General features: G+C 50.3%; 6 protein-coding genes and 2 long non-coding RNA genes across 21 annotated transcripts in view; 2 read left to right on the forward strand and 6 right to left on the reverse strand.

Moving 5' to 3' along the window:
* The first annotated feature begins 1,366 nt into the window (after positions 1–1,366).
* On the forward strand, positions 1,367–11,670 carry PAQR7 (progestin and adipoQ receptor family member 7). Of its 5 annotated transcripts, none has more exons than XM_033422525.2 (3): positions 1,368–1,832; positions 5,558–5,660; positions 9,572–11,670. In XM_033422525.2, exon 3 carries the CDS (start codon positions 9,593–9,595, stop codon positions 10,643–10,645), a length of 1,053 nt encoding a protein of 350 aa, XP_033278416.1. In that variant the 5' UTR covers positions 1,368–1,832; positions 5,558–5,660; positions 9,572–9,592; the 3' UTR covers positions 10,646–11,670. The 5 variants fall into 5 exon arrangements, with proteins under 5 accessions (XP_049568953.1, XP_049568951.1, XP_049568971.1 ...); XM_004266664.4 differs by having other exon boundaries at positions 1,368–1,728; XM_049712996.1 differs by having other exon boundaries at positions 1,367–1,832; positions 5,558–11,670.
* Positions 11,671–12,804: 1,134 nt separating this feature from the next.
* AUNIP (aurora kinase A and ninein interacting protein) lies at positions 12,805–49,707 on the forward strand. Its single transcript, XM_033422529.2, has 3 exons — positions 12,805–12,996; positions 46,954–47,095; positions 48,640–49,707. Exons 1-3 carry the CDS (start codon positions 12,916–12,918, stop codon positions 49,488–49,490), a joined length of 1,074 nt encoding a protein of 357 aa, XP_033278420.1. The 5' UTR covers positions 12,805–12,915; the 3' UTR covers positions 49,491–49,707.
* A 936-nt stretch (positions 49,708–50,643) lies between these two features.
* MTFR1L (mitochondrial fission regulator 1 like) lies at positions 50,644–62,732 on the reverse strand. Of its 4 annotated transcripts, none has more exons than XM_049695676.1 (7): positions 62,584–62,732; positions 59,138–59,279; positions 58,610–58,714; positions 55,686–55,795; positions 55,251–55,462; positions 53,716–54,037; positions 50,644–51,657 (listed from the first exon to the last, which is right to left on the reverse strand). In XM_049695676.1, exons 2-7 carry the CDS (start codon positions 59,159–59,161, stop codon positions 51,552–51,554), a joined length of 879 nt encoding a protein of 292 aa, XP_049551633.1. In that variant the 5' UTR covers positions 59,162–59,279; positions 62,584–62,732; the 3' UTR covers positions 50,644–51,551. The 4 variants fall into 4 exon arrangements, with proteins under 4 accessions (XP_049551633.1, XP_033278421.1, XP_012387292.1 ...); XM_033422530.2 differs by lacking the exon at positions 62,584–62,732 and adding an exon at positions 62,125–62,264; XM_012531838.3 differs by lacking the exon at positions 62,584–62,732 and adding an exon at positions 62,097–62,197.
* A 1,239-nt stretch (positions 62,733–63,971) lies between these two features.
* On the reverse strand, positions 63,972–80,220 carry SELENON (selenoprotein N). Of its 3 annotated transcripts, XM_049695630.1 has the most exons (12): positions 79,983–80,220; positions 79,246–79,363; positions 75,961–76,094; positions 73,039–73,251; positions 72,698–72,822; positions 71,997–72,134; positions 70,328–70,409; positions 69,750–69,938; positions 69,269–69,374; positions 68,059–68,171; positions 67,864–67,965; positions 63,972–66,393 (listed from the first exon to the last, which is right to left on the reverse strand). In XM_049695630.1, the coding sequence occupies exons 1-12, from the start codon at positions 80,163–80,165 to the stop codon at positions 66,223–66,225; spliced, it is 1,674 nt and encodes a 557-aa protein (XP_049551587.1). In that variant the 5' UTR covers positions 80,166–80,220; the 3' UTR covers positions 63,972–66,222. The 3 variants fall into 3 exon arrangements, with proteins under 3 accessions (XP_049551587.1, XP_033278418.1, XP_033278419.1); XM_033422527.2 differs by lacking the exon at positions 79,983–80,220 and having other exon boundaries at positions 79,246–79,855; XM_033422528.2 differs by lacking the exons at positions 67,864–67,965; positions 79,983–80,220 and having other exon boundaries at positions 79,246–79,859.
* A 17,165-nt stretch (positions 80,221–97,385) lies between these two features.
* On the reverse strand, positions 97,386–229,155 carry MAN1C1 (mannosidase alpha class 1C member 1). Of its 3 annotated transcripts, none has more exons than XM_004266670.3 (12): positions 228,616–229,155; positions 176,021–176,117; positions 130,753–130,868; positions 128,289–128,369; positions 123,616–123,710; positions 117,220–117,346; positions 114,001–114,094; positions 108,726–108,841; positions 103,052–103,271; positions 100,381–100,553; positions 99,119–99,234; positions 97,386–98,143 (listed from the first exon to the last, which is right to left on the reverse strand). In XM_004266670.3, exons 1-12 carry the CDS (start codon positions 229,153–229,155, stop codon positions 98,023–98,025), a joined length of 1,896 nt encoding a protein of 631 aa, XP_004266718.1. In that variant the 3' UTR covers positions 97,386–98,022. The 3 variants fall into 3 exon arrangements, 2 of the variants coding, with proteins under 2 accessions (XP_004266718.1, XP_049551581.1); XM_049695624.1 differs by lacking the exon at positions 228,616–229,155 and adding an exon at positions 214,012–214,157; XR_004481678.2 differs by lacking the exon at positions 100,381–100,553.
* On the reverse strand, positions 157,022–164,797 carry LOC125960757 (uncharacterized). The gene is made up of 4 exons (XR_007470746.1): positions 160,249–164,797; positions 159,410–159,549; positions 158,730–158,942; positions 157,022–158,404 (listed from the first exon to the last, which is right to left on the reverse strand). It is a non-coding gene; the product is annotated as an uncharacterized LOC125960757 (long non-coding RNA).
* Positions 229,156–232,919: 3,764 nt separating the features above from the next.
* Positions 232,920–240,540, reverse strand: LOC117200198 (uncharacterized). The gene is made up of 3 exons (XR_004481679.2): positions 240,283–240,540; positions 239,987–240,136; positions 232,920–239,241 (listed from the first exon to the last, which is right to left on the reverse strand). It is a non-coding gene; the product is annotated as an uncharacterized LOC117200198 (long non-coding RNA).
* A 22,942-nt stretch (positions 240,541–263,482) lies between these two features.
* Positions 263,483–282,830, reverse strand: part of LDLRAP1 (low density lipoprotein receptor adaptor protein 1) — a 23,527-nt gene continuing 4,179 nt past the window's right edge. For 2 of the 3 annotated variants that reach the window (XM_004266671.3, XM_033422532.2), the window contains exons 2-9: positions 278,257–278,399; positions 277,326–277,438; positions 274,892–275,006; positions 270,133–270,205; positions 269,661–269,747; positions 269,007–269,137; positions 267,289–267,323; positions 263,483–265,517 (exon numbers count right to left, since the gene is read on the reverse strand). In XM_004266671.3, coding sequence (XP_004266719.1) covers positions 265,373–265,517; positions 267,289–267,323; positions 269,007–269,137; positions 269,661–269,747; positions 270,133–270,205; positions 274,892–275,006; positions 277,326–277,438; positions 278,257–278,399 — 842 coding nt within the window. In that variant the 3' untranslated portion in view covers positions 263,483–265,372. The remainder of the gene's footprint in view (positions 265,518–267,288; positions 267,324–269,006; positions 269,138–269,660; positions 269,748–270,132; positions 270,206–274,891; positions 275,007–277,325; positions 277,439–278,256; positions 278,400–282,830) is intronic. The other variant, XM_012531829.3, reaches the window with a different exon arrangement.

The raw sequence follows: 282,830 nt of genomic DNA on the forward strand, positions 1-282,830 counted from the left end.
TGCACTGTTGGTGGGAATGTAAATTGATACAGCCACTATGGAGAACAGTATGGAGATTCCTTAAAAAACTAAAAATAGAATTACCATATGACCCAGCAATCCCACTACTGGGCATATACCCAGAGAAAACCATAATTCAAAAAGACACATGCACCCCAAATGTTCATTGCAGCACTATTTACAATATCCAGGTCATGGAAGCAACCTAAATGCCTGTCGACAGATGAATGGATAAAGAAGATGTGGTACATATATACAATGGAATATTACTCAGCCATAAAAAGGAACGAAATTGGATCATTTGTAGAGACATGGATGGATCTAGAGACTGTCATACAGAGTGAAGTAAGTCAGAAAGAGAAAAACAAATATCGTATATTAAGGCATATATGTGGAACCTAGAAAAATGGTACAGATGAACCGGTTTGCAGGGCAGAAATAGAGACACAGATGTAGAGAACAAACTTATGGACACCAAGGCGGGAAAGTGGTGGGGGGTGGTGTGATGAATTGGGAGATTGGGATTGACATATATACACTAGTATGTATAAAAAAGATAGCTAATAAGAACCTGCTGTATAAAAAAAATTAAATTAAATTAAAAAATAAAATAAAAATAAAAAGGAAAAAACCCCCAAAACTGAGCCCAGAGAGAACAAGGAGGAGCCTTGCCCAAAGTCACACGGTGAGTTGGGGTAACACCACCAGGACTTGGATCCTGTCATCAGGCCTGTGCCCCACAGCTGTCTCTCTGAATGGGCTCAGAGCTCCCTGAGGGCAAAGGGGTGTCCCTCCTAGACTGTCTTCTCTCAGCGGTCCATCCATCAGGCTGATGCTTCCAAGAAGGGTTGGGGTGTCTCCCCACTCTGCCTGGTCCAGGTCTTTGTACACCTGAGGAGCTGACACGCCCTGTCATTGTTGGTCCAATATTTACTGAGGGCCTACTATGTGCAGGGATTCCTCGCCCTTCAGGTACTTCCACTCCTGCAGGGAGATGTTACACTAGGAGTAGAAAGGTGTTTCAACAGAAGTCCTAACTCTGTGCCTTAGGCTGGGCATATCAGGCGAAGCTGCCCAAAGAAAGGGCTTTCGGTGGGAACTTAAATAAGTTAGGGGAGCAGAGGTGGGGTGGAGCTCCCCAGGCAGAGAGATGAAGATGGGGAAGGTCAGGTGTGTCCCGACCAGAAGCATCCTGGAGAGGTGGGCTGTGTGGGTTTAAGTGGCTTCAGGGTTGGGCCGCACGCTCTCGCTGGGAAACTCGGGTGCTCCTGCTACAACTTGCCCCCTCCCTCTCAGGTCAGCCAGTTCCAGACTGGGAAGCTTGTGGCCCAAGGCAGCCGGAAGTGGAAACTGCTCAGCTGGAGCGCTTGCTGAGCAACGACGTCTGCTCTCTGGGCCTCCGAGTTCCCATCAGCACGAAAACCACAGGAACTCCCAAGACTGTCGTCACCGGTGTGGGTGACCACTCTCGCCTCCACGTGCAACGCGTGTACGCCATTGGGTAGAGGCTGCTGGCGCCCGGCCAGGCGGGCGCGATGGGCGGGCGGCGGCCTAGTCCTGGGCCCGGAGCCCCAAGCAAAGGCCCACTGCCGCCCGCCGCCGCCCCGCCCTCCCCCGGCTCGGGGCGGAGCCTCCGCCTGGCCGCCCCTTTATCTGCCCGCTTGTAGCCGGGATGCAGAGGGCCGCCGAGGGCCGCCGGGTCGCAGTCGGGCCTCCTTTTGCAACTCGGTACCGGGCTGGGGGAAAAGTGGGAGGGGCGGGCGGCGGGCAGAGGGGGCTCTCCCCGCGGGGCGGAGCGCGGGGAGCTGTGTGCAGCCGAAATTCGGGGCTAGGTGAGGTGGGGGCACGTGGGGAGGGAGTGGGAGGCTGACAGCGGGGATCAGCTAGAGTGGGGGCACCACTGAGGAGGGACTGGAGCAGGAAGGAGGAGCGGAGCTGGAGGCCGACAGTCTCAGGGAGGAGTGGGAGGAGACTGGAGGAGAGGGGCCATCAGAGCCGGAGGGAAGCGCATCTGTGAGGGAGTGAGCAGAGGCGAGAGCTGGCCTGGGAGGGCCGTGGTGTCTTGGAAGAGAATAGGCACGGAGCATGCTCCTTCCACTGAAGGAGGAATCTAGTGAGATTCTGGGGGCAAAAAGGGGCGTGAGTACCTGGAACTGGGTGATGTGATGGGCTCCCAGTTGGGAAACCGGAAACAGTGGTAAGAGCGCTGCTGGGGCTCAGAGGGGCTCTTGCTCCAAAGCAGCTTAGGTCCCGTGGGAGGAGGAAGCCTCCTTTGGTGTCGGGAGAGCATGAGGTTTCCTCCCACTCAGTGAGGGAAGCACTTGCCTCAAGACTATAGGCTTTGAGGACCTCTAGAGGTTTCCCTGGGGCATGCCACCGGCCCTCCCCTCCCCCTCCACTCCGCCCCAAGCCTGGTGGGAGTGAGAGGTCAGGTCAGGCCAAGGCTGGGGAGTTTAAGAGTTAGATGTATTCTCAGGGCCTGGCTGGCTGCTCCTAGGTGGATGTCCCATTAGAGACGGACTCAGCCTCCCATCATGTGGTTTGTGCCACCGCTGAGCCTCTTAGTGAGAGGCTGCTTTTCCCCAGCCTCAGTTTCCCTGCCAAGAGGTCAGTGGTGAAACTGGTCAGTGGTAAAACCCAGGTCCCTTTTCTGTCCCCCTGGGCTGGAAACTAGCTAGTTCACCCAACCTCTCTGGGCCTGCTTTCCTCCACCAGGTGCTTCCTTTTCCTCAGAACAGTTCTGAGTCTGAGAGCCTAGGAATTCTTTTAAGAGTGATTTATTTCATGCTGATCACACTTTCCAGTACAAATGGAAGCCCAAAGTGCAGTTACAAAAACAAAAGCGTTTTCTGTTCAGTTTTGGAAGACATGGAGGAAACTTTTCTTTAAACACGTTGGGTAGAACTGGGGAATTGGTTTGCATTGAGGGAGGTGACCCAGTTGCTGAGATATCAAGAAGCCAGCCAGGGATGAAAACTTTGCTTGTACAATCTGTGGCCACCCACTGGGTGCCTGGGAGTTGACCACAGCAGTTGAAGGGCAAGAGCACTGGTTTTGGAGTAAGATGTGCTCTGCCATCCTGCCTCACTCTGGGGCTGTGACAACAGCTTAGCCACAGGTTCAAAGAGTTGCTGAGAGGGAGAGGTGAAATGTGTGTAAAAGTTCTTTGTAAACAGCAAGCTACTGTAAATTATTAATGTTAGTGCCTAGTCTTATTTTTTTTTTTTTTTAATTTTTGCGGTACACGGGCCTCTCACTGTTGTGGCCGCTCCCGTTGCGGAGCACAGGCTCCGGACGCGCAGGCTCAGCGGCCATGGCTCACGGGCCTAGCCGCTCCGCGGCATGTGGGATCTTCCCGGACCGGGGCACGAACCCGCGTCCCCTGCATCGGCAGGTGGACTCTCAACCACTGCGCCACCAGGGAAGCCCAGTGCCTAGTCTTATTAATAATATTTCAGGCTCTGCCATATTGTGTCATCCTTGTCAGGACCCCTCAAGAGGGTTTACCTCTGACAGCCCCATTGTTAACACTGGTCTGGCTTTTTTGTTATTTTTATCTAATGAGGTTAAACTTCGCCTTTCATGGCAAGATAAAGTTGTCTTTAAGGGAGTTCCTGAAACATCAGGGCCCAGAGAAGCAACAATGAATATTTTGCATGCCAGGAAGGAGGCAAAAGAGGAAGTAGAATTATAATCAAATGATACTTAAAAGAGTTAGGTGCTTTTTAGTTAGGCTGTTAAGCTCCAAATGGGCAGGGTATTAATACCCTTAGGGGTTACCCTTAGCTGTTAATTAGCTGGACTATTAGTTCTATGAGGGCGGTGTTTTAACTGCTTTGTTCACTGCAGAAGCTTCAGCTCTTGACACACAGTAAGCCTAAAACAAATATTGCTGGAATGTCTCAGGCACTGAAGGGCCCTTTGAAGTCATTGGTGAATTTACTCTGTCCTTTGACATTTGGAGAAACAGGGCCAAGCACGGAAGGGACTTGTCCAGGGTCACACTGGGATTGAGTGGCTGAGTCAGGACTAGAATCCAACAAAGATAGTGGAGCCCATGCTGTGCCAGAGCCAACACCTAGCTAGCATCTGTGACTTTGTTTTGCTTGAGGTAGCTATTATTATCCTCCGATTTCAAATGAAGAAACAGGCCCAGAGAGGTAAAGGGACTTTAGCAAAGTCACACAGCTGGTAAGTTCCAGACCTGAAATCCCATCCTCACATAAAAATGGGGGACCTGGGTTCTCTTGAAATATCTGCCCGAGGTGAGAGGTAGGTGCCCTCCCTGGGGGGAGCAGCTCTCTCCAGTTCTCCATGGTTACCACCTGGGTGGCTTCTCTCTGGGCTGGATTTTCCTGGGCCCAAGGGCATTTCATTTGTGTGGGTGAGCCCTGTCAGGGCAGGGAGCCTGTCTGCCTCATTCACCATGTGCCCCTGCCTTGTGCCTGGCATATAGTAAACACTGAGTAAAATCTGTGGGATGGGTATAACCCAGGGCTCTCCCACTCCAAAGCCTATTCATTACCCCATCCCCACAACTTGGTCTGCTGTTTTGCCCCCAGAGGTATCAGGGGGAGACCAGGAGGAACTAGGGGTGGCAAGCCTGGGTTGAGGAAGGAGGTGAGGAGGTTGACCTTGAGTTTAGATAAGGGGAATGTGAATTGGGAGGGCTGGGGAGTTAGGAGAGGAGAGGAGGAAGGTGCTGCTCAGATTGACAGAATTCCCACCTGGGCCCTGGAGATCCCAGTTCTGAAGTTCAGCCAACCCAGGAGCCTCCCAAACCTGCAAGACATGCCCCAACCAGGCCACAGGCCTTTTGCATTACCTGCTAGCACAGTCTACCCCCTCTACCCTCCTGCTCTGGGATGGGGCTCCTGGGGCTGCTGAGCTTGAGGCCCTTTTCTCTGGGGATTTCACTTCCCAGCCACTTCTCTTGGGTCAGTGGGCAAGTGCAAATCTTCAGAGCCCTGTGAATCCAGAGAGGTTACTCTGAATGGTCTTTGCTGAGAACACTTTAATTATTAAACTCCAACCAAATTCCCTTGGTCCCTAAATGCATCCTCAGAGAAGGGTAAAGATTTAAAGAGACGGTTAACTTTCTAAGGCCTCCAAACCCAGTGGAACCAGCTATCAAGGGCTAAAAGAGGACCGAGTTTTTTAAGAGAACCCCAAGTAAATTTTTCAAGCTGGGAATATTTTAAATACTAATACTCAGACTGGGGATATTTCAAATACTACTACTCTTAATAATAATAATTACTACTACTATTAGTAATTAATACTAATAATAGGAATCATTTATTGAATCCCTAAACAGTGCTAAAACTGTTCTCATAAATTTAATCTTTGTAGCAATCTATGAGGTAGATAATATAATTCTTATGTGGGAGCTGAGGATCAGAGAAGGTGAGACACTTGTCTTAGGTCACACAGCTAGTATATTATGGAATCAGGAGTCAAACCTGGTTTGTCCAAATCTGAAGTCCATCTCCTTCACGAGCCTTTATAGTGTCTCTTTTCTCCTTGGTTCCTAACTTCCTTTCATTGTGATTCCCAGTGAGTAGAGGACAGAAGCCAGTCAAGTTTGCCTCACATCCATGAACCAGGCCCTGGACACCTGGTCTCAGCCTAGCTTTGCCCGCCTTGCTGTGTGATCTTGGGTAAGTCACAACATTTCAGCTAGCCCTCGGTTTCCCCAAATGTTTCATGCCAAGGTTAACCACGAGCTTCCTTCTGCAGCTGAGGCCTGGCTAGGGATGCAGAGTTTAGCCTGGATTTGACCAACGTGAGAGTGGTGATCGGGGGAGGGGAGAGGGTGGAGGTTGTCTTTAGCCCCACCCTCTGGTGACATCACACAAGACCCCTATAGTCCCTGGAAGCCCCACCCCTATAGACCCTTACCTGTGGAAGTGCCACCCAGTGCTTGGCATCTGGCGAATTTGCCCTGTTCCACAGCAGAAGTCATCAGCCCCTGGGTTCAAGAGAAATCCTTAGGTAACCAGTGCAATTAGGGAGACTTGGAGGGGGGCCATGGAGGTGTACTGGATTGGGGTGGGATGCCTGGAACAGCCAGGTTCTGGCAGCCTGGTGGGCAGACTACTCAAAGGATGCCCTGAGGGTGCCCTCTGAATACTCACCCTCATCCTTCTGGCTCTTGCTAGACTCCTGCCCCTGCTTCTTTCCCCTGGATCCAGTGCCCCTTTCCATGGAGTCAGGAGATGGGAACTAACTCTGAAAATAGAGCTATTCAAATGGAATGGGGCCACTGGTCTAAAGGTCTAAAGGAAATAGGGCAACTTGACCTCTGTCATCCCAGTATGCAGCCTCTGGGTTCTGTGCTTAGGGCCCACTGTGTCTGGGGGAGGGGAAGGGCTGCGAGTGAGCTATCGCCCACCTGAGGAGGTAGCTGTGAGCCAGGGCTTCATTGGTGCAGAGAGAGTGGGTAGCTGGCAACTGGGTGAGTCTGAGGTCCCTGGATGCAAGTCAGTTGCTAGAAGCCTAAGGAAATAATTTATGGGAAAGGACCTGGTTGCCTGCTTCAGACCAGTGTTTTCCAAAGTAGTTCTTTGGGATGCAGTTAGGTGTGACAAGAAGCAGGGCAGCAGGAGTGGCTGAGAGTATCTGTGCTTTGCAGTTGGGGAGCTGGGTCCGGATCCTGGCTCCATCTCTCTCTCTCCCTCTCTCTGTATGGCCTTGGCTAAGGAGCTCCCAACCTCTCTGAATTTCACTCAACAACAAAATGGGCATAGTAATACCTACCTTACAGGCTAGTTATGAGAATTAATTGCAACAAGGCTATGAAGAGTGAGCATATAGTAAACACTTACTACATTTCAGCTAGCTTTATAATATAATCATTGCTGGGAAAGGAATCCTTGGTCACGTAAGCTTGGCAAATGTAGGTTCAACAAAGTGAAGCAGGCTTCTTTGGTGCAAACCTTCTCCGAGCCTTTAATATGCTGTTATTACTTGGGAAGTTCTAAGAGTGGGATGTGGAGCATCGGACTGGACTTAACAGATCACAGGGACTCAGGAACTAAGGCACCATCGAATGTCATCATTCCCTGGTCTTTGCCCTCATGGTGGAATGGAAACATGGCTGGATTGGGCAACTCTGGGGAAGGGCTTGCTGTCTCTGGGCTCTTGTTTTCTCAATGTAAAACAAAAGAGCTGCGAGATGCTTTCAGAGGCCTTTTCTGGTCCCCTGAAGTTCTGAGTTGGGAAGACAAAGTGGTAGACAAGGGTAAAGGCCAGACTGTTGAGGCTAAAGCCCTGTCTCTTGGGGAGGAGAAGAAATCCAGTGCTGGCTCCTCAACCAGGGGAGTTCTTATGCTCTGGACAGAAGTGACCCCACTAATTAGTTCATCAGCAAGGTCTTCTTCCTAAACCTGCCAGGCTGTCTGGGAATAGAAAGTAGTGGTGTAATGACATTTAATTCTTTCCTCCCTACCAGATGAGGAAAGGCCAGAGACCAGAGCTGACTCCAGAATGTAATGCAGGAGGAGCTCAGGGATGCAAATCAGGCTCGGGGTGTGGAGGTGTGTGGGCTGGGGGCTTGTCTTGATGTTGCCTTTGCATAGCAAGCACATTGCATTTACTTGGACCATGTGCAAATTATTGGGTGGCTTTGGGGGTGATCACGGTGCTGCTGGTGGCGGGGAAGTTGAGTGCAGATCTTCTTGCCTCTTAGAATGACTGGTGCAAAGGAAGTTGCAATAAATATCTGATGAATGATGGACAGAGTACATCTGGCTGCTGAGTCAAATAAGCTTCTTGGGGGAGAATATGAGGGAGGGGAGTTGTCTGTCTAGCTAGTTGTCTGGCTAGTTTTTCAACAGATATTTGATTTAATGAATGAAACAGTGGATAATGATAAGCCTGAATTAAGCAATTGGTACCAGGCAAAAGCAGTATATAATTATGAAATGATTAATAGTACTTGCCACCTTGTTTTGCAAAGGGCAGTTTAAGGAAGTGGTTAAGATTGCAAACTGAGTTTATATCATGCCTCTGCCACTTCCTAGGCAGGGTACTTAACTTCTCTGTGCCTCAGTTTCCTTATATGAAAAATGGGCATAATGATAATACCTATCTGATAGGGTGCTATGATGCTTAAATGAGTCAAATATGCATAAAGTGCTTAAGACACGGACACATAGCACATGCTGTGTAAGCATTTGCTATGCTTTGTTTTCCTCTCTGTTACCTCTACCATATCATGAAGTTCCTGAAGGCAGGGATCAAATTCTTTTCCACTCTCCTGCCCACCACCACCTTTGGGACCCGGCACAGGACATGAAGCAGAGAAGGGGCTCAGTAAGTGTTTGCTAAATGAATGAATGTGTTTTAAATGCTAAATTGTATAACCCATTATAGATCTCCCACAGGGAGAAGTAAGGGGGCATTAAGGAAGTCCCCCGGAGGTGACAGCTTGTACTGGTTTTAAAGGATTTCAGTAGAGGGAAAGGAAGTTGGCACAGGGTCTGACATTTGGGTTAGGTGGGAAATGAGGGTGGGAGCAGGTCATGGGGTCTTGAATGCCAGGTGAGGGGTTAGATTGGATTTATTTGCAATTAGCAATGGTGGAAGGACTGGAGGGGGGAACTTTTGAGTGAGGGTGTGGCTGAGGGAAAGGGCTGTTTTTATAGGATCAGTTGTTACTAGGGTCTTTTGGGAAAAAAGTGGCTTTTCGAGTTGGGCCTTGAAGGCTATGAAGTATTATCAGGATGCTATTATGTTGTTTTTTCATTCAACAAACATTGAGCACCAGCTACCTGCTAAGCACCAGGGGTTCACAAAATAATAAGACAAACTGCCTACCCTGGAGGAGCTCACATTAACAATTTAATGCCCGTGAGAAGTATTATAATGGTCAAAGGATTGTAGGCACTCAAGTTAGAGGGATCATCATCGGAGGACCTCCAGGGAAAGTGTCACAGAAGAAATGGGTTTTGAGGGATGAATAAGAGTTTGCCAGATGGGCAAGATGAGGTAAATGGCTCAGATGGAGGGAACAGCTTGTGCAGAGCTATAGACATGTGAAACAGCAGGCCCACGGTTTTGATGAGGCTGTCGCTGGATGTGAAATGCACTGTGGTTGAGTAATAAGGCTAGGAAAGGTAGTAGGGACCAGATCATGTAGGGTGATGGAGGGTCAATGGCAGACCCTGGCCACTCCGAAGGAGTTAAAGGTAGAGGCAGCAGGTCTGTTAGCAAGGTCATTGTCAGGTAAACGCTGATGGCAACATGAACACAGGAGAAAACAATGAGGGTTGCTGTATAGAGCCTGGACTGGAAAGAGGTAGGATGACATAGTGAGCCTCTTTAACGCATGCCTCAAACATTTACTGAACACCTACTATGTGCCAGGCACTGTTCTAGGCACTCGAGATACAATAGGGAGAAGAACAATCATGAGTCAGAGCTGAGCTCTCCCTTAGGACAACTCCCCTCCTCTTAAACTCAGTGTAGGGATAAGGGGGTGGGGAAGAGCACAGCCCCCCAGCTGCTGCTCATGGGGCAGGAGGGTGAGGACACCAGCCCCCTAACCTTGCTCGGGCCTCTCTCCCAGCTCCTCGCCACGCCCACAGCCATGGCCACAATGGTGGCCCAGAAGCTCAGCCACCTCCTGCCCAGTTTGCGGCAGGTCCACCAGATGCCTCGGCCGTCTGTGCAGCCAGAGCCTGTGTTCACGGTGGACCGAGCCGAGGTGCCGCCCATCTTCTGGAAGCCATACATCTATGTGGGCTACCGGCCGCTGCATAGGACCTGGCGCTTCTACTTCCGCACACTGTTCCAGCAGCACAACGAGGCGGTGAACGTCTGGACCCACCTGCTGGCGGCCCTGGTGCTGCTGCTGCGGCTGGCCATCTTTGTGGGGACCGTGGACTTCCGGGGAGACCTGCACGCCCTGCCCCTCTTCATCATTGTTCTTGCCTCCGTCACCTACCTCTCCCTCAGTGCCTTGGCTCACCTCCTGCAGGCCAAGTCCGAGTTCTGGCATTACAGCTTCTTCTTCCTGGACTACGTGGGTGTGGCTGTGTACCAGTTTGGCAGTGCCCTGGCACACTTCTACTATGCCATTGAGCCCGCCTGGCATGCCCAGGTGCAGACCTTTTACCTGCCCATGGCTGCCTTTCTCGCCTGGCTTTCCTGCGCTGGCTCCTGCTACAACAAGTACATCCAGAAGCCCGGCCTGCTGGGCCGCACTTGCCAGGAGGTGCCTTCGGCACTGGCCTACGCACTGGACATCAGCCCCGTGGTGCACCGCATCCTCGTGTCCCCCAACCCTGCCACGGACGACCCGGCTCTTCTCTACCACAAATGCCAGGTGGTCTTCTTTCTGCTGGCGGCCACTTTCTTCTCTGCCTTCGTGCCTGAACGCTGGTTCCCTGGCAGCTGCCATGTCTTTGGGCAGGGCCACCAGCTCTTCCATGTCTTCTTGGTACTGTGCACGCTGGCTCAGCTGGAGGCCGTGGCGCTGGACTACGAGGCCCGGCGGCCCATCTATGAGCCTCTGCACACCCGCTGGCCCCACAACTTCTCCGGTCTCTTCTTGCTTACTGTAGGCAGCAGCATCCTTACTGCATTCCTTCTGAGCCAGCTGGTACGGCGCAAACTCAGTCTCGATCGGAAGACCCAGTGAAGGGGGGTGGCAGCTTTTAGGGAGGGAGGTATAGTGGGGGCCCAAGGGTCTGGGCTTGGCTCCAGATGGGAACAAGGCCTGATAAAATTGCTTGTGTCTGGCCCGCAGTGACTTCTCTGTGCACGCCTCAGCTGCCAAGGGGGGCACTGGCCAGTCCTTGGATTTGAGGATTGGCTGGAGCTGCTGGGGTCCACTTCAGGGCCTGCCTCAGCTCCCTGCCCTGGGAGAGGGAAAGAGAAAGATGTGGGGCACCCTGGTTTGCCTCCTCCCATTGCCTCTCACTTAGGGGTGAGGATGGAGGATCAGCTGGGGCCAAGACCCTGGCCTGGGCCTTCCAGATTATCTCTGAGGGGTTGAAGTTGGGATTTAGGTCAGAGTCAAATCTGAGCTGAGAGATAGAGGAAGCGTCAGCAACTGCCCTCTACCCAGATTTCACTGGTGGATAGGGAAAGGGCAGGCCCAAAATGTGTGCAGGATCTTACCATTCTTGAACCCCAGCCTGAAGTTTTGGTGCTGCAGAGAGCCCCCAAAGATAGAAGATTGTGCCAGGTAGAAATGGATCCCATCCAGTGCCCCATACCTCTTCAGCCACTATCCCAGACAGTGAGCCCTGACCCTCCTAGCTCTGGCCTCTACGTCCCACACATCCTGTTCCCAGTGTCTTTCCTGGTTCCCTTGTTCATGATTCAGTGTTTATCCATTCAGTGTTTCTTGGGCCTCTGCTCAGAGGCAGGCCACTGACTGGGCTCCGTGGATCAATGCAGGATGGTAAAGGCTTTAATATCGGAATGAACTGTCAGGGGAAGCACAGAGGAGGGAATAATTAGTGTTGCCTGGGATCCTCAGGGTCTTGGGTTGGGGAGGGTGAATAGGAGTTTACAGATGGAGAAGAGGAAGGGCATTCCAGGTAGAGGGAAAAACCTGTCCAAAGGCCAAGAGGTATAGAAGAAGGAGTTCACTGCGGCTGGAATTAGGAGTGGTCTGGACTCTGATGTCCTGGATGCAATAAAGTGACTGTGATAAGAGCTGCCTCTTTGCTTTTTGTCTCCTATCCTAGAGAGGGAGCCCTGGTGCCCCTTGAATCTGTTCACTGTGTTGGAGGAGGTTTTCATGGGGAGGCTGGGGGTAGGCATAGGGAGGAGGGGGCAGATCCTGTCTTATCTTTGCATGGGGGTGGGGTTGGGGTCTTATTCACTATATATGTGAACTTTTTTTTTTGGTAGGAAAGGTGGGGCAGTTTTATTACTAAATAAGTTTTAGAAGTTAAAAGAATGTGTTTTAAAATACATGATTTGACAGAGATTTCACTTTTTGGTTTTTCAATCAAGGAAGATCTTATATGTTAACTTTTATGATATTGTTATATGTTAATGTTTACAGTGTTGCCTTTTCCACAGTACATAAGCAATGTATGGTAATATATGTACAGTGAAGGAAAATTAGGAAGTACAGGTAAGAAAAGCAAAAAAAACCCTGAATGAATAAGAAATGTCACTCCACTGCTAAAATATCCTGTTATACATATAGTACATCTATGGAGATTGTGGTTATGGTTGCCAGCATTTCTGCATCTCTGAGGGGCTCTCAGAATTTACAAAGTACTTTCACAACCTTATTTGATCCTCTTTAAAATCCAAGGCCACACAGTAAGCGAGAAAAGCAATACTGAAAGCTAATTCTTGACTGCAAATTTTTAGTTTTATTCTACTTAATGTTTTCTAAATCTTCTCCCATGAGGTTTCATAGTTATACTTAGCTTTTTGTTTCTTGTTTTGAATTACAAAAGTAATCCATTTAAGGTAGCACTGAGGACCCCAGCTTTGCAGTTGGCGGATCAGCGCCTCCTCTCCTCTTCCTTTTGAGATGTTCCTGAGGATTCAGCGATAAGACAAAGAAAACCCTGAGCCCTGATAGTTATCAGTAAGAAAGTGCAACTAACTCAGCAAAAAGAAAATGTGCATTCCTTGTGCAGTGTCGCGAACGCGTTCACACAGCACAGTTCTGGAATACAACTTCTGAATGAGAAAACCAGCAAGAACGTGGCCTTGGTAACATTAAGGGGTCAGGCTGGCAGGGTTTAGGGAAGGGGCGGGGCTTGGGCCGGGGCGGAGCTGACGCTGGGGGCGGTGCCTGAGCGGGGGCGGCCGCGGCGTAGCTCCGCTCCCAGCGTTGGCGCGAGATTCGAACGTCGGCGGAGTCAGTTACGGCGGTTCCCTGAGGCGGCCGGACCCTCACTCCGTTATCCCGTAGTCTTAGTCTCCTGAGCGGCCATGAGGCGCAGAGGCCCGAAGGAGGAGGAGGCCTGCGGCGTGTGGCTGGACGCGGCGGCGCTGAAGAAGCGGAAAACGCAGGTAGGGCGTTGAGGCGAGAGAGGGTGTTGGGGGAGGGGTTAGAGGCCCGGAGGTGTGAGAAGTGAGGAGTTTGGGAGGACCTGGATGTGATGTGGAGATAGACTCGGGGACCGAGAGCGAATAGCTTTGGCTATTCATGGGAGAGAGGGGCTGGAGTCTGAAGAAGGTTGAAAAATGGGGTTTGGGAAGGGTGGAGAGAAAATGGGGGCGGAAGGCAGGCAGGCTGGCGGGGGGTGGGGTGGGGTGTGTGTGGAGAGACCGGGGCAGCGAGGTTTCGAGGTGAGGGAAGAGGGTGGAGAGAAAATTTGCTCCGAGGAGCGTAATGCAGCAGACCCCTTAACTCGGAGTCCCTTCAAGACGGTAGCACAGGCTGAAATACGGAGGGGTGGGTGCATGTGCAAACTTCGGAAGTTCTCGCCCCGAGGTCCGTTTCTTCCCTACTTGTCAGGTTGCCGGCCATCTACCTGCCCAGAGCATGTAACTTTAGGGGAAAAAGAAGAAGAGACGGGGAGGGGAGCTGGCCTAATATTTATTAAGCATCCGCTGGGTGCCACATACTGTATTAAGTATTTAATATGTGGAAACTGAGGTGAGGTAGTGAACCCGGGTTCACCCAACTAGGAGAACTGGAAAGCCCACCCAGGTTTGGCACATGCGCAAGATTCTCTGTTAGTCATTACAAAGAAACAAAAGTATGGGATAATAATAGTTAATGTTTATTGAGCATTTTAAGCTGGACACTGTGCTGGAATTTGTTGAGTTATCTTATTTGGTGGAATTCTATGTAGTAGTAATATAGTGAGACCCATTTTACACATGAAAAACAGGCTCAAAGCAGACAGTAACGGCAGAGTTCTTGCTCTTAAGTTGCTTACAGTCTTGTGGGGAAGAAAAGATGTACAGATAATAGCAATATGTAATTTATTGATTACTTTCTATGTGTCAGGCACTTTGCTGGGATGTTACATGCCTTATCAGTGGCAGGTACTCAAAATTCAATGAAGTAGGTACTGTCATTATCTCTGTTTTATATTTTTCATATATATTTGGTCTTTGTCTTTGGTTCTTGGCTCACAGCTCCTAAAACCCTTGGAATTTCCTGTGTTATGAGTGATAATAGTGTCTTTTATATTTAATGAGGTGACTTTTGGAAAGCCCTTAGGTAACCTAAGGATGGGCTGGTTGCCAGGAAAGCCATCCACGTGATTAGAGGGTTGGAACTTTCACTCCCTCCATTCCCCTACCTCTAAGGAGAGAAGGGCTGGAGATTGAATTCAGTTGCCAATGGCCATTGCCTAAATCAATCATGTCTATGTAATAAAGCCTCCATTAAAAACCCAAATGGACAGGGTTCAGAGAGTTTCCAGGTTGGTGAACATGTGGAGGTGCAGGGAGAGTGGCGCGCCTGGAGAGGGCATGGAAGCCCCGTACCCCTTCCCACATACCTTGCCCTATGCGTCTCTTCTATCTGGCTGTTCCTGAGTTATATCCTTTTATAATAAACCGGTGATCTAGCAAGTAAAATGTTCCTGTGAGCCACTCTAGCAGTTGAACCTAAGGAGGGGGTTGTGGGGACCTCTGATCTATAGCCAGCTGGTCAGAAGTATAGTTAATAACCTGGATTTGGGATTGGCATCCTGAGTAGGAGGGGGTTGTTGGAACCCCGAATCTATAGCCAATTGGTCAGAAGCACAGATAATAGATAGATAGATAAATAAATAAATATATGGATGTATTTCCCCCACAAATGAGATTATATCAGACAGTTTGTTCTGCTACTCACCTTTCACTAAATATATGATGGAGCACTTTCCATGTGAGACATACGGGTTTTAGTATGGGTTTTTAAAAAGACCATTTTGGGACGTCCCAGGTGGTCCAGTGGCTAAGGCTCAGCGCTCCCAATGCAGAGGGCCTGGAGGTAAAAAGATTTAGGGCTTCCCTGGTGGCGCAGTGGTTGAGAGTCCACCTGCCAATGCAGGGGACACGGGTTCGTGCCCCGGTCCGGGAGGATCCCACATGCCGTGGAGTGGCTGGGCCCGTGAGCCATGGCTGCTGGGCCTGCGCGTCCGGAGCCTGTGCTCTGCAACGGGAGAGGCCACAACAGTGAGAGGCCCGCGTACCGCAAAAAAAAAAAAAGATTTAGCATTTGATTTGTATATTTGCTGTCTCTTAAGTGTATTATATTTAAAATGTCATTATAACTTAGAAAATAATTTCTGTTTCTTCTTTATCTATGATGCAGTTTAGTTCCCTACCCTTGAGATATGTAGCAGAGAAGGAGAAGTGGACATAACTAAGAGGGAGATGGAAATGCAAAGATATCAGAAATCTTGGCCGAGTCATCAGTGGTTTCTCCGCCAGCCTTGGAGGAGCACTGAATGCCACTCTGACATTCTGCAACTTTATTAACTTTCAGTCCATCAGCAAATGCTATGGACTGTGCCTTCAAATGTATTTAGAATGTCATCCTTTCCTACTGTTTCTACTGCTGCCACCTGAGCCAGAGTGACCCTTTGCTCACTGTTAAGTTTAAAACCATCTAGTGGTTTCTTACCTTCTAGTAAAAACCAAAATCTTTTTAATACCCATAAGACACCATCTGGTCTTGTGTGCCCTCTTATGCCATTTAGACCTCATCTACTCTTCGCTCTGCCTCTGCTCCAACCATACTGGCCTTGCTGTCTTTCAAGGCAACTACATCTGTGCTTGGGACTTTTATATACTTGTGCCTGAAGTGCAAAGGGATTAGAGAGCCACATTTCTCTGCTCCTTCATTTGTTCAAATGTGAACTTAACTGAGTTTTTTCTTAACCATCCTTTCCCTTATCCTCTACTCTCCATACTTCTAACTACCTTAATCTTGCTTTGTTTTTCTCCATAGCACTTTTCACCATCAGACATATTATATGCTGCATATTTACTTTTTCATTTATTGTCTTTCTTCCCCTACTAGAATGAAAGTTCCATTAGGCAGTCCTTCAGAAACTTTCTGGCATGTAATAGGTGCTCAGTAAATATTTATTGAATGAGCAAATGAGTGAATGGGTTAATCTATCTGGTGGGCTTGGCTTTCAGAAATGCAAATGGAATGGAGCAGTGGGTGGCAGCTGGAAGGACTTTGAAGGGAATGCTAGTGAAAGCTTGAAGAGCTTTTAAAGAACTGTTTCTAGAAGTCTGATGACCTTTGAGGAGGCTGTGGGTGAGGGTTTAAAGGAAAGTGAGAAAAATCTTGGAAACTGGTTACGTGTTGACAAAGTTTAGCAACACTGTTGGCTGTAGTAAAGTGGAAGGTAGAAAATGTACCTAATGAACTGGATGATGTAGCCAAGGAGATTTCCAGGCAGAGTGTTAAATGTGCTAGCTGGGTTTTTTTTGGCTGGTTATAGCAGAAAGCTAGAGGAGAGAGAGAAGCTGAAGGAAGGTCTGTTAAAAAGAAGCATAGCCTAGCTGGTTTTTGAAAATTCCCAGCCTCTCCAGGCAGCACACAGTGGCATTTAATTATTTAGTTAGTTACTTATATTAAACTAAAAAAAAATTGTAGTTGCTGTACAATATTATATAAGTTAAAGGTGTACAATATAGTGATTCACAGGTTTTAAAGGTTATACTTCATTTATAGTTATAAAATACTGGCTATATTCCCTTTGTTGTAGCTTATTTTATTTTGTTTATTTATTTTTTAATAGATCTTTATTGGAGTATAATTGCTTCACAATACTGTGTTTGTTTCTGTTGTACACCAAAGTGAATCAGCCATATGCATACATATGTCATCCATATCCCCTCCCTCTTGAGCCTCCCTCCCATCCTCCCTACCCCACCCATCTAGGTCATCGCAAAGCACAGAGTTGATCTCCCTGTGCTATGCTGCTATTCCCACTAGCTAACTATTTTACATTCAGTAGTGTATATATGTCAATGCTACTCTCACTTTGCCCCAGCTTCCCCCTCCCACCCCATGTCCTCAGGTCCATTCTCTGTGTCTACATCTTTATTCCTGCTCTGCAACTAGGTTCATCAGTACCATTTTTTTCTTTTTTTTTTAGATTCCATATATATGTGTAAGAATACGGTATTTTTCTCTTTCTGACTTACTTCACTCTGTATGACAGACTCTAGGTCCATCCACCTCACTACAAATAACTCAATTTTGTTTCTTTTTATGGCTGAGTAATATTTCATTATATATATGTGCCACATCTTCTTTATCCATTCATCTGTCGATGGACACTTAGGTTGGTGCCATGTCCTGGCTGTTGTAAGTAGTGCTGCAGTGAACATTGTGGTACATGTCTCTCTCTTTAAAATTTATTTATTTTTGGCTGCTTTGGGTCTTTGTTGCTGTGCGTGAGCTTTCTCTAGTTGCAGTGAGCGGGGGCTACTCTTTATTGCGGTGTGTGGGCTTCTCATTGCGGTGGCTTCTCTTTGTTGTGGAGCACGAGCTTTAGGCGTGTAGGCTTCAGTAGCTGTGGCATGTGGGCTCAGTAGTTGTGGCTCACGGGCTCAAGAGCACAGGCTCAGTAGTTGTGGCACACTGATTTAGTTGCTCCGTGACATGTGGGATCTTCCTGGACTGGGGCACAAACCTGCATCCCCTGCATCGACAGGCAGACTCTCAACCACTGCGCCACCAGGGAAGCCCTGTTTCTAGATTTTTGATAATAGCCATCATGACTGGCGTGAGGTGATACCTCATTGTAGTTTTGATATGCATTTCTCTAATAATTAGTGATGTTGAGCATCTTTTCATGTGCCTCTTGGCCATCTGTATGTCTTCCTTGGTGAAATGTCTATTTAGGTCTTCTGCCCATTTTTTAATTGGATTGTTTTGTTTTTTTGATATTGAGCTCCATGAGCTATTTGTATATTTTGGAAATTAATCCTTTGTCCATTGTTTCATTTGCAAATATTTTCTCCCATTCTGAGAGTTGTCTTTTTGTCTTGTTTATGGTTTCCTTTGCTGTGCAAAAGCTTTTAAGTTTGATTAAGTCCCATTTGTTTATTTTGGATTTTATTTCCGTTACTCTAGAAGGTGGGTCAAAAAAGATCTTGCTGTGGTTTATGTCAAAGAGTGTTTTTCCTGTGTTTTCTTCTAAGAGTTTTAGAGTGTCTCATCTTACATTTAGGTCTTTAATCCATTCGGAGTTTATTTTTGTGTATGGTGTTAGATGGTGTTCTAATATCATTCTTTTACATGTAGCTGTCCAGTTTTCCCAGCACCACTTATTGAAGAGGCTGTCCTTTCTCCATTGTATGTTCTTGCCTCCTTTGTCGTAAATTAGGTGACCATATGTGCGTGGGTTTATCTCTGGGCATTCTATCCTGTACCATTGATCTATATTTCTGTTTTTGTGCCAGTACCATACTGTCTTGATTACTGTAACTTTGTGGTATAGTTTGAAGTCAGGGAGCCTGATTCCTCCAACCATGTTTTTCTTTCTCAAGATTGCTTTGGATATTTGGGGTCTTTTATGTTTCCATACGAATTGTAAAATTTTTTGTTCTAATTCTGTGAAGAATGCCATTGGTAGTTTGATAGGGATTGCATTGAATCTGTAGATTGCTTTGGGTAGCATAGTCATTTTCACAATATTGATTCTTCCAATCCAAGAACATGGTATATTTCTCCATCTGTTTACGTCATCTTTGATTTCTTTCATCAGTGTTTTATAGTTTTCTGAGTACAGGTCTTTTGCCTCCTGAGGCAGGTTTATTCCTAGGTATTTTATTCTTTTTGTTGTGATGGTAAATGGGATTGTTTCCTTAATTTCTCTTTCTGATTTTTCATTGTTGGTGTATAGGAATGCTGGTGATTTCTGTGCATTAATTTTGTATCCCGCAGCCTTACCAAATGCATTGATTAGTTCTAGTAGTTTTCTGGTGGCATATTTAGGATTTTCTGTGTATACAGTGATGCAAACAGTGACAGTTTTACTTCTTCTTTTCCAATTTGTATTCCTTTCATTTCTTTTTCTTCTCTGATTTCTGTGGCTAGGACTTCCAAAACTATGTTGAATAAGAGTGGCGAGAGTGGACATCCTTGTCTTGTTCCTGATCTTAGTGGAGATGCTTTCAGTTTGTCACCATTGAGTATGATGCTAGCTGTGGGTTTGTCGTATATGGCCTTTATTATGTTGACGTAGGTTCCCTCTGTGCCCATTTTCTGGAGAGTTGTTATCATAAATGGGTGTTGAATTTTGTCAAAAGCTTTTTCTGCATCTATTGAGAGGATCATACGGTTTTTATTCAATTTGTTAATGTGGTGTATCACATTGATTGATTTGTGTATATTGAAGAATCCTTGCACACCTGGGATAAATCCCACTTGATCATGGTGTATGATCCTTTTAATGTGTTGTTCGATTTCTTTTGCTAGTATTTTGTTCAGGATTTTTGCATATGTGTTCATCAGTGATATTGGTCATTAATTTTATTTTTTTGTGATATCTTTTTCTGGTTTTGTTATCAGGGTGATGGTGGCTTCGTAGAATGATTTTGGGAGTGTTTCTACCTCTGCAATTTTTTGGAAGAGTTTGAGAAGGACTGGTGTTTGCTCTTTGAATGTTTGGTAGAATTCTCCTGTGAAGCCATCTAGTCCTGGACTTCCGTTTGTTGGAAGATTTTTAATTACGGTTTCAGTTTCATTACTTGTGATAGGTCTGTTTATATTTTCTAATTCTTCCTGGTTCAGTCTTGGAAAATTGTACCTCTCCAAGAATTTGTCTGTTTCTTCGTGGTTGTCCATTTTATTGGCATATAGTTGTTTGTAGTAGTCTCTTATAATCCTTTGTATTTCTACAGTGTCAGTTGTGATTTCTCCTTTTTCATTTCTAATTTTATTGATTTGAGTCCTCTCCCTTTTTTTCTTGATGAGTCTGGGTAAGGGTTTATCATTTTTGTTTATCTTCTCAAGGAACCAGCTTTTAGTTTTATTGGTCTTTGCTATTGTTTTCTTTGTTTCTATTTCATTTATTTCTGCTCTGATTTTTATGATTTCTTTCCTTCTACTGACTTTGGGTTTTCTTTGTTCTTCTTTCTCTCTTTTTTTTTTTTTTTTGTGGTACATGGGCCTCTCACTGCTGTGGCCTCTCCTGTTGCGGAGCACAGGCTCTGGACGTGTAGGCTCAGTGGCCATGGCTCACGGGCCCAGCTGCTCTGCGGCATGTGGGATCCTCCTGGACCAGGGCACGAACCCGCGTCCCCTGCATCAGCAGGTGGACTCTCAACCACTGCGCCACCAGGGAAGCCCTCTCTAGTTGTTTTAAGTGTTGGGTTAGATAGTTTATTTGAGATTTTTCTTGTTTCTTTTCTTTTTCTTTTTTAAGGATTTTTTTTTAAACATCTTTATTGGGGTATAATTGCTTTACAATGGTGTGTTAGTTTCTGCTTTATAACAAAGTGATCAGTTATACATATACATATGTTCCCATATCTCTTCCCTCTTGCGTCTCCCTCCCTCCCACCCTTCCTATCCCACCCCTCCAGGCTGTCACAAAGCACCAAGCCGAAATCCCTGTGCCGTGCGGCTGCTTCCCACTAGCTATCTACCTTACGTTTGTTAGTGTGTATATGTCCATGACTCTCTCTCGCCCTGTCACAGCTCACCCTTCCCCCTCCCCATATCCTCAAGTCTGTTCTCCAGTAGGTCTGTGTCTTTATTCCTGTCTTACCCCTAGGTTCTTCATGACATTTTTTTTCCTTAAATTCCATATATATGTGTTAGCATACGGTATTTGTCTTTTTCTTTCTGACTTACTTCACTCTGTATGACAGACTCTAGGTCTATCCACCTCATTACAAATAGCTCAATTTCGTTTCTTTTTATAGCTGAGTAATATTCCATTGTATATATGTGCCACATCTTCTTTATCCATTCATCCGATGATGGGCACTTAGGTTGTTTCCATCTCCGGGCTATTGTAAATAGAGCTGCAGTGAACATTTTGGTACATGACTGTTTTTGAATTTTGGTTTTCTCAGGGTATATGCCCAGTAGTGGGATTGCTGGGTCATATGGTAGTTCTATTTTTAGTTTGTTAAGGAACCTCCATACTGTTCTCCATAGTGGCTGAACCAATTCACATTCCCACCAGCAGTGCAAGAGTGTTCCCTTTTCTCCACACCCTCTCCAGCATTTATTGTTTCTAGATTTTTTGATGATGGCCATTCTGACTGGTGTGAGATGATATTTCATTGTAGTTTTGATTTGCATTTCTCTAATGATTAATGATGTTGAGCATTCTTTCATGTGTTTGTTGGCAGTCTGTATATCTTCTTTGGAGAAATGTCTATTTAGATCTTCTGCCCATTTTTGGATTGGGTTGTTTGTTTTTTTGTTATTGAGCTGCATGAGCTGCTTGTAAATTTTGGAGATTAATCCTTTGTCAGTTGCTTCATTTGCAAATATTTTCTCCCATTCTGAGGGTTGTCTTTTGGTCTTGTTTATGGTTTCCTTTGCTGTGCGAAAGCTTTGAAGTTTCATTAGGTCCCATTTGTTTATTTTTGTTTTTATTTCCATTACTCTAGGAGGTGGGTCAGAAAGGATCTTGCTGTGATTTATGTCATAGAGTGTTCTGCCTATGTTTTCCTCTAAGAGTTTGATAGTTTCTGGCCTTACCTTTAGGTCTTTAATCCATTTTGAGCTTATTTTTGTGTATGGTGTTAGGGACTGATCTAATCTCATACTTTTACATGTATCTGTCCAGTTTTCCCAGCACCACTTATTGAAGAGGCTGTCCTTTCTCCACTGTACTTTCCTGCCACCTTTATCAAAGATAAGGTGTCCATATGTGCATGGGTTTATCTCTGGGCTTTCTATCCTGTTCCATTGATCTGTCTTTCTGTTTTTGTGCCAGTACCATACTGTCTTGATTACTGTAGCTTTGTAGTATAGTCTGAAGTCAGGGAGCCTGATTCCTCCAGCTCCTTTTTTCGTTCTCAAGATTGCTTTGGCTATTCGGGGTCTTTTGTGTTTCCATACAAATTGCGAGATTTTTTGTTCTAGTTCTGTGAAAAATGCCAGTGGTAGTTTGATAGGGATTGCATTGAATCTATAGATTGCTTTGGGTAGTAGAGTCATTTTCACAATGTTGATTCTTCCAATCCAAGAACATGGTATATCTCTCCATCTATTTGTATCATCTTTAATTTCTTTCATCAGTGTCTTATAATTTTCTGCATACAGGTCTAAACCTACCTTAGGTAGGTTTATTCCTAGATATTTTATTCTTTTTGTTGCAGTGGTAAATGGGAGTGTTTTCTTGATTTCAATTTCAGATTTTTCATCATTAGTATATAGTATATAGTATATATAGTATATAGTATATAGGAATGCCAGAGATTTCTGTGCATTAATTTTGTATCCTGCTACTTTACCAAATTCATTGATTAGCTCTAGTAGTTTTCTGGTAGCATCTTTAGGATTCTCTATGTATAGTATCATGTCATCTGCAAACAGTAACAGCTTTACTTCTTTTCTGATTTGGATTCCTTTTATTTCCTTTTCTTCTCTGATTGCTGTGGCTAAAACTTGCAAAACTATGTTGAATAAGAGTGGTGAGAGTGGGCAACCTTGTCTTGTTCCTGATCTTAGTGGAAATGCTTTCAGTTTTTCACCATTGAGGATGATGTTGGCTGTGGGCTTGTCATATATGGCCTTTATTATGTTGAGGAAAGTTCCCTCTATGCCTACTTTCTGCAGGGTTTTTATCATAAATGGGTGTTGAATTTTGTCAAAAGCTTTCTCTGCATCTATTGGATGATCATATGGTTTTTCTCCTTCAATTTGTTAATATGGTTTATCACATTGATAGATTTGCGTATATTGAAGAATCCTTGCATTCCTGGAATAAACCCCACTTGATCATGGTGTATGATCCTTTTAATGTGCTGTTGGATTCTGTTTGCTAGTATTTTGTTGAGGATTTTTGCATCTGTGTTCATCAGTGATATTGGCCTGTAGTTTTCTTTCTTTGTGACATCCTTGTCTGGTTTTGGTATCAAGGTGATGGTGGCCTCGTAGAAGGAATTTGGGAGTGTTCCTCCCTCTGCTATATTTTGGAAGAGTTTGAGAAGGATAGGTGTTAGCTCTTCTCTAAATGTTTGATAGAATTTGCCTGTGAAGCCATCTGGTCCTGGGCTTTTGTTTGTTGGAAGATTTTTAATCACAGTTTCAATTTCAGTGCTTGTGATTGGTCTGTTCATATTTTCTATTTCTTCCTGATTCAGTCTTGGCAGGTTGTGCATTTCTAAGAATTTGTCCATTTCTTCCAGATTGTCCATTTTATTGGCATAGAGTTGCTTGTAGTAATCTCTCGATCTTTTTTATTTCTGCAGTGTCAGTTGTTACTTCTCCTTTTTCATTTCTAATTCTATTGATTTGAGTCTTCTCCCTTTTTTTCTTGATGAGTCTGGCTAAAGGTTTATCTATTTTGTTTATCTTCTCAAAGAACCAGCTTTTTGTTTTATTGATCTTTGCTATTGTTTCCTTCATTTCTTTTTCATTTATTTCTGATCTGATCTTTATGATTTCTTTCCTTCTGCTAGCTTTGGGGTTTTTTTGTTCTTCTTTCCCTAATTGCTTGAGGTGCAAGGTTAGGTTGTTTATTCGAGATGTTTCCTGCTTCTTAAGGTGGGCTTGTATTGCTATAAACTTCCCCCTTAGAACTGCTTTTGCTGCATCCCATAGGTTTTGGGTCGTTGTGTCTCCATTGTCATTTGTTTCTAGGTATTTTTTTATTTCCTCTTTGATTTCTTCAGTGATCACTTCATTATTAAGTAGTGTATTGTTTAGCCTCCATGTGTTTGTATTTTTTACAGATCTTTTCCTGTAATTGATACCTAGTCTCATGGCGTGTGGTCGGAAAAGATACTTTATACAATTTCAATTTTCTTAAATTTACCAAGGCTTGATTTGTGACCCAAGATATGATCTATCCTGGAGAATGTTCCATGAGCACTTGAGAAAAATGTGTATTCTGTTGTTTTTGGATGGAGTGTCCTATAAATATCAATTAAGTCCATCTTGTTTAATGTATCATTTAAAGCTTGTGTTTCCTTATTTATTTTCATTTTGGATGATCTGTCCATGGGTGAAAGTGGGTGTTAAAGTCCCCTACTATGAATGTGTTACTGTCGATTTCCCCTTTTATGGCTGTTAGTATTTGCCTTATGTATTGAGGTGCTCCTATGTTGGGTGCATAAATATTTACAATTGTTATATCTTCTTCTTGGATCAATCCCTTGATCATTATGTAGTGTCCTTCTTTGTCTCTTTAATAGTCCTTATTTTAAAGTCTATTTTGTCTGATATGAGAATTGCTACTCCAGCTTTCTTTTGGTTTCCATTTGCATGGAATATCTTTTTCCATCCCCTTACTTTCAGTCTGTATGTGTCTCTAGGTCTGAAGTGGGTCTCTTGTAGACAGCATATATAAGGGTCTTGTTTTTATATCCATTCAGCCAATCTGTGTCTTTTGGTTGGAGCATTTAGTCCATTTACATTTAAGGTAATTATCAATATGTATGTTCCTATTCCCATTTTCTAAATTGTTTTGGGTTCGTTATTATAGGTCTTTTCCTTCTCTTGTGTTTCTTGTCTAGAGAAGTTCCTTTAGCATTTGTTGTAAAGCTGGTTTGGTGGTGCTGAACTCTCTCAGCTTTTGCTTGTCTGTAAAGGTTTTAATTTCTCCATCAAATCTGAATGAGATCCTTGCTGGGTAGAGTAATCTTGGTTGCAGGTTTTTCTCCTTCATCACTTTCAATATGTCCTGCCACTCCCTTCTGGCTTGTAGGGTTTCTGCTGAGAGATCAGCTGTTAACCTTATGGGGATTCCCTTGTGTGTTATTTGTTGTTTTTTCCTTGCTGCTTTTAATATGCTTTCTTTGTATTTAATTTTTGACAGTTTGATTAATATGTGTCTTGGCGTATTTCTCCTTGGATTTATCCTGTATGGGACTCTCTGTGCTTCCTGGACTTGATTAACTATTTCCTTTCCCATATTAGGGAAGTTTTCAACTATAATCTCTTCAAATATTTTCTCAGTCCGTTTCTTTTTCTCTTCTTCTTCTGGAACCCCTATAATTCGAATGTTGGTGCATTTAATGTTGTCCCAGAGGTCTCTGAGACTGTCCTCAGTTCTTTTCATTCTTTTTTCTTTATTCTGCTCTGCAGTAGTTATTTCCACTATTTTGTCTTCCAGGTCACCTATCCGTTCTTCTGCCTCAGTTATTCTGCTCTTGATCCCATCTAGAGTACTTTTAATTTCATTTATTGTGTTGTTCATCGTTGCTTGTTTCACCTTTATTTCTTCTAGGTCCTTGTTAACTGTTTCTTGCATTTTGTCCATTCTATTTCCAAGATTTTGGATCATCCTTACTATCATTAGTCTGAATTCTTTTTCAGGTAGACTGCCTATATCCTCTTCATTTGTTAGATCTGGTGCATTTTTATCTTGCTCCTTTATCTGCTGTGTGTTTTTCTGTCTTCTCATTTTGCTTATCTTACTGTGTTTGGGGTCTCCTTTTTGCAGGCTGCAGGTTCGTAGTTCCTGCTGTTTTTGATGTCTGTCTCCAGTGGCTAAGGTTGGTTCAGTGGGTTGTGTAGGCTTCCTGGTGGAGGGGACTAGTGCCTGTGTTGTGGTGGATGAGGCTGGATCTTGTCTCTCTAGTGGGCAGGTTCACGTCTGGTGGTGTGTTTTGGGGTGTCTGTGGCCTTATTATGATTTTAGGCAGCCTCTCTGCTAATGGGTGGGGTTGTGTTCCTGTTTTGGTAGTTGTTTGGCATAGGTTGTCCAGCACTGTAGCTTGCTGGTCGTTGAGTGAAGCTGGGTGCTGGTGTTAAGATGGAGGTCTCTGGGAGATTTTCGCCGTTTGATATTATGTGGAGCTGGGAGGTCTCTTGTTGACCAGTGTCCTGAAGTTGGCTCTCCCACCTCAGAGGCAGAGCCCTGACTCCTGGCTGGAGCACCAAGAGCCTTTCATCCACATGGCTCAGAATAAAAGGGAGAAAAAGTAGAGAGAATTAATAGAAGTATGAAGAAAGAAAGAAAGAAAGAAAGGAGGGAAGGAAGGAAGGAAGAAAGAAAGAAGCAAAGAAGGAAAGAAGGCAAGAAGGAAAGAAAGGAGGGAGGGAGGGAGGGAGGGAGGAAGGAAGGAAGGAGGGAAGGAAAGAAAAAAGACAGAAAGAAAGAAGATACAGTAAAATAAAATAAAGTATAATAAAGTTATTGAATTAAAAAATAATTATTTAGAAAAAAAAAGGGACGGATAGAACCTTAGGACAAATGGTGGAAGCAAAGCTATACAGACAAAATCTTACACAGAAGCATACACATACACCCTCACAAAAAGAGGTAAAGGGGAAAAAAATCATAAATCTTGCTCTCAGAGACCACCTCCTCAATTTGGGATGATTTGTTGTCTAAAGGAGGGAAGGAAGGAAGGAAGAAAGGAAAGAAAGAAAGAAAGAAAGAAGGTAAAGTATAATAAAGTTATTAAAATTAATTATTAAGAAAAAAATTTTAAAAAAAACCGTGGACAGATAGAACCCTAGGACACATGGTGGAAGCAAAACTATACAGACAAGATCTCACACAGAAGCATACACATACACATTCACAAAAAGAGGAAAAGGGGAAAAAATCAGATCTTGCTCTCGAAGCCCACCTCCTCAATTTGGGATGATTCGTTGTCTATTCATGTATTCCACAGATGCAGGGTACATCAAGTTGATTGTGGAGCTTTAATCCGCTGTTTCTGAGGCTGCTGGGAGAGATTTCCCTTTCTCTTCTTTGTTCTCACAGCTCACAGGGGCTCAGCTTTGGATTTGGCCCTGCCTCTGCGTGTAGGTCGCTGGAGGGCGTCTGTTTTTTGCTCAGACAGGACAGGGTTAAAGGAGCCGCTGATTCGGGGGCTCTGGCGCACTCAGGCCGGGGGGAGGGAGGGGCACTGCGTGCGGGGTGGGCCTGCGGCGGCAGAGGCCGGCGTGACGTTGCACCAGCCTGAGGCCCGCCGTGTGTTCTCCCGGGGAAGTTGTCCCTGGATCCCGGGACCCTGGCAGTGGCGGGCTGCACAGGCTCCGCGGAAGAGGGGTGTGGATGCTCGCACACAGGCCCCTTGGTGGCGGCAGCAGCAGCCTTAGCGTCTCCCGCCCGTCCCTGGGGTCCGTGCTTTTAGCCGCGGCTCGCGCCCGTCTCTGGAGTTCCTTTAAGCAGCGCTCTTAAACCCCTCTCCTCGCGCACCAGGAAACAAAGAGGGAAGAAAAAGTCTCTTGCCTCTTTGGCAGGTGCAGACTTTTTCCCGGACTCCCTCCCGGCTAGCCGTGGTGCACTAATCCCTTCAGGCTATGTTCAAGCTGCCAACCCCAGTCCTCTCCCTGCGCTCCGACGGAAACCGAGCCTCAGCTCGCAGCCCCGCCCGCCCCGGCGGGTGAGCAGACAAGCCTCTCGGGCTGGTGAGTGCTGGTCGGCACCGATCCTCTGTGCGGGAATCTCCCCGTTTTGCCCTACGCACCCCTGTTGCAGTGCACTCCTCCGTGGCTCCGAAGCTCCCCCCTCCACCTCCCGCAGTCTCCGCCCGCGAAGGGGCTTCCTAGTGTGTAGAAACTTTTCCTCCTTCACAGCTCCCTCCCACTGGTGCAGGTGCCGTCCCTATTCTTTTGTCTCTGTTTTTTCTTTTTTTCTTTTGCCCTACCCAGGTACGTGGGGAGTTTCTTGCCTTTTGGGAGGTCTGAGGTCTTCTGCCAGCCTTCAGTAGGTGTTCTGTAGGAGTTGTTCCACGTGTAGATGTATTTCTGGTGTATCTGTGGGGAGGAAGGTGATCTCCGCGTCTTACTCTTCCGCCATCTTCAAGGTCCCCCCTTTTGTTTCTTGAGGTGAGATTGAATTGCTATAAACTTCCCTCTTAGAACTGCTTTTGTTGCGTCCCACAGGTTTTGGGTCATCGTGTTTTCGTTGTCATTTGTTTCTATGTATTTTTTAATTTGTTCTTTGATTTCTTCGGTGATCTCTTCGTTATTTAGTAGCGCATTGTTTAGCCTCCATGTATTTGTGTTTTTTACAGTTTTTTCTGTAATTGATTTCCAGTCTCATAGCGTTGTGGTCAGAAAAGATGCTTGATATGATTTCAATTTTCTTAAATTTTCTGAGGCTTGATTTGTGACCCAAGATGTGATCTATCCTGGAGAATGTTCCATGTGCACTTGAGAAGAAAGTGTATTCTGCCACTTTTGGGTGGAATGTTCTATAAATATCAATTAAATCTATCTGGTCCATTGTGTCATTTAAAGCTTGTGTTTCCTTATTTATTTTCTGTTTGGATGATCTGTCCATTGGTGTAGCGGTGTGTTAAAATCCCCTACTACTTTTTCTTTTTTTTTTTTTTTGCGGTACGTGGACCTCTCACCGTTGTGGCCTCTCCTGCTGTGGAGCACAGGCTCCGGACACGCAGGCCCAGCGGCCATGGCTCACGGGCCCAGCCGCTCCGTGGCATGTGGGATCCTCCTGGACCGGGGCACGAACCCGTGTCCCCTGCACCAGCAGGCGGACTCTCAACCACTGCGCCACCAGGGAAGCCCCAAATCCCCTACTATTATTGTGTTACTGTCGGTTTCTCCTTTCATGGTTGTTAGCGTTTGCCTTATGTATTGAGGTGCTCCTATGTTGGGCCCATAAACATTTATAATTGTTATATCTTCTTCTTGGATTGATCCTTTGATCATTATGTAGTGTCCTTTTTTGTCTCTTATAATAGTCTTTATTTTAGAGTCTATTTTATCGGATATGAGTATTGCTACTCCAGCTTTCTTTTGATTTCCATTTGCATGGAGTATCTTTTTCCATCCCTTCACCTTCAGTCTGTATGTGTCCCTAGGTCTGAAGTGGGTCTCTTGTAGACAGTGTATATATGGGTCTTGTTTTTGTATCCATTCAGCCAGTCTGTGTCTTTTGGTTGGGGCATTTAATCCATTTACATTCAAGGTTATTTTATTTATTTTTTATTTTTTTGCGGTACGCGGGCCTCTCACTGTTGTGGCCTCTCCCGAGGCGGAGCACAGGCTCTGGACGCGCAGGCTCAGCGGCCATGGCTCACGGGCCCAGCCGCTCCACGGCATGTGGGATCTTCCCGGACTGGGGCATGAACCCGTGTCCCCTGCATTGGCAGGTGGACTCTCAACCACTGTGCCACCAGGGAAGCCCCAAGGTTATTATTGATATGTATGTTCCTATTACCGTTTTCTTAATTGTTTTGGGTTTTTGTGGGTCTTTTTCTTCGCTTCTGTTTCCCACCTAGAGAAGCTTCCTTAGCATTTGTTGTAAAGGTGGTTTGGTGGTGCTAAAATTCTCTTAGCTTTTGCTTGTGTGAAAAGCTTTTGACTTCTCCATCGAATCTGAATGAGATCCTTGCTGGGTAGAGTAATCTTGGTTGTAGGTTTTTCTCTTTCATCACTTTCAGTATATCCTGCCACTCCCTTCTGGCCTGCAGAGTTCCTGCTGAAAATTCAGCTGATAACCTTATGGGGATTCTTTTATATGTTGTTTTTTTCCCCTTGCTGCTTTTAATATTTTTTCTTTGAATTTAATTTTTGTTAGTTTGATTAATATGTGTCTCAGTGTGTTTTTCCTCGGGTTTATCCTGTATGGGACTCTCTGATTCCTGGACTTGAGTGACTATTTTCTTTCCCATTAGGGAAGTTTTTGACTATAATCTCTTCAAATATTTTCTCATACCCATTCTTTTTCTCTTCTTCTGGGACCCCTATAATTCAAATGTTGGTGCATTTGGTGTTATCCCAGAGGTCTCTGAGACTGTCTTCAATTCTTTACATTCTTTTTTCTTTATTCTGCTCCTCGGCAGTTATTTCCACCATTTTGTCTTCCAGCTCACTTATTCGTTCTTCTGCCTCAGTTAATTCTGTTATTGATTCCTTCTGGTGTATTTTTTATTTCATTTATTGTGTTGTTTATCTCTGTTTGTTTGTTCTTTAGTTCTTCTAGATCTTTGTTAAACATTTCTTGTATTTTCTCAATTCATGCCTCCATTCTATTTCTGAGATTCTGGATCATCTCTACTATCATTACTCTGTATTCTTTTTCAGGTAGATTGCCTATTTCCTCTTCATTTATTTGGTCTTGTAGGTTTTTACCTTGCCCCTTCATCTGTGACATATTTTTTTGCTGTCTCTCTTTTTTTTTAATGAATGGGAATATGTTCCTGTCTTACTGGTTGTTTGGCCTGAGGCTTCCAACACTGGAGTTTGTAGGCTGTTGGATAGAGCTGGGTCTTGGTGCTGAGATGAGGACCGCTGTGAGACCTCACTCTGATGAATAATCTCTGGGGTCTGAGGTTCTCTGTTTGTCCAGTGGTTCTGACATGAAGCTCCCACTGCAGGAGCTTCGACCTGACCCCTGGCTCGTGAACCAAGATCCCGCAAACTGTGTGGGGTGGCAAAAAAATAAAAAAAAAAAGAGAGAACAATAACAAAGTTAAAAATAAAATTAGACTCGGAAACTAACAGGCATGTTAGAAAGAATATAAAAATAAAAATATAGATGAATCAACAACCAGAAGGTACAACAGTACCACAATAGTAAAAAAGAAGAGGGAAAAGAGATAAAAACAAATAAAAAAGAAAGCCCAGGAAAAGGCCTTGGCTGTGGAGGGTGGGGCCTAAGCAAGGGTGAGGTTTGGGTGGCGGGCGGGGCCTATGCTTAGGACCCACAGGGCTGGAAAAGGCACTGGGGGCTGTGCGGGGTGGGCTTAGGCTCAAGGAACAGAAGGGGCACAGGCGTTCCCCCCCCACCTGGTCTCAGAGGGCGGGGGACCTCACCTGGGAGCCCAGCAGGCTTCCTGGGCTCGAGTGGGCGGGGCAAACTCGAGGTCTCCTCTCCTCTCCTGCTCCTCCTGCTCCTCCTGTCTTGGAGGGCCCCTCCTACCTGCCTCTCCTGTTTTCCCCTTGGCCTTCTTCCTATGCCCCCAGGACCCACATGGCCTGGAGAGGGCTTTGGAGGGCAGGGGACCGGCCTGGGAGCTCAGCGGGCTCCTGGGCCCAAGTGGGCAGGGCAAATGCCCTCTGCTCCTTTGTCACTCCTCCCAGAGGGCCCCTCTTGCCTACCTCTCCTGATCTCCCCGGCCTCAGGGGCGCCAATCCTGTCTGGCCTCCACTTCTCCTCCCCCATCTGTTCCCCCATGTCCTACTGGTTCACTTGGGGGTTCCTCCCATCTCATTGGGTGTCAGGGTGTCCCACCAACGGCCGGCAGCCACCCTAGTTGTGGGGAGATGCTAACTCAGTGTCTTCCCACACCTCCATCTTCACTCCGCCTTCTGTAGTTTATTTTATATCTAATAGTTTGTACCTCTTAAGCCCCTACCCCGTATTACCCATCCTCCCCCGCCATTGGTAACCACTAGTTCTGAGTCTGCTTCTTTTTTGTTACATTCACTAGTTTGTTGTATTTTTTAGATTCCACATATAAGTGATATCATACAGTATTTGTCTTTCTCTGTCTGACTTGTTTCACTTAGCATAATGCCCTCCAAGTTGTTGCTGCAAATGGCAAAATTTCATTCTTTTTTATGGCTGAGTAGTATTCCACAGTATGTATGTATGTATACATATATTGTACATACCATGTCTTTATCCATTCATCTGTCAATGGAACGGTGGGCTTTTTTTTTTTTTTTTTGCAGGAAGTTTTAAAATTACTAGTTCAGTCTCTTTATCTATTCAGGTAGAGACTTGATACTCAACATTTTTAGTCATTAGGGAAATGCAAATCGAAACCAGAATGAGATACCACTTCACACATGCTAGGTTGGCTGTAGTCAAAAAGACTGATAATATCAAGTGTTGACAAGCATGTGGACAAATTGGAGCTCTCATGAACTGCTGGTGCACATAAAATGGTTTAGGCAGTTTGGAAAATAGTTTGGCAATTCCTCAAAATGTTAAACATAGTTACCATATGACCCAACAGTTTTACTCCTAGGTATATACCCAGTGGACATGAAAACATATGTCCACACAGAAACTTGTACATGAATGTTCACAGTAGCATTTCTCATAATAGCTAAAGAGTAGAAACAACCCAATTGTCCATTAATTGATGAATGGATAGATAAAATGGTGTATCTATACGGTGGAATATTATTTGTCAATAAAAGGGGAATGAAGTTACCTATACACGCTAAAACATGGATGAACCTCCAAAATGTGCTCAGTGAAAGAAGCCAGTCACAAAAGACCAATATTGTATGATATATGAAAGGTCCAGAATTGGTAAATCCTTAAGAGACAGAAAGTAAGTCAGTGGTTTCTTGGGGCTGGGGTAGGATGAGAATGGGGAATGACTGCTAATGGATACAGGGTTTCTTTTGGGGGTAATGAAAAATATTCTAAAATTAGATTGTGGTGATGTTTACATAATTCTGTGAATATACTAAAAAACACTTAACTGTATACTTAAATGGGTGAATTTTATGGTAACTGAATTATATCTCAATAAAGCTGTTACAATAGAAAGGCTTTGTGGAAGGTGGCATTTGAGGTAGACCTTAAAGCAGGGGTTAGATATTGTTGGAAAGCAATGGAGGTGAAGTAGGTATTCTAGGGACATTATGAATAGTGGCATAGTGGCAGGAAATATAAGAGATGTTTGTGAAACAGCGGGTGAAAGTTAGAGAATCCCCAGGACCACCCTCACTTCTGACATCCAAGTCCATGTTTGCGGTTATAGGTGTTACCAAATCATGTTCGTTTGCCCAGTGCACAGCAAGCCAAACACTGAGACACCAAGGTTTGCAGCAGAGAAAATGTTTATTCAGGAGGCAGCCAAGCTAGGAGACTGGGAGAACAAATCTCATGTCCACCTCCCCGAAGATAGGGTTTAAGGATATTTATGGGATAAAGAGGCAGGGTAGTTCGAGGTGTGGGGAAAGGTGATTGGAGGTAAGAGAAGTGAGGTAATCAGTGGTCTGTGCAGGTGTAGTTAAGCTTCATGGCTCTTCATAGGATGCATGTTCAGAAAATTGTGGCATGTTCTGAGGGTGGAGCTTTTGGCCCTCTGGCATCAAAAGGTCATCCATTGGACACTCACAAAGGCCCAGTTGAATGGTCGGTGGTTTCAACTGGTCTGAACTGGGCAAGAACTAGCTCCAAGTACCTGAAAAACAACTTAAGCAACTGTTAGTGTAGTGATTCATACGTCAGAGGGCGTATGAATCTATGAATCTATCTATTTATCTATCTTGGCTACTGACTGTTAGCTATATGGGTTTTTAAATGAACTAAAAGCAAGGGATTAAAAGCAAGGGAGGCAGGTTAGGTTTGGCAGGCCTAATCAGGTTAGCCCTCTGTTTCATGGGGGAGGAAAAATAATATTCCATCTGCCCTCCTAGGTTCTTGGCTGAGACACCCCTGTAATAAAAGACAAATTAATGGGAGAAAAACAAACAAGTTTAATAACATATGTCTCCTTTATACTGGGAGATACCCAGGAAAACTGAGTAGCTACCATAAATGGCCCAAGCCATCACTTTAAATAACATCTCCCACTAAAGACAAAAGATGTTGGGGGTTGGGGAAGGCCAGTTATGGGAGGTTATTAGGAAAAGCACAGTAAACAAGGGTAAGGTTGTTATACAGATTTAAGCCTTTGCCTTTTCTGTTGATAAGAGTTTCTAGAGATGTAGAGTCATCCTTCTCTTCCAGGTACAGAGAGGAGGACACCCTTACAAATGGAGATTTCCCTTATAAATGTAAATTTCTTTTACAAAAGGGTAACTTCTTGGTTTTCAGAGCTTCTCCTGTGTATGCTCTTAAAAATAATCAGCCTAGGACTTCCCTGGTGGCGTAGTGGTTAAGAATCCGCCTGCTAATGCAGGGGACATGGGTTTGAGCCCTGGTCCAAGAAGATCCCACATGCTGCGGAGCAACTAAGCCTGTGGGCCACAACTGCTGATCCTGTGCTCTAGAGCCCACAGCAACAACTACTGAGCCCGTGAGCCACAACTAATGAAGTCCGTACATCTAGAGCCCGTGCTCTGCAACAAGAGAAGCCACCGCAATGAGGAGCCCATGCACTGCAATGAAGAGTGGCCCCCGCTTGCCACAACTAGAGAAAGCCCACGCGCAGCAACAAAGACCCAACATAGCCAAAAATAAATAAATAAATTAAAAAAAATAATCAGTCTAAAATAATCCTTATGCCAAACAGACATACTTTAGGGTGGCAAATTTTGCTTCCCCTCAGGGGTCCTGCAAACCATTGACAGGTTTGATAATACTTAGAAGGACTCACAGAACTCACTGAAAGCTGTTATACTCATGGTTACAGTTTCTTAAATTGTTATTTTTAATTGAGGTGTAGTTGATTTACAATATTATATTAGTTTCAGGTGTACAACAGTGATTCAAAATTTTTATAGATTATACTCTATTTATAGTTATTTTAAAATATTTGCTATAGGGCTTCCCTGGTGGCACAGTGGTTGAGAGTCCGCCTGCCAATGCAGGGGACATGGGTTCGTGCCCCGGTCCGGGAAGATCCCACATGTCGCGGAGCAGCTGGGCCCGTGAGCCATGGCCGCTGAGCCTGCGCGTCTGGAGCCTGTGCTCTGCAACAGGAGAGGCCACAACAGTGAGAGGCCCGCGTACCGCAAAAAAAAAAAAGAAAAAAAAATTTGCTATATTCCCTGTACTGTACAATATACCCTTGTAGCTTATTTTATATGTAGTAGTTTGTATTTCTTAATCCTTTACCCCTATCTTGCCACTCCCTCCTTCCTTCTCCCCACTGGTAACCACTAGTTTGTTCTCTTTATCTGTGAATCTGTTTTGTTGTTGTTTTTATATTCACTAGTTTGTTTTACTTTTTAGATTCCACAAGTGATAGGAAGACAGTATTTGTCTTTCTCTGTCTTGCTTATTTCACTAAGCATAATACCCTCCAGGTCCATTCCTGTTGCAGATGGCAAAATTTCATTCTTTTTTATGGCTGAGTAGTATTCCTGTGTGTGTGTGTGTGTGTGTGTGTGTGTGTGTGTGTATTTTGGCTGTGCCACGTGGCTTGCGGGATCTTAGTTCCCCAACCAGGGATTGAACCTGGGGCCATGACAGTGAAAGCGCTGAGTCATAACAACTGGACTGCCAAGGAACTACCCCATTGTATGTATATCTATATGTGTATGTGTGTATATATATATATATATATACATATATATATATATATATACACATACATACATATATATATATATATATATATATACCCCACATTCTTCTTTATCCATTCCTCTGTTGATGGACAGTTAAGTTGCTTCCATATCTTGGCAGTTGTAAATAATGCTGCTCTGAACATTTGGGTGCATGTATGTTTTTGAATTAGAGTTTTCATCTTTTCCAGATATATGCCCAGGATTGGGATTGCTGGATCATATGGTAGCTCTAGTTTTAGTTTTCTTAAGGAGCCTCCATACTGTTTTCCATTGTGGCTGCATCAATTTATATTTCCTCCAGCAGTGTACAGGGGTTTCCTTTTCTCCACATCCTTGCCAACATTTGTTATTTGTGGTCTTTTTTGTTTTTTAAATTAATCAATTTATTTATTCTTGGCTGCGTTGGGTCTTTGTTGCTGCGCGCAGGCTTTCTGCGTTGGGTCTTTGTTGCTGCGCGCAGGCTTTCTCTAGTTGTGGTAAGCAGGGGCTACTCTTTTTTTTTTTTTTTTTTTTGCAGTACGCGGGCCTCTCACTGTTGTGGCCTCTCCCGTTGTGGAGCACAGACTCTGGACGCGCAGGCTCAGCGGCCATGGCTCATGGGCCTAGCCGCTCCACGGCATGTGGGATCTTCCTGGACCGGGGCATGAACCTGTGTCCCCTGCATCGGCAGGCGGACTCTCAACCACTGCGCCACCAGGGAAGCCCAGGGGCTACTCTTTGTTGCAGTGCATGGGCTTCTCATTGCTGTGGCTTCTCTTGTTGCAGAGCATGGGCTCTAGGCACGTGGGCTTCAGCAATTGTGGCTCGTGGGCTCTAGCAGTTGTGGCTCATGGTCTCTAGAGTGCAGGCTCAGTAGTTGTGGTGCATGGGCTTAGTTGCTCCACGGCATGTGGGATCTTCCCGGACCAGGACTCGAACCTGTGTTCCCTTAATTGGCAGGCGGATTCTTAACCACTGCGCCACGAGGGAAATCCTGGATATTTTATTATTTTTGATGTGATTGTAAGTGTTTCCTTAATTTCTCTTTCTGATAGTTCATTGTTAGTGTATAGAAATGCAACAGATTTCTGTTTATTAATTTTGTATCCTACAACTTTACCCAAATTCATTGATGACCTCTTGTATTTTTATTTTTGGTAGCAATTTTAGGATTTTCTATGTAAAATATTATGATATCTACAAACAGTGACAGTTTTACTTCTTCCTTTCTAATTTGGATCCCTTTTATTTTTTTTTCTTATCTGATAGCTGTGGCTAGGATTTCCACTACTGTGTTGAATAAAAGTGGCTAGAGTGGGCATCCTTGTCTTGTTCGTGATCTTAGAGAAAATGCTTTCAGCTTTTCACCATTGAGTATGATGTTGGTTATGGACTTATATATGTCCTTTATTATGTTGAGGTATGTTTCCTCTATTCACATTTTCTGGAGAGTTTTATCATAAATGGATGTTGAATTTTGTCAGTCTTTTTCTGTTTGCTTTGTGTATCCCTTAACTGCTTATTGTGCATATAGATGATTTTACTTCTTTTGTCTTTTAATTTCCCTACTACTAATTTTGTGTGTAGATGACTTACTACCTTTACTGTATATTTGCCTTTATCAATAAGCTTTTTCCTTTCATAAATTTTTATGTTTCTAGTTATGGCCTTTTTTTTTTTTTTTTTTTGCTTAGAGAAGTCCCTTAAACATTTCTTGTAAAGCTGGTTTGGTGGTGCTTAACTCTCAGCTTTGGCTTGCCTTAAAACTTTTGATCTCGCCATCAAATCTGAATGAGAGCCTTGCCAGGTAGAGTATTCTTGTTTGTAGGTTTTTCCCTTTCATCACTTTAAATATATCATGCCACTCCCTTCTGGCCTGTAGAGTTTCTACTGAAAAGTCAGCTGATATCCTTATGGGAGTTCCCTTGTATGTAACTTGTTGCTTTCCCCTTGCTGCTTTTAATATTCTCTCTTTATCTTTAATTTTTGCCATTTTAGTTGCAGTGTGTCTTGGTATGGTCCTCTTTGGGTTGATCCTGTTTGGGACTCTCTGTGCTTCCTGGATTTAGGTGTACTTTTCCTTTCCCAAGTTAGGGAAGTTTTCAGCTATTATGTCTTCACATATGTTCTCTGCCCCTTTCTCTCTCTCCTCCTTCTGGTACCCCTGTAATGTGAATATTAGTGTGCTTGATGTTATTCCAGAGGTCTCTTAACTCATTATTGACCAGGGGATTTTGGCAGAAACTAATGCCTATGGCTGGTGATTTGTTATGTAAGTGAATATTGAAATATCTGCGGTCAATAACATTCAGGTAGCAAAGACCTATTAATGTGTCTCTGGTCAATAATGTGTTAAACTTTCCTCATTTCTTTTTATTCTCTTTTTCTGTTCAGCTTCAGTGATTTCCACTGCTCTGTCTTCCAGCTTGCTCATCCATTCCTCTATATTATTTAGTCTACTGTTGATTCCTTCTAGTTTATTTTTAAGTTCAGTTATTGTATTCTTCACCTCTATTTGGCTGTTCTTTATATTTTGTTTGTTAAAAACTTCTAACTTCCCATGCTGTTCATCCATTCTACTCCTGAGTTCTTTGGTCATCTTTATGATCATTATCTTAAACTCTTTTTTGGGTAGATTGGCTATCACCACTTCACTTAGTTCTTCTGAGATTTTATCTTGTGTCTTCATTTGGAGCATGTTCCTCTGTTGCCTCATTTTACCTGAATTGCTGTTTTTATTTCTTTGTATCTGGTAGGTTGGTTATGTTTCCCTGCCTTGGAGAAGTGGCCTTTTGTAGGAGACATTCTGTGTGTCCCAGCAGTGCACTCCCTTCTGGTCCAAGTGCCCCTTGTGTGGCCTGTGAGGGTCCTTCTGTTGTGGCAGGCTGACTACTATGGGCTGTTTGGTAGGTGTGGCTGGCCCCCTCTCGATAAATCAAGAGATGAGTTGTTAGGGCAAGGAATAGTGACTTTATTTGGAAAGCCAGCAAACTGAGAAGATGGTGGACTAGTGTCCCAAAGAACCATTTTACCCAAGTTAGAATTCAGGCTTTTTTTATACTAAAGGGGGAGGGGGTGTGGTTGGTTGTTACAAACTTCTTGATGCTGGAATCCTTTGTTCTTGCAGCTGTCCATGTAGGTCAGGTCATGATGTTCCCATAAACTTCCAACTGAGACAAAGGTTATTTTCTGTTCTGCAACTTTTTTTCTTTATGTAAATGGAAAAGTGTTATATCTTTAAAGGTCAGAGCCTTGAGAATGGGCTATCCTTATATTTCCGGCTATAGGCAACATTCTTGTAGCAAAAGCAGTAGAATACAAAGGTTAAAGTAAAAGAAACAGATCTAATATGGAGTCAGATTTGTTCTTCCCTATTATAGTGCTGTGTTGGTGAAGCCAGATCCTGGGGCTTGTGCCCGCCCACTGGCGGACAGAACAAGGTCCTGATATCTGGCTGCAGGGCCCAGGGTCCCAGGCCTGATGCTGGCCTGCTGGTGGATGAGTTGGGTCCTGTCATAGCAGGCAGCAGGGCTGTGGCTGTCTTGGGGCTTGTGTCCTCCTGCTGGTGGGTAAGGCTGGTCTGGAGGCTAGAACAGGTTTGCTGGTGAGGGGGCTGGAGTGCAGTGGGTTTGGGGGCTGGTGTCTGCCCACTGATGGGTGGAGTTGGGTCCCAGCTTCTCTGGCTGCAGAGCCCTAGGGGTCCTGGGTCAAGTGCCTGTGTACTGGTGTTTGGGGCTGGGTCCTGGCCCCTTTGGTGGGGAGGGCCGTGTTCAGGGGTGATTGTAGGCTTAGCAGGGGGTCTTAAGGCAGCCTGTCTGCTTGTGGGTGGGGCTGTGTCCCCACCCAGTTAGTTACTTGGCCTGAGGCATCCCAGTACTGGTGCCTATAGGCTGGTGGGCAGGGGTAGGGCTGGGTGCTGAAGCTAATAATAAGCTAAAAGGGGGATTCCAAAATAGGCTTGCCAGCCCGTGTCTGTGTCCCCAGGGTGATCTCTAGTTGCCTCCTGCCTCTCCAGGAGACTTTCCAAGATCAGCAGGTACGTCTGACCCAGGCTTCTTTCAAATTACTGCTTCTGCCCTGAGTCCCAGTGTGTGCACCCTTTGAGAGTGGAGTCTCTTCACGGTTACAGTTTATTACAGCAAAGAGATACAGATTAAAGATTAAAGGGGCAGATTCTAGGTGAGTTTCAAGCACATAGGACAGAATCTAGGAGGATTGCAAGCATGACATTTCCACTGTCCTTCCAGTGGCATATTGGACAGCACTCATTACTCCCAGTGTCCTCTACCAGTGACAGTACACACAGAGTATAGCCAGTCATGGAAGCTCACTGAGCCTTGGAGCTTTTACTGGGGCTTAGTCTTGTAGATATGGTTGATACTTGTGCGGCTGACCTTAGTTTCTGTTCCCTGTTCAGGTCAAGCTGATACTGTTTGGCCCAGAGCTCTTGCCATAGATCACATTGTTAGTACAGACTATCTGGTGTGGCCCAAGGCCTCAGGGTAAACAAAGACACTCCTGTCAGGACATTAGAGGTTGCTTCCTATTAGCTGAGGGCAAAGGCCAGACCTCTCTTTGGGTAAGATACTTTCCTACATGGGAGTAATTCAGTTTGGCTAATGTGTAGGGTATACGTAGAGGAGTTGAAGGTGAGATTAGGAGGGTAAACTCTTGCCATGTTGGAAATTCATGGAAGGTGTTTGACATAATGGGAGGTGTCTCTATGAAGATAAACCCAATAGTTGTTATAGGAAAGTAAGTGGTACAGTGAAAGGTAGGCTGGAGGAATATATTGCAGAAGTTAAGGTAAGAAATAACATGGGCCCAATCCAGGATAGTAGAAGTTGAAGTGTTTTGTTTTGTTTTGTTGGATTGTTGATCTCTAAAAGTTAGTGTTATTGAACCAGGTTTGTTTGCCTGATGTGCAGCAAGCCGAATATTGAGATGCTGAGGTTTGCAGTAGAGAAAGGGTTTATTTACAAGGTAGCCAAGCAAGGAGATGAGAGAACAAATCTCATATCTGCCTCCCTGAAGGTGAGGGGCTTGGGATATTTATGAGATAAAGAGGCAGGGTAGTCTGAGGTGTTGGGGATGTTGCAGGAGAATGGGGCGTGAGAGGGTGATCATGTCCCAGGTCTTGGATGAGTTCCTGGGATAGGCCACCAAGTGAGGGTCCTTGGCTTCGCGAAGGAAAGAATTCTAGAGCGACCCATAGTGATGTGAAAGCATTTTATTTAGAGAGATACACATTGCATAGGCAGAATGCGGTCATTCTCAGAAGGCAAGAAGCGGCCCCAAGGTGTGGGGCTGGTTAGTTTTTATGAGCTGGGTAATTTCATAGGCTAATAAGTGGGAAGATTATTCCAACTATTTTGGAGAAGGGGCAGGGATTTCCAGGAATTGGGCCACCCCCCACTTCTGGCCTATTATGGTCAGCCTCAGAACTGTCATGGCGCCTGTGGATGTGTCACTTAGCATGCTCATGTATTACAGTGAGCATATAATGAGGCTCAGGATGTACTGCAAGTCAAATCTTCCGCCGTCCTGGGCCTAGTAGGTTCTAACCAGTTTTTGACATATTGTCAGCATCTATGCCATTCTTTTAAAGGTTGTGCCCTGCCCCATTCCCTCCTGTCTCAGGGAAGGATGATTGGAGGCAAGAAAAAGGTGGAGCAATGGGTGTTCTGTGCAGGCATATCTGAGTTACATGCTTCTATCATGGGACGCATGTTCAGAAAATGGCAGTGTTAGCGTGATCTGAGGGTGGAATTTTTGGCCCTCTGACATCAAAAAGTCATCTATCTGACACTCGAGCAGGCCTAGTTGAATGGTTGGTGGTCTCGACTGGTTTGAATTGAGTAAGACTAGCTCCATGCTCCTGAAATACAACTTAAGCAACCATTAGTATAGTGAGTGACCCATAAGTCAGAGGTGTTATCTATAGGGAGTGGTTAAAGGAGTCTTGTGACATGTTGTCTAAGCTACTTGAAGCTTGGAGGGTATGCAGTTTGCAAGAAAAGTTAAAGCAAGCTTGGTCAGTAAAGGCAGGTTACATGATATTATTCATTAAGCAAGTTATAGTTTAAGAGAGCTAACTGATGACTACCCTTGGTTTCTTAAGTATATATCTAAAATATAGCTATGCTCAAGAAGGACCTAAATGTGGGCTTTCGTGAGGGGAGAGGGGTGTTGCTTAAATATGTTTTTTTAAAAATTAAATTTATTTATTTTATTTTTATTTATCTTTGGCTGTGTTGGGTCTTTGTTGCTGCATGCGGTCTTTCTCTAGTTGTGGCGAGTGGGGGCTACTCTTCATTGTAGTGCGCGGGCTTCTAATTGCATTGGCTTCTCTTGTTGCGGAGCATGGGCTCTAGGTGAGTGGGCTTCAGTAGTTGTGGCGCACGGGCTTAGTTGCTCCGCAGCATGTGGGATCTTCCTGGACCAGGGCTCGAACCTGCGTCCCCTGCGTTGGCAGGCGGATTCTTAAACACTGCGCCACCAGGGAAGCCCTTAAATATGTTTTTTAAGCTGTGACTTTGGTCCAGTTATCTGCAGCCCTCAGTGTTTCTCACCTTTTAAAGGACCTTTGCATCTTCCCTTCAGTTCTGTTTACATTTAGGAACCAGAAATTGGTACCTGAGTAAGTAGAGGATGATTATAGAGAAAAAAGTTAAAATATAATAGTGATTGGAAATTGGGAGAAACAGTATAGGCTGATTTGTGTGTATGTGTGTGTGTGTGTATGTGTGTGTATGTGTATCGTAGAGGCAGAAAAAATTTCCCTTGTTCCCTTCTGGGTTCTTTGGCTTGTCTAATAATTAAGTTGATATAAGACAGATTAACAAAAGAAAAATCAAACAAAAGTTTAATAACGTATATCTCCTGCATAGATGAGAGAGACGCAGGAAAACCTAACTCTCAGAAATGGCTAAAGCTATCACCTTAAACACCATTTTCAGCTAAAGACAAAAGAAGATGTTGGGGGTAGAGAGTCAGTTATGAGAGGTTACCAGGAAAAACACAGTGAACGAGGGTAAGGTTGTTACGCAGATGTAAGTTGTTGCCTTCTCCATTGATGAGAATTTCAAGAGATTTAGAGTCATCCTCTTCCTGGTACAGAGAGGAAGACAGCCTTACAAATGGAGATTTCCCTTAATATAAATGTCTCTTACAAAAGGGTAACTTATACTCAGAGCTTTTCCTATGTCTGCTTTTTCTTAAAAATAATCAGCCTAAAATAATCCTTATGCCAAGGAGGCATATTTTGGGGTGACAAATTCTGCTCTGCTTCAGTATATCTCTATCTCTATCTGTATCTATATCTATATCATCTGTGTTACACACACACACACACACACACACACACACACACACACACACACACACAATGCTTCTATTCACAAAGTTGACATCTAGGCTGATTCGCAGAGTTGTCCCAGAGTGGGGATGCCCCCTCCATTGTGTTTCAGTTGAGGCACCTACTTTCCCATTTAAGTGAGCCCAGTGCTCTTCTTTCTTTCATGGGACTGTCATCTCTACTGAGAGGGTCACATGTGGCCATTCCTATTTTGGAAGTAGTTAAAGCAGGATGTTTAAACAGATTTTCAATAAATAGTCTTTATTAGGGCAAAACTGATGATAAATGTACTAAACATTGTACTACAATGAACTCTGACATACATGGCATCCTTTAAGTGAGAAAAATCTCATTAGCAAGAAGCACCTTTGTATGAGACTTAGTGTTGCTCATGGGTGTAGACATATCAGGTCTCTAGTTTAGGAGTTGTGATACTTAGAAGAAATTGCTTTTCTCTTATCATTGCTGAATTTTCATTAGGTTTAGATGAAAAAACAGTGCCAGGTCGTTCTAGAGAAGATTCTTGCAATAATTTTCTATTGTTAGATTACTTTGGGAGGAAAATCTTCACAGTTTTCAGTGGGTGTACCTTGAGCCTGTGCTCTGCAACGGGAGAGGCCACGGCGGTGAGGGGCCCGCCTGCCGCAAAAAAAAAAAAAAAAAAGTAGAGCTTTAAGACAAACTTGCAGATAGAATGAGGGCTCTACAGAATTTAAATGCTATGGGGGCATGAAAACATTTTCTAATAGTAAGAGAGGTGATGTATATGATCCCAGATTTGCTTTGCTACTAGAGTTGTGAGTATAAGAAAGGATCACTTTTGGGGTAATCCTTGCCCCCCCCCACCCCAAAGCATCATTCTCTGTAGGAACACGTCATAGGGGATCCTTGTAATATAGCAAGAGTAGCAGGAGCTCCATAGTTGGAGGAAGTCAGTTTTTCCTTCTACCACTATGAAAGAAGAAAACGACTGGGCCATGAATGTGATATACCAAAGGATTAGAGATTCTTTAGTTTTGGAGGGAATGTGCCTCTTGAAGTTAGGTTCTTCAGGGCATTCTTGTAGGGTAAAAATTGTCAATATGCAGGCTGTGGCTTACCATGGGGTTTGGTCCTGTAGGAAACCGATGCCTATTAGATAGGCCTTCTTATACTATGTAATGTACATACAGGGGCTGCCTTTATTTTGAGGTAGGGATAATCAGCTGAAGGGCTTTGTACCTGGGCCCTCCTCAGTTCCAGATTACCTCCTCTCACTCACAGTCTTAACATTCTACTGAGATAAATGTAAATACTTGAAGCCATGGATTTTCTGAGAGGTCTATATCTGGGGCAGTATTACTCCTGACATCGCTCTGACCCAAGGATGGAGTCTAATCCTGATAAGTATGGCCAATTTGGTAAAAAGCTTATTCCCAGACGTTTTGCTAATTGAAGTCTTAACTGTTTTCCGATAATCTGTAGTTTTCTATAAGTTGTCGTTATAGGATTTAGCATACATGTAGTAATTTAAATAACTATTACTAGTTTGTCTGTTTTCCCCCTTAAGCTGTAAGCTTTATCAGGGCAGAAACACTTGTTTTGTTCATTACTGTTTCCTAGTACCTAGCCTGTAGATACTTGTTGGCATACTAACTCACATTATTTCACATATCTAGGATGTGTCTCCCATACAATTTAAAGAGCCATGTGCCTGCTTGGGTTTTCTCATAGCATGGGGGCCTGGTTCCAAGAGTGAGCATCTCAAGAAAGCAAGGCAGAGAAGTGCATGGCATTTTTATGACCCAGTCTTGGAAATCATGTAGTGTTGCTTCTATCATACTTTATTGGTCAGGCAGTCACAAAGTTCTTCACCAGTTCAAGGTAAGGGAATATGACTCACCACTTGATGGGAAGAGTAGCAAGGGCAAATTATAAGAAAAGCATGTGAAATGGGAGATCTTGTATTGGTCTTTGAATTGCCTTTGAATTGGTCTTTGAAAAAGACAATCACAGTTGTTTGTAGTTTTCATCAAATTTGGAAAAATTTGGGCCATTATTTCTTTAAGTATATTTTCTGCCCACTTTCACCTTGTTTTTTGGAATTCTCATTATATGTATGCTTGATACCCCACAGACCATTAAGAATTTATTTTCAGTTTGTTTCTCTCTCTGCTTCATTTTGGATAGTTTGTATTGCTGTGACTTCAGGTCCACTGTTATTTTTTTCCTGTAGTCTCTAATCTGTTGTTAAGCCCATCTAGTGAATTTTTTGTATGTTCTTTTTCTCAGTATTTTCACGTTTTCCTTTAAATCCTTGAGCATATTTATTGTAAAGTTTGTCTGCTAATTCTGTCATCCCTGATATTTCTGTTTCCATTTAACCGATCCCCCACGCCACCCCCCAGCCCCCATTATGGATTGTTTTCCTGCTGTTTCACATATCTAGCAATTTTTTGTTGTGTGCTACATTGCTGGGTATCTGGATTTTACTGTCTTTAAAGAATGCTGAAATTTGTTTTGGCAGGTAGTTACTTGCTAATCAAGCTTGCTTTTAAGCTTTGTTAGGACAGGTTTGGAAGTTTTTGCTCTGCAGCTAGTTTAGCTCTACTGTTAAGGGGTGATCCTTCTGCTAATTCTGCTGAATGCCACTGGTATTAAAAAGGTCTTTCCACTTTGCCTAGTGGGAACTCTCCCAGCCCTGTGTGAGCTCTGGGAGTTGTTCATCTTGCAGTTCCTGGCATTTCTTTGTCTGGCCTCACGGGGTTTCACCTAACACACTTGTAGGTTAGTATTCAGTAATGGACTGAAGGGATCTCTATGTAGATTTCTGGATGTATTTCTCTGCACTGCAAATCCCAGCCACCTTATCTTCCGCAAATTCCAATCCCAGTCTACTCAGTTTATCAAGACTGCAATGCTTTGCCTGAGTACTCTCTGTATACATTGCATTCTGACAAGTGCTTCCAAGCAGAAAGCTAGGGTGTCCCAGGGTTCACCTCATTTGTTTTCCTGCTCTTGGGGATCACAGTTCTGCACTGCCTGTTATCCATTGTCTAAAATCAGTTGTTTCATGTATTTTATCCAGTTTTGTATGGTGGAAGAGAATGTTCCACACCAGTACTCCAAGTCAAAGTATGAATTTTACGTCCAGAATTTCTTCCATCTTTTAACCACTTAAAGTACATTTTAGTTTCCAAATGTAAAAATGAAATGAAGTCAACTTTGGGCTAGAATTAATAATTTAGGTTCAAGTTTCAGGCCTACTTCCAACTTGGTACATGGATATTGGCAAATCTCATTTCTTCTGTGGCTTTCACAGCCAAATTGAATTGAATATAATCCTATTCTCCCTACTTCTCAAGCATTCCATAACAAGCAAATGGAAACAAAACCAAATTACATTAAATAAGGATAAGGTATAAAAGTTGACACATTCCAAACCTTTCTGGCCCATCTTCCAGTTCATACTCGAAGTATAAAGGGCGGGGAGATGAAAATGTAGTAAGACTGTTGCTGTTTCATTGCTCCTCCTCTGAATAATAGCCAACTATTATTAAATGCTGTATATGTGCCAGAACTTTGTAAGCCTTTTATGTGAATTAACTCACCAAATCCTTGTAACTGCCCTATGGGCTTGGTACTATTATTGTCCCCATTTCACACATGAGAATGAGACAGAGATCAGACAACTTCTAGAGGGTCATGCAGCTAGTAATTGGCAGTGGCAGAATTGGTACTGGTTTGAACAGAAGCTGTGTGACTCAGGAGCCGTGCTGTTAACCACTGTGTGACTATTTGAAAACTATTAAAAATGTATCAACTGCTACTGATGTAGAATCATTAATTATCTATTATTAAAAAAAGTTATTTACTTATTTATGTATTTGGCTGCACCAGGTCTTAGTTGCATGCGGGATCTTCGTTGCTGTGTGCACAATCTTCAGTTGTGGCACGCGGGATCTTTTTTTTTAGTTGCAGCATGCAGGATCTAGTTCCCTGACCAGGGATCAAACCCGGGCTCCCTGCATTGGGCACACAGAGTCTTAACTACTGGACTGCCACAGAGGTCCCTAGTTTCATTAATTATCTTTAAATATAAAGGAGAGAATAATATCACCTGTGGAATCCCTTCCTGTTTGTTTAGTCAGCCTGCCTGATTTCCATGGGGAAGCAGAAAGAATGGGCTATGGTTGGAATATGTGATTCTTGAGGAAAAACAAACACTATCAGTTGGCAGAAGTTGGTGGAAGGCGATGTACAGCAAAGACTAGAGGATATGAGTCGAATCCAAGAGGTCTAGTGTGTTTCCAAGAGGGTAACTGGTGTTTACTGAATCCTGTCTGGCAGCTGTTTTTTTTTTTTTTTTTTGGCAGCTGTTTTGATATTAATAGGTTTCTCTTATTCTTTTTCTCCCCCTTCTCAGACACATTTAATCAAGTCAAGTACCAAAATGCTAACACTCTTTCCTGGAGAGAGAAAGGCTAACATTTCTTTTACTCAAAGAAGTTGTCCACCTGCAGGCACCCGGCAGACCAGCATTGCTTCCTTCTTCACCTTGCAGCCAGGTATGGTGACTGGACTGGAAACAACCAGGGACCAAAAGGGAGTGCATTCATTTTTCCATGCTGGAATATCTACGAGAAGTGGTGCCATTAGTGCATTGTGTTGAACTTAGCTGACCTATTAGATGTTTTAAAACACAAGAAAGCATCGTCTTTTGGAAAGCAATATATACATACTTTTACAAACATACTTTTCTGGTTCTGTTTATCTCAGTCTAAACAGAACCAGAAAAATATTGGTATTCCCTGACAGAGCAGTGAGGAAAGGCATACTTGGGAGTTGGGGGTGCAGAGGGGAGCTGATGTGCCATTAGTAAGATATACGTCTTGGATTGGCCACAATTAGCAGTCTGTATAAGATTAATTGATAATTGATATGTCTATATGAAGCTTCTCAAATTAATCAAAATTCAAAAGAGCTTTTTTCTTAGAAAGCTTGGCATAAAGTTGGCTTGTGTTTCATCATCCTTTGGCAGTTCTTTGTTTGCATGTTCCTCTTCAGGGGACCAGCTGCCTCAGACCAGGCTGGGGCTTACAGAGCAGGGTTCTTGCCAGTTGAAGGGTGCTGGGAAGAGAGCTCTAACTCTTGGTGCCGTTCCCAGGATTGCTTTGCATAAACCTTCAAAATGCCTTCTCCCTACCACAAACAAAAACTTAAACTCTTTTGCTTTAAGTAACAAGGGCAGATTTTTCTCAAAACCACTTTCCATTTCAAAATTCTGATATTTTCTATATAGTCTGTATTGAAGTCTTAGGCCAGTTGAGAACGCTTTTACAAAACAATTTCTGTACTATATTTCTTGGAAAGGAAAGAAGAAATCAGTCATTCAGCCTTGTTTGTAATTAGATCTTAGCATAATTTGGTGGGGGGGGAGTAGGAATTCCACGTCATCTATTTTTAAGGCAGACAGGATCCATTCCACACCTGATAAAGTAGACAGGCTGGACAGTAATAGTTTTTTTAATTGTCCTTTCTACTGATGGACTTAGCATCTAATTGTGTCTTTACTCCCTTTCCCATGAAATTTTTGGGGAGCAGGAGACCCATATTCTTTCTCACTGTCACCAGAAGGTTTCTCAGCGTTGGCTGGTCAATGTGATCTTTGAGACTTTACAAAAATGGTGTATATTGAACATGTTTCTCAAAGGATAATATCCAAGGGTGATATTTGGCCAGGATCACTATTTAGCAGAAACTATGTTAAATAAAAAACAAAAGCAAAACTGATGTGGCCTATGTTAAACAAACCCCACTCAATTGGAAAAGTAGGCTGTGGTCTGACTGTATAACATGTTTGACTTTTATTAGGTAGGTCATGGGAAGCATCTATATATTTGAGTAGGGGAATATAAGAGCTGTGTTTTAGATCATTCAGGAAAGAAAAGAGATTGAAAGCAGGAAGATCGGCTACAAAGATCTGTGAAGAGTCCTAAGACCCCTGCACTAGTAGTTATGGTAGCTGATACTGATTTCAGAAAAAGCCACCTAAATCCTACTCAGGTGGAGTTTTCCTGCAGAATAATATTTGTTCGTCTTGTTTTACTAGGAAAGACAAATGGTGGTGACCAGAGGAGTGTTTCGTCTCATATAGAAAGTCAGACCAACAAAGAGTCTAAGGAAGATGCAACCCAGCTAGACCATCTGATCCAGGGCTTGGGGGATGATTGCATGGCACCCCCTTTAGCCACTTCAACCCCTGCAGACATCCAGGAAGCTAGACTTTCTCCTCAGTCCTTCCAGGCTTCTTACCACCATGGAATAGGAAGCCCATGCGTGACTGTGCTGTCTTTGTTCCAGCCTGATACCTTTGTCTGTGCTGGAGAGAGTAAAGCATCACTGGCCTGTTCCTTCACCCAAGACCTGGAGAGTTCTTGCTTACTGGACCAAAAGGAAGAAGAGGATTCTTCCTGGAAAAGGGAATGGCCTTATGGATCTAAGAAAAAGAACTATCAGAATGTGGAGAGACACAGTAAAACACCTGGGCACAAGGGCCATCAGCTCTTGGATAAGACTAACTTGGAAAAGGTGTCTGCCAAAAGAAACAGGCAGGCCCCCATCCTCCTTCAAACATACCAGCATTCCTGGAGTGGAGCAAACAAAGAAGCAGTGAAACAAAGCCCTTGTCCTATTCCTGTGTTTTCCTGGGACAGCGAAAAGAATGACAAGGACTCCTGGAGTCAGCTTTTCACCCAGGATTCTCAGGGCCAGAGGGTCATTGCCCACAACTCTAGAGCTCCTTTCCGAGATGTAACCAATGACCAAAATCAGGGCTTAGGACAGCTTCCTAACAGCCCTTGGGCTCAGTGCCAGGATAGGACCACTCAGTTAAATCTGCAGACTGATTTGCTCTTTACCCAGGACTCTGAAGGTAATCAAGTTATCAGGCACCAAGTCTAAATGTCTTTGTGAGGGTTTGGTTCCAAAAGTACCTTGAAATGACATATAAGAAAGTATCTTCAGGGGGTGAGTATATTGGAGTAGGGGAATGTAAGATCTTTGTTTTAGAAAGGTCATTCAGGAGAATGATCTTGGGTGGGAGGGAGGCATGGGATGATGCTGTTACTATTGAGCATTTTCTTTGTGTAAATAAAGCAGGTGGCCGCTTGTTGAGACAGTATGATTGGCATCATGCCCCTCCCTGAGGAGGAGGTGGCTGGTATATTCCCTGCATGAGTCTATGGTGAACACTGAGGAGGCAGGGCAGGTGCTCATCTCTCCACTGAAGAGCCTGCTACTCAGCCTGCACAGAGCCACCTCTTTGCCCTTTCAGATGCCTGACTGGGATACTGCTTTTTATGGATGTGTGGTCTTTCTTTTAATCTCTGGCTGTAATCTTACCCATGTGACCTAAGCTGTGACCATTATTCTTGACACTTTTTTGAGTGATTGATAAGGCAAATCTCCTAGACCCAGGTGTACAGGGGCAGGGAGGATAGAGAGAGAGGTAGATGATTAGGTAGTTTTGTTATTTTATTTTGGTGGTAACTTTACAGCATTTTAAAGTTATATACTATATGTTTAAACATCTCCCTAAAAAAAGGCTGACCTATATAACGATCTAAATGGGACTATATCATTCTTCTACTACAAGGTGGGAGAGAACTCCCATTGTAAAACTATGAATCCAAATAAATGTTTACAAAGCTGGCTCTGCTGGTAATTAAAACTTACCAATTTTATTTTTGAAAACGCAACTCTGCTGTCATTGCCATGGGTCTGAACACGTCTAATTTGACTTGTGTCCTACTCAAGACATCCACTAGGTGGCAGTTTCCCATGTTGCAGGTGTGGTACCTAAGAGGCTTAAAAATAAGCCTCTGGGGGGCAAGCTTGCAAGTTATAAGACGGGACCGGCTTTGAAAGGTTAGGGCAAAATCTCTCTGTAAAGAAAGAGATAAGAAGCTCCCTAGGGAAGCCTTCTCTTCTAAAGGCAAGGGGAAGCCAGGAACCTGTTTAAAGAAGTTCATATACCTTAAAATTAATAGAAATTCTATATCTGTGGGAGATACTGGGTGATCACGACTCAGAGATGGACACAGCAAATGCAATATCTCTCCAAATCCTTCCTTTAATGTCAGGTAGTGCTTCAACCCAAACACACACAGGATACATACTGTAGAGAAAAGGGACCTGAGGGCATCTGAGTCATGCATGGTGTGGTAGGTACAAACCTTGGCCCAATGCAAAGGAGCAGTCAAGGGCCTGGAAGAAGGATGGTACTCTCTTTCCTATCTCCATTTCTCTTTCCTACTGGACTTACACTAAAGTCCATGGAAGAGAAAGAGCTTTCAATTAGTGGAACCAATGAGGGCCCAGGGCCTTGGAGGGTAGATTTGGTTGTACAGTATTACAAAATATATTTAAGAAAAAACAGCCCAGGCCTCCCAGTAGCCCAAGTGTCAGCTGGTCCAGTGGCTCGACCTCTACATGTAGGTGTTGGACAGAGAAGGGGGAGAGAGTGATTGCTGGGCACTGGTGTCAGTTCATGATGGAGCAGCATAAGATTTTCCCTGCCCTGTGAACATGTACATAAACATAGCCCCCTCCCCTCAGCCCTGCTCTGCTGCAAGGAACTGGCTGAGAGTAAGTGACAGCTGGGCACAAAGTGTTCAGTGAGACCAGTTATGGGGTCTAGTGCAGTGAAGTCAGTCATTCATTTAGGACCTATTTTCACACAGGGGCAAGGAAAAACCAGAAACTTCTATCTCACCCTTTAAACTGGGACATTCCAACCTACACAATTACCTGTAACGTGTCTCAGCTCAAAACAGGCAGCTTCTGCTAAGGTTTGAAGTACAGAAAACATATAATGCAGCTCTTCTCTTAGTCCAAGCTCTAGCTTTTGGCCAGACTGTTGCAGAAGATTTCTAATTGAGAGGCAGAAACATCTGCAGTGAGGAAGGCAGCTATTGAAAGAATTCCAGGAGCATGAGACTGAGTTTGCAGAGCTGAGTGCCATCAGTTTCCTTTTCTACTGATATCTTCTTCCTTCAGCGCAAACTTCCTCCTTAGGACCTCAGAGATAAGGAGGGCTGGGTCTTCCTCCTTCAATAAACTCCGGTTCCTAGAGACACAATAATAGCTTGTATTTATTGAGTACTTACTCTGCCCTGGGCAGTGTTTTGTGTGTTGGAATACAATCTCATTTAATCCTCACAACACTCTTATGAGGTAGGAGCTACTACAATCCTTTTACAGATGAGGAAACTGAAGCACATTGAGGTTATGAATTTACCCAAAGTCATTAGTCACTCAGTAAGTGGTGAATCCACAGTTCAAAACCAAGCTTGCTGGTTACAAATCTCATCTCTTAACTAGACATGGCTTTGCTGTTTCCTAAAATGGCTACAAAATGTGGGCAAACCTGTTGGTATTGGCCTGTGGTGGCTAAGCTTCTGCTCCCACCTTCTGGCCCTGTCTTTTCTTAGTAGCATTTCCCCAGGTCAGCAGGGGAAATGACTGATGACTCTTGGCTTTTCTGACATTTATTCGTTCTGAGGAAAAGGTGTGCTGAGGATTTACTATTACCTCGTCTCCCTGTTAGGGAAACTGAGAGGTTTTTTATAAGCAATCCAGAATTTATAGTAAAATGTTCACATCATAAGGGACCCGTGGGAACAAAACCAGTTTCAGATTAGGGTAGGTTCAAATTACCTGATAACATCAGGTATTTTCCTGGAAAATAGTTGCTTGAAATTCTAGTGAACTCTTACATACATACATCCTCATGAAAGCATTTTATTGGTCATTATGCTAGATGTAAAGGCCAAGATTGATTATTAAACCTTGAAAACAAAAAGAGGAACTGCCTTCAGTCTGTCACATTTCTGAACCCTGAAGATGGCGCTACTTTCCCGTTCTTAGTCATCAAGCCAGCTCCTTAGTCATCAACCCCCAGCTCCTTCTATCAACAAAGGAGGAAAGGGCCCAGGACACAAGTGAGAGGAAGGGCTTGGCAGTAGGGGGTCACAGATCTAATATGGTACAAGAGGCAGGTATAAGAAAGTTGGAGAGTCCAATCTATAAAACATTGACCAGAAGAAAAAGGCTCAGTGTGGCCCCAAGGCAGCAGCAGCAGCTGAATTTGGGAATGCAGGAGACCAAAGAACTGCGGGTCCGTATGGCCAGAGAAGGAAGGTAAAAGTAACTTTCCTACAGAATCGACTACCAGGACCCTTGTCTAGTTTTCAGAAGAAAATGGGGCCACAAAAGGATCCTTGTGCGAGGTGAGTCACTGTTCCTTTAAGAGGAACTTCGTCAGCTCAGGAGACAGCCCTCACCTCCCCACCCCCCAAAACAGCTTTTTAACTGCATTAACAAATACAGCTGCACATCTGGCCTCTGGATTTTGAGGTCTGGATGTCAAATATTTCAATGCCCAGGAACCTGCATTTGAATAAGCTCTTCTGGTATGTGCTGTGCGGTAGGGAAACACTGCAAGGTGGTGACTCCCTCAGGCTGGAGCTCTAGGGCTTCTCTGCTAGATGAGTTTCTCATGGTAGGTATTTCCCACATCCCCTTACACTGACATCAGAAACACCTAGAGCTCTACTCCTTGGGGGTTCTGCTTTGTTAAGTTTAAGGTGTATTTTTTTAAATAAATCTGAGCAATTCTGATAGGCAGCCAGGTTTAGGAACTACCTAGGAGTCTCAAAAACCTTGTTCATAAATCTCTGAATTTGCAGGGCTGGTTTGAATAATGGACCACTGTGTTTAAAGGAAATGTTCCTTTCACCAAATAAGTCTACTTTTTTGAGATACTAAAATAACTATTACGCAATTATGTTTTGAAGGGTGGGGCATGGGGACACTTCACTAGCAGTATGAAAACTGAAGTGGTGAAGCCCCTCTGGGGGACAGAAGCTGGATTAGATGAGCCTTCTTGTAAAATCCCTATTAGTCTAACAACATTTGGTTGGGTTAGGTCACCCCAACCAAATGTAGTGTTGCTCTTTCCTCAAACTGGGGACCCAGGCACTAGCAAGCAGGCAGCAAGCTTTGTGAATGAAATAACACATGACTACTATTGAGGACTTACTATGTAAGTACTTTCTATTAGATAATTGGCCACAGGCAACTTAAACAATAAACAGATCATCACAGCTCCTTATAATACACTTACAGATCTTGGCTCTGCTTCACCCGGTGAAAGTCCTTTAGGATACCCATCATATCTGCAAAGCTGCTGGCCTTGGACAGAGAGACGCAGTCATCTTCTTCAGACGAGCTGCAGGTAGCCTTGTGTTCTGGTTTGCAACATTCAGGGCTGGCAGAACAAAGCAGGGGGACTGATGGAAGCTCAGGGACCTCTACCTCGGTCTCCTCGGTGATGTCACTAATGACAAAGGAAGTTGTAGAGTGGAATGAGGATCCAAAACAAGGTAAGGGAGAAGAGACATTTGAACTTCCTGGAGATAAGAAATCTGGCGTTAATGAAGCCGAAGCTGAAAGAGAAAACAATAGGCATGGATGGACATTGGGGCTAAAATACAGCAGTTACATCTCCCTGCAAGCACTGCCTACCAAACATTCATTTCCTACGCTGACACCATGACATCCTGGGTTCCTCTACTACCTTCCCCTCTCAGGATCTCAAGAAGATGTAGCAGTACTGGGCTCTTCCAGTGTTCCAGGAGGGCAGAAGAAAACCACCCCATAAGGGCCTTGCTTCCTAAAAGCTCCCATTCTGCAGTGGGCTGTGGAGTGACAGCACTCTTTAGACTGAAGCAACAGTGCAGAACCAAGGCCTGAATTTGTCCTTTTCTCTAATTAGGCCAGTGCTTCTGACTGTGCTCCTTTGAATCCAGCTATCTGTGACTGAAAGAATTGTTCTGAAGCAAAAAACCAGAGTGGTGATGGTCCTCCTAGTGCCCAGATTTTAATGGATAGAATTTCCTCAATTTCTAAGTTTCTAGGGAACATTCTAGGGACAAAAAAGTAGCCAACAAATATAAATGGAAAATTCAGGTCCATTTCCTCTATAAAACTGCCATATGAGGGAATTAAATACATGAAGATTTCAAAGAGAACACCGTGATTTTTATGTGTTCTACCAACTGACAAGGTTTGGGAGCTATGACTACGAGTCAGTGAGGAGCAAAACTGAGAATGGGAGGAATATGAGGGTTAAACACTGAGCACCTTGGGAGAGATCCACCTGTTAGTATTTCCTGCATCTGGTCACCCCATTCATTTCCAGTGGTTCTGCCTTAACTGCAGACAGAAAGGTGGAGGAATGGGTGGAGGGTCTCTGCTGGAAAAGGCAAGGAAAGGGGAGATAGGTGCTTACAAAGAGGAATGTCTCTTAGTTGTAGGGAATGCTTATTTCTCATATTGAAAAGGAAAGCCATGAGCGCTCATGGAAGACATGATCTTAAAGACACTTGGAAGAGAGTGTTGGTTTTTGTGGCCAAGGCGGGGAATCTGCCTGGGGCCCCAGGTTAAGTGAAGATTTTGTTCCTAACCCAACCAGTCAGCCCCAAAATGGCTGACGGAAACCATCCAAAGATTGTAACAGGCTAGCCAGGCCTCATGGCAACCTCAGAGCCCTAGGCCCAAACACCCCGAACCAAGGACCATCCTTATCCCTATCCTGTCCAAAAGCTAAGCAAAAAGGAACAGCCTGCTATATCCTGGTCCTAGCTCAGGGGCTCTTACCTGCATCAGCTGCCACTATTTTAGCAATCTGGCTGCGCAGGTGGCTCAGCTCCTCCTGCAGCTCTGTGGTGCGGCTGAGGGCTGGCAGGGCTGGCTTCTTCAAGGCCAGGAGCCTCTCCTCCGACCCACGGAGGTTGGGGACTGAGGCATTGCGCTGAATGACGATCAGAGGGCTGGGCTTCCAGGTGTGCCTCAGGGGGCGTGTATCGCTCCTGGACCAGGGAAAGACAGTGTGTCAGAGAGAGCGGGCCACTGCACTGCTTCCAAAATTCCTTCAACCACTCCTACACGAGTAATACAGCCAGGTTCTGCTCCCACTCTGAGCCCACAGCTCTCATTCCTGTTGCCCTCCACCTCTCACTCTTCCTGCTGCCTACCACCTCATCTGGGAAGAAGCTTTTCATTCCCCAGCTGGTAGGCTATTGCCTCTGCTACCTGACCCGGGCATAAGTCTCCTCTTCATCCGCAGCAATCCAGGCGATGTCAGCCAGAGTAGGAACTGGGGGCACATCCCTCAGACAGAGGTCAGAGATGTTGGGCAGGGTCTGTAGGGAAGCAAAATTCATCAACATTTACTGCCTTCATGATGAAACAACTGGAGACTGAGCAAAATACAAAGGAGGAACACCTAATGTGTAGGGAAGTCTTCGTAGAGGAGGTCCCAGTTGGAAATAGCTTGAATAAGAGGCCAGAAGCAAGAGTCTGTGAAATTTCAAGTAATTCAGCATGGCTGGAATTGGATTGGTGGGGTGGGGAGTTGGGAGAGACTGGAAAGTGAATTAGGAGCTTGATTCTAAGATCAATAATGAGCCACTGGAAGATTCTGAGTAAGTAAGGATCAGATTTGAGGTTTTAAAAGATTACTCTGGCTACTGGATGGGAAGGTGCAGAGACCAGTCATGAGCGTGTTGTATCCTCCAAGCAAAGCACGGTGGCCAAGAGCAGGGATGGGACCTGTTTTTATATACAGTGTTTTACTGGAAAAATGGTCATACCCATTTGTTTAAGTATCATCTGTGGTGGCTTTTAAGCTATAACAGCAGAAGTAAGTAGTTGTAATGGAGAGCAGTATGGCTCAGAGCCTAAAATACTGGTTGGCCAAAAAGTTCTTTTTTTTTTTTTAATTTATTTATTTTTTGGCTGTGTTGGGTCTTTGTTGCTTTGCGTGGGCTTTCTCTAGTTGTGGTGAGTGGAGGCTACTCTTCATTGTGGTGCGCGGGTTTCTCATTGTCGTGGCTTCTCTTGTTGCAGAGCACGGGCTCTAGGCGCGCGGGCTTCAGTAGTTGTGCCATGTGGGCTCAGCAGCTGTGGCTCACAGGCTCTAGAGTGCAGGCTCAGTAGTTGTGGCGCACGGGCTTAGTTGCTCCGCAGCATGTGGGACCTTCCAGGGCCAGGGATCGAACCTGTGTCCCCTGCATTAGCAGGCAGATTCTTAACCGCTGTGCCACCAGGGAAGCCCTAGTTCGGTTTTAAGTAAAAAATAAATGACATTTTTCATTTTCACCAAGAACGTTATTGAATGTATTCACTAACCCAATGAACTTTTTGGCCAAACTAATATTTACTCTCTGGCTCTCTGCTGACCCCTGGCTAGAGCAAAGGGGTCTTCAGTGGTACTGGCCAGAGTTACTTTTTAACAGATGCCCACGGCCTAAGAGCGTCTTGCCTTCTGGTTGTGAGAATACAGGTGCAAGGACATGGACAATCTGTTACAGCAACAGGAAATCTCTCCTGGCAAGCTCCTTACAACACCTTTGTAGCTAACTGGGATCTACATGTTAAGGCAACAAACACTGTTAGAAGCAAACTTGATAATCTGACTATTTAGATTTAAATAAAAAAATAATTATACAAAAGGAATCATAATGTAACTCCTTAAATTGCTCCTTCACCCAAATGAACAACTAGGGAACAGAGAGACTGAGTGACACCATGTTAAATGAAAAATTTGGAAGGTTCAATTATGTACTTACTGATTACAACAAAGAAAGAACCATGCATTTAGAAAAAGATTGAAAAGAACTACACTAAAACATTAACAGTTATTGTGCCATGACTGTGTGATTATAGGTAATTTGTTTCCCTTTCTCCTTTTTTACTTTTCATAATTTAATATTTTTATATGGGTAAATTAAAGAATAATAAATCAGCAAGATTCCCTTCAAATATTTAAAGTGATCAATTTACAACAAATCTAGAGATAACTTCTCAAAAATCCACCTATACATGAGTTAAATTCAGATGTTTCTGTTATAGACTGTTTGGTAGGTAGATCAGGAGTTGATAGCTCTGGCTTTTTGATAGGGAACCTGGGTCTCGCAGGAGTGAAGTGATACTCCAGGGTTACAGAGGAAGACTTCCACTGACCCAGGAGCTAATGCTAAGATGGGCCATTTAGGGGAAGCCTCCATCTGCTTTCCTTGATTACCCAGAGTGCTCCTCTGCTATTGGCAATTAAATGAGTTAACATATATATAAAGTACTTAGCACAGAGCCTGGCACATTGTATGGGCTCAGTAAATGTTAGCTAGTATTACTAATACTACTCCTGCTCTGTGGGAGCCCGTGCCCTTGATCATCTCTGCCCAGCAGCGTGCAGGCAAAGGACTGGAGGGGCTACGGCCGAGCGTGGGGGCAACCCTGACAGACTCACACTCCCTAGCTGTCCTTCCCTTTGCTCCTGATGCTTAAGGCAGCTAGGGCCACTTCCTGCCCTACACAGTAACTGGCAATCTGGGTCAAGGGACAACACCCCCGCAACCCACTCCTGACTAATACCAACCCTGACACCAATTCAGAGACTCCAGATCAAGCTCCTACACAGACTTTGCAGCTCAGCCATGTGACATACAAACTCAGCTCCTTCATTTTTGTTTCGCCCTGGGCCCACATCCTTTCAGGCATATATTTCTGTCTCCTTTGTGTAGGCAGAAAGCTGAAGTATCTCTTTTGTGTCCCAGCTCCCCAAATGCACACACCTTAACCATCTATCCTGGAGCTGATGCTTAACCATTAGCTCTCAGAGGGAGGCAGCTGGGACTAATAAAGTTACTTAGCTTTCCACTGCACGAGGGGTCTTACTTGGGCCAGACAAGAATCTGTGCTGCAGAGTGGGTACTAAAGGCCCCCTAGGCACAGAGGTGAGACTGAAATAGCCCAGTAAAGGAATGGTTAGACTTGGCCAGAAGGAAGAGGATGGGGCATAATGGCCTCAGGGAAACACTGAAAATAGGTAGCTAGAAGAAGTGACCAGGAAAGCAACCTGCCTTGGCAACGCCAAGGAGTCTGGGGCACAGAAGCAGCACCAGCCTCCCATACACTCTGAGCCTCTACTCTGTCTGCCCTTCCAGCTCACTTACCTCAAAGGATGCCCGGGGACATGGCTTCAGGGGCAGGTTGGTCCCGATTCTTCTCACTACACTTCGAGCAGCCCCATGCGGCTTGTTTTGCCAGATTGGGATGGTCTAGAGCAGAAAGAGACAGGGACGGCCACAACCTCAGAGAACATCCAACTACTGTCCCCGTCCTCTCCCCTTGTCCCCTTTAGCAGGGGCCAACCTTCACCTTGGCCAGCCACCTAAGGGGACACCTGCTGCTGTCGAGGCACAGTCAATGCTGGGAGGGTCCAGTGAAAGGGTGAGGAATTAGCCGGGTGTAGGGATCAGCCAGGCTGCCCTCCCTTCCCTCTGCACAGAATGATGGAAACACATTGACTCCTTAACTGCCCCAAGATCATAGTTGGTTCTGCCTTGGGGGAGGGGATGGAAGGGAGGACCCTTCAATTCCAGGCCTGGGTTGGGGAAGAATTAACTTGAGAATCTCAGAACTGCAGCAGGTCCAGTGCTTAACCTTCCCCACCACACCCTTGCCCTGGGAATGCCCCTTACCACACTGGCTTCCATTCCCGACATTTCGACTGGCTCCTGCACTTGAAGGACAAGGCAGCCACAGGGCAGCTCTGGAGGCTTGGGGACGCAGGAGGCGTGACGCCTTCATATCAGGCCATCTTAAGGAACCAGACTCCTCTTCCTGTGAAAGACCCCCCACAGGAGACTCAGTGGCCACCACACAAGCCCCACAAAACCAGGCCATGCAGAGCCATGACTAACGCTGAGGCTTCTCTGACATTTCACAGGGGGAGAAAACCAGCCGAAGAGGCTTCCCTCACGCAACAACAAATCCAGACCCTTAAAGGTTCTATTTCAGATTCGCTATACAAGCTTGGCCAACCCTGGGAGCCTTCCTGAGCCCTTAGGTTTCCTGAGGCAAAACTTCTAAAGAATATATACGTATAACTGAATCACTGTGCTGTACACCAGAAACATGACATTGTAAATCAACTATAATAAAAAAAAATTTTTTTTAAGTTGATAAGAAAGAGAAAACAACAAGCAAACTTCTTAAGATTAAACAGAACCCTTTGGAAGTTAAAAAAGCTCATGGGAAAGCCAGAGTTGTAGGTACCATCCAAGCCCAACATTCATTCCTGGGGATAAGATGTAAAAAGGCCAGCATGTGCCACCCAGCCTAGCGCTGCTGGGCCCCCATAAGAGGAAGAGGTAAAACAGACAACAGTACAAAGAACAGCCAACCACCGGTAGCCAAACTGTCTACTGGGCTACAGGGGAAAAGAGCCAAGTGTTCATCCTGGCTCAGCCATCTACTGGCTTAGTAGCCACAGGCAAGTCACAGGAACTTTCTGAATGTTGGTTTCTCCATCTGTAAAAAGATGACAGGAAGAGCTGCCACTCTAAGTTACCTTAAGAGTCAATCAGTGAAACGGGATTTTAAAGTACTTAATGAACTGTTAAAGCAAGACACAGATGGGTGGAGTTGCTGCTGACTGGATTCCTCACAGCTGCCCTTGCATGGTGAGCAGCTGCAGTCAATGAGCTCATTCAGTCCCTTGTTCATCAAACACCAACAATACTCACTCTGTGCCAGGCCCTGTGCTGGGCACTGTAGGGGCTATGGAAGGAGTAAGACACAGCCATGCTCTCAAGGAACTCATAATCTAGACAAGAGATAGGACCTGAATACATAATTCTAGCAGAGACTGAATATCACTGCTTAAGAAAGGCACACCAGGCAGGTGGCCAGGTGAGTTCAGCCCCCGGCCCCAAGGCCACAAGGTGACTTCAGAGGGGGTAAGAAGGGAAGGAAAACAGCAACACCACCACAGGTCTAGGAAAGGAATGTGAAGAGATATGTAAAGAGCAGAGTATGGTAAGGCTGCAAAGGTAGATGGTGGGGCGTGGGGTGCGGTGTTCAAGGGCTGGGAATGTCCTGGGTAAGAAGTCACTGGGGAGCCAAGGGCAGCCTCTGAAGAGGGGCTGGGCTGCGCTGACCGAAGCAGCTCTTTCTGGAAACCTCCCTTGGAGGGTCTCTCTTCTACCGCTAGGAGAGGAGGTATCACTCACTCACTTTACAATACATGAGAAAAAGAAGCTAGAGAGAGGAAGGGACTGGTTTAAGGTCACTCAGTGGTCACGGCAGTAGAAAGTCTGCAGACCCTGCTGCCTCCTGCACGGGCTCCATCTTCTCATCAAATTCAAGCCTTTTATCAAAGTCCTTTTGTGTGCCGGGCTCTTTGCTGAATTTCAGTGGCTGCCACAAGCTCCATACAACACTGTTTCCCTGTGTTTCTCACTTTAGTCACTGCAGCCACTTCCTCTCCAAACTTACCTCCAAACTCAGCTGGGCCTAACCCTCACACGACAGCCAGGGGAATCTCTCTAGAACACAGTGCTAATCATATCCCTGCCATGCTTCAAACCCCCTATGCTTGCTAGAGCCAAGAGGATAACGTCTAGACTCCTCTGCATGGCCAGCAGGCCGTCCCCAATCAGGCCCAACCCATCTTTCTCTGCCCTGTGTACCCAACTCCCCGCAGCCTACAAGGCCTGTCCACTCCGGTCCCTGCACACTTCACAGCCACACCTGCTTTAGCCTTGCCCTCCAGCCACGCTGGCCTTGTCCACACTATTGCCTCTGCTCGAAACACCAGCACCCCCTTCTCCAAGCTCATCCTTAATCATTTCTGGAGCTCAACTCAAGCATCGCCTCCCCTTCTCCGCCCGGCACCCCGCGTTTCCTTCGAGCAGCAGTAACTAGGTAACGGTGTGCTGTGCAGTTTGTCCGAAGGGCGGGGACTTCCCAGGCACAGCCCAGCGCTCGCTCAGTACACAGCAGGCACTCGAGCATTTGTTCAATTAAGACACGGACCAACGAGAACGCCGACTTAGCCTTGAACCCTCCACAAGCGTCTGGCTAGAAGACTCCCCCAGCTCGCTGGCTGCGCCGGCTGGTTCCCACCACCTCTGCGCGCGCACTGCCCCTTCCGACGCTGCTGCCCCAGTGTTTACACGCGGTCCCCCGCCGGAGACGCAGCGCCTCCCGAGCGGGGCCTGGCCGCATCACCCCGGTCCCCGCCGAGGTCGCCGCGCTCAGCGCAGTTCTGCGCCGGGGGAGCCGCCGCGGGGACCTTGCCCGGGACACGCCTCCCCTCCCCCGCAACAGCCCGACCCGACAGGGCCAAGGTCGGCCAAGTTTTCGCCGCAGCTCGGGCGGCCCTTGGACCCACAGGCCCGGGGCCGGGTCCCGGAAGGAGCGAGGAGGCGGCAGAAACGAGAAGCCTCTGGTGCAGCTGGGTAACTCGGGCGAGCAACTGCCCCTGGGGACTCAGTTTCCTCCCTGACATAGTGAGGCGGACGACTCGGGCTCCCGCGAGAACCGGCGCGGGCACAGCAGCCACCGGCACCGCACAGCGCCCGGCACTAGGCCGCGCGACAGCCGGGCCGGAAGGCCGCGCTCCCGCTCCGGGGTGGCGCTCGGACCTAGTCTCACCTCACACTGCTGCTCCGGACTCACTCACCTCACGGCCCCTCCTACCACAGCCGGCCGCCCAGCCTCAACCGCCCTCACTTCCGCTGACCCGCCCCCCGGAAGCGATCCCTAGCAGTTGCGCACCGAGCCGCGGCGGCGCTCGCCCTAGGAAGGCGGGCCCTGCTGGGGGCGGGGCGAGCGAGGGCTCTGCGGGGGAGGGGCGGCGCACTTGCTGATCCCGAGGGAGGAGGCACGCCCACCCGAGGCCGCGCCCCAGCCTGTCAAAGCCCTGGGGAAAAGCTGATTGCGCTTGGAGATCCCCGAGGCCTGCCTGGTCTCATCCGCCGCTGGTCTCGGCCTCCTTGGCGCTCTCCGCGCTTAGTCCCGAAGCGACTTCTGGAAGGGGTCTGAGTTGCTATTCGGCCCCCCAATTGATCGGTGACTGCTGTCCCCACCCCTAGTGCAAACTTCAGAATCCTCCCTCTGGCGTTCAAGGCCCCAGACTTACTGCTTGGTTGCCTCATCTGGCCCTGGTGCCTTCACAGTTCATGCTTCCCAGCCAAGACCCTCTACAGTCTTCTCTGCAGCAAGAATGCGCCTCTTCTCTGACTCCTGCCCTCCAGTGCTTTGTAGCTTTCTTTTATTTTAGCCTTTATGTATCTCTCTCTCTCTCTTTCTCACACACACACACACACACACACACACACACACACAGTGAGTTGGTTGATCAGATGGGTAGATTGATGGGGAAAGACACCAGAGGCATTGCGAAAGAGACCCACATTCCTTCCAGTCTCACTCACCCACTCCCTCTTCGTGCTCAAACCTCCAGGGTCCTGTCTCCACGGCATCCAGGCCTGGGTCACATGCCCTCCTCTGACTTCAGCACGTGGCTGTGCCTGGCTCCCAGGCTGCAGTTTTTCGGGCTCAAAGCTTGCAAGTCCTAGCTGCCAGGGACGGATGGGCTTCATGGCGGGGAGAACCTGTGCAGTCACACAGGCCTCATGCTCAGACTGACTCGTTCTTGCTTTAATGCCCTGTTGTTGACCTCTTGAAATTAACAAAATAGTTTTCTTCAACAGGGCCCTGCATTTTCATTTTGCACTGGATCCTGCAAACTATGTAGCTGGTCCTAGTCAGAGACTGTGTCCACCCTGATCCCCACCATATTTCAAATGATGAAATTTGACTTTCAGGTCCAGCCCTCTTTCCAGGATGACAAATTGTTGCTTTAATCATTGCTTTCCCATCCTGGGCAATGGCAGATCTTGCAAATCCACTCTAGTTGCCTTTCCTTGGTTCTCCCCAAAGATCCCTTTTACCCAACCTGTGAATCCATCCCCCAGCAGCTGTGTTGGCTACTCACAGCTGCCCCATTCGCAGAATGAAAGCCCTAACCTGGTAAGTTACCCTACCCACTAAACCACTGACTGACTGATACAGGGTACAAGAGGCCAGTTCAACTTGGCAGTGTGGTTTGTGCTCTAGAGCCCTGCTCCTGCGATCTGGCCAAGGCTTGGCTTTGAGACTCTACCCCTGCTCAAGGTTCTTCCTTTCCCCCTTCTGCTTCAATCCTTCTTTTACAGGTTTTTCCTGAAGTTCACACCCTCAAAGAAATTTACCTAATGCCTGTCTCAGGCCCTGCTTCTAAGATGATGGGTTTAAATTCAGAATCTTTCTCAACACAGAGCACCAGATTCTAAAAATAGTAAGTTCTTCCTCTAGGTCTATCACAAATTTATTTTAAGCAAATCACTCAAGCCTTCTGGTGACAAATAAGATAGTCCCCAAAGGCATTCCAGCCATGCTCCCTTGCCCACCTGCCAAGCCAATCCCGGCAGAGGAATGAGACCGAGGACAGAACTGAACATCCAGCTCAAAGGAAAGGCACTTAGAACCACCCTAATCTCCAATTTTATTATAGGACACACTGGGGACAGGGGAGGGAAGTGGCAGAGGGGTGACAAAAGAGGGCAGCTGGGGCCCTCCCCCACCATGAGCCTCAGGGCTCAGGTGGGGGGTGAGGCAGAGGCATCAGGTGAGGATGCAGAAAGCCCAAGCACGCTTTACCTTTCACGGGTACGTGTCGCTCATCACGCCGCCGGCCTTCCCAGACCAGAGTGAGGGGAAAAGCCTGCTAGGTGGGAGGGCTGAGCCCGCTGACACTGGGTGGCTCATGGGACAGGCTACTGCCACCCGTGCCTGGAAGCACTGAGACAGGCTCGGTGCCCTCCCTCCCTGTAAGCCGCATGGAAGCACCGCCTTCCAGAAGGGACACAAAGAACTGGGCTGAGCTTGTTGGCTCACGCCTCATTTGCTCTGGAGAACAGAGAGGAATAAGACATTCTGGTTTGAAAGGCTTTGTTTCTCACCTCAGTGAAAACAGACATGGGAGAGAGGGGACGGGGTGGGGGGTGGCATGTGTAGTGCAAGACAAAACACTCCAACATCAAGACACAGGCTGAATCTTAACCCTACCACTGAGTGACCTCGGGCAAGTCACTTCACTTTCCTGAGACCCAATTCCTTCATCTGCAAAATGGGAATGGTTAATATCTGCCTCACGTCTGTTGTGAGGATTAAATGAGGAAATCCATGTGACCTTAACCAAGTGCTTTAGGTAGAGAAAGCTCTTGGTAACTGGCCATTATTACGATACTTGATACAACACTGAGAACATGACAGTCTGTGAGGAAGACTCAGTGTGGAAGCTCCAGTGACAGGTGGGAGGCCTGGGAGTGCATCTGAGGAAATGTTTGCCTTCCTTCCTCTTCCAGGATCAGGAGGGAGTCCCCCTGTGGGGTGGCGGAGGGGGCATAAGCGAGGGCAGGAGGGGGCTTTAGGAAAGCCCAAGGGCCCCTCACGGGCCTGAGCGGAGGACAAGGATAGAGCAGGGGGTATACTGACCATCTGAGGACTATTTTTAAACAGTTGGAAGAGGAGAAGGAAGAGAGGGGTGTTTCTTCCCACAGCAGCAACTGCAAAGACATCAAGCTGGATCCACCTAGGCTTTCAGATCCAGCCATCATGGGGCAGCTGCTGGGGGGTACCTCTGCCCCCTCCTTTCTCCTCAGTGCCGGGGCTATCAAAAATACATATAAACTGTGAGAAAGTTCACATAAAAACACTTTTCCTGCGTGTATAAAAAAGAGACTGGCCGTGGTCAGTGGCTCAAGATGTGGACCAAGGCCCTAAGAGAGGCCAAGGAGAGTCAGTGGCCACCCAGTGGTGGATGGGCTGGTCTGGGCTGCCTGATGGCTGGGACAGTGCCAGCTCTGGGGGACGCTGTGTTCTCTGACTGGGATACACTTCCGTGGAGCGGAGGTCTGAGGGGCAGGAGGTGTTACAGGGACGCTGGCTCCAGCAGTCCCGCTGTGGCCTGTGCTGGGGTAGGCGGTAGGGGTGCCATGGCCCTGGGCCCCAGCGGACTCCTTGCCAAGGGCAGAAGCTTACTTCATGGTAAACCTCCCTAGAGAGCTGGCTTCCAGTAAGTCCTGAAATAGGCTGCGGGGTCCTCTTGTTAGGCTGGATTGAGTGGTCTGGGCAGCAGCAGGGGTACAGTACGATTTCCGCTTCTGAAGGAGGGTCCTACCCAGAGCTTCCAGAAGGCTGTCTCCAGCTGAGACTGACTCCACTGGGGACACCAAGCACAGGAGGGCAGTCAGGGCTATGCGAGGAAGAAGGCTCCAGAGAAACAGGAGTGCTTCCCTGGCAGCCTGCCCACACCCTCAGGCCAGGGCTTCCTGATGTTTCCTTTGGGACGGGGTGAAGGTAAGGAGAGAGGGGTGGCCCTGTCTTCCCAGCACCCACTCTTCCCTACTACTCGCCCTGCAAGGGCCGGGACTATGTGCCTGAGTGAGTGAGGTCCAGGGAGATGACCCCGGGCCCTCTTCTGGGGTCCCAAGCGGCTTCCGGAGCCAGGTGGGTAGTAAAAGGCTGATGGTGGCAGCTGGAGCTCGAGGTTCATCCACCTGGTCAGCCGAGGACCCCCTGTCCCCCCTTCACTGAGGCAAAGCTCGGATGGCCGCAGACCCCACGGGCAGCCTGAGAGGTGGAAGGTGAAATGTGCGAGGGCTGCTCCGGCTCCGGGGCAGAGGGGCCTGTCCAGCTCCCCGTCCAGTAGGCTTTTCACTGCCCAGCAGGCGCACTAGGCCTGGAGGAGGGGCAGGCCGCGCCGGAGGCCCTCCTTCAGGAACTGCATGTAGGTGGCTGTGGACGGGTCTTCAAAGGTGGATGAGAAGCTGAAGACATTGTTCTCGATGTCCTCAGGCTTCACAGAGGTGATGTCCAAGAAGTAGTTGGCGTTGATGTGGTGGACCTGGGAGAAGGGTGGGGTGAGGAGAGCGGGGGCCCAGCCGGGCTCAGTGCCCCCGCGTCCTCAACTGTTCTCGCTGAGGCGGATGGCGGACAGCAGGGGCAACCCGTTCCCCCTCCTCCTCTGCTCACAGGGCCCTCTGACTCCAGGGCTCCACACCTCGCCCACCAGGTGAAACCTAATGCCTTCCGGCATCACCTTTCCCTCCCCTGCCTCCGGCCCCATGACCTCTCTCCTCTGTTCCCAGAAGCCCTGAACTCCGCACTCACTTCTGTCGAAACGCCCACACGCCTGTGTCCCCATCTGCCTCCCGTTCCAGGTAGGGGCACCTTAAGGGCAGGTACCCGGTAAACGAACAAACAAATCGAGCGAGTGGGAGAGCACAGGCCACCCGCAGCCCAGGCAGAGTCCTGTCCGCCCAGCTTCGCCACCCCTGGCTGGGCCGAGTCCACCACAATGGGCGCCTGTGTACGGGTGTGAGCTGGCCGGCTCCCCCGGGCCTTTCCTCCTCTGAACTTCAGACAGAAGGCCCTTGGCTGGCACCCTCCTCCTCGCCACCAAGCCCTCACCGGACGCCCCCATTCCAGGCCAGCCCCAGCTCTTGTTCCTGCACTGCTCCCCACCGCTTCCATCCCTCAGTCCCACACTAACCACTCCCTGGGACTTAAAGGATAAGGGGCAGCTCTGCTCAGAAGAGCAGGTGATACTGAGGCTCACAGGTGGGCGCCTGTTTGGAAAGTCAGCTCCATTTCTTTTTATTTTCTTTCTTTCTTTTTTTTTTTTTGGCTGCGCTACATGGCTTGTGGAATCTTAATTCCCCCACCAGGGACTGAACCCAGGCCCGCAGCAGTGAAGGCGCCAAGTCTTAACCGCTGGACCGCAGGGAATTCCCGGCAGCTGTACTTCTTAATTATGCAGCTTTTGCCAAGTCTCTGAACCTTTCTGAGCCTCAGTTTCCTTGTTTGTGAGATCAGCATTCGTGCTCATCTATCTCCCAAAGCTCCCGTGAGAACCCAACGCAACGACGTGAATGCTGTGTAAGGGGCCCTTAGGGAGAGAGAGGGTCTTGAAGCCTGGCTCAGCCTGGGGCGTCCCCAGGTCCTCTCTGCCTGTCACGACGCCTGTCCGTCCCTCCCTCCCTTCCATCCCAGGACTGGCCGCAATGGTCTGAGGTGAGCCTTCCCTTCCAGGTCACGTTCCTGTCCGCTCTGCTGCTAGACCATGCCCACTGCTGCCAGGTCCCCAAAGTGCTGTTGAGGTTCCCTTTCTGAGGGAGCGTCCCGACACCTGCACGAGGCAGGCCGAGGGGACATCAGGGGATAACTGAGGCTCGGATTGGCTAAGACGCCAGCCAGGAAGTGGTAGAGCCAGACCTGGAGCCTGATGAGGTCTGTAAGCCGTGCCCCTTGTTTGCCGCTTCCTCTGCCCCATGGTGCCTGGCCCGGGGCCAGGGATGAGTGGTGGGGGACCTACCACGGTGCCATTGGGCAGGCAGATCATCATCTCCACGGGGAAGCTGTACTTCTCCAGGTGCAGGCTGGCCAGCTTCTGGTGGGATGGGTTCTCCTGGTTGTTCTATGGGGACAGTTGGGCACACTCCTGACACCTCGGCTCCCAGCACTGTCCCAGGGGCTGCCATGGGGCTCTTCCTGCCCGCCTGCCACTCACCTGCAGGTCCTCCAGTTCCTTCACTAGGGACCAGGTGCTGATGAAGCTCTCGTTGAGGAGGGTGAGGATGGGCGAACTTTCCAGGACAGTTTCCCGGAGAGTCCGCCCTGAACCTGTTCCGGGAGAGGCAAGGCCAGGTGGGTAAGGCACCCTGCATGTCTCACTGGGTTTTCTACCAGCAGTAAACCTCATCAACTGTAGAACAGTCAGTACAGCCAGGTGAAAAAACAGATTCAAAGCATCTACCACAGAGGAGGTGAGGAATAAATGGCAGCTGTAACTAACTTCAGTAACATACTGGCATCCTGGGCTGAGACTTGGCTGGGGGTCTGCCTGGCCCAGGGGCTTCTGGACAGTGACAGCTTCTTAAATCCACTAACCTGTGTCCCAGGGCCTTTGCACAGACAATTCTTCTACCTAAAACACTTCCTCTGTCACTTGGAAAACTCATCCTCCTCATCCTTCGAACTCTCAGGTTATATGTCACTTTCTCTGAAGAAGCCTCCCCTGACCCCGCCACCCCCCGTTACACACTCTCGTGCCACTCGGGACCATGCCTTGTGTAAATTCACCACGCTTGTACTTGTTCATTCACCATCTGCCTTCTGCACACACTGTGTGCTCCCTGAGGACTGGGGCTGATTCTGACTTCCTCAGTGCAAGGTGCCCAACACCTAGCCTATGGCTCGGCACGGGAGGTGCCCAGGATGTTTGTCGATTGGCTGCATGTGGGCAGGGCCATTGTTTGCTCATCTTTGTACCCAATGTCAGGCACCCAAAGAACTTTGCACCAGCGGGTCTTTGTTGAATTTTCTGAATAAGTGAATGCAGCCCAGACTCTGGCACTACCTTCTCTCACTCGTGTGCAACACTGCACAGAGTACAGGCACTTTCACGTCTGTTTTCACAACTCTGGGAGCTAAGTACGTTACCCTCTTACTGCTCAGAAAACTGAGGCTCAGGGAAGGAGTCACTTGGCCAAGGTCTCCAGGCTGAAAATGGCTGAGCTGGGCTCTTTCTATTGTGTCCAGCAGCTTCCTCTGGGCTTAGCACAGAAGCCTGCAAGCCCTCACCCCACACCCCGCCCCATGTCGTCCCTGAGTCCCTCATACTGCGACAGGAGAGCGCCATTGGTCTCAGGGCCTCCTGCACCCACAAGGTATGAAGTCTGCCCCCCTTTCTCCCCTCAGACTGGAAGGGTCTCCCTCACCTCAGCAGGACTGGTCGTCCAGGGCCCCCCACAGCAGGACTGAGTGCACCAGCTTGTTCTCGGCCTTGGCTCGCTCAAAGGCCTTGGTGAACGGCAGGTAGGTGACCTGGGGCCAAGTCGAGACAGAGAGAAGCTACTGTGTGCCGCCAGGGTCCCATTCAGGGGCTGAGTGTGTGATGTGCATGTAGTGTGTGTCTGTAGTGTATATACGTGTGTGTGTACATATGCGTGTATGTTTGCAGTGTGTGTTTGCGTGTGTCTGTGTGTCTGTGTGAAGGGGTGATGCTGAGCCAGGGGATGCCTCCTCCAAGTTCTAAAGGGCAAAGGGGAGGCTCCCCGGCCCAGGCTGGACCCCACAGGGAGGCAGCCTCAGCAGCAAGCCCTGCACGGCATCCCACGCCCAGCGCCCACCTGCTGCTCCCACAGCTCCGGACCCAGCCCCAGGGATCCCAACCCCGCCCCTTACCCCGTCTGGCCTCACCTTCTTGAAGGGGTACATGGCCACCTCCAGGCGCCGGGCGGCCTCCTCCCAGCTCAGCTCCTGCTGCCACGTGATCTCCTCAAACACAAACTGGAGGGGCTCCCCTGAGGGCAGGCGGCTGTCGATCATGTTGCCATCCTCGTCCAGGATCACAGAGGGCACTGAGGGGCCCGTGGCCTCCAGCTCCATCTAGGCCAGAGATCAGTGAGGGATGATGTCACTGAGGGACGTCTCAGCGAGGGGCCTGAGTCCTCCAGGGGCCCCGAGAGACCCTCAAAGATACGCCACTCATTGCAGAGGTGGGGAGACAGGCCCAGGGAAGGGAAGGGCCTGGTCAAGGCTGTGCAGTGAGTCCAGGACAGAGCCAGTGTCCAGCCAGTGTGAAGCCATCTGAGGACCCATGGCAGATGCTGGCTAGGAAGAACAGGTGGCTTCCTAGGATCCTGCTTTGGGGACAGTGGCTTCAGCCTGCAGGAGCTCTGTCTTTCACTGCCCCAAGGCTCCTAGCCAGCTAGGCCTCCCTGCAGCCAGGCTGAGCACCACCTTCCTACCTGGGTAGGGACCCCCTGTGCACTCACCTGGGGTATGTAGCCGATGTCCACCTCCATGTTGCTGCTCTCGCTGGCCCCGTACAGCCACTCCATGTCCACATTCAGAGACCTGGGGACAGGTGAGAGGGTGGCCAGGGCAGAACACCACCGTCATCAAGGCCCATTAACCAGATGTCGGACTTTATCTCACTGAAAGCATGCAGCTGACCCTATTTTATAGATGAGGATGCTGAGACTTGGCAGGGTGAACCCAAGGTCCCAGAGCCACTGGAGTTCTGACGGCAGAGCCTGGGCCCTTTCCTCTCCCCAGGCCGCCTCTTTGGAAGGCACTGTGACCATACCACCCTCCACTGGCCCAGCCCTTTACAGTTCACGAAGGGCTTCCACACCCATGGCTCATGCACTGTCCATGATCCATGACTCTTTGAGGCAGCACTCATCAGTGCCTCCCCCAGCGGGAAGTCTGGCCTGAGCATTGCAACCTGCAGATCCGCCACATGGGGGCGCCCCAGGACAGACAACCAACCACCTTGGGCAGGTGAAGCAGTCAGGGTGAGCTGGGTGCCCTCAGAGCCGGTCAGCAGTCTCGTGGTCTAGGCCTGAGACACAGGCCCAGGAGCAGTTGTCCCCTCCTTCTGTTTCATTCAGTCCAGGACCCCACCTCCAACCCTGAGCTGAGCCCCTGCAGCACAGGGGCTTGCCCGATGAGCGAGGAAGGAGGAGAGCTCGTCCTTCCTCCTCATTTTCCCCGTGGGCCCAGGGTGCTCCCTCCCTCGGGGGACTGAGAGGAAACCGCTCCTGGTCCTGGGGGCAACTTTCTCTTCCCAGGCTGTCCCAATGACCCCCTCACTCCTGGCCAGGAGGCAGCCTCCCATCTAGCAGATGAGGAAACTGAGGCCTGGAGGGGTCCAGGGCCTTGCCCACAGCCACGGGTGCCACGGCTGAGACTTCGCTCTGGGCCCCTCATCTCTCAGCCCAGGTCTTGTCCCTGCACAGAGTCACTCAGGTTCACTAAGCGGCTGCGTGCTATCAGGGAGGAATCTGGAAAGACTCTCTGCGTCCCCTGCTTCCCTGCCAAGAGGCCGCCCCTGAGCGGTCAGGCAGGCAAGCAGGCAGGTGACTGGCATTGAGCCCTCCCAGGAGCCGCCCCCTGGCCCCCCAGGGTCTGTGGTAGCAACTGCAGGCGTGGAGGGCCTGCTGCTTAGGCCTTTGTATGTGCCCTTCCCTCTGCCTGGCTAAACTTTCCTCAGCCCCCAGGTCGCTGCACAGACGTCCCTTCCTTTGGGAGGCCTTCCTGGACCCTGACCAGCTGGGTCCCTCCCCACCTGCTGGCCTTCGCCTAGGGTGGCGTGAGCAGGCTGTGGTTACGGGTCTGTTGGAGGTCTGTCAACAGTATGGGGCGGGTGGGGGGGGGCAGTTCCATCTTCAGGGAGGGGCTGTCGGCCGCTGCGTTGGGTCCCAGCACTGAGCTGGGAGGCCAGGCCCACAGAGCACCTGGGACGCGCCTATCAGACGATGGAATGACCCCCTTCAGCCCACCTCAAGCTACCTCCTCCTGGGTCAGCTCTAGGCCCCTCCCAAGAGAAGTAGCTCTGGGGAGAGACTGCGGGGGCCTCTGGGCCCCTGCATCTGAGCTCCTGGAGCTGGTGGGGGGCAAACGGGAGCAGGGTGCCGGGGCCGAGGCCAAGGCTCTCACCTGTGGTTGGGCACGAAGAGCCGGAAGTCACGGACGTGGGTGGCGTCTTTGGAGAGGATGATGTGGCCCGTGAACTGGCCGGGTGAGAACCAGAAGGGGAAGTCGGGCGGCTCGCTGAGCTGGAACTCTGCATGGATGCTGGAGGGAAAGGGTCCGGCTGGGAGCAGGTTCCCTGCTGAGCAGAGCCTGCCCACCTGCCCTCTCACTTCTGCCCCAAAGCCTGGAACTCTTGGCCAGACTCTGTGCGGGGCAAAGGGCTGGGCGGGGGAGGAAGAAGTGTGTGGGGCAGGCAGAAGGGATGCCCTCCAAGTGCTGCCCATCCTTCAGGGCCCAGTTCACGTGCTGCCTTCCCCAGAAGCCTTGCCCAAGTCTCCTCTGAGCCCTCCAGGGTGTGTGTGGCCTGGTGTCACAGCTCTTACGCACCCCCTTCTGTGTGGATGACAATCATGGCCAACAACCCCATGCTAAGCACATTCAACACCTTTTCTCTTCCTCCTGGAGGAAGTCACCACCGCCCTGATGCACAATGAGGAAAGTGAGGCTCAGAGAGCCAAGGCTGCTTGCCCGGGACCACAGGGTGGTAAGTGGTGGAGCTGGGGGCTTTGAGTCAGGCCCTGCCTCCTGGTGCTCAACCCATCTGTGCTTCCCTGGAGTCCCAGGCCCAGGTGGGAGGCAAGGATGGGGCTGCCAGGACCCCTCACCGGAACATCACGGTGTAGTAGAAGTCGCTGGTGGCGGTCAGGCAGGCGACAGCCCCCTGAGGGGCAAAGCGGGTCTTCACGAAGGGCCGAGGGTGGAACATGCTCAGGAGCCGGTGGATGATGACCTGGGGGGAGGGCAGTGGGACCTGGGCTGGCTTGCTGGGCCCAGCTCCCCTGGGTGAGGGTCAGCTCTGGACCTGGGGCCCAGGTGGGGGCGGGGCCAGAGGCAGGCCAGAGAGCAGGTGGGGTAGGCGTGGCCCCGGGGGTCCAGTTGCCGATGGGGAGGGGCCGTGCTGGGGCTGGGGGGCAGGGCCCTGGGGCTTGCCACGGGCTACCCTCACCTCCTTGCCCTTGGGGGGTGGTGGGTAGAAGCGGTTGTTGGACAGATAGCCGGTGAAGACGCTCAGCTCACTGGGGATGATCCACCAGGGCTCGCCTAGCTCCGCGTGGCCCCGAGGGGGAAGAAAGGGCCGGAAGTGGCGGGCGGCAAACACCGCGCTTGGCGAGGCTGCGGTCGTCCAGTTGCGGAGGCCGGACAGGGCCAGGCGGGAGACCTGGGGCAGAGGAAAGTCGAAGCTCTGGGGCACTGAGAACATCCCAGGCGTGTGCGGAGGTCTCCTCGAGCCCTGAGCCAACCCACAAGCCCAGGAAGCAGAGGGACCCGGGAGGCTCCTGCCTGCTCACGGCCACGAGCCTGGCACTCTCCTGCCAGAGCTGAGGCTCATCTCACCTTCCCCGGTCCCTGGCCCAGAGAAGCGGTGCCCCTGCGGCCCCTCAGGTCCAGCCCAGGCCGCAACAGCTCGCTCGAGGGCAGGGGAGCAGAGGCAGCTGGAGGGGCCCCCCAGGACTGGAACAGGGGGCTCTGTGAGGGGGCTTCTCACGGCCTCTTCCCTCCCTCTCCAAGCCCAGGTCCCGGGCCTCACACAGTCCTGCCTGCCTCTTGTACATAAGCCAGCAGACCAACCCTGGGTGCCCCGCCCTGCCCTGGGCTTCCTCTCCGTCCACTGGCCTTGCCTTCTGCTCTCTAATCCCCCCACCAAGTCTCCTCCCTGCAGCTAATGTCCCGCTGACGAGTCAGAGTTTAGGTTTGGAGTTAAGTCTGCGGAGGGAGGTGGCAGCCACCTTTGGGTGAAACCTCTAGGGCCAAGAGCAGGATGAGACCACAGAGAAGGGGAAGGAAGGGCACCCCCAGAGAGCACCCTGCTTCAATTATAGCCTGGGCCACGCTGGCTGGGCACCCCTGGCAAAAGGCCTTCCCTGAGCCATTTCCTCATCAGTAATCCACCCCACTGCTATCTGATGAGCTGAAGGGCGGGAGAGAATGAGGGTCAGACGCTCTGCAGGCCTCTCTGCACATCTGCCTGGAGCAGAGGCGGAACCTTGGAGCATGCAGGTCCCCTGGTCAAAGCTGCACCTTCATTAGCTCCTCCCTGCCTTTCTGGGCCACCATCAGTGGCCACCAGGACAGTGAGTGCCTGGCACCCCTCAGGGTGCTCAGCCACCAGGGAGCTGCCCCAGCTTTGACCTCCCTGGTGATGGGACCCGGGCTCAGTGGGAAGCTGAGGTGGGAGGAGAGGGGTTTCACAGGCAAGTTCTCAAAGCGGGGCTGGCTTGCGGCGCCAGGCAGAGCCTGCCCGCCTGCTGCGTCCTGTTCACAGGCTGGCGAGCTCCTAGCGGAGCGGCCCACAATAGGGGGCTGAGCTAGGGACGCAGGGCTGGGGTGCTGCTCCGGACCCATCTCCCCTGTACGTGCAGGTGGGCCCCCTGCACCTGCCCCACCCTGTTCTCTCTGCCCTGTAGGAGGGACTCATCTGCTCAGACATCACTTCAGCCCATCAATGCCAGGCCTTTCTCCACCCAGATCTTACTGGACTCTCCCCCTGGACATCTCTCAGGGAACTCAACTTCAACAGTCCAAACTGACCTCATACCCTCCCTACCAGACCTCCAACCCCCATCGGGCAATGGGCCCCATGCACCTGGCCACCAGCCAGAAGCCCGAGTCACCTCAACTCCCCCTCCCTCCCTTTCCATTAGTAGCCACACCCTACCTTTCTTCCTTTCCCAGCATCCCCCGGGCTGCCTTTCCTCTCCATCACCATGGCTTCCCCCCACCTGTCTCCCCCTCCCTCCTGGGAACTGGTCTTCTTGCCTCCCTTTTCTCCCCAGCTGCCAGTTTGGAGAGCCCAGATCTGATGAGAGAATTCTCCTCTTTCAAAATCTGCTATGGTATTTTGCTGCTGCAGAACGGAGGCCAAAGTTAGGCAGCTGAGGCCCTTTGCCATCTGGCAACTTCTCTTCCAGCCCCACTGACCAGGATGCCCCCGCACGTGTCCCCCGTGCCCTGGGTCCAGCCACCCCTTCTCTCTGCCCTCAGTGGCCTGCCTGGCATCTCCTGCTGAAATGACAGTTCAGCTGAGCTGTAAAAGCTGAGTGGCTGTGAGTGAGGCAAAGAGGGAAGGTTGTTCCTGGCTGAGGGACCAGCATATGAGAAGGCTCTCAGCTGGAAGAAAGCCCGGACATCTGGAGTAGCGCAAAGCTGAGAGGAGAGCGCAGGGGAGACAGCGGGAAAGGCGGGCAGGGCCTGGGAGGGATTGAGACCCTGTCCACAGGGCCTCGGGTCCTAACCACAGGGCGGGTTAGGATGGCACTGTCAGGGTCATCCCCACCCTACAGCCGTTGCCAGGGGTTGAACCTCAGGTCCGGGTTCATCGGGGCTCAATGGAGCACCTGTCAGGCTCCAGGCACTGTGCTAGTGGCCTGGGGAGGCACAAATGTGTGAGTCACCGGCCTTGCCCTGAGGAAACTCACAGCCTGGGGGGAAAGACTGACTTGCAGCAACTAATGATTACAAGGGCTGCGGCTGCATCCGCTCCGTCTCTGCACTTGCTGTTTCCTCCAGCCGGATCCTTCTCCCACCCCTGCTGACAGCGGGCTGAGGCCTCGTCCCCTGCAGTCACTGTCAAATGTCATTCCCTCCAGGAGGCCACGCAGATCCCCACTCTGGGTCAGAGGCTCATGCCTATCCCTCCTACCTCCCCTACCAGACTGTGTGCCTGGACAGCAGGGACAGCATCGCACCCACTTCTGGACCCCCAGGGCCTGGCGCACTGGGTGCACAGAGGGTGCTGATAAAAGATGGGAGGAAAGACAGAAAGAAGGAAAGATGAGCAGAGCACAGACCCATTCTCAGGAGGTTAGCGCACACAGATGGTCCCTCTGTCTCTGGTTCCGCCTGTGGGGGACCCCCTGCCCCAACTTACCCCTAGGAACCCATCTTTGCTCTTGGTCATGGACTCTGGCAGCAGAGGCTGGAAACGGGCTTCTATGGTGAGTGTCTCCTCACTGGGGTCAGGGGGCAGATCCTCCTCCTCATAGCTGGCCGAAGGAGTTGACCCTGTGAGATACAGGTCGCTGGAGAGGGGTCCTGCCTTAGATGGCAGGGCCTCACTTCTCTCAGGATGTCCACACTGGCCAGTGATTAAGGGAGCCGGGCCTGGCAGGGATGGGGGTGGGGGTGGGGCTGTAACAGGTAACAATCAACAAAGTAACAATATAGATCACATCGTTTATCAAACATACACAAATTGTATATGTATGATATATAATGTGTACATATGTATACCACATGGTATATCACACATACACATTTTCTCCAATGTATATCACATTTTAGTTTCACAGTAACCCTGTGAAGGCAGTATTATCAATTCCATTTTACAAATGAGAAACTGGGGGCTCAGAGAGGTGAAGTCACTTCCCCAAGGACACACAGCTAGGTAGTGTGTGAATCAGGATTCAAATCCAGGCCTGTTTTACTCTAAACCTACGATCAACCACAACCTTCTTGCGGGGGCATTAAGATCTCAAAAGTTTCCTCAAAGGCTTAGGAACCAGACGACCTGGGTTCAAATCCTAGCCCCACTCCTCACCAGCTTGTGTGATGGTCGGCCCAGTGGCTTGTTATGAGGATTAAATGAGATAATCCAGGCCTGGTACAGAGTAAACCCGTAATAAATGTCAGCTGTATTGCTATTACCGGTGGTTTCATGGTTGGGGATCCACAGGGCTAGGGCTCAAACCTAATTCTGACTCTAATGTGTGCTCTTTCCACCAGGCCAGGCTGGCTGCAGAAAGGCCATTCTCACTGTCCCCCTTCCCTCAGCCCAGCTCGGGGGTGAGGTTGGCTCCATTTCCTGGACAATTTGGGGCAAATCACTCATCCTCTCCGGTTTTCCCACATTAGAGATGGAGCCCATGCTCCCGTGCCTGTCCCGTCATGAGGGTCTCATGGAGAGCAAAGGCTGCTCAGAGAGGTCAGGGGACGTGGAATCAGGTCATCTTTGGTGTCCCAGAAAGAGCACTGGTCCAGAAGTGAGGACACCTGCTTCTCCCTGTTTCCTGGGTGGCCCATTTCCCCATCAGTACGAGGGGCTGGACTGGCAGTGGCTGAACTTGATTTGTCAGATCTCTTCCTGCTCAGAGACCTGCCAAGTCTGTAGTCTTTCAAGGGTGGAGGGAGTCACGATGAAGGCTTTAAGGGAGGCATGATGCCTACTGCAGAAGGGGTGCCTAACAGCAGGGCGGGGTCCCACGACACAGATGATGGAATGAAGCATGGGTGGGTCCTGTTACAACTGCTCTCTTGCTGGTAGAGACCACGCCTGGCATGTGTTGACAGGCTGGACTGACAGACTGAATGGGTGCATTAAAATGGGTGCATTCTTAACCAGGAAGCATCAGAATCACCAGGATGCCTTTTTAAACTACCGATGCCCAGGACCCCCCTCAGACCTACTGAGTCAGAGTCTTCGGGGGCTGAATCTGGAAAACGTGCTCCCGATGAACGCTCCCCAGGGGCTCCGGATGCAAAGCCCTGTTCTTAAGAACCATGGCTACTTCTGCATTTGTAAGTCAAGGCTACAAAATTTCAGAACAGCAACCTGGAAACCTCCGGGGAAGGGAACAACGGGAATGTGCAGCGTTATACCGGCTGGCTTGCTTATCCAATTACGTAACTGTTATCACAGGTAATTATGAATGATGCCCAGCATTTTATGGCTCTTTGGTTTTTTAATAAAAAGGTTTATTTCCTGACTTACAAGTAAAATTTACTCACTACTGACAACTTGTAAAACTTTTAAGGTATAAAGCAGAAAGTTAAACGCACATAACTGTACCAACTAGAGAGGACTCTTTGCCTCTACTTCCTGCTTAGATTTGGTGTTTCTCTGGTTTTGTTTTTTGTTCTCCCAGAAACTTGGTCCCGTTTTGCACTCACAGTGGCCTAGGAGGTACCTGAGGGAGAGACTCTTTTCCCCCTGATGGAGAAAAAGATTTGCGTGAAAAAATTAAAAGCACCCGCAAGCCCAGCAAGCTTGGCCAACACGTCATCGTGAGGGAACTCTTGCTCTCTGGCCATAAAAAAGGACAAGGAGGTGGCTGTGTGGCTGCTCGGAGAAGTGTGTGCAAAATAAGAAGTCAAAGCAAATCCACACAGGGCTGAGCTGTGTATCTGCCCATCTGCTTTCATGACAGTACTGACTGCCCCTGGGAGGCACTGACACATCCGCTCCAGCAAATTAGCATTTTTCATCTGACCCTCCTCCTCTGGCAGTGACCAAAGGCCAGCGGGTCAGCACGTGGCTGACCTACCTGACCCATCCTGAGACACAGAAAGCCCATCACGGTCCTTTGGCGCTTACCTGCCTGAGAGCAGCCCGTGTCTCTTTCTAGTCTTTCCCATCTATTGACCTACTTACACCAGGCAATTTGGGTAACAAGTAGATGCCCAAGTTCATAAGTTCAAGAAACGTCCCAAGATATGGACACAGAGGTTAGGGTGGTGATGGAGCAGTGAGAGAGGCATTTTATAATTCATTAGAATGCTTCGGCCCCTCATCTTTACAATAAAAATCACTGATTACAACCAGGCAACAATGGGTAACAAGGTGGGATAGGAATCTGACAGCTCCCGAGCAGTTTAATATTGAGCAGTAATGGTAATAGCTCCCGTCTATTGACTACCTACTGCATGGTGGGCACTTTGCAGACATTTTTCTCTAAGCTTCAAATGAGCCGGTGCAGGACCTGAAGACCGAGGCCCCTAATCCTGGCTCTGCACCTTTCCAGCCTGCGCAGGCTGGAGACCCTTCCTGCGCCTCCGTCTCCTAAACTATGCACGTGAGGATCAGGACAGTGTCCGTCTCACAGGCACTGTGATGATTAAAGAGATGACTCACAGGAGGCGCTTAAAGCCATGTCTGGTCCTGAGAAGGTGGTCAGGGAATGTTAACTAGTTTTAGTCACATGTGAGGAGAACAGGCTTGGGTGTGCGAGTATGTGTGGGTGCCCATGTTGAAGCAGCTCGCCCAAACCACCAGCCGGAAAGTGTCAGAGCTGGGAGGACCCCAGGGCTGCCAGGACGCACCATCCTCCCCCTACTCCAGGCAGCCCTTCTGTTCAGGGCAGACACAGAAGACACAGACCAAGAAGTCCAGGGCGGTGCCCCGGCTCCCTCCTGCCTAGTCCCCAGCCTCTCCCGGTACCTGTCAGCTTCTCAGCAATGGGCTTGAACTCCTCGGGGCTGAGGTACATGTCCCCGTCAGTGTCCAGAGAGGAAAAGAGGAAGAGGCCTTCTGTCCCCAGGGCTTTCAGCGCCGAGTCCTGCTCGGGAGGAGGTGGCTGGGCTGAGCAGTTGTACACCCAACTGGCATCCCAAACGGGCGGAGGGAGCTGCTCCCGCCACATCCTCCTGGGTTCTCTCATCCCATCTCCCAGCCCATCTGTCCAAACGCCACCTCTGCACGCCCCAGGGCCCCAGTCCCCCTTCCCATCCCTCCTGGTCCCTGCTTCACGCTGAGCCTTCATCCACTGTCCACTCTCTAAGTGCTCCCTTTCTATCTGGGCCCATCCCGCCCATCTCGTGTCACCCTCTTGGTCCACCCATTGTCCTCTCCGGTCTCCCCTCCCCACCGTCCCAGCACTGCCGGCCAGTCCAGATGCTCGGGTCCCAGCTTTGCTCTACGCTTTGTCTGCACTGTCCCCCTGCAGCCTGTCCCAGCTCCTGCCTCACACTGGGCCAGTCCTCTCACCTCCCCCATCAGTCCTTCCAAGTCTGCCCGACCCCTGGAGCCCCGTTTTCCTATCACTTCCCTGCCGCCTTCCCGGCCCTCCGGCCCCCACCCGACCCCCGCCCCTCGGAGCCCGGTCCCTCTGCGAGCCCCACCGCTGCCCCGGCCCACCCGAGTCTCCCGGCCGCCGCGCCCTCCCCGCCGGCTCGGACCTGCCGCGCGGCCGCCTGGGCCTCGGCGTGGCGAGCGAAGGCCCGGGCGGCGGCGGCAGCGGCGGCGGCGGCGAGGAGCGCTCCGAGCAGCGCCAGGGCGCGGGTGAGGCGCGGCGGGGCCGCGGGCGGCGCGGTGGGGCCGGGGCTGGACGGCTCGCACTCGCCCGGCCGGGCCCGGCCCATGGCGGCGGCTCGCGGCGGCTCCGGACGGGTGGCCGGGGACGCTGACCCGCGGCGGCGCGGGCGCGGGCGGGGCAGGGGGCGGGCCTGGGCGCCGGGGCGGGGCGGGCTGGGGCGCGGGGTCCGGCGCACAGCGGGTTCAGTGGGCGCACGAGTCCGTAAGGGGGCGCCGGGACCCCTGCTCCACAGGCCCTTTCCTGCCAGTCGGTGCCTCCTTCTGGTACTTGGTCTCCGAAAACGAAACCGGGCCTCCGCGTCTCATCTTGCCTGGCGGAGCCGGGAGCACTTCCAGGCGGAGGACTGGGAGAAGGAGGGGCTGGGCCGGGGTGGGGAGGACCCGCACAGCTGAAGCTTTCCCTGGGAAGGGGCTCCGGGGCCGCCAGGCCTGTGTCCACCTTTCTTGACAGATGTGAGGGAGGCCAGAGAAGGGCACTGCCGTCCTCCAGTGGCCGCCGGGCACCCCACTCTCCACCCTTATCCCACCTCCTTGCTAAAAGGTCTTCAGTCATCTAGAAACAGAAAAGCTCCGAAGTTCAACCCTCCCTATTCCCTTCATGGTCCGGCTGGAAGGCCACCACTGCCAGTTCATCAGGGATGGGAACTACCTGATTAAGGCCAACACAGGTGGTGCAGCCCTAAACCCTCACCCGCGGGGCCAAAGTTTCCTCGCCTATAAGGAGGATTCAAAGAGGCCCTTCTCTGGGTCGTGGGGAAGACGAAATACCCGGGTTGGCAGGGGTGGTGGTTCCCAGGCACAAGGCAAGACCGGCTGTGAGTTACCCGCTCTCCCCTGCGGGACCTGCCCCGGCCACAGGAGTGGTTTTTCCGGAGAACAACACTTGGAGGATGGCCTTGGGAATAGAGGCGAGTCGAGTCTGAGGAAGTTCTTTCAAGTCCCCAGAAACCTTGGTTCCACTGGGCCTCTCTTCCGTTATATCAAGGCCCCGGGAGGCCGGGGATGGCTTTGCGTGCATTGCCCACGAGAGGGCAGCAGCTGACAAAGCCTCTAGACAAGAACCCCGAGCCCAGGGGAGCAGCGGCGCTGCACGTGCACCTCCCAGGTCTGGGATGTCAGGGGGGATTTAAAAGGTACTGAGCACCCACTCTGTGCTGGCCTTGGTGCTGGGAGATTCATGCCGTCTCATTTTGTCCTCAAGCCACGCAGTGACGTGAGGTTTGTTTGTCTCATTTTAAAATTGAGGAGCCTGGGAATTCTCTGGCGATCCAGAGGTCAGGACTCCGCGTTTTCACTGCTGGGGCCCAGGTTCGATCCCTGATCGGGGAACTAAGATCCCGCAAGCTGTGAGGCAAGGACATCATCATCATCATCATCATCAAATAAAAGTGAGGAGCCTTAGCCCTGGCACTCAGGTCTATCTGAGTCCAAATCTCTTGCCATGCTGCCTCCCAGGGGATGGTCCAAACGACTGAGTGCGGGGAGGGGCTGGTCTCTACCACCACTTCTGTCCTTCATGGGTAACCAGCCATGATAGTGCCATGTGGGCAGGGCCCTACCTTTCCAGTGACCATGCGTGACCCAGCACATCGTGGGCACTCCCATGTCTTTTGGGTGATTTGCCTCCCAGGGACCAAGAGTTGGGGGGGGGTGCCCAGCTCTGGCCCCATATCCTCGAAGGGACCCATTGAGGGCCTGACATCTAGCGTTGGCTTCCGAAGGCGTCCAACGGTGCCACTTCCAACTCGTTACCGCTAATGTTTGGGGACACCTTGCATATGACAGATGCTATTAGAAAACCAAATTCCATTCTATCAGGAAGCAAAGCTAACAGAGCACAGAGCAGGTTAGGCGGGAAGATTGATGAGCCAAGGCCCCTGGAAAACAAATGAGGGAAGTTTTCTTTGCCAGGTTACTTTTACTTGTTACACTTGCTTTTTGTTAAAGACACAGACACCCCACTGGTCTCGGTGGCCCAGGGCTGGAGAGATGTGGCTGAGATTGGGAGGGGCGTGTGTCTCAAAGCTCAAGGGGTTTCTGGAGGGCAGGGGTGGGCTTGCAGGATTTGAATCAGGTCAGTGAGCCTCTGGGAAAAGGGTCAATCTTGGGACCCAGCTCTGGGGAGACATCAGCTCTGGGCCTTGGCACTGGAGCAGGGCTGGGTGTCCTTCTGTTCCCAGGAGGGCTTGCCTCCAAACCAAGGGCCAGGGCACAGCAGGGCAGAGCCTTGAAAGATTGGGCCAGCGGGGCAGTTGTGGCCAGCGCCCTACAGGAGCTCTTTGGCACCTTGTCTCTGGCCCCTGAGAGGGCAAGGGTGGTATTTGGTAGTAGCAGCAATTGGAAACTGCACCAAGGTAAGTGGCACGTTGGCCATGTCCTTGAGGAGCTCACCGGTTAGCAGGGGCATCACTCATTCACCCATTCAACACATTGTTATTGAGGGTCTTCTGTGCTCTGTTCTGGCATTGGGGATCCATCGGAGAGGAAAGTGGAGTCTGGTCTTCTAGACAAGTATCCTCCAGGGATACGCTGACTCCCTGGAGGTGAGTGCTCGGCAAGAGGGATGTATGCAGGGGAGGGTCCCCCTGACTGTCGGCAGGGGTCGGGAGAGGCTTCACGGAGTTGAAGTCCAGGCGGGCCCGAGTTCAGGAGGTTACCAGCCGGGGCCCTGGGAAGAGCATTCCAGGGACTGGAAGAACAGAGGCAAAGGCCTGGGGGCACGTCCATGGGATTGTGAGGACGCAGTCCAGCGGTTCTGGGCAGAGGGACTGAGGGTGGTGTGAAGGGAGAGGATGCAGGAAAGACAGGCTGGGCTCCACCCAGCGTGTGGAAATCTTGGGCTTCATCCTGGAGACAATGCAGTCACCAGAAGGGAGGAACGTTGCACCTCCAGGCACCTTCAGACTGCTGAGGGCGGCTCCCTGCCCACGGTGTCCCTGCTTCTGCCTCGAGGCACAGGAGTTCCGCTTCCACCAGCCGGGGCAAACTCCACCCACCCACTGGAAGAGGAGGGAGGGCCGGGCCTTGCTGTAGCCTTGGTGGCAGGGTCACTGCCTCAAACCCTGCCTGTGGTTCTTTCTCTCTCACACACACAACCACACCTGCCTGCTTTCTGGAAGCATCCTCTTTTTTTCTGCTTCCTGTCTCCTGGGCTTAGCTCGCCAGGAACGGGTCTCTCTCCGGCAGAAGGCTCTGCCACTCTCCAGGCAGTAAGATGAAATTAGGATTTTCTACACTAGCTCTACTGAGATAATAAACCGGTGGGGGTGGGACTGAGGTTGGGGGGTAGCGAGAGCCATGTGGCTCTGTGTTTCTCCCCTGTCGTCTGAGACCTTGGAGAGTCAGAGGGGTGATTCGCCTCAGACCCAGCACTAACATCTTGGCAGTCAGTAATAGGACCGGCATTCCAAATGGGAGCAAAGTGTCACTTGGGAAAACTGAGGCTTCTGGTGCCATTGCAGGAGTGGCTTTACCTGTCTGGACCCCGTGGGCCTCTCAACAAACTCAGTATCTACTCTGTGCCGGCAGCTGTGCTACGTCCCAGGAGCACAGTAGCGAAGAAGACAGACAGGGTACTTCCTCCCTTGGAGCTAAATATTCTAGTAGGAGGAGCGAGGTGATGAACATACAGAGAAGATAATTTCAGATAATGGTGAGCACGAAGGGGTAAAACAAGGTGCTACAGAGTGACACAGGTGGGGGTAGGTGACTTCAGCTAGGAGGTAACACTTACATTGCAACCTGAGTGAAAAGAAGAGGCCAGCTCTGTGGAGAACGGAGGAAAGGGCATCCCAGGCAGAGGAAAGAGAAAAAAAGTTTCCTCTTCCTGCCTGGGATGCCCCTTCCTCTTCTGGGCAAAAGCCCAGGGGTAGAAACAAGCTTGGTGTGTCCAAGAAGCATGAAGAAGGCAGAGTGAGTTATTGGGAGAGTGACAGGAGAAAAGCTTGGTGACAGAGGCTGGGGCCATGTCATCAAGGAGCTTGCAGGCCATGGCAACAAGTTTCACTTATATATGATGGGAGACCATCATAAGGTTTTAAGCAGGGGAGTGACATGTGATTTGTTTTTAAAAAGACCTTTCTAGTAGCCAAAAAAGAGAAACAACCCAGATTTCGATTCATGAGTGGATAAACAAAATGTGGTATAGCCATACAATGGGTATTCTTCAAGTAAAAGAATTGAAGGGCTGATGTGTGTTACAGTGTGAACAAACCTCAAAAACATTATACTGAATGAAAGAACTGAATGAAGGAAGCCAGACACAGAGACCACATACTGTATGATTCCATTTATGTGAAATGTCCAGAATGGGTAGATCTACAGAGACAGAAAGTACATTAGTGGTTGCCTGGGGCTGGAGTGGGGAAGGGGCTGGAGTGGGGAAGGGGCTGGAGTGGGGAAGGGGCTGGAGCGGGGAAGGGGAGGAGGGAGGACAGGGAGTGTCGGCTGAGGGCTGCAAGGCTTCTTCCGGGGGTATGAAATGTTCTAAAATTAGATTATGGCGATGGTTGTACAACTCTGTGAATATACTAAAAAACATGCATTGTCTGCTCTAAATGGGTGAATTTTATGGCATATAAATTATAAACCAATAGAGCATTTAAAAAATTTTATTTATTTTATTTATTTATTTTTGGCTGCGTAGGGTCTTTGTTGCTGCACGCGGGCTTTCTCTAGTTGCAGCGCGTGGGGGCTACTCTTTGTTGCGGTGCCCATGCTTCTCACTGCGGTGGCTTCTCTTGTTGTGGAGCATGGGCTCTAGGCACATGGGCTTCAGTAGTTGTGGTGCGTGGGCTCAGTAGTTGTGGCACACGGGCTTAGTTGCTCTGCGGCATGTGAGATCTTCCCGGACCAGGGCTCGAACCTGTGTCCCCTGCATTGGCAGGCGGATTCTTAGCCACTGCGCCACCAGGGAAGTCCCCGGTAAAGCATTTTTAAAAAGACCGTTCTGGTTTCTGGGTAAAGGATAGACTGAGGGGAGCAAGAGTGGAAAGAGGGAGACAGGAGGCTCGTTCAGCTTCCAGCCCTTAGATGTCAGGGCCTGGGCTCCTGGAGAGAGGTGGGAGGATGCAGCCAACGATGTGGCAGCTGATGAGAGACAGGGCTTGCTGATGGGTCAGAGGAGGGCGGTGAGAGCAAAGACAAGCATCGGTTTGGGCTTGAGCTCGGGTAGATGGTGGTACGATTCCCGAGGCGGGGAAGCCTGAGAGGCCCGGGCTGGGGGGAGCTGGGTTGGGGCTGCAGCGTGGAGATGCCTGAGCTGCCCGTGTGGAGCAAAGCATGAAGCTGTCAGGGAGGCAGTGTGGGGGAGTCTGGAGCTGCAGGGGGGCAATGCCTGGGCTAGAGACTTGGGAGTCCCCAGCCTCTGGATGACATCTAAAGCCACCAGATTCAATGAGATCTCAAAGGAGAGAGAAGAGGCCTTTGGCCTGTGTGGCCACAGCAGCTGTATGTGGCCACAAATGTGGCCGAGCCTTGGAATGCTGAGTGGCTTTGGCTGGACTCACAGGCGCGGGGCTGGGGCTGTGATTAGCCAGAAAATAGATTGATTGTAGGGGTCACGACAGCCTTTGGCTAGACTCTCATGCTGTCCAGGCAGAGAGAGGTTTCCTGGGGTCAGGACGGCCCCTGGGACTCTGCCCACATGCACTGCTTTATCCTCAGCATCGCTAGCCTGGCTGCCACCAGCGTCGCCTGGGGCCTTTGAATAGAGACCAGAGCCCAGCCCGACCCCCACCCCAGTTGGTGTGGAGCGTTTTTCCCAAGTGTACCAGCGATTCTGAGGCACAGTCAGGGTTGAGACTCACCGGGCTCAGCGAGCACTAGCTGAGTTTTCCTCTCTGGGATTTTTGGAGAGCTAAGCATTGAATGCCAAATCCGGAAGAATTTTTCCTTTTTATAAAACCACCCTCCCCGTGATCCTGTTGCTCATTCAGGACTGGAAGCTGAGAGTTTCAAATGCAAAGACAGCCAAGTTCCACACAAGCTACAGAAAATGAATCTGACATTTGGGGGCCTTTAAACAGTGTCAGGCACAGGAAGATGGAGTTAACAGCCCCACGCTCTGCTCCTCGTGTCTGTTTTGAACTGTGGCCACGGAGAGAACTAGGGGTTGGGATCAACCTCCCGGTGTGCCCAGGACTGAGGGTCACTCACTATGAACAGCTGCAAAGTCCCAGGCCAGCTGGGATGAGCCGGCCGCCCTACAAGGGACGGACATATCTCAGGTGCCTCCAGGATGCTTTATTTCATAAGCTCTGATCTTAGTTGTGTACTTCAGAGGTTTTAACCACAAAGGATAGAAAAGGGCTTTATGATGGCCAGACAAAAAGTGTGAGGGCCCTTATTATATAGGAGATAAATCGTTATACATTGTCTCTTACAAATTGAGACAGAGGAAAACTCAGTGGAATTTTTATAATTCAAAGACCAAGAAGGGAATTAAAAGATTTTGTGCTGAAATTAGCGGTGGACGAGGTCAGCATAGGATTCACTCTGGGGATGGCAGGTATTGACAGGAAGCAGCAGGAGGGAGTTTTCCGGGGGCTGGGAATGTTCTGTCTTGATGGGGGAGGTGGTCATAAGGGCTGTACACGGGTCAACATTTCCTGAGCTGTGAATTTAAAATTACTGTCCTTTACACGTGTTATTGGATTACATTAAACCTCAATCGAAAAGGTTTCATTATTTTTTTTTTAGTAAACATTCCTATCACATTAGGCAATTTTCAACTGTTTTTCACTCTATTTTCAGTTTGGGGGGGCTAAATAAGAAGTTACCACCCCTCCCCAAAAAAGTTTTTTTAAAAAAGTTTCATTTAAAAACTCAAGGAGAAACAGGACTGATTTGAAGCAGAAAAATGAAAGTAAAATGAAGGAAGACATGGTGATTGAGGTGGAGCAAGGGAGGGACTTCCTTAAGGGCAGGGTGAGCGCAGAGACGAAGATGAAAAGGGAAGAGGGGGCTGCCAGTCTCTCAAGATGGGAGCAAGGGGTTGGAGGCATTGGAAGTGTTCCTCAATGGAGGGATCCTGGAGAGATTTAACAGAGACAGAGGCAGGATCTCAGAGAGCACTGTCAGATGTTCCCCGGAGAGCCGGGGGCAGGGCACCCCTCCAGGGGCCCTTAAAGCCACGGTGGGCGGCAGCAGTCAGGGTGGACCCCTTGGCCAGCAGGTGAGCGTTGGGCAGAGAAGGTGTGGAGGCCACATGGTGATTGTAGGTGGGGAGCCATGTGGCAGAGGGAAAGCCCTGGAAATGTGCAGAGTCAGGACCCTCCTGGAAGTGCTGGGAGGACTCCAAGGCAGAGCAGGGTGGGGGGATGGCGTGGGCAGGTGGGTGGAATCCAGGCCTGTGGGGGACGCCCATGGCAGGCCATCTCCTGGCCGGCATTCCCCACGGGGAGGAGGTGAAGGCGGACAAAGTATTGTGTTTGAGACCCAGAACCCAACTTGACTTCGTACCTGCCACAAACCCAGAAGGTTCCAAAGAGAAAAGAGAGGAAGGCCCTGGACCCCACAAACAGCCTTGGTTTCGCATGTACAAGGGAAGGAGAGAGCCATCTTAGTAAGAGGCTTCTATTTTTTTTTTTTTAATGATTATTTATTTATTTATTTTTATTTTTTTTAAATTTACGAATATTTCATTGTTGTAAAGTTAAAGCCATAAAAATAATCAAATGGCCTACTATCATACCGTTAGAAGAAAAAAAAAAGGTGTTCATGAGAGTTCCATATTAGAATACAAGTTTTCCTTAGGCACCTGTTTATGTATGCTATTCTGCTCTTTGCAATAAATAATTAAATTTAAAAGACTTAATTCCTCACTTTTAAGACCTTATTAGTTTACAAATTACATATTGACCTATGCTAAATTTTATACCGACCCATGCTAATGAATTCAGTACAGAAAACAAAAAACACTGCACTCAAGCAAACTACCTATATATATATATATATATAACTTATATGAGAATTGCTACTCCAGCTTTCTTTTGGTTTCCATTTGCATGAAATACCTTTTTCCATCCCCTTACTTTCAGTCTGTATGTGTCTCTAGGTCTGAAGTGGGTCTCTTGTAGACAGCAAATATATGGGTCTTGTTTTTGTATCCATTCAGCCAATCTGTGTCTTTTGGTGGGAGCATTTAGTCCATTTACATTTAAGGTAATTTTCGATATGTGTGTTCCCATTCCCATTTTCTTAATTGTTTGGGGTTTGTTATTGTAGGTCTTTTCCTTCTTTTGTGTTTCTTGCCTAGAGAAGTTCCTTTAGCAGTTGTTGTAGAGCTGGTTTGGTGGTGCTGAACTCTCTCAGCTTTTGCTTGTCTGTAAAGGTTTTAATTTCTCCATCAAATCTGAATGAGATCCTTGCTGGGTAGAGTAATCTTGGTTGCAGGTTTTTCTCCTTCAACACTTTCAATATGTCCTGCCACTCCCTTCTGGCTTGCAGAGTTTCTGCTGAAAGATCAGCTGTTAACCTTATGGGGATTCCCTTGTGTGTTATTTGTTGTTTTTCCCTTGCTGCTTTTAATATGTTTTCTTTGTATTTAATTTTTGACAGTTTGATTAATATGTGTCTTGGCGTATTTCTCCTTGGATTTATCCTGTATGGGACTCTCTGTGCTTCCTGGACTTGATTAACTATTTCCTTTCCCATATTAGGGAAGTTTTCAACTATAATCTCTTCAAATATTTTCTCAGTCCCTTTCTTTTTCTCTTCTTCTTCTGGAACCCCTATAATTCGAATGTTGGTGCGTTTAATGTTGTCCCAGAGGTCTCTGAGACTGTCCTCAGTTCTTTTCATTCTTTTTTCTTTATTCTGCTCTGCAGTAGTTATTTCCACTATTTTATCTTCCAGGTCACTTATCCGTTCTTCTGCCTCAGTTATTCTGCTATTGATCCCATCTAGAGTACTTTTAATTTCATTTATTGTGTTGTTCATCGTTGCCTGTTTCATCTTTAGTTCTTCTAGGTCCTTGTTAACTGATTCTTGCATTTTGTCCATTCTATTGTCCATTCTATCTCCAAGATTTCGGATCAACCTTACTATCATTATTCTGAATTCTTTTTCCGGTAGACTGCCTATTTCCTCTTCATTTGTTAGGTCTGGTGGGTTTTTATCTTGCTCCTTCATCTGCTGTGTGTTTTTCTGTCTTTTCATTTTGCTTATCTTACTGTGTTTGTGGTCTCCTTTTTTGCAGGCTGAAGGTTCGTAGTTCCTGTTGTTTTTTGTGTCTGTCCCCAGTGGCTAAGGTTGGTTCAGTGGGTTGTGTCGGCTTCCTGGTGGAGGGTACTAGTGCCTGTGTTCTGGTGGATGAGGCTGGATCTTGTCTTTCTGGTGGGCAGGTCCACGTCTGGTGGTGTGTTTTGGGGTGTCTGTAGACTTATTATGATTTTGGGCAGCCTCTCTGCTAATGGGTGGGGTTGTGTTCCTGTCTTGCTAGTTGTTTGGCATAGGATGTCCAGCACTGTAGCTTGCTGGTCGTTGAGTGAAGCTGGGTGCTGGCGTTGAGATGGAGATCTCTCGGAGATTTTTGCTGTTTGATATTATGGAGGCTTCTATTTTTAAAACACAGCTGGGCTTCCTCTAAAGGAGCGGGGGTGGGTGGGGGGTGGGGAGCAGAGTGGAGTGGAAGCTGCAGGAACGAAGGTCAAAGGACAGCTCTGGTGGCTTGAAGTCTCCCAGGCCCGAGATCGGAAGAGTCCAGAGGCTGAGGACGGGCCGCAGGAACACATGGCAGAGGGCACTGGCCTCTCTCTGCGCTCCTGGGGGCACTGGTTCCAGAAGCTTCTGCTTAGGAACCCAAGAATGGTTTTCCACTGAGACAGATGTAAGGGGAAAAAAGAATTCTTAGGCCTCTCCACTCAGAAGTGAGAGGAAACTTTCAAAATGGAAAGTAGGTCATCTCACGCCCCAGCTTCAAACCCTTCTTAGCTTCTTGCTGCTGTTAGGTTAAAATCAAGCTCCGCCCAGTTCTAGAGGCCTGCAGGGTGGAGCCCCGTCTGTCCGACCTCTTCCAGCCGGTAGGACAGCGCCTCCCCCTGGCTTGCTAGCTTCCCGCTCCTCAGACACACTACAACTTCCCACCCCTGAGCCTTTGCACGCGCTGTTCCCTCTGCCTGGGATGCTCTGTCACACGTGTCAGCTCCCCTGACCTCCCCATCTGTGTCCCCACCCCGTTACTCTCACATGTCCCCTGTCTGTGGCCTCCGCCTGCACTCACCTGACAGATATGTTTACATGTCGGTCACTAGCCTGGAAGCCCCGTGGGAAGAGCCACCTTGTCTGTCTTGTTCTCAGCTGCAGTTTTAGCACCTTGCTCATTGCGCAGCAGAGATGGCGAACGGTTATTTGTTGAATTACAAAGCCTGGAGGATTCCAGAACAGTGCCCAGGGCAGCAGCGGTGAGCCCCATAACCCAACCTTAAGAACTTACTGGATAGAGAAATGCAGAGAGAAAAGCGCAGATGGCCTGGTAGGGAATGGACCTGTTACAAATGTGGGGTCTCCTGCACATAGGAGGGGTGGAGAATGTGACCTGGGCAGAGCCCACACTCCAATCAGCACTGGGCCCCAGCAACCAGGAGCAAAGGTACCTGGTCGTTAAAAATATGCAGAATCGTGCCTGGAGAGGGTCCCAGGCAGGTCCTAAGGCCTAGGACTGCCACAGTTGAAATTCTCTAAAGAATTTCAGAAGATGGAAGTATCCCTAATGCCTCCGTCCTTGGGAGGAGGCCAAGCGTGTACAGGGTTTCTCCTCCAGGTTAGAGGAAGTGGCCCTCGATGCTACACCACCTGGCCCCTGGAAGGGCTGAGGCTTTTCTCCACCTGGGGCTCTCTGTCACTGTTCCAGCCCCTGCGTGATGAGGGCATCATGGGTCTGGATTAGCAGGACTCTGGAGCACCACCCTGCAGGGATGACAGCCAGAGGAAGAGGAGTTTGCTTGTAGATTCTAACCTCTGGCTGTCGCTGGGATTCTTCACGTCCTACTGAGTCTGACCCCAGAAAAGCAAGATGCTCCGGAAACTCAGGGTCAGGTTAATTCAACATCGGGGGAGGCGACAGGGCCACCCCCAGGGATGCAGGAACCCCAACATCTGAGAGGGCCTGACATCTAAGGAAAAAAGCTGAGAGCAGAATTTTTATTCTGGTCAAGACTGTGCAGCATAAAACTTGGAGAAGGAGGTGTCTGGACTTCAATTTCCTTGGGTTTCAGTTTCTGTGACAAAGAGATTTCATTGTGAATTTTATTTTATTTATTCTTTTGAGGAGAGAATTAAGTGATCGGAGGGTGTTCCTGTTGTTAAAGAGGGGGCGGTCTTCTTCTTCTTCTTTGGTTTATGGCAGAACCTCTGATAAGCCACACGTGCAGAATTGAGGCAGGAGTGATACGGGCTGGAGACTGACCAGGCATAGGTTTTGCTCTGGGGTGTCGGGTGGCCTTGGAGGTCAGCCAGCATTGGTTCTCCCACCTCTGCCTGAGTGAGAGTCACCAGAGGGCTTATTACAAACAGGCTGCTGGGCGCCCCCAGAGCTGCTGATTCAGTGGGTCTGGGGTGGGGCCTGAGAATGTGCATTTCTAACAAGCTGCCAGGTGCTGCTGGTGCTGCGACCCAGTTCCACACTCTGGGAGCCACGGATCTAATGACTGTCCAGTTGTGAATCATTCTGTGGGCCAGTGCAGAATCCGCACCTCCCCCCCAACCTTCCAGGTCTCAGGGGACTGGCGGTGAGGGGCTCCTGATGGAGCTGGGACTATCTGGGTCATCTCCCCCCCCACACACACACACACCCCCACCGGGAGACAGCCAACCCCTGATGACTGCCAGGTTGGCCAATAAATCCTAAGGCTTAGGAGAGGGAAGTCAAGGGGTGTGTTTGTGTGTGTGTGTATGTGTGTGCATGTGAGTGGGTGTGATTGGGTGTTTGTGCATGTGTATATGTGTGAATGTGTGAGTGGGTGTGTGCATGTGAGGGTGTACATGTGTGCGAGTGTGTGTGTGTGCATGCGAATGCATGCGTACGTATGTGTGTATGTGAGTGTGTGTGTGTGTGTGTGTGTGTGTGTGAGAAACCTTTCCCTCTACTCGGCATGCTCTCATCTTAGCCCCCAGATTGGGGACGTCCCCACGTGGAGGGTGATAAGCAGCTCTGGCCTGTCTCCCCACTCTCTCCGTGGGACGAGAGGTGGACTAATCAAATCAGCTTCCTCCTCCGTAAATAGCTGCCGGCCTTGCCTCCCTTCCAAAGTTGTAGGAAGGATTCAGGGTCTCCATGAAGAGGAAAGATGGAAAGGACCTCAAACACCCTCCAAAGCAGAGACCCCACTCTGCCAGCGTCCTGGGCAAGCTCTCAGCATCTTCTCCAGCCCTCCACCCTCGCCTGAGCATCCTTCACAAGCAGGCTGGCCCCTGGAAGCCCTTGGACAGCCTATAAATCTTCATCCCAATTTCCCTATTTTCCAGATTCAGGGCTAACGGCAATGTGCTTGTTCTATGCGAAAAACAGAAAATGTTCAGATTTATTGCTTTGAGAGTTTGGTCTGTCTCTTGGGCCTGGTTGATGCGGTTTCCTCCAAGTTTCATAACATTTTGTTAAAAAAATAATAATAATTTTTGACAGCAGTGTTTTGCCTCACATTTACGCACGGTTTATAGTTTAAGAAGAGTGTTCACATAATAACAATAACAATCATCACTATATGTATTGAGTTCCTACACTAAGGAAACCACCCTCCCTTTCCACAGATGGAAAAGCAGAGGCTCAGGGAGGTTAAGGGGCTTGCGCAAGGTCACACAGCCCAGAGAAAGGGCAGGGTGGAGCTGAACCCAGGTCCATTCGGTTTTGGCCTGTGTTCCTCCTCTCCTGGCTTGCCATTCTGCCTTTCTTATCTTCAACCTGACCGAATGCACACCAATCTGCAGATAAACAGTGAGTGAGAAAAAACACAAAACAAAGCAAAAACCAGGGGCTTTTGCAGAAAACAGAGGCTGGAATGCATATAAAAATAACCACGTATGTTCAAGGGAATCATCCGGTCCCCAAACAATATGTGTTTTTTTTTTTTTTTTTTTTTTGCGGTACGCGGGCCTCCCACTGCCACGGCCTCTCCCGTTGCGGAGCACAGGCTCCGGACATGCAGGCCCAGCAGCCATGGCTCACGGGCCCAGCCGCTCCGCAGCATGTGGGATCTTCCCATGCCGGGGCACGAACCCGTGCCCCCTGCATTGGCAGGCAGACTCCCAACCACTGCGCCACCAGGGAAGCCCCCAAACAATATCTTTTGTGCTAAGATTCTTTCTGTAACGATGCAGGTGGTGGAGGCTCCAGTGGGGCAGGGAGTCAGCCAGCAGAGGACTGGCTCTCTGAGCTCTAAGGCTGCACTGTCCAAATGGTGGCCGGTAACCACACACGTGGCTATTTAAATTTAATTAAAATGAAATAAAATTAAAAATTTAGTTCTTCAGTTGCATTTGCCACATTTTAAGTGCTCAGTATCCACGTGTGGCCACCCTTTTGGACAGCAGTTCAAATGCTCACCCTTTTGAACATTTCCATCATCACAGAACGTTCTACTGGGCAGCATTGTTCTAAGCCCCCAGTGGGCCTGCTCCTGTCTTATCTTGACTGTCCTGGAGGAGCGGGAACCACTGGCGTAGGCGATAGACACCTGTTCTGAGGTAGGTCCCTCTGTAGCCAAGGTACCGATAGATGCCATCCCAGCACCCAAGCCCTTCTACTTTTTTCTGGAGAAGCTACAACTCCAGGGATGCACTTAAAGGGCAGAAACTAAAGGACTGGCCATTCATTGAGGCCGTGCTACTCAAAGTGTGGTTCAAGGACCGGCAGCAGCAGCATCTCCTGGGAGCTTGTTAGAAACACTCCATGCCAGACCCACTGAATAAGAACCTGCGTTTTAATAAGACCCCCAGGTGATTCAGGTGCACATTCAAGTTTGAGAAGCTCTGACTTAAGAGACAGGCTGAGTGGGATCAAAATATTGTCCCAAATATAGGAAACCAATCAGATATTTTTAGATACAAAAAATAGCATCTGCAACCTGTCCCCCCAGTAGTGTGTGATTAAGCATGAGTCAGAGGGCTGAGCATCTCTGTGCCACGTGATCAGTCAGCATGCTTCCAAGGCTAGCTCCCTATGGAGGAGCTGGGCCGTTCCCTACAGCTAGCACCTGCTTAAACCATGATGGGGTCACCTCTCCAAAGTAAAGAGAACAGAACTAAGACTCACATCCTGGGTCTCAGGGATGCTGCCTTTAAAAACAGATTTTCTATTTTTGCCTTTCTTACCAACGCGTTTGGCTTTTGAACTTTGCAAATTGCCAAAGACACAATGCAGTGTATAAAGCCAGTCTGAACAAACACACAGTCCTTTAAAGGGAGGCGTCTTGCAAAGGGCTGTGTCCCCCCCCTTCCCAGGGACGTGATGCCCCGCAGGCCCCAGTGCCTAAAGCCAGGTGCTAGTGAAGCTTTCTGGGAAGGAACCAGCATCAAGCCCATCCATGAAGAAAACAGGTGAAAAAGGTGGTTCCATCTGCAGCAAAGGCAAAGACGAGGCTTAAAGTGAGACCGGCAGCACGCTGGCCTCCCCACCCCACCCCACCCCGGCTGGGGATGGAGGGGTCTGCTCTGGGAATGGTTCCTGAGCCTCCTTCACTGAGGATGACTCATCCCTTAATTCCTCTCTCCTCTCAGTCTGCCTTGGGTCTTACTTATTTTTATCCCCGGAATGGAGTTAAGTTGCCCAAAGGATGGTATTTCGCCACCTGCAAGGGCTTTCCTGGAGGATGAATTTTAAAATATTCATTTTTACAGCTTGCTCCCAGCGATAACGCAGAAGACAAGAATGCTGTGGGGAGGAGCGGGGACAGCGACACAGGCCCAGCGGGGAAGCCTGGGGTCTTGGGGAACTGCTAAGTGGCTCTGCCCTGGAGAGACATTCCAGGGACTGACTCCAAGGAGTTGGACCGGGGAAAATGGAACGGGTCCAGTATGCCTTCATAACTCTCTTATAATGCTGAAAAAAATTAAAGTCACGCCTGCGAACAGTCCTGCTGTTTTTGCTCTGCCAGCAGGCAGGTCTGTTATTTTGGTAGCAAGCCTCATTTTTTTCTCCAGGGAACAGCCTTTTGCCCATTACATGGGGTCTCGGTGGGCCTGTCAGTCAAGACGCCTCGCCCTCCCTTTGGCTGGAGGCACGTGACCCAGGCCAGACCATTTGGAAGCTCAGGTCCTTGAAAAGAGACACAGTAGCATCTGGAGCGAACATCTGGATTCACCCGTCCTGGTGGTGGTGCTTGGGGAGGCTGCCTCCTGGTTCTTGCAAACTGGATCCATGGCCAAATCAAATCCTCTTCCTCGTCCTTCCTTGTTTGTTTTTTTTGTTTGTTTGTTTTCTTTTTGGTTTTTTTTTGTGGTACGTGGGCCTCTCACTGTTGTGGCCTCTCCCGTTGCAGAGCACAGGCTCCGGACGCACAGGCTCAGCGGCCATGGCTCACGGGCCCAGCCGCTTCGCGGCATGTGGGATCCTCCCGGACCGGGGCACGAACCCGTGTCCCCTGCATCGGCAGGCGGACTCTCAACCACTGTGCCACCAGGGAAGCCCTGCCTAGTCCTTCTTGATGTCTGGCTGTTCACTCTCCTGAGATTCCATGAGCCACTCCAAGGCATTTTAATTCTTTTTTTTTGCTTAAGTTAGAGTTGGTTTCTATTGTTTGTAGCTAAAAATCTAAACTGACACAAACCCAAATGCCCAACAATTGGGGCTCAGATCCAGAAAGTGTGATACAGCCCATGATGGAACACTACCCACCAGGTACAGCAATGAGATAAATGTATGTTGACGTGGAAAGATGTTCATAATATAGCATTTGGTGCAGAGCAGATTATAACAAAACAGGATGCCACAGTTGACACCATGTTTGCAGAATATACTCTGTCCCTTCATAGAGAAATATCTAGAAGAAAATGTAACAGTATTTATTCTGGAGGGTAGGAAGGTGAATGATTTTTCTTTCAGCTTGTCATAAAGATAAGCTTTCTAACCTTTCTATAATATCTGTGTAATCAATTTTGTGTTTTGCTTTTTAAAAAATGGGCCCTAGCAGGTCACTGGAGCCATACTATCTTGGTGCCTGTCAAGAGTGAAGTGATTTTCTGGGTTCAGGCAGCAACTTATTTACCAAATGCGCGGGATCCTGCTATAGCCACAGCTTCCCTGTAGCTCTAACTACTGCTTAAGAACATGCCGGAAGCATCTGAGTCTCCAGAACAAGGAAGCAGCACTTCCCACAGCTCCAGGGCACCAGCGGCATCCCACTTAGGAGAACCTTGTGAGGTGGAGGGTCTGCTCTCTGCCTGATGGAAAAGAGCGGCTCAGGGAGACAGGTGACCTGCCCAGGTTCCCACAGTGAGGGTTTAAAGCCAGGTCACCTGGCCCAGGGCCCCAACACCCCAGGGGCTACTCAAGTTCACTAACAGCCAACATGAAGTGGCTGAGCCTGGGGAAGGACTCGGTATTGTCCTGTGAAGTCAGCTGTGTGGACACGCTGCAGAGGGGTGAGGGTGAGGGAGGGGAAGCTCTCTCCTCAGTGTTGGGGCCTGACCTCCTTGCCCTGCAGAACGGCCTCCTCCCAGGGGTGACGGTCAGGAGGAGAGTGGATCTGTGGGATAGGCTTACCTTCCAGCTCTCAGCTTGAAGGTCATCTGCTCAGAGAGGCTCTCCTTGACCCTCGAAGGCAGGTCCAGACATTAGTGCCTCAGCCTGCTTGTCTCCTTTGGAGCACTTCACGTAACTTGCAGTCATTCTCCTTCATGGTCTGTGTGTCCCTGCTTGGCTGTATGCTCCCTGAGGGCAGGGCTTATGACTGTCCCACTCACAGCTGTGTCCCCACGTCTGGTCCCCTGCAGGCACTCACCAAGTATCTGCTGAATGATGGGATAGATGAACCCTGGACTGGGGTGGTGAGCAAACCCTAGGGGTTTCACCTCTGCCTTTACTGGCTGTGGGACCTCAGGCAAGTTGCTGCTCCTCTCTGGGCCTCTTCCAAGCCTTGATGTAAGTATAAATAACCAACTTCATTTAAAGGGTTGCCCTCACCCTTCCTGAATATATTAGGACCAGTTCAAGGGAAGGTAATAGAAGTTGGCATCTTTATACCTTAAATCAACTGCTGGTTGATTATTCTTTCTGATGATAGCATTGCAATGGTCTCCCCAGGAGTCACTGATGTGCGATGAACCCAATTGTATTTCTTATTCAATAAACTCCTTTATTGTAACTTTACAGATTTTTCCATTACAATACTGAAAACAGCACTAGTGATTCGTAACACTTAGGCCCAAATCAAAGGGAAACCCCTCCTCAAATTATAAGGAAAATGACACATAATTGGACATAGAGTAAACGTTGGGCAAAAGGAATTCAAACTATAGAAAATGGGGTCAAGATTTTATGTGTGCAAACACTTTAAGGTTTAGTTTATTGGAGGACACCATTTTTGAAAGCACATGATTTTGAAAACTATATTTAAAATCTGTGAGAAAACACAACTGTAGAGAAAAGGCAAAATCAAGCAAAAACCAAAAACCCTCCAAAACGAAAGGACGTGAATCAAATACACGAGGCTGCATTGCAAACCTCCGGTGCTTTGGCCCTGGAGTGGCAAGTGAGCAGGTTTCATAGACATTCTCTGTGGAAAGGAATGTCTGGGCCTGGTGTGACATCGCTGTGTCTCCGAGTCCTGTCTCCTCACAGAGGAAAAGAAGTTGCTCGTCCAACACATCTGCCGGGTCCGCCAGGCAGGGGCCCACATCTCCAATCCGTCTGAGAACAGCCCCAGATCCCGTAAAGGTGGTCCTGGAGCACAAGGCGACGGGTGGTGGGAGTCAGGCCCCGCCCCTGCCAGAGCTGTCCGGGTGGCTCACGGGGAGCGGGTGGGCCTCCGTGTTGAACACCCAGTCTTCCAGCGAGAGCATGTCATCTTCAGAGAACAGAAGATAGAGATACCTGTGCCCCGGCAGGGAGGGGAGCAAGACACAGCCTGTCAGCGCTCTGGGGAAGGGGGCACCCACTGGGAAGGAATCTCAGGGGCCTCTGTGACTGGCCTGTGCCCAAGGGCGCAGGGAGGTCGGAGACCCCAAATCTGCCCGGAGGGCTCGTCGCCAGGAAGGAGCTGTGGACGTCGAGGGGAGCACTGAGCTTTAGGTCAGACAGAGCCGGTTCATCCTGGCGCTGCCCCAGCCCCCGCTCTGTACCTCTGCCCCAACCAGCTTCCCTCAGGTGCTTTCCCCACCTGGCCCTCTGAGGACCCTGTGTGGCCTAGAGTCTCTCTTTTTTTTTTGCAGGGAGGCCTGAGGGCTACCCCAGGACTTGGCCTGCTTCCTTATGTACCAGGAGACTCGACACTCAAGCAGATGTCCGGGCGCTAAAATGCACAGGGAGTCGTGACTCCAGAACTGCAGGTTTCCAAGCCATGGGGGATTTTAATGGAAGGAACAGACCATCCAATCCATCCTAAAGAGCTAAAGCACAAGGGGACTGCTTTAGGGAACAGCGCGGAAACGAGGAGGCCAACGTTCCCCCCAGGAAAGGAGGGGAACAGCGCAGCAGCACAACTGCAGCAGTGACCGGGCTTGACACCATCATGGCTATTACTCTGCCCATTTTACAGAAGGGCACAGTTTCAGAGAACTTAAGTAACTTGAGGAGACAGGTTAAAGAAGTTGACTTCTCACATAGCTAATGCTTAGGGGGGTGGAGTCCAGCCCGGCCTCACTCTGCGTGGAGAAACTGGCCTGGCCCAAGCCCGCCCCTGGGTCCCAAGCCTCCGTCCCTCTTGGGCCCCCCTCCTGGGACAGCAGAACTTGACTGATGGTGAAGGAAGGGACTGCTGCCCCCTGCCCCTCCCCTCTGCCCCTCCCCCTTCCCTAAGAAAAGCCCGCGTTGCCCTCTGGGAAGAATGCCAGCCGACCCCCAACTCACTTTAGTGTCTCCGCCAGAAAGAAAGTCTGCTGCTTGTTGTCGTGGTCGGGAACCTTACTGTACACGTCTTGGATCCCAGAGAACCCGGCTTCCGTCCGACAGTATTTCTCCAAGGCCTGAAGGAAAGGAAGGCAGCCATGGTGTGGGGAGAGGAGAGGCGCCCCCCCCAAGATTCACGCCTGCCCAGCTCTCGAACAGGCAGGCCCTCCCACCCCTTGGCTGGGGACCCCAGCGTTGGTGGGGGCAGCAGGCCGAATTCCTGCCGTCACCACGCTCCCTGGGCCCACGCGGAGAACTTAGTCCCTGCCCGGCCTGAGCGCTTCACCTGGTGTGAACTTAGAGGAAGCGTCTCTGCCTCTCAGGGAACTAGACTGACCTGACAGACTCGCCCACAGTGGTGGACAGAGGTCAGGGAAGGGGCTGGTGATGTTTGCGGGCTGGGATTTGGGGACTGGACTTGGCACGCCCCAGGGATTCCCTGTAGAGATGTAGTCCCTGGGCCAGAGGCTGTGCCTGCCTTTTGTACAGAAATGCAAGTTGTACCCACTGAGGGTCTGTGGGTGGGGCCCAGGAGCACAAAACACTTGGCTTTCAAAGGTCAAGAACCAGGGTCTTCAGGAAAGCAGAGGGATTCTGGCCAATGAAGCATGTCAGGGAGCCTGAGCAGGGCCCACGCCCCAGCTGAGCACGTGCTCTGGGAGTATGGCTCTCCCCACCAAGTCTGTGCCTCCGAGAGCAGTGGGCCCGGGGGAGAACAGCAGAGAAAGCTTGGCATCCATCCAAGAACCTTCTGGAATCCCCACCCCTGCCTTTGATACCTGCCCCAAAGAAGGAAGGGGATTGGGGGAGCAGAGCCCAGAGAGGGGGCTGCCCAGGGCTGGGCTAGCTTCGGGGAGAGGAGGGAGGTGAGCTGGCAGCCCGTTCCCGTTTGAGAGGAGAAATCTAAAGTCACCTGTCCAGGCCTCAGCGTCGGAGAGCAGTGACCACGCGTGTGCTGGGCCACCTCTGACTGATGCCCTGCATTCGCCCCTCTCGGTTTGCTGACATTATTGGGCACTCAGAACACTCTTCACGAGTTCCTGGCCTGCTCCTGGCCGGCTGGGGACTCTTGGCTCTGCAGCCAAACCTTGACCCTTTGCACTCTCAACTTTAGCCAGATGCCAGCCTGGCTTGCCCTTCCTCTTGGGTTTAGACCCTGACTGTGAATTCTCAAGGGCACCTGCCACCGGTTCACCACCCTCCCCCTGCGCCCCGCCACTCACCGTCACCACTTCCCAGCCCCACTCCCTGTAGATGGGGTCGTGGGTCTGCCGCCACAGGTACATGTAACTCTCCACCACCTCGGGCCGCAGGATGTAGTAGCTCTCGCTCGTCTGCGTGGCCACGGCCTCTCTGCCTGAGTTAAACCAGAAGGCTTCGGGCCCCAGTTTGGTATCTGCAGGAATGACCAACCAGGGGGCCTGGGTCAGACCTCCCACCTCCTGCTCTTCAGGATCCCAGTGCCCCAGGAGAGACGGAAGTGGCGTGGTAGCCCTGGCCGGGGCCGGCTGGTGATGGGCTGGCGTGGGCTGGCCAAAGCAACGCCCTTAGGCCTCGAAACGTCTGCAGTTTAGACCCTGAGAATCCAAATGAACTTCCCAGCAGTCCGGGGAGACAAAAGTTTGGGTGAGACATTAGCCCTGCAGGGTGTTAACCAGTGCTCGGCCAAGAAGGGGCTGGAGTTTTAAGCACATTTGGGGAACAGTGGGTTAAACAGAGTGAGAGCCTCCTGTCTACAGGACTTACCAGACCCTTTAATTTGCTAATATTGCAATGATGCTTCTCCACAGACCCCCTTTCTCTGGGAACTGCTTTTGACACGTCCCAGAACCAGCCTTCCAGGGCTGACAGTTTGGGAGACTGCTGAGGTGGAGGTGAGGGACGATTCGCCCAGAAGGCACGTATTCAGGCAGAGGGAGCTGAATAAAGAAGGCCTGACGAGGTCTGGGTTTCGTTGTCATTGTTTGGTTTCGGTCAGTTTGCTGCTGTTCCTGTTTTCTGGATGACCACCATTATAGCCACCACTGCCGCCACCATTTAGGAGTTCAAGGGCTGTGCTGGGTGCTTTACACACATTTATTGCAATCCTTAAAAAATGTTGTTTTGGTAAGGCAGATACTTTTACCTGCCTCTCGCGCATGTGGAAACTGAGGATCAGAGAGGCTATGTAATTTGTCCAAGGTAACACAGCAAGTTGTGGCCGAGCTGGGATGTGACCCTGGATCTGTCTGATGCCCTTTCCCCAGGCTGTCCTCTCTCTCTTTCTCCCCTGGGTCTGACTCTTTAGGTCCAAAATTTAGGGTATGTGGGTCAGATCATCCTCCCTTTAATGCCTGCATATCCTGTCAGGTCAGCGGAGGGCCCAGCTCTGGTCCTAATGTGGGCCCCCACCTCCCATTAGGGCTCAGGACCCCAAGAGGCCCTGGGCTGCTTTTTCTCAGAGACATATTGGAGCTTTGCAGGACATCCTACTCATTCATGGAGGGCTTCATGGAAGAGGAATTAGGCAGATCCTGGCTCCTCTGATCCTCTCAGATGGCACAGCTGCTCTTGGCCATCAGAACACAGCCGTTTCGCCAAGCTGCTAATGGGGTGAGGGCAAGAGCGATTGCTGCAGCCGTCCATGGACGAGCCGGGCTGGTTGTAACAACATGCTTTACTAAGCGGCTGCCTTTTATGGTCTGGGCTGATTGTCCCCGACAAATAGCAAGCTTTTTATTATTCCTGAGATTTCCTATTTGTTTGTGGTGCTGGCAGAGCTCTTTGAAGGGAATTGAAGACCGGTTTTAAGGACCCACTGCGAATTGCTGGCTTCCTGAAAACAGCTCCAGGAGCTCTGGATTCCACTGGCGCGCTCACAGACACGTTTTCGGTGGACTGCTAACAAACGCCTCCCATGCTGCTGGCTGAAGGCGTGGGCCAAGCACTTCCTGTGGGGCCCAGGAGACCTGTGTTATTGTTCCCATTGAACAGATGAGAAAACAGAGGCCACCAGCTGCTGAGCGGCAGAGCGGCATTTGAGCCAGGATCTTTTACTGCAGATCTTAGGTCCTCTCCTCCAACCAAGGCTGGGTTTACAACTCAGAGCGGTGGGCCCCTTCTGGGGTCAGGGGGGCCCGGGGCTTTTTCTGAGGGGTGTTGTTTAGAAAGGCAGCACACAAGATGGGGCTGGGCATCAGGAGACCTGGGTTCTGGCCCCGGCTTAGCTACTCATACACGGTGTGGCTTTGGCTAAGCCAGGTCCCCGCTCTGGGCTGACTCAGTTTCCCCGCGTGTAACATGAGGAGCTGGGTTCACATTCTCTCATGTGGCTTCTGAGTCTAGTGTTTGACAGTGCTGCGGTGAGTGCTGGCGGGGATGGCGCAGAAGCGCTCAAGCTTTCCGGGGGTCTTGGATCAGAGGGTGATTATGGGGTGGTGCCAGGAGGTGGTGAGACCCTCTGAATGGGAGCGTTCCAGGGAGGAAAGGCAGAGATACGTTTAGGGGTAGGGGCTCAGGGAGAAGGAATTTGCTAAAGGCTCAGGAAGCCAATGTTTCTGCCTCAGGGGCTGGAGGACCCTCTGCTCTGAGCCCCTCACATGGGAGCTTGGCCGGGTCATCTCTGAGCCTCAGTTTCCTCATCTGTGTTGTGAGGGTCAGCGATGATGTATGTCCAGTGCTGAATGACACCCGGCACACACAAAGTGCTAACACAGCACCGTGTTCCCTCTAACTGAGGGCACAGTCTCTGTGTGTGTATAGCGCACCCCTCATTCAAATTCCGGGTGACCTCCAAGGTGAGGCTTCCCTAAGTCCGTGTGTTCCCTTCACTCACTGCCACTCTCCTGGTCTTTCCAGTTCTTCCTGGTGTCTAGCCTCAGTCTTTCCTGCTGCCCCTTCCCCTTGCAGGGTTACCTGAGCGGGCGTACGATTCGTGGCACGTCTTGGTGATCTGGGCTGCGAGCTCTCGGTAGTGGGCCCTCTTTTCTTCCTTGGCATCCTCAGCGCCGAGGGCGATCATGCCCCCGGAGAAACAGGCCAGGTGCCCCATCTTGTGGTCCAGAATCCCCCCTCGCCACTCAGCAATGTAGGTCAGCCCCCCGGGAGAGACATTCAGCAAGTGGGTCTCTATCGCCTGGGAGCAAGGTGGGAATTGGGCGGGGAGGAAGGGCGTGGGAGGGTACAGAGAAGGGAAGGGAGAGGACGGAAAGTGAACATTTTGGAGACGGCAGCAAGCGCAGCTCTGTCGAGCCCTCCATCCCAGACAAAGGAGGCCTGCCGGCCTTGGCTGGGGGCGGTCCCTGATGGGGCTGGTGGGAGGTTCTGCCACTCACCCAGCTGAGGCCTGGTGCTTGCTGGGGGGCTGGGACACAAGGCAGCTCCCCAGGGCCAGTCTCTTACACAGACTTTTAAAACTTCTACATTCAAAAAATTTTTGGAAAAAATATCTTTAAAAATTATTATCCATCCCCATTATATCCTCTGTTAGGGAATCTTAACCCGAAGCCCAGTTGGCCTGTGGATGGGCTGGAAGGGGTCCAGAGTGCCCCTAGAATTGTAGGTGACACTTCAGGGCATTGTCATGGGAAGAGGGTCAGTAATATTTGATCAGATTCTCAAAAAGGACCATAGACAGTAACAGCTGTCCTCTACAGGCCCTTACCACAGGCTTCCTCATTCAATGTTCACAAAAAGCCAGGCACATGGGCTGTACTGCCCTCCCTAGACACAGGGGTTGAGTGGCGTGTCCCACGTCACCCACCACACCACGGTCAGGACAAGGACCCCCAGATGCCCAAGCCCGGCTCCTTCCATTACCCAATGGCTGCTCCTTTTGGTGGCAAGGGGCTTTCAGAGCCCTCCCTTGGTCCCCCAAGAGGTGATGCTGTGGGAAAGACTCCCAGGATGTTGGGGGGTGTAGGTGTCAGGCCATCGCGCCCCTGACTGCCTGCCGTTAGCCCCTTGGGAGCCGTGGAGACTGAGGTGATGGCGGCAGCCACCCACACAGCTGCAAGGCTGGACTCCATGGGTCCTAATCCAGGGCGGAGCCTCTGGGGCCCTGGCCAGGCCTCTGCCTCCACTCTTGCCCTCCCGTCTATCCTCTGGGGTGGGCGGGCGGTGGGGCGCACTCTGTACGTACTGGTCCTGACTGCGTCTTGGGCCTGTTTAATGCCCTCCCATGGTTTCCAAGTGCCCTCAGACGAAAGTCCAGCAGGGCCTCCGAGACTCCCTGATGTACACCCTGAGGTTTAACCTGATGCCACGGACATGGCTCCCGGGTGTAGACTCTGGTTCAAACCCCGCCTCCACCAGTTCCGAGCTGTGTGACATTGCGCAGGTTCTATGTTCTCTCTGTGCCTCAATTTCCTCACGTATAATATGGGGATGAGAGCATGAACCACTTCACAGGGCTGTGAGGATTCAGCGGGATGTGTCTGCAGAGCTTAGCGTATATTTCTTCGCACAGAGAGGCTCAATAAGTGCTGGCTATTATGATTCCTCTCCAGTCGGCCCCCGCCCCCGTCCCCGCTCCAGCCACGCCGCAGGCCTCGTTTCATTCCTGTGCCCCCTCCCCCAGTGAACATTTCGTGAGCGCCTCTTGGTGCCAGCACTGTGCTCCGTGCAGGGAACACAGCCCTGAAGATGGGTCTGGACCTGGACTCAGGGAGCTCACCCGTGGGCACAGAGACGTCCCAACAAAAGCAAATACACCCGAGAATCCCAATTTGTGATCAACATTCTGAATGAAACAAATTAAGGGGACGAGGCAGAAAAAAGCTCGGGGAGGAGGTCCTACTTTGCGGAGTGAGGCCAGAGAAGGTCTCTGCGCTGGTGACCTCCACAAAGACCTTTTCTTCCTGCCTCGGGGCTTTGCGGCAACTACTGCTTCTCCCCCAAGATCCCATCCCAGCTCTGCTACCTCTAGCTCTGCGTCTGAGCCCCTCCAGGATGCCTCTTCCTTGGTCTAAACCATTGTGGCCCCATTACGCTGCTACCCTGTTATCTTTCTACGAGGTGTCGTTCCCACCTGTGTGCGCCTATGTGTATATATTTCTGTGGAACGTCTGCCTTTGTCCCAGGACTCTGAGTGCCAGGTGACGGCAGAAGCCACCACTACCATCCTCCAGCCAGTGCCTGGCATGTGGGAGGTGCTCAAACAACATTCGTTCCTCGATCTGTCTTGTCCTTTGCCCTCTGCTGTAAGGCCCAGGCCGGTGGGCTACCTGCAGGATCCTCACTGAGCAGCAGATGGGGAAGCTCTGATGAAGCGGCTGGCGCGCCAAGGCATCTGCTCCCTGTGGGGAGGAGCACGGAGGCAGCCTGGAGGGCTGCCGCGTCCGGGCCGGGCCCTGGCTCCTGGGCAGAGCTGGGTCCACGGTAGCTGCTCTGCGTCGCTAAGGGTGCTGGTGCGGGAGGGGTGGCAGGGCTAGTCCCGGGCACAGAAACCTGGTTCAGTTATCACTGCCAGCACTGGGGAGAGGACACAGACATCCCGGGAGATCCCAGGAAGCTTCACACTGTAGCTGGAAACCTGTACCTTCAAGACTGTCTCCCACTGGTTATTTCTATTTGGGGTTAACCCCAGGCTAAGTAGTTGTGGTAAAGAGGAAATGATAGGCCAGTCTCTCTTTGAGGATATAATTTAGACAAGCAAACGCAAAGGTAAAAAACAAAAGCCCCAAGCCTTTCTAAAACCCTTAGCAAAACACAAGATAGCACGGTCGGGCAACCGACTGGTAAAAAGGCTAAAATCATAGCAAGAGACATAGTAGAGAGCTGAGTTTGAATCCCAGCTCTGCAATTTGAGAGTTGGGTGACTTTGGGCAAGTTACTTCCCTTTGCTGAAGACTCCCTTTCCTCAACTGTAAAACGGGAATAATAATTCCTGGGATGGTTATGAAGCTACTCAAAGACGCTGGCTAAGCGCCTGGCACTGACGGTTCCTTCCTCTACCTCCTGGAGGGCACCCCATCTGCGCACTTCTGAGAGGGCCTTCGGGCCAGCCAGGCTCCCCAGCAATTCGCCAGCTGGTGAGCAGAGGCAGGGGCCCTGGATCCAGAGTCAGCGAGACCCGTGTTTGCGTCCTGGCTCTGCCGTGTTGCTGGGTGACCCTGGGCCTTTCGGAGCCTCAGTTTCATCATCTGCGAGAAGGGGCTAAGGCCAGGCACCCAGCGCACCTGCCTGGAGGAGGCCGCAGGGACAGAAGCTCCCTGTTCTTCTTGCTGCCCCTCCTCCGTGACCCCGGGGTGTGCCCAGCTGATCTGTCTGAAGCCCTCACACCCACCCTAGCTGGACACTGGTCTAACCCACATACTGGAGCCCCCAGGGCAGCTTTCAAGGCTATTGCCTGGGCCCCAGCCCAGAGGTTCTGATGTCACCTTGTTGGGGTGCAGCCTGGGCATTGGGGTTTTACAGCTCCCCAGGTGGTTTTTAACATGCCAACAAGGCTGACAACCACCAGAACATTCTTCAAAGCCCCAAACTCGCCAGAGGCCCAGCCTTTACCCAGGGTCAGAGACACTTCAGGCTTTTCACTGGGGAGATAAAATGTGGGAGCAAAGCTGAGTTCTAGCCTGTTCAATCGAGTACTTCTATAAAACTCCCCGTTTGCTTAAATAATTTATGGCCATTTCTTCCCTTGAAGCCTCAGCTACAGTGTTCCCTGAGGGCTAGGAACTGGGCTGCTCGTGAACTTTATGTTTACTCTGCAAGGAAGGCAGCAAGGGCAGAAAGGGCCTCTCCAGGCAGCACACCTGGCCACCGCTGAACCTGACCGCTAAGTCTTGACAGGAGCCGCAGGCTGCAGTGGAAGCTCAGCTCAGAAGCCTGGAGTGGACGGGGCTGAGCCAGATTGAGCTGGGGCTGGAATCCTGGGACCTGCTTCGTGACTCAGGTCTTGGTGCCAGGGAGCTGGGCAGGGAAAACTCATTACTGAGCCCACAGTTTAAAGGACCCACGGCTCTGGAGGCCTGTTCCAATGTGCCTCCTTTAAGGACTACCATTTCTGGCCGGATTCATGTGATCAGAGCGTAGCTAGATATCATTCATCCATCCAGTCTGCTGCCCACACCCATCCATCCACCCATATCTACCTATCCACCCATATCCACCTACCCACCCATCCTCCCACCCACCCATCCATCCATTCAATCATCCACGTGTTCACCTACCCACTCATCCTTCCTTCCCCTCTCCCTCCCTCCCTCCCTTCCTTCCTGCCTTCCCCTCATCCATTTATTTGTTCACAAAATAGTGACTGTATGCCTCCCAGGTACCAAGCACTGTTTCGGGAGTGACGTATACAGTGAAGGAGTAGACAAAATCCTTGCTCTAGACAGCTCAGGAAGATAGACAATAAACAAGTAAACAGATACACACATGTGATCATTTTAGACGCTGATAATAATACGCCTCAGGTATGTGAGGAGAGAGAAGCCGGGGAAGGCTAATTCAGTGGCATCTGAGTTGACCAATAAGCAGGACCCAGCCCCCTGGATGATACTCCAGGTAGAAGGAACAGCAGGTACGGAAGCCCTGAGGTGGGAACGAGAGCTCAGAGGGCAAACGGGAGAGAGCTCAGAGTGACTGGCAGTCCCAGATCAGGGACTGCGGGCAAAGGTGAGGAGTCTGGTTTATTCCGAGCGCTAAGGGAGTCACGAGCAGAGGGACGTGCACTTACAGCTACTCTGGCTGCTGCGGAAGAACTGACTTAGAGTGGGGAGGGCTGGAGCGAGGAATCCAGTTAGCTTAGACCACGGCGGTAGCAGAATAGATCCAACCTGCTCAACGTACTTGATGAGGAAACTGAGGCCCGGAGCCTGCCCAGTGCCTTTTCTTTAGTTGGGCTCAAAGGTATCTATTGATGGGGCTGCTGGGATTCTAACCGACTCCCCCTCTGTCCTATAGTCTCCGCCTCTTTGGAGGGACCCATCTGAGCTTAGCATCCCTGTTCACCCCATGCCCTGTAGACAGACCAGCAGAGCTGAGGGACAGTGGGGAGAACCTGGTGGCTGGCTTTGGAGACCTGGCTCTAGCTCCAGCTCTGCCAGTTCTGTGCTGTGTGGCTTTGACCAAGTGCCTTGCCCTCTCTGGGCCTTGGTTTCCATCCACATAAAGAGAAGGAAGAGAAGTGGGTGCTCCACTGAGGGAGGCCCCTCCCAGCCGGGATGTGCTAAGTGTGTCACCTCTGGTTCCACAGGAAGATGGCCGAGGGTCTTGCTTTGGCAGCCTCGCTTGGGGGCTCCTAGTCTGGCTGTGTTCTGGGCTCTGACACATCAACAGAAACACAGACACCGTGGTTGCTGAATCAGACTGCCTGCTGCTTCCTGTGAGACCTCGGACAAATGACTTCACCTCCTTGAGCTTGGGTTTTGCATCTGTGAAATGAGGATGCTCACACGGCCCTAATTTCAAGGTGTTTGAGAAGAGTCAAGCAACAGGCTGGGGAGGGGACTGTCTTGTCCTCCCTCTGGGAGGACAGTTCACCGTAGGGGTGTGGTGGGGAGCAAGCCCTCCGGCTCTCAGGAACCCACGTGGGAACCGGTGGCGAGTGACTGACCACCCATGAAGAATCAGGCGCCTGTCTTACCTCCAAGGCTTCGTAGTACATATCTTTAGCCTCCATATCTGTCTTGGCCGACATCAGCCAGGATTTGATCAAATATTCGTAAAAACTGTCCCCGAGTCCTCCAACCGAGACATGGTCTGTGAGGGGAGAGAGGACAGGAACATTATCTCCACCTGCTGAGGCCGCCGCGACTCGGTGGGGAGCGAGCATTTAATCCGCAGCCTCGGAGCCCCCGACAGAAGGGGGGCTGGGAGGAAGGCATGGCCTGCGACCGGGGGAGCCAGGGCCAGCTTGAGCACCATCGTCCCTCATGGAAATGCAGGGGCTCCTTCGGCTGCTATAAATCATGTCATCGTGTTGCTTTTGCAGGCGGAGGACGGGGCAGGGTCTCTGGTTATTAACCGTAAATGGGTTGCATTTCTTGAAAAAGATAATCTGGTGGCAGGGAGTTCAGAGATTTTTATTACCTGGTGACAAACATGGTAATTAATGCTGGGCAGGTTCATAAAAGGCCGCGGAAAGGAGCAACGAGAGGCTTAATTTAGTTGGTCAGAGCACAAAGCTGTTCTGGGAAAGCCAAGTTTAAGTTTAGCAAATTGGGATAAATGGGGTTCAAAGGAGCAGAGGGAAGGAAAACCGGGTTTGAGGAGCCCTCCGTCCGCCCTGGTGGAGGAGGAACTCCAGGTGTGGCTGAACGGGCAGGTGTCTCCACCCAGGGCTACCCCAGGAGAGGGATGGCTGACAGAGGAGCACTTAATTACAGAAGCAAGACACGGCGGTGCTTCAATCACAATTAACAACAGGGAAACACAAAGGCGTTTAATAGATAAAACAAGGAGAAAACTGCGGCTCCCTGTTAAGCAGCAAGACAGTGAGGAAGGGAAGGGGGTGGAGGAAGCGGGGTGGGGGGGATGGGAAGAGGATTTTCAGCTCCTCTGGAGAAAGAGGGGTTAGAGGAAGAGAGGGGAGGGAAAGTGGGTGGGGGGAGAGAGAAAGAAATAGAGAATACAGCAACAGCTACCCTTTATCGAGGGTCTACTGTGGGCCGGGAGCTTTACTGTATCATTTATAACAATCTTCCCAAGAACCCTGTAAGGTAAGCACTACGAACCCCATTTCCCAGATGGGAAAACTGAGAGTGAGCCTAAATAGCTCGGCCAAAGCCACCGAGCTGGTAGAGCTCTCACTTTCTGCAGGTTTACACAGTCAACCAGAGAATGAAAACAAAGATGCAGAGAGAAAGAAAGGGCAAGTGGGAAGAGGGAGGGTCAGATCAAAAATCAGAGGGTCAGACAGCTGGGAACCAGGAAAGGGGGCTGACAGGAGGCCCCCACAGTAAACAGGGGCCCCCTCCAGCCCCCTCCGTAAACAAGCCCCGGCCCAGCAAGGGTTCAGGAACGGAAGGAGCACTAGTGAAAATGCGAACAGACCAGGTAAAGCCTGAGGCTTAGGGAGACGTGCCGGGGGGACCAGCGTGGGCTGGACTTTGTTACCTGAAAAGACGGAACCAGCACAGCGTCCCCCTTGCCCCTGTTCCCAGGGGGAGGACACAGCTGGGCAAGCCCAGAGGGAGGGCAGGGCTGTGCCAGGCCCGGCATGTGGATGGCGTGTCCACGGCCGGGGCGCGAGGTCTGTGCAAGGCAGGGGTGGGGAGGCCGGAATTCAGACCGGGGCAGCCTGCACAGAAGGGGCCCCCGCTCATGGCACTCAGCCGGGGGCACGGGCACCTCCACGCTCATCTCCTGGGCTTGCCTCCTCTCACGGCTCCTCTGCCACCCCAAACACTGCTAGCCCCCTGCCCACTCTGTCTCACTTGTGATGACCCCTCTGCCAGGAATACCCTTCCCTACCTTGTGTGGCTGACACCCCCTCACTGCTTCACCTCAGCTCGGAAGGGCTTTCCTCCGTGTCCCCATAACATTGAGGTCCCTGCAGGGTGATGTGAGGGAAATAAGGCACCTGCACCCTCTGGCCCAGCGCCCTCTTGCGGGAAGTGCTTGGAGCAGCTGTCCCACCGTCGCTAGGTGCGAGCCTTGCCCTCAGCGGCTCCCAGCGCTGTGTCATCGGTACCTGTTTGTGGGTCTACCTCCCCCGCTAGGCTGTGGGCTGTGTGGGGAGGGACCCTGTATGACTCGCATCTATGCCCAATACCTGTGTGGCACACTGCAGACGCCCAGTAAGTCCTGAATGAGAGAAAGGCAGGCATGTGGGGGCTGTGCTCAGAAGAGCCTTGAACGTCAAAGCCAAAGAGACTGGACTTCACCATGTGATTGCAGAGTGTGTGTGAGGGACAAGGTCAAGGGCTTCACCTGGCAGGTGTGCGCGGGAGACGGGAGCCAGGTCAGCAGGAGTTCCACAGGTGTTTGAGATAGGACACCCTCTTGGGGACATGTGTATAGTCTCCCGGGGCCTCAGCTGCAGTGCACAGGTGGGGGGTGTCTTCCCCGCACCGAGGGGCACGTGGGGAGAAGTGCAGGAGTGGGAATTAGAGACGTGGATCCATCATTAGCTCAGGGCAGGCCAGAGCCCCTGGGCCTGTCTCCTGATCTGTAAAATGTAGAAGGGAGAGTTGGTGTGCGTGAGCAGAGATGGGTTCTGCTGCTTCCTGATCATGTCAACAACGCTCCCACCACACTTGGCAGCAGGAGGCAGCCACCCTATACGCCTGGGAATCGCTGGCGGGAAAGTGGCATGAAGCTGGGGGAGGTGGCCGGGGTGGAGCTGGTGGGCAGCTCACACTCCCACAGCCACGGGAGAGAACCTGGACTTGCCACTTCCCTCCCGCTGAGGAAAGTGTGGGATTCGGGCAGTGGACAAGGAGGACGAGCCACGCCAGGGGCCAAGCCAAAGGGCTGGCAGCTCTTCGAGCTCTCAGCGGCTCTGCTAGGACTGGTCTCTTCTGTGCCTGCTGGACCTATCCTGGCTGTGCAGTCCTAGCGGCAGGAGAGTCTCAGCCTCCCCGGCTACCCTGAAGTTGAGCTTCAGGCAGGAGTGGGGAGCAGGTGAGAGCAGAGGTCTGGGACTGGGATGCAGCCCTCATTAGCCCTTTGTCTCTTTAAGGGGCAATTCCTCTGGTTGCAATGGGCTACGAAGAGGATTCCAGGAGAGAAAAGAATGTGAACTTAGCTTATGCAAGTGGGAAATGTTATCATTTGCTGGAAAATTACACAATCATCAAAAAACAAGAACAAAAACAAAAAATACTAAAAAGACAAAAACAGACCAAAACACCCAAGGAAACCACAGAAAACCTGGGATGACCCCAGGCGCCAAAGCCAGGGGAGGAGGAAAGCAGGCACCCCGGTGATCAGGGCTTTCTTTATAACCTTCCCTCTGAAATTTGGCAGGCCTGCGATTCATATTTTATTAATATGAGACAATTTTCCATATGTGACTGACTCTGCCCGGCCTTGCGACCCCAGGTGCAGCCTGAAAAGAAAATTATGCTTCTCAGCGGGGAAGGGGAAGAGGGGGGCGGCTCCCCTGTAATTTGCCAAGGTAGCTATTCAGACTGGGAAGCACGCCCCTCTCCTTCTTTTTATGGGTTTTGCTGCATTGTCCTGGAGCAGCTAAGGCGGGGAGCTGCTTAGTTTATCTCTTTACCCAGTCAGGCCTTGCAATTAAAGGCAGGAACGGTTATTGAACTGTCTCTTCCCATGGCCATAATCTGTAATTCAAACCTTCATTTTCTCCCGGCACTTTTGAATTTGGCAGTGTGTTTTGGTTAAAAATACTTTGCATTTCTGGGCTTCCCTGGTGGCGCAGTGGTTGAGAGTCTGTCTGCCGATGCAGGGGACATGGGTTCGTGCCCCGGTCCGGGAAGATCCCACATGCTGCAGAGTGGCTGGGCCCAGTGAGCCATGGCCGCTGAGCCTGCGCGTCCGGAGCCTGTGCTCCGCAACGGGAGAGGCCGCAACAGTGAGAGGCCCGCGTACTACAAAAAACAAAACAAAACAAAACAAAACAAAAAAACTTTGCATTTCTGTAAGTGGTTTTTGCAGGAGGCTCCTGGGGAGTGAGGTCATCACCAAGGAAAATTCCCCGGTCGAACTTTCTGGGTCTCCTGGATGCGGATCATGGAGGCTCTGGGATGGAAGGACAGGCCTCTGCAGTTTCCTCACGGTATCCCTGCCGGCTGGCCAGCTGGCCCTCCAGGCCCTGCTTGCATACTTTTGGTGATGGGCGCTCATGACCATTTGGGACAACCCATGTCATCTTTGGAAGATGAACTGAAGTCTGTTTCCTGCAGCTTCTGACCATTGCTCCCACGCCCCTCTACGGTGCACAAAGAACACATCTCCAGCTCTTCTCCCATTTTGCAGGAGAGGAAACCAAAGCTCCAAGGGATGAAGATTCAGGCATGCAGTAATTAGACTCAGGTCTACTTTGTCGCTGAGCCCTTGCTAATGCCATAACAATTGGGGCTGGAGGCAGGGAAAGGGAGAGGGGTCCTTTTTTGGGTAGAGGCAGTGGAGGTAGGGGCTCTGGGCAAGTCTTGGGAAGCCCCTAGAGGCAGGGCCCATGGAACCTGCTGCCCCCAATTTGTGCTGACTGTGATCACACAACCAGGGCCTCGGACAGAAGGGCAAGGCAGAGCAGTGCTTCTCGATAGGGGTGCAATCCCAGGAGGTGGAAGACTTTAACACTCCCCTGCCTGAGAGACCTTCAAATCCCATTGTTTCAGTGGGTGGAGCTGGGGGCTGCGAATGAGGCTCCAAAGGTGACCCACAACTGTCTGGCTGAAAAAAAAAGCCTCTGAACATAAACAGCAGGAAATCCTAGGGCCAATTCTAACAGGTGTAAGATACCAGTGATGAACTCCTGATTTTTATATGGCTGTATAGTTAGGGTCTGCTTACACATTTTTTAAGAAATTAAAGTTGGAGGTAGGGAACCAGATGAAAGGGGCTGGGAGAGGATGCATGGCCTTTCTTAGAGCTGCTTTTGGAGTAAACTTCTAACGGGAGCACCCCTGCAAGTCTGGGGGAGGATGAAGGAGGCTTCGGTGGGCACTGTAAGAGACGGAAGGCTGGAGACAGCTAGCATGCGGGGGACGCACAGGGCAGGGCCTCACTAGCCAGCAGCCACCACATCCGTCACAACAGCAATGGCAACAGAAACGAACACTCCCCACGATGCCCCGAGGGTGGCATCCAGGAGCTCCGAGCCAATGCCTTGCTGGTACGTGGCTCCAATAAGTGCACTGCTCCTCACTCAGCTGGGTGCCTCGCCCAGCCAGGCCGGGAAGCTGGGCAGGAATCCGCTGGAGGAGGGGCAGCGGCGCCCCTGTACTCACGTTGCATCCAGTTCCCGCTCACCGGGCTGAGGAAGTTGGGGTAGAGGCCGAAGGGCTTGTCAATATCCCTAAGGACCTTTCGGATGTTCCTGACCTGCCAAGAGATGGACACCAGGCACGTCTTCATTCTCTCCAAGAAGCCAGCCAGGTCCCAGCCCACTGAGGACTGAGGCAGCTGGTTCGGGTCCAGAGAGGAAACCATTCCGACGAGGCAGGAAGGGAGAGCTGTGTAACTAGCAGCCGGCTCCAACCCGGGGGTGTGAGGCGGTCCTGCCCCTGTGTTCAAGGGCGGGGTGAGGCCACAGTGGGGCCTGACCCTCCACCTCTGCGCTGACTGCTCTGCCCGGGGCCCTGCCACTTGCCCCTCCCCCACCTCACCCCTTCCTCATTGCGTGTGGATTTTGGGGACGGGTCTTTTGAGGAGGGCGTTCGTATAAGTGACAGTAGCTCATTTGTAAGTGCTAGACAGAACTGTCTTTTTAACAGGTCAGAAACGGTTATATTGGCAATTTCACACGGTTCAGCTTGGTAACATGTTATGTTATCAGATACTGTGGGAACCGTTCCAGAGGGGAGGCCTGCGCCCCTCAACATCCCTGTACCCTAATAGGCATCTCGGGGCTTTATTAACAACAGCTACAATGCTACAACGCTGTCAACGTTTCTCAGTTGCTGTGAGCCAGACCCATTAGATACATTATCTCCAACCCTCATAACAACCTATACGGTATTATTATCTCAGTCTAACAGACGAGAAAGCCGGATCTCAGAGAGCGTCAGTCACTTGCCCATGGTCACGGGGTTTGTAAGTGGCAGAGCCAGGACGTGAGTCAGGCCCCTCTGACCACAGGGAGCAGCCCCGGCTCCAACACGGATCAGGGCAGGGACCACGCAGCAGCGAGTAGCAGAGGCCACACCCGCTGGATCAGGAGGCTGGATCTGCAACCTTTGGGGCTACAAAGGGCACAATGCGGGATTCAGGAAGGCTTGATCCATCAGGGTCTGCTGTCTGGCGGTACATGAAATCCTCCCAGCACAGACTCTGCAGGACAGAAGGGCCCTCGGGGATGGAGCTGTAGCACGCTCGCAGATTTATCTACAAGGTAAGGAGCAGGGAAAGCAGCCTTTTAGCTGTCAGACCTTTCTTTCCGGGGGACGGCACTTTGCTTTGCCACATCAGATCTCATATCCATTTATGTTAACGGAGCCCATTATGGCGGACAGGAATGTGCTTGTACCCGAGTTATTCTCGACTGTCCTTGTGGTAAGCAGTGAAACGGGCTAAATTAGCTCCCCCGGAGGGTGCGGGCGCTTCTAGAATTTGGGCCAATTTGTTGACTGCCAATAATCGCCTCTGTGGGAGGCAATGACTGGCAGATGAAAGTAGCTGGAGAATGTAAATGTAAAGACACAGAGAGACCATGAGGTGGATGGACCCTTGAGAAAAATCCGGAAGCCTGCTGAACTGATCTGGTCTCGAAGAGCATGGGTTTCAGAGCCAGAAAGTCCTGGGTTTGAGTCTCGGCTTTATCCCTTACCAGCTGGATGACCCAGGACAAGTGATTTAACCTCTCTGAGTCTCAGTTTCCTCCTCTGTAAAATGGGGATGACCCAGGACAAGTGATTTAACCTCTCTGAGTCTCAGTTTCCTCCTCTGTAAAATGGGGATGACCCAGGACAAGTGATTTAACCTCTCTGAGTCTGTTTCCTCCTCTGTAAAATGGGGAACTGGCCTCATAGGGTTGGTGGGAAAATCAGAGCTACTATACGGTACCCAGCACATCGTAGGTGCTCAGGCAGTGGTATCTCCAGACTAGCAGGAACTAGAGCAAGCTGCTCGTCTCACTCTGCTCTGAGCCGGCCATGGTGTTCCTAGAGGGGTCTGGCTCAAGAGCAGTGGAAATAGGGAGGCTGGGGGCAGGGAGGGCCTGGAGGCAGGAAAAAAGACCAGAGGAGAAGACCGATCGGAAGTGGGATTGAATTTATTCCATGAGCTCTTGAGGTGGGGTATCCCAGGGAGGCAGAGTCCTCTGAATATAAGGAAGAGCTTCTGAAGGGAGGTCTGACAACACAAGGGGCTGTTTGAGGCTGGTAGTGAGCCCCAGTGCAGAGGAAGCAATCAAGGGGTTGAAAGCTCTTCTTTGAGCTTCTCAAGAAAGCTCGGGTGGATTCCCACACTGAGCAAGCAGTGGTCCTAAACCTGGCATCAAAGAGCACATGGGGGCTTATTTCAAATACAGACTCCTGGGCCTGGGGCGACACTCAGAAATCCGCTTCGTCACCAGCATGCTAGATGATGCTTTGGGGCTGGTCGGCTGACAAAAGACTGAGAGCCACTGGGTAGAGGTGTGACTCTGTGACCTCCCAGCTCCCTTGGCGTTCCGAGAGACTAACATCTGGGGGGAAGAGAAGGCTTTGGGAGTGGGGGTCTCCTTCTTCCTGGAGGCCAGGGCTTCATCTCCCTATAGGGGCAGGACTCAGGAAGGGGCAAGCACCATCTGAGGGTGGTGTGTGTCCACTTCTCTTCCTCGGGTTGAGGGTTAGACCTACGGAGACACTTGCAGACAGTAGGACTGCCAAGGGCTGTGACACTGAGGAACCGCTCCTTCTGGAGGGCTTCACAGCGGGGCAGGGATGGGCAGCTGTCAGGATGGACGAAGGCCTGGGTGCTAGCGCTCTGAGCCCCTTGTGGCCTTCGCCAGCCTGGTAACGACGAGAAGGAACAGACGTGAGCCTCTGCTGTGGAGTGAAATTGCTTTGCCAGCCTGCTGACAGCATGTGCTAGATGGGCATCTGGAAGGGGAAAGGCAGGCAGATCTCACTCGAAGAAGTTAAATGTCTCTGGAAAGGGGACTTTTGTGCCGGGTGGCCAATTCCTGCCAACGCAAACTGGTGCCTGGATTTCCGTTGTTGCACTTTCTCCGGATTTCACACGTGTGTGGTTGCCAGCGGGCGCACATGTAACAGGGAAAACCTTCTCGCTGGCAGCTATGTCTCTGCCGCGCCCTCTGTAGAATGCTGCTGACTCCCTGCACTCACCTTCCCTGGCGCCTGGCATCGGTTACGATTAGGCAACTATCTGCTATGCTGGCAGTGGCTGGAGGCCTTCGGGCTCCCCACACACCCTCCAGCTGGCCCGCGGTCCATTTCCCCGTCACGGGCCGAGTGCCCACCCTTCGCTCTCCGTGTGGAGAAGAGGGAGCAGGGGAGAAGACTTGCCTTTTCTGCGAAGACCTGGTTGCCAGAGAGCTGGGTGAGGTGTAAGAACTCCAAGTGCAGGGATCCAAACTCCGCCAGGATGCTGCTGCCCCCTGCCACGGCCCAGCCCCAGCTCCTGTTGGAGCCGCTGAAAGACAGAAGCAGCCTCAGTCACCCTCTGCCAGCAGGGCTGGCTCCTCTGCCCCATTGCCAGGCACTGGACTAGGAGCTTCGCCGTGCAAGCCCAGTTAACCCTCCCTGGGGGTCGGTACTATCCTTAGCCCCATTTAGCTGATGAGGACACTGAGGCTGGTGAGAAACTTGCCGAAGGTCACCCAGGCCTGTCTGACAGGCAATATTCTTTGTTTCTATGGTCAAGCAGCTTCTGCAAGACGTGTAGGCTCCAGAAGAATATTAGCAGAGCTGCCTTGGTGGCCAAGACCTGGCACACACGTGATGCTAAATTTACAGGTGATACTGATAATGCTGTCAGGGGCCACAAAGACCCCCCCCCTCAACAGAACACTATTTCTATCCACTCGTCAATGGCTCATAATCATTGTTGCTGCTTGTGGAGGGTAAATGGTGCATGGCTGGGGTCCGAAGGGGGCAGATGAAGAGAGCAGGGATCCCATCTGGCCCCTCCCCCCGCCTCAGCCAGTGCTGCTCACGGACACACAACGGCCCCTGGAACTTCGTGGAACCCACACCTGAAGGGTGGGTGGCCCTGCTAAGACCACACACCTGAGGCTGCTGGACCCTGGGAGGTCTGAGGTTAGGAATGAAAGCAGCAGGGGCTCTCGGAGCAAAGGTCTCCTCACTCGCTGAGCATGTATGTGTCTCACGAACACCTTAGATGGATCACCAGCAGGACCCTGCGACCCCGTCGGAGGAGGCTGTCAACTAACCGCTTCCTCCCCTTCCTTGAAAGTACTGGGTGCTTTCAAGGAGGAAGAGTGCAGGGGCAGGGCCTCGGGTAATCCTCCCATCTGCCCCTTTCACAGATGAGGAAAACAAGGCACAGGACAGTGAAATCACTGCCTGAGATCACACAGTAAATGGAACAGTGGGGACCCAAGGCTGCTCTGACACCAGAGCTTGTCCCAGTCACTGTGCAGCTGCTGGCCTGTCGTCTCATTACATGATAAGAGGCCAGGACGCTGCCTTTCCAGGAGCTGTCACTTAAAATCTCCCTGGGACCTGCAGCCAGGAGGCACAGGTTCAAGTCTGTTAGCAGCGAGGTCTTGGGCAAACCATTTCTTCCTGTGTACCTTAGTTTCTGTATCCGTCAGACTGAGTGAGGATAATGCGTCCCAGTCTCTGCTCCTAGGGCTTTGCGGGGATTGAGAGAGAAGAGGAAGATGCAGAATGGGGGTGGCCTTGGGTAAGCTGCTTCCTCTCCCTGATCTGAGCCCTCATGTGTATCATGATGCTCTTTCCTGTGGGACATTTAGGACAACCAGGGAGACAAGGGTCAACCTCTCTCTGCAGGGAGGTTGCGGGGTGACAGTGGGTGGGCACAGAGCGGGGTGGAGTGAGCGCCCCCTATCCGTAGGGCCTCCAAGGTGCAGTCAGTGTGTGGCAGGCTGGGGGGCTGGCTCTGCCGGGGCCTCTGGAAGCCCCTCTGCTTCCTTGCTGTGGTAGCTCTGGCTCCCTGGGAACTGGCCTCTGTCATCCCTCTGTCTCCCAGGGACAGGACCTAGGAAGGCAGGCGTGGGTCTGGGAGGTCACAGTTTGCCAGCTGAGGGACACCGCTTTATCTGGGGTGGACTGGGGCTCCCCTAAGGCTGCTCTTCTCCTCTCTGATGTGGTTTCAGGAAAGTGAGGAAACTCTTCCATCTTCCAGAAACAGATGGAATTGAGTCTTAGGATCTTCTGGAGCAGGTGATCTCAGTAAACATCCCTGCTTCCTTGGGTATCTTCCTGACTTGGGGGCAGGTGGGGAGGGATGGGTTGCACAGAGAGGGGAAACTTGGCTCCTAGATAGTAAATCAAACAACTTCCAGATGCAGGCACTGGGGCAGGCGTTTGCATCATGACCTCATTTAAAGCCCACAAGGCAAAGCATCGTTAAACCCTGAGGAAATAGGCTCAGAAAGGGAAGTGAGTCACTTTCAGAAGCTCAGAGCTGGTAGGGGGTGGAGGCAGGATTCAAACCTCAGAGAGCACTTCCCTAAGGGGTGCCCGAGACGGCCCCATAGCCACCTCGAGGGAAGGGGAAGCTGACCCCTCTCTGTCCCTCTTCCCCCCACGCCAAGAGACCTCTCTCTCCAGCCTGTGATCTCAGTGGGAGCTGCAGGTACCCACAGAGGGCTTCCTGAATAATTGATGCTTCCTGCCCTCGCAGAGAAATTCAAGGTAAAAAAAAAACCCCAGCCACCAGCCATCTTTTGTTCTCATTTTCCCCCACAGGACCCTCTCCCTCCTCTCCCCTCCCTCTCAATGCTCACCCTCCCAAGTGGGCCTCCTGTGGTCCAGCCGCCCTGGGCAGAGGCGGTTGGTAGGCCAGGCACCTTCTTCTCTCCTGCCTGGCTTCAAATGCTGGCTCCCCCAATTCCCAGCTTAGGAGACCTCAGGAGGGTCAGTGAAGGGTCAGTGAATTCTTCTAGACCCCAGTCTCCTCATCTGTTAAATGACAGTAGCCACACCTCATAGAGCCATTGTGAGATATAAATTAGGCACACGATGACTGTCATTGTTACCATTATGTAATTACGCACATCTAAATTATGTGTTGTTTGTTAGAGTTAAGTTCCTAATGTGCCAGGCAGCAGCGGTATCTTGTTTTACCTTCACATCTAACTTTAGAGGTAGATACCAAGATTCTTATTTCATAGGTTAGGATACTCAGACTCAGAGAGCGGAAGACACTTTCCCAAGGTCACACAGTAAGTGACAGTGCTGGTAGAGCTGATATCAAATCCAAATCCTAGATACTTTGTGCCCCAAATGCATCTGTTCTGGGCAGCATCCAGAGACCAGGAGGTCTTCTGATTAGCCCCATGAGGCAATGGGCTGATGGAAGCTCTGCCCTCTGCTCCCCTCCTTGCCTTTTAAGTCTCCAAGTGGAATCTCCCCCGGTGGGAGGGGCTGCTCCACAATGCCCCTCCCCAGCCTGGTGGAAGCGTCTACATGTGTGTGCCTGTGTGTACACACATGTGTGTGGTGAAATCGTTAACTCTGGAGCCAGACAGACCACGATTCTAATTCTAACTTTGCTTTGCTGCTGTGTGACCTGGGTAAGTTACCTCACCTCTCTGAGTCTGTTTCTTCACTGTTAAAATGGGGCCCACGTGGTTGTTGTGTGCTGAAAAGAGAGAACCCACGTCATTGTGCCTGGGACACAGTGAACATTCAAAAACGTGCACAATTATTACGATGTGTAAGTGTGTAGCAGAAACGTGCACATGTAAACGCATCTTTGTGTGTGAATCTGTGCACATATATAGAGGTGGGAGAGTGTGTGTGACAAAGGTGAGCCTGCGTATCTGAGTCCTCACGATTTGGGTGAGTGGCAGTAGGGTGCACAGGTGTGTGTGAGGCTGGGTGTGTGAGAGAGCCAGTGAGATTGATTCAGCTGCGGAGGCCCTTGGACTGGCCACCTCCCCGCTTCCCAGAGTTCAGTGGTCCTGCAGGTCACAGGTCATGGCTGCCCCTGCCTCCGCCTCCCAGGCCTGCCACCGGGGAGGGGGAGCGGTCACACTCACTTGGGGACCACCTCCCTTCAGGGTCCTCCTCAACGGGCAGTTTGGGGACAGGGCCTAGTTACTGCCCCCCCTACTAGGGCCCAGGTCCGAGCTGCTCACAGCCAGCCCTGCACTGACCAGGGGCAGCAGTGTGGACCCAGCTCCCACCAGCAGGCCCTCTCCAAAGGGAACACTCAGCACCACGCGGGCTGTATACATCCCTGACGTTTTCCCTGGTGGAATGGGGAGGCATTTTTAGCAATAGACTCTCTTACCCAGAAAATGAGAGGGAGGTGTTGCCAGGAAATATGCATACACATACATATGTATACAGCACTGGCAGCATGCAAACAGCCTAAAAATAAACGTGCTTTCTTAATCAGAAATGTCAGGATCTGCGGGGGATCAGGTCCAGGCTCTGCAGGACACGGGTAAGGCAGGCAACCAGGGCTGCAGCTTGTGGGGCTTGCTTGGAATCAGGGGGTGCCAATGCGTGGAGGAGGGAGGGGTGCCTGAGCTAAGTGAGGCCTGAGAAGCTGGACCCGGGACAGGGATCCAGAAAGACGGGGTGTTTGTGTCTTGGCTCCAAGACGTCTGGCCGTGTTTCTCCAAGATCAGTGTTGGTGGGAAAGGAATCTGAGCAGGGATCAAAGTGTCAGGGTCTGAGGAGTCAACCCTGGCACCGAGATGGGGGTTTGATGGGCCCTGAGGGCCCCTCCCTGGCCTGCAGTGAGATTTAAGTGACATCACACCCCAGGAATCCTTTCTGACCACAGAGATGAAGATGAAGAAGGTGAAGATGCTGAGCAGGCCGAGTCCTCCCTTCTTGGCAAGGCCCTAGAGGGTGTGACCTCCCCAGGAAGTAAGGGGGCCTTGGGCACTCCACCTGAGCCCAGGGCCCCTGCCTCCCCTCCCCTGTTGGACTGAGATCCCTGAGATAAGAAATCGCTTCAGGAGATGGAACAGAAAGTCCAGTGTGATGGACATATTACAGCCCTCCCGCCAGGCTCAGGTTGTAGGATGGTCTCAAGAATGGCCCCAGAGGGCTCCCTGGGTGCCTGGGGACCGGCACGTGCCTTCTACCAGGTCTCCAGGTCTGCTCCATGCGTCGCGAGGGTGGCAGGGCTCCTGCCTGAGGGAGGGCCAGGTGGGTATCGGGAGCAGAGCTTTTGATCTGTAACAAAATGGATTAAAACCTGGCCCCATTGCCTGTGAGCTAGAAGACCTTGGGCAATGGGCATAATATAAATACCCACCCTAAAGGCCTGCTGTGAGGAGAGTGCTCTGAGGCGTTGAGCGAAACCCTTAGCATATGCCAGGCGCAGAGTGATCGCTCAATAAATGGTCAGGACAGCAGTCATCAGAGTCGGTCTCTCACGCTGCACACACTGCCTCACGTGAACATTTGTTGAAGGAATGAACAAAGAAAGACGGGGACGTGGATCCTGCCCTCAGGAAGCTCCGGGGCCGATGGGGGAACGTGAAGACTGAGTGTGACAAGGGCCACAGGAAGCAGATAAAGTGCCTGGAGGCCAGGAGAGGCAAGGACACTTGTGGCTTCTGGAGAAGGTGGCATCTGAGCTGGGCTCTGATAGCGAGGGAAATGGTGAGAAATGGCAGCCCAGGGGAGGAAGAGAGCGAGGGAGGCAAGACAGTGGGGTGCACTGGGGTCTCCAGGAGCAAGATTCATGCTCCTCAGTGGATCCTAAAGCCGGCTGGCCACTATTCCCCTGACTCTGAGCCCGTCCTTTCCCCTCTGGGTCTCAGTGCCACATCTGGCTCCCACCCTCACAGAGGGAAGCAGCGGGGTAGGTAAGTCCCCGGGGGGCTTTGGAGCGGGACGGAGCTGCGGCCCGGGCCCCACCTGCTCTAGCTGTGTCACCCCGGGTCCCTTCTACTCTGGCTCTGTGACCTGGTGAACGTCCAGAAAGACTCTAGTTCACACGCCGAATTACGCAACCTATCAGGAGGGGAAACGATGCAAGTGGCCAATAAAAACTAATGTTTTAAAACAGTCGGTAGAAAGAAACATACCAGAGGTTTCTTGACTAGTGGAGTCACAGGTGATTTTCTGGGTCTTATCCAACACTTCTGGTGTAATCCACATTTTTTTTGCAATGAGGATTTATTTTTACAGGGAGGAATCACAATAAATATTATTGAAAATGGAGTTGGAAGTCCTGGGCTCATGTTCTGGATGGTCCGTTACTGGCTTATATGACCTCGGCCAGGGTTTTTCCTCCTCGGAATCTGAGCCTCCATGGGCTTGATGCTCCCAGAAGCCCCTCTGGGTTCTGACAGCCCCTCTGGGCTGACAGGGGCTGAGGGGTCAGCAAACCAGGGTCCCTCTGCCCAGGGTCCTGACTCCCCAGCAGCTTTGGGTTCCTGCTTGTGGTGGGAGGTGTGATGTGCCTCCCAGCCCGGGATCCCAGCTGCGAAGGGAGGGCAGTTGGGGCACAGCGGCGGGGCTGTGAGTCACGGCAGTGTTACGAGATGATCACAGAGGAACGGTGGCCCCATCTCCATGCCAGAAAGATCAGGTCTTGCGTGGCCTACACCCGAGAACCAGGTTTAGCGACCAACGCCAGCTCAGGGGAGCCCCTGGCCGAGGCTAGGTGTCACTGTGCCACTGACCCCCGTGATTCCTGCGGCGGCATTCATCCCACCCTGTGTCTCAGTTTCCACGCAGATGCAGCCGAAGCCACAAGTGGGAGACCAGACGGCATCCTACCTTTTGAAGTTCACCACGCCTTTTGGGATTCCCGTGGGGGTATCGAAGGCCGGCAGGAGTTTCTCCCCCAGCTTGATGGCCTTTATTCGGAACACCTGCAAGGAAGGGTCAAAGGGCACTGTGAATCCTGGCGGATAAACCTGCCAAGGCTGCTGGGCCCAGAGTGGGAGGTGCATTAGGCTCTGGGGTCAGTCAGGCCTGGACGTGAACCTGAGTCCATGAATTCCTGGCTCAAGTTCCTCGTTTATAAATCCAGGGCAATATGGCCTTCCTCAGAGGGTTGCTGGAGGAATGAAAATTAGATAATAGTTGTAAAGCCCTTACTGCAGGGCCAGGACTAGGACGAAGGCTCAGCGATTATGCTGTGCTGGGAACACGGAGAGGTCAGGGCAGTGGGTCACCAATGGTCAGTGCCTGCCTGCACGGCGGGGCCAGTGCACCCCAAGCTGAGTGCGTGAGAAACACATTCGGATAGAGTGTAACGAGCACGGGATGGGGAGCTCCCGGCCTTGCTTCCCAACCTGGCTTCCGTTTGCTTCTCAGCAAACCTCTGCCTTCACACCTGTAAACCCAGGGGAAGGGCCTTTCCTCTCTGACATTCTGATTCTGCCCATTGTCCCTATTTTACAGCGGCAAAGGTGAATGACTAAACCGGTGATGTGATGGTCGGGGAGCCACAGGGAGGTCCCAGGTGTCAGGGCCCTTGCACAAGGCTCTAAGCCCCTCAAACTCTTCTTCTGGTTAATTCAAAAGCACCTGTGACCTTCTGGCTCCTAGGAATTTATTCTAAGGGAATAAATCATCAAGGATGTTGCAGAGACTTAACTTTATGGCTACTTATTCCAGTGTTGTTTAGAATAGTATAGAAAAACTGGAAATACTCTAAATACCAAGCCACAGGGAAGTGGTGAAATGATGGCTTATCCAGGCAATGGATACCATGCAGCCACTGAAGTGATGTTGGAGACGTTTATTTCATAGCAAAAAACGGTTTATAATCTATTAAGAGAAAACATTTCACAATGGTGTAATTCAACTTTTGTAAAAATTATATACAAATGGATGCCTGAGGAAAGGTTGGGAATACACTGAACTATTAACCACGGTCTTCTTGGAGGACTAGGCTCATGGGGGATTTTTATTTTCTTCTTTTGGCTTAACTCTATTTTCTGTGCTATTTTTACAATTAAAGCAAACCCACAGGGCTTCCCTGGTGGCGCAGTGGTTGAGAGTCCGCCTGCCGATGCAGGGGACACGGGTTCGTGCCCCAGTCCGGGAAGATCCCACATGCCGCAGAGCGGCTGGGCCCGTGAGCCATGGCCGCTGAGCCTGCACGTCCGGAGCCTGTGCTCCGCAACGGGAGAGGCCACAACAGTGAGAGGCCCACGTACCGCAAAAAAGGAAAAAAAAAAAAAAAAAAAAGCAAACCCACAATAACATTATTTATTTTTGAAAAGCTGAGAAGCAAGTCCCTAAGCAACCACTCCTGATGGGACAACAAGTGTTTCCTTTCACTTCTGGGGCTCCAGGGAGACTCAGTGTGCTGACTGCCTGCGTGTTGTTGCAGAATGAAGTCTTCTTGAGGTCTCTCCTTCTAACTTGTGCAATTTAAAGGTTCTGAGGCAGCTGTTTGGGGACCGCAGTGGGGAGGAGTTTGTGAACACTACCTGGGCTGTGGATTAGAAGCCTCTGTGGGGCGGGTGTAGTTCTTGTTTAGGAAGGAGGGAGGGTGGGAGGGAGAGGGAAGAATTGCACCTGGGGCCTGGTAGTGATGGGTGACAGAAGATGATAACGTCCAGTGCGACAGTGGGTCCTAGAAGTGGGCACTGGGGCAGCCACAGCAGAATCCTGAGGGAGCTTGTCTAGAATTCAAATTCCAAAGCCTCGAGTCACCCCAGAAGCCACTGGTTTAGCAACAACAAGGGGCTCTTGTTTGAAGGTCCTGATCTCATCATTTGCCCCCCGGGGAGGCTGAGCACAGAGGCACGAAGGAACGCAGGAACCCACGGGAACCTGACCCAAGGCTGGGGCTCCAGGCTGCCCTCTGCCTGAGGACGCCAAGCTAACTCCTCTGAAATGCTCCTCTCTGCCAGCAAACCACGTCTCCTTCTTTGGAAGGCCCTGATGCAGGCTGGCATGGCAGAGCCTCAACCATCCCAGGGAGGATGCTGCAGGTGTGACTGGACAGGAGTGGTACCATGCGGAACAGAACACCTGTCCTCCTTATCATTTGGAAATGATGTGTCTTACCTACGTCACCTTTGATCCTTGCAACAGGCTTGTGGGGAAGGTGTTGACCCACTTTGAGGAAAACAAAACTGAGTCTCAGAGAAGCAAGTTGTCCAAGGTTATGGAGCTATTAAGTGGCTCTTTTCCAGGACACCGAGCCACCTCACCAACACAGAGAGAGATGGCCTCAGACAGCCATGGCACGCAATGGGCGGTGGCCTAGTGGTTCCAGAACAGAGGTGAGAGAGACCAGCAAAAATTACATCCTGAGAGTGGAAAGGGCTCTTGACTGGGAGTCAGAGCCCAGGCTCAGATCTCCCCACTCAGCAGCTGTGTGACCGTGCGTGAGCCAGGTACTGTCTCTGAGCCTCATCTGCACAAAGGAACAGTGACGTGTGCCCTGGCTTCTTCAAAGGGGTCTTCTAGAAATCAGACGAGAGGATGCACATAAATGAATATGCTATAAAAACTGTAAAGTGCTTTGCAAATGTCACCTGGTGCAGCTGGTGTTGTTCCTGTTATTCTCGTGGAAGCAGAGTCCCTGTGGGACCCCCCACCTCCCGCCCTACCCAGCAGGGGATCCACCTCCTGCAGGTTCCCTCTGAAGCAAGAAAGGCCTCAGCCCAGGAAGGGGTGTGGGATCTCCTTCACCGTTCATTCCACAAACACCGTGGGAAAGACCCACTCCACAGGCATCCCCTGTATGCGAGATGGAGGATGGAGAGAGGATGGAGGCCTCAGTCTGGTGTGGCCGAGTCCTGGTGATAAGCAGTGATGCTGGGCCAGGCTGAACAAGGTCTAGAACTCAGACCCACGGTGGAAAGACACAGGAGCCTGTGCGACCCGCACCGGCTCCCTTTCCTAAATCTCTGTCTCCGCAGCTGCATGTACGCCGGTCTCTGCGCGGGGAGGTTTTGGGCACGGAGGGGTCAGGGAGGCGTGGCTGGAGGACGGGGCTGCGCCCGTAACGCGGAAGCCTGCCTGCCCAGGGGTTCTGAGCCACTCGGGCTCCCCCTTGGGCCTTCTGGACACAGGTACTCCTACCACACCCCACTGCCTGGTCTGCCCCCCAGAAATCGCTGGCCCCCCACCCACCCCTGTGAGCCCTGAGCTGCACGGCTCCACCCGCATCCTGGACGGGAGGCTGGCCGGTGCCCGTGCAGAGCATGGCGCCTCTTTCTGCTCCACATCATTTTCCTGTCCTGGGGTTTTCAAATGAAATTCAGGCCTTGGGTGGCGCGCAGGTTTCCCATGGACAATCATTTGGGGACAAATTGGTACAAGCGGTAATCTCTGCTGAGGAGATTAGGCTTGATGGAGAGGGGCCCCGAGCGGCCGGAGAGATCAAGTGCTCGCCGCCCGCTGCCTCCGCCCGCGTGGCCTCCGCCCATCCGCGCCACTTGCTGGAAGGGAAGCGGCAGGGCTTTCTCTGACAGCAGCGGCAGAGGCTCCCCACCAGCAGGGGGCAGGATAATTATGTCTCCAAGCGGACAGAGCTGCGGCTGTGCCGAGCAGGGCAGCCGCTCTGCGTAGGGGCCACACAACTGACGGGTGACCCATGCGCTGGGGATTCTGCCAGCCTCCCCCCAGATCCTCAGGCTGTGCTTTCCCAGGCGCTCACAAGGGATGAAGTCTCCCATTTCTGTGTTCTCAGGATTCCTTGCAGTGCAGAGAACATGGGCTTTGGAGCCCTTCAGCCCTGGGGCCAAACCCTTTCCCACTCGTCCCATTTCACAAGAGCTCTCTGACCCCTGGGGGTTAGGACCCCTGGGGGTTAGGACCACCCCACTGTGGGGAAGGTATGAGGTCTAGGGGCGGGAGAAGGGACTCGCTCAAGGCCACAGGCAGGTGCCGCGTAGGGATGAGACGCAGGTTTTCTGACTCTGTGCCCAGGGCTCTGCATTCTCGCCGCCCTTCACGGCCCTCCTTCTGGAAGCCAACACGGTTCGCCTGGGCCGAGTGGCTGGCAGTGGCTGCCCACCTCCCCGGTCGCCCCCTTGAGACCTGGAGTTTGGCTGGTGTCTGGTCCGGGAGCAGAGGGCAAGGGGATGGCTGTGGAGCAGGCCAAGGCCAAGGGGCTCGAGGAGGAAATGGTGAAACAACGGTCTTGGCTTTATCCGTCCTGAGAACCAACATGTGGGAAAACCAGTCCAGCAGCAGCACAAGCCTGGACGGAGCACAGATATCGCAGGTGCCCTATGGCGAGCTGTGAGGATGGTGGGCAGCCCCAACTGCTGCCCTTGGAGAATTTACTAGCAGCTGTGGGAGCCACCTGGGCTCCCCTGTGCAGCAAAGTTGAAGGAAGAATCTGTGGGTGGCACCATGGAGATGGGATTCAGATCCCCTCGAATCCCTGTTTCCTCATTGGTAAAATGAGGGGGTGGGATGTTCTCCTAAGCCCTTTCCAGCCTGGATGGTCCAGGGGCTTTGAAAGGCCAACTTACCTCCTCTCCCGTCAGGTAGAAGGCTGAGAGAAGTCCTCCGATGTACCGGATGTTCACTTCGAACAAGGATGCTTCTCCACTCTGTGGGGCAGAAAGACAGGGGGGGCAGTGGGGACATTCGTGAGATGCCCACAGGGCTTCCTGAGGCAGCCAGGCCCTTGAGACAGGTCACACCTGCCACTGCCCCTGCGCCACTGACCTGGCCACACCTGTGCCGGGCTCCAAGCCCTTGCCCAGCGGGCCAGGCTACCTTTGGTGGTGGTTTTCAGAGCAAAAGGTGAAAGGGATGAGCACCTGCCTGGCGGGCAGCTACTGAACATTTACAGAGTTCCAAATAAACACTGGGCTTGGCTTCCTTCCCCAGCCTTTGCTGGAGGCCATCAGAGCAAAGTTAGGCCTGGCTGCTCTCCAAGGAGCTCAGGAACTTGTGTGGGGAGCTGCTGGCTGAAGCTTAGCCTGAGGAGAGGCAAATCCTCCTGTCTGGCCCCCTCCTTCCCGAGAGAGCCCCCTGGCTTAGCAGGAGGATGGTGTGGTCCTTCTTTGAGGTGACAGGGCAAGTGGAAGGTTCTCACAGGAGGTTCTGAGGCGGAAAGGAGGGGTGCCAGGCAGATCCTAGTAGGCAACCAGCAGTTTCTCAGCCTCAGCTCTGTAGCCCTCAGGGCACACCCACACTTGCCTTCATCACTGTTGTTTTCTTTCTGAAGTGCGGACTGCAAAGCATGGGTACTGAGGCATCATGCCGAGGACCAGATCTGGGTTAAAATCCCACCTGAGTCACTCACTTGGCTTTCGAACTTCGGGCAAGATTAGCTTTTCCCTGCCTGAGTTTCTTCATCCCGAGCAGGATGGATATGAGATCCTGAGTGGGGCAGGTGAGATGCCTGCCCAGTGCCTTCCCAGTGCTGGGCATGGCTTCATAGAGGTGCCTGTTATAAACCCCCTGCCCCGCAAGGGCTCCCCTTGGCCTACTTCCCACATCACGGTCTTTTGTTACTGATGACGGCAATGGTCATCTTTTTATCTGGGAGAGCTTTTCCAGTAACAGAGCACTTGCACAGCTACTCTCTTTTGCCTTACAGTCCTTGGTGAAGGCATCCTTCCCACTCTTCAGGTGAGAAAGCCCAGGCTCAGAGAGGTGGAGAGACCCCACCTTGCTTTCTTCCAGGGACACTCCCAATCTGTCCCAGCCTGTGTGAATGTCCCTAGGCTTGCCCAGCCCTGCCACCACCTGGCTCCTCAGGCAGCTGCCTGAGGCTCGCTCTCTACCCACCATCTGCGGAGGGGTCGAGGTGGGCTATGGAGACACTCCTTCCTTCTGCCTCTGATACCGTAGGAAATGGGAGGATTCTGAACTTCCTCACCTCACACAGACCAGCAGAAGTCGTACCAAGCCTCAACGTCATCACAGTGACGATGACACCACTTTATCTGTACTGGACTGTATAGTGTCGTAAAATGCTTTTCACAGCCCTCCGTGGTGGTCAGTCCTCACAAGCCTGTGAATTAGGCACTATCATTGTACCATCTTTCGGTTGGGAAAGTAAGGCCCAGGAAGGTTAGATGACTTTTCCCAGGCTGCGAGCTGAGCCAGAGGCTCTCCTGTAGCGTTGCCTTCCCGGACTTTCCCCACTTTGTCCCTCTGCCCTGCTCTGCTCTGACATGGGCCTCTCCAGGAGCAGAGGCCTCCATCCTGCCAGGAGCTGTCCCGGTTCATAGCAGAATCTGTCACTTGTGGAGCCCCAGATGGAGCCCGACAGTGTGTTTTGATGTGACCCTTCCCCCTACCCATCTGTCTCCATGTCTTGCTCCCCCAAACCACCTAAACAGCCTCTCCCTGTGGGGAGCTGAGACCTCCAGGATGGATCTGTTACTTTAGTCTGGGCTGAGAGATCAGTGGGAGAGGCATCTGGTATTTAAGGCTTTTGTACCATCCATATACATGAGCATCCCCGCCCCAAGGCCCTGGTCCCTGACCAGGGATGCCTGCAAGGCTAGAAACCAAGAGGGCCCCAAGCCTGGTCATGGCCTCAAACCGGACAGCTCCCCCTGCGCCTCTCACTCTCAAGAGGGCAGCACGGGGGTGGATGGGGACCTCTAGGTTAGGGCATCTCTGAGCAGATAACCACTTCTCCCTTCCCGGAGTCGCTTCCCCTGTTGCTGCTGTTCTGTCTGACAGAGTCAGTCCCAGAAGGGGCTTCCTGGGAGGGAGCAATGTGCCTGGCACCCTAGGGAGGGCAAGAATGGCTGTCTTCCACCCCAGGGAGTTCCGGCTAGTAAATACTCATGGGCCGGCCAGGGCTGGGGGGACATCCCCCACCTCAAGGCTGGTCTGAGGAGAGGGGCCTTGGCACAGGGTGCATGGAACCCTGCTTCCAAGAATGCTCTGCTGGGCAGCCTGGGAGGAGCGGGTCACTGACCTCTCGGGCCCCTTCTGGCTCTACTACCCCGGAGGTCTTTGACTCACCACGTTCAGGTGGAAGCTCTCTTCCACCCAGGCCTTGGCCTCCTGGAACTCCTCCTTCAGCTCCATGAGGTAGAGGGTGTCGAGGGAATCAATGACCGTTGCCCCACTGAGGCCTCCTGCAGGCACAGAGGATGGGTCAATCTCGTCCTTTCCACCCCAGTCACACAAGCCACCATTCCCTGGGCCTCCTCTAAATGCCTGGGCAGGCTCCCAGGCACGATCCAGGGAGACCCCAGGGCCACCAGCCTTTGAAGGCACATCCAGGACCCAGAGTCCCCCCGTGGGCTGCTTCTTCCTCAGGGCAGCAGAGAGTGGGGGCGGGGGGTTGGAGAGACTGAGTTCAAGGGATGAGCTGCTTCCCAGACCTTGGTCCACTCTTACGTCTGCCAGCAAGTCAACCATCAGGGCCAGCTGGGCGCCCACCACTTCTCTGTCATGCTGGGGGTGGCAGGTGGGCGGGTGAACTGTCATTTGGTCCACAAAATCTTAACAAATGTGCCAGTCCGCTGACGCTTCAATGCCATTCTTTATTTTATTCTAAGAACAAAAAGATGTTCATAAATATTTACCCAGGAAGGTATTTATTGCCGTATCATATATAATGGGTAAAAGTTGGGAAAAAAACCCTCCAAGTCCAATAATAGGAGAGTAGTTATACAAATTGTGACTCATGTATAAAATAGGACACTATGCAGACATTCACACAACTGAGAAAGACCTATGTTAGTTGGGGAGATACGCATGGGATCTGTTAAGGTAAAAAAAAGTAGATTGCAAAAAAAAAAAAAGCACAATATAATTTCTTTCCTATTTGCCAACGTGGATGAGCCTGAACAGAATCAAGTCCGGCAGGAAGTGATTCAGTGGTTGTTGCTGAGTGCTGGGATTACAGGTGCTTTTTGATTTCTTCAGCTCATGGATTTTTTTTTTTTTTTTTTTGCGGTACGCGGGCCTCTCACTGTTGTGGCCCCTCCCGTTGCGGAGCACAGGCTCTGGACGCGCAGGCTCAGCGGCCATGGCCCACGGGCCCAGCCGCTCCGCGGCATGTGGGATCTTCCCGGACCGGGGCATGAACCCGTGTCCCCTGCATTGGCAGGCGGACTCTCAACCACTGTGCCACCAGGGAAGCCCCATGGATTATTTTTATAACCAGAAATTTATTTCTGTTTAAAAAAAAAAACGGAAAGACAGTTTGGACAAAGAAACTAAACAAATGCACAAACCAAAGATTCCGTGGCCACTCTTGCTCTAGGCCAGTGGGTACACAAAGCGTGAGCTTTGAGGCCTGGCCCCTGCCACTGGGGCCTTAGACTCTTGTCCTGGGAGTAAAGGCTGAGAAAATTGTGCAGTTTTCCACATCACAGACTGGACAGCAGAGCGATGAGGAAGAACCTCCGACATGGGACAACCAGAGCCTGCCTTCTAGAGGATGGTAAAGGAAGAAATGAGGGAGAAAGAGATGTGCCTGGGGCCATCTGGGGGGCTTCCTGGAAGAGATGGTGGCCTCCCATCAACTCCTTACAACTTCAGTCATCGCAGGCAGCAGCAATTTCCTTTCGGGACTAGAGGGTAACTTCAGAGGAGTAATTGCTCCTTCAATGTCCTCCTTGCAGAGGCTCAAAGCACTGAGACTCACAGCCTCCACCTTCCCCCAGCGGACACTAGAGCTCCCTGACAGGTGCTGAGCCCCACTTGAGTCTGAAGTACGGCTTGGCGGGCACTCCTGCATTCAGAGCTAGCGTCTAATCTCCTTAATTAGTGCTTCCTTAACTGCTCACTTGTGTTGACTTCGCAGGCAGAGAATCCTTGTGAAACTCAAACACTTAACCACCTCTCTAGGCTGGGCAGCAAGGTCAGATAAAGGGCACGGCTTGGAAAAGGATGGGAGGGAGATCCGGGAGAAGTTGAGAGAAAGTTAAGTCTGGAGGTTAAAGACACATTTCCAGAAGGGAGGGTTTGCAAGGAAGAGTGGAGGGAGGGGAGGGCTGGGGGATGCAGGCGTTTCCCAATCCAGAGACACGTGTCCTGGGACGGCTTCGGCTTTTGAGTTGAAGTGAATTTCCAGAATGTCAACCCCTCCTACACTTAAGGATTAGTAGGAAAACACTCAAAGCCAAACCAAGTTGGTCTTTTTCTGGTTTATCCTGGCTGCTTCCCCTGTAGGTGTCCAAGGCTGAGCACGGTTCGTGGCAACTCCTTACCCTCCTGAGGTGCTCAGGCCTTGGGACCCAGATGGGCCACACATGACCAGAGAGGGACTGAGACAAGCCCAGGCCAAAGGGCACAGGTCTGGGGTCCACACTCCTGGCTCTGATGCCAGGGTCCCTCCCTGTTAACCACAGGGCCTCACACCTGACTTCTTAAGGGCCTGGAGGGATTTTTGAGATGCGGCTGCCTCACCCCTAGATTTCATAGATGAGGACCCCAGAGAGGTCCCGTCCAAGATTAGCCCAAGGGAGGAATGGGGCCCCAGGCCGGGCCACGTGTAGTGTGTTTTCCACAAGAGGCCTCTCAATTCCCTGGGAAAACAATTTCAGATCTGCTTGCTACGTCCCCCTCCCCTGCGGGGGCAGGAGGCTGCTCTGACGCGAAGAGAAGAGAAGCCCAAGCTGTGTGTCCTTCAAGGTCAAGGGAGAGGTGGCCCAGAGTACCCGATTTCTGGATCCTGCCCCGGGCTGCCTGGTGTTTTCACCCCACAGGCCCTCCGTCTCCTGGGCCAACCCTGCGTCCCGAGGCCCCAGGGCATTGGCTGGGCCGGGAGGGCAGCCAGGGCTCCTCGTGACCAGCTGTCCTTCCCGAACACTCCCGAGGCAGCCGGCTGAGGAGGCAACTCGCTAAAAGATTTGTTGGCAAGGTTCTGCCCCTGCTCTCGGGTGTCCAAGTCCTCCTGCTTCTCCGCTCCCACCTACCACACAGCTGGGCTGCAGGCCAGCAAGGCACTTATTGGAAAGCTTTCCGTTTCAGGCCAGAGGTTACCTGGCGGCCAGGCCGGGCAGGAGAGAAGGCCCTATCCCGAATTCAACTCTATCTGCACCTGCAGCCGACCTGGGGCAGCTCCCCAGGGAAAAAGACAGCCGCCTATTCAGTCAGCAGGCCCACAACTTGTATGTGAAGAGCCAGTGGGGCACAAAGAGTCAGGTGGCCAGCTTGGAAGCTTCCCTGGGCCTGGGCGGCCCACTCTCCTGGGTGGCCCACCCTCCCGGCTCTAGCTCTGAACTGCTGCTGTTCACAAAGGCCCCTGCTGGCCCCCCTTCCTGTGTTCTTCTGTTAAAAGAACACAGCTCTGGGTTCACATCCCAGCCTGGGCCAGCAACCCATCTGCTCTAAGTGTCAAAGTTCTCATCTGTAAAATGAGGTGAAGACCACTGGGCTGGGGTACTGAGGTGCCACTGAAGGTTCCTGAGCTGGGACAAAGGTATCATATACTGCCCAGCCTAAAGACACCTGATAAAGACACCTGTACATGCCTGGCACGGTGTAAGTGCTTGACAAATCAGTTCATTGTTCTTATTTCTGGGGTCCCTTAGCTCACCTTGAAATACTGGCCTGGCCAAGGAGATGTGGGTTCAAATCCTGGCTCCACTATGTACTAGCTGTGTGCAGGGCAAGTCATCGTACCTCACTGAGCCTCATTTTTCTCATCTGAAAAAATGGAGATTACAGTAGGACCAACCTCGTAAGGCTGCTGGGAGGGTTAAGTGGGGGGGTGGATGGAAAGGAGTTGGCATGATGTTGGGTACACATGAGCTGGTCCCCACAAACAGAAGTGTGGCCCTCCTTGTCCCCAGCTGGCCCTGGGCAGCCCCGCCACAAAGTCTTCTGGGGTCACTGAGGCCTTGTGACACTCCTGTATTACTGGCCTCTCACCACCCTGTTGGGCAGTGTAGGCACAAGACGCGGCTTGCAAGAGCCTTGACCCAACTTAAAGGAAAAGTGTCATATGGCTCCCACCTGTGTCTGCTGCTTCCCACCCCTGACCTGGGTGTACACCTGCCTCCAAAAGGGTCTACCTACCTCCCGGACCCCTTCCTTCCCACCCTGTATATTGTCGCCTGATCTGTCTCCCGAAAACCAGATCCACTGTGTCCATTCCCAGCTCAGGAACCTGCAGTGGCTTCACAGTACAACCATACAATAAAGAGTTGTGTGTGTGTGCGTGTGTGTGTGTGTGTGTGTGTGCGCGCGTGTAAAGTCTTTTGGGTCTGAATCCAAAGGATCTAGCTAATATCTCGCATCAAGCTCTGCTTCCTGGACAGAGGCTGCATCCTCTGGCCTTCCTACCTTTGCATGTGGGGTCTCCTCTGACAAGAAAGCTCTTCTGTGCCTCTGGGCAAAGCCTACACCTTCTTCAAGGTCACCTCCCACTGGCAGCCTTCCCTGATTGCACCCAGACAACCTCCTCCCGCCCAGAGAGCTCCCGTAGCACTTTCTTGGGCTTCTGACTCAGGCACCCTCCATTCCCGCCCTGCACTGTGGGGCTCTGTCTTGCCCCCTAACTAGATCATGAGATCATTGAGGCTCATGCTTCTCTCACACCCCTTCCCTGCCTTGTCTCCAAGCGGCCCCAAAGGCCAGAGCTCCCAACCCTACTGGGCCCCTCCCTATTCCCTGCAGCTTCAGCACATTCCCTGACTTCTGTGACTCCTCTACAAACTTGGCTAGGAGTTGCCTTCCTCATTCCACCTGCTCCTGAGGCGTCCAGAGCCTGCCCAGTGCCTCCTCACCCAGGAAGCCACTGTGATCCTCACCCCACAGTCTGCATGAAGTCTCACCCTCCCTGAGAAGTCTTCCCCAGCCCTTCAGGGTCCACCCTCCATGCCCCTACTCCGTGTACCCTCGTTGCCACGACAAGTGCTCCTTTCTCATCACTCTAAAGGGTTCGTCAATTTACTGCCCCGTCCTCCGAAATAGCAGGGGCGCAGTCTGCAGCAGAGTTGTCTCCACGCTTGAGAGATGGCTGCCAGTGGGGGTGGGCAGGCTGGAGGGCAGGAGACCAGCTGGCCCGTCTCGGGCACCTGCACCGGCACCTTGGCACCATGCTCACTCTGTGCTGGATCTGCCTTCAGGATGCCGCTCTTCCTCGTGCTTCTCCTTTTCACCCTGTGGTTGCTCCTTCCCAGTCTCCTTTGCTGGTTCTTCCTCATCACCAGGCCTCTAGAGACCGGGGCGCCTGGGGCTCCATCCTTGGGCCTCTTCTCTGTCCACCTTCCTTCCTTTAGTGATTCAATCTGGTCTCACAGCTTAAATACCATCCACATGCTGATGGTTCCCAGATTTAAATTTCCAGCCAGGACCTTGACCTCGGGAGCCCAGACTCGCTCTCCAATAACTCCTTACTCACATTTCGGAGGTCCACACACATCTCACCTTTAACTCGTCTGAAAGCAAATCCTGCGCCTCCCTCCAAACCTGCCCCTCCCACAGGCTTCCCACCTCGGTGGATGCCAGCCCCCTCCTCCCAAGAGCTGTGGCCCCAAGCCCTTGACTTTGCGTCTCTTGCCCCCACATCTGGTCCCACAGCAAATCCTGGCGGCTCTGTCTTCACAAGGGTTCCAGCCGCCACTCACTCCTCACCTCCTCTGGGCTGCCGCCTTCAGAAATGCAAGTCCTATCATGCAGTTCCTCTGCTCAAAACCCTCCCAGGGCTCCCCCCTGCCTCGGAGGCTGTGATCTGGCCCTGGCCTCCTCTCCCTGCCTGGCTTCTCTCCCTCCACTCCAGTTCCTTGCTGCTCCTGGCGCCCTCCAAGCCTTAGAGTCCTGGCCTTGGCCCTTGCGATCGCTCTGCTGAAATAGCACCCCCATCGCTCTTCCTGTTCCCTCTTTATTTTTCCCCAGTGCCTTTATTCCTAGCAACGTTACACGTGGGTCTGCTTCCCTATTTACTGTCTTCCTGATGGAGCGTAAAACTCCTGGCGGGGAGAGCTCTGTTTTGTGCACTGCTGCCCTCCACTGCCTAGAACACTTTCCTGCCCATCACAGGTACACGACAAGTATTTGGGAATAAAGGGCCCCCTCCTCCTGGGCAGGGAAGGCTTCGAGGGGACCGTGGCTCATTCATATCTCTCAGTGCCTGGCTATAGTCTGGCACCCAGAGGCATTAAAGGTCAACGTGTCAGTTGAACAGACTGAGCCTACTGCCGGGTATCTTCCGTGACCACCCAGGTCACCAGGGCAGCTCAACTGTCTGCTCTAGGGGCTGGTGCCAGTAGACAGAGGAGACCCTCCCAGCAGGCTGTGGCCACATCGGCCAGGGGGGCTGAGTGTGTCCACACCAGTGCCCTGCACAGAGCTATCTGTCATGCGTGTCGGGCTCTACAAGGGAATGGATCCCAGGCTCTTATAACCTCCTCCCCTGGGGGCTGCCTGGCCAGGAACCACCCTGCCCTGCTGGACTGTGGTTTGTATCCCCTCTCCTGACTCTGCCATATTAATGATGATGAGGTTTTTATGTGACATTATATTAGCAAAGAGAAATGGGTCAGGCTGGAAAACATAAGCTCCAGGAAGAACGTTTAGATAGAAACAAAAATCACCCAAGGCGTAGCCTATTACCACAGTATCCCCAGAGCCAAATACTAATGGTTGCATTTAATTTGAGGATATAATCCACAGAGACTTTTCTTAATCGGTAAAGAAAACAACACAAATGTTTTTCTCAGCTTCCAAAGAAACCAATATGGCTGTGGGGCAGGTCACAGTTCCCAAAGACGGATGCCGTAGGATATCCCATCCCACAAGAGGACCTCTTTCCACACCCCTCTCCTTGAACCTGGGTGGAAATTTGTGACTACCTGGAATAACAAAATAAAGCAAAATGGATGATTTTCTAGTTCCCAGGCCCAGACCTTAAGAAACAGGCAGTTTCTACTTCCTGTCTCTTGGAATGCTGGCTCTTGGGACCAGCCGCCATACTGTGAGGAAGCCCAAGGTAGCCCACAAGGAGAGAATAGATGGAGAAGCCATACGTATGTTTTCTGACTGACAGCCCATCTGCGGTTCCAGCCAACAGTCTGCAACAATTCCAGACATGTGAATGAAAAAGCTTCCAGAAGTTTCCAGCTGTCAAGTCACCCTCAGCCTTCAAGCCTTCCCAGGTCAGGGCCCATATATCCTGGCAGAGAGAGAAGCTGTCCCCACTGTGACCTTTCTGAATTCCTAGCCCCCTGGATCTGTGAGCATAATAAAATAATTGTTTTAAGCCAGTAAATTTTGGAGTAATTTGTTATGCAGCAGTAGCAGCTGGAATGTTCTGCCACATGGGTTTCTATGAAGATGAATTAAAGCGATATCCCCACTACCCCAAAGTACATTCTTTAAAACCACATCAGGTCTTCTGGCTGCATAAAATCTTTTTAGGGATTAGGACCTCTCCATTTTTATCAGGTCTGGGTTATCTGTTTGTTTGTTTTCCAATAGGAATATTTTCCCTGAATCTTTCCATGATGGTTATTTCCTGGATCACATAACGTTGTGTTGAGGGGCTGAGTGTTTCCAGAAAAAGGTTTCTTGGTGCCTCCGGAAGGACTAAAGATATTTTTTACAAACTCTTCTTGGAACCCAACAGAATGCTCTTACTAGAGGCTGATTAATAAAAGGTGATCAGGTCTGACCATGTCACTGCCCTTAAAAAAAGCCCTCAAAGCCTCCTGTTCTCCAAGTTCAAAGTCCTGGGCACAGTATGCAGGGTGCCTGTGGTCCAGGCCTTGGCAACCTCTCTAGTCTCACCTCCCTCCTGCTCTCTTTGCATGCAATGCTCTACCCAGAGCAGACCACTAGCAGCTCCCTAAACACCCTGCAGTGTCTGCTGATGCAAGAGCATTGTGTCTTCTCTCAAATGTTCCAGAGCCACAAGCAGAGCTGACCACTCCCTCCTCTGCAAGCCCGCCCTGCTCTGCTGCAGGTGCTCCGTCATAGCACTGTTCCCACTACACCGTACATCTTTGCCTGTGAATCCCAAAGGGCAGTGGCTGGCTCGGACTCTTCCCAGGAGCCGTACCATCCATCCCCAGGCCAGGCACTGAGAAGGCAAGAACAAATGGCTGTTGAATGAATAAACGACTGGTGGAAATGCCCACAGTGCTTTCTTAGGGATTTCCAAACACTTTACAAGGCCTCTTGGCCTCGGAGAAAACATACCACTCAGAGCAGTGGCCAGCTATCCAAGGAAAACACTGTCAGAGGAATAAGATGGACAGCTGCAGACGCCAGGGCCCTGGTGGAACTAACGCCTTCCTCCACTCTTCCCAAACAGATGCCACGCTTTGCTGCCACAGCCGGACGGAGAATGTTTGCTGTGGTCGACCGCTGGATGAGGTTCACTGTGACGAATGGCCTGACACGGTTCACTGAGGCAGTCTACTGGACAGGGTTCCTCGCTGGAAAACCAGGTATGTTTAAAAATGTTAACGTTTTGTTTGTTTTTAAAGAAGAGCTGAGGGTGCAGTCTGACCTGGAAACTGGTATTCAAAAAAATTCCCTGCGACAGCGCTGTGTAGCAAGCTCTGAAGTGCTTTTATCTCAGAGCATCTCTGAGAGAAGAAAAAGCACATGGAGAAATTAGTACCCAGGATCCTCCAAAGTCACACAGCAGCTCAGGGCAGAGCTGTAACCAGACACCACCTTACACACCATTTGACCTTATGGGTTTGGTTATCCCAGCTTCATCCCTTCCCAGCTGTGTGATCTTGGGCAACTGACTTGACATCTCTGGGCCTCAGAAAAATTGGACAATGGGGTCTCCTTTTCAGAAGGGTGTGGCCAGTTCAGATGAATGTATACAAAGAGCTCTCAGCAGGCACTCAGTACAAGAGAATTTGATACACCCAGCACAGAGTAGGTGCTCAATGCACGGGGCTGTTACCATAAGGCTCAGTTCCAGCAGAAGAAGGCAAAGGTAGGATCCCTCGCAGATTAGGCGGGCAGGAGGTATGGGCTCTCGGGAAGTCGGGACCAAGCTGGGCAGGCACTGTGATATTTTTAACACACTTCTTGCCTCAGTGGGAAGAAGAGCAAAGGCCGGAGCCCTGGCTGCTCGCCCCAAGAGACACTAAATCCGACTGCTGCTATGGGAAGCTCCTGAGGGCAGACCCAGAGTCCCTCCATACTCTGGCTTCTACCTGCAAATTAGATAATTGCCCAGTACTATCCCTCTACTTCCATGGGAAGGGTAAACATCCCTGTCCCATCAACCTTGGTCTTGTCCATGTAACCTGCTTTGGCCTCATGGTGGGTAGGGAATTAAAACTGGCTCTGACTTCAGGCTTAGCCATGAGACTTGCCAATGGGATTAGTGGATGTGACTTGAACAGAGGTTTGAAATAAGCTTGCATGGGGGGGGGGTTGCCCTCCTGTGTGTCCACCTTTCACCTGGAGAAGAGCAAGTCTAAAATAGCCATGGAGGTCCATGAAGGATGAGAGATAGGTGGAGCAGACCTGGACCCGCTGAGCACAGCCTAGATAAACCAAACCCCAGCCTATCTGTAGCTATATGAACGAGAAATAAATGCTCACTGTTGCCTGCCACTCACTGTGGAGTAATTTGTTACGTGGCATTATTTTTGGAAATAGCTGATTGATATAATGCCCTTCCAGCCCTATTTCTTTTTTTATCCAAAAGCACTTATTTATTTATTTATTTATTTATTCACTCACTCACTCACTCACTGGCCGTGTGGCATGTGGGATCTTAGTTCCCCGACCAGGGATTGAACCTGTGCCCCCTGCAGTGGAAGCATGGAGTCTTAACCATTGGACTGCCAGGGAAGCCCCCCAGCCCTATTTCTTAATGGTCTTGTCACGTTTTCCATACTCTAGCTGGACTACAGATTCTATGAGGTCCACTGTTTCTCGCCTTCCAGCCCTTTATTCAAGCTGTTCCTTCTGCTTGGAAGGCTCTCCTCTAACCCAAAATGTCTCCACAAATGTCCAAACCCAATGTCTACTTTAAGTCTTGGAGAAAATGCTGCTTCCTCCACGAAGACATCCCTGATTGCCCCACCTGGACCTGAGGTTGCCCTCCTCTGAACTTTTATTAAAAGAATTGCTTTCAACTTTCATTATAGTAATCTGTGTCATCCGTGTCCTTTTCTCAAGTCCATCCCAGGCAGTGAGTGTCTTCAGGGCTGAATCTAAGCCTGTTTAATCGAAGCCTGAAGAGCAAAGGCATCGTTGAGATCTACTGAAGGATGCCCTCCGCCCACTGCCTCACACCTAGACGAGGAAGCCTCCAGGGAGCCAGTGACCTCACCAGAGGCTGTTCCTAATGTGGTGTGAGGTGTGGGGGGGTGTAAGGGGGCAGAGACCAACTCCATGGTGCTCTGAAATCCTGGCCCAGGGCAGACATCCAACCGAAGTCCACTTGTGGAATGTGAGATTCTCCTAAATGCCAACCACAGAGGTTAATAAGAACAGCTGCAGATAGTGCTTTGTGCCAGGCACCGTATTATACACATCTTTTTTAAACCTCGTGAAAACGCTATCATTGTCCCTCTTTTACAGATGAAGATTGAAATTTCAAGGAATTAAGTCACTTGCTCAATATTTATTCATTTACCCAAAAGCATATTTTGGAGTGCTCAGGATGTGCGTGGTGCTGGAGAATGGACGGTTCTGGTCCCCACCCTCAAGGAGCTGAAGGTCTGGTGGGGGAGAAAGACACCAACCGGGTGTCACACGGATGACACCGAGTTACAAAGGACCAAATGTGATAAAGGGAAAGAGAGCGGGTGTACAGTCAGGAGAGGGCGGCATTTGAGCTGAGGCCTGAAGGAAGACAGGAGGAAAGAGGGGGTCGGGCCAGGCAGATGCACAGCAAATAGAATGGAGCGGGGAAGTCTTGGCCTGTTTGTGGAGCAGAGAGGTGGTGTGGGGTGGTGAGAAAGGGAACATGGTGGGTGGTGACGGGGTGTGGAGGCAGACCACACAGGGCCTTGGCGGCTCGGGGAGGCTTGTGTGGATGGCTTAGGGAGACCCCCATCTGCCTGGTGTTTTAAAGTGATACTCAAGCTGCTGTGTGAAGTGTCCTGGAGGGAGACCCCACGTAGAGTAATTCAGGGAGCTACCCGTCTGGGTTGGTGAGAGCCCACTAGTCACTTAGGTTGGGTCGGAGGGAGGCAGGGAGCACCTGGGCCTGTGCTTTGGGGTCCCATGAAGGTGGCTGGAGGTGCCCCTAGCTGGTGGGGAGCTGGTTACCAGTCCAGGGGCAAGAAGAATTGACCAAGAGCACAGGGCACCATCAGCCAGTCGCCTCACTTCAGCCCCGCTGGGGGAGCCTCCAGCTGCCCTCTGGAAGCACCAGGGCCTCCCAGGCCCATGGATGCAAGGTCACAATGTCATCTTGGATATACGTGGTGGCCACACAGAGCTATGCATTGATCATGGCAAACAGCCTGTGGACCAGAGTCAAGAGGCACAGATGTGTGGCTGTGATAACAAGATGACTGATGATTACTGGAAAGGGGAAAAGCAAGGAAATCAAAGAGGCCCTATTCACCCCAAGAAACATAAAGAGATGGCAGAGGCAGTGCCGGGAGAGCCTGGTACAGAGCTGCGCCCCAGCGGAGGGTCCTTCTAGTCGCTGGGATGGCTGAGCTGCAGGGAATGGGCCAGCAGAAAGGGCAGAGCCCTGGAGCCACACTTACTAGCTGCCTCAGTTTCCTTATCTGTACAATGGGGACAACCATACCCCATCCTGAGGGTTAGAGATCACACAGTGGATGCAGCAGCCGTTCCACGGCCAGCCTCAACTGAGCCTGTGTGGAGGCAGATGGAAGCACCTCTTTAAAAAGCTTCCCAGCAACCCTATGAGGAGGGTGCAATTTGTGTTGCTCTTTTCCAGATGGGGAAACTGAGGCTGAGAGAGGTCAAATTTCCCAAGGTGATGAATGGGGGAGCCAGGATTCAACTCAGGCCGGCTGCCTCGGAGGCTCCGCATTTCACTGCTGTGCCATCCTGCTCCTGTGCAATTTCTGGGAACTTGGCCAGGTTCAGAGGGTCTGAGAGGGCCCCAGGGAGGTGCCCACAACCACAAGACCCCCAGGCCGTCTCCTCAGGGTCCGGCAGCACCTTCCACCCGTGGGCTGGAGCAGTGCCCCTCTATAGCAGGTACCACCTATGTGAGAGGAGCTGGTGCCTCTCCCCACAGGAGCCCCGCCCGTGATGCTCAGCCTCCAGGAAGCCTTCCCAATCCCCTCAAGGGAGTTACGCTTCCTCCCTGCACCATTCTGGGTCCCACTGCTGATCACTTGGCCAGGCCAACTCACAGGAGGGTCTGTGTTGCTCTGTCTCTCTCACAGGCAGGAGCCTGGAAGGCAGAGATCTTTTCATATTCATCTCGGAATCATCTACGATGCTGGGCGCTCGGTAGGGTCTGAGTAAACGTATATGGAGTTAATCTGGAGAGAGAACTGAGAAGGAGCCCGAGCAAGCATGAGCAGAGGCCAGAGCAGCTCTGGCCCTCTCCCCATCAGGCCCACGATGGCCCCACCCGATTCACCGTCAGAATGCAGGGAAGAACAGGAGGGTGACTTGCCCTCCTCTACAGACCAGGGACCTCCCCTTTCCTTAATCCATAGGCCCCTTCCAGAAACTGATAGAAGCCGCCCCGACCCTCCCCTATCTGAAAGGACACGTGCATGCATTTTACACAGAAACTGACAGACACAGGCTTCCCATTGGCAGACCTATCTGTGTTGACCACCTAACTTAGATGGGGGATCTCTGGGCAGATTTTTATTTCCTACAGAGGATGAGGTGAGGAATTTATTTTGGAGTCAGGGAGACGTAGAACAAAATCCTACCTCACTGTTCCTAGCTGTGTGATCTCTGGTTAGCTACTTTACCCACATAAGCCTCAACATCCTCATCTGTGAAATGGGGATAATGTCAGATAATGCATATTATTAGAGAGACTGCACTAATAGGTGGACAGGGAAGGTGTTTTTTTTCTTTAAATGTAAATGGGTCGCAGGGGGTGCCTCTGAGTCACCTTTCATTTAATTTTATTTGACTTTTTTAATAGGCAGACGTGATAGTGGAAAAAGCACAGGCTTCTAGTCAAAATGTTTGACCGCTGGTTCTATATATTACCAGTTGTGTGGTCACAACCATGTTGCTTAAGCTCTCTGAGCCATGAGTCTGCATCTGTCAAAAGGGACTAATAACACCCCGCTTGAAGGTGTGGGTGGCTTGGATGTGGCACAGAGTCTGGCAGAAAGAGGGAGCAGAAGGGAAGGGTCTGTGCATGGGCTGAACAGGGAGAGGCCCCTCACCCACCTTCCCACGTCCACCCACTCCTCATCCCTAGCATGACAGCTCTGAGCATGTTTCCTGGGTGAGAACTGCCTCTGATTTAGATCTGGGGGCCTATGCAATTCACAAATGTAGCAAACGTGCTGCGCCCCAGAAGACAGCTCCCTCTGCTTCAGAGAAAACACACAGTTCAATTTCCTAAAGATCGAACCCCAGGAAGCCTTTCACTGCTGTCCCAGCGAGAGCAGTTCTCAGAACTTGGGAGGTGCCACCCTCGTGCGACTAAACAATTAAAGCCCAAGTATTTGTCATTCTCAGCAAAGGTCTGTGAGGATGACTGAGAAAATGAAAAAGAATCTGATTTCAGCAGCACAGTTTTCAGAAATATATGGTAATCCACTTTTGTCAATTCACGGAAGGCACAGCTCAAATCATTAAAAAGCCATCGCACTTAATCATGCATGGAGAAGGCTGGGCTGTGCCTCTCAGATCATTTTCAAATGGTTTCAGGTTAACTTTCAAAAACTGACAGGCAAGCAGGGAGGGGATTATGACAGATGATAATCTGAGGAATTTCTGGTTCTGGTTCTCGGAGGATAAGGAGTTTATTCGAGAGAAAAGTGCCACCCAGACCTCGGCATGGTGGCAATGGTGAGGGAAATTCCAGGATGATCAGCTGGGACTTCTGCCCTCAGGGAGTCTGCAGCTGCTTTCTCGGGATGACAGCGGATTCAGAGCACACTATTAAGTAAGCAAATAATTGTGATGGATTGTGACAGGTGCTAATAAAAGGTGGACGTTTACCCAGTGATTAAGTCTCAGCTGCGAACATAGAGACCTGGGTTTGGAATTTGTCTTTGCCACCCACTGTGTGACCTCACGCAGGTTTCTGAACCTCTCAGAGACTTGGGCTCCTCATCTATAAAGTGGGATGGCCAGCTCATAGGCTTGGGGGGTTATGTATGAGTTCATTCCCATAAAGCCTTTCACGTAGTACCTGGTACACATTGAGCTCTCAGTCAATGCTGGCTAAGCAGCTAATTCTGCTGAAGGAAGCCTCACAGATGACCTCTGATTGGGATCAAGGACAAGCAGGAGTCTGCAGGGTGGAGAGTTGGAGGAAGAACATTCCAGGCAGAGGGCACAGCACGTGCAAAGGCCCTGAGGTGAGGGGTTGGTCAGGGAGGAGCACAGGGTATGTGGGGAGGGGGACGAGGGAGGGAATGCTGCAAGCTGCGCTGGAGTCCTCCTGTGAAGGTCGGTGAATGCCAGGCTGAGGAGTTTGGACTTTATTAAAGGCTGGGGCAGTGTCTGTGAACTCAAAGGGTCAGGAACATCCTGTGTCTTCTTCCAGGTCTTAGTACATGTTGGTCACTTGTTGACTTCTAAGTGACCACCTCCCATCAAACTCTGATCCGGGGTCCCCAGCCTTTGTTTAAGGAAAACACCCTCTATTAGGTCCAGCAAAGACCATGTTCCCCTTCTAAGGAAGGCAGAGCCGTTGTGGGGAAACTACTATACCTAGTCAGGAACTGCATTGCCCACCCTCCTTGCATTTAGGTGGGGCCCTATGAGCAAGTTCTGGCCAATGGAATATGGGTATAATTTACATACATATTGAGGCCTGGTCCATAAAACCCCCTGTGGGACCCTCCAAGGCTGAGGTGACCTTGGGAGTCACAATCTGAAGATGATGGAAATTCCATCACCCTGGGTCCCCGAGTGACTGTGATGAGCAAAGCTCCCTCCCCCTCCCATCAATTTGACTTTACATGAGCAAGAAGTAAATGTCTGTTCTCAATCCATAAAAAGGTCTCTGGGTTTATCTGTTATAGCATCTAGCATTACCTTAAATAAATACACCCATTATACAGAATGACCTCGGGCATGTTATTTCGCCTCTCTGGGCCTCAGTTTCTCTAATGCAGATTTTCGGGAAGGGCTAATAAGATGAGTGAGTGGTGCTTTGCAAGCAGGGAAGGCTACAGAGATGCCATTCACTGCTGGTGTTGTGGCTTTGGTCTCTCCGAGAGCCCGAAGGGGAGTGGACTTTGTACAGCCCCTGCTGAGGCAGGGGGAGTGCAGCCAAGGTCTTGGAGAAGCTCCAGGCAAGGGGTCCAGATCTATCAGCAGATCCTGACTCAGATTGGAGACCCTCACTCCAGACTTTAGTTCTGCCCTTTGGCAGAGATGCTGCCCAAAGGGCTGAGCCCCCTGGGGGAGGGACTGGGGCCTGGCTTCTGTCTCCTGGTGGCTCCCCTGGGAAGGAGTTGGCCCTGCCTCCCTGATAACTTGATCCAGCCTCTCACAACTCATTAACAGGAAATTGCATGCCCTGCCAGGGAGATGCATGTCTGATTTTTCAGACATGTCAGCTAGACACTATTATCAAAACCTTGTCATTTCTCTGCATAGCCCCACATCCTCCTGCTCTGCGGTTCTCCTGCCAGGTTCTGTGCTTGGGGCACACGCTTGCTCTCTCTGGAGATTTGAGAACCTCGTGCGGTTCACAGTTCCGCCAGCCAGTCTGGCAGGGAGCAGGGGTTCAGGATGGAAGCCCGCACTGGTAGCTGAGGCTCACCCTGCACTCCACCCCTAAGCAGTCCTGCACTCGCAGCCCAGCACTGGTGCTGAGACCCCATAAGAAGACAGGAGGAAGGCCTGAGCGGTATGTGAAGTGCTGAGCTGGATCCGAGCAACGACAACTTTAACAGGATCCTGGTCATTACATGTCCTTCTGCTGAGAGGGTTACCTCACCCATAGCTTAGAGGTAGGGATGGAGAATGCCCCACCCTCAGCCTCTGGAACCTGGATTCAGGGGCAGGGCCACCTCATCCTGTACACATGGTCCCGCGGCCCCGTTCTTAGGCAGGTGGTTGCAGACACCGACCTCCTCTGTCTCCTGTGCTCTCACCTGTGCCCAATGTCCACTTGTCAGTGCTAGCTGGGGACATGAGAGGGGCTCTCAAATCACCTGACAGTAAAAACCATCAACACCCTGGGCCAGGCTCTATGGAGAGACAGAGAAGAATCAAAAAAAATAAGGACAAAAAGCATCAACTTCCACAGTCTTTCACACAATAATTAACTTGTCTGAGCCTTATACCCACCCTTATGGGTGCCATTACCCTTATTCCACTGAGGAGGAAACTGAAGCTCATGGAGATTAAACCACTGGTGCTCAAGGTAACCCAGCCAGTGCACTAGGCAGTAATCTGAGCTGCACCCTATAAACGTCCCATAATAATCACGGTCACTTGTCTAGTAGGTCCTACATACCAAGCACCAAACCGAGCATTTTGTCAACTCTCCAGCAGAGGTTATAGTATTTCCATTTTCAGATGACGTCTGGAGGCTCAGAGAGGTTAAGCAACTTGCCCAAGGTCACACAGCAAGTAAGCAGTAACCATAGCCTTAATGCCTACAGTGTTGGTGCTCTCTCCCTATATCAGTTGCCTTGCCAGCGAGAAGGGTCCCACTTAGGGAGGGCAGGGAAAGAGGCTACCAGATCCTATCAAGTGAAACAGAAGCAGATAATATTGCACACATGCTGGTCACCACTCCATTAACAACTCAAGCGTGCATGGATCAGATGGGATGGGATCTGGTAGACAGTTGGGTGGGCGTCTCAGAGTGAGGCAGGGCCTGGCAACTTCTGTTAGCTCATGGTCTTCCTTGGCTGTATTTTTCCTTGTAACGATGGCTGAGGGTAAAGGTGTATAGGAGCCAGGTGGGCACAGGTGTGGTGGCTCATCGTTTCCTTGGCCCTGGCGGCAGGAGGTCCTCCCTCCCTCTCCCAGGTGCAGGAGCCACCTGGCCAGGTAACCTCTCCACCCCACCGCATTCCAGACAGCCTTCAGTCTCAGGCAGAGATCCAAGCAAACCAGCGACCACTGCCCTGAGCACGTACAGCTTTTGAAATAGTGAGGACTTGCAGGAGAGGGACTGCAGCAGCAGCTATAGCCCAGGCAGTGTTAGAGAGGCCCCCATGCCTGCAGTCCTCCCACCACAGAGGCCAAGGCCAAGGAGCTGGTCTCCAACTACCCTCTAAAAGGCCCTTTGTGACGTAGCTCCTGCCCTCCTGGGCAGCTTAGTACCCACCTCTCCTTTCATGCTATCGTCACACTCAGTTCAGCATACTCCACCGCCATACCTCTGCCCAGGCTGTCGGCCCTCCCGTTCCACCTGCCTATTCTTCAGCTCTAGAACCCAAGTCTGTTGTTCTTAGTTGTCCTGAATCCACCCCCCAGCTTTCAGACTGTTCAGAGTCTCCCATCAAAGTCATGTATCCTAAACTTCTGTTAAAACAAACACTTCAGGGCTTCCCTGGTGGCGCAGTGGTTGGGAGTCCGCCTGCGATGCAGGGAACACGGGTGCGTGCCCCGGTCCGGGAAGGTCCCACATGCCGCGGAGCGGCTGGGCCCGTGAGCCATGGCCGCTGAGCCTGCGCGTCCGGAGCCTGTGCTCCGCAACGGGAGAGGCCGCGACGGTGAGAGGCCCGCGTACCGCAAAAAAAACAAAAAAACCCAAACACTTCAGGAGAATTCTTCTAGAACTCCTTCTGAAAGGCAGAGTGGGATGGAGAAGGAGGATGGGGGGGGAGAGAGGGGCACTGGAAGGTGAGATGGGATGGCCTGAGGACACAGTGCACACCTGTTCTCTGGGGGGCCGCAGGAGGGCCTAGGAGGCCCCCGGCGGCTTTGCTCTAACCTGCCTAATCTGCCTCTACAACAGTTCCCGGGCTCTCACTCCACCGTGCCCTTGCACGTGCTGTGCACTCCGCCTAGAAGGCAGTTCTACTCTTCTCTGCCTGGGCAGCTCTAGCTCATCCTTCAAGGCCCAGTTGGATACTACCTGCTCTGTGAAGCTCCAGAGGTAGAGTCAGCTGCTCCTTCCTTTGTATTTCCAGCACTGCGTATCTCACAATTACATGTGGATACTTTCCTCTAGGAGGAGAACTCTTTGGGCCAAGGGACATGGCCAATTCACCTCTGCATCTCTGGCATCAGCCCAGAACTGGCCTAGAAATGCCTTCTGAATGAATGAATGAATGAATGAGCCTCCGTCTCTAAGATGCCTAATTCCCCACTTCCTGCTGGGCGTTCCTCTCCAGTCCGGAGAGAAGCAAACTGCACCCTTTGTCTTCCACCACATTGGCACTGACCAGAGTTGGATTTTAATGGTGCTTTGACAAAAGGCGGCACCCACATCCATTTTCCTTAGCTAATTACATTTCCCAATTGAAATACTTATCTCTGGGCTGGTGTTAAAGACATAATCAGTTTCCAGAATGGATTCAGAAGAGGTGAGAAGCAAGAAAATAATTAAGCTAACTCCTGATTGAATCAAATAATTAAGCAGATTAAATCAGTTGCCTGTGATCTACAGCCCAGCCCAAGCCTGGGGAGTGCATTTCTCTATCGGAGAGATCATTCCTGATTGTTTTAAAGATGGAGAGCATTTCCTCTGAGTAGTGAGTAAAGGACTGACTCTTTCAACTGAATACAAGTCAGGGTAGCAGGACCCCAGCTTCGTGGTTTAGGCGAAGTATTGTGGGTTTAGTAGAAGAAAGCTTGAAGGCGGGGCGCGCTCTGTTCCAGAGCCATACCTGCACACCCATGGCACAGAGGTTGCATTGATGCCCTGGTTTCTCACTTCTCCCTGTGTCCATGCCCTCTGCCCCTCTGAGCAGGGTTTCCTGCCCTGTCCGCTTACTCTGGCCTCAGCCATGTGGCTAACTTTAGCCAATGACAGCAAATGTGATGTAAGCAGAGGCTGGCTTTCTTGCCCCTTTGCCATCAACATGAGAACATCCTGGGACTAGACCACTGAAAACGAGAGACATGTGGAGCAGAGCTGAACTGACCAGTTGTCCCAGTTGTCCAAGGGTCTCCTAGGTCAGCTCACAGTCAGCCGCCCCCAGTCAAGATCAGCAGAGTCACTTAGCCGACCCAGCCTGGAGCTGCTAAACCCTGAAGACTCCCAGGCTAAATAAAAACTTAGTGTTACATGCCAGTGAGGTTTCTGGGTATGTGTTTTGCAGTATCATTGTGGCAACAGATAACTGAGAAAGTATCCCTCAGCCTGGATTGGCCTATTCTCCAGCCCCAGCCTCTAGAAGGTACCCTCTACCCTCAGCCACGCATCACTTAGAACCCTGGTATTTGAACAGTAAATATTAGATGAGTAAAAAACCTAATCTAATCCTCACCAAGGCTCCTGGGCAGCTGTCAGGAAAGGGATCACCTGCCCCATTTTATAGATGATGATGCCAAGGCTCAGGGAACCAAGCAGTTAGAAGAGCAAGAGATTACGGTTAAGGAGAGCGAGTTAGATGAATGCAGTAGCCCCGATTTCTACCCCCCACGCCAAAACTCCACTGAAACAACAGTATGAGATTTTTTTTTAAGCATCAATTCAGAAGGACAAAACAAACAGAGGAGAGGCAAGAGCAACAGTCTTGGCCTCTATTAAGGAGAGAGACATTGTAGCACTGACTTAGCGAAGCCAGGGAAGCAGAATCAAAGCCAAGATGCTGAAAGCACACGCATTCAGGTCACACCAGAGAACCGCACAGGGTCTGCAATGGGTGGCAACACCGGGCACCTCTGGAAGGATTTATTGAAAGTCAGCCTTAAAGGCAGTAAGACCCCTTTTCTTTTATGTCTACGCAGCCACGAAAATGTCTCCCTCTCGTCCCAGCAGAAAACTAGGGGTTGAGACTTGGGAGGGAGTAAGACAGAAGGCCTCTGGACTGTGGGAGACCTGGCAGAGGCAGGGGCACCATCCCGAGAGCATGGGGGTTAGGGAAGGGTTTCTGGACTGCCCCACATTGTCCTCCAGCCCTCTGCCCACCTGGCTCTGGGCAAGCGGAGGCCAGGAATTCACTTTCAGATAGGAGAATGGAAACATCTTCAATGCAGACTCTGACCAGCCGTAGAAAGCAAAAACCGGCGTACATCCAGAGTTCCCTGTCGCATCACCCTGCAGTGAGGCATCAGCCAACAAAACCCATTCACCACATTGGGGGGTGGGGTGAGTGGGCGTGGGGCACACTGGAGCCCCAACCATCTTCTTTTCTGGCCCCCATTTAACATGCACACAGCCAAGGATCCTCAAACATTTGAGGGAAAACTCACATGTGCGATAGGCATACATATACCCAAACAATCAGGAAAAGTATATTTAGAGGACGCAGAGGCTCTGCAGGAAGAAGAAAACTACAAAAAAAATATCCTCAGAGAGACAAAAGAAAATGTTGCACCCATGAGACAAGATCAGGATGCTCAAAAAAGAACATTCAGGAAGTAAAACAGAACTCTTGTTAATTAATACACAGTCTGACGGAAGAAGAAAAAAAAAAACCTACAGAAGAGCTGGATGATAAATTTGAGGAAATTTCCCAGAGTAGAACCAAAGAGAGAGAAGAGGATGTGGAGCAACTGGAACTCTCAAACACTGCTGGTGGGGATGGAGAATGGTACACCCACTTTGAAAAAGACAGTTAGGTAGTTTCTTACAAAGTTAACCATACACTTAACACACGACCCAACAGTTTCACTCCTGGGTGTACACACAAGAGAAATGAAAACATACATCCACACAAAAACTTGTACATGATATACAAAACAGCATTATTTGTAATAGCCCCAAACTGGAAACAACCCAAATGTCCATCAACTGGTAAATGGAAAAAAACCAACTGTGGAATGGCTATACAATGGAATACTACTCAGCAATAAAAAGGCACAAACTATTATACATACGACAATGTGGATGAACTTTAAAAACATTATGTTAAGTGAAAGAACCTGACACAAGAGTACACACTGTATCATTCTATTTATAAGAGACTCTAGAAGGTTCAAACTAATCTAGAGTGACAGGAGGCAGATCAGTGATGGTCTGGGCCAGCAGTTGAAGAAGGATGAACTGTCAAGGGGCATGAGGGAACTTTCAGAGGTAAAAATATTCTGTATCTTGATTTTGGTGGTGGTTAATTTCTCAAAACGCATTGAAAGGTACACTTAAAACTGGGTGTCTTTTTTTTTTTTTTTTTTTTTTTTGCGGTACGCGGGCCTCTCACTGTTGTGGCCTCTCCCGTTGCGGAGCACAGGCTCCGGACGCGCAGGCTCAGCGGCCATGGCTCACAGGCCTAGCTGCTCCGCGGCATGTGGGATCTTCCCGGACCGGGGCATGAACCCACGTCCCCTGCATTCGCAGGCGGACTCTCAACCACTGTGCTACCAGGGAAGCCCTGGGTGCCTTTTATTGTAAGAAATTATACATCAATATAGTTTATTTGAAAGTGAAAAGAAAAAGATAGTGCTGTTGATTCAACTGGGGTTAAAATCAAGGAGGTTTCATGGAGGAGGCAGTGTGTAAGCTTGGTTTTTAAAAATGAACTTGAGAGACATATGGAAGAAAAGGCAGGGACCTGTCAAGCAGAGCAAACAGTATAAGTATGGTTGAGACTGCTAGTTGCCCCCTAATATCCATTCTCTCTTGATATCTATAGAAACAGAAGCCATAATTCTATCTGAGCACATGGCCATGAGAATAAAGACTACATTTCCCAGCCTCCCTTGCAGCTAGGAGTAGGCATGTGCACAAGTACTGGCCAAGGGGATGTAAGTGGAAGTGGGGTGTGCAACTTCTGGAGAGTATGTTTAAAGTGAAGGGACATTCCTTCTCTTCCCCCTTTTCCCTTTCTGCTGGCTGAAATGTGGACATGATGACCGGAGCCAGAGCAGCCACCTTGGACCACAAGGTAGAAGCCACTATTGAGAATGAAGGGTGGACCCTGAGTCCCCAGTGAAGTGGAGTCACCACACCAGTCCTAGACTAACTACCTGGACTTGTAAGTGAGAAAGGGATAACCTTCTCTTTTGTTTAAGCTATTGCTATTTTGGATTTTCTATTAGTTCCAGTAGAATCCAATCCTAAGTAATAAATTGGGCAAGGGCAAAGTGAGGTGACATGAACATGTCCCCAGTGTCACAGACTCCTGGACACCACCGTCATGATTTGACTGTACTGCTTGAGGGCAGGGCCCTGGTGTTCCTCGTTTTTCTGTTTCCAGGGCTTGGAACTCAGCAGGTGCTCAGGAAAAACACTGAGTTGGCTGGAAGACCACGGCATGGCTAAAGCCCCAGCGTGATGTTACGGACTGAATGTTTGTGTGTCCCCAAAATTCATATGTTGAAACCCTAACCCCCCAGTGCAATAGTATTTGGAGATGGGGTTTTTAGGAAATAATTAGAGTTAGATGAGGTCATGAGGGTGGGGCCCTCTGATGGGATTAGTGCCCTTATACGAAGAGACACCAGAGAGCTGGTGCATTCTCTCTCTCTTCTCCTCCTCCACTCCCTTGCTCTCGCTCCACAAGTACACAAAGAAGTCACTCGAGATGTGAGCACACAGCAAGATGGTGACTGCCTACAAACCAAGAGAAGAGGCCTCAGAATGAAACCCACCTTGCCAGCACCTTGATGTAGGACTTCCCAGCCTCCAGAGCTGTGAGAAATAAATTTCTGTTGTTTAAGCCACCTGGCCTGTGGCATTTTATTATGGCCCTTGAGCAGACTAATACACACAAGATAGACTACGTGTTTGCTCTCTGAGGGCAAGGCCTAAGCCCTCCTGTTCATCCCCATAATCCTTGCACCTAGCTCCAGAAGGCTTGTTGTGGGGTCTCAGGTATTTGCTGAAGGAAAGAATGAAAGACTGATGTAACAGAAATCCGAGGTTTCACAGGCCAGCATTTGCCTATCCTTTTGGTTAACAGGTCCCCAAACTGCTTTCTGGGGTACCTCCCCTCCTCCCTCACTTCTAGTCTATGCTCTTCTTGGGGTGGGACTGTCTAGATGCCCCACAGTGGGGATGAGTGATCTAGACCTCAGCCAATCCATACCTTTCATCCCTCTGGACATAAGGATATGTTAGGGACAGACAGAGCCACAGGCCCAATTAAAGCTTGTCAGAGCTAATCTTGGGACTTCAAGTGAACAATCTAGAAACAATCAAGAAAGTGGCACTAGCTCTTTTATACCACACACAAATTGAGTGGATGGAAGATAAAGTAGCTGTAGCCAAATTGCTATCAAGGAACAGCCGATCTGAGAATGAAGCCCACTGAGAGAGAGTACAGCACAGAGACAGAGAAGGAGGAATTGAGTCTTGGTGACTTCAATTTGATGCCTGGATCAAGCTGTGCCTGAAGTCCAACCCTAGTGATTTCAACTAAGTGATCTAATTAATGTTTTGGGGGGTTAAACCAAATGGGCTTGAGTCTTTGTCTCTTGCAACCCAGAGAGTACACACTAACACAATTGACCTTAAGGTCAATGTCACCCTTAAAATATGTCATCTTGGGAGCAGTGCTGCCATCTAATACAGGGACCAGGGCACTATCGGGTTACTGCATTAACTCCACTTCCTTTCAACTGTAGCTGACTCTGAGAACTTAAACAAGGTCTTGTTGATTCTTCCTGGTATGTGACATTGTAAACCAATCTCACGTTATCAGCATTGCAAAAATTCCCCTATAAAAACACAGGAGTCTAAAATGTTAATCTGGGAATTAGTGGACACTTATCTTCTTTTGGATCGGCATAATTTCCTCCCAGGATTTTTATCTGCTTCCTGAGCCACCTCATTTACCTAAGCTTTCAAAAGCTCACGCAAAACACATAATGCACTTCAGCTACAAAAATCAGTGCTTGAGGATGTGTTTTTACCAGGACTGCTACAGAAATTTTTCCCATTGCTTTTCAGAGGCCTCACTACCAAAATTTTTATTCATGAATAAGAGCCAGAATAGTCTCACTTATAAACAAAGCTTTTCCCTAATTATCAAATCAAGGAAAATATGTAATTAAAAAATATATATATAGTTTTTTTATTTTTCAAGGGGAGATTTATATTAGTTTGGGCTTCAAACAACCCTCATCTTCCCTCCACCACCGAGACTGACTTTAATTAAAGACCATTTACCCTGGGAATGGATTGCTTGCTGCAATTTGTACTGAAGACACACATTTGCAGACAAATGGATTGCAGTCCTTAGATTTTGCTCAGATGACAAAAGAAGTGATTATGTTCCCTCGTCACTTCCTCACTCTGAAGGACTCTATTAAGAGAATAATTTGAACGGTCTCTCTGCTACTCTGCATTTTAAAGTGTGATCTATTTCAACGCCATCAACATTTTTCCCCTTTAAAAAATGAGTGATGTTTAAGAAAAAATGCCAGCTGGGTGTCTATTTGACGAGGGGCTGCAGGAAATGAGAAGGTTTATATAACTCCCTCGGAAGCCCCAGTTGCTTGCAAGTGCATGGGTAACCTGTAGCTTTGTTTTGTGGCTACAAATAGCAGACAGAGATAATCTTAGCGCACAGGAGGAGACTAATCAAATCCACACACCAGCTCTGGACACCTAGTTCTATTTTTCCACTTCCTGGCTGCCCAGTGCCGGAGGGGTTTGGACGGGGCTGTCTGACTCTGGAGCCACGGAGTTTAAATGGAACTGTCAGGCCCTAAGGCTTCCTGATTCATATGTGGTCTGAAAAGAGGCCCATGGATCTGCTGAAGGAAGCCCAAACCGTAGGGAGGTCACTGGTGATAAAACAAGCCCAGGGGTGCCTTCTCCATGACCCCACGAACACCGGTGTGCTGTGTTATAATGCCTCACGCATCTGTTATCCTGAAGGACTGAGGGTGCTTTGAGAGCACGGGCTAGTCTACCTCCTTAGAGCTTAGTTCAGTATCTGGCACACAGTGGTGCTCAATAAATGCAGAGTGAGTAAAAACATGTCCTTTAGTTCTGTCCGTTTGGAGCTGAGCTCAGCACCGACACTGACTGGGTACTTGGGCAATTTACCCCAAATCCAGGAAAGGCATATCTAGCCTTGGCCTGAGACGATGGGAATCCAACGTCCTTCTTTCACTCTGATCCATGAACTATTCGATTTTAGAGATTTTAGAGCAGGGAGGAATCTGAGCGTGGTGGACTGCTAAAACATCTTGATTCTCCACCCTTCCCTGAATCCATGCCTTTGGCAATGTGACTCAGCAGCTGCTTTCATCAAGAGGTGGAGTCCTTCTCCTCATCCCTTGTATCCTGGCTGGCCTTTTAACTTGCTTGGCCAACAGAATGTGAAGGGAGTAACGGTGTGCCTTCTGAGCCTTGGTCTTAAGACGATATGCATGCTTCCACTTGTTCTTTTAGACCCTTGTCTCTGCCATGAGAAGAAGTTCAGGTCCACACGTAGCAAAGCTAGGTCATCCAACCAAGGCCATCCTAGACCTAAGGGCTCCCAGGTGACTTATCAGCTGACTACAGATGTATGAGTTAGCCTAGCCAAGACCCACAGACTCATGAGAAATAATAAATGGTTTTGTTTTAAGTCACTAAGTTTCAGGATGGTTTGTTACACAGCAATAGCTAACTGATACATAGAGCTCAGCATTCCAAACAAGTGGGCACCCTGAAGCCCAGAGGGGGAGAGAACTTTCCTAAAACCACATCTGCCAGTGACAAGAATCCACATATGGCAACCACTCACTCAGGGCCCTTCCAACTATACCAAACACTGATCTTTCTTTAAGTACCCATTTCTTTTCATCTTTCTAAGTCATCAGCGCTCGGGTTCTGAACAAAGGGCAGGGGCAGGTATGTGATGGTCACCGAGCAACCATAAGGAGGCAAAGTACACATCATTAGTTTCCAGCTCACTACCTCTGAGGTTCTAGAATCATGCTCCTAGGAAGCCATTGGGTTCCCACACATTGTAACCATCTGTTCTGCCATGAGAATCAAACCACAGTGGTCTTTTCCCAATTTGTAAAAAATTATGGAAATCAATAGGACTTTTAATATTAATAGTAATTTATAAAAGGCACTTAGAGCAGCACTTGGCACACAGTAAGTGTTCAATAAATGTAAGTTACTATTATTGTTAAATTCTCCTCTCACACTTTTTTCTTAAACCTTTGGCGCCTCATACCATGTGTCAGTCAGCAGGCAAAACATATGGATAACAAGTCACAGCTAACATTCACTGAGCATCTGTGCAGGCCAGGCCTTCTACATAAGTCATTGAAGTTAACCGTCACATTTCTTTGAGGTACCAACCCCATCTTACAGATGAGGAAACCAAGGCTCAGTGAGATGAATTTGTCCAAGGTTAGTAAAGCTGGGAAGTGGCTAGACTCATACCCCAGCTGTCTGACGCAAGCCTGGGGCAGCACACACCATGATTATTCATCTCTGTTCTCTCTCATGCTTAGCCTAGAGTGAGGAATGAACAAAAGTACAGAGTGAATAAATACATTTCAAGAATTCGAAGAAGATAGTGTCTCCCTGCCCCACCCCAAGAAGGGCTGAAATTAAAAAGACTGACAATCTGACAATATTAAGCACCGGTGAGGATGTGGAACAACTGGAACTCTCATGCACTGTCCCCCCAACCGCCAATCTCAGGCTCTCATACTTGAAAGGACATTTACTGTAACCAAGAGGTCAGGGCAGCAACCATGTCTGATTGACTGACACAACTAAAGAGCCTTACAGAGCCCTGGTGAAGTGCATGGGCTTCAGATTCCCATGTTCCTGGGCTCAGGAACATGCAAGTGTCCAAGCCCCAGGTGATGCTGAATGAGTAAGAAATTCACCAGGGACTTTCTTAGATACTTTCCAAGACAGTGGCTCTTTGGTACTGTCTGGGGATTGAACTCCCCACCACCCCAGTTCTAAGATCACATATGCCGTTGTCCAACATTTTACATTTAAAAAATAGTCATATGATTCTTCTTGTTTAATCCTTCCAACCCTAACCCTTTGAGGCTGGCCAGAGTTAGGAAATGGTATCCCCATTTTACAGATGAGGATACTGAGGTCTGAGAGGTAAATTTCTGACCTAGGATCACAGAGTCCTCCTGCCTGACTCAATCCAGTGTTCTTTCTACTATATATCTCATAAATAAGGTGGGGTGGGGAACAGAGAGATGGGGAGAGAGGGGGTTATTACTACAGTGCTCCTGGCACGAAGTTAGGTGCTTTTGTGTGCTGTCACCACAACCAGGTGAGATGGTATTATGCCCATGTTACACATGAGGAAACAAATTCAGGGAAGCTGAATGATTTGCCCAATGTGATGATAATAACAAATGGCAAAGCAAAATTCAAACCCAGGTTTTGAATCTCCACAGCAGTAGGCAGAGACCTACTTTCTAGAAACAGAGTTTATTGGGGTCCCAGTCTGGAGAGTGACAACAAATTAGCAGGATGTGACAATGCATGGTTCAGGCTCCGACTCCTAAAAGCAGCTCTCAGATGGGAGGCTAGAGCTGCTTGAGGCTGGGCAGCATTGGGGAATGTGAGCTAGTCTCTCAAAGGAACCACCTGGAAAGAAATGAACCATTTATGCTATTCCAGTAGGTTTGTTTTTTAAAACACATATACGTTTTGAGGTCAAATAAAATGAGGCTGTCAGTCTGGAGGGATGAAAGGCTGTCCGGAATTACGGCTCCAGAACGTCTTGTTATCTCAGGCCATGGTCTTTGGGTTCTGCCCCAAAATACTTATTTCGACTGGAGACCTTCACCTCTTCTGCACTCTGGGGAAAATTCGTGTTACTGGTTTTGGGAAACAGGAAGAATCTGAGGTCTGCAGCACAGCTGTCACCAACCCCTGGGACACCTTTTCCATCGACCAAGCTCTGGCCCACCTGTTTACAGCATCCAATGCTTCACAGAGAAATGAACAAAAACAGCTTCTCTATAGTTGGTCTGAGACTTCTGACGTGGTCCATCCCAGTCACCCGCAGATAAGAAGCGGAAGCTGAGAGCCTGCATCGGGGCAGGGGCTGGAGGCCTCTTCCTTTCTGCTCCCAGCGCTTGTTTCCCAACATCTGCCTCTTAACAGTTTGTCGCTGTCTTCCCTGTGAGACACGAGCCATGTCAGACCGGGACCCAGGGCTGGCTTTTCTCTGAAATCTCTAGCATCGAATCCAATACTTGGAGCTCTGTAGGAGTTCCACAATGGCTCGTTGAATAAACCAATGAATGAATGAATGGTACGTCCTGTCCTGTGACTGCTTCCCTGTACCAGGGGCCTGGCTGGTGATGACGACTGTGATGATAATGATAAGGAGGGAGAGGCGAAGTTGTCGTTCAAGGTTACAGCAAAGTTTTGGGCAGGGAGAAGGGATGCTGACCTTCCCAACCTCAAAGACTGCAGTAGTTTTTCCCAGTTGGCCCACACCCTTTTGAAGCCCCCCAAATGCATTTTCTTCCCCAGATCAAGTTACTGCAGAGGCAAACCAATTCTCTGGTTAAGTAAAATGAACGTGAGCAGATTATCTATTGATTGTCATCCTCCCATGTTTTACGGATAAAGACCCCCTACCTGGACTCTGCATGGAGCACTGATAGGCCAACTGGCTATGTGATGGGAGGTCCAGAGGCCAGAGCCTTGAATGGGCTGATTTTAGCGCTTCAGAAATCTCTGCTGCGTGTGATGGCTTTCTACATTGGCATTTCCGCTCCCTGGGTTTTAAAGAATGAGAAATCTGTGGCTGATCACATATTCAGCAACCAAATGCACTTATTCGAAGACCTAAATTGCAGAAATAACTCGCGTGATTAGTTGAATGAATATGAGTCAGATCATCAGGCTCAATCTATGGATATATCAGGAAGAGATAACTGGGCCCAGTGGAGGGCAAGCCCTCCCCATCAGTCTCTTCTGCTGGGCCAAGACACACTTTCCCTGCGAGGTGGCCAAGGTGGAATCCTTGAGCCTCTGCTCCTCAGAGACGCTCTGCCTTGTTCTGCTTATGTACCAGGCCCAGCCACACCCCAAGCCCCAGCTCCAAGGCAGAGCTTCAAGTTCCAAGGCAGCTGGACCTCTGATTATTCCCAAAGGGCAGATCCACTGACGATGAGCTAGCCCCAGTGAGGGACATGAGAAGAGGGCCCTGGCCTCACTCCGGGCCCAGAAGCCTGTCCTCCTAGTGCTCACTGGTGAGTTCCTGCAAAACAGGCCTTCCCTTCTAGGCTCTGGCCTTGGATTTGCCCAGTCCAGCAGCATTCTCACCAAGCAAATCTCCATATCCCTTGCGCATGCCTGACTCTCCCAGAGTGGCCTCCCAGGATTCCCCCAGCCAGAGCCCGGGTCCCACATGGAACCTGCTCCAGGAGGAGCACAGAGCCTCTAAGCACAGCACACGCTCAGCCCGGCCATACCTCAGCCCAGCCTGCAGGCCGGCCAACCCTGCTGAGACCTCACAGCTTCCCTAAAGTGGGCCTCCAGTCACCTCATCTTCCTTGCTCTGGATGGCTCCCAAGAAGCTACCTCCCAGGGACAGAGAACCACATCTACATCATAGTGGCATGACACAGACACCACCAATTCTTCCTTTCCTGTTCCTATTATGCAATTGTGGGTGTGACAGGACTCCGAGAGGCCAGGCCTCAAGTATGGCAGTCACAGAGTAAAGAGCTGGAGGAGACAAAGTAGGGAACAGGTACCTTTAAACCATTCAGTGGAAGGCCATGCAGACTTAAACTTTTCCATGAAAAGGAAAAGGATCAAAGAGCTTGGGTTCCAATCCTGGCTCTGCAGTTTGCCAGCTGTGTGACCCTGGCCAAAGCACATAACCACTCTGGGCCTCAGTGTCCTCATCTGTAAAATGTAGATATTTCTGTAGAGAATTATTTGTAGGATTCAATAAATAACATATTTAAAGCACTCAGTAGAGTGGCATGTGGTAAACAGTTGAACATGTTAGCTAGTTCTGTACTAAAAACTTATCTTAAGAAAACATTAGGACAAGTATGCAAAGATTAGGGAACTGAATTAGAAAGATTCTAGAATGGCAAAAAAAAAAAAAAAATCAGAAATAACCTAAATGTAAAGTAATAGGATAAGAAAAAAATATACAAAATGTATGTGTATATATATAATGTGTGTGAACATACACATTATATATATATATGTACACGTGTGTATATGTACATATATACACATATAGTCTGTCCATACAATAGACTACGACGTAGCCATTAAGTACGACAATATAGTTGTTTAGTGTTTAACAGCTTGAAAAGGTGATCACAAAATGCTGTTAAGTGAAAAAGCAGGTCACAAGACAGTATTTATCATATGATTCCATTTATTTAAAAATACATATTTATCTCTATTCATTTATATGGGGACATAACTGGAGAGACACACAAAACTATGGGTCACCTCTGAGTGATGGAACTTCGGGAGCCTTTCTTTCTGGTTCTTATTTGGAATTTCTAATTTCCCTACAATGGGCATATACTACATTTATTTATTTATTTATTTAAAGGAAAAAAGAGATGGAGTAATTTTAAGGGTAGAAAAGGATTTTCATACTCAGATGATTCCAACACGGAAAAAAGGATTTGTTCAAACTTCATTACTCTCCAACTGAGAAGAGGCATGAAGAATGACAGCCTTAAGAGAGAAAATCCCACGTTTCAAGGTTTAGTGTCTGAGAAGAGTAGCTTAAAAATGAGAGCGTCTCCGGCCATCCTTATACGTCCTTCCCCATCGCTCCGTCCCTTGGGACACCAACCTTGAAAGTCAGCAACAAACCGGACACAGAATATGCCTCCCTCGCCAGGAACACAAAATCAGAGTATCAGAATGACAACGAATTTCTATTTTACCTTGCAAAGAGACGTTTCTCGCTGAGATGGGAAAATCTGGGGCACAAATCAGCTCTCTGGAAGGAGACATTTTCACAGGATCAGCTGGAGGTCGGGGGAAACTGCAAAGTCTAAACATTCATGTCATAACTTTGTCAGCTGTGTTGAAGTTGACAAGATGCTTACCCAGCACCTCAAGTCATACGCCAAATTGAAGTGGTTAAATGCGTAAGCTATAATAACCACTGAGATTCTATAGCAAGCCTGTGCCCAGCAGCCTGCCGGCCTCTGCTCTCCACACGGGGGGGCTGCACGGTGCCACTGCCCATGATCGGGTCTCAGGACAGGAGCAACTGGTTTGCTCACCTGCCCATTTCCAGCATCTGTATTGCGGCCCAGTGCTGGCACTGGATGTAAGGGTCAGTCAGAAGCTGTGCCTACCTTGAGGAAGCAGGTTATACTACAGAGCGTGTTCTTCAAAGAGAAAAACACAAATCCAATTTATTTCACAAAGGGAACATCTGGGGTTGGAGGCAAGAAGGAAGATAAAAGGGATGGATGGAGAGAGGCTGTCCTGCTACTCAGCCCTGGGAGAGAGACAGGGCCAAGGTCTCCTAGTGTCCTGGCTGGTTCCGACCATCAGAGAAGGGAATGGAGATGTGGCGAAGGGGCAAGGAGCCGGGTCAGTGTGCCAGGCAGGGGTCTGCGGGGGGGCGCTGGGCAGTGGGATGAACTCCAGTGGGGGAAGATGGGGCCCCACCAGTGCCCAAGGAGATGGACTCTTTGTGATGATAAAGCTCCTTTGAGGTTTTTCTTATCAAAAGCAGCCAAAATCCTCTCCCCGGCTCCACAGGAATGTGGGGCTGACATCCATCCACACCCCCAGCCCCTTCTCAACCACACTTCAGAAACAGTGCAAAGTTACACTGAGAATATCCTGTTACCTGGGGGTAGGATTAGTTCCCAAGTACCATGTGGCCAGAAGGGACCCCCTTTTCACAACTGCTTTGCCTACCATTTGCAAATGCCATGCTCACTGAACATCTGCTGGATGAAACCCCTAGACGTGCTGGACCCACTCACACCATATGGCTGCTCTCCAGGCCATCACAGCCTTCCTGCTGAACTGGGGGCTGGCCTGCCACATCCCATGAAGCGAGACCCCCCACCCAGGTGACAGACTCAGCATTCGCAGTGGCGCAGGGGGCTCGCCCTTGCCAATGGCGCCACCTGGGCTAATGGGTCCGCAGGAGGGGGACTGATCACTTCAGGAACAATGTCCTTTAGGCCCAGGAAGGTCCAGTGGTTCCTAACCCGGCTCGTGTATCAGAACCACCAGTGGAGATTCTACTCTTAACACAGGTCCCTGGGCCAGATCCAGACCCACTGAATCAGAATTTCTGGGGATAGAGCCCAGAAGTCTATGTTGCAAAAGCCTACGGGTAATTCTGATGCTTTTCCCTGGTTAAGAGCTACACGTTGGCCCACACTACTCATTTCATAGATAGCAAGACTGCCAGGGAGAGGGGAGAAAGTGTGTTGTCCAAAGTCGCACAGACAATCACTGGCAGAGCAGGGAGAGGACCCAACCCTCCTGCTTCCCTGGGCCGCTCTGACCATATTAATGGTAAAGATGATGATGATGATAACAGCAGCTACTGTTTATTGGTCCTGCCCTGAGCCCTTCACACGTATTAACTAACGGAATGCTCACAACCACCACTCTATGAGGTACACGCTATTATTCTTGTTTTTTCTAGGAGAGAAAACTGTGGCACAGAGAGGTTAATTTAATCACCCAAGGTCACACAGCCAGAAAATGGTGACCAGGCCGCCTGGTGCCAAACCTGTGCTCCCAACCAGTTGGTGTAACTGCCTTAACTCACCAGGATCCTTTCTCAGGTTTTGCTTCCTCCCCAGCCATCGTGTTGAGCTTCAGGCTCTGGGATGTTTTGGGGGCTGGTCTCTGTGGAGCTGCCCAGCTTTGCACCCTGAAGTGGGAGGCAGAGTCACATCCCCCACCCTGGGAATGTGGGGGAGCCCAGAGAGGCTGTCTCGCTCGCCAAGGGATTTGCTTCTGCACTTACATCTGGGGCTGGGTGTGCCCCATGTCCCAGGAATTCAAGGCCTTTCAGATGAAGGCATATCCCCAGTGGAAAGAAGGACCCCGCTGTGGATTTGGGCAAGAACGGGAGAGGCGCTTTCCCCAGTGCAGCCCCTGTGTGGCATCTTCTCAGACGGTGGTGAGTGTCGTGAGATAGCCTCGCCTGAGGTGTTCGGGATTTTGTCCTCCTTGGTTTGGGGAAGACAAGGAATTACTTTGGCTGCACTTTTACAGCCTAATGCAGGGAAGAGGGATGCGATGGACCAGGGCCGAGCCGTGTCAACAGAACGTCACAACCTCCTTTTAATCAATAAACACACACAGACCCTTCTTTGCCCTTCACCGTTACCTCTGGACACCCCAAAGGGCCCTCTGGGCCTGATGACATGCTGGTGTCACACAAGGCAGGTGACGCAGGGACTCCTGGCCTGTGGGGGGCTCACAGTCCCTGGGGCAGAGGAAACAGGACATGGGGTCTTTGGAGGCAGACAAGCCTGCGTTGGAACCGCCGCTCTGCCTCTTTGCAGGCTTGGGTTAGTTATTCCTCTCAGAGCCTCAGTTTCCTCATCACACTGACACCACTTCAAAGAGGCACCGTAAGGGAAAACGAAACTCCCAAGAAGGTGCCTGTGCTGCAGGTGGGCACCTGCAGCAAGGCCCTGCCGGCCCAGCTGTAACAAGAGACAGAAAATCCAAGTTGTTGGTAGGGTTACTGCCAGCTTTCCTGACAACAACGAGAAGGAAGGGGATCCTTCCCGACAAGTCAGCAGTTGCAGGCTTTCGGAACCCTCACCTGGTGAGGAAGACAAGGATGCAGGGCTGCTTATGACTTTCATGGGCCCCACCTTTGTAAAAAATATTAAAAACGCTCTTTTACAATTGCATTGGTATAAAGAAGCTGGATTCATTATTTTATATTCATTATTATATTCATATTTTTCTTCTGATTTTAAAAGAAATTAAAATTAAAATACTTTCGTGAGGGAATTCCCTGGCCATCCAGTGGTTAGGACTTGGCGCTTTCGCTGTGGGGTGGGGGTGGGGTCAGGGTTCAATCCCTGGTTGGTGAATTAAGATCCTGCATGCCGCGTGGTGCGGCCAAAAAGAAATAAATAAAATAAAATACTTTTGTGAGCCCTAGGCACTGTGTGTAAGGGAGAGGTTCAGCCCTGTGCAGGGAATGCCTGGCTGGCTGCTGGCTGCTCAGATGAGGTTTCTTCCCTTCAAGGCTGCAGCCCTCCCCTCCCCTCCCCCACCACCTGCCACCAACCACCCTCCCCTCTCTGAGCACCAGCACTCCACCCAGCAGGACCACCTAAGCTTGGTCTGAGCTGTTCCCCTGTCTGTAACAGAGCCTTCATGGGTGTCTGTCAAAACCTACCCCCTGAGCAGCTCTGGGGTAGGATCCAGCCCCTCCCATAGGACTCCTCTCCAATGCCGCCGTCTTTGTGATTCCCCAGCAATGAAACGTGGGGAACTTTGCGAAAACTTTTCTTGCTCGGCACCTCTCGGTAGATGCTGACACTCTCTTGCAGCCGTGCCGCTCGGGCACACGTTCTGTCTGACCCACAGGCAGACTTCACTCGTCTTTTCTCCGATGAGCTCACTGCGTCTTGTTCTTTTCTGCACCCTCTTTCCCTGCTCCAGATCCAGCTCAGAACCTGCCACATAGTAAGTACTCAAGGAGAAGTTGCAGGATTGAATGAAAACTCTCCATGTCCCCATGTGCTATCAGTTACTTGCTGCAAAACAACATGCAGATGCATTTCTGGGCAACTGCTATTTCGGGAACAGGGTCATCTGGGGAGTCGAGCCCTGGCTGCTGGAAGTAAGAAACCGGCAGAGGGCTTCCGGCACGGCAGCTCCCTCCCTGTCCTAATCATTGGCTTGGCCTTCGGTGGGATTAGACAACAGCAATTATCCCCACATGGTCTATTCCCAGAATTCGAAGTTATTGGGGGAGAAAATGCAATTGTGCTTTATCCAGCCATTAAAACAAAACAAAACAAAAGAAAACAAGAGCAGTGGATTTTAAACCGCCTTTCAGACTTGATGAAAAAACAGACTTGAGTATTAGCCCCAAATTGTGCTGACAACACACTTCCGGGTCTCTTTGTCTTCCTCCAGGCTCTCTTCAGAATTTTTCAACAATTCCTATTGATCGCTGCATGGTTCTCATGCCGACCATTTATGCTTGGGAGAGCAGCCGTCTGTGGAGCAGAGAACCAAGCTGCCTGCCTCAGAAGCCCCTGGCGGGGGGATGTGAAGTCCTGGCCCCCACCTTCCAGAGGAGTGGCCACCACAGCCAGTGCAGCACCTCTGCCTCCATCGCTGAGCCAGTGGCCCACTCGGCCGCACCAGGCTTTCATCAGCCAGGGTGAAACACACCCCAGAGTGGCCCAATCACCTACTCTTTAGGGCCTAGAAGTAACATGAGAGCCCATATGCCAGACGCCCACGTTGTATGGTGGGGAAATGAGCTCACAGACGGAACAGGCCTTGCCTGGGTCACAGAGCAGAAGCCATGAGAAGCCGGGTCTCCTGGCTCTTGGGGTCTGGGGTGGGGAGAAAACACTGGGGAGCATTCACAGGTCCCCTTAATATGCCAGCTGCTCACAGATGGTCTCTCACTATGCCCTCATCCTCTCTAGTCACACTGAACACCTTTTAGACCCCAAGGAGCCACAGTTGTGCTCAGTCTCCCCTTCGAGGCCTTTGCACATGTGTTTCTGTGCCCGTGATCCCTCTCTTATGCTTCTTCATTCATGCTTCAGGCCTCAGTTGAGGCCATCTCCCCCAGGAAATCTTTCTGAAGCCCATCCCTCCAAGGATGAGTTAAGGAGCCCTTGGTGTGAGCTTGTACCTCATGGCATTCATACTGCCTTAATTGAAACTACAAGTTCATGCCTACGTCTCCTCACTAGCCTGGGACATCCACGTGGGTGTCCATCTTGGTCCCTGCTGTTTCCCGTGTCTCGAGCAGGGTCTAGTGGCACACAGTAGGCACTGAATGATCACTGGCAGATAAAGAAATGGTCTCCTGTGATCCCAATGACAATCTGTGAGAAGGTGTCATCATCCCCATTCCACAGGAGAGAAGATTGAGGCTCAGAAAAGGAAATGGGACACCTACCCAGTGGGTTAGTGGTGGAGCCAGGGTTTGGACAACTCAAGGTCAACATTTTCTCTATTAAGACCCCTTTCCTAGCCTAGTAGCTGAACTAAAGAAGCTCCAGTTCACGCCATCTGTGCCCGTGTGTCACAGCTGGGTGGGCTGGTGAGACAGTGTGGGGAGGGGGTAGTGAAGGAAGCCTCGGCCGACTGTTCCTTCTGCTGCAAGGGGCACTTGAGGCAGCTGGCCTGAGAGCCCCGACTCACCCGTAAGTCAAGGCAGGAAGAGCAGGGGCCCTGCCCTCTCCAGAGCACGGCTGAAGCACTCACTAAATGTTAAACTAAGAGACAAACAAAAACTGTTTATAGCAGCTTTACTCATAATTACCAAATGCTGGGAACAAAAATGTCCAGGAACAGTAGAATGGATACACTTGAAAAAGAATGAACCCTTCATGACATAATTATGTGAAAGAAAAGTAAACCATAAAAGTACATACAGTACGATATGAAATTTTAAGGCAGACAACACGAATCTAAGGCGATAGAAGTCAGAACAGCAATGGCCCTTGGGGACCAGGAAGGGTCTGGGGGAACCTTCTGGAGGGTAACAGAAGTGCTCTCTATCTTGATCTGTGGGTGCAGATCAAGGGGTGCATCCACATGTAAAAACTCATTGGGCTGTGCACTTAAGATTTGTGCATTGTACTGTATGTAAGTTATAAGTTACATCTCAATTTTTGAAAAGTAATTAAAAAGAAAAAAAAAGAGGCTCACGTCAAAGTACCAGAGTTCAAGTCCTGGTTATTAGGCCTTCCTGAGTCCCTGTCCCCCTTGCGCCTCTTTCCCCAGCCTTAGACACTGGACCAGATGGTTTCAAAGAATCCAACTGGCACAGACAGTCTGAGATTCTGCGAATCCACGTACCTATTTGTCACTGAGTTTGCTGGGAAATTTGGCAAGTGCTCGCCATCAGTGCGGTGCGAAGAAAAGAGTGCTGGCTGTCTGCTGTGGGCTCTGCCTTGTTTCCAAGGAAGGAAAGGTCTTTGTAAATTGGGCAGGAACACGTCACCCCCAGGAGGGAATGTCAGTTTCAATATGAATCATCTTATGCATCCCTAGCGACCTGCTCTGGGAATAGATACCCTGACTCACTCCTCCCCAACAGAAGCAAAACTTGCTACTAAAATTTCAGATTTCAAGAGAATCGGCATAGCCCAAATAGCCACTCAGAGGCGGAAAAAAAAAAAAAAAAAGAGAAAGTAAGAAATCAGCCTAGTAACCAACCGAGAATCACAGAGAGGACAGCGAGGGGCCAGGGTGCAAACCTCTTTGTACTGAAGCCGAGACGGGGCCCGGGGCCCAGGGGAGGTCGCCGGCTCCCATGGCTGCTGGCGCCAGGGCTGGGATGGGGACCTGAGGCTCCGAGCCTCGAGTTTTCTTTTTACAACAACCTGCTGCTAGATTTTCTAGAGAAATAAATTATGCTCTGTGCTGGTGGGAAGCCTTTTAAACAAAAAGAAAACAGCTAAGATGCATCTTAATTAGAGACTGCTTGGGAAAAAAACAAACCTTTTCGGGAGGAGGGTGCAGAGCAGCGCGCCCTGAATGGTCGGCAGCCTGAGAGCGTGAAAGTCCAGCAGGCTGATTTAGAGGTGAGCGCTCTGCTTTGCTCATCACCCAGTGTGACCCGAGGGACATCCTGGTCTTTAGAAGGTGGCTGAGGAACCGTGGATGTGTCATTCAAGGCCACAGGGAGGCCCCCATGGAGCTGCAGCATCTGACCAGCAACGGCCAGTCCTATCTGTCCTTCACACGTGTGGGGTCCATATTTTTATGCAATTTCCCTCCTTGTGCTAAAGGCCATCTGCCAGTGACTGGTGCTTCTAATCCATTTCCCCCGTGCTTTGACAGCCTCTGGCCTCCAGATGGAGCAGCCGGGGCTCCCAAGACATGTGACTGCCGGGAAGATCTGCTTGTTGCCCTTAAGCCTGACCCATTCTACCCAAGGAATTGCAACATCGCCACCTCCGAGGAGGCTGATGACAGCTCTTTCTCAAATCTAACTCGGAGCCTGGGTCAGGAATGTGCACCACGGGCCTGCCAGAATCAGGGAGCGACACAACCTGACATCGATTTTCTAAGAACTATGGATATTTGGTGTTTTGTTTTTGTTTTTCAGAAAAGAAAAAAAAAAAAAGAAAAACCTCCGGAAAACAAAACTTATAAGAGCAGATATAGTATTTTCAGCCAGATAAGTCCAAGTGCCCTGTTACCCGATAAGAGAGGAGATAGGAAACGGACTGGGAAGGGTGTGTCTGCACTCAGGGAAGAAACAACCTAACGTTTTATGAAGACTTACTGGGTGCCAGGCACTGTACTGGGGCTACCTAGCCCCGCCTGCCTCCTTTTACAGGTGAGTAAACTGAGGTTCAGAGAACTCTGTGACTTGTCCAATTTAATTCAGTTGGTAAACACCAGGGATTTGAACCAGGCACAACTCCAAAGTCAAAACCGCTGCCACCCGGAAACAAACACAGAGAACCGTGGAAACAGCATGGAGACCTGTGGAAACTGGGAAGCAAGTGGTTTTCACAAACTGTCTATCTGCAAAGTATGCAGTTCTCCCGGCAGCCACACTGCAGTGCAGCTCTCCGCCCACAATAAAGACCCGGTAAGATTGGTGTGTGTGTGTCTGTGTAGGAGACCGTGAACGTTTTGCAGAAGGCACTAAGTCACATGCCAAAATGCAATTGTAAAAATGACATCTTGGGGCCTGGATTTATTCCCTCTTCAACATCATATTTGCTCTGTTTACAAGGCAAAGATTATTTTTTTCTCTTCCAAGGCCGAACATTCCCAGCCTGTGATCTGAAAAATTGTGCTGTGTTCATTTTCCCTCTTAACTCACCCAAGGCCATAATCATCCCTTGAGATGGGGATTTGGTTGGGCAGTTCTATCAGGGATTCACCAGGCAGAGGCAGAATCCAATTTGGGGCTCTGACAGTCACCCTGGGCCAGCTTGGAGCAGAGGGACGGCGCTTCTGGCTATACAAGCACCTCTATCCTCCACAGAGAAGATGCCCAAGATCAGAGCCGCTGACTAAGCAGGACTGCTGCTCTTTCAGGGTCAGTTTGCCGATTCCTAATGCACTTTGTGATGGAGGAGGTCAAAGCAGCTGCAGAGGATGAGAGGAACTGAGCACAGCAGGACCAGGAGGAAGGGCTTAAGGGAAAACAGGGCAGGCAGAGACTGCAGGGGGGCAATTCATTCATCTGACAATATTTATCCAGAGCCTACTGTGTGCCACACACTGTTTGTTTGTTTTTGTCTCAGGATATAATTATTCTCACAATTATTTTATAACTGATATAATAATAACAGCGGTAGCTTATGGTTAATGAGTGCATATGGGCAAGTCTATTTAAGCATATGGGCAGGTTTTACAAACATCAACTTTATCTACTCCTCACCACTGTCCTCATTGTACAGATGGAGAAACTGAGGTGCAGAGAGTTTAAGAAACTCGCCCAAGGTCACATGACTAGTAAGTGGCAGAGCCGGAATTCAGACTCAGGCTGGTCTGATTCTCAAATCCATGCTCTTCTCAGCTCATTATGCTGACAGCCAACGGCATGTCTTGTAAGTAGCTGTTTTTAGGTTAATGGCAGAGATTAAATATTTTCCTATGGTGGGAGAAAAGAGGGAAATCTGAATCTTTTCCCCAGGCCCTGAATAGTCAGCTGATGTCCAATAAATCATGATGCCTTCAGATGGGTGGCCGCAGACCCTGACCTGAAATACATGTCTTTCTGGGTTTCTGTGAGGGCACTGGAGTAGAAGATGCAATACCACCAACCCTGAGACCATCCCTCTGCCCCTGCTCCCTTCTCTACAGCCACACACGTGGTCACTGGAGGACAGGACCACATGGTGGTCTGTGGATTGGGCTTTGGAGTCCAGCAGACCTGTGATTAAGTCTCTGCTTGATAACTGTGTGACTAAGCAAGTCCTAAACCTTGCCAAGTCTCAGTTTCCTCATCTGTGAAATGGGGATAAGGGGGTAATTTATACCTTAGCAGGGCTGTGAGGAGGACACGAGAGAATACAGCTACGGTGCCTGGGATGATGCATGTACAGGAAGCAGGTGGGCTCTTGGCTCCCAAATCATACACCTCCTGAAAGACAATCTGCTCTTGCTAGAGTTCTGAGAACGTCTAGTTCCTGGTGGTGATCTGGCCAGAACCAGAGGCCTGTGCTTTGACAATCTGGCCTTGGACAATTTGGCTAATCTCAGAATGGGTGGTGCAAAGAGCACTGGGCTGGGACTAGGCCACCAGGATTCAAATTCCACACCTACAATTAACATGCTGTGTCACCCCGGTTGAGTCCCTTCCCCTCTCTGAGCTTGGTTTCCGCAACTCTAAGGTGAGGCAGTTGGACTTGCCACCAAAGGGCCTCTCTGCTGGGGACCTCTCAAGACTCTGCGCCCAGTACCGATTTCCCCAATGCCAAGGGAGAATGGAGCTCTTGTGATCACTCTGAGCTCTTGGGAGGATTAATGTCATTAAGTGCTTTAAGGCTGACAGCTGGCATTGGGTATGAGCTCCCACTATTCTCCTGGAAACCCTTCTGCTGTCAGGAGGCCGATTTATTCCATAGCCTTGAGCCCTAACTTTCCCCTGACTCTTCCCTCTTAAAAATTCCATTGTAAGCTGCTATAAATGAAAGGGTGAGAGGTACACTGACTACCAGTGGGCTGCCCATCCGTGATCTCTGCCACAGGCGCTTGAGGGCTGAGGGGAACAGGGCAGGAGGGATCAGGGCTGGGAAAGCCCTGGAGTCCGCACGTGGGTCCCTGGGTCCAGGAGACTCGGTCATAGCCCAGTCAAAATGGGAGAAGCACACACTGTCCTAAGGGCCTTATGTCATCCTCGTAGCAGCTGAACTTGAAGAATGCTTCCTGTGTGCCAGGCCTGAATATAAGCACTTCTCACAAATTAACTCATGTGGTTCTCGAAACAATCCTGCGAGTAGGTATTACTGTTGTCCCCAATTTAAGGCTGGAAACTGAGGCCCAGAAAGGTTAAGAAACTTGCCTAAGGTCACACAGATGGGCAGTGGCAGAGCAGCACGCAAATCCAAGCCATCTGGCCTCAGAGTCCACGCTCTTCGGCTGGCTTCCCCCAGGTCCTAGGAGCAGCCCCTTTTACAGGTAAGGAAGCTGGGCCTCTGAGTACGGAGCCACTGTGCTTTACGGCATCACCAGCTGCTGCTTTATGGCTGGTTCCTCTACACTGCCCTCCTCGAATGTGTTCTTCAAGCGGCAGACTCACCCCTGTGACTTCACAGTGATGAGAGCATCACCATCGAGTGCCGGCCCTGTGCCCGTGAGGAACAGGCTGCGTCCACTTTGCTGGCAGCCGCTAGGGTCTTGGGGGCATTTTCTGGCAGGACCTGCTGAGCCAGATTGCGGTAAATAGGAAGAGACTTTAACACTGAATTGCTCAGGACACAAAAACTGGCTTGAGAGGTGCCTCACCCAGAGGTCTTACTTTCAAAGTGAGAACAGATTTGGGGGGGGCGCACGGGTGGTGGGGAGGGTAAATTCAGTTTGGTGAACTGCCACACGGGGGGAGACCAGGCTCTGCAGCCGATGTCTTCGTTGCATCCCGTGTAAATCCTGCAAAGCCAGGCACCAGTGTGAGCTCGTTACTCTACCCCGTATGCAGCTCTCTTGGCCCCACAGGCCCAGGGAGGAGCCTGCAAGGGCCCGTGGCAGACTGATATGCACCAGGATGCAGGAGGCTGCTTAGGGACCCTGAACATCCACTCAGCCAGGCAGGGCAGGGTGGGGACAGCTGCCATCTGACCATGCCCTGCAGGGCCCAGCCTACAGTGAGGTGACTGATGACAGCCCAGGAACGAGGCCACCCACAAGCCCATGTGAGTCCAGCAAAAGAAGCCAGTGGCGTGAGAAGCAGCTTCATTCAGGCCAGTTCAACTCCTATCATCCAGAACAGTCTGGCTTCCAAGCCCCTCATGGGTCCAACCCAAACTAGAACCTCCTCCAGGTTCCTCGAATGCCCCTCAACTCTCCTCCTCTGGGGGTGTTGGCATAAGCATCTGTATCATCAGACCCATTTGTGGCAACAATAAGCATAACTACCAGCTATTAAGATGGTTCTGTGTGTCAGGCAGGCCTTGGGCTGGGGGTATGATGTTTTCATTAGTTCTACTTTACAGAAAACTCAGGCTCAGAGAACACTCAAGGTCACTCAACCAGGAAGGAGTGAAGTCATTTTGAACTTGTTGGGCTCCAGGGACCTAGAGTCAGAAGCCAGTGAAGGACTGGTCACATCATTGATCATGATCCCTTCTACGTGCCCCTCATTCTGAGAGCACCTAGACAGACCCCAGAGAGGCTCCGAGGAAGGGTTGCCAGTGTACGTCTCTGCAGAGCTGGTGGAGTTTTCACTGTGTCATTTATCCCTGCATCCCCAGCAGTCAGCACCGGGCATGGCACTACACAAGCAGCTGCTGAATGAAAGTGTAAGAAAATCAAGACTAGCTTCTCCCTGCCCAGTGCCTGGGGTCCTACCCAGGAGCCAGCCTCCCACTGCAGCTCAGTGGCTGGCTACAGAAGGAAGGCCCTGTCTCACTGCCAGGACTGCTGCAGGCGCAGGATGACCGGGTACCCAGGGCCTTAGCCAAGGCCGCTCTTGGGAGACAGGGGACCTCAGAACCCTCCATGGGCTCACCTGGGCAACTGCCGACCACACTTATTACTGTGGAAATCCTATATCACTCATATATACTTGGCCCTTTGCACGTTCCTGCACGCTCTCATAGCAACCTGAGTGTGCAAGATGAACGAACAGGGGCCCAGAGAGGTCAAGTGACTTGGCCACACAGATAGTTCAGGGCAGAGTGAGGACTCGCTCCCAGGTCTTCTGGTTCAAGGTCCAGGTTTCTCTGCATCATTCCAAGCTGCCCACTCTTCCTGAGGCTCAGTGATGGGAAAGGGGCCAAAGGGTTGAGATTTAAATCAGAGGCCCTGAGGAATTTCAGAAAATGGGACTTGGCTTAGCCCAGTTCCTCCCAGCAGTGCTCCCTCTATCCCCGTGGATGGCCACAGCAATAGCTAGGCCCATGCGCCGCAGTTTCAGAGATCAACAGCCTCCCCCAACCTCCACCAATTCCCTGAATATTTGCACACTGTGTAGAGAGAGAGGATTATGTCCCTCATTTATAGTAGTAGCCAAAGCTCCAACAACTTTGATGAGAGCCACACCAGCCGTCTTTCCCCAGGGCTGGTGTGGGTGTTGGGGAAGTCTATGATCTGGACAGGTCAGGCAGCCAGCCTCTGAAACTAGAATCCACACATTTCATATCTAAGGTTAAGGAAACACCTGTCTTCCTCCCCACGACTCAGGAGTCCTCTCTCAGAACCTATCCTAAGACAACGTTTTATGCACAAAGATGATAACTGCCGTGTTTTTTTTTTTTTTTTTTTTTTTTGCGGTACGCGGGCCTCTCACTGTTGTGACCTCTCCCGTTGCGGAGCACAGGCTCCGGACGCACAGGCTCAGCAGCCATGGCCCATGGGCCCAGCCGCTTCGCGGCACGTGGGATCCTCCTGGACCGGGGCACGAACCCGTGTCCCCTGCCTTGGCAGGCGGACTCTCAACCACTGCGCCACCAGGGAAGCCCTGCCGTGTTATTTTTAATAGTGAAAAATTGGAAAGGACCTTTGTCCAACATTAGTGGGATGGTTAAACGAATTACGGCACATCCATGCAATAACTGCAGCCATTAAAAATATTCTTTATGAAAAAATTTACACGAGTTAGGGAAACACATATGATGTAACGTTCAGTTAAAAAAAAAAAAGAAAAGGAAGAACATAATATTGTATATGGGTGGGGGAGGTGTACTGAAGAAAAGACTGGAAGGAAATAAGACAAGATGTGCACAGAGGCTGCATCTACATGGCAGAACGAGTTATTTTTGGCCTGCTTTACACTTTTTGATACTTTCTCTTTTCCCCTACATGCCTATGATAAGCAGGGGGGAAAAGCAGCAGCAGCAGCTACCCCAAATCACACCCCCCTACCCAAGGGGAGTGAACTGTCTGAACAGCCAGAAGCGTTGGGATGCTGCCTGGTGACATGGAGGAAGGTAGGTCCTGTGTCCCTTTTCCCGTAACACAAATGCTCTGCCCTACGCATGGGGGGCCTTGTAAACCTGCTTTTGAAAATTTTCTGGGGATTTTCATCTGACTTAGCTCTTTGGTTCTTGATGTCAGGAGCCTGTGTCTCTAAGGGGTGGGGAATACAGGTGATGAATTTCTGTTCCCAGCTCCTCAGATAGCTCCTGTCTCGCAGGGAAGAAGGAAGCCAGGTGCCTCCAGCATCTTTTCATGTGAAAGGCCTGCAGAGAGGGGCGCTGGTGATTTGTCCGGGAATTACATTTGATATCTAAAGCCGTGCCCACAGTGAGGCACTTTGCAGTCTCTCCAGGTGAGAAGGGCTTTCGAGGCTCTGGCTGAGGAGGATCTCACGGCTGCAAAGGACCGAGATGTTGGCAAGTGTGGCTACAGGTCAGACTCAAGCTGCCAACACACAGCAGCACCCGTGCTGCTCCCTAACTGTGACTGTTTGTCCACCAAGCCACCACGAGAGAGACACACCCAAGACCCTAAAGGCAGCGCGTGTGCCCAGCTTATCAGGTACATGTTTGGTTTCTCTAGGAAAACACCCAAGATCATTTTACAGCCACTTGGAGGAGCGGATTTAAACCCAATCCTCTGTGTCCTTCAGATCTGCCCACCTTCTCCATGGCAACTAGTGTCCGTCACTCACTGCCCCCACTCACATTTCCAAGTTTGTCTGCTCTGAAAATTAACAACAGGTGCATATAAAGAAGTGTGTGAGGTGAGGGAGAAGCATGTGGGTTCCCCCCAAACCTAGAAGGCTCACAAGCCTAGACAACCCTGGAGGAAGTCAGACTTGGGAGCCCCCAGCTCTGGAGAAACAGGGACATAGCTCAGGAGAGAAAAAGTCAAAAATGAAATTCTGCTCGGCCCCCAGGGGCAGGGGGTCTTCCGACGTCAGCTCACCGAACATGTTGCCCTCGTAGCCGTCTCTTGTGAGGGGCCGGAGCTCGTTTTTCCCCATCGCATAGCGCTTGTAGCTCTGCCAGGCGAACTGCATCATCTGTAAGAAAGAGCAGAAACAGACCCTGAGCGTGGAGATTCCCAACAGTGCGGGCTGGCCACCTGGCCTTGCCCTTTGCAACAGGATTTGAAACCACATTATAAAAACAATCTTCCACATTGAGAAAGACGACTTCCTCTCACCACTGTTCTATTCATAGTTATGCCTGGAAGGCTGTTCTCCGACAACCCCACGTGTCCTGCATCTACCCATAGATTCCTCAGAGAAGGCACAAAAGGCACTAAGTACATTCTAGCCATCCATCAGTGCCAAAGTGAAAAGCCACCTCTTCCATGAAGCCTTCCCGGACCTAAAGTGACCCTCTGAATGGAAGGAAACAAAACTCAACGAGGGATGCCTGTTAGAATCTAATAGAACCATCCCTTGAGCTAGGGGTCGTTAACTCCATTTTGTAGATAAGGAGACAGGTCGAGACATGAGGTTACTCGTCCAGGATTACCCAGGGAGTGAGTGAGCATGCTGGGAATTGAACCCATGCCCTCTGGCTCCGAAGCCTTAGGTCTGTCCCCTAAAGTCACTGCTTGAGTCTCTTTGAACTCCTCCTGCACTTGGCTTGACCCAGGCTGGCTCTCCCAGGCCTCCTAGCACCCCAGCCGGTCACTGTTAGTTTTTGTTTTACTGGTTCTGGACCACAAACTCTTTGAAGCCAGAAACTACATTTTCTTTGCCTCGGTTCCCCCAAAGCACCCTGCACAGGGCTTGGCAATGAGTATCTGTCAGCTCTGTCACCCAGTGCATGCATGAGTTCTTACTACATTAAGGCAACTATGTTAGCCCCCTGGCAGCATCACAAGCATACAAGCACCTTTGTCTCCTAACTGCACTTAGCACTGGAGGCTGGAGGAACGCAAGGCAACAATCTGTCCCCAGCCCTGCTCTCCCGCCCCTCCCCAGGTTCTCCCTTTTGCCTCTGATGGCAGGCTGCAGAAGAAGGACAGCAGAGCAGGCCTCTGCGGTGACCATGGGGCTGAGAAGGGAGCCAGCCCAGGCAGCGGAGGCACAGCTGAAGGACAGGCAGGTGGGAGGCAGCCTGGTGTCGTGGAGAGAACTCAGGCTTCAGGGCCGGGAGGCCCAGGTTCTAATCCTACCCCTGCCACTAGCTCTTTGACTTTGGCAAGCAACTGAATGTCTCCAATCCTCAGCTGCCTCATCTTTGAGATGGGAATAACAAGGGCTGCTTTGCCACAATCCTGAAAGGTTTAAATGAAAGCAAGTAGCTGGAAATGCCCAGTTTTTGACTTCACACAGCAAGTGATCAACAAACACGAGTCCTCTTTCCTGCTCAACCTTTAAAATACCCATCTGGTTCTCCAAGCCTCATCCATCCACCCCTCTTTCATCCACCTTATTAGTTCTCAGACTTTGGCGTGCATCAGAATCACCTAGAGAGCTTGTTAAAACAGGCTGTTGGGCCCCATCCTTGAGTTTCTGATCCAGCAGGTCTGGGGTGGGGCCTGACATCCTGTCTTTCTAACACATCCCCACGTGGTCCATGGGCCACATCTGAGAACCAGCAGTCTACTATATGTGTTTATTTCTATTTCCCAGCTCAATTCCAGACACTGTCTGGCACCCTTCTGCTTTTCTCCTTCCATCTCCCAGCCCACCTTCCTGCCTCAGCACTATCTTTCTGGACATCGCCACCTGCGTTCTCCATGCTCTGCCACTCCTGGTGCCAAGGTCTAGCAGCCATCTCTTCCAGGCACACCTGGACAGTAACCATTGCCATGCTCACCCCTGGGGCCAAAACACACAGACCAGGAGGGCAGACCTGACAGGTCTGTGTCCTGGGCTCTCCGTGAAATGGCAGAATAATCTAGTACCATCTCTCCACTTCATAGATGATGAAACTGAGGCTCAGAGATGGAAGGTGGTCAGGGTGGCACAGCCAGCAGGGCTGGAATACAGCTCTTTCAACTCCCAGGCCAGCAGACCCCACCCCCATGCTTGGCCTGATGTGTGGCTTCCCAGGAGACACACATGCAAATGTCACGGTACTGCGTGCCAAGCACTTGACACAGGTTTTGAGCCCTGGTTCCATTCCTTGGTTATTTTCTACTTATCTTGAATTGGCAATAAGGGAAACTAATTGCTGGGTATGAGCGCTTAAGGGAGACTGGCCTCCTCCCTCAGTCTCTCTTATTCTGGGGGGGCGGGCCTCGATTAAGTCAGTGTGAGGGGAGGGAGGGGTGGGGGATGGGTAGGGGAGCAGCAGGAGGCTGTTAAAACAGAAATGGCAGCAGGAAAGCAGGAGCAGAGGTCTGGAGGGGGAGGACTGCACCCTACCCCCAAACCCCACCTGCTTGAGAGAGAGAAGTGGGTGTGCAGGAGTAATTAAGAGAACCATGGGTATCTACATGTTCTCAAAGGAGCTGTCACTGCAGGGACGTGGGGATGTTGGAACGTGGCCCGTTCTCACAGTCATCCACATCAACGGAGAGGAAGGAAGGCACAAATAATCCCTGTGTCGCTTGGGACAGGATTCAGAAGGCAATTAGAGCTGCTCTCACACACACACACGTGCACAAGGACACACAGACCCTCGAACGCTAATCCTTGTGTCTCCCACCTCGGCTCGCAAGCCCAGGCGCTGGATAAGCGGGGATGACGGGGAAAGCCCCCAGCCAGGTGGTCCTTACTTCTCTTCCTAATGCGCCCCAACCTACCAGGTGTCCTAGCCTGTGCTCGGCCGCAGTTTGGGCTGCAGCCACGGTGGGACTGCTCCCCCGGACCCCTCCCTCCACTTTCCTGCCAACTGCTTATCTTCCTTCAACTCTCAGCTGAAAGGGTACTTTTGCAGGGAGTCCTCCTCCCCAGCCAGGCCCCCACGACCTCCCCACATTCCTGATGTCAGGTCCCACAGCAGCCTGCAGTTAAACTCTTAATACTCGCGACTATTTGGTCAGTGCCCCCATCCCCTAGTCACTGCTGCGTGCCTGGCAACTCACCAGGGGACTGACACATAATAGGTGCTCATTAAGTATTTGCTCAATGAAAGTAAGAACAAACAAGAAAATTGGCTCTGGAGCTTAACACATGGCTGGGAGACTTGACGTGTGGACCACACACATCACAGGTAAAATAGGTAATGGGTCGGGGGGGATGGGGTGGGGGGGCTTCTGAGTAACAGAGGTGCTCAGAAGAAGGCAAGCACGTGTCTCAAGGGGAGCTTCACGGGCACCCAAGTGTCCTGATGGACAAGTAGGATTGTGAGGGGCACAAGAAGAGGGTGACCTACAGAAAGGCTAATCTCACTCTGGAACTGGTGATATGTGCCTTGGGCAGCCCCTGGACTTGCCTTTAGAGACGGACAGTCCCTGGCTTCATGTTTAGGCAGTTCTAAGGCTTCAAAGAACTCAGGCCACCTCCTGCCCCATGCAAGTTCCTTAAAAAGACTAAGTAATCTCTCTTTGAACACCCCCAGTGAAAGGGTGCTTACCTCCTTAGCAGGCAGCTCATTCAATTGCAGAGTTTCACAAAGTTCTTTCTTAATCAATCTAAATCTGCTTTTCCCTACGGGCCATGGGGAAGACAGCTCATATGCTCCCACCACAGATCTTCATCCAGGGGGAGCCAACTCTCAAGTCACCTTAGGCTGCCTGTTGGCCGGCTGAACAGCCCGGCTCCTTCAACAGGTCGCCCGATGGCAGAGCTCTAAATCCCCTGAAACTGCAGATACACATCACAACGTTTTTCCAGGGTGCCCAGACTTCGTCACCCATTTGTTATGGTTGGCTTTTGGTAACAAGCAGAAACCGAAGTGTAAACTCTCCCTGGTTACATCTGGACCAGACCCTGTGGGTGTGGACTTGCCATTTGTCCCTAACAACTGCATCTCACTGGACTCTCCATACTCATTCCGTGCTGTCAGGATCTTTCTGGAACCAGATCTTATCATTCATTGTGTGTGTGTCTGTGTGTTTTGGGTATTCTGCCTGCTTTCATGGGACCGCCATCTGTGTCTCCCCCAAGTTTTAGAGAGAAACATTAAATGGCTGGGCTGAGGACAGAGTTGGGGAAACAGCAGCAGGGGCCCCTCACCTGGCTCCAGCACTGCGCTTGGAGTGTCATCTGTCAACAAGTGAGGAATCTTCCAGATAAGCAGTCCAAGCCCTGTGTCTCCATTTGTGACTATGAAGGACAGGACTGAAATACAGAAGCACTCTGCCCCCCGTACAGCTAGTACAGAGAAAATAGATGCTTTTCTTTCTTTTAAGAAAAATCAGGGGTTAGACTGGTATGACTTGTTCTTAGAGAACACATTTTGGCTCCTACGGATTCTCATTTTTGGTTCTAAATGCCTGCAAATCACTAACTTAAAAACCTATCAGTCACACCAGATGGCTATAATCAACAAGGTGGACAATAACAAGTGTGGGCCAGGCTGTGGAGAAGTGGAAACCCTCATCGATTGCCGGTGGAAATGAAAATGGTGCAGTTGCTTTGGAAAACACTGTGGCATAAAAAGTTAAATATGGAGTTACGATGTGACCCAGCAATTCCACTCCTGGGTGTAGACTCGTGCAGAACAGAGTTAACACAGTAGGCCTGAGACTTCTATCCCTAGAAAGGCTCTGCTTGCAAATCTGGCCCTTGGCCGGTGCCTGGGAACTTGGATTTAGTGAGTGTTCTCACCATTCTCTGATGGGTAAGGGTGGTTGACTGCACCGAGACTGTACAAACAATGTGGTATATGCTGAACACCTGCCTTCCTTCCGGGGGTCTGGAATTTCGGTACACGTTAGGCCGAGGGTACTTACATGACCAGCCCCCAGTAAAAAACTTGGGCACTGAGTCTCTAATGAACTTCCTGGTGGATGGCGTCTCACACGTGTCATCACAACTCCGTGCCGAAGGAATGGAGTGTGTTCTGGGTGACTCCACCCAGAGAGGACTCTTGCGTGCCGGGTCTGGTTTCCCCAGGGCTTCTCTGTATGCACATTTCCCCTTTGATGATTTTGCTTTGTGTCCTTTCACTGTAGTAAATCAGCCAGGAATAGGACTATGTGCCCTCCTGGTGAATCACTGAACCTAGCGGTGGTATTGGGTACCCTGACATACACCCTAGAAAATTAAAAACATATGTCCATACAGAAAGTTGTACACAATGTGCATAGCAGCACTATTGGTAATAGCCCCAAAGTGGAAGCAACCCAAATGTCCATTGACTGATGAATGAACCAACAACATGTGTAAATAGATACGATGGAATATTATTTGGCCATAGAAAGGAATGCAGTGCTGATACATGCTCCAGTGTGGATGAACCTTGAAAACACTGTGCTTAGTGAAAGAAGCCAGACACAAAAGGCCACAGAGCATATGATTCCGTGTATGTGAAAGGTCCAGAATAGGCGCACCTATAGACAGAAAGTAGATTAGCAGTCACCAGGGGTGAGGGAAAAAGACATGGAGAATGATGGCTAATGGGGCCTTTTGGGATGATGAAAATGTTCTAAATTGATTGTGATAATGACTGTACAACTCTGGGAATATACTAAAATCCACTGGATTTTACACTTTAAAATGGTGAATTTTATCATATGTGAATTATAACTCAGTAAAGCTGTTATTAATTTATATTTTTAAAAACTATTAATGGGGACAAATAGATATCACATGCCATTTGATATGACACACTAAGAAGAACGCACGTCATTTCAGTGGTAATCCTGCCAAAAATGCAAACCTGAACCGAATCATGAGGAAAGATCAGACAAACCCAAACTGAGAGACAGACAACCTACAACATAAATGTCCTTTACTTTTCAAAAACATCAAGGTCGTGAAAGAAAAGGAAAGACTGAGGAACTGTTCCAGCCTGAAGGAGACTAAAGAGACGTGAACTAAATGTAATACGTGATCTTGGATGCGATCCTGGAGCAGAACTAATAACAACTACTATCATTATTATTACTATAAAGGACAATCATCAAGATAATTGACAAAATGTGAATGGGGTATAGGGATCAGATAGTATTGTGTCAACGTTAATTTTCTGGTTTTACTATGGTTATATAGAAAAGTAGAACCAACCTTTTGGAAATACACGATGAAGTATTTAGGGGTAAGAGGCATTATGCTTGCAACTTACTCCCAAATAGTTCAGAAACCTCGTGTGTGTGTGTGTGTGTGTGTGTGTGTGTGTGTGTAGAAAGAGAGAGAGAACAGTGTACACAAAGCAAACAGGGTAAAACACTAACATTTGAGGAATCCGGGTGAAGGGTAAATGTGAATCTTTGTAGTATCTTTTGCCACTTTTCTAAAAGTCTGAATTCTTTTTTTTTTTTTTTTTTTTGCGGTACTCGGGCCTCTCACTATTGTGGCTTCTCCCGTTGCGGAGCACAGGCTCCGGACGCGCAGGCTCAGCGGCCATGGCTCACGGGCCCAGCCGCTCCGCGGCATGTGGGATCTTCCCGGACCGAGGCACGAACCCGTGTCCCCTGCATCAGCAGGCGGACTCTCAACCACTGCGCCAGCAGGGAAGCCCTGAACTGTGCTCCGCAACGGGAGAGGCCACAGCAGTGAGAGGCCCGCGTACCGCAAAAAAAAAAAAAAAAAAAATTAGGGAACGTTGCAGGATGTTGATGTCATTTCCACCCAGATTTATACATGACAGAATTCTGTTTTCCCCCACTTGTATAAATTATGATAGAATGTGCTTGTTGCCAGTCTCCGTGTGGCTCCTCTTACCCCTCGGTTCCTCAAAAGCCCTATTGGGCTTTCACATTCCCCTCACCAAGCCTGTCCCGCCCACGCTGGTCAGAGGATGGAGCAAATGAGGAACTAGCAATTTTGGTTTTTCCTTTTATAATTATATTACCATGTTCAAATGAGGTGCCCATCCTTACTCTGTTCTTCCTGCTCCAAAAATAAACTAAAAGGCACCTTTTGTGGTTCTAAGCATTTTCCAGAAGTTCCAGCCAAGTCTGGGCTCAGCCCCCCATGCCCTTTTCTCCCACCTGTGGGTCACTACTTTCTCTTGAACTCAGTTCTGTGCCCCGTACTTGCCTCTTCTGCTTACATCCTTTCCAATAGTTTAAAAAATAAGGTTGATCTGTCTATCTATCTATCCATCCATCTACCTACCTACCTACCTACCTATCTTTTAATGCATCCAAGGTATACAAGCTCATTGCAGAAAAAGAGAGAAAGAAAATAATCATCTGTCATTTAAATATTATAACCACTGTTGCCACTTTGTCGTCTTTCTTTCCACTCTTTTGCATTTATCTTTGCTTCTTCCAGTGATGATGACATAAACATCTTCCATTTTATTACAAAGGCTTTGTAAACATCATTTTAGACAGCTATATAATAACTTCGCAAGTAGGTTCAGCATCATTTACTTAACCTTCCTCCCATATAATTGTACATGTCAGTGATTTATTTTGGGGCTATTGTAAATAATGCCATAATGGACATCTTTGTGCACACTCCCTTTTCTATATTTCAGGTAAGTTCCTTAGGCCAGAGCCTCTAAGAAATTGCTAGGAAAAAAAATAAAAGTTATTAATAAGTATGTTCCCTTTTAAAGAATAAACCCAGACAGCTAGTTTTGCCCACTGCTGTGCAAAAGTTGAATAGGAAAGTATATAACAATTTCGTGACAACACACAAAGTAGTTCACTTGGGAAGATAAAACTAACATCATGAATGATCATTGCGCATATTTGTGCAGCTCTCTGCACACTTTCTCTCATTTGATCAGGCAGTTCAGTGGGCTTGACAGGATAGGTATTGTTCCCAATTAAAAATAATCATGCAAGAGCTAAAGTATGAGATGTAAAGTATGAAACGGGTATTAAAAATTGTGTTTCCAAATGTTTAGTGATATAAACTAAATATCACTATATAGGGAGAGACACACAAAGATGTTCATTATATAATACTAGTTGGAAAAGCAGGATACCAAGTTACATGGTATGAAGATCACTGGACTATGTACGAGTGTTTTAAAGGAAAAAAAAAATACTGGAAGGAAATGCACAAAAATGCTGACAGTGGTTATGTCAGATAGTGAGAGGTTCAGTGGTTATTTTTTTCTTATTATTGACCTATACTTTCTGGATTTTCTATAATGAATATCTAGAAATGTTTGTAAGGTGAAAATGAAAGATTGTTAAAATGAAAAACATAAGGAAGAAATGTTACAGTGCTACTCCTAAAGCCTAAAGGGATCGTGTAGGTGGTTGGCCTTGGGGTGGATGGGAGGGAGTGGGTTTTGATAGAGGAAAAGGCCTTTCCAGCCAGGAGTCAGAGAGGGGGCCAACCAGCAAGAGAAGTGAAGCAGCTGATGGGGGTAGGAGCAGCCTGAGCTACAGAAAGAGAAATCAAGAACGTGGCTGTAAGAATCAAGAGACACAAGAACTAAACACCTCTGCCCCCACTGGGTTCTAGAAATACACACCAGGCAGTCATCATTTTTGTGTGTGTGCACGTGTGTGTGTGCATGAATGCGTGTCCATGCTAGTGACAGGAGCTCTGGATGGTCTGGAAGCCCCTCCCTTCCAGCAGTGTATGCTTTATAGATTCAAAGAATACCTAACAATAGATCACAAAGCCTTCCCTTCACGGAGCTCTGCAGAGGCAGGAAACAAAGCGTCAGTGAGAGGCAGAGCAATCAGAGCAGAATCGTAAGACACCTCTTCAGTTCTTTCTCAAACAAAAGCTGTTCTTGTCCACCTGAACAAATTGCAATGACATGAACTCTTAAAATGAAAAATATTTACTAATTTGAGGCAGACATTATTTTGTTTAAGATGTTCTTTCTGCCTGTCTCAGAGCTCTAGAATCCTCTCCTGCAGAAAGGTGACTAGAATCCACTGCATTGCCCAGACAAAGACACCCACCCAGCCTGCGGGGCCCCAGAATGATGGGGCCAAGAAATGATGCGTTTGAGAAGAGGAAGAAATAGAATACTGGCGGACCGCCTTGAGAGTGGGAAACTGAATAGAAAGTTTGCATTGGAAAGTTCTTTGGCGGCAGCTAGGGAGAAAGGAGCAATCACTGAAACAGTGAGACATCCTCCCCTTTTAAAAATAAAACACGCGGACTTCCCTCGTGGCGCAGTGGCTGAGAATCCGCCTGCCAATGCAGGGGACACAGGTTTGAGCCCTGGTCTGGGAAGATCCCACATGCCGCGGAGCACCTAAGCCCGTGCGCCACAACTACTGAGCCTACGCTCTAGAGCCCGCGAGCCACAACTACTGAGCCCACGTGCCACAACTACTGAAGCCCGCGTGCCTAGAGCCCATGCTCCGCAACAAGAAAAGCCACCACAATGAAAAGCCCGCCTGCCGCAACGAAGAGTATCCCCCGCTCGCCGCCGCAACTAGAGAAAGCCTGCGTGCCGCAATGAAGACCCAACGCAGCCAAAAATAAATAAATAAATAAACCAAAAAAAATAAAAAATAAAAATAAAACACGCACACAGAAAGGGTCAGGTCTGGCAATGACCCAGAAGCACGGTTGCAACATCTCAAAGCTGCCAGGAAGGGAAATGGATTTTCCCAGTCATTAAAGACAAGTGCTCACACAGCGACTTGCAGCCTTATTGGTGTCTCCCAGCAGTGACACCTGGCCCATCTACAGGGGCTGAGTGGGAAAGGGCTTGGTCTCTAATGGTTCCAGGATCTAATGACCACACAGATGAAGAGATTAGAATGTTAGGGTGATTTTTTACTCCTTCACTTTCAGCACAGCCCAGGGAAACAGCTGACAGCTTGGTACCTAAAACCATCCACATTAGATTTCTCAGTCCACCCCCTTCTATGGGTGCCCCACAAAACGATCTGATTGACAACTGCTGATGAGACATCTGCGAATGCACATAACCCCAGCCTATATTTCAGAAGCGGATGCAGGATGGGGTTTGGTTGTGCTGAGGGGTGGAGGGGTGGGTGGGGAATAGACAGTGAGGTGCTGCCTCTAACCCTCTCACTTCTGGGTTTGCTTGAGCTACTGAAGGACAAATGTAGGAAGTGAAAATGTGATATGACTTCTGACCTATCTGAGGTCCAGAGAGCACACCCACATCCTGCCCAGGATGGGATTCAGATTTGAGCAGTCTCAGAAATCTCATCCCATCTGTAGCTGTTCTAAGGCACCATGGCTGAGAGTGTGGGACCTAGAGGCAGACAGACCCTTGCTATTCAGTGTGGTCCAGGGACCAACAGCTGGGCATACCCAGGGAGCATGTTAGGAATGCAGCATCCTGGGCCCCACCCCAGACCTGCTGAATCAAAGCCAGCATTTTAACAAGATCCTCAAGTTATCCAAATGCACATTAAAGTTTGAGAAGCTGCTCTAGGACTCTGCTGTCTACTGGCTGTGCAGCCTTGAGTAAGTGACTTAACCTCTCTGAGTCTCAGTTTCCTCATCTGTAAAAGGACAGGAATATTTAATCCTTATAATAACCCTGAGAGTAAATAAGATAACACTTGCCGAGTGCTTAGCACAGCAGCTGGAACATAATATGTGCTCAGTAAAAAGCAGCCATAGAATGGCTGGTACACTATTAATTTATCTGCTAAGTACCTCTTCATCCATTTCTCTCTGCACCACCACTCCCATCTCTTCATGGGACTCCCGCAGCAGCCTCCTAACTGGCCTAGAGGAGTCCTCTCTGGCCTCCTACATGGTTCTCCACACTGCAGCCATGGTGATTATTCGAAGGACAAATTTATTCATATCTTTACCCCACCCCCAACACACACTTGAACAGTTCCATCAGATATAAAGATCAAACTCAGTAAGGCCCATCAAGCCTTGTAGAGTCCCCCCATTCATGCCTCCAGCGTCAGCTTCTCCTCCCCACCTCTGCCCAGCCGCACTAGCTTTCTTTCTCAGTTCCTCAAAGAGCAATGCTTCCTCCTGCCACGGGCCCTTTGCACACGATAGTCCCTCTCCTTGGACCACTCCTCGCTCTACTTTTTTCCTGGTAAATTCCACTCATCTTTCAGATCTCAGCTTAGTTTCCATGTCCTAGAGAAGCCTGACCTCCTGGACTGTGTTGAATCTTCCTGTTATAGAGGATTATTAAAGTCAGAATTTTACATTCATTGCGTGATTTGTTAATTAGTATCTATTCCTCCCACACCCAGAACACAGGCTCCATTTGCTCACTATTGCTCCCCAGCACCTAACAGATTGCCCAGCACATAGAGGTCCTCCATAAAAGTATGTTGAATAAATATCTAAGGATGGTGACGACAGAGGGGGAGCTCCCCGGGGCTGCTAGTGTTGTGAGAACCAAGGGGAAAGGGGGATGCCTGGGACAGAAACACCGACTGCCTGGTGGAGTTGCCTCAACAAGGGTTTTAGAAGGTCCAGTAAGGGAACAGCTCCAACTGTGAGGCCACAGGGATAGCAAGAACGGGTGAGACACATTCCCATGGGACACCTTTATGATCTTGGTACAGAGTCTGCAGATGAACAAGGGGAGCTGATGGAGAAGGTCACAAGCAAATCGAGCTCTGCCACTGCATTGAGATTGGTTCCCTGACTGCAAAGTGAACGGTCCTCCCCACTCTCTTCTGTCAAAGCCTGGGCATTGGGGTGGAGGCAGGGAGATGGGGAGTTGTGGACAAAGATGAATGACAGTATGAAAGACCTCAGCACATCTGTGAGTGAAATTCCAAGGGGAAATGGTTCAACAAGGCCATTTTGAAGAAATTGAGTATAAAAATGGCCTATGTGTAGGTAGCTCTACTATTTCCAAAGTGCTTTGCCTTCCTGATTTGAGCCTTATGGTCCTGTGAGTGAGGCTGGGAGGGCGCCACCATCACCCCCATTTTACAGAAAAAAACAACTGCACTTCCACATACACACACTGACGGAATATACAGCATGTGCCCAACACCACGAAGAGGGCTTTTATATGTATTAGCACGTGCAGTTTTCACCACGGCTCTGAGAGGTCCTCTCAAGGAGGAGGTAAGGCATGGTAGTTAAGAGCCTGGCTTTGGATCCCAGCTTTCCGCAGCTGCGTGTCCTTAGACAAGATACTTAACCTCTCTGTGCCTCGATTATCTCATTTGTTTAAAGATAAGGATACTGTTATATTATGCTTAACCAGTGTTTTCCATGAGTCATCAGTGTTTTCCATATATGTTAACTCTTTAATCGTCACACTAATTTTATAAGATTAGTCTATCATTGCTCCCATTCTCATATGAGGAAACTGAGGCACATGCCCAAGTGTCACAGCAAGCAAGTGGCAGAGCCAGGATTCGAACCCAGGCAGTCTACGCTCTTGTCAGAATACTCTATGCTTCTCATAGAATGGAGCAATTACCATGCCTGCCTCCAATGGGGCTGCAAGGATTGCAGTCATCCCTTGGTATCCAGGGCCCCACCCCCAGATATCAAATCCATGGATGCTCAAGTCCCTTATGTAAAATGGCTTGGTACGGTTGGTCCTCCTTATCCTTGGGCTCTGCATCTGTGGAGTCACCAACCTCAGACTGAATTTCGGTTGGCTGAATCCATGGATGCAGAACGCATGGATACGGAGGGCTGTTTGTAATTACCATGCAAGGCATTCGGCACAGCTCCCGGCACATAGAAAACTCTGTCGTAAGTATTAGCCCTTGTGGTCTGTGGCCCTGGGATCCACATCATCTTCCCATGTCCAGAAACATCAGCACCATCCACCTGAAACCTCAGAGCCCTCCGGAGTCTCCTTCTACTCCACACCTCACGTTCACTCTCCAGCCATCCTGTCCACAACATCTCTGATTCACCCCTTTCCCATCCCCCTCCCAGTCCACCACTGTCCCTGGACCTCCGTATGGGCTCCCCGCTTCCTCTCAGGCACCCCGCCCCCCCGCCACATCCTTTCTCTATACAACCAACAGACTGAGCCCTTTAAAAATGCAAGCCATCAAATGTCATTCCTCTGTGTAAGAGCGTCCAAGAGCTCCCCAAGGCACCGTGCCTGAAAGGCCTGCCTCTGACCTCTCCCCAGGCCCCTTCCCACTCTCCACGCTTCAGCCACAGGGGCCTCTGGACAACACCTCAAACTCACACGGCACCTTCCCACCTAGGGTCGGCAGAATAACGGCCCCCAAAGGTGCCCATGTCCTAATCCCTGGAACTTGTGAGTATGTATGGTAAAATGGAATTATGGTTTCAGATGGAATTAAGATTACTCATCAGCTGATCTCGAGGTGGGGAGATTAGCCTGGATTATCCAGGTGGGCCCAATGTAATCACAGGGGTCCTTAGAAGTGAGAGGGAAGAGGCAGGAGAGTCAAAGTGGTGAGATGTGAAAAAGACTCCACTGGCCATTGCTGGCTTTGAAGATGGAGGAAGGGGCCATAAACTAAGGAATCCAGGGGGACTCCAGAAGCTGGAGAAGGCAAGGGATGGATTTCCCCTAGAGCCTCCAGAAAGGACGGCAGCCTAGCTAACATCTTGAATTTAGCCCAGGAAGACTCGTTTTAGACTTCTGATCTCCAGAACCGTAAAAGAATAAATTTGTGTTGTTTTAAGTCACTAAGTTTGTGTGATTTGTGACTACAGCAATAGCAAACTAATATACTACTTAAGGGCCTTAGCACTTCCCAGTGAAAAACTGAATGAACAAAACCCACCAAATTTCCAATGCACTTTCATGCCACCATAGCCCTTTTTCTACATAAGGAATTCTGATATTCTGGAGCAGAGGTACCACCATTCTGGAATTCACTGTTCCACAGCCCCTTGCCATCCATCAATGACAGTACTTAAGACTTCTGCAGGATAATAATTTCTTTCATGTCTCTTCCCCTGCCCTTGAGCTCTGTGACCCAATGCATCCCCAACCCCTAGCATGAGGCTGGCCCAACAGAGGAAGTCAACATAGCACATTAGTAATAATGATGGCTACATTATTATCTATCTATTATCCAGTAGCGGACATGTACTGCACACCTAGCATGTGCTGAGTACTGGGCTAAGCCTTTCAGAAGCATTTCATCCTGCACCACAACCCTGTTAGGATGGGTTACCATCGTTATCCCTATTTTACAGGATGAAGCAGTTGAGTCCTGGAGGGTTAAGTAACTTTTCCAAGGATGCAGAACAAATAGTGGCAGAGCCAGGCAATGGATGCAAGAGGACAACTTGGGGACCTGAATGCTTAACCATGACAGCACACTGTTTCCCACTCTACAACCCTCCGAGGTAAGATTAGTGTCTCCTTTTCCCAACATTTGGGGCCAGGCAGCTGGCAAGTGGCAGAGCCAGTGTTTGAAGCTGGGGTCTGACTGATTCAAAAGGCTGTGTCCCTTCCATCTCACTAGGCTGCTCCACTGTCCACTGAATGAATGAACAAAACATCAACCCAGCACCTCTGGACGGCACGTGGCACACAGAATCAAAATGAGGACTGGCTGCCGCCAGCTGCCATGCGGCCCATCCTGAGGCCTGCTTCTTTTTGAAAACAAGAACCGTCCGAATTTCCAGTTCCCGAAGGCTCAGTACCTTAGAAGGGAGGCATGACCTGCTTTAAAGCTGCCCCAGCAGAGGCTGGGGTCTCTGGAAATGCAAAAGAGGCAGAACCAGTTCTTTTTCGCCTGAATGTTAAGAATTTTTTTAAAAGAAAGGAAAAAAAAAAAAACATGTTTACGTGAAAACAAGGAAAATACCACAGTGAGTGGCAGGGAGACATTAACTGGGCCATGGAGAGAAGTAATCTCTGTTGCCAGGTTGCCTAGAGAGGTAACACCATTGGAAATCTGGAAGATCAGCCTTGATAAACACTTTCTAAAGGCTGTTAGTGGCATCTGTGACAGCAAGGGGCCTAGGTGACCTGTCTCAAGGCCTTTGGGGTTCTCATGGAGGCCCTCAGCTGAGGATGAGAACAAAAGGCTTCAGGAGGGCAGGAGTCTTGTCTTCTAGGCAGTGTTGCCATCTCTTGAAGAGCCAGCTCTGGGTACAGAATCCTTGGGACCCCATCTTTAACGCATGCGTGTAGAACCACGTGAAACTGTCTATATTCTCCTTGGAGCCGAAAAAGGATTAGTACTACTTTCCTCAGAGGTACCATTCCTGGACCCAAGAAGGAGGCCTGAAAACCTCTGGACACGTGTGGGCAGTAAAGGGCCCTGTTTCTCGCCCTGTACAATTGTTTCCGTTAAGGCTTGGAGAATGAACTAGTATTTATTGAGCACCTCCATGTACCAGCCCCTGTGCCAGATGTTACCGTTACTTTATCTCATTTAATCCTCCATTGCTCCTCTGGGAAGTAGCCCATTTTATAGATAAGAAAACTGAGACTCAGAGAGGTTCAATAATTATTCCAAGGGCACACAGCCAATAAGTGAAGGATTTGGATTCAAACCTAGGTCTGATTCCAACCTTTGCCTCTTCCTGTTCTTTTCTCAACTTCCCCTCACCTGACATCCATTTTAAAAAAGTGTGTTGAGCATCTGCTAGGTACCCCATGTTCTGGTACATGCAGCAGTAAACAAGACAGGCAAGGTTCCTGCCTTCATGGCTCGTACAGTGTGGGGAGATGGACAGTAGGATATAAGCGGGGTAAGTTTGAAGAGTGATAAGCACTTTGAAGAAAAATCAAGCAAGACGGGGAGAGGATGACTGAGTGGGTGGAGGTGGCCAAGGAAGGCCTCCAAGTTGATAACTGAGCTGAGATCTTAATGAGTATCTGGAAAAAAAAAGCTCCTCCTGTTTCCCACGTGTAGCCTGAGACATGCATTTGACTTTTCTCTTTATTCCCCCTGGGGCCCCATCAGCGCAGATTCCAAAGTACATATTTTCTTTTTCTTGGCTAGAAAGCCTTGTACAACCCACTGATAAGGTTACCCGTTCACACCAGGAGAAAGAATTTCAAAGCAGTAAACAGACCTGCTCAGCCTTACAAACACCATACAAAAGACTCAGGTCCTGGAGCTCATTCATCCTATGAAGCCAAAGAGCTGCCACCCCATAAGCACTCCTTCAGTTTGCATTAATCAGACAGCTCAACATAGGTTTTCTTTTCATTCTTCTAGGTCTGTGATGATGGATGATGTGCAGTGGCACTTCTGGATTCATAATAACGGGAACCGGTGGTGTTTTCTGACTCCTACAAGACTAAACTTCATGGGACCTTTAGGACATCTTCCTTGAGAGTGCTGAGCTAAAGTGCTGTGTTCTTGAAAGGATTATTGCAGTCTTATTATAAAAGATAACCTAATCACACGGGACAGGGTAAAACATCAAGCAATTTGATTTCAAAACCCTGAAATAGAATACCAAAGAATAATTAACTATGAAAACCAAAAGACTCTAATCTTGATGAGCTAATGGGACAGACAAGGAAAGAGAGAAAACTCAGATCCTCAAGTTTCACAGCGTTTTGAATTGTTTGAATGATCAAAGTCAAAGCTCACACAGGGCTTCGGCTGGCTTGATTCTGAGGTGCTCCTACCTCTCAGAACCTTCCTCGAATCCCCACTCCCCACTCCCAAGTAACCGAATGCACCTGCCCCAGCTCCGCTGCTCTGGCTTCTGATAAGAAAGAGCAGACTTTTCTCTTTCTCAGCTGCCTCCAGATCTGGCTTCCTGCTGGGGCCTGTAAACCTGCTGCTGGGAGGTGGCAGCTCCTGCCAAGCCCGCAAAACAGACCCTTTCACAGAAGGGAGACAAACGGACTGACGGCCAGTGACAGTGACTTGAGAAAACCTTCACAAAATTCCTCTTCCCTTTATTTGCTTTTGAGGTACAACTATGGGTGACAGTGGCTCACAGGGTCTTGAAAGACATAAGTCTCAAAGACAGGCCGTTTTAGACACTGCCTACAAAAGAAAGGCCTTGGTGAGATTTCTGTCACCGATGGCCGCATATGCTGTATAAAGGAGAAAACCGTCGTGTTTTCCCAATTTTGAGCACAGTGGCTGGAAAAAAACATTGCATAAAAGGATCTCAGTTCAGGGCTTCCCTGGTGGCGCAGTGGTTGAGAGTCCGCCTGGCGATGCAGGGGACACGGGTTCGCGCCCCGGTCCGGGAAGGTCCCACATGCTGCGGAGTGGCTGGGCCCGTGAGCCATGGCCGCTGAGCCTGCGCGTCCGGAGCAACGGGAGAGGCCACAACAGTGAGAGGCCCGCATACTGAAAAAACAAAACAAAACAAAAAGGATCTCAGTTCAGCTGGCAGGGGTGGGGGCAGGGTGAGGGTCTTCTCCAGCTGCTGTTAAGAAAATAGCACCCAGTCTTGGGTGCCTTTTCTAAGGAGGGTGGCTTCTACTCAACCTGCTGACCCAAGAAGCTGCTCTTTTTGTCTTTCTTTTTCTGAGCAAGAAATTCTTCTTACTTTCACCATGGACTTGGTATTCCATTTATGGACCTGAGAAACATGTGATAACCATTCACTCTCAGATCTGACTCCAGGCCTGGTTGGTACCACTTAAAATGAATAAAAGAGATAGCCTCATTAGCTGGAATTCAAGGGCCCCCCTCATGGATGAGAAGCCACCAAGTGAGAAAGCTTCGTTCAAGGTGATGAAAGGGGGTCAAGGATGGAAATGACGCAAGAGAGAAAATGTAAATGCACGAAGTTTCCTGAGTGATTAGCTGTGGCTATTTAAGCCATTAAAAGTTTAAACCCTCTTCCGGTCAGGGAAAGAACCAGTGGAAAATCAGAGGCACATTTCCTCTCTAGGATAAACCCAGAACAATTTTAAAATGCAAAGCATCTCTAAACAGCTATTTGATTAAGTTCTTCTCCAACTAGGCTATGATAATTAGCAAATGCCTGGGAGATGAGATTTAAATATGCCAATCAGTCCATCTCAAGAGTTTAGCATGAACAATGTGGAAGGTAATTATCTTTAAGTGATCACCACTTTGGTGGGGTTACAGCCTTAACCAGAGATCTGAAACCCAAAAGATGCCCTCTCCCCATGCCCAGAGCAGCCACTTTCCCACTTAAAAAAAAAGCAATGCCAAGTGTTATCTGAAAATTCTACCAGTGTGACCTTTAAATAGAATGATTTTGAGTACTTCTGATGCTAATTCTGCCACCATTTCTTCCACTAATGGGGCATTTTCTTTTTTTTTAAATAAATTATTTATTTATTTATTTATGGCTGCGTTGGTTTTCTTTAGTTGCTGTGAGCGGGGGCTACTCTTTGTTGCGGTGCGCAGGCTTCTCATTGCGGTGGCTTCTCTTGTTGTGGAGCACGGGCTCTAGGAGTGCACAAGCCTCAGTAGTTGTGCCTTGTAGGCTCTAGAGTGCAGGCTCAGTAGTTGTGGCTCATGGGCTTAGTTGCTCCGTGGCATGTGGGATCTTCCCAGACCAGGGCTTGAACCCATGTCCCCTGCATTGGCAGGCAGATTCTTAACCACTGTGCCACCGGGGAAGCCCTGGGGCATTTTCAAAAGCAGCAGGGTGATGGAGATAACCTGACTTAACGGAGGTGCAAACAGACTCTACCTGCAATACTTAATGCACCATTTTCTCCATTAGTGATCACTCCTTAGGATGGAAATTGTCAAAAACCTAAAGATTCACAACTTCTGGCTTCTCATGCAGTCTATAGGGACGTGCGAAATGGGTCCTGCACTAGAGAGTGCCCTGTAATGGGACAGATTGTTACCTGAAAGAGGAGAGGAGAATGCAGTTAGCTGTTTAGGAGCGTTTTTCTGTCTTGCTACTGGGGAACGCTACATTGTGAACTACTCTGGTTAAAATGAAGTCTTTTCAAAGACTCAGGCTCTTGTCACAAAGGCTCCATTTTTCACCCCACAGACTGGGCTCGACCATCTCTCAAAATAGCCTTTTAGAATATTGTGATGACAAAATGGCTAAGAGCAAGGAAGGTTTCACTTCTTTATACTGTAACTATAGAAACATGCATGTCTTGGGCACAAACCGACATTACCAGGCAACATAACAAAAAATGATAACATTGATAACCATCCCATAGTATTAATTTTTATAATTAAAGATTACTGCAAGTACAACAGATCCCAACACAAATGAGAATAATGGAGACACGATCATTTCTTTGCTTCTTTGTCACCAACTCTCCTCCTGTCTACACATGGACCTGCACTTCCATGGACTGGAGAAATCTGTAATTAACCACCTGCCAGTGTCGCTGGCCACAACTCTAACCGGGCCAGCACTTTCTTGACTAAGTTCTCACAAGTGATAATTAAATCCACCAGCCTCGCTTATGAGGTCTGCTCACAACTGAGCAGTTCATACATGTGTTGGCATGTCTAACAGTGACAGATTTTCCAAGTACCACTGGCTGGTGTCTGGGCCGCCAGCACTCTAATCATGAGATAAGTATCTCCTTATGTGAATGCCTTGAGTCACAGCCTCTGCCCCATGAGCCTTCACCTTTTCTTTTAATCAAACAGTGTTCTGCAATTTCAGCTCCATCTGTATCAGGCACTTCCACTGTCTGCTAATAGAGTTTACAGAATTCTATTCCCCGGTCTATAGCCAGGGCCAAAATATCTTCCTGTAAGTCCAAGAACGTTTCAGATGCACTATAAACTGAACTGGAACTTGGTCCACCATCGGCTGCCGACCTGAGAACATGCCAGCAAGGGCTTTAATTCATAATTAGGTGTTGGCTAGACAAATTACCTGCCAATGGTACCTTTGCCTACCACATCGCACAGGAGAATAATATTCAGTGTGGGGATACATGGAAAGAGAGAGCTCTCCTGGGAGGAAATGTTTTGCAAAATCTATTTCCTTGACAACTGTTTTCCAAGCAAAAGCTAGTACTGTAGGGTTTTTTTCCCCCATGGTTTTGAACTATTCTGGTGTCTAAAAATCAACACTGTCAAACGCCCCAATGTGAAAAATAGGGATTTAAATAGAAGCAAAAAAAAAAATTTTTTTTTAAGATTCTAGAGTTGAACAGTTTAAAAGGTAGGGATTCATATACACCACCCTTTTGCGGGGGGAAGGGGTGGTAATGAGCAGAAGATGGGCAGCATTTAGCGGTACCACACTAGGAATTAGTGACACAGCTGACCATAGAGAAGAATGTGGAGGACAAACGGGCTGCCGTGCTGAGTCTCACTACCTAAGATGGGAGGACTAACCTGGTCACCATGGGGAGCGCAGCCTAGAGCCCGATCATCCCCTTCTGGGATTTACAGAAACTCTAAGAGCAACCCAATCAGCTTCAGGACTAAGTTATGTTCCCCTGAAATCACACAACCCCTAATTTTCTGAGACGCGCCCAATTTCAAATATTCTACACCATTATCAGACAACGTGTCAGACACCATGTTCTAAGTTTTTATTTGGAAAATGGTCTTATGGAGTTGGTGGGCTTCCCAGGTATGGGCAGAACCACACTCCTAGGGCCAGGACAGATCGGTGGTATAAGGAATGCTACCATTCTCTGCTCAAGCTGACCCTCTCCCCTGATGATGTCAATGGAATTTTTAGCTTGACTCTACACAGGTCGTGGCAAATCAGGACACTTTTAAAATGCCCACCTACCCATTCAATCCTTCTATGTATCCACCCAATATTCCACATTAAGGTCTATATGCCAAGAACTGTGCTAGATATGGGGACTACAGAGGGGCAGGATGTGCCTGCCGTGGGGAATCACATTTTTTAAAGCAGGGTTCTTAATGTGGGGTTTATGGAGGGAATGGGAGCCTGTGAACCCCTGGAAACTTAAAACCGCGTGTTTGTGTGTGTGCATTTGCATGCCATAAGCATTATTCTGGGGAGGCAGGTTTATAGTTTTTATCACATTAGCATAGATTCTGTGACCTAAGAAAGGTTAAGAATCACATAAAAGCTATAATGCAAAGTGCTGTGTTCTGTCATAGATACCTCTCCAGAGAGAAGGGGTAAGAAAAAGCTGTGCAATGGAGGTAAGGTTCGGGCGGGACCTTGACAAATGCAAGAGTTTGTCTCACCTGCCGTAAGTGGAAGAATGAAGGAAGGCTTCATTCTTCCAGCTCAAAAGCCTCTCCCTCCAGATGCCCTCTGGGCTTCTCACCCGCATCAATCTCCCTCCTCCAAACTTGCTCTGTCCTTCATTCACTCATTTAACAAGTTTATCCTGATTGCCTACTGATGCCGGGCCCTGTGAGCAAGACAGATATGGATCCCTGCCTGCCCTCCTGGAGCTGACATTCTTGTAAGAGAGACAGACATCTATCAAACACACACTCAGGTATATAATTACTGCAAACTGAGATCGATGCTAAGTAGGGGGAGAACAGAGAAAGAGGAGACTGGATGCCCGTGGGGGCCTGATTCCACAGAGAGGAGGAAGGCTTCCGGGGGGGCTGGGGGCATGCTGACCGCTGTGCTCACTGGCCAGCAACGTGGATTATCAACTGCCCCACAAGTTTGAAAATCCCTCAAGGAGAGACCGCAGATCATCAGGCTTGGCAGTACATAGAGCTTGCAAGCACCCGGCTGGGTAGGCACTTGTATTTGCTGAACAAACAGATGAGTGAATCAGCAGGCTATCCTGTGATATTTCTTATATTAAATATTTTGAAGCCCTTTCAAGTGCAAAGGTCTCATTTTAGATCTCCTTCCGCCCCGCAGTACAGAGAACAGCTAACCATTCTTTAGGTGGGAAGGATGCATCCCATTTTCACAAACTCTAAAGAAACTGATTTCTCTTACTGGCTTTGTCCCAAAAGCTGCTTCAATATTCAATCCTGGGCCTTCATTCAAGTTCCAAGCCCTTCACGCATGACTCTGCTCAGACTCTGTCCTCCTCGAGCTGAGGCTCATCCCCAGCAGCGAAAAGCTGAAAGACGGGAACAGGATGGAGGCAGAGCTCACCCTGGGTGGGGGAGATCAAGATGCAGAGAGGGACCACTTGTGCCTTTAAGGAGGGAAGGGTCTGAAAATGCAGTCAACATGTTTATTCTGTTATTGTCTGTTTTGTTCGTTCCTGTGTCTCTGGTGCCTGGCACATAGTATACACTCAATATGTATTTGTTAAATAAATGTCAGCGAATGAAAGGGGACTTGGGCACGCCAGTCAAAGGCATGGTAGTGGTCAAATACGTGGGACCTGCAGCAAACCCTGTGATGTGCTGACAGATGTGTGGTTCCCACACAAGCACTGGTCAATATTTTTGTTGACCTTAAATAGTAAGACAAAAATGAAATAATGAAAACACACCAGATTTCATTTGTTTGTCAGTGATGCGAGTGGAATCTTTGCTGAATTGGATGGTAGTTTTTGAAAACCAGAAAAATGTTATTTTCAATTTTTTGCACTTTTTATTTACAATGATACATTTTAAAGTTTACGCTGCACTATTAATTAAGATCTTCTCCACCACTTTCCTAAGTCTAGATAATTATCAAAACAATAAATAAAATCTTGATTTATAGTGTTGGCCAATTGCTTGTGGTATAAATATTCCCATACCAAAACGATGTTGGGTAGAGACACACAGTAGCACACCATTAAGTACAGACACAGTAGACATATGTAACCTCAAGAGTATAGGTATGGAATTCCCTGGTGGTTCTGTGGTTAGGACTCTGTGCTTTTACTGCTGAGGGCCCAGGTTCGATCCCTGTTCAGGGAACTAAGATCCCACAAGCCACACAGCATGCCCCGCACCCCCCCACCCCCCAAAAAAGGAGCATAGATAAATAATAAAGTGTAGTAAATTACCTAGGAAGTAATGAGATTTGAGTATTTTCTACCATTGCTTTTAGTATAATTTATTTAATTGTAAATTTATGTAATTTTAAAATATGGCTGTTTTTAACAATCAGCTCACCAAATTTCTGAAAATTTAACAATGGCTCTCACGACTCAGCTCTAGCACATCACTGGGCGCATTCCACAGGCAGACCCAGCCCTGCTTTGGGATCACAGGAGATGCAGCGTCAATGGACTCACCCAGGACCGTGCAATCAGAAAAGCTAGAAAGCTGCTATATCAGTGTTTGTACAACATGTAACTTTTGTGATTAAAGAAAAGGATTTCTTATGAACTACATTTTGGGATTTAGGGTCTCTAAAAGCTGTGCCCCAGTACCTCCCACCCCCAGGCCTGCTCAGTTCACTGGAGGAAGGGTAGGCCAGGCTATTCCCCGGAGGGACTGGCACTGCCTCTTGGAGGGCTTGAGAAGGACATAGCCAGCACTGTGCTTTCTAGGTCATGAAGCACATATTGTAGAAAACGGTGGCCTGAGGGCCATACCAGAAGCTTCTCCAAGTCAGCCAGGTAAGAGGTCTGAGGCGGAGGTGGGAGGACAGAGCCCGGGGAACTACAGAGGCAGAACCACAAGCCGGGTTGACTCCATGGGGCATGGGGAGTGGGAAAACGGCCCAGGAGATGATGATCTAGAACAAAGTGGCCCTGACTTTGCAGGCTGCCCAGGTGCCATCTCAGCAACAAGACAAACCCCCAAACCCTGCAGATTCAGAGGCTCATCAAGTCACTCCCGAGACCCAGCTGGGTGCAGTTGTGTGACACCAGAACATCCAGGCAAGCAGTGACCCTACACCTAAGTCCTCTGTCAGGTGCTGGGAATGAACGAGCGCCCTCAGCCCTGTGATGGCTCTCGCCCTTCCTAATGCTTCTCGCCTGAGCCACGGGCTCAGGAACGAGGGAAGTCACCTGGGGCAGAGGCAGGCAGGGCCATCGTTGCTGCTGCTGCCGCCGCTGCCAGGACTGAACGTGCAGGTCACACCAGGAAGAGGCCCACCTCTCTTGGCATCTTCACGGTGTGTGCAGATTCAGTTTGATGGATCGGGGAGACCCAGGGAAATGAGAGGTGCTTCGGGGAGGGCCTCAGAGGGCCTGTGGGTGGGAGGGGGGAGGGAATGGGCTGAGTGAGTCTTGGTTATCCCAGGACCCAGCCCAGGGTCCGTCTCAAACAACAGTCAAGCTGAGATTTAGGAGACACAGGAAAACACCAGCAATGGTGGGGGTGGAGCTGGGGGACTGGGGTAGGGGTGGGGTGGGGAACAGAAAACGGAGAAAACACGACTCAGGACCCCAAAGTCCTGCTAACGCTATGGTTCGCTACACCGTCTTGGACAAGGCCCTCCCCATGAGCCTCAGTTTCCTCATCTGGAAAGAAAAGGTCACTTTTGAGGACTATTTTAAAGACCACAAGAGAGAAAGAAGAAAGGCTATGGAAGAGGTAATGGGCTACGCAAATGGGAGGGACCTCAGAGAAGGTAAAGAACATCAGGAGGCAGGTTGGGGGAAGAGCAGGCTGTCTCCTTACCAGGCTCATTCCAACCTCTGGGCCGCTGCCCTTCATTCCCAGGAAGCCTCCAGGCCCCTCCGCACTCACGCCAGCTCTTAGAGTCCATAGTGCATCTTATGATCAAGGGAAGAATGGGATAACCAAGGCTCCCACGCTGGCTCTGCCACTTTCTAGCTGTGTGACTCTGCGCAGGTTGCTTAACATCTCTGAGCCTCAGCTGCCTCAACTGAAACTCAAGGAGAGTCATCTCTGTTGGCTAGAACCAGGGTGAAGATTAATAACCTATGGGAAAGGCCTACTCCCTGGTAGTGGTTACTGAGTTTTGGCTTTGAATGACTGACATCTGCTAGGCCATCCAGAGCAAGACCAGGTGTTCTTGTAGAACAGGAGATGTGGTCTTGTTTAGACCATTCAAGGCCTGGGGGGCAGGGAAGTGGGCATGGGGAACGGGGAGGAGAACAGGGGCCTGGCTGTAAATGCTTCTTAAGTGAGTGAGCCCTCAAAGTGGGCAGGTGTCCAGGTGGTGGGCCAGGCCCTTCCATCCAGAGGCAGGCCGCAGCCTAGAGTTCAAGTCCCCCAACCACACTACAGGACGGGTGACTCGCAGTGCAAGTTACATGAGTGTTTTTATTCTATAGTAAGGATGACATATGAAAGGAAGACAGTGGTAGCTGCTGATTACTTACTGAGGCCAAGGCCCCCGTGGGTAACAGGGCTTAACACAAGGTTACCGAGCTCCCCAGTCCTGCCTTCTCATTTTTCTATGGCTCTTGCTATATCAATCTCTTTTTTGTGTGTTTGTCAAAGGGCAGCCCCCAGAGCTCCCAAATGGGACATAAATAGAACTGATGTATAACAAGCTACTATATGCTCAGCAGAGGGAGTGGAAGGCCCTTAGTCTTAAAGTGACAGATGACCAGGAAATTACTTCTTGCTAAAGAATAATGAAGACCATAATTGCTGTGTATAAGGATGCTTCACTAGAAGGTAAGCATCTCCCACTGAAAAAGAAAGGTGCCACCACTTCAAGTCTCAGGGCCCTGCTTCACGGCTTTGTTCCTCTACTTCAAGCACCCCGCTCACCTCCAACCCTGCCTCATAACCCTTGCCCCTCCTCCCCAGCCTCTGGAAAAAGGCACATGTTGAGAGGGGCTTTCTCCGTCTGAAAGTTCCTTTGCTCCTAGGACAGGGTTCCAGGACACAGAACTGTCCACTGGGTAATGGTGAGCGTGGCCATGACAGGCTCGTGTTTTGAGAGTTGAAGGCCCTGGGACCCATTTACTGACTGGATCCCACACACGAGACCTTTCCTTTACCTGGTTATGACCCAGGTTGGTCTATCCATCCCTGTCTCTCTCCTCTTTGACTTCTCCCTGATCAATGAACCTAAACAGCAAGATGCCAGTGTGGTCATGACCAAACAAGTGTCTTCTTTCATTTTCCACTTCTAACAGCACCTTTCAAATGAACCACTGCAATTAAGCAAACATAAGCACACCCTGACATACAGCAGAGAAACACACATGGAATTACCTGCATGAGGTAGAGACCAAGAAGGAATTTAACACACAGGCTTATTTATTCCAAATATGAAGTTGACCTATAGAACTGAGGAAAGTGTTTCAGCTAACACTTTGGCAAAGCACTACTAAAACCTGCAAATAGCTTGTCCTGGAGGAGGTGCCAGATGTACCTGTAGCTGTAGCATGAAATGATGTCTTTTAAAAGGACATGATTGGCACTTCCCTGGCGGCGCAGTGGATGAGAATCCGCCCACCAATGCAGGGAACACGGGTTCGAGCCCTGGTCCGGGAAGATCCCACATGCCGCGGAGCAACTAAGCCTGTGCGCCACAACTACTGAGCCTGCACTCTAGAGCCCGCAAGCCACAGTTACTGAGCCTGCGAGCCACAACTACTGAGCCCACGTACCACAACTACTGAAGCCCACGCACTTAGAGCCCGTGCTCCACAACAAGAGAAGCCACCTGGATGAGAAGCCCGCGCACTGCAATGAAGAGTAGCCCCCGCTCGCCGCAACTAGAGAATGCCTGCGCACAGGAACAAAGACCTGACGCAGCCAAAAATAAAATTAAATCTTTAAAAAATAAACAAATAAGGGGGCTTCCCTGGTGGCGCAGTGGTTGAGAGTCCGCCTGCGAATGCAGGGGACACGGGTTCGTGCCCTGGTCTGGGAGGATCCCACATGACACAAAGCGGCTAGGCCCGTGAGCCATGGCCACTGAGCCTATGTGTCCGGAGCCTGTGCTCCGCGACAGGAGAGGCCAAAACAGTGAGAGGCCCGCATACCGCAAAAAATAAATAAATAAATAAATAAACAAATAAAATAAAAGGACACAATCATTCCAACCTACGACCCACATCGGCTTTGTAGCCTACTGGAGACACCCCACCCCACCCCACCTCCCGCCCCCAGAAGAGGAAGAGGAAGAGGAAGAGGTTCAAGGATAAGATGTTTTTCTTTAGGTCAAACTGCAACAGGAGAATTGAGGTTTTGGTAAGAGTGAATTTCTTTATGTTGTCCTAGTAACTCCTGGCACAAGTCCCTGAAGGACAATTGGCATTTTCCAGAGGGTTTTAAAAAGGAAGAGATTTCAACCAATAGACATGGAAGTCAGTACCCCTGATCTGAGGCTGACAACAGAGCCGAGGCGAGAAACCAGGAGTTGAAGAGCAATGTTGGGCGGAACATTGCCTGCTGCCTTCTAACCAGCCTCCCTCTGCCCCACACATCCATCATCTCCTGCCCAAGGGCCGGAGACAGACCAGAGAAGAGTTTTCCACTCGTTATTCACCAAACTCCGCTCACTCCCTTGGAGCCAAGAAGAGAGATTTGAACTACGAGTGTCAGCCAGTTCTGTGTAACTAAACCTGTCATCTGGTTTTTTTTTTTTTTTTGAGGTACGCGGGCCTCTCACTGTTGTGGCCTCTCCCATTGCGGAGCACAGGCCCCGGACGCGCAGGCTCAGCGGCCATGGCTCACGGGCCCAGCCGCTCTGTAGCATATGGGATCTTCCCAGACCGGGGCACGAACCCGTGTCCCCTGCATCGGCAGGCGGACTCTCAACCACTGCGCCCCCAGGGAAGCCCTGTCATCTGGTATTTTGAGAGTGTCTGAGAATCATAACTATGAAGCGAGGAGAGAGGGTCATTTCTACAGCTTGGTGTCACCTTTCAGAAGGGGCAATTTTAGCCCTGGAGGAGGAGTAATCAGCCACACGTTCCCGCCCTAAGTGCCACGAAATCCAGGACCTGAAAGAGAGGCTGCGGCAGGAAGGAGACTCAGAGACCTAGTTTGGGCCCCACCTTTCAGAGATGAAACTCGGACCTGGAGAAGTCAAAAGGCTTGCTCAAGATCACAGAGTAAATCAATTCCTTAATCCATGACCTTTGGGGATGAGACAGGTTGGAGCCCTCAATCAGACATATGCTCTAAGTTTTCTTTTCACTTTAAAATAGCCTAGCTCACAAGATGGTTTATTTCAAACCAATAGGCCTTGCTTTGTTTTAAGCCACTTCAATTATCAGAGGACAGCACATGTTCGGGTGAACTCCACAGCACTCTGGAACCACGGAGAATTTACAGCCTAAACGTGAGAAGATTACATCCCACGGCATCTGCCGTCAAGTCAGGCTTCCCAATGCGGCCACACACAGATTAAAGCAGAAGCTCGCTAAGCATAAAAAAAAGGACAATTATTTGGAGGAGAGAAAAACTGCTTTGGCAACAGCACAGTCCTGGGACCTGGGAGAGCTCGGGGGTGAGCACCCACCCACCCCTTGGATGGTGCTTCCTTAACTCAGAGCCTGGATCCGGCTCAGCAGTCCCTTCAAAATATAAGTCAGAACAGCTTTCCTTTTACAAAGCCTTGCCCTCTGGAAGGAGTCAGGTGCCTCATGAATCAGTACAGCAGCCTGGGGTCCCCTAAGACAACAATCTCTACTCCAGATTTGAAGTCTTTGACAGATCTTCATCTGGAAAGGCAACCCCCAGTACCCCTGCGTTCAGGAATAAAAACTAAGGCTCAGAGGGTTCAATTTGTCCACAGTTGCACAGCACATCAGTAAGAGAAAAGTGATTCTAGGTTCTTGGACTGGGGGATAGGAAGGGATGAAGGACTCAAGCTCATCTATCTGGATGCTGCTGCTCTACAATCCTCAGAGTTGCCGAAGTCCTCTCTCTGTCCAGCCGGAAATAGATCAGAGTTTTTCCACCTTGGCACTACTGACATTTTGGGCTGGATAATTCTTTTTCGTGGGAGGCTGTCTTGTATAATGTCAATGTTTATCAGCATCCCTGGCCTCTACCCACTGGATGCTAACAGCATCCCCAGTTGTGACATCTAAAAATGTCTCCAGACATTACCAAATGTTACTCCAGTTGAAAAGCACTGGAATAGATAGATAGCAAGTTTCAGAGACAGAGCAGTCCCCCAGTACTGTCCTCCCAAACATGCCTCACCCCCTGTCCCCTAGAAAAGAGCTGGGCCACTCAGCAAATTTCCCCCAGGAGCCAGACTAGAGGGAAGCTGAGGGCAGCCACAACAGCCCAGTTCTGGGGAAAGCAGCTGAAGGACCAATAGCCACTCTGACATGGCCCCTCAGCTCAGGACATTGACACCTACTGGATCCAAGAGGGTTCAGGAAAATCAGGGAGTCTGTGGAGCTCCTCACCTGAGAAGCCAGAGGACCTCATCCAGGGCAGGGTGACAGGACATCTAATAAGAAGGCATCTGAATGGGCCACGCAGAGTAGCCACATCACAGCACAAAAAGATGGTTTCCTATAAGCCCCTTGCAGAGCTGGGGCTTATGACCAGCAGTGATGGGGAATTTTCAGGGGTCTCAGCAGAGACATTACAGTAGAAGCTAATATTGATTAAACACCTATTTTGTGCCAGGAACTTGGCCAAGCACTTGATGCAGACTCCAACCCTGAGGATAGTTCCATTGCCCAGAAGAGGAAACTGGGGCAGTGGTTAAGTACCTTGTTTAAGGCCCCCTGTTCATCTTGCATGTTGGTAGGAGGACACCCAAGCTCTCTTTGGGACAAAGCACCCTCATGATAGTGCCTTGTGAGGCTCTGGTCCCAGCTCGCAAGACCCACTGAGCCAGAGGAAAAGATGGCCTGACTTGAGGCCGGCAGCAGGCTTTGGTCTTTGCTAAACAGCCTCGTGCCAAGTGCTGCCAGTGGCTCAGCCCCATGCCTGAGCAGGGTGCTGGGGGCCTTCCAGCCCACGGAGTGGGAATGGCGGATGCCAGCTGGAACAGAACTTGAGAACACATTAGCAGAGTCTCACTTTCCAGGAGAACGCGACTCCGCTGCACTGAGCAAACTTCTTTGGCATCAAGGAGGACTCTCAAGAGTCCCAGGGCCACTCAGAGAAGCCCTTTGTTTCCCAACGGCGACCCGGAAGGCGGCAGCGGTCGTGAGGCAGAAGTCGGGGGGCCTCGATGGGAACCGCACAGGCCTTCCAGCCCCGACAAGGGGCACAGGCTCCTCAGCGCTGAGCCGGGAGCAGAGTATCTCCTGTGTCCTCGGGAAGGGACTGGAGGCCTCAGGGTCAGCCGGGCAGACTCTTAGGGGTCAGGAGCTGCTATGAAGGGGCTCATCGGAAGAATAAAGCACTTGGCTTTGGGTGGTCATTGCTGGGAAGTAGGACAGGCCCTCTGGGTCCCCAGAGCACTCAGCAATCCCTGCCCAGGCCAGCCTCTGCCACCGCCGGCAGGTAGCAGGGTGGCCCTGACGTGGGTCCTGGTGCTGACATGCCTCAGATGGAACAAGACTTAATCGCTTTTCTAAATCCCACAACCCAGGAGTGGGAGGACACCTGGGATAAGCCTCCTATTCCCCGCAAAGTAAGATTTTCCCCATGGGAAACATCCTTCCTTCTTTCTGACCGCTGACCTCAGGCCCCGGCCAGGGGAGCAATTAGAATACCCTCTAACAGGCCAGAAGGACCTGCCTGTGGTTAAAGGATGAGCAGGTTAATTCTGTGTGACCTGTTCAGTGACAAGAGTCAGAGGAACACACATTAGCCTCTCCCTGCAGAGAGCATCTTCCTTGAAGAAATGGTGTTTCTCTCAACTTGGGTCACGGCCCCGCAGACACAGAAAAGACGGACACTGCCCGACGCTGAAGGGTCCTGGCCACAGGGCTGGGCGTGGGGTACTCTTCCTACCTGCTGGGAAGCTGCTCACAGATGACAAGGGCAGAGTGGGGACAGGAATCTGTCCCACTCCAACTACTTGCAGGGCAGCAAGCAGCCAGGAGCAACCCTCCCAGCCCCAGAACAAGACTGTGAGCTGGGACAGAGGCTTAAAGTACAGCTGAGGAGCCAAACGAGCTCAGGGCCCCGGGCCAGAGCAACCAAGAACCCACACTCGCCTCTCAAGCTGGGCAGTTTGTCTTTCTGCCCAGCTGGGCCTGGTTACAACAGGAGTCTCGGCAAGGGTGGGTCTGCACGTCCCCTCTGGGACAGAAGAAAGGCTGGGAGAGGGCTTCCAGTCGGCACTCCAGAACTCAGCGGTGGCTGCCCCTGAGTCTCGGCATCCACTGATTTCTAGAATGTTTGCTTGTTAGTCGGTGGACCCCATTCCAAGTGTCCAGCAGGTAGAAATCTCTCCAGAACCAAGCTTCCCTCCCTGACTCTTACTGCGGTCATAGACGCCCTTTCTGCCAAGCCAATCCCCTCCAGCTGTCCTTGGAGGGGTGCTTATTTACCAAATGGACAAATGAAAAAATAAGCTCCCATAAGAGCAATAAAGCCTTCCTTGAGCCTTTGTCCTAAAACTGATTTGAAATAGGAGAGCCAGGTTTTCCAGGTGAGAATTACAGGGTTTGTGGATTAGGGAGACAACCAAGCCTCCTTTATTTTTATTCTGTAAGGACTAAATTGATATTTACCTGCACAAGCCAATGGCAAAAAAGGGCAGCCAGCTCTCCTAACAGCCATTTATACACCCAAATGCGGTAGAGATATGAGTCTAAAATGGCAGGAAGAGAACTCAGGATGTGATATGTCAGAGACAAGTTCTGTGTTGTCTCAAAGAGAGTGTCCTATGGTTAGAAGCCCCTGTCCCTTGCTGGAGGGGAGACTTAGTTAAGCCATAGAGAGGCCACAGAGTCAAGGGGACAATGGCTGACCCGGCCTCTCTCAGGAACTCCCAATACAGGCCCCCAAACGAGCTCAGAAGCAACTACACGGAAGCAGCCTGGAGCCGTGGTTGCCGCAGAGGTTGACCAGTCTCTTAGAGGCCGTGGCATGGTAAGCACCAGGCACTGATGTGTCAACAAAAGGCTCCAAACTCCTACAGTTTCTCATTAGATCCTTCAGCTCTTGGTCAAACTTAACACGTGTTTACCAAGGTCACAGCTCAGCAATGAACCAGATACCTCCTCATCCATCCCTTGAGGGTAGGAGAAATAAATGTTGGGTAAGAAACAACGCTGAGGACCTGATTTATAAAAGCAAAAAGGACAATCTGTCTTGCGGCAGGGAAGACCTGCCTCATGCCCAGGGTAATTGGAGACGCACAGGACCCCGACTGCATTGGGGATTGCAGATCTGTGTACACGGGGGCTGCCAGCATTTATACCCTCTGCTTTTTGAGTCAGAAGCTGGTTCTGTCCCATCACTTTGGCAACTCAGCATGGCCAGTGGCTAAAGGTCTTCTTAGGAGCCAGTACAGTTATGGGCAAGATGGAGCACCCTGGCATTTTCAACGTGAAAAGCAACAAGGCTGGAATATGCTCAACCTCTTGGTTCACCCTGTGACGTTGGGCAGGAGCCAGATCCTTCCATCAGAGGCAGGGCAGCTGTAGAAGAGCATCAGGCAGCCTCTCAGAACCCCAGGAACCCTGAGGTCCCCTTGGAGGCAGGGAGTCCAGCACTCTTGGTCCCTCCAGCCCAGAAGCCGCATGTGTACTTGATGCCAGGAACAGAAACACGTATATGGGCAGATGGCCTCCCTGAAAGCATCTCCTGCTTGGGAAATGACAGCAGAGCCTCACGGGACAAGGGGTCCCGCAGAGAAATACGGAGCAGCTGAGAATGGAAAGAACAGCTAGGTTCCTAGGCAGGTATTCAGGGCAAGAGGCAGAGGTTCCCATCTCAGAGCTCACCACTGGCAAACCATAACAGCAAAAAGGCCAACAGCTTGAACTTCAACACCATTGAGAACAGCTACCCAGCCCCAAGACTGGGACAGCAGGTTCAATCAAAGGCTCAGCCAATATGGACCAAGGATCCCCTCAGAAGTTGCTGGTAAAGTCCAGAAATATGAGGACTTCTTTGGCCGCAGAGAGGCTCGGTCAAGATAAAGTCTACAGGACAGAGGTGAGAACAGGGTCAGGGTGAGCCAGAGAGACAGGAAGGCATCAGCCAGACTTAGGTCTCCTTCTCCATTTCTCCCCACACTCTGCGGATTCACACCGCTGCTAGGAGAACACCTGGGATTTCTGACATTCCAAAGGTGCCTTAGTATTAGCGTGCGCTGCATTGTCATTGTATGGTGCATTGGTCACAACGACAAAAACTGAAGCTCAGAGTCTCTGGTGGAAAACACAAAGCACCTTCAGAAGACCTGCTCAGCCTGCACGTTCTGCAAAGAAACTGGTGCCAAGAGCCCTCCTGAGACGCAAGTGCTTGCGAGTGGCGAGTGCTAGGCGGCGCAGGAAGGTACCATTTCCAAGCTAGGTGAAAACTCAAATCAAGAGTCCTGGGGTCCTTCCTGGCGCACGCTTGGCGTAAAGGTTAAGAACAGTGCTCGTGAAACTCCCAGAGAAACGCAGCGGGCTGATTGGGTTTCCACCATTATGTTGTTGACAGCAAGCAGGAGACTGGTAGTCAGGGAAGAATGACAGTTTGGGGATTCGTATGATGACAATTAGCCAAGTTCTGCTCTGCTTTTCTCTTTACAAAGAAAACTTCCCTTCTCTTTGCTCTTGGAATGCCATGTTAGAAGAGAGACATTTCCATGGCAACCACATACACATTTAGTGATGTGTCACTAAATTTGTGAGTGCACAAAGGCACATTAGGAGACTTTCTGAATGTGGCAAGAGAAATAGATTTTCATAATTGAATGTTGCCCTCAAGTAGAGTTTACCATTTGCTGAAAGCTGAGGCTGCAGCCAGAGATGCTAACTCTGCCTCGTCAGAATCGAGGCTTGACCCCAAAACCTCAGCGTTAGATGAGGGCTGTCTCTTTGAGAGGCTGCTGCCCAGAAAGGGGCCTACACAGATGGGGCACAGAGCTGGGGGGCCAGGATGGCCTCGGCAGAGACAGGGAAAACAGATCCATCTCACTCTTGACGAGAGCCTGAAGAGAGGGAGAGCTACCTGCATGAGCACCAGACACCACCCTGATCCTTCCCCAGCACCTCATGACCCCTAGACTATCATCTGTTCTACCAAAGAGAGTACAGGAAAAGATGAGCACCAGTATCAGACAGCTTCCCTAAGAAGAACAAACTAAAAAGAATGCTGAAATCTAGAGCCAGAAGTCCCAGGTGGGTGTCCTAGTTCTGTCTCTTCCTAATCATGGAAATTCGAAAACCATTCTTTTTCTAAACCTCCATTTGTACATGGGGAATATGCTTCCTGATTACCAAATGCTTCAAGGAGGCAGCGGATGTGGAAGCATCACTACTAAACTGTAATGCTGATAAACTATAGCACTGTTTATAAGGTGGCACTGGCTTGGCCCATGTACCCCTAAGGGGACCTCTGCCAGATGCAGCCTGGGCTGCCAGAGCATGGCTATGTAGAAGGGGCCACCCCAACTCTGTTTGTGCCCATTGGGGCTGCTGTGGATTTATGGTGGCCTGACTCCAAGTCTCTCCAGGAGCTGGTACAGCAAGGGTGAGAGTACAGCCCTGCAACACCTCCCCAGCCCCAGAGGCTCTGATGTTGGCCTTTCTGATCCTCCCTGGCCGCACACCTACCCTAGGGTCCTAAGCCAGTCAGTACAGCAGCCAGAAGGGCTCAAATATTCAATTCTACCTACCTGCCACCCCTCCCCCAACCTCCTTATTCTCTCCATTACTCCTTCCCACTCAAACTAGACCTTGGCCTCCGTGTTTCAAGGAAAGAGAAGCCACCACTGGAAAGCAAACAAGAGAAGCTAAATTTTGCCTTTTGAGTTTCCAAGGGCCTGGGTCCTGGCAATGAGAAGTTTTCAAGAATAGTTTTGACCGCATGTGATTCACTTCACATGCTTGATTCAGAACTCAACCCCAGATGCCTCTGCCTTAGGAGAGCAGCATTGCTTCAGGGTAAGAGACAGCACCTCCATACTGGAGCCCAGTGAAGTGCCCCTTTCCCCCGTCACAGCACTCCTTTCCTGCCACCCTCACCTCCCCACCATCAGCCTAATCTATGAGCTGGGCTTGGGCCTGCCTCCTTGTTCTACTTGTAACCTGTCCTCCCTGAGGTGAGGACACACTCTGCCACCATCCCAGGCTCAGGGTCTAACACTTTCCACTCACAGACACCACCTGGATCAGCCCTCCTGAGCCCACCACGTGGCCCTTCCACTGCCCACGGCACTGCCCTGTACACTTCCCATCACACGCGTCCGCCACACTGGAGAGGTTCAACCACCACTGAGGGCCAGGCCCTGGCCTGCCCAGCTGCACTTGTGAACTCTGTCCCAGTTCCCAGGCCCTGCGGCCCCTCCCTGCTCACTTCTGACGCCCCTGGTCCCAGCTCCCCTACACTGAGGCTCACCCCAGATAACTACTTTGGTTTATGCCAGAGGGGCTGGCACACTTGGCTCCAGAAGTCACCACCTCCCCTCATACGGCTGATGAGAACACAAACATTTCCACAGTTTTCTGCTGTGGAAAACTGGCGATTCCTCAATAAGTTAAACATAGAATTATCATATACCCAGTATTCCACTCTTAAAAGGACCGAAGACATATGTTCACCCAAAGATAGTACATGAATGTTCATAGCAGCATTATTCATAATAGCCAAAAGGTAGAGGTAACCCAAATGGCCGTCAACAGGTGAATGGATAAACAATATGCGGTATATCCATTCAATGGACTATTATTCAGACAGAAAAAGAAATAAAATTGACACATGCTGCAACATGGCAGAGCCTTGAAAACATCATAAAGGCCACATATTGTATGATTCCATTTATGTAAAAGATCCAGAATAGAAAAATGCATAGAAACAGAAAGCAGCTTGGTGGTTGCCAGGGGCTGAGGTGGGGGTGGGAGACGGGACATGGCTGCTCAGTGGGTATAGGGTTTCCACTTGGGGGGATGAAAAAGTTCCAGAATGAGATAGTGGTGATGATCACACAACACTGCGAATGCACGTAATGCTTCGGAATTGTACGCTTTAAAACGGTTAAAATGATACACGTGGGCTTCCCTGGTGGCGCAGTGGTTGAGAGTGTGCCTGCTAATGCAGGGGACGCGGGTTCGAGCCCCGGTCTGGGAGGATCCCACATGCCGCGGAGCAACTGGGCCCGTGAGCCACAACTACTGAGCCTGCGCGTTTGGAGCCTGTGCTCTGCAACAAGAGAGGCCGCGGCGGTGAGAGGCCCGCGCACCGCGATGAAGGGTGGTCCCCGCTTGCCACAACTAGAGAAAGCCCTCGCGCAGAAACGAAGACCCAACACAGCCAAAAATTTTAAAAAATAAATAAATTAATTAAAAGAAGGCTCAAAATTAAAAAAAAAAGATAAATGTTATGCGTATTCTACCTATAATTAAAAAAAAACAGTCACCACCTCACAGAGCAGTGCATGCAGTTCCTTGGTGCCCCGAGCAGCCTCTGCAGCCTTGCTAAGGCTTTGGGGTCTCCGGAGCTCCAGGACTGGAGCGGGGGTGCTGGCTTGGGCCCCCCAGGGGGCAGCACTGCAAATGTGCACAGAGTCAGGGAGTTGGACACTTTCACCTTAGCTGGTGGGGCTGCTACAACCAACATAAACACTCTATGAGGACAGGCACAGACGAAGGAACAGGAACTCACTTCAGCTTTCAGAGCCTCTCTGAGGAGGCTGAACAACCCAACCCAGGCTGCTGTTGAAAACACAGTGACCATGAGGGAAAAAGACATCACACACCTTTCAGCCCTGCGACGATAACTATAAACCTGCATTAACCAGCACTGGCCACGTCGCACCTGTTATCCCAGGAGGATGAGCAGACCTAAATATTCAGACTGTAAGATGCTCAAACCACCATAGGAAAAGTCAGAATGATTTGGCCAAGGCGGAAAAAGCCAGGACTGCCAGGTTGCAACCAGACAGGGACTGCTTTGAACCAGAGCTTTCAGGATTTCTTCTAGATGTACGGTCCAGCCTATTTTCAATCCCAGGCTGAGGCCAGGACACAGGGTACCTCATGCAGCACTGGTGGGGCTCAGGTCTCAGGAGAAAGTCTGGAAGGGTGGCCTGGGTGAGAATGCCACTTAGACATGCCTTAGATGGCAGTTTCAGCAGGGACTCTGCCAAATGACCCTCCCTTTAGCGGTCAGGGGCTTCGTTTCAAGAGAACACTCCCACTGGAGCAGAGATGCTGGCCACAAGCTGAGAAGAACGTGCTGGGATCTGGTCACCGCTTACGGTCACAGGGAAAAGACAAAATGCATTGTCACCACTCCACAATGTCTTCCTTTCCTCCACAGCAGTGAAGATTAAACCGTGCCTCCTCCCCCAACACGTGGCCTCCTCCTTCGCTGAGGAAGGAGCCGGCCTGTGAATCTTTAGTGTGTGGTCAGGCCGGAGGATGCACACACCCTGTTTCTAGAAAGGAGATGAAGGAAGGGCTCCCCATGTTCTGCTACAAGGCTGAGCTCACTCAGCATCAGGCCGGGAAAGAGTCACACACCGTCCTCAGGTTGGCTCTTGGGCTCTCAATTGGAAATCAAAGAACAGACAGCTCAGAACACCGGCTCTTTTTAGCAGAGGCCCTGATATACAATCAGAAGACAAAGGGGAGAGACAGACTCTCTAATCTTCGATGCCAGCAAGGAAGGAAAGCCAAGGGGTCTGTGACCAGTGAAGGCAGTGCTCTGAAGCCAGGAGGTGGTTGAAGAAGAGAGGAAACTAAAGGCAGGCCGCTCAGGAGAGGGCACCGGGCTGCAAGCCCACATCAGCCCAGGAGCTGCGTACAGGGCTCAGCGGGCAGCCAGGCGTGGCAGAACCATTGGTGAAAGGAAAAAGGAAGCTCTCTTGGTCCCTCGGCCACCTGCCTCTATCTGCTCCCCAAATCTCCGTTCCTTCTCTAAAACACTTATGCTCCTGAAGGCTCTGACCCCTGCGCCTCTCTGTCCAGGCTTTCCTCGAATGGCTTTGCGCTCAAGTCTTCAGCCCCCAGCACTCCATTCTAAATCCGCATCTCCTGTGCCATCACCCCAAACAGTCCCAAACCAGTATTTCCAACCACGTGGATTTCAAAGGCATATCATTTTTATTGTGTCTGGAATTCAACTCATCTCCCCCTCCCAGGATTTCTCACTGTCCCCACTTCCTGAGGTCCCCATTGACACCAGGTAGAAACCTTGGCCATTCCAAACTTCGCCTTCCACATCCACACCTGGAACACCCCCCCAGATGCAGCACATGGAGCCTCTTGCTCTCCGAGGAGCCCACTACGCCTGGTATTCTCCACATTTGCCTGAAACGCCAACCTTTCCCCCAAGCTCACCTCAAGTTGATGTGACTCCCAGCCCTTTGCTCACCCCTTGATGTGGGCACCTCCATGGTGCTACAATTATGTACACACACACCTGTCGCACCCTGCCTAGATGTGGTACTCAGGAGACAGACGCCTCATCTTTGCATCCTCAGCATCTAGGGCATTGCCTGGCAGGCGGTGAGAACAAGGTGAGCTCTCTGGAAAAGTTGAGCTGGAACAAAACACACAAGCAGCAAGTAGTTAATATTCCTCTCGCTGTGTATCAGCTCAACTACATTATTTCGTAAGGTCTGGTTTGGACCTGTTTGACAACTAGATTTCCAACACGAATCTGCTCTGCAACTCCAGCAGTCACATGAAGGTGGTTTCTAGAACAAAAATGATGGGGGAAAAAAACAGCAGCTAAAAGGAGGAAGGACTGAGGATTGTATCAAGAGAAAATGAAGGGAGAGGAAGTTGGGCCCAGGAAAGCCCCAGACCCTCTCCAAACTAAGGAATGGCATCCACCTGGGAGGGCCGGAAGAGAGGGACCCATGCAGAAATGCCTCAGCATCTAATTAAACGTTTTAGACTCTACTGCACATGAGAAAGAAAACTACGTCCCCCACGGAACCCTGATAAATGAGTCGTTTCCAACCAATCTATCACCATGGCATCTGGGCACCTCAGGAAGATGAAAATAAGACCAATACATAAATGAAAACCAATATACAAACAATCGTCTCCCCGCACAGGCCTCCAGGAAGCCACAGCTACAGCCATCTGCCAAGTTCCACCCTTGTCACTGTTTCCTGCAGCCAGAGGCCTCTGAGTAAGCATGGTTTAACGTAAGATTTAGCAACAGAAGGAAATTTCTTCTCTGAAGTTTGCCTCTCCATTAATGCTCCTACACTAAATGCCTATTGCTTGAAGCTGGAATGAAATGAGTTTGGCATGAATAGGACTTGTTCTATATGCCATGTCAGCCAAACAATTTGCTAGAAATAGTTGGGGCAGACTGACGAAAGATTGCAACTTGACACCGGTTGAGAATTCAAAGGTTTCTTGCATGGAAACAGAGCTCTCGGCGGGGGGGGGGGGGGGGGGGTACCGTCACTAAGCCATGGGAAGGATACTCACACTCATCTATGGCACAGTCTCACCTCCTGCAGCTTCCATGCGGAGGTGGCCTGGGTAGATTCGATCTGATCCACCCAGAACAGCAATGCTCAGGTTCAGTAACATCCAGCACCTGGCAAGGCAGTGATGCTATGAAATTGCAGCATTGCTGCCTGAGTCTGAACACATGGGACTGGGTTCAGTTTTCACTTCTTCAATATCTGTTGCCTGAGCATCTGTTACTTGATTTTAGGGCCCAAGCAGCAATGTGAAAGGCTACTCTGTTAACTGGAAAGGGGCAGAGGCAGCCATAGGAGGGAGGTTGATGGCCTTTTGGGAAATCAACTTCTGGACAAGCAAATATTTTCATTCCAGATGTTTATGTTCTGCCTGCTTCCCCCCAAAAAATCTAGGTGGGACAGGCAAATATTTATGCAGCTAACCAATGCTTCCCTTCCTCCATGCATCCGTATGTAGTGGGAAGTGATTCTGACGCATGACACTATCAAGCTATAAAATTTCTTAAAGCCAGAGACTCATCTCTACTTTTCCTTTAGCTCACATAGCTTTCAGTGTATAACTGAGGCTCAATAGATAGTGTTTCCAAGATTTTTTCTTAAAATTTTAATAAACGTATGACTTCTCTTGGTCTTAACATTATATGTTCTTAACACTGGAAAACTGTTTTAATTGAGTCTTTTCTCTAGCTCATTTTTTTTTTCTTACCTGATCCTGGTCTAGGTCTTAATAAATATAGAAAATTTCCAACCTCTTCCAAAAGTGGGTAAAAGGGAAATATAGCCAGAAAGGAGATACAGCTTCGGTGAAGACAAAACTGCAACAGGCGAGTTCTAAAGCATAGCTGTACATTAGAATCATCTGGGAAGTGTTTAAAAATCCCAACGCTCAGGCTGTACTCCTGACCAATTAAATCAGAACCTCTGGGATAGGAACTCAGGCATCAGTATTTACTAAGTTCCCCCAGGTGATTCCAGACTGCACTCAAGGTTAGAATCCCTGTTCTAAAGATTCATGAGACCAGTTCTTTTGAATGTCTACCAAGACTATGACAATTTCTACGTTATTTCATCCCAAAGTGAAAACTCTTCTTCTAAATTGTCACCCTTGAGCCCTCAGATAACATAATAGAAAGAACGTCAACCAAAGAGTCAGGAAAGGAGGTCTGAGTCAGTGCCTCACAATTTAAATTGGCGGGGCCTGGAGTTGGTCACTGCCTTTGCAGGGTGTGCATTATCTGAGCTATAAAATGGGATTATGGTCCACGCCATGTACGCCACAAGGCTGTTGTGGGGATCAGCTAAACTCTTAACGGGATGCTAGGGCTCTACTAAGAATACACACAAGGAATCTCTGATTTGATCTGTCCACGAGGGGACAGGTATTAGCCCAGTCCAGGCCCCACCGCCCTCCAAGCAGGCCCCCTGGAAATTCTCCCTGGGAGAATTTAAAAGACAATGGATGGTACAGGGGCCAGAGAGTCAGAAACCTCTTTCCTAACATGCAAGAAAACTTCAATTCCAGGGTTGACAAACCAGAATTCTGCTCCCACTGGGCCAAGTTTAAGAGCCCTTTACTCAGAGCACAGAGAATCTAATTATGCCTTAATCGAATCCAGTGCCTAATCACAGAAAATGTCTAATGTTGTTTGTCTCCCTCAGTCCCATCTGGATGGACACCACTCTGCTACCATTCTTAGTTACTCAAGGATCAATAATCAGACACAGAGCTCCTACCATGATCATAGGGTGGCTATCACACAAGACCACCTCTGAGACTACATCAGTGTGAAGTCTCTGCCCTTTACGTAGTCATACACCCCAAAAGGCCTGTATCTGAAACTGCTAGAGAAGTCTCTAAACTGAGCTATTTTTCTGTCAAAACATGAACCTTTCTCTATAAAGGGTTTCCTTATACTCTAAAGGAGCAAAATTGATTATATTTATCGGTTGTTCTCTAAAAGGTCCAGTTCTGAAAGCAAGAAACTCAAGTCTTCTTTTCCCACTGATCCTAATAATTAAAAACCAAGGCTACTCCAGAGCTCTGTAAGGTATGTGACAGACATGGAGAATGGCTTCTGGGAGAGTTGGAAAGGAGGAAGATTTGCTGATTTACGTCAAGAACACAAGTACAGAAAAACAAAAAAGGTGCCAAAATGTCTTCCCAGGAGATCAGCATTTACTTGGCAAAGTTTAGGTTTAACCTCTTAAAAGCTCATTCCAGGAATGAAAATGGGGGAGAGGGATCTTAAATAAGAGATTTGTAACTTTAATTCAACACTCCCACCCACCCCAAGTGACACAAGTGAAATTAAAGGTAGCCTTTGCAATGAAACACTACATTTATTTCGTATTGAACTTTCCTGAGTGAGGGAAGATAGGCGATCAGATCCCACGGAATAGTCCTTGGAAATCCTTCAGCCATATATATTTAGCTTCCATCTGACCAGTAATCAGCAATTTGGACTATACAAATAGTTTTTTTTTAATGTGGGGATTTACAAACAAAGTTTTAAAAAGTAATCATTACACTTAAGGTAGGGAGACCAGAGAAAATATTTGACAGATTAAAAAATCCTGAAAGCCGCACTAATGGAGACTGGTGGAACATCACAGATATCAGCAAATATTTCTTCTGACACCTAAAAGCAGATGAGCAAAAAATGCACAAATAGTTTAAGATGACATCAACCAGAAATTAAGATACCCTTTGAGAATTACTGTATCTATTCAGGATATAATTTCAACAAAAAATTATATTTCATGCATCCAATACCAATTACCAAAAATAAATAGGAATCTTTAAATATCTAATCTATACCAAAGTATACACAGTAAAGTTTGTGCACTTGATTCAGGAGTCTTCAGAGACTTACTCAAGGTCTACTTATTTGTACTTTATATATAATGCTAACAAGCTAGACTGAATGGCTTCCTAGCCATCTGCAGGTTAGAAAATAGCAAAATAGGAAGAGTAGCGAACAAAGCAGCCAGAGGCGGGTATCCTGACAGCCAAAAGAAGTGACAGCTGACAGCCTAACAGAAAGAGGGGAGAAAAACTGCTTAAAAGCAGATGAATCTAGAATCTCAAAAAAGTAGCATTCACAATGTTTGGCATACCATTTTTACAAATGACTAGTGTTACATGAAGTTGTAGGAAAATGTGACCCATAACCACGAGAGAAAACAGTCAACAGGGACAGACCCAATGATGACAAAGATGTTGGCAAAAAAAGACTTTTTGAAAAGCTATTACAAATACGCCTTAGGACTTAAAAGAAAATCTGCAAACAATGCGTGAACAGATGTGAAACACTAGAGAGCCCAAAACAATGAAAAAGGCCCAAATGGAAATTCTAGAAGTAAAAAAATACCTGAAAATTAAAAATTCACTGGGTGGGCTTAACAACAGATTAGATATTACAGAAGAAAAGTTCAGTGAAATTGAAGATGGGTTAATATAAATTATCCACACCAAAGCACAGAGATAAAGACTGAAAAGAAAATGAACACAGACTTAGTGACTTCTAGGAAAATATCAAGCAAATTAACTTATATGTAAGTTGAGTTCTAGAAGAAAGACAGATTAGGGTAGGAAAAATATTGAAAAAATATGGGCCAAAATTTTTCCAAACTTGAAGAAAAATATCAACCTATAGACACAAGAATCTCAACAAGCCCCAAGAAGGATAAACAATCACATCCACATTTAGGCACAGCATAGTCAAATGACTTAAAAATAAAGAGAGAATCTTAATAGCATCCAATGGGAAGGGAAAGACATTACGTGCAGGGGAATATACTCTAATCTCTTATCAGAAACAACGCAAGTTACAAGACAATGGGTCTTTCATGTAAAGAAAGTGAGGAAAAGTCAACTTAAAATTCTATATCAAGCAAAAATACCCTTTTAAAAGGAGGGCAAAATAGAGACACTTTCAGAAAACAAAAGCTGCAAGCATTTGTCACCAGTAGACCTACACTAAAAGAAATGTTCAGAGGAATTCAATTTATAGGTTCAAGGCAAATCCAATCAGAATCCCAGCAGGATTTGTCATAGAAACTGACATGCTTATTCTCAAATGTAGGCAGAAATGCAAAGGACTTATAATAACTAAAGCCATTTTGAAAAAGAAGTTCAAAGTTGGAGAAATCATGCTACCTGTTTTTAAGACTTACTATAAAGCCCCAGGATCAAGTCAGTATGAATTGAAACAAGGACCTACTGTATAGCACAGGGAACTATATTCAATATCTTATAATAACCTATAATGGAAAAGAATCTGAAAAAGGTTTTTTATATATATATATATATATATATATATATATATCTCTGAATCACTTTGCTGTACACCTGAAACTAACACAACATTGTAAATCAACTATACTTCAATAAAAAACTTTTAAAAACCCCAGGAAACAAATAGCAAGATGGTTGGCTTATTACTCAGCCATAAAAAAGAACAAAATAATGCCATTTGCAGCAACATGGATGGACCTAGAGATTGTCATACTAAGTGAAGTCAGACACAGAAAGACAAATATCATATGATATCACTTATATGTGGAATCTAAAAAAAGGGTACAAATGAACTTATTTACAAAACAGGAGTAGAGTCACGGATCTAGAAAACAAACTTATGCGTATCAGGGGATAAGGTGTGGGGGGGCAGATAAATTGGGAGATTGGGATTAACATATACACACTACTATATTCAAAATAGATAACTAATAGAACCTACTGTATAGCACAGGGAACTCTACTCAATACTCTATAATGGCCTATATGGGAAAAGAATCTAAAAAAAGAGTGGAAATATGTATATGTATAACTGATTCACTTTGCTGTACACCTGACAGTAACACAACATTGTAAATCAACTATACTCAAATAAAATATTTTTAATTAAAAGAATAAAAAATTAATGATACAAAAAAATGAACGAGGGGCTTCCCTGGTGGCGCAGTGGTTGAGAATATGCCTGCTAATGCAGGGGACATGGGTTTGAACCCTGGCCTGGGAGGATCCCACATGCCGCGGAGCAACTAGGCCTGTGAGCCACAACTACTGAGCCTGCGCATCTGGAGCCTGTGCTCTGCAGCAAGAGAGGCTGCGATAGTGAGAGGCCCGCACACTGCGATGAAGAGTGGCCCCCGCTTGCCACAACTAGAGAAAGCCCTCGCATAGAAACGAAGACCCAACACAGCCATAAATAAATAAATTAAAAAAAAAAATGAACGAGAACTCTAAAAAAAAACACGGTTAGCTCAAACACACTCATACTAATAATTACACTAAAAAAAAAATAGTATGAATTGGCATAAAGACAAATCAATAGAACAGAAGTGTCCAGAAATACAGCTACATACATATAGTAAATTAAGCTAACATGGCATCAAAGCAATTCAATGGGGAAAAGAAAGCTTTTTCAACAAATGGTGCTAAACAACTGGATATTTAAATGAAAATAAAGAACCTCAACCCCTACCTCACACCATATATAAAAATTAATTTGAAGCAGATGAGAGACCTAAATGTAAAAACTAAAATGATAAAGCTTCTGGAATTAAAAGGATACTATCTTCATGACCTTGGGGTAGACAAAGAATTCTTTATTTAAAGTACACACAAAAGCACTAACCATAAAAGAAAACATTGATACACTGGATTTCATCAAAATTTAAAACTTCTGCTCTTTGACTGACACTATTAAGAAAATGAAAAGACAAACCATAGAGTATGAGTATATACATCTGACAAAGGACATATCCAAAATGAGCAAAGGATTTCTAAAATTCAATAAGATAATAAACACTCAATTTTTTTTAATTTAAAAAAGGGAGGCAAAAGATCTGAACACAGACTTAAAAGAAAGATAAAGAAATGGAAGATAAACATATGAAAAGATGTTCAATATCAATAGTTAAAAGGGAAACAAAAATTAAAACCACAACTAAGGGGACTTCCCTGGTGGCACAGTGGTTAAGAAGCTGCCTGCCAATGCAGGGGACATGGGTTCAAGCCCTGGTCCAGGAAGATCCCACATGCCGCAGAGCAACTAAGCCTGTGCACCACAACTACTGAGCCTGCACGCCACAACTACTGAGCCTGTGTGCCATAACTACTGAAGCCCATGCACCTAGAGCCCATGCTCCACAACAAGAGAAGCCCATGCACCACAACGAAGAGTAGCCCCTGCTTGCCACAACTAGAGAAAGCCTGCATGCAGCAACGAAGACCCAGCACAGCCAAAACTAAAAATTAATTAATTAATTTTAAAAAACCACACACACACAATTAAGGGACTTCCATGATGGTCCAGTGGGTAAGACTCTACGTTCCCAATGCAGGGGTTCTGGGTTCGATCCCTGGTCAGGGAACTAGATCCTGCATGCATGTCGCAACTAAGAGTCTGCATGCCGCAACTAAGAGTCTGCATGCCGCAACTAAGAAGTCCTCATGCCACAACTAAAGATCCTGCACACCACAATGAAGATCCGGCATGCCGCAACTAAGACCCAGCCCAGCCAAAATAAATGAATGAATAAATAAATATTTTTTTAAAAACACCACAATTAAATATCACTACACATCAAATATCATGGCTAAACCTAAAAATGTGGACAATACCAAGTGTTGATGGAAATACAGAACTCTCAACACTTTGCTGGTGGGTCTAACTACTTGGGAAAAGTGTTTCCAGTTTCTTATAAAGTTAAACATACATTTACTCTATGAGCCAGCAATTATACTCCTAGATATTGACACAAAAGAAATGAAAATATACCTACATAAAGAATTGTGCATAAAATGTTCATAACAGCTTGATAGCCAAACACTGGAAACAACCAAGAAGTCCAACCACAGGTGAATGGATAAACAAATTGTGGGATATTCATACAACAGAACACATCTCAACAATGAAAAGGAATGAAACACTGATACACACAACATGAATGAATTTCAAAAACATTAGCCTCAGTGAAAGAAGCTTTGAGCAGAATAGCATATATTGTACTACTCCATTTAGTTGAAGTTCTAGAACAGGTGAAACTAATCTCTGGCAACAAATCAAAACAGTGGTTGGGGGTGGATGACGGGAGACTGCTTGGGAAGGAGCAGAGGGAACTTTCTCAGATGATGGGAATGTTCTATATCTTCATAGGGGTGTGGTTTATACGGTTTTCTGCAATTGAGCAAACTTTGTATTTAAGATCTGTGCATTTCCCTATATGTAAGTTATACTGAAATAAATAGGTAGCACCTGCATCACAGGGTTGTTGTAAAAAAAAATAAGATGAGAACACAAAACACAGTCATTGAGAGGCCGGCAGTCTTACCTAAATGACTCATCAGGCCCTATGGGACATGCTGTATTGCACAGTGGATTTTATGGTGACCCCAAGTCATGGCAGAGGTGGAACGAGGGGAGAAGAATATACTATTATTCAGCCACTGAAAATGGCTGTTATTTAGTGAAAGGCATTTGCCTAGAAGTTTCGCCTGTAGAGCAGCTGACTCCCAGAGCATGCCAGGTGAAAGCATAATTATTGCTTATCTATTTAGGACACTAATCAATACGCCCAAGTTTCTTCTGTAAAAGTTACCACTCTGGTACTGCACTAAAACAGATGGACAACCTCCCTAGTCTTAGCCTTTAATTAATGAAAATTCAGAGTTAAGAGACATACTCAGACTCCCTTGTGAGTAAGAGCTGTTCTGACCACCTGCCTATTGAGTTTGGAGAGCCCTCAACCCAAATCTTAGAAAACAGCCTTCTCAAGGGAAGAAATACCTACAACTGGACCACCACACTGAGGCCACAGACTGCAGCTATGGTTTCCGTGGCTTCAGTTCTCTTTGGGGATGGAGACACCAAAAAACAGGTCTGACAGCGATCTCAGCCACACCCTGTATTTAAGAGAAACAAAACCATACTGCCTTGGCTATTAACTAGCCCCCAGAGCCTAGTGGGGGTGAAAGAGGGAAGGGGAGTGGGATTGAGGTCCTTGAGTCCTCAGAAGTCCTTAAGGAATCTCCAGTTTTTTTCTTACCATCATCTGCCATGAGAATACAGAGCTTAAAAAGTCTGTTGTTTTCCCCAAATTATGCAAATACTTGTGCATAAGGCCTTGGCCCCAGGTTCGTGGGAAATCAAGAACCAGAGCTTATTTGAATGAGGGTGGTCTTTTTGGACAGCAGATGCACAGAACTGGAATAATAATAATCCTCGGTTCACGACCTTCATCCCTGCTCCAAGTACGGCCCCTCTTTTAAAGTTAATGTAATAAATGCCCATTATGCTCTCCTGAATCCTGTCCATAATACCCTTGTTAGGTCTTTCCTGACCTGGCTAAAGAAAGCAAGGCAGCGAGAGAATTTCCTGAAGTCTCCATCACCTCCCTTAGTGCAGATGTGACTTAGGATGCAGACTCAGGCACCTTCCCCACGCCAGAGACAGTACTCACAGGCTCGTTGCCCACCTAGATTACCAAACAGCTTCCCTGCGTGGGGCTTTCCAATCTGCGAGCCTGATTTATTTTCTTCAGTAAGAGAAAAGACGTAAGTCCTTTGAGCAAAGTATGCCTGATATATATCACAATATTTATTTTTTGGTGGAGTAATGGATCAGTCTTCGGGAAAAGCTAGAGAAAAGGCATTTCTTGAGCTCAGATGTAAATCAGTCACTCTGAAAACTGCAGGGTAATCTATGTTCTTACCCGCCCTGCTAACTACAGTGTGAAATAAGCAGCTGACTTTTAAAAGTCATTGTACTATTTGTTTCTGAAGCTAACACTAAAGACAGAGTTAAGGATGTGAGGCCTGAGAAGCAATTGCTCTTGGAATGCCTGCACCAAGTCCCTAAAATTATGGTGCAGCTCACAATGAAAGCAGAGATCCACCCAACCTGTGGGTGTTAAGTCATACACCTGGTGGGGACAAGGCCTAAGCTTTGGTCTACTTGCAGTGCTCAGTTCTAAGGAAGAAGAATGAAGTGTATAGCTGGGCTTATGATGTAAGGGTCTCCCAAGGGACCTGTCCGGTTACTATAGGGCAATCTTCCCGTCTATATTAAATGTATCATAGAGCAGGACAAGAGAGAAACTGAAGGACAAGGGGGAAAAATCTTCAGTGGATTTTCAACTGAAACAGAGCTCTTCGAAGGAAAGCTATTTAAATCTGAGGTGCTCCTAATATTAATTATCCTGAACATCTCACAGCCTCAGATTCACATGCTACAAAGAACACAAAGCCTTTTAATTTTTCTACCTGTCCCTGGGACTAGCAGTGATAAATCAGATATACAGAGAAACCACACATGACTAACGAACCAGCCCGTTAATGGGGAGCAAAGACCATTTGCCAAGATGACTTATTCAGACATAGTCACATATCACAACGAGCAATATCCTGGAGGCTTAACACAGCAGACATGGAAGGCAAGAGCTGGGGCACTCCCTGCCAAGTCTCAGAGACTCCAGGGTGATTTGGGCATCCTCCAGATGCCTGCTATCCAGGCATGAAAGATTCTACTCACGGCTGCCACCTCTCCAGTCCCTTTAAGTTAGACTTGCACTTGGAAAATTACTGCAATTTCTAAAAGGCTTCTTGGGTCACAGAGCCAAGCCCCCAAACCTTGCTGTGGCCCCTACTCTACGACTCTTAGAATTCCATGTACCCTCAGGAAGAAGACCCAGCTTCTGCCACCAGTAACCTTAACTGTTAGTTTATAGATCTTTCCTGTAGCCACTCTGGGCTCCAACTAAGTGTCATATCCTATTCTAGGTGCTTGGGCAGATCCATAAACAAAACAGTAAACCGGTGGGAGCGAGGGAGAGAAAAGGCTCCCCTAAATGCCAGTCTCTTCATTTTACCACGAAAACTGAGGCCCAGTGATAAACAGGAATTTTCCCCTGAGACCAGGGTTGATGGCATGGCTAGGACTTGAACCCAGGCTGGACACTCAGGGCGACTGCCACATACAGCGGTGCATAAGGGCACTGGGCAGAGGGGACGGGGATGGGGGTAAAATTCAATCCACATTCTTCCTGTGGGCTAGGGGCAGCCCCACTCCAGTGCTATGTTCTCACAGCCCTACTCTGCCCAATTCCCTTTAACAAAAGCTCCCTTCACTGAAGGGACAACTGAGGTTCTCCAGATCAGCAACCTACCATCATTAGTAGGATACAACGTAGTTTGAAACCTTTCACTGGGATGTAACCCTGACAAGCTATTCACTCCCAACTCTTGTCATGTGTGAGAAAAGTCTATTGAACTTGAAGAGAAACCCACCTATGACCAAGGTCCCCTAAAATAATTATCACAATAATTTCCTATATAATCATCAGATCTGAAAGGAAAGGCTGCTAGCAAGCCGTTTCTCATTCTCACCAGTCCCTTTACTCTCCATGATCCCAAGATGAGGACCTGTCACTGCTCAATCCCATCTCTAAAGTTCGATGTGGGTGAGAGGAATACTTAACTTAATCAACTCTGTGAATATCTACTCTTGACTAGGTGCTAGGGATACAACAGTGAACACCATCACCATCATCAACAACAAGACAACATTTTCCCTTACTTCATGGAACTAAGACATGCCGAAAACAGAGCTGCGAAAAGCCCAGCTGCTATGGAGTCCCTGGCCAGACTGGCAGTCTACTTAGGGGCCAGGTCTGGAAGCAAGAGTTTGTGACCAGCCTCTTCCCGCCTCTCTCATTCCATTTTACAGAAGGAAAAATAAGGTCCGGGAAGGAGAGGAGGTGGCTTGTCCAAAGTCAGACAGTTGAGCTGAGACTCGAATCAATGTCCTCCGGGTTACCCTTTCCACCACACTGCCTCCTCCAAGGTTCCAAAATTGCGAACTGAGGAGAAAATGTTGGTTCTAGTGACAGATTGTTTCCTGATGTGTCTACACCCAGAACATGCAGCTTCAGCCCATCTTATCAGCAGAGACCTTGAGTCCATGTCCATCTCTCAAACTAGAATGTTCATAAGTATGCTTCATTGATCTAGAGCCCAAGTGTCCAGTCTTTGTTCACTCTCATTTATCACCCTCTCTGAATCTCTCTTGAAGTTTACTTTCGCTTTAAAAACCTCATCTGATAAGAACAGAGCCCTTTTTATCTGATGCTAGCTGTCCCTCTGCTCCTGGGGTCTAATCAATCCATGTCTGGAAAAAAAACAAGCCAGAGAGGAAAGCAACAGTCCCTTTTATGAAAACAGGCAGCTTTCTAAAATGATCTACCCATGGGCATGGCACAGATAGAAATTTAAATGAGAAGGAAATAAAGACATCCTCCAGCAATTGTCAACCGCATTCCTCATCAGGTGGGACACCAGGGAAGTTAACTCTGCGTTAACAGCTAAAACAAACACTCTGCCCCACATTTTTTCAGGTTGTTTGGGGACCGGGGGAGGTCCAAACTCAAGAAGCCTGAAGAGAAAATGGGCTTCAAAATATAATAGTGTATATAGTCTCGTCCCCTCCATTCTGAGGAGCTTAACGTCTTCAAGATAGTTAAGAGGAGCCTCATTGAACAACTGCAGGTATAGACAAGCAGGCTTCCAGCTACTACCAGGGGTGTACAGCGATGCCAGATAGAAAGATCCAGACATCTGGCAACCAACACAGACCTCCACCCATTGTGTTACTTTACATCCACCTGCAAAGAAGTCTCCACACCTCCCACCACCCCCAGCCTCTGCCCACAAGGGGTTTCTCTTTGTATTGAGGGGCAGAACCTGGTCCCCCGCTAGACAGCCCACCCTCCTTCCCACATGGCTCCCAACCGCAGGCTCTCAGAAATGGGTCCCATATCTAGATGCAAATGCAGAAAGCACCTTTTGAAGAGGGCAGTAGGTAACTCTTAATCCTTTGGGGCATCCTTTTAAAGATCTGATGGCAGCTCTACACCCCGTGAAAAACTGCACGCATGTAGTTTAAACGTAATTTCACTGCGGGTTACTGCCCTCCAAGGAGGTCTGAAAGGGTTAATGTTTTCAGAGGCAGCTTTAGGAAAGGGAGCTGGGGTGGTTCAGGTGAGTATTCAACAACACAGCTCCTTAAACAGTGGGGGAGAAATGATGCCCCTTTCTTAGTTACTGCAAGTTCCAGGCTTCAATTAACCTTTGGGATTTCAACAAGGATTTGGAAACTGAGAGTGTGTGCTTGCACACGGGAAACAAGGACTCGTCTTTGTGGTTTCCTCTACTGACATCACAAAATGTCCAGTGATTGCTAGTTAAGATAGAGTCTCCACAGGGCTTAGCATAGAAGGCTGAGTAACAACAGCAGAGATAAGTAGGGAGAGGTGGGCGCTGGGAGACAGGATACACTGGACAAGGAGAGGAGGACAGCTAAGCTCTCCACTGGCTCTGAGCAGGTCTGGACAGGGTAGGTCCTGACTCTTGCTGCCTGCTCTCCCTGGAAATCAGGGCAGACTTGCTGACTGCTCTGCAGCAAACCAAGAAGTCCAGGCAGAAGCAGTCCTTTCATTCTGGGTCCACGGGGATGGGGGGAGCATCCTCTCCTTTCTAGGGAGGAGACCCTGGCCCACTGCTTGCCCACAGCCCCCTCGTGGCCCGGGGGTGTCACTGCAGCCCCCTCTGCAGTGCTGGGCAAAAACCTTGCGCAGGCGGCTCCAACAGTAGGCAGCTCTAACAGGGACTGAGCAGAACATTTAGTTATCAGTGGTGGCTTGGCAACTGTCTTCAAGCCACGGTGAGGCTGCGTTTGCTTTTGGTTTCTTAAATTAAGACTAAGATTCAGACTCAAAGTGACCCTTCTAACCCCTCTCTGGTACAATCCCTACAGGGAACAAGTCCAAGACCTGCTACATTAAGCCAATAACCTCAGAGCTTCTGTAACATTACCACCGCCTTAGGGATCATTGCTCCTTGCATCACACGCAATTACGTACAATTGTTCCAAAGCTCAATAGAAACAGTTAGCAAGAATGCACAACATCCTCTGGCTTGTAGGTTGCTGGCTAGACTGCAAAATACTTGCAGGTCACCAAATACCCCCCAAATCCTGGCTTTCCAGGTAGTAGATCCTAAAGGGGGTTGGGAGATGTCACAATTTAAAGACACACAGTGAGAAACAACATGGCTCTTGGCCCCTTCAAACAGAAAGGGTGTCCATTAATAAGCCTAACTAGCAACTCCACAAAAATCTTATTAACATCTCCACAAAGGGAGGGAGCAGGCCCCACCTGGGCTGAGGACTGGACTGGAAAGACCAGAGTCTGGGGGTGGGGGAAAGTTGGTCCAGTGGTTCAGCTACCATCGGGGGTGCGGATGATTAACTGAATCCGGTAGTGGAAAACTGTGCAGGCAGGAGTGAAGGTGGGAAGTTTGGGAGGAGGGAGGAGGGTATAGAGTGTGCCTGGAGGACCTAGAGTAGACCAGGGAGCCCGGGAGTGACTGGGCCCAGGGGAAATGGATGGAAGCACAAGAGGGTCTTTTCTTTTGTGCGGGGAGAAGAGTCCTTACCTCCTTGATTTTCTCCCGCTGGCTTTGAACTAGGCTCTGGGGCTCCTTACTCTTGTCGGCCCTAGTGCCCAGGACCGGGTGGCGGAGGCGGCTTCGGAAGGCGTTGAAGTCAAAGCTAGAGGAGATGCTCCCCTCCCGCAGTCTGAGGGCCGTGGCGCTGCTGCCCCGGGCCGCCGTGGCCTCCTCCCGCGGCCCGGTGGGGCGAGTGCGCCGCAGCCACCCTTTCCTGCGGCGGGGACTGGCTTGGCTCCTGGGGTCGTCCTCACCCGGGGCTGGAGCCGCGGGGGCCGGGTTCTGAGGCGACTCCTGCTCGCGGGTCAGGGGGTGGCTGGCGACTTGCGCCACTGCCTCCAGGCCGGGCTGCTGGGTCCGGGGGGCCAGGAAGAGGCGCTTGAGGCGAGAGGAGTTGGGCAGCAGGAACAGGGCCCCGAAGCACAGGGTGACGAGGCCGGAGAGGAAGAGAAGGAAGAGGAACTTCTGCGGCAGCCGCAGCCCCCACGGGGAGGCCGGGACGAAGCCGGGCACTTTCCTCATGAGCATCGTTGCCGGACACGGGGCTGGGACAGTCAGATCCGGCCGGGCCCCTGAGGCCCTGGGAGTCCAGGCACTTGTCAGCAGGGGGCTCGGCGAGGGGAGGTCGTCGAGGGGCGCCGCCCGGGGTGGGGACCCCTGAGAGTTTCGCCCTGCGGGGGCTGCTCCTGAAGTTCAGGGAGTTTGGAGCGAGTCCTCCCGCGCCGGGACGGGGGAGCAACAGCCTCGGCGGGGCCCGGACGAGCGAGGCGGTACGGCTCGGGGCCCGGGCCCGCAGGGGTCGACCGCGCGCCGCAGCCTTCCCTCCGGCCGCCGCGCGGCCCCTCCTCGCAGCGGCCGGAGCCCGCGGGGCCCGCGCTTTCCCGCGCTGCGGCGGCCGCCGGGGCCGTCACATGCCGTCCGCGGCGCCCAGGCTGTCGGCGCGGAGGGGCGCACGCAGGCCTTGTCCCCGCTCCGAGCCGCCCTCAGCCCCTCGGCCCAAAGTTTTAGCCTCAGGAGCAGTTTCCAGAGGGGGTCGGCTCCGGGGGAGAGGTGGCGGCGGGGCCGGCGTGTCAGCTGCGCTCCGAGAGCGCGCCGGCCCGGCCGGGTCGCGACAGTGCCGGGGCTTGGCTATAGGGACACGTCTACAACTTTGCTCCGCCGCAGAGCGGGCGCCGGGGAGAGAGGGCAGGCACTTCTGAGCTTGCGGAGCAGGGTCTTCCCGGGCCCTCGGGAGCGGAGGGATGCCGGGCCCCCTGTCTGGAGCCCGGCGCCTTTCGCGACCAGCCGCGGCGGGGCGGCTGCAGCTGCGCCCGAGAGTGCGGGCTCCCGCCCAGCCAACTCGGTAGGGCTCCGGGTTCCTGCTGGGATCACCTGTTCCCGGTCCCCGCCGGCTCCGCGGAGCGCGCAGTCCCGGCTGCGCCTCCCCAGCCGCAGCTGGCGTCCTCACCGCGGCCGCTCCAGACGGGCCGCTGCCGCCGTAGACTGAGCCGCCGCGCCGCCGCCGCTGCCGAGCCTGCGCCCCACAGGCGCGCACACCACCCGAACGCCCCCGCCGCTGCCGCGGCAGCTCGGGTTTTCACTGAGACAGCACCCGCGGCCCCGCCTCCCGCCGGGCCACGCCCTCGGGCCACGCCCACTGCGCGCCCCGTGGTCCACCTCCGCCGCGGCGCCGTAGCCAGGCCAATGGCCTCGCGGCTGGGGTAGGGAGTGCGGGGGCCAAAGCCCGGGTGGGGAGAGGAGCTGGGACTCCAAGCCACGCCCCCTCCCTCGAAGGGCCAGCGCCGCGCGCACTCCCCCCCATCCCGCCAGCACCAATGGTCCAGCTGCGCGGGGTTGGCGGGGGTGGAGAGAGGAGCGAGGTCATTGGCTGCCTCGGAGGGATCCCCGTTGGGCCGCAGTCGTCCATTGGTTAGTGCCCAGCATTCGCTGGACTGGGAGCGACCGAGACGTCCCCCGTACCCCCAACCCTCGCCGCTCCGGTTGTTGGTCCCCTAGAGGGGGTAGGAGATCCAGCTTGTCTGGAGGGCTCTGGCGGTCGTTCGGTAACCTCACTCACCCCTCAGTGCCAGTCCAGGATTGGCAGGGGGCGGGGGCCTGCCCAGGGGCCCCGAGAGCTTCCGCGGGAGCCGCGGTGGTGCTGCTGTGGCACGCTGTGAGGACGGGCTGGGCCTGGCTAAGGCAGTGTTTCCACTGCACCCCCCGCAGACCACAGCTCTGCCTTCCTTTGCCTACGGGCCCCAAACCAGGCCTGGGCCCCTGGGTGGGGCAGGGAGGGATGCTAAGCACAGTGGTTTGAGTGCAAGGAAGGAGAAGGAACCTTGGTCGCGTGCGTAGAAGACCACACACAGCATGTGACATGCGTACCCAGATGCCTGCGTGTTTATGTGCACATGTGTGCTTCTATGCGTAGCTCCAGATGCACTCAGAGACTGCATGTGGGTGTGTACCTGCACACAAACATACACTTAATTTAGGTATGTGATTATACCAAAGCACTTAATTTAAGTATAAGTGATTATACCAAAGCACATGTAATACATATTAGTACAAATATTGACATGTACACACATACCCACAGACACTCACACAACAGATAGGTCCAAACACACGTACACACTGCCAGGCGTATATTCCCAGACACAGATGTGTCTCGACCTCAAGGCCCTCACACTTTCCTCCTCAGACTCAAGTCTCTCTGTGCCTTCCCCTCCTATTAAACCCAAGGCAAAGAAACATTGTGCTGTGTGGGTCTTTCACGCAAAACACTTTATAGAGACAAATAACAGCAGAGGGAGAGACAAATTAAGAGGTGTAATAGGCAAGAGGGAAAATATCTGCTTTCAGCTGCAATTTAAAATGAAATGCAGCGTTGATGAGACAGAAAATACTGCAGGGAGGCCTTTCCGACAGAAGAAGCGGCCCAGACGGGCTCTCGTAAATCTTGCTTATTCCCTGAGGCCTGTTACCCTTGGCCGTTGGGACTCAGACATCCTTCTGCCTCTGGCCAGGCCACTGACAGCAGACCCTCCCCTGATGTTTAAATACCCTTGGCATGTAAATTTCTTTCAATTGAGAATAAAAGATAGCTCTGGGTAACAGGTGCAAATATTTTGGTCACTGGCGATGACTCGTCCCTCCCAACCCCACAAGCACACCTGGCTTAAATGTAAAATTCTAATTTAGATGTTTCAGTCTCTCCTGAGTTTGATTGGCGGCACTCAGTTCCCTGAAACCAGCTGTGAACATCAGAGACAAGCATGTGGTCCACTTGGGTGCAGGAGCCCAGAGACCTGGTCTGGCTTCTTCCAATCTCCAACGCCCAAGAATCTCCCTTCCGGAACCCACCTTGGGAAGGGGGAGGCTTGTCTTTGGAGAACTAGGCAGGAACTCAGCAGGCATTGGAGGCACCGCACATCATTCCACATGGAGAGTGTAGGGGAATCACTGTTCAGTCCCCTGAGAAGGGAGGACCCAGGAGAAGGGGAGGAAGGCAAGGCAGAGTCTGAGAAGGCTGTATCTGTTTGAACTGGATCCTCACTGTGATTGTGACACCTAGACCAGTCTCTGGATTGCTGGTGAGCCAGGGTAGAAAGTGAGGCTGCATCAGGATTCCACAGATTCAGCCTACAAAAACCAGAGCCCAGAGGGGACAACTCTATTTCAAACTGATGTCATGTTGGTGATTACACCAAGCTGGTGATACCATAACCTTTTATAATCTCCCTAGCAAGCTCACTGAAACTCTGGAGCTCCCATCCCACCCCCATACGCCTAACCCCCATAGACTTCCCACACATTATGGCTCTTCTCTCACTGGATTTTTATTATTCATATACTGTTCCACAGCAAACTTAGATCCTCACGGCAGGGACCATGGCTCATTCACTTCTCTAACTGCCCTAGGTCTTAACTACAATACATCACATATGGGTGCTGTGTTTGTTGAGTAATGAATGAATAAATGTGGGAGTGGATGCCCATTTCACAGATGAGGAAACCAAGGCTCAGGGAAGGGAATAATAATGAACCAGCATTTTCAATGTGCTGAACATATATTGCTTCATTTACTTTTCAGAGCACTCTTATGAGGTAGATATTATTAATAGCCTCATTTTACAAATAAAAATACTAAGGCTAGAGAGATTCAGGATAAGTTAACAAGTATCTTTCTCAGTTCAGTTCAGACACTTAAGTGGGACTGGGAACAGAAATGAATAGCATTTAAAAAATCTATTCTGTCAACAAACATTTATTGAAATTAGATACTAGGTATTGCACTAGTCTCGGGTTGGTCAAAGATGAGCAAAGCATGGTCCCTGTCAGTATTGATTCATTCACTCAGTAAAGAACTACTTGTTGAACACCTACTATGTGCCAGGGACAGAGGGGCTGGGGAAAACAGCCCTGAATAAGGCAGATGTGAAGCCTAACTTCAGGGAGCTTCTTGTCTAAGAGGCAACGGGGACCAATTCAACCCATCAGGAAGGGAACTACCATGCACTGGGCACTGTGCTGAGTGCTTTGTTCTCATCCTATCTACTCTCACGACGGCCTTCTCTGAAGTAGGCTTTGAGATCCCAACTTAACAGATGGGGAAACTCAGGCTCAGGGGTGTGACGTGACTTGTCCACCCAGGGAATAATTTGCAAATATGAGAGAAAACCAGACTCATCTAATCCCAGAATCAATGCTCTTTCTGTTAATAATACAAATAGTAACTAAGATTAATGGGGCACACACTATGTGCCAAACTCTTATAACAGAATTCGTAGAAGCTCACTTATTTAATCCTTACAACCATCCCATGAGACAGGTACTATTATTACTGGCATTTTATAGAAGAGGAAACTAAAGCACAGAGATGTTAAGGCTCTTACCCAATGTCACACAGCTGGGAAGTGGCAGAGCGGGGATTTGAATCCAGTTGGTCAGGCTCCAGAGCCCTTCATGTCTTTCAGCGTCTATTGCTCCCCATCATATAATGCCAAGAGAGCAGGCGCTATAGGAAGTCAGAGCAGGGAAAGAGCACTGGACTCAGGCAGAATTTTCACAGGCTTGTTGGGAGGATTATATGAGCTCATTCAGCCATTCAATAAGTATGTAAAGAGCACCTGCTATATTCCAGGCAATATACTATGCTTTGGTGATGCAACGACGAGCAAAAATAGACACATTGTTCCCATTGTGGAGCTTACAGTCTTATGGGGAAGAGGAATCTAAACAAATAAACAACCCCCAAATAACCCTGCAAGCTGAGATAAAAGTGAGGAAAGAGAGAGAGGCTGCTATAAGAACATGTAACGATGGAGATGGACCTAGACTCGGGTTGAGTGAGAAGTGGTCAGGGAAGACATCCTCTAAGGATGAGTGTAGTTACCTAAGCAAAGAGGGATTGTGAGAACACCCAGGCTGAGGGGACAGCATATGCAAAAACCCTGCAGTGGAGAGAATATGATACTTTTGAGAACAGACAAGCCAGTATGTCTGGAGTAGAGAGAGTGAAGGGGAAAGACAGGACGCATCACTGAATGACTTAGGACAGGAGTAGGGATGTGCGTGAAGGGGTAGGTGGGTGGGTGGATTCAGATTAACATTTTTAAAAGGCTACTATAGCTACAGTGTGAAAACAGACCGGGAGGCAGGAGTGAATGATGTGGGTGCCTTTCAGAGGATGTTGCAGTAGCCTATGGTGGCTTGGATTGGGGAGATCGGAGATGCACAAGACCCCAGGGTCCAAATCATGCTTAGAATCCCAAACTGAGAGGACTTGGTGATGGCTTGAGATTCCACATTGATAGAGAGGGAGATGTCTGCAAGGATTCCAGGTGTCTAACTTGCCAGGGGCATTTGTTGAGGTGCGAGCCGTGAATTAGGCTGTACGGGGCTTCCAGTCTGCTCATTGAGAAGGTTCTGGGCAGTTGGTGCGGAATCTGAATCTCAAATGGTCATTAGTTCCATTTAAGATCAAAAACTAGAGATAAAGCTAAACTGAGCCAGGAGACAATCATCGGGCAGCTTCCTTAAAGGCCTCCAGACAAATTCAGCCCGGGCAAGAGAGGCACGGATGACGGGGCCTGCTGGGTGAGAGCACACCAGGCTGGTCTAGAGACAAAAGTTCCCGCAGGTGTCCCTGACTCTCTCCAGCAGGCTGCAGGTCCCGGTCGGTACCTTGCTGTGCAGGGGGTGGCTAATTTCAGGGGCACAGAGCCAGAACACCTGCTCTCAGTCTCTTAAAAGAAGATCATGAAAGTTTCTTTTCAACACTGTGCCTGAGTCCCCAGTCCTGAGGTGGCCCAGTCAGCCAGCCGGAAGCAAGAGTTCTCAGCGGGGAGCAATTTTGCACCCAGGGAACATTTGACAACGTCTGGAGATAATTGTGGTTGTCACAATTGGGGGAGGAGTGTTCTACTGGCATCTAGTGGATAGAAGTCAAGGATGCTATCAGACATTTTCCAGTGAACAGGACAGTCCCCCCTTCCCAACTGTCCAGCCCCAAATGTCAGCTGTGCCAAGGGTGAGAAACCCTGGCTTAAAGCCAAGGCTTTGAAGTCAGAGAGGCCTGGGTTTGAATCTCGGCTTTGCCACACATTGGCTAGTTCATCTTGGGCAATTTGTCTGAACTCTCTGAGCCTCAAGTTCTCCATCTGTCAAATGGGGTCAATAGTAATGCATACCTCAGAAAGATGACGGGAGGAATACATGAGATAACTGGCTGCAAAGAGCCCGAAGCATATGTTCTGCTCATCTTCCATGTGAGCAGGGCCTGGGTTGGACTTGTTCTTGATCTACCTCCCCAAGCTAAGTCCTCAGTACGCTGGAGAAGGGAAAGCAGGGTGGTAAGAATGAGGACCCTGGGGTCAGAGCGCCAGTCTGGACTCCATCTCCTACCAGTAGCGAGACCCTGGGAAAATGGCTCATCTCTTGAAGCCCCAGCTTCCTCATCTGTGAAATGGAGATGATCACATAGGGTGGTTGTGAGGACTACAGGAGCCAACCGTTGTAAATGTCTTAGCACAGAGTCTGGTGCACCATGAGCAGTGGATAAGTGTGAACCAATGTTATAAGATAAGAATTAGTGCTGCTTCATTTCCCAGTGGCAAACAAGCTAGCAACCAGACTGAAACTTTGTAACTCAGGGTTTCCAGGGAAGTTCCAATTTCAAATACTCTGTTCATGGTCTCTATGAGGGCTTTCATTTGCCAGACTGTACACACCGATTTTCATTTCAGAAAATATGGTCTCTATCTGGATTGTCATAATAGTGCTGTTTATGCAGTCCTCTTGCGCTAAGCACTGCTCAGATAAGCCCCTCCTCTCCAGGAGTTTCTAGATCATCCAGCTCAAAGGTAGAATGTTGCAGATGTGAAATCTAAGGATCAAAGTGCCCATAAGTAATTTGCAGTTAGAGGCAGAGCAGAGGCTGGATCTCATCAGTACTTGAGAATCCCAGCTAAGGCCACTTCCACACGTATCATAAGGTTTCTTCTCACTTCCACAGTCCTGGGTTACATTTACCTCACTGATGTCATTGAGGGTTAAATGAAATAATCCACGTTAATGTCTTAGCACAGTGCCTGGCATATAGCAGGAACTAAATATTAGTTATTATTATTTATGATATGGGCACTTTTAAAGGACATGTAGAATAACTATCTTTGAATCTCATAAAAGTACATTTCCAAAAGCTTACATCAAGCCCCATAAAGCTAGAAATGAAACAGGATCTTTAAAATGTAACCCTGGCATAACTTAGTCATCTGGTTCCACTTACTAATATCAGGGAGTCTTTATCTTTTGTTTAGTGTGCGCGCGTGTGTGTTTCTTAATGTCCGTGGATTATTGAGGCTCCAGATTCTATGCAGGATCTCAAACTCTCTGCCCCTCTGGGATTAGGAATGTAAGAAGGGCCCAAGGTAATAGGCAGGAGTTGCTGGAACCACGTGAACCAAACAATCATGGGAAGTTCCCTCAAAACTTACCCATTATGCCATTCAAGTGATTTCCAGAACCAGCTCAAAAAGCCAGAGTGGCAAGAGCATTACAACTACAGCCTTGACTCTCATAGACCTGCCTATGAACCCAAGTCCTGCCGAGCTTACCAGGGGCTGTGTAACCTTGGGTGGTCATCTCATCTGTTTGAGCCTCAGTTTCCTTGGCTATAAAATAGCAATGATAATAGTATTAAACTCAGTATATGTTAAATGTTAGTATTATTAAAAGAAGTAAAGAATAGCAAGTTATCGGGGTTGATAAATGAAAGAGAAAAAGGTTTGGGGTTTGATGAGGGAGTTGCATTAGTATCTTACTAGTCCCAAGTCCCAGCTCTGCCATTTGACGGCGTGACCCGGGCAGATCACTCACCTCTCTGAGCCAGTTTCGTCATCCATAAAGGGGGCCCATAATACCCCACATGAGATAACCAGTGGGCAAACACTTTGTTAGTGATAAAGCAAGAAAGACATGTTCGTTGTGGCTATGATTCCTTTTCAGAAAGAATTTTCACCATCTCACAAATATTTATTGAGCCTCAATCATAACTTTAAAATTTTGTGAAGCCCTCTGATATTTCCTATTTTATTCCACTCTACTTTTTACTATTATTCAATTCTATATATTCTAAAGAAATTTTAAAAAGCCGATAGAAACCAAGCTAGTCATGTCCACCAAGTATTTCTGGATCTCTGCCTTTGGGGCACAGGGTAGGATCGCCCTGCCCCCTTGTGGTTAAGTAGAGCCATGTGACTAGTTCCAGCCAATGAGCTGTGAGCAGAAACAACCGGTGTCACTTCTAGGCCAGAACATTTAATTGCCAGGGCCATATCCTCCAGAGCTCTGGCTTTCCCTCTGGCAAGGTGACTGACAGTGATCTAGATGGCAGCTGCTCCCTCAGCCAGAGTCCCTGCGTGACCATGACGAGCAGGACCTTCTGCACATCTGCTTTGGCTGCACCGGCACGGAGCTTACATGAGAAATTAATAGGTGCTGTGTTGAGGCACTGAGACCACAGGGCTTTAAAAAAGTTTTTAACTTAAGGAAATGTTTAAGGTTAAATTAAATTTAATAATATATTTTATTTAATCCAATATAGCCAAAATATTATCATTTCGATTATTATTTTAAAAATCAGTAATGAGATCGGCTACATTTTTTTTTTTTACATGCCAGGTCTTCCTGATCCAGTGTGTATTTTACATTTATAGCACATCTCAATCCAGACTAGCCACGTTTCAAGCGTGCCGTAAGCCCCGTGTGGCTAGTAGCTACTGGACTGGACAGCACAGCGATAATGGCTAATGACCCTCACGCTGACGCACACTATTCTAAGGTGGCTGAATACATAAATCTTTATCCCATCTCAGAGGATCTTTAGAAAAAGAAATCCAGTGTCTTGTAACATAGGTTGTGGCTAGATTTTAGTTCTATTTTTCCTCATTTCGCCTGCAGTGGGGGGACTTCTTCTTCCAGGATAACAAATGGCTGTCATTTCCCACCCTTTAGCTAATCACTCAGCCCTACTCTTCCTCCAAGAAAAAGAGGGCGGGAGCTTTCCAGTGGTCCAGGTAAAAGTAAAGAAAAAAACTATGATTATTTAGAATGTTCTCAATACCCACAGTATTCCAGGAGTCGATTCACAAAACCCCAGGTAGAGGTGAGGGTAGGGGAGCAGCCGATGCACTTTCCCTCCACAGGATATGAACTGTAGACTTCAAGGTCATGAGGAATTATGGGGTGCTGGGGACAGAGTAGGGGGTAAGGGTGGGAGAGGGTGAATTTGATTTCATACCTTGGGGTAGACAGGATCCCTTTTAACTTTGGATGTTGGCTTGGGACCTATACTCAAGGATCAAGGGTTTCAGGTAAAGGTTAGTTCCTCTTTTATTAATTTGTTATTATGTATGTGTTATTGTTGCTACACAGCACCCACTGCTTAGAAAGTGTACTTCTTCGGGTTTCCCTGGTGGCGCAGTGGTTGAGAGTCCGCCTGCCGATGCAGGGGACACGGGTTCGTGGCCCGGTCCGGGAAGATCCCACATGCCGTGGAGCAGCTGGGCCCGTGAGCCATGGCCACTGTGCCTGCGCGTCCGGAGCCTGTGCTCCGCAACGGGAGAGGCCACAGCAGTGAGAGGCCCGCATACCGCAAAAAAATAAAAATAAAAAGAAAGAAAGAAAGTAAGTGTACTTCTTCAATGTCCCAATACGTCAGGAGCATTTTTCCATGAAGTTAAATATTCTTCTGCCTTATCATTCTGACAGCCAGATAGGATATTTTAAACGGGGAGACCAAAATTTGTTTACCCAATCCACTGCTGTTGCACATTAAGGTCATTCCCATTCTTAATTGCATTTACCACTCTTACAATGCCTCGGCTCCTACAGAAGGCATGGTCAGAGGACACGTTCAGATGCAGGAAGGTATGATCACCCCACGGCGTCCTTCTGGCAAACTGAGCTTTGACCACATAGGATGCCAACTTCTGTGGAAGTGAGGAGGACACAGCCTTCTCTGAGCACTGCCAGGAGAGCTGTGTGAGGTGAAGAGTGTTGGAGACCAAGGGCTGTGGGTGGCACCAGGTCCCACCACTTATTAGTTCTGTGGACTTCTTCTCCGAACCTCTGAGAATGAGAATAATAATGCGGCCCCTTGGTATTGTTGTGAAGATTAAATTAGACTGACTATGAATTCTGGCTAAATAAGACAGATCGAGCACACACACTAACTCCACTCCCTCCTGACCCTCCACTAACATGAAGGCGAAAGGGATTTTTTTTTTTTAAGGCATAAAACCACAAGGATAATTAGCCCAGAAGAGGAGATAACATTAACAAAATTTGGAAGGCCGAAAAGCAGATCAGTGGGTTGTAACTTAGGGCAACCAAGAACCCTGAACCCTAAACTGCCAACAGAGAAAGCTAGAGGTAACCCTACTTATACTACAGAACCCCCAAAAGGCTCAGTGATTACCTACAGCGGCCAAGGGTGGGAGGGGCTCAAAACAGGAGAGTGGGCCCCTTCTCTGCCTTGTCTTCCCCTGCACCCAGTTACCGCTCCTGAGGGCCTGAGGACTGGGGGGAGAGAGGCCGTCCCTCGCATGGGCAGGCACAGCCCGCTTGGTGCCAGGCCCCAGGTGTCCGTGTTGGGGGAGGGTGGCGGACACAGAAACCCAGCAGAAGCGGTCTCTCCCAGGAGGAGGACTCTGCAAGGGACAGCAGAAAGGCCAGGCTGCCATGCAGATTTAGAAAGAATGAGCAAGGGGCCTGGAGCAGGAATGGCTGGTGGGCAGAACATCTGCTTCAACCACCCAGGCTAAGATGAGGGCCCTGAGGCCCGAGAGGACAGGACGTGGCCCCAAACACATACCCTTTAGCCTGTTCCTGTCAACTTCCCGGCCCCTGCTCTCTCTGTGCCTCCCCTTTCTCCATCCAGCCAGACAGTGGCCTCCTCCAGGTCCTGCTCCAGGAGCTTTCTTTTCAGCTTTTGCTCGGAGATAAGCAGGAAGGGAAAGCCCTCCTTGACAGACGTTTTCAGGAGGAGGAGAAAAATAAGGTCATTTCTTCTTTGTAGCTCATTAATTCCAACCCACTAAATTCATTCAACAAAGATTTATTATGTGCCTGCTATGTGCCAGGCACTGTTCAGTAAACAAGTGGACCTACTGTGATCATGCTTCATATGGCCCCCGTTTGAGGAAAACTGCAGTCCAGAGAAGTTAGGTGACTTGCCCAAGGTAACACAGCAGCTAAGTAGTAAACTGGGATTAATGTGTCTGATACCTGAGTCCTTGCTCTCTCCACTGTCGACTCTGTAGAGGTATGGGGCACAGAGAATAGAAGGAACTAGTTAGGTAAAGCCCACATAGATTACCAGCACTCCCCAAGTCATTATAATTTTATCTCCTAAATATCACTGATCATCCACTTTGCTCCCTTTCAATCATTAACCCCCAGCCCCACCCCACTCTCCCGTCCAAACCACCTTCAGCTCTTGCCTCAACACCTGCATTTATCTCCAGGCTGGCTCACCTCTCTGGCTCCCCCTCCAGTCTGTTCCCCACACAGCAGGCAAGGTGATGCCTTTGAAAGGGAAATGCCATAGTGTCACCTTTCTACCTAAAATCTTTCCGCAGTTTCCCACTGCTTTTAGAATAGTAACAAAACTCCTAACCGTGGCTTACCAGGCTCCACATAATCTTCTCCAGCTTCATCCCACTTCCTCTTACTCCATCTGCCTGTACACGTCAGTATTTGGGTTGTCTATTGCCGCCCCCCAAATCACCCCAAATCTTAGTTCTCTCGTGATTCTTGGGTTTGACTAGGCTCAGCTGTGTGGTTCTTCTGGGTCTGGAACCATCTGCAGGCATGACTGGGCTGGGCTTCCAAGGTGATCACTCACGTGTCTGGTGGGTGATGCTGGCTGTTGCCTGAGAGTTCAACTAGAACTGTCAGATAGAGGCCACACGGGGCCTCTCCATGTTGCTTGGGATTCTCACTGCGTGCCAGCTGGATTCGGAGAGCGTCTCTCAAGAGTGAACTTTCCACAGGTTAAAAAGCAAAAACCTCCCCCTCTTAACTTCAAGGCTTGGCCTGGAATTGATAGAGTATCACTTCCACCACTTTCTTTTGGTGAAGAAGTCACAAGCCAGCCCAGGCCGAGGGGAGGGGAAACGAGCTCCATTCCTTGATGGGAAGAATGTGTGGCCTTCTTTTGTCCACCACAGTCCAGCTCAGCTGCAGATCACAGAAACCACCGCAGTCCATTTAAGCAGAAAGGAATGTAATACAGGGAAACAGTGCTCACACACTGCTGGGAGGGCTGGAGAGGTTGGTCCTAGGCTGAGATCCCCAGAGTAACACTGCAGCCTCTGTCATGACTGGGAAGCTGGGAATCTGGTTGCTGCCACCACCACTGCTGGCTGCAGGACTATACTCTGCCCTGATCCCTGCCAGCAGGAGGGGTGCCCCCAGCTCTTCTTCTGCAATCACGAACAAGGGGCTAGACCCTGAACCCTCTGCAACAGCAGCCGCAGAAAAAAAAAACCCAGAACTCCGCTTGACTGAAAATCAGAAAAGTATGACCTCAGCCTTCCTGTGTTAACGTCCATGGTTAACAGAACCTAAATCGCATTTGTATGCTTGGCTTCAGAAGTCTAGCTTCTAGGTCTGTCTAGTACAGGAAGGCACACTACGAAAGATGCTGAGTAAGCCAAGCTAGGGCGTCTCCATGGTCCTGGGTCTTCTTTCAGTCCCAGGTAAAGTGCTCTGTTTCCTCTTTCCACAGGGCCTTTGTACATGCTGTTCCCTTCTGCCCACAATTCTTTTCCCTCTCCCCTTCTCCCCCCTCTTCCTCAGAGCCCAGCCCAAGTATATTCCTATTATTTTATCTCTCCATTTTTACAGATGAGGAAACTGAGGCCCAGAGAGATTAAGTAATTTGCCAAAGAGCTCATAACCAGTAAGCAATGCAGCTGGAATTTGCACTCAGGTGGCCTGATTCCAGAGCCTGCTCTTAACAGATGATTATGTTATGCAAAGAGAGTTTACCTGTGTTAAAAGGCCAGGGGCAGGGCTTAAAGCTGACCTGCAAATAAGCAAGGATGACACTTCAGCAAATGTTGACGAGCCCAGAAAACTCTGAGAGTGACAGGAGGCGCAGATGGAGGGTCTCAGGACAAGGTCGGCGCTGTGGAGCTTGGCCCCCCTCCTAGAGAACGTCGATAGGTGGCATTTCAAATACCACCGAGCCAGAGGTGTCCACAGAGCCCTGACACTGCCGCCATCCACTAGGGAGCGGAGAGCAGCGCACACTGTGCGTCAGGGGAGGAGAACATCTCGTGTCTCTCCCAAGAGGGATTATCAGTTTCAGTGGCAAAGTCCACAGTCACAGTGGACAAAGTGTGCTCTGTGCCCATAAGCTTAACAGGCAGAATTTTGTAGAGCAAAGAGATGCTGCTGAGGAGAGGGGGTCATCATAAAAGAGAGGTTGGGAGTAAAACTGGTGCCCCTGCTTGCCTCCTCTTGGCATCCAGTTCCCAGTGAAGGGAGCCAAGGAATCCAGAGGACCACAGTTAATTTTTAAAATATATGTCCTCAGTCCGTAAGTAGTGATTGGGATAATTGGCCCTCCCTAGGAATTCCTGGGCTAGAAGAATAGCATTCCTTCTTCCCTGGCTGCCATAACTCAGGTCCCTCTAAAGCCAGCAGATGCTCAGCAAAGGAAAAAGACAAGGCCAAGAAACCTGGGTTAGCACACTTGCTCTGCAACTTACCTGATGTGTGACTTTGAGCAGGAACCTTCTCTCTGAACCTACTTCCTTGTCCATAAAATGAGGGCACTGGTTGAGAACAAAGAGTTTAAACATTTTTTTCCTCTTAGCAGCAAAACCCTTTGTTCAAAAAATATCCCACATACTCCCATCCTCTAGTTAAGTAGGGCTGTAGGGAATTGGAGACTAGACCACTCAAAACACCCACCCTGTGAGGCCCATCTGGAAAACCACTCAGAGATGATGTCTAAGGTTGCTTTGAGCCCTGACATTTTAGAAATGCAGGAGTAGTTTATAGGCACCGGAGGATTTATCTTGAGAAATAAAAAGGTTCCTAATACTGTGACTGGCTCATCCTGTGACCTGCCCACTCTGCTTTCCCATCTAGAAACTGAAAGCTTTGGGCTCAGTGGTCTCTACCTTCCCTTTCATCTTTGACAATCTAGGACTCTGCCCTGGTACGGTTATCGGAAAATAAGACCCCTGGTGAGGAGAAGTGTATGAAGGGAAGAGGTCAAGGGCAGCAAGAATAAGGTGATTTTCAGAGATTCCATTTGGGGACAACCCAAAGGGAAGCTCAGGGAGGACTGAAGCTTGTAAGAGGCAATGAACACCCAAATCAGAACTCAGCTAAAGGGGTCATAGCCACAGTTTCTATTTTAGAAGGAACAGGAGAATTAGGGGTCAAGACGCTAAGTGTGGAATGTAATGTATGGGATGGATGGAAGGATGGATGGATGGAAGGATGGATGGATGGATGGATGGACGGATAATAGGTAGATAGGTAGACAGGGGAGTGAATGGGCAATGTTTAGGAGAGCAGTTGTATGGAGGGAATGGGTGCATGTATTTGGCAGGTGAGAAGATACTCAGGTATATGGGGAAGCAGGTGAACAATGGGTAAGTAAATGGATTTGTGGGTGGGCAAGCAGATAAGCAAAAAGGTGGGTGGGCGTATGGGCAGGCTGGTGGGTGTCCAGGTGGTGAGGTGGATGGATGGATAGGTTTTACAATGTAATGGAGTGAAGGGATACAATTGGATTGATTGGTTTTTTCAGTTTTCTTGGCCATCTACCCCTTTTGTCTTCCATGCCCTACTTCTGTTCACTCAAAGACATCTGAAAGGTTTATAGTGAGTCTCTGTGGAAATCGTACCACTGGTCATGTTTAAGATTATTTTATGTCATTATGAAATAATCTTAGAAGAAATCCAGATACAGCTGAAGTAACACTGCCTCACACAGTAAGAAAGATATTAATATTTCCTTTGAATCATCTTTGAATCTTTCTGATGATCTAGTCAAGGAGATAGTCCCGTTTAGTGCTATCTCATCTTTAGCACCTTGCCGACATGTTAATCTCTTTTTTTAACAGGAGAAGGTAGACTTCGGAATCAGAACCTTAGCAGGTGGTGACATGGAACATTATTTCGTTTTCTTTAGGTTTAGTTTTACTGTTAGTTTGTGTATATGACACAAGTTAGGATAGTTTACAAAGGGTTTCCCTTTTAAATGAACGTATTTAAGTAAAGTGAGTCGGTTACATGTAAAGTATTAAGTGAATAGTATTTATCACTGGGTTAAGAGATGCCAGATATGGCAAAGTTCCCGAAGATTATGAATGTTTAGAAAACACTGGTAAGCAGAAATATGATCTGCTCATGTTACTTCCTGCCTTATCGTCTGCTCTAGATGCTTTGTGAGCGGACCCCTGCCCACCATCCAGTCTCTTCTGTGCCTCTTCCCCCTCCCCACTCTGATCCAGACACACAAAACTTTTTTACATTCTATCAACTTCCCAGGCTCTCTCTTGCCTTCAGGACTTTATTTTTTTTTTTTTTTGCGGTACGCGGGCCTCTCACTGTTGTGGCCTCTCCCGTTGCGGAGCACAGGCTCCGGACGCGCAGGCTCAGCAGCCATGGCTCACGGGCCCAGCCGCTCTGCAGCATGTGGGATCTTCCCGGACCGGGGAACGAACCCACGTCCCCTGCATCGGCAGGCGGACTCTCAACCACTGCGCCACCAGGGAAGCCCGAATTTTCTTTTAAAGATGGGCAGTGATGGGGACAGAGGCTGCTACTTTAGATTGGGGTCAGAAAAATGCCTCTCTGAGGAGGTGATGTTTGCACAGAAACCTGAAGGAAGTGAGGGGAAGAGGGACAATAGGAACAGCAAGGGGGAAGACCCCGAGGTACAAACAGGCTTGGTGTGTTTACGGAACACAGAAGGGGCCAGCGTGGCTGGAGTGGGGTGAGCTTCCAGGAAGCATCTGGGCTGTGGCCCCCACTCAGGATGTAGGGATGAGGCTCCCTCAGGGCTGAGACCGTGCTCTGAGCAAACAGGAGGGAGGATGCCTTCTTTGCCTGCATGCCAGCCAACCCCGAGCCCTGCCTGAGAGACCGCCAACATTTGCGGAGGTGCTTCCTGTTAACCTTTACCTTGGCTGACGTTTATTAATTGAATCTATTAATAGACTTTTTTTTTTTGGCCTCTCCTAAGGAATAACTTCTAGAAGAAGGCTTTCTCCCCAGTTATCCCCTGCCTCGCATAATGCTTCAGAAGTGTAAATTGCTTTTCCATCCCTGATCTCTTGATCTATTTATTTATTCATCCATAACACACATCCAATTTATTGAGCAGGGAACAAGACAGACTCAGCTCCTACCCTCACCAAGCATATATTTTTGATGAGAGACAAGTCTGAAGAGCCTTGGAGGCTCATTTTCTTCCCACCTCTGGTAGCTTAGCAGAGAGCTGGCTTAGCTGCACCAGCCTCGTCTGCAGGCAACAGCCAACCCCAGCTTTGGTGCGTATCCGTGTTCCTGCCTGCTGACACTCTTCAAGACTCTTCCGCGTCCTTGGGGTGCAGCCCTGGGCCTTGGCAAGCATACTCCCTAGTGTCACTAACACCCAGACATCCCTTGTTGTATTTCTTGTTACTTAGAGAAATTACGCATTCCCTCTTAGCTCTTTGGCCAACAGTCCGGAGTGGGTCCTTTCTCTTGGTGACGGTTGCATGTCCAGCTGGCTGGCTGGGGCAGGCCCCTCTGCAGCAGCACTGGCCCTGTGGAGGACGTGCCTGCCGTGCTGAGAACCCAGGAGGGGGATGATGAGAGCTCAGGGCACTGCAGACCCTACTATGTCTCTGCCTCTGAGCTTTCCCCCTGCGATCTCCATATGCACCGTGTGCTGCTACTGCTGTGTCCATGCCCTCTGCACGACAATTCCAGTACAAGGAGACAGGAAAAAGGAAGGACCCTACATTCTCATAAGTGTTCTAAAGGAGGTGACCAAGTGCCATGGGTGTAATTTAGGACTTGGCCTGGGGGTGTCACAGGCTGGGTTCTCTGGAGGCAGAATCTGAGATGGAGGTCAGCATGTAGGTGCTTAGCGGGGAGTGTTCTGAGATCAACACCTGAGGAAGGGAGGGGCAGGAAGGGAGGGGCAGGAAGGGAGTTGTCTAGAGTTGGTCACAGATGGCTGCAAGGAGGTCTTTGATTCTCCTCCTGCCATCAGTCCCTCATCAGTCACTGGATGTGGGCAGCCCTGAAGCGGGTGACCGCTGAAATGTGAAGGCTGCCTGCAGACAGCGCTCCAGACCCAGGGCACCAAAGCTTTCACTGAAGGGTGATCAGGGCTCATGTTATGTCTACCACAAAGCGCTTCAGGAAGGCTGCCTAGAGGAAGGGGCATTTCGCTTTGGGGAGGCAGGAGTGGGCAAGGAAAGAAGAGTGGTCCAGGCAAAGGGTCCGTATGTAAGAAGACCTAAGGGCAAGATATCTTGACTACACTCTCAGGGAGCTACATGACCCAAAAGGAAAGCAGGTGGATTCTTTTTTTTTATGATTTAAAAAATAATTAATTAATTAATTTATTATTCATTTTTGGTTGCATTGGGTCAGTTGCTGCGCGCGGGCTTTCTCTAGTTGTGGTGAACAGGGGCTACTCTTCTTTGTGGTGTGTGGGCTTCTCATTGTGGTGGCTTCTCTTGTTGTGGAGCACGGGCTCTAGGCACGTGGGCTTCAGTAGTTGTGGCACGCAGGCTCAGTAGTTGTGGCTCATGGGCTTAGTTGCTCCATGGCATGTGGGATCTTCCCGGACCAGGGCTCGAACTCCTGTCCCGTGCATTGGCAGGCGGGTTCTTAACCACTGCGCCACCGGGGAAGCCCAGGTGGATCCATTTTAAGATGAAGAAGCAACAACAGAGAGGCCAGCGCTTCCTCCCAAATAAGGTTGCAATAGATGAGGGAGCCTATCTTAGAACCACAGCTATGGATTCTGAGTCCGGAGTCCTTCCACCCTCTCCCCATTTGGACAGCAGTACTCCCCCGGCCACTCGCTTCTCCTCTTTGAGATGCCACTTCCTTCTCCACTCTCCCCCTCCGAGCCTCCGTGAACATAGTCCCCACAGCTCTGCCCAGTGAAGCACTAACTTTCCTTCTAGGTCCAGCACAAATTCTGCCCTGTGAAGGGCTCCTGGGCTCCCACTTGGGTTACATTTCAGGTCAAGGGTTAGTTTGTTGTTTGGAAAGTAGAGATCGGTCTGTGGCCATGGTCACAGTTCAGCCACGGACTGAGGTCAGGACTGAAATTAGAGCTGGCTCCTGATTGAATTTCTGACCAGAGTCAAGTTGATTGGGGGCTAGGTTTAGAGCTTAATCCTTGGTAAGGGCTCAGCCTGGAACCAGGGGCAGGGCTCAGTCTGGGACTGTGATCAGGGCTTGGAATGGAGCTGGGGGCAAGTCTCAGTCTAGGGACAGTTTGTGATCTTAGCCTGGAACCTGAGTCAAGGTTAAGCCTTGGGCTGGGGCTCAGGGATGTGAATCTGCATCTGAGATTGGATTAAGGACCATCAGGTCTCTGTCTTCCCAGGCCCTGAGGCCTGGAGGCAGAGCCCTGCCCAGGAGTGGGCACGAGAGGCCCAGCGAGCCCAGACACAGCCCAAACTGCACCACCACTGCCATGCTGGGCCCCAGATCCCGCCACGTGGTGTATGGGGTGCAGGGATCTGGGTATGAGCCCCTTGGGAACGCTGTGGCACTGCTGGAGCCTGGTGTCTGTGGGGAACGTCTGCACACATCAATGGGGCCCCAGGACAATCAGAGTCAGCTCCCAGGCAGGCCCAGAGATGGGTGCAGAGAGGGGAGGTGGCTCAGGCTGCGGTACCCCCAGCACGACTATCGTGAGAACCCCAGTGCCGCTCATCTTCAGAAAGCTGGGCCTCGCATCCACTGCCCACTGTGAGTCCCCTGGGACTGGCCCGGCCCAGACTCCTGAGAGGACAATGGCCAGGGGTAGAGGAAAGAGCCCTGGGCCGGGTGTTGGGGGCCTGGGCGCCACTGCCTCGCCTCCCCTCTCTGGGCCATCTGTAAAATGGGAGTAAAATAAATTCAGAAAGGTATTTGACAAATGAGGAGACTGACAATCAGAGAGGGGAGGGACTGACCCCTCAGGACCCACGAAGAATGCACACACGTGCAAGGCGGTGAGCCAGCACTCAGATACCTGCCACACTGAGGGCACTGGCTGGGCCGCCAGCAGCATCAATCCACAGAGAGGAGCCCGGCCGTGGGTGGTAACACGGAGCTGTTGCCTGCTGAGCCCTGATTCTCTCAGCCCCTACACCAGAGAGGCTACACCTTAAGAATGGAGAGGGAGGAGTGAAGCCCTGACACCTGCTACCACATAGCCGGACATTGGAGCCATTATGCTAGTGAAAAAAGCCAGACACAGGAGGCCACGTGGCGTGTGATTCCATTAATAGGGACCGTCCAGAGCAGCAAATCCAGAGACAGAACATAGATCAGTGGTTGGCTAAGGGGCGGGGCTGGTCGCGGAGGATGGGGTTGAGGCGTTTCACGGAAGGGAATGTCCTTTTGGCTGATGGAATGTTTTCAACTTGATTGTAATACTGGTTGTACAACCCTGTGACTGGACTCAAAACCACTAACGTGTACACTTTAAATGGGTGAATTGTATGTTATGTGAATCATGTCTCAATACAGCTATCATTTTAAAATGAGGGGGATTTACCCTGGGATGATAAAGAAGTTCTGGAGATGGACAGTAGTGGTGGTTGCACGACAGTGTGAATGTACTGAATGCCACTGAGCTGTACACTTAAAAATGGATAAGACGGTAGATTTTATGTTCTGTATATTTTACCACAATTTCTTAAAAATAAAAAATTTCATTTTAAAAAGATGGAGGGGGGAAGTATCCCAGGAGAAGACCATGGAACCTCAAATACTCTAAGATACTAGACTCAGGACACCAGGAAAGAACCAGCATCCTTGCTGCCAGCCCCCCGTGCGGGGTAACACACACACGTGCGCGCGTGCGCGCACGCACACACACACATACACACCACTCTCCAAGTCCCATAAGCCTGGTGGCTGGGGACAAAGGAAGGAAAAGCTTTGAATTGCCTCTGAGACTGGGATTTCAAACAGATGGCCTTGTAATAACAAAGTGACCACAGCACCCCGGGATCTGCCACCGCACAGCTGGGGCCAGAGATTGGAGAAAAATGAAACCGCTTCCTGTGAAGCCCCCCGTAGGCCGAGAGCTCCACAAACTGCTACAGATGCTCGACGTCAGCTCTCCAAGGAGCATAAAATACTTGAAGGCAGGGACCGCTGGATGTGCCCGGCTCCTCAGTCAACATCTGATGAAAGAAGAGTCTTCCCCATGAGACAGAGAAGAAACTGAGGCCCCGGGAGGCCACGGCCCTACCCAGGGCCACACAACCAGGTAGAGGTGGAGGCGGGGACCAGGACCCAGAGTCCCAGCTCCCTGGCCCAGGCTGGCACCGGGCAGGACTGGATTCCACCCAGAGCCCCTCCTCCAGCTGTGCACATCTGTTGGCCACCGTGGGATGAGGCAATTGCCCAGGAACCTGGCCAAGGATGCAAACATCCAGGACAGAACAACCAGAGGCGTTTCCAAGGGGTGGGGTCGGCAGCCCAGGGCCAAGCCTTGGTCCCCACAGAGTTGCCCCCTCCTGCCTGGCTCTGGGAGCTGCATTCCTAAGGCCACACTTCCCCTGTCACCCCAATTCCTCCTGGCTGGGAGGCAAGAGTCCTAGGATATTGTCTTGGACAGCTACCCCCTGGGGGATGAACTCTGCAGGCCCCTGCCCCTCTCTGGGTCTCAATTCCCCTTCAGTGTGACCAGGTTCCATCCAGCTCTGCTGGTCTTGCTCCTCCAAACTGCACGGCTCTCGCTGACACGGACTTCTTAGAACCCTCAGCCCTGCCTTCAGGTGCCCCTAGTCTGAAGGAAGAGACACTCCTCCCTTAGAAGCCCCAGTCGGAGATGGGGGACATAGCCCTGCACACAGGACCTCCTGATATGTTGGAAGAGATAACACTCCACTCGCAGGAGCCTCGTCTAAGCGGGGAGACTCCCTGCCCCGACTCAGGTTCAGAAACTCCTGGTCTGATGGGGGAGACCTGGGCCACCAGCAGGAGGCTCCTGGGTCCGTGCTTGGGTTTTGGCTGGCTTCTCTCTCCCTTTCAGATGCCTTCTCCTCTTCCTAGTTGTGGGGCGAGGGGGCTCACACCTCTGTTTCTCAGAACCCAGCATCTCTGCTTACATAGCAGTGGGCACCACCTCAGGCTGTTGGCTGCAGCCAGCTTCGTGACAGACGGCCCGTGTGCTGAGGCCCACCAGAAAGCACACGTTCCTGACACACCGTTTGCTCTTGGTGGCTCAGCTGTGTCTGCCACCGTCCCCAGGATGGTGCCCCCTTGGTCCAGGACCTGTTCCAGGCAGGCCAACAGCAGTAGCATCTAGAATTAGGCAGTGCTCAGACTGGACAGGTTCCTTCCACCTCTGTGACGCCCCATTTAGGGCAACCCCTCCAGAAGCCTGGCTCTGAGGCGTCCAGGCTGGTCTTCACAGTACCCCAAAAGTCTGGGGTTATTACTGATAAAGAAGCTCAGAGCTTGTTTCCCTAACTGTAAAGTGAGGTTGATAGAAGTAATGCCGCTCAGAAAACAATTGTGAAGATTAAGAGATAATTCAGGCAAAACGTTAGCACGGTGCCTAGCCAAGGTGAATATTCGCCGTTTCTATGATTTTGTTTTTTCTCCTGCTCAGCATTCAAACCCCTTTCTTGTTTGGGGGACTCCCCTGTGGGGTGAATCTTAGAGGAAGGCGGCTCTGCCCTCCCATTGCAGAGGCTGACATGCCCCTGGGTCAGTAGGACCAGGCACATGACCAGACTCCACCCGTCAATCAGGAGCCCACCCTGAATTCAGGGACCACTACGGTGCTACAGAGGACAGTCGGGGCGGGGGTCATTCCTGGGGACCAGAGACCATGCCCAGGCCGTGATGCCCAGCGAAGGCGGCCCTGGCAGCAGCACCAGACCCACACGCTGCCCACACGGGCCCCTTGCCTGTGTCCTGAGCTGCCAGCCTCCTTCACATCCGCCCTTTCCCTGAGCCTCGCTCTCAGTCGATTCTGTGAGCTCCTTGGTGTCCTTCCAATAAATTCCTGTTCTGCTTAAATTAATGACCGTCAGTTTCCATTGTTTTCAACCAAGAAACTTGACTGGTTTGGAAATTGGTCTGACCGGGTGGGTTTCAGACAAGACACCCTCAGGGAAAGGAAGGAAATAATCATCTATTCTAGTTGGGGCTGAAGGTGGCCAAAATCCAGTTAGTATCCAGGATGAGAATCTAGCAGCCTGTGGTATGTAGTGGTGAAACAGCTAATTAAGTTAAATTAATTAATTAAATTATGGCCTGTGGCCATCTGGAAAAGAGTGCCATTGAAGGCAAAGCTGTGAGGGCCTCAGTGGTCACGGCCATTGAACACAAAAATGGCACGATTGCAAAGATGGGGTGGCTGCTTCTATGACACTAGAAAAGAAATTTCATAATTCTATGACACAATTAAAAGAAAAAGAATAACAAACTTCAATACCTAAATTCTTGACTCAAGGCATAAACTGGAGCCTAGGAACTTTCTATAACTGGACTAAAAGTTCTCTTATCTTTTACTGCAGTAGGATTAAGTTTGTGGAAAACCAAATGCAAAGCATGATCCTTTGCATTGTCAAACTACAGTGGCAGCTGAGTTCACAGCCTCTTCTTCCTCTGCCCGCTGCATTCATGCTGGTGGTTCCTTGAGGCTGACCCTGGGTCCGCTTCTCTTCTTACTCTGCATCCCCACAGCACGTGGGATGCATTTGGCTGCAAGCAACAGAAAACTCTGCGACAGTGGAGGTCCCGGGAAGGCAGACTCCTGGAATGCACAGCTCCCGGCAGCTCCCAGTGCTGTCAGAGGTGCCCATGCTCTTCTCTCTCAGCCCTGCCCTCCTCCGGGTTGACTACACCTAGCGGTACTGGAGCTGGTTCATGCTGGCTTGCAAGAGGTGATTGTGTGTTGTCCTAACTCTGTTCAGTGGCATCGTGTTGGCAGTTTGAAATTGGCTATGGAGGAGATATTTACACCATGGAAATCAGCAAGCGCTACAAATCAGGACTTTTTTTTTTTTCAGCTGGAGAGGAAAAAACACCAGCACATCACTGGCTTTATCCCAGCTCTCATTCCCTAAGGGGTGGCAATGGAACCACCTGCTTGTGTAGGTTCCCAGGAGGGAGAGGAAGAGGGAGAGTGTGAGGAGACAGGGAGGGAAAGGGGAGGGGGAGGGGGGAGATGGGAGAGGCAGGGGGAGGGAGGTGGGGAGAGGGAGAACCTCCCCTGACTCTGGAACCAGGCCGGCTCTCCAGCCTCACGGAGATCCAGAAGCAGGGGAATGCCAGGACCATGCTTGCCTGAGTCTCCCCAGACCCCCTCTGGAGCTGGGGCGTGGGATCCGCTGCCAGGAAGAGCAAGGGCTCTGCTGGGGGCAGATCTCTGAACAAACTGGGTCCTTCAGGGAATGAGGAAAGAGGAAGTGGAGGTGATGGGTGGCAGCAGTGCCCACCATTCTCTCTTGAGGTGCCCACCCACACCCATGGCTTTACCGATGACCCTCAGAGCTAGACCCCCGCCCAGACATGTGTAACTGACCACCCCTGAACATCTCACCTTGGAGGAGAAGAAGAAGAACCCTAAGAGCTAGTGCACATAGCACTGACCATGTACCAGCCGCTGGTCCAATGCTGTCCGTGAATCAGCTCATCTAACTACACAAGAGCCCTAGGAGACGGGTTCCGCTGTGGATCTCATTCACAGGTGAGGAAAATGAGGCTCCGAGGGGTGGGGTAACTTGCTAGAGCCCACAGATGTGGCGCTGGGATGGGGAACCAGCCACCCGGATCCAGGTCCTTACTCAACCTCCACTCTTCCCTGCCTCCCACAGGAGCCTCCCCGAAGCCTGCTCGAAGTTCTCCTCTTCCTTGTCGTAACTGCAACTCAATGTTCAGGTGTCACCGCAGGCAGGCATCAATGTTCTAGAAAGATTTCCACCCCCAGTCCAGGTGAGACACCCGTCTATGGCTGCTGCAGTGAACTCTGCCCCCCGGGGGGCACTGGGCACTGTAACTGTCTGGCTTCTTGTCTATTTCCCTTGAGGGCAAGAAACGGATCCTACTCATCTCCACAGGCCCAGTGTCCTCAGGCCAGGAGCCGGCACACGGAATGGGTGGGTGAGAGCCCGGCCCCAGGCCCTCAGCTCCCTTCTCCCCACTGCCAGATCCCTGGGCCCTGGTGGTCCCGGAACATGTGCAGCCCTATCCCCAACCTTCCAGGCAAATGTCCTGGCAGCCCCTGCGCCACTCCACCGCCCAGCTGGGTCTACTGCATACGCTCAGCACAGATTTGCTTACCTCTGCTTCTCAGCCTCCTTCCTGTTTTACTCTTTTATTAAGATTCTAATTAAATAATTCTAATTAAATGTAATGAGCTGAATCGACAAACTTACTGCAATAAAGCTGCAGCATTTAAGACATCCTCTCGCGATCTTTCCTGGGCAGTGGAACTGACACGGCGTTGGGCCTTTTCTGCCTGGGGGTGACTCAGCAGGGCTGGGACTGAATGCCATGCTCACAGGACATTGCCATGGGCCTGAGCCACCCCTGACTGAGGCACCCTTCAGCCATGCTTTAGGCAGAAGTCAGTCTGTTCGTAGAGCCCAAACACTGGCCTGGCCACACCGGCCCTCTTCCAGTCTGTGCCTCAGGCCAGCCTGATGCCTCCGCCTGACAACACATGGCCTCCCCCACACCAGGAGGGGCAGGCAAAAGCTCCAGGCTTATAACTGGGGTTTGCTAAACACGTGGGTGTCCGCCTCTCCCTTCAGCCCTGCTCTCTGAAGAGGAAGAAAGGCCTGGACCTGAGGTCCGACCCCTGCCCTTCCATGTGGCCTTAGTCAAGGTCCATCCCCTCTCTGGGCCCCACCCCAGTTTCCACCAAATGTCGGGCTGATAGGGTGTGTTGAGTGAGGCCTGGCCTCAAATCCTGGCCCTGCCCCTTCTTGGCTGTGTTACCTGAGGCAAGTCACGTTGTCTCTCTGAGCCTCAGTTTCCTCACCTGTAAAATGGGACCAACATCACCTACTCTGCAGAGAGCTGTTGTAAAGTTACCTTAAAACAAAAATTAGGCACAGACTAAGTGCTTGATAAGTTATAACCATGAATCATCCTAATCCACCTCCCCTTCGCCACAGCAACCCTGGGGGGCTGAGAGAGGACCCAGGTCAGGGGAGCTGAATGGGGGAGGCAGAACTTTTAGAATCTTCCCAAACCTGGCCCATCTTCCTTCCCACTCTGCCTTAGACCATACCCACCAGCCAGCACTGGGGACACAGTGCCCTGGGGACCCCAGGCAGGACTTTATACCCTCCACTCACAGGCCCTGCCTAGGCAACAGCCCCGTCATAGCAGTCTCTGAGCTTCTACCCACACCTGACCTCACTGTACCTTTAGACCACCCTTCAGGGAAGGCAGAGTTTGGTTCACGGTCCCATTTCACAGACAGAGAAATTGAGGCTCAGAGAGGGGGGTGGTGACAAACTCAAGTCAATCGGGCAGCGGTGGAGTCAGGACTTGAACCTGGCTCTCTGGCTCTGACACCAGGGAGCCACTAGCTGCCACTTCCCCCTGCAAGCGCCAGGTGGCCGGGGATACTCTGTGTGTCCTAGTGACCCAGGCCGTGAGACCCAATAGCCCTGGAGGCAGGCGGGGCAGGGCGACTGTCCCAGAGCTCAGAGGAGGATGGGGAAAGGCTGCAGAGCAAAGCTGAAGGGCCGGGCCCCCGTTCCTGGGCTGCCCCAGGCTCACCCGGTCACCTGGCCTCCAGCCTCAGGCTCTGTTGCTCGGCAGAGTAGCACTGACTTTGGGGTCAGGAGGACCCTGGTTCGGTCCTGGCGCTGTGTTCACCTGTTGTGTGATGGGCTGATGACCTCACCTCTCTGAACCTCGCTCTCTTCACAGTGTCAATGGGGTGCACGCTTGTATCCCCAGAAAAAAATGGTGGGCATTATGGATCTTATGTCACAGGCCTGTTTTAGCTTCCTGTGGCTGCTGTAACAAGGAACATGTATCCCCCGCTTTTCAGAAGTATGCTTTATGCCTCTTCACGTTTACGAAAGACCTATGTTAGTTCCTGTTTTCCCCAACTGAAAGCCATCCAAAGAGGATATTCGGGGACTTCCCTGGTGGTCCAGTGGTAAAGAATCCGCCTTCCAATGCAGGGGACACGGGTTCGATCCCTGGTCAGGGAACTGAGACCCCACATGCCACAGGGTAACTAAGCCCGTGCACTACAACTACTGAGCTCGTGCGCCTCAACCAGAGAGCCTGTGTGCTGCAAACTACAGAGCCCACGCGCCCTGGAGCCCCTGTGCCACAACTAGAGAGAGAATACCCGCACGCCACAACTAGAGAGAAGCCCGAGCACCACAACAAGAAAAAGCCCCTGCGCCACAGCAAAGAGCCTGCGCCACAAGGAAAGATCCCGCATGTCTCAACGAAGACCCTGAGTGCCGCAACTAAGTCCTGACGCAGCCAAAAACGATGAATAAAATAAATAGAGGATTTTAGCATTTACGAAAAAGCGAGAATAGCGTTCAGTGTTTGTTTTGCAGCAGCAGCCGTCATAGAGGCAGCGTGCACCCCAAGGGGTGAGAGTGGCACCGCCAAGCTCCTTTCCAGGAAACTACCCTCAGCATCTCAGCATCAAAGCATCTCAAGCCACTTTAGCTTTGAACTGTGTCTGAGAGCATCTGTGCTTTAACTGGATTTATGGTCTGCATCGTTAGCAAGATGTGTGCTAAGTAACCGCTTCTTCGCGTTATACCATTTCAGCTTACAAAAGGTTTCATAGGAACTTTGGGATTGTGCGGAAACCTATACCGCAAAGTGGGTGGCTTAGAACAACAGAAATGTATTGTCTCACAGCTCTGGAGGCCAGAAGACCAAAATCAAAGCGTCAGCAGGGCCGTGTCCCCCCCTTCACCTGTAGGGGAAGATCCTGCTTCGCCTCTTCCAGCTTCTGATTGCCCCAGATGTTCCTCGGCTTGTGGCAGCATAACCCTGGCCTTCACATGGCCTCCTCCCCGTGTCTCTTCACACAGCCTTCGCTCTGCGCCTGGCTGGCCCTGTGTCCAAATTTCCCCATTTTATAAGGACACCACCCTGATAACCTTGTTTTAATTGATCACCTCTGTAAAGACCCTGTTTCCAAATAAGGTCACATTCTGACGTACTGGGGGTTTGGACAAGTCTTTTGGGGAGGACACAGTCAACTTAGGCTGCAAGGTCTTTTGCACACACCTGATCCTTACAGGCAGGCCAGAAATGAGTGTCCTCACTGTACAGACGAGGAAAAATGGAGCTCAGGGAGGGGAGGTGACTGGTACAAGGTCACACAGTGAATGAGTCAGAGTCAGGGTCTGAACTTCACTCTCCCAAGTCTGGTGCTTTTCCACTGCCCTCTTTAAAATTTAAAAGGAGAAAAGACAGTCCAGAGCTATCCTTTGGGGGTCAAGAATTTGACAGCCGTGTGGCATCAGTAATAACAACCACCACTGACCAAACTCCTACCAAAAGTCAGGCACTCGGCTTTATATTCACTGTGTCACGCTGCTACTTTTGAAGTCACACTGCCTATTTAAAGCCAGGCTCTCCCATTCCCCCTGAGTGACACTGGGCCAGTAACTTCACCTCCCTGGGCCTCAGTTTCTTCTTCAGTAAAATGGGAACACCATCCACTCTAGAGGGTCATGGTGAGGATTTAATGAGGTGATTCATGCAAAGCCCTTAGCACAGGGCCTGGCACATAGTAACTTCTCATTTAATCCTCAGAATGACATCATGAGGTAGGTCCACACTCTACAGAGACGAAACCAAGCCATCACTTGACTACGGTTATGAACTAGTTACTATGTCTAGTAAGTGACAGAAGTGGGATTTGAACCCAGGTCCCTCTGACTCCTAATTCTGTGCTCTTTCCACAGTGCTGAAGTCCTGGCTTCTCCTGAAGGCCTCCAGGCTTAGGAATCTGACTCTTACTGAGGGCTGGCAGGGCCCAAACTTCAGACAGTCTTCCTAACTGGGTGGTGAAAGCCCTGGTCCAACTCAGTCCCTGGGGAGGGAGGGGGCCTCTGGGTTTAAAACACTGCCCATGCGGGAACCAGGGGCTGGGCATCCTCCCTACTTCAGCTGTCAGATAACCCCACGGGACAGACCTTCAACCCAAGTCCCCAAGAAGCATATGCCAACCCCCCTGGGTCCCAGGGGCATCTGTTCTGATTTGCTGTAAAAATTAGAGCTGAGCTCTGCAGAACGTCAAGGAAGCAGAGGAACTAGATAGTAGTGAAGGGGCCAAAATCAAAGACATTCCCCATTGCTGCCCCCTACAGACAAGCAGGCACCCACACATGCACAAAGAAATACACAGGCCTGCTCCCCACCAGACCAGACGTCCACATGCTCACGTTCAGATACGCACGCCTGCAGCACAACACAGACCGCAGAGCTGACACATGCTCACTCCACACTCCCAGAGGAATGACACACGTGCCCGGGGACACTCGCACCACAGCCTGACACCGGCAGGGACCTGGAGACACCAGCCCTCCACATCACACAAGGATGCACAAGCCTGGGACCCAGACTCACAGACTCGGTGACGCCTCAAACCTGGGCCTCCGTCGGAAACAGAGGAGAAAGGGCGTCCCGTTGTCAAGCTCCCACCCGCCCCTTTTCTAGCCCTGAGCCCGCTTTCTCTTGGGCCTGACCCTGGGCGACTGCCCCAGCCCCCGGGGGTCTCTGCAGCCTCTGTGATCTTGTCTTTCTCTGCACAGACCTCCCACTCCGTCTCAAGCAAGTCAGAAGCCCCCGCCCCTGCCCCAGGTCCCCGGTGCCCACCTGCTCTCTGACCTCATCTCCCAGCTCTCTCCTTCCGGCCACACTGACCTCCTCGCCCCTTCTGTTCTCTCACGTCTCACTCTCCCCCCTGCCTGGGGCGGGGCCGAGGAGGGGGTACACTTGCTGTGTCTTCTGTCTCAAGTGCTCTTTCCTCCCACTTTCGTTAGGTCCTTTGCTCAAACCTCCCTGACCTCCCACTCCTGTATAAAGCAGCGCTGCCCGCCTCCCCCTCTATCCCCAGCCCTGGCTTTTTTTTTTCTTCCTAGTACTGAGCACCACACAGATTACTTCTACATTTTTGGGGAGCGGGGAGGGTCAGTATCCCCCTCCCCCAGTGGAATGCAACTCCGTGGGATGGGATCTTCGTTGTTTTGTTTGTTGCCATGCTCAAGCACCCGGCACCCAGCCTGGTGTGTATGGTTGGTGCTCAGTCAATGGGTGCTGAACGAATCACTCCTGACCGCCAGCCTGGCTCCGGGAGCACCCAGAGGCAGGGTCCAAGCTGAGGTGCATACAGACCTGGGGTCCAGCCCTGGTCCTGTCACTTCACCTCTCAGTCTTGTCTCTCACACGGCTGTCGTGAGGATCGAAGATAACATGTGTCTGCTCTCAACACAGCATCTGACGGTCCACACGGTGGTGAGGTTTCCTCTGGCCCAGCACCCCGGTTTCCCTGTCCCCCACCTCCCACAGGAGTGTCAGGGGAGGACGGGGTTCCCCGGTGGTCTCAGCGCCTTCTTCCTCCCTTTCTATGTGCCCTCTTGGAGGCTGGACGCCTGTGAACCACTTTTCGCACCTCCCTTGGCCAGCAGGCTTCACATCGGCTTCTGCCAGTGAGATCGGATCTCACAGAACCAACCTTAGGAGGAGAGAGCCGCCGGGCCACTGGCTGCAGCTCCCTCGGCTCCAGCCTTTCCTGATTCCCTGAACCCTTGCGGGGCCTCCTTCACACCCCCAGCCCTCCCAGTGGTTTCGTGAGCTGAATATATTAAGAGATTTATTTCCTACTTGAAACAGCTAGAGTGGAGGGTATTCTTGCCTGAGTCCTGACTGGATATCGAAGTTTCTGGAGTTTTTCCTGGGGCACACTTTGATGGTAGAGAAGGGCCAGAGTGTGCACTTGGGTGGCATCAGGATGGAAGCTGGTAGGACATGTCTCCTCCCCCTTTGCCATCTTTTTTATTTTTCGGGCCATGTCGCGCAGCACGAGGGATCTTAGTTCCCCGACCAGGGATCGAACCCGTGCCCCCTGCAGTGGAAGTGTGGAGTCTTAACCACTGGACTGCCAGGGAAGTGCCCGCCTTTGCCATCTTGGGTGGGGCCACAGCCCTGCAGTGAGACTGGTCCTGCATGTCCCCCTCCCCCAGCAGCCCTCATGGCAATTGACAGCCACAGTGGGCGGAGTTCTCAGCACCTCACAAGTACCAACTCATTCATTAGCTCCTCAAAACGTCCCGTGTGGATGGTGCTGTTATCATCCTATTTTATACAGGAGTAAACTGAGACCCAGACTATTGAGTCAACTGCTCTTCAGTCACTTACATGCCTAATAAGTGGCAAACCTGAGATTCAAACCCAGTCTGGCTCTAGGGGCCGCGCTCATAATCACAGCTCTCTGCTCTCTCTTCCAGGCGTCTGTGCCAGCAGCTCGAGCAGCAGATGAGACCTTGGGGCCCTGGAGGAGGCGCCGTGAAGAGACGGGTGATGAGCTGATGCTTATTACATGCTTGAGAATTCACCAATGCCCTTTCTCCAGCCTCTTCTTATCTAATCATTTCCACTTTCCCACAAGCCCTGCAGACCTCAAGCACATCAGCCCTCCCAGCACACGTGGGGAAGGGACCTCTCTCTCTATGGGGTGGATGGGGGACAGGGCATGGGGTCCCTGGAAAAGAATAACACTCCCATCTCAGCTCTGCTTCTCAACTGCCCACACGGCCCGTCCCTCTGTGGGCCCCAGTCCCCGACTATAAGCAAAGAAGGTGGGCTGGAGGACCATTATGGCTCTTCTAGCTCTGAAAATTCTAGATTCCTGCTTTGAAGACATTTTGAAAATCAAGATCTTCAGTCAGGGCAGAGAGTGGACCACATGTTTCACTAAACCAGGCTGGGCTGGGAGTGCTTGGCTGCTGGCTGCGTGACGGAGGCCCAGAGAGCCAAAGGCAAGTGTGCATGGGGACGTTGACCATCGAGTGGCTTTGCCTTCAGAACCGATAACTGCAAAGTGGATCTTTGGGCTGCAGAGACTCCAGCCTTGCCTGCCAATCCGAGGCTGCCCCTGCTCTCAGCAGGTTCTTACAGGAAGCTGGGCTGGTTGTCCCCCTTTTGATGAGCTGACTCGAGTCACTGACGGCCACTCTGTGCCAGGTGCTATGCTGGGCACTGAGGTTCAGGTGAATCAGACCCAGCCCTGGCGTCTCAGAGCTCCCAACCTTTCTCCCCTCCTTCAAGGCCCAGCTGGAACACCCCTCTTCCAGGAATTCTCCCTGGCTTCCAGCTCTGACTTCTAATGTCCCCATGGTGTGGTACAAACCTAGCCCACGCCCAGGAGCTTTCCAGAGCACCAGGACCCGCAAACCCTGGCCTGTGAAGAGGTCAAGACAGGTCCCAGCAGCCCTACCCCGTGCTGGGGCTCAGGAGTTGTGGTCAGAATTGTCGCTTGGCACAAGGACTTAGGACACAGCCCACATCTGTCCTGGCTGGAAGTAAAGGCACCAGTTTGACCCAGCACCCATGTGCTGGGCTCAGAAGCTCCTAAGTAAGCGAGGACATTGTGTTGTCTAAACGTTCCAAGTAATCTGCAGAGGGGCAGGGTCACCTTGCGACAGTGGAGAACACAGGGGCTCTGCATCCCAGGCCTGCCTCTTCCCAGCTGTGCGAGGCTGGCAGGTCACATAAACACTGTGGGCCTCAGTGTCGTCGTCTCTAAAATGGGCTAATAATACCTCCTAGCACAGTCACTGTGCAGCAGCTTAAACTAGTTAACGGGTTCAGAAGCTGCCAGTGTTCCAGAGATGTGTTCCCCTCCTTCCCGGGCACTCTGAGGCTGGCATTCACCACCCCGACACACTGAGTCTGCTCCCAGAGGACACCTTCCCCCTCGAGGGACACCAAAGCTCACTCTGGGCCTCCGTCCACCCCACACAAACATAGGCGGGGCAATGCTGGCTGGGGGCAAGACAGAGCCCTGATGTGATGATACACGCCCCGCCGAGTCCTCAACTGGTCATGTCCAGAGGAGCAGCCCCAAGGGCACCCCCTAGCAGTGGGAAAGATCTATTTCCACCAGTCTGTGAAGACGGCCCCTGCCCCAGGTACCTAGCCTGGCCTGGGCCCTGCCGCTCCCATCTGTGCCATGGTAGAGGCTCCCCAGAACAGGACATGGGCAGCTCGGCTTGGCTTTGCCCTTCACTCTACAGGGTAGGTAGTGCCGTGGAGATATACAAGCTCTGGCGTCAGGCAGACTGGGGTTCAAATCCAAGGTCCATTCCTTACTGGCTGTGAGATTTTGGTCAATTCACTTATCCTCCTTGACCCTCAGTTGTCCCATCTTGAAAATGGTACTAGGACCACCCACCTCCTGGCATGGTTGTTAGACTAGTATCTCTGATGTTAGGTGTAAAGGACTAACAGGGCCTGGCACGTACGCCCTGGGGAAAAGCTCACTCCCTGATTACGAAGAGGCCACCTCTGTACTCCGTGCATGGGGAGTGGTAGAGGGAAGAAGGCCAGGTGAAGAACAGACCCCAGACAAGCACCGAGGGCCCAGAATGCGCCCAGATTCACTCTCCGGGCTTGTCAGAAAGTCCTTGGAGAGATTTAATTGGGATGGGCTCTCCCCCTGGGAGAGGAGAGCCCAACATCCACCCAGCGAAGCTGAAGGTCACATCAAATCTGAAAGGCGACTTTGTTCTCTGCAGCTTCATCCGTTATGCATGAAAGAGCAGATGGCGAGTGCTCAGGATTCATAATTTGAGACATCCGGAGACTAAAGGCGTTGGCCAAATTTAAACCGAAAGACGGACTTGTTGAGTGTCTTCTCAGATTATGGGAGAAGAAGAAAGGAGAGAATTTCTTAGTCATCTACCATCCACTCAGAATTCACAGCCAGTCTGCCGGACGACGGCTGATATCAGAGGTCTCCGCCCCTGGGTTCCGGATATTCTTATGATCACTATTTGAAAGGGACAAAGGGATAAATGTCCGAGAAGACCCCCGCTGGAGCTTGAAGAGAGCGGCCTTTCTGCGCGGCTCTACAGGAGGCCACAGGCAGCATGACTGCAGACGTGGCTCCCGGGGGATCAGGACGTGGCAGGGTCAAGGGCCACAGAGATCGGAGTCTGGGCTGTGGTCTGTCAAGCCCTGGCAGCCGCGCCTGCAGCCTCGGTGCCTGCAGCAGGAAAGGGAGCTAGCGCCACGGGGCTCAACGGGAGCGCCACGACGAGCTAGAGTTGAGAGCCTGGCACGGCCCTGGGCACAGACGAAGAGCTCGGTTAACAGTAGCCCCCGTTATTATCAATTTTACTTTGACTTCCTTAAATGTATTTGGTCCCAATTGCCTTTTGCTCTGAGATAAGCTTTGAGCCATCCAAGTACATCACCAACAATATAATTGTCACCCGAATCTCACAAAACCCAGGGAGGCAGAAAGGGTGGTGACTGTTGTACCCTTTTCCCAGATGGGGAAACAGAGGCTCAAGGAAAGAAGTGACTGATCCAGTGTCACAGCCCCAGGTGGCAGAGCCAGAGCTAGACCTTGGGTCTCCCAAGTCACGAAAACACACTTTCCTTCATCCCCCACCCTAGTCCCCAATCACACCCAAGCCACACGTTCTGAGTCCACATGGACAGGGAGGGTGTCTGGACTGCTGTCCCCAGCACTGAATCCCAGGCCTGGTTTGTGTGTAGCACAAAGTCTGTCAAATGAATAAACGTCATGGACTCATTTGAGAATGTGATGGAAATGAGAGACACCATCCCCAAGAAAAATGTATGTGTGGCCACACGTATAATGTACATTTCAAGGGGTCACAGACCCTGGTTAGGAGGCCTTGACCTAGGTTTTCAGAGGCCTCTCCAGTGCTGAGCTCACTAAGCTATCCAGAGATGACCTCATCGCACAACCCATCTGCCTGGTGGAAAGGGGGCCCTCACAGACCGTTATCCCCCATGTCTGGGTCTGTGGCCACCACTGCTCCAACCACCCAGGGCAGGGGCTGCCCAAGGCCACGCTCCTACGCGGCCACCACGACACTCCACGCAAGTGCTCTTTGTATTTCAAAAAGAGAACATTTATTACTTATTTTTTTCCTCATCAGAACTTCCTTTACAGCAACACAAAGTAAAGCACAACAAAACTTATCTGTAGACACAAGGGGAGCACACTGACCACTGTTGGCCAGAGACCAGATGAAGGCCCCATGGAGACTCACACAAACACAGCACAGCCTTTCTCAGGTCTCCTGGACCCTCGTGCCAAGGGTGGCCTGTGTCAGGTCCAAGCCCTGCTGCCTCACGACAAATACAGGGGCTGATACCAAGGAGATCTGGGGTGGGCAGCGGGGGTGCAGGAGCTGGGCCAGGGAACGGAAGTTATCTTTACATTTTGATAAAGGCAATCCCACCCCACCTCTCACCCAGGCACTCCTGTCTCTGTGTTTTGATTCAGATGCTTAGTTAGATACGTAGATTCTAAGAAACGGTGTGTTTCCTGGGCTGGTGAAACCTGCTCCGACTATCACCAGAGACTTAAGCTTGGTAAAGCCAGGCCTGGGAGGCACCCGAGGATGAAGAAGGTGCTGGCGGCTTTGCTGGGAGCCCCATGGGGGTGAAAGGAGAGGAGGGGAGACTCTGAAGGCGGGTTGCTGCTGGTACGTCCCCGACCTGGGGTCGGAGCATCAGGAAGGAACAGCGTGATGCTTATGAAGTTTGGTTCTGTTTCACCCTCTGAATTAGCAGACTTCAAACACTTCCATTTCCACAGAAATCAACAGCGAGACAGCTAGCAGGGCACACTGGCTCATGCCAGTTACGTGAGTAAAGGCACCAGATGGTTTGTTATGAAACACATTTTGGTCAGAAATAGCTGGGGCTTTTTGGTTCCTGGGAGGACAACACAGCTAGAAAAAAGGAGGTGCGAGTTGTGAGCGGTGTGGGTGAGAAGGCAGCTTTGGCACCAGATCTGGGCTCTACTCCTGACTCTACCCCTCCACGCGCGTGGTCTCAGTTTCCTCATCTAGAAACTGGCAACCAAACATTCGCAAACAAATCTAGGTGTTAGGTTTCACGCACTATCTCAGGGAGTACGGGGAGGTGGGGCTCAGACCAAAGAGCGGCGCGGGAAAACTTCATCCACGTGGAGGGGGAAGGGCGGGATGGGAGCTCTGCAGGAGGCGGTCACACAGATGACCCCGCGGCCGCAGGCAGACTCTGGGAGTCCAGGGCAGCCAGTTACACTGGTTCCAAGCACCGCCGGGGACTTTGGGCCTCGTCTCTCGGAAGAAGGGCAGAAAGAAAGCTCTACGCAACGCAGCACCGTCGAGGAGCTGGGGGCCACACCTGCTGTGTGTGCTTTAAAGTGCCTGCCACGTGTTGTCTTTGGTCAGGGGCTGCCCCTCTGTCTCTGAGAGCCCCCAGGGCCAGGAGCCCAAGCCCCGGCCCGCTGGGCCCCCCACGGAAGGCGGGCTGGATGTCACAGTCTCCTCCCGCGGCTGTGTTGCCCTCCTGTGCTCAAAGGATGACAGAAATGAACGATCCGACCACTTTCAGTAAGGAGCAAGGGCACCTCCAGGGAAATCTGGGCCCTTGAAGAGAAGGGACAAGAAATGCTTTGGCCACCATCCTGACACCCACAGTGGAGCAGAGCTCGCTCAAGAGAGGGCAGAAAGCTGGTTATAACACTGCGCTCGTGCCTGATGCACAACCAGCTTCTGAGTTGAACCAGGAGTCACTGAATAAATATTCAAGGCATCTTTCAGTTCTCAGAGAAAGAACGGGGTTAAAAAAGAATCTCTCCTTCCCTCTGCTTGACTGGTTGCAGCTCTCATCTGCAGACTGACAGCGCTGCCGACTGAAGGACACTGGCTGGGGGTCCTGGAGCTGGCCCCCGCCCCCGACGTGGGTGGCTTTGGTTTGTCACGTGTCCTGCCAGCCCCAGGCCTCAGAAGTTGAAGAGGTCATCCGGCTCGGCGCCACCGCTGTCAGGCTTGTCCCAGTCGACAGGCGAGAGGCACTGGGCGTAATGAATGTCCTGTGCTGTCAGTCCAGTGTCCAGGACCTGAGGGTTCGTCCGAGATTGGGCAAGCCTGGAAGGCAGAGCAGTGTGAGCCGGGGGCCCAGGCAAGGGGCTGGCGGGGCCCCGAGGAGCTGGTCCAGCCTGGCCAGCACCAGGGTCAGAAGTGAGAGGACGTGGGTGGGAAAACGGCAGGACACATGGCCAAAGAAGCAAGACCCGGATGTCAGTAGAGGTGGCGCCTCTAACCAGAGAGCCTACCCTTGAGGGTCAAGGGGCTCAGAAAACTGTGGGGCAGGCAGTGGCGTTCCCACCACGGAGAGGCTGGGGCACCCACACCGTCCACAGCTCCATCAGGAAATGCCAGGAAAGAGGAGAAAGGGCAGCGCTGCCAGCGTAGAGAGGGGCATGCGTGAGAGCGAGCCTGGGGCAACCATGGAAGACCACTGGCTTTAACTATGTTCAACACAGTGCTGTTCACAAAGTAAATTCAAAAAGGGGCACAACTGAACGTACCAAGAATAGGGAGAGTTAAATAAATTACGGCCCATGTCCTTAAAAGAACATGAGGCAGTCAGTGAATGAGGTGTTTACAAGGAGTTTTTAACAGCCTGGAGAAATGCTCCTGATATACCAGCAGTAAGTGAAAATCAGGATCCCCAAATGCAAATATGATGAGCTGATCAATGCAAAAAAATGTATATGTATAGGATTAGCGTGAATTAAGCCCCAAAGTCAGGGCTGTGGGATTATGGGATGGTGTTATTTCCTGTTTAACGCTTTGCTGATTTTCCAAGTTGTTCATTAAGGGCACAAGACAATTTAGTAATCTGGAAAAAGTGAATGAAAGATTTCCTTCAAACAAGGGGGTTGTAGTCAGCCAGAGAAGCTGGGAAGATGGTAAAAAGAATCATGAAGGGGCCACACACGCCGCTCCCCCGACCTGGGCTGCACCGAGAGGTTTCCACTGGTTCTGGCAGGAAGGGGATGGGGAAGCGGGGGAGGGCTGTAGGGGGCTGCGGAGGGTCCCAAGGGAGAAAGGAAGGCCTGGCTGACCAGGGCCCAGTGCTCGGAAGCCTGAGCTGCCCAGGCCTCTCCTCAGCCAGCCTTCTTGGTGGCGTGTCCCCAAGCTGAAGGCAGCCATGGACAGAGATGGCCCCTGGAAAAGGGGGAAATGCCACCAGCCTCTGGTTAGATCAAATATCTCCTAATGGGACTCACATCCCTCCTCTACGTAATGCTCCATGGGCTTAATTAAACACTGCCTTTGAGCTTCCCTGGTGGCGCAGTGGTTGAGAGCCTGCCTGCCGATGCAGGGGACACGGGTTCGTGCCCCGGTCCGGGAAGATCCCACATGCCGCAGAGCGGCTGGGCCCGTGAGCCATGGCCGCTGAGCCTGCGTATCTGGAGCCTGTGCTCCGCAACGGGAGAGGCCACAACAGTGAGAGGCTCGCGTACTGCAAAAAAAAAAAAAAAAAACCACTGCCTTCTCCCTGCCCCTTTCCATAAATGCAAAACCTCTGGAAGGAACAAAGCCTGCAGAAAAGCCCATTTTGAAGGCTACACCAGGTGTAGGAAGAGGAAGCCAACCTGAGCTGTAGTGTGTTCAGTTCAGCTCAACCTGTGGTAGAGCGGTCACCAGGAATAGCTTTTGATTCAACAGCAAGAACTTTCTGGCAGACCTAGCCAGATAGTGAGCTCCCCACCCCTGGAGGTATCTGAGTTGAGATTTTTGCTCTGGGGAAGGTCAGAGTTCACATTCTCAGACATGGCAAAGGGCCCTGCAGACCAACCCCCAAGGGCCAGGCCTCCTCCCCCAGCACCAGGAGCCCACCTAACGTTACCTTGAAAATGCTTCATCCAGGCCATCATCCAGCTCCTTGGGGAAAACAAAGCAGGAGATAAGAACCCTCAGAGGGGGAGCCCGTGCTCACAGCCGGGGCTTGTCCCAGCCCTGGGTAAGCTATAGGGACGTGGCACACAAGCGTAGGAGTCTGGTGGGCGCCTAGAGGAACAGGCACGGGCAGGCCTTCCACCTGGCTACTGCCACCAGCATCTCAGCACAGGGACCCAAACCTGGGATGTGGGACAGGAGAAAGGGCACCTAGGTGCCTAAAGACCTGGGGGTTCAATTCCCAGCTCTGCCACGAGTCAGCAACACCTTAGGCAAGTCACTGCTCCTCTTTGAGACTCAGCGTTTCCTTCCACAAAATGAGGGGGTTGGACCGGACGACCTCTACAGCTTTCAAATTCCAAGAGGGAGGATGGGAAGAAGGTTTTCTAGCTTTCACCCACTTTCAGAAGCTGAGCCCAAATTCCAAGCTCACAAGGGATAGCTGATGGCAGGAATGCCACAGCCTAGGTGGGAAAACAATGGGCAAGGCTCCCTCCACAGCCTCCGGGAGGACGGGCAGGTGGCAAGGCTGGTTCCCAGACTGCAGAGAACAGGCTCGCGGTGCCTGCTTGGGGGACACTGGGTGGCCGCCAACAGGCAATGGGATTCGATAGGTTTTCAAGTCCATCAATGTTCCAGATTTTTAAAATTAAAGAGACGTGCATAGCACAGGGAGATCAGCTTGATGCTTTGTGACAACCTAGAGTGGTGGGATAGGGAGGGTGGGAGGGAGATGCAAGAAGGAGGGGATATGGGGATATATGTATACATGTGGCTGATTCACTTTGTTGTACAGCAGAAACTAAAACAACAGTGTAAAGCAATTATACTCTAATGCAGATTAAAAAAAAAGATTTTGCAAAAACGTAAAAAAAAAAAAAAAGAGACATGACAAGTAAAGTAACATGTCATTCTGCAATAGATCCTGGACTAGAAAAAGGACATTGGAGGGACAAGTGGAGAAATGTGAATCAGGTCTGTAGATTATATAAGTGTTGCATAAATGTTAACAATTTTGATCTTTGTAACGTGGTTATGTAAGATGTTAACAATTGAGGAATCTGTATGAAGAGGAACAGGAATGCTCTGTACCATTTCTGTAATTTTTTATCAGTCTGAAATTATTTCCAAATGAAAAAAATTTCTAATTTTTTAAATTAAAAAATTATGTTCCTCTGGGAGATTCTGCAGGCAGAGGTCATCATCATCACTAAAGAAGTGAAAAAGCTGAGACAGAGAGAGGTCAGAGTGCTTGCCCCGGGTCACAGAGTGAGTCAAGGGCCAGGCTGCCTGCCTGAGTCTCAGGCTCCGCGTTCAGGGGGCCGACGGGGAGAGGCTTCAGGAGCGAAGTGCCCATGCCGAGAACAAGGGGGCCTTTGGTTGGTCCTGCAGTGGGCAGAGCCATGGATGCTCAGGCCAAGAGGCCAGGCATTGTGAGGAGACAGCTGTGCCGGGAGCCAAGGCTGCTGGGGACGCAGCCCTAGGTTCAAAGGGGACATTGTTCATCCCCTACCCTGGGTCTGGCTGCTGGGCTGGGTCAGGCCCTCCTGGAGGCCTGCAAGTCACGGGCTCCAGGGTCTGCACCTTGGAGCTGCCTTAGGCCTCATCCAGGGATCAGGCCAAGGCTCACTGGATCCTGGGGGGTCCCCAGGCCACACGACCACTCACCCAGACAATGCTGCTGCTGTTTAAGGCTTGAGGTCGCGGTGCCTCGTCCACGTTAGCGGTGTTAGCGCTGACCGTGGACAGCGGGGCCTTGGCTGTCTCTTCCAGGTCCAGCAGGTTCCCAGTGGCGACCACTATGAGGGGTCAGGTGCGTCAGGAGGAGAGGAGGTTCCTGTCTCCCAGCCCCATCCTGGAGCCTCCTGGGCTACCCTGGTCCCGACTCCCTCCTTGGGCATGGCCTTTCCAGCCCTATCACCCAGACCACCCAGAGCCCCACCTTGCACCTCCCGAAGCAGCTGGACAGCTGCCCACAGGGTGGGAAGCTCTCTCCCACTCATGGTTTAGGCTGAAACCCATATTCACAACAGGTATGAAGTTTTTTAAGAGATCACACAACAAGATGTAAAGTGTATAGGGAGAGATGTATACACAGATTTATATACCTGTATAGGGACATAACTGGAGGAACATGCACCAAAACAAGTAATTTTTCCCCTTTACCTGCATTTGCTAATTTCTCTATAATAAACAAGCATTATTTATTTAACACCAAAACAAAGATAAAAACCCAGGAGTTTACCCCAGCCCAGGAGGGAGGGGGGCCCTCTGGATGAAGGGTCCCATGCCATGCAGCCCCTCCCCCCGCCCAAGACTCACGGCTCTTCAGCGAAGGGGTGCTGTCTCGGCGGCCCCCCCCCAGGATGTCCCCTCCGTCTTGGCTGGTTTTCTCCCTCTTCTCCTTCTCTGTGGGACCAAGGCACAGCACGTTGGAGCCCCCAACCCCAGCACTCCATCCCTAGCCATCACTGGGCAAGGGGTAGGCTGTGGCCAATCTCAGGGGGCAGGTGTTAGGTCTCCAGAATGGAGAAAAGGAACTCTGCATGTTTCACTTAATCCTCACAAGGACCCTGGGGGAGGGAGACAACTGCTCCCAATTCTTCAGATGGGGAAACTGAGACTCGGAGGTGAAGGGGCCTGTGCAAAGCCACAAACCAGACAGGCGATGAAGCGGACGACCAGTCCAGGCCTGACTCCAGAGACTTTACCATCCTCCCCGCCCCAACTGCTCTGCTGGTCGCCTTCAACGCCCCTGTACACCCCACCCACCATGTCCGCAAACAAGACTCACCTTCCTTGGATACCTGCCAAAACTCAAAAGCGACTTTGAAGGCCTGGGCTACTGTGAGGGTGACAGCCTGGGCCTGAAAAACAGGAAGTGGGGTCGGGGGAGGGGTACAGTGTTAGGCAGGTAAACGCAAGTCTCAACTGGAGGCCCAGGGACTCCAGGCCAGGCCCACCCTGGCTGTCCCAGGCTCTGGAATGCCTGATTGGTGGAGGCAGAGTCCTGGCCCCTCCCACACCACCAAAGCTGAGGTAATGAGGTCACACCTTCCCCAGGCAGCTGGGCCCCCTCTTCACTACGTGGAGCCCAGCCAAGATTCCCACGGGTACTCCAGTCCCCACCTTGGCAATGGCTATTCACCTCTACTTTTTTCTTTCGCCTTTGAGTTCCCCTAAATGCAAGTAACTGTGAGGCTTATTTCCTCCGAGAAGTCCTCTCTAATTACCTGAGGACTGCACACAGTAACTTAGTCCTTAAAATGAGAGAACAGAAAAGCCAGAGTTGGAAAGGGCCCCGCCGCTGCCTGAATGAGCCACAGCTGCAGAGGCAAAGGTTAGACTCTGGTTACTACTATGGTGGGCCAGAAGGGCTTATAACTGAATGCCAGAAAGGCAGTAGGAGGCTTCTACCTTTCCTGGCAGGCGCAATATGTCAATGAGGGCCCAGGGCAGAAGACTAAAACCATCCAGTGCCATAGCCCACCTGTAAAGAAGGGCCACACCTTGTCCCTCAACCCCTGGGGGACTCCCATCTACTCCTTCAAACCCAACTCAAGTGTCACCACCTCTCTCACGTCACGTCATGTCGCGTCACAGGCACTGGGCTTCCACAGCCCTGCCTACCTCTCTCTGGTGTCACGCATATGAAAGTGTCACCAGCTCACATGCCTGTGTCACCCCACCTGGGTGCTCCCTGAAGGCAAGCATCAACTCTGAACACCCCTGATTCCCAGAGCCCTCCAGGGGTGTCTAGGATGGTGGCTGAATTGCATTTGCCCAGGGGCAGGTCTCCTGAGGCCTTACACTCCAGCCAGGACCTACCCTTAGCCCACCTTCAACTCAGCCCTTTCCTCTCTGATTCCAGTTCAGAGTTAATCAGCTCAGCTTCTGGGAGTGGAAGTCCCAGAGCTCGCAACTGTAGCTGGAAGCGACATGTAGCGTCCTCTGCAAGCTCGGCCTGGGGAAGAAAGCCGCCAGACTCTTTCAAGTGTACGACACGTTCAGGCCTAACCCGCCTCGGCCCCACTCCCTTTGCCTCCGCCAGACAACTCAATTTAATTGAGAAATGAATCTGTGGCTACTGCCTTTAAAACTTTTTTAAAATTTAAAATCCCTAAACAAGCTGACTGATCCATGCCAATTAAATTTCACGAAGTATAAAATCTCATTTGAATGTCTCTGTCATTTACATTTTTGATGGAAGTACGGGCGCTTTATGGCAAAACTTAAATATGGTAATTAAGTATGAAACTCTTCACAGCTGTTTACAATTTAAGCTGTCACGTCTGGATCAAGTTTAATAGACCCAGTTACCATTGAGAATTGCCCATGAAATAAATATATGGGCTAATTACCAGCCAGAGTCAGATCACTATACACCCAAGCAAGGGCTGGTCACCTAGTGTGGCAGGGAGATGGGAACGCCATTATTTTTGCCTCCAGGAAATCTGAGGGCACAAGCCTGACACTGTTTTTGCATAAATCTGCTTGTTCATTTGCATACATCCCCGCCCTTTCACCCCAAAGTCCTGAGCTGCAAGTTAAACCCAATATAACTCAAGATGCAGATGCATGCAGGTGGCTGAAAGCCCAGGCTGGGCAGAGACTGGGAGGGGGTGGGCCCCGTTTTCCTGGGCGACTGCAGGAATCTAGGCACTAGCCATGGAAGGATTGCTCAGGCTGCCCACCGAAAAGCCCTCCTTGACTCCGCAGGCCGGGAGCCTGCCCCTCCTGAGTGCCTCTGGCCTCTGGGTCTGTCTTATTACCCTGACCAGGTACTGCCTTGCCCAGTTTTTGACGTCCCTGTCTTGTTCTGGGTAACCAGGCTGTTAGCTTCTCACGGGGACCAGGTCTAGCTTAGGGCTGCAGACCTGGGCCAGGACCCCGGAATCCAGGACCCCAACCAGGTTCTCAAACCAAGTCGGGCCAGGTGCCCTGTACAGCCCTGCTGCCCAGAAGCATAAATCACTGCACAAAAGGATGACCTGAGGAATGCCAGGGGCCTGGGAGGGAGAATAGCCCTGCCGCGCCCGACCCCAGGTAGAATTAGGGAGCCCACCTGTACTGCAACCCTGGGCTCCCCACCGATGCCAGCAACGGCACCTTCACTTCAGAGCCCAGAGGCTGAAGTGCTGGCTGAGGGCTCCCAGGTGGGCAGATGGAAACACTTCTTTGTACAGAACCTTATCCTGGCCATGCCCAATAGAAGCCACAGGGAAAGAGAGGCCAGGCGGTTGGGCTGCCTGAGCTGAGCTGAATTGGTGGGTGACCCAGAAAGGGACCCATTTGCCCCTCGATCTGGGTGGGTCCTAGGCTTCTTGCTCATTCAGGCAGCCCAGCAAGGAAGGGTGGGGATGTGGAGGCTCTGGGCCCTTGGCCAGAACGACTGAGGGCTACGTCAGCGTGCAAATTCAAGGCTCCCCTGAGGCTGACTCTACCTAGCCACCCACCCAGGCTCTGGTGACATCTGAACCCCCAACCCCCAATCATACCACTTCACTTTGCACCTCTGTGTCTTTGCACGTGCTGATTCCTGCGCTGGAGTGCACCCACCCTCACACCACCCTGCCCCATTTTGCTTGGCCTGGCAAACTCCTACTTACTACTCATCCTTCAAAGCCCACCTCAAAATGTCTCCTCTGAGAACTCTTCATGTGCCACCTCCAGAGTGACTTAATAACCTCCGCCTGAGAACCAAGCTCCCTGTATGCCCGTTACTGAATCCCGGCTCTTCTCTCCCGTTGCCTGGTTCGCATCTTCACGGCCACCCTGGGTCCCCAGTGCCCGACGCGGAGCTCAGCCTGGGACAGGCAGCAGCAAGCACGTGGAGGGACCTGCCAGCAGGCGGGATGTGGACTGAGGCGCCCATTTCACCTCCTGCCTCCTCCTCGGAGACGTCCACTCCGCCCTGAGAGTCTCAAGGTCTCCAACGTGGCCAGACCACAAGGCCGTAACACACTGGCAGCTTGGGCTCAGCTGAGGCCTTGGGAGCCACAAGGACACCACACACATCAGGTGGTCTACTGACACCGCCCTGGGCTGGGCTGTCTCTCCAAGGGACCTCCCCAGGGCTTCCTGAAATGGGGAGGCCAGGTGGGAGAGGCTGGAGATGGACAAGCCAATATCCAGCCGCTCCTGATGCAGATGGGCCAAAAGCGAAGAGTCTGGGCCCTGGGTGTCCAGCAGGAGCCCGTCCCTCTGCCCGATGGCTCTGCTGTCAGCACCAAGCAGGCTGGCTGTTTTCCCCAGTACCTGACCTCTTGGCCTGGGGTAGACGGGTTTTGTTCAAGCCTGTCTAAAGTCCTCTGGCCCAAGGCCAGGCTCCCTTAGCCGCTGGGCCAGCATCCACTTTCTTTTACCCCCGACCTCCCCACCCCAGAGGAAGCCTCTACATGTTGGGAGCCCCTGCACTGCAGCAATGGCTGAGGGCCAGCTGCCCCTGCCCAGTGCCTGCTCTGGTCAGTGGGGAGGAAGAGACAAACAATGGGGACATAATGAGCTTGTTCTGTGGGAACAAGGCTGTCACGGGAGAAGCCACCGCAGCTCAGGGACCTAGGGCATCATGAGGCCCCGGGGGAGTGGCTGGCGACATCGAGTCTGCAGGAAAGAAACAAGGTGCACAAAAGAAACTGAGACCTTTCAGAACAATCCTGGAGGTCATTGAGGTGACCTCCTCATTGTGCTGATGGCATGCAGCCCAAAGAAGGTCAGGGTCTTATCCACGGTCACAGAGGATCAGGCCCCTGGTCTGTCTCCTCCTACAGTGCTCCTCCCACAAGACCTGTGGTAGGCTGAATTGTACTCCCTCCACCCCACCCCACCCCATCCCCGGTAAGATGTCCACATTCTGATCCCTAGAACCTGTGAATGTTACTATACATGTCAAAAGGAACTTTGCAGATGTGATTAAGTTAAGGACTTTGAGATGGGGGATTATCCTGGATTACCCAGCGGGCCCAATCACAAAGGACCTTATGAGAGGGAGGCAGGAGGGTGAGAGTCAGAAATAGCAATGTGATGACAGAGCAGAGAGGGAGACTGGAAGATGCTCCACTGGCTCTGAAGTTGGAGAAGAGGGCCCTGAAGGGTAGCAGAAAGCCTGGGCGGGGCGGGGGTCTCTTTCAGACTGTGATGTCCTGGATATGTCCTTGATGACATGGGGAGGGGAACGGATCCTGTCTCCTTGGCTACAAGGACCACAGGGCACAGGAACTGGGGCTCTGGGCTTCCCACACAGAGGTTAACAGAGGCCAATACTAAACATTGTACACCAGGCAATGTTCTAGGCTCAGGGCACTCACTGGGAACGAGGGCTTGTCGCTGCCCACAGGCCAGCCGAGGGCAGCCCATCCTGACAGGTGGCCTACCTGACTGTAGCCCTACACGGTGCCCTCAGCTCTCAGCACCCACTTGAGGTTCCCAGGGACTTCAGACTTTCTTTAACTGATGTCACCTTTGGGTCCTGCCTTCCCCCCAGTCAGGGCCCCCAAGGCAGGGCTGCCAAGGCGAGGCCAGAGCCTGCTGAAGCCCAGCCTCTCCCCACTGACCATCTTCCGCTTGGTGCAGAGGAAAGCGTGGCACTCAAGATTCTCGTTGTGCTGGCTCTGTGCGATGTACGCAAACACTTTGTCATGCATCTTGTCTGCTGTGCAGTAGGAGATTCTGAAAGGCAAGTGGCAAGTGTCACCAGACTCCGGCACAGGGGCCTGACTGCATCCCGAAAGCCCCTTAGAGCATCTCCCCTGAGTTCCAGAAAGCCTGCCATCCCACTCCACCAGGGTGGGACTCTGGGCCTAGCATCCTGGGCCATCCATGGGGTGCGGGAGAGTGGGGAAACCCAGGCTAGGCAAGAAGGAGTGGTGGTAAAGACTGGAGGAAGGGCTTCCCTGGTGGCACAGTGGTTAAGAATCCGCCTGCCAATGCAGGGGACACAGGTTCAAGCCCTGGTCCGGGAAGATCCCACATGCCGCGGAGCAACTAAGCCCGTGCGCCACAACGACTGAGCCCGCGCTCTACAGCCCACGAGCCACAACTACTGAGCCCGTGTGCCTAGAGCCCGTGCTCTGCAACAAGAGAAGCCACCGCAATGGGAAGCCCGCGTACCACAATGAAGAGTAGCTTCCGCTCACTGCAACTAGAGAAAGCCCACATGCAGCAATGAAGACCCAACACAGCCAAAAATAAATAAATTAAAAAAAAAAAAAAAAAAGACTGGAGGAAGGGCACATCCCCCCTCTTCTGAGCCACATCCCTAAATAGTAGTAGGTGAGCCCTTACTGTACACCAGGCAATGTTCTAGATATCACCTCACTGCCCTCTGAGATGCGTTCTAGTACTATCCCCACTTTTCAGGTGAGAATACTAAGGCTAAGAGTCTCAGACCACCAGGCTAGTTTCCGGAGGCCATAACCACTGCCATGCTGCCTCTTAAGAGCTTGTGCTAACCAGCTGGAAAGGGGGGCAGGACACTACCCTGCCCACAATGCCCTTCACCTGAGTGTCCCCCACCTGCCCTCCCTTTGATCACACCCCTGTGCACAGGTCAGATGAGTTACAGGCCCATCTCTCCCAGGGTGACTGAGACTAATGACAGCTTCTCTTGGAGCTGTGGCCAGGGGAAAAGGAGCTGGGAGTAGGGCGGGGGCGTAGGAGGGAGACACAGCAGCTCCCTCCTCTTGAAACACCTTCTCCCCCCTTGTCTGATCCCTCCCCGCTGTCTCCAGTCATCCTGGGAATCCCAATCAGAAGAGGAGCTGGCAGCCCAGGGGTGGGACAGAAGCTCAGCAGACGCCCTCACCTCATGCGGCCCCAGTTTCAATCACAGGCATTGACAAAGGGATCATCACCACTTAAAACACCCAGGTGGGCAGAAGGAGGGGGTGCCAGGTTCCCAACTGCCTCTTCTCCAACCCAGGGGATCCAGCCTCCTGTCCTCAATGCCCTGGGTCTTCGGTATCACTCAACTAGATCCTATTTTTCAAGCCCCAGCAAGGCGCCTCCTCCCGTGAGAGGCCCTCCCAAGCTTCCCCAGGCAGGCCTCTCCTTCTCTGCCCTCTTGGGAAACACTTATACTCTATCTCCCATGTCCTCTGCTCCATCCCCTCCTAGACTGGAAGCTCCTTGAAGGCAGGGGCTGGGTCTGATTGCTCACCCGGCACAGACCTCAGCAGAGCAGGTACTTGGATACCAGCTAGAAACTCCAAAACCACGCCCTCAACACACATCCACCCTCCCACCACCCCCCGCCCCCAACCCCAGTACTGGCTTTGCTCCAGCCAGCTGAGCCACCTGCTCGGAGACAAGGCAAGAGAGTGCAGGGACAAGAGGCCTGACAGAACTCTGGCCTCGGTGTCCTGGGTGTAGCTCGGCCACTATCTCACCACGTGGCCTTGGGCAATTCCCTCTCTGGGTCTCAGCTACCCCACCTGGAAAATGGACCTGAGCTGCCTGTCTCTTCCAGCTCTGAAATTTTACAACTGACCAGCTGAGAGGCGGGGACAGCCTGAGGCTCCAAGGGCCGGGCCTGTTGCCCTGTGAACAGCGCCCACCCTCTACAGAGATCATCTACACTCTGGCCTCAGACTCTGCCTGAGACCTCCCTGGACACCTGGCCAGATGTCCAGAGCTGAGCTGCTGCATTCCCAGCGAAAAAGGCAGTGACTGTGCAGCTCTCTGCTCCAAGCCTGACTCAGCAGCACACTTGGGGGTGGGGTGGGGGGCAGGGGTGTCCCAGGCCGGCTGCAACTAGTGATAATGGCAGCAGCAACTGCCATTAGCCACACACTCACTGTGAGCCAGGCGCGGGGCATCCAGGGCTTCATAACCGCACACCGGGAGGGACCTGTTGCCAACCCCACACACAGATGAGGAAACTAAGGCCCCCAGGTCACCCAGATAGGAAGTGGTAGGGTCTGGATTCAGACAAAGCACTCCATCCACTGCCCCGAGCAGCAGACTGAATGTGGGCAATGCTGAGCGTACCTGTAAATGGACACGTTCTCAATGAGCTGGTTGGTGATGTTGTCGGTCAGGATGATCCCCCGTGGCGACACCTTGAGAGTCACCTTCTGCAGCTTCTTCCCACTGGCCTTGGCCTTGGGGCAGACGTGGGTCAGAGGAGCCTACCTACCCACTTGGGACCCACCCTCGTGGGCTACACCCAGCTGCTCTAAGCCCCAGACGCGAGGCCCACGGGAGGCCTCACCTTAGGTGACCGGCAGACATGATGGGGAAGACAATTCAGCCAACACCTTCTTCTAATAAAAATAGGGACAAATGTCACTCACTGAGTACCTGCTGTCTGCCAAGTACGGGACCTCGAGTCATCCTCACAGGCGGCAGGGACTTGCCTCAGGAGAAACCAGACTCAGAGGGGTTAAGGGAGTTGCCCAAGGACACACAGCTAGGAGGGACCTCAGACTTTGAGGGCTGAAGGCGCTATCACAGCCCAGCAGGATGGGGACTCCACACTCCACCCACTGTACCTGCCAGGGCCCGAGCAGAGGGGGCCGAGACCACCAAGAGAGGCGAACTCATAGGGCACGCGCTCACTCGGAGCTGGGGAGGAAATCCAGTCCCTCAGGCCACAGGGCAAGTGGCTGGGTGCCAGCAGCCCTCCCACTATCCCTCCCTGGCACGAAGTTACCAACCCTCAGCCGGTGGCCTGAGCTGAGGGAGGGGAGGCTTAGAGAGGCCACGGCCACAGCAGCTGGAGAGGAGGACACTGGCCGGACCCTGCCAGCCCAACGGCCGCCCTCTCGACTCTCTAAGCTGGATGCGGGGGGACGCAGGGGCAGGGCAGCTGCAACACATTCAGTCAGGGTGATATGCAGGGGGTGAGTGCTGACCCCCCAAGCCCCAGAAGGCGCTACCCCTTCCTCGCGCTCCCACGCCCCACCCTGACTGGGCTCACCGTGGCCACGATCCTCTTGACGGCGGCGGCCGACAGCTCCTCACCCTTGGGCTGCTCCACCAGCGTCATGCCCAGGTACTTGAGGCTGAAGAGCATGCCCTCGAGCAGCGTCTCCCGAGTGTCTGTCCAGTTCTCGGGCAGCTCTGGGCACAGGAGGAGAGGCGCTCAGACCCCGCTGGGCAGGGCCCACCACAGCGGCGGCGTCTGCAGCCCCCGTCTCCTAGGAAGACCCAGCAGGGACATTGGGGTGCCCCCATCTATCATTACTTTTATCTCTAATAAAGGAATAACATTTTCTAGTACGTACCAGGCACCATGGTAGGAAGCGTTACATAAAGTCTTCTCATCGACCCTCGTGAGGACCTATGAGGCAGACGCTTTTATCATACCCATTTACAGACAGAGACGCTGAGGCCCAGGGAGGCGAAATCACAGGGCCAAGTCCACAGAGCCAGCAAGCACAACAGCCAAGAATCAAACTCGTACTTTCAAACCCGAAGCCCAAGCTCTTAACTGCAATGTTGACACTTGCTGAGGGCAAACCATGCCATTTTCTTATTGAATCTTCAACGCAATCCGGTGAGATGGGTATTATTCCCACTTTACGGATTAGGAAACTGAGGCTCAGAGAGGTGAAGTCGTCAGACAAAGGCCACATACAATGAGTAAAGGGTTGGAGTCAGAATTCAAAACTGGGTGGATCCCATGGCCCCAGCCTGGCCCGCTTTCCTCCATCTGCACAGCCACAGAGACCAAAGGGTAGGGAGGAGGGAGCCAGGAAAGAGACAGCAGCCCAAGGAGGATGGGCGTGGGGTAAGGCTTAGTGGGGAAAGGGGGAGGTGACTGCTCAAAAACCATCATATGAAGGCCACTGAATCCGGAAGACCTGGGTTCGAATCCCAGCTCTGCTTCCCCCCACCTGCATGGTCTTGGGGAAGGCCCCTCTCCTCTTTGAGACGAATAATGCCTGGGCTACAGCAACGGCACACAGCAGGACACATGGGAAGGGTCCTCTGAAAGCTCTGGTCACGACTGAGGTCAGGAAGGTTGGGAAATGAGGGGATGAGCCTGGCTCACTGGGTGGTGAAACAGACCAGGAGGGAGAGTTGGAAAGAGGCCTCCATTTCACCCCACCCACATGAGAGAGGGCCCTGAGCAGGCAGAGGGACAGGAGGGGAAGTGTGGTCTTCACTGTGGGAGGGGTCATACAAGAATTCACAGGAGTACCTCGTCTCCCAAACTGAGACCCAGGTGAGGAGGAATTTGTTAACCTGTCATCCAGAGCCTGGCATGCAGCTGGCATTCCTGAGTGAAGGAACCCAGACAACCCCAAGGCTTTCAGGCCTGCAATGCCCCAACCCCATCCTCAGCTCTGGACCCTGGACCACTGCCCTCCAGCCTCTGCCCTTAGGTCTCCACCCCACATGAAGCCAACCCCCACTGAGAAGACCCCAAAGTGACCCCATCCTCTGTCCCATCAACCATGAGTCTATTTCATTTGATCCTCCAAAGAGAATCAGAAAGTCCCCGAGGTGTCCCAGTCCTGGGTTTGGTGATGGGAACCCTGGAGCAACTCAGACATGGGCCTTGCTCTCAAAGAAACCAAGAATATTGCCACCATCAGGGCAAAACAGAGCTACAGTAACAACAAAGCAGCAGCTCTTACCACTACCTCTAACACTCACGGCTACCTTGCAAGCTGGCATTCTTTCATTCCCATTTCACAGAGGAGGAAACTGAGGCTCAAAGGACAAGTAATTTGCCAAATTATTTGTCTATTTGACACTTAAAGCCCAAGTTCCTAACCATCAGGCAAAGGCTATCTTGCCATGAGGCAAACTACCCTCAGTTTAGCAAAAGGTCATGGAGAAGTTCCTAGAGCCAGAGGTATTTCCCCCCATAATTCTTAATTCCTGAGGCTTCCTCTCTGTACGGAGATGCCTGGACCACCACTTTCAACTCGATATTCATCTAAGCAAGGGCAGCAGACTATGTGCTGCCACGCCTGTCGCCTGTGTCCTTGGCAGACATTGCTAATCAACTGCAGCCCTATTCCCTCTGATTTAAAGGCTTCGGACTGTTTCTCAACAAAAGGCTCCTGGCTGGCAATACCAATCCATCAGGGGTGGCCTTGTTCATCTCATTACCTATCCCTGCCCCACAGCAAACATCCTTCCTCTCCCCATTTTCATGTCTTCTCTCTCCCATTTCCGCCAGCTCAGCCCTTTCCTGGCCCCTCTCCAAATCCACTTCCGCTCCCTCCATTCCAAAAGGGCCAAAGCTTGCCAAGGTCACAGACGACCTCTTTGCTGTCAAAACATTCCCCAGTCCCCCCTGACCTCTGAAATACTCGGCATTTTTCTGCAATCCTCCTTCCCTGGCCTGACCCTTCCCCTCTTCTATGGCCTCCTGGAACAGAGCCCTGGTAGACTGGTTGCCACTCATCAGCCTCAGAGACCCTCTGCCCAACCTCCTCACTTGACAGACGATAAAACTGAGGCCCAGAGAAGGATGGGACTTGTGCAAGGTCACACAGCAATCAGAGGGACCCCAGCTCCCAAAGCACTACAGGCAACTCCCACAAGGACTGTTGCGAAATTATAGGTTGCCCAGCCTCGTCTCCCCCCCAATATCCCTGCACGCAAGCACACGCACACACATACAGGCACGCACACAGCAGACGATCCAATCAGACACAGCTTCTTCCCATGACGTTACATTTACTTTCCCACTTCTGTGCCTTTGCTCAAGGAGCTCCCTCTATCAGAAATGCCCTTCCCTTTGCTTGATTGAAACCCCTCGCACCCAGCCTCCTCCAGGAAGGCCTTCTTTGAGGCAGTATAGCCTAGTGGTTAAGAGCAAGGGCCTTAATCCTAGAATCCACTGAGTGAGCCTGAGCAAGTTAATTACTTTCCCTGAGCCTCAGCTCTCTCTTCTATAAAGTGGGAGAAGCAAAAGTCTCCAGCTCACAGGGCTGTGGTGACCCTTTGATGAGATAATGAGATAATAAAATGTAATGAGATAATGAGACAATAAAATGTAATGTGCTTAGCACAGGGCCCCACCCATGGTTTTGCCTCCTGGGGCCTGTCCCTGCTGTCAGGGGTTTCTCTGCCCCTCCTGAGTATGGATCTCCTTCTCTTCCTCCCACAGCCATATCACAACCACCAAGTAGCTGCCTGCTGTGTGTTTTCCTCTTGAAGGACTGCCACGCATGTCTGCCTCCCCCAGGAGCTAGTATGGAGAAGGGGCATCCCCGGCTCAATGTTGCTGCTGTCTCATTCTACTTCTCCCTGCCCCTCCCAGGCCCAGCAGAGATCCTCCTGCCCCTCCAGGGAACCCTGCCTCCGCGCCCATACTTCTGGGCATGATTCATCTCTTCAGTGAGGTATAAGTTCTCTCACACCCCACTCGCTCCCTGAAGAAACCGGAACCAAAGAGCACTCAATAAAGACAGAGGTAGGGTTCACTGCCACACCGGCCCGGTCACCATCCAGCCACCTCGGATAGGCTGGAGGCCATGTGCTCCTTCCCAGGAGGAGCCCAGGGTTTCAGGAAGAGCTCCCGGAGGCCCCCAGGCAAATACAGGCCTGAGTCCACAGCGCTGTTCCGGTCCTCGTTATTTTTGGCCCGGTCGTGGGTAATGACTGCACTATTTTAACTTTACGATTTTACAGATGACCTGCTGTCAGAATTAGCTGGGGATGGATGGACCATATGCCCAGTCTAACTTGTAGCTGCAAACATGTACTCTTTTCTTATTAAGCGGGCCCCTGCCCAGGCGTCAGAGCTCTTGTGCCCTTGTGCCCCTTCTGCTGCTCTGGGAGACCCAGCCTGGCTGGTGCCTGGAACATCAGAGCTGCAGCCAAACCCATGGGCCAGGGGGGAACCTCCAGCAGGGGTCCTGGCCTCCAGCCTCCTCCGGCCTGGTGGGGATATGGCCTCAGAAGCCACAGAGTGACACCTCAAAAGAGGACCCAAGCTCTGCTATGACCTGGAGTGTGGCTGCTTCTCTAGGCCACAGTCTCCTTATCTGAGAAATGGGCTCAGGCCTGCAGGAGTATCATCAGAAAAAGGTTCAGCATGTGAAAAGTGCGAGGCAAATTGGAGAAGTTGTTAAGACTATCAAAAGAAAATAATAATTTCAAAAAGGTAATTCCCTGCGGTCCAGTGTTTAGGACTCGGCGCTTTCACTGCGGGGGCCCGGGTTCAATCCCTGGTCGGGGAAATAAGATCCTGCAAGCTGTGGGGCACGGCCAAAAAAAAAAAAAAGATAATAGCAGCAGCTACCATTCCTAAGTACCTACTTATACTGTAAGAAAAAAATATGCTGTCAAGGTTAAAATGATGAGGTCTGGAGATGGGCTGTGGGGTTCATAGTCACTCTACCTCCCTGGTCCTTGGTTTCGTCATTTAAAAATGGGGACAACAACTGTACCCACCCTATGGGGTTGCTGTGAGGATGAAATTAGTATACACAAGGTAGGCTTAGAACGGTACCTGGTAGATACCAAGTGTGAGTGTTGTGTCATTACCAAGGGTCAAGTGCAAAGAGCTTTAATGTGTACATAGCC

This window comes from Orcinus orca, chromosome 1, assembly GCF_937001465.1.
Source record: "Orcinus orca chromosome 1, mOrcOrc1.1, whole genome shotgun sequence".
Lineage (NCBI taxonomy): Eukaryota > Metazoa > Chordata > Mammalia > Artiodactyla > Delphinidae > Orcinus > Orcinus orca.

Excerpts from the sequence above, each read along its gene's own strand:
- PAQR7 (XM_049712996.1), top strand. The coding sequence starts at position 9,515 with ATGGGGCAGGAGGGTGAGGACACCAGCCCCCTAACCTTGCTCGGGCCT.
- AUNIP (XM_033422529.2), top strand. The coding sequence starts at position 12,916 with ATGAGGCGCAGAGGCCCGAAGGAGGAGGAGGCCTGCGGCGTGTGGCTG. Across the intron at positions 12,997-46,953 it reads TGAAGAAGCGGAAAACGCAG|ACACATTTAATCAAGTCAAG; the intron begins GTAGGGCGTTGA and ends CCCCCTTCTCAG. Across the intron at positions 47,096-48,639 it reads CTTCTTCACCTTGCAGCCAG|GAAAGACAAATGGTGGTGAC; the intron begins GTATGGTGACTG and ends TTGTTTTACTAG.
- MTFR1L (XM_049695676.1), bottom strand. The coding sequence starts at position 59,161 with ATGTCGGGAATGGAAGCCAGTGTG. Across the intron at positions 58,715-59,137 it reads CGGGAATGGAAGCCAGTGTG|ACCATCCCAATCTGGCAAAA; the intron begins GTAAGGGGCATT and ends TTTCTGCTCTAG. Across the intron at positions 51,658-53,715 it reads GTGAAGCAGAGCCAAGATCT|GAACCGGAGTTTATTGAAGG; the intron begins GTAAGTGTATTA and ends TTGTGTCTCTAG.
- MAN1C1 (XM_004266670.3), bottom strand. The coding sequence starts at position 229,155 with ATGCTCATGAGGAAAGTGCCCGGCTTCGTCCCGGCCTCCCCGTGGGGG. Across the intron at positions 176,118-228,615 it reads AGCGGGAGAAAATCAAGGAG|ATGATGCAGTTCGCCTGGCA; the intron begins GTAAGGACTCTT and ends TCTTTCTTACAG. Across the intron at positions 103,272-108,725 it reads TGTACTACGAAGCCTTGGAG|GCGATAGAGACCCACTTGCT; the intron begins GTAAGACAGGCG and ends CCTTGCTCCCAG.